This window comes from Serinus canaria, chromosome 3 (assembly GCF_022539315.1).
Source record: "Serinus canaria isolate serCan28SL12 chromosome 3, serCan2020, whole genome shotgun sequence".
Taxonomy (NCBI): Eukaryota; Metazoa; Chordata; class Aves; order Passeriformes; family Fringillidae; genus Serinus; species Serinus canaria.
This window is the reverse complement of record NC_066316.1, coordinates 18,889,521-19,176,183: the sequence shown is the minus strand read 5'-3', so window position 1 is coordinate 19,176,183 and position 286,663 is coordinate 18,889,521. Positions and strand designations below refer to the sequence as shown.

Sequence of the window (286,663 nt, the reverse complement as noted above, 5' to 3'; positions counted from 1 at the left end):
GGGGACTTATTCTTTTCTCTGCTCACAGCTCAAGATTCACCTGATCGCCTCCAGGAAGCCAAAGTCCAGCTCATCGATCTCCAGCTGTGCAACAGCAGTGACTGGTACGGAGGGAAAATCCACATCCACAATGTGTGTGCTGGTTACCCACAGGGCACCATCGACACCTGCCAGGTAGGAGCGTACCACAAGCCACTCAGCACCCAGCAGCACCAGCAGCCAGGGAAGCACCACCTCAACACAGCCCAGGACCTGCTGTGCCTGGCCACTCATTCACCCTCCCGGCCCCAGCTCTCCCCCCAACTGCTGTGGGGGCTTCCCACACACTCTCCACCCACACCTGCCTGCACAGGGCTCCTCTTGTGCCAAAAGCCCAGAAAGCCCAGCTAGCCCAGCTAGTGCTCCTGGCAGTGCAGAGGTCCAGGTGCCAAAGGTCCATCTTCTGCATATCCAGGAGTGCTGTGCAGGAACAGCAGAGAGAGCCCTACCCTACAAGAACACAACTGATTCACAGCCAAGCTTCTGGAGGCTCCAGCCTCTGAGCAGAGCTTTTCTCTGCCCAGAATACAGCTCTGGCAGGGGCTGTGAGAGACAAGGAGACAGCCCCAGTGCTGGCTGGTGCCACCAACACCACCTTAATCATCCTCTGTGTTCTGCTGCAGGGTGACAGCGGTGGTCCTCTCATGTGCCAGGACAACAATGCTGACTACTGGTGGGTTGTTGGAGTGACCAGCTGGGGGACAGGCTGTGCCAGATCAATGAGGCCTGGAATCTATTCCTCCACTAAGTACTTCTTTGACTGGATTGATTACAACATGCGTGTGAACGCAATTAAAAGTGCTCCGTGAGCAGCAGGACAGGCAGGATCCAGGGCAAGCTACAGTGCACCACAACTGTTTCCTGCTGGGGCAATATCTGCTTATCCAAAGGCAGCCTCAGGGTCAAAAACCGGCTCTGTCCTGACCACACTCCTCTCCTCTGTGCATGCACACACACACTGGAGTTGATTTAGTTGTTGAAATAAATTTACATTTGTTCATAGAGAACCATCTTTTCAGTGCAATTCCAACTCCTGGGTAAGACAAGAAGTGCCATGCTCAGCACCTGCAGAATGAGCCTGGTGCCACAAAGGGAGAGAGTGGCTCAAAAGAGCTCCAAAGTGCCTGGTCAGAGAGGAGAGTGCTCTGAGCCAATATGGGCTGGGAGGAACCTGGGACCACCGGTGCCACCCCCGCGGCTCCCCCCCACCCCGGCTCGGCCGGGACCCGCGCTGCGGTCTGGTGACCCGCCATTCCCTGGGCGGGCCGGTCTCCGCGGCATCCGCGGGGCTCCTCCCGGCCCTGCCGGGACCCGTGCTTGAGAGAAGGGGCATCCCATCGCTCCCGGGTCACCAGGCAGCGGCGGGATGGCTCAGGGCAATGTTAAGAACAGTTTATTAAAAGGAAACTCTTAACAGGAGAGTACAACATGAAATTATTAACAATAAATAGTTAAACTCCAACTTGGCAGCCATTGGTTTAAGTTGTGAACTCTGCAACTTTAACCAAAATGGGCAGCCTTTTTTTTATTCATAACAAGTGGGCCAACACCACCTGCAACACCAAGGCTGTTCACAGGCGTGGCCAACCTGTGAGCCAGGGGAAATGGTGCCTGGGCTTGCTCTATATTTTAGAGGAGACAAGGGCAGAGAAAGAGAGGAGTTGAGGAAGATGAGAGGGCTGTATAAGCATGGCCAGTGGAGAGAAGGAGCAATCAAAGAGCCAGCTGCAAAGACACAAACTGCAGCTTGGTGTGCTGGTTTGCCTGAGGGCTCTAGATAATCACCATAGGATGGGAAAGAATCTTCTTAACTCACTAATTAACAAATCATCTACATACTGTACAAACTCTCCCCTTAATTTTATATCGTTTTAATTAAAGCTCAATATTTAGAGTGGTGGGAGAGGGAAAGAAAAATGGTAGAGGGATTCTATGGGCAAGTATTGTTGAAGGCACTTACTGTCTTATCCAGGTGAAAGCAAGTGTACATTGACTTTCTCCATCTAATGGAAGGCCTCAGAATGCCTTGGGATCTGTGTCAATCAGTCTGCTTCTGGGTATTCTTCCTGGCTTCCAGTCCAATGGAGTTCTGTCTCACAGCAGGTGGCACTCTTCCATTTGTGTTAATCAAGATGGGCTGTGCTGAGAACAGCCATCCCCCATCTGTACTGGTCCCTGCCACCCTGGCATAAGCTTCTTCAAATATTTCCTGAAGTAAATTTCAGGGGCTGCCTGAGTGAAAGAGTGTCAGTCAGGGCTGGGCATGCCCATTACCCTGTCCAGTGAGCAGACCAGCTTACAGTCACCCAACCATCCTGGAACAACCTTATTGTGCTGTCTTGGTAAATTCTTGTGCTGCCCAAACAATTTCTCCCAGTTCTGCGCAACCTCAGCCACAGACATCTCCTCACCTAAATAAACCAGGGGTATTTCCCATCACATCAAACACCTCGAGGCATGTGAAACCCCTTTCTGAAGGAGTCTCTTGTGAAGAAGGGACTTCCACCCCCTTCTGAGTGTGCCCAGGGACCCATTGTGTGGCACAAGGGTCTCCCTGTGTCTGTCTCCAAAAGATTTTGAACAGAGACTCAAGTGCCCTAGCAGAGACTTAGGGCCCCCCACCTCACACCTTACAGGAGTCTCCACAACTCCTCTGTGGCCATCTTACACTGATCATGCTGTGCACACCTTCTCCACCTCTACCAGTGACTTCACCAAATCTGCATGAAATGCCACAGCAATAGAGAGGCTCAAATGCACCCTTATAATTTACACAGAATCTGGACATGAAGTTGTAACACTCCCCACTTGGTTCCTTCCTGCTCTACAGATCCCAGGTGAACTCAACAATATCTGCTCTGAAGGACAGAGGCTCCAGCAGTACTGCCCTTGGGTCCCATTTGGGCTGCCAAAGTGCTGAGGAAACTCCCCTGTGTGACCATTCCAGAGGCACAGGTGGCTCCAACGAGCCTGTGGTTGCCCTGTTTAATTCCCTACCCACACCACTCTCACCCAGTCAGAGCAGGTTTCCATACCCATTCAGCCTCAGGATTCCCCCAGCAGACTCACAGATGTCACGTTCCATAAAGAGCCACCAGCTCCTGCTGCAGCGCTCAGTGTCCATTCAAATCTTGGCCAATGCCACAGCTCCCTGTGCCCTCTCTTATGCAAAGCATGGGCACTTCACAGCCTCTGGTCCCAGGCTGCTGCCAGCCAGAGCTCAATCTGCAGCTGGCACTGCAGCTGCACACCCAGCTCCCTGCCCCAAATGGATTCCTCAGCCGCTGCCTGCCCTGGGGACTGCACAGCCTCATCCTGCAAGAACAGAGACCTAAAGAAAGCAGCAGAGAGCCTTCTTACAAGGGCAGGTCCTAAAAGGACAAGGGACAATGGCTTTACAGTGACAGAAGGTAGCTTTACATGAAATATTGGGAAGGAATTCTTGACTGTAAGGCTACTGAGGTACTGGCATCCCGGAGCAGCTGTGGATGCCTGTTTTTCATATAAGCAGGGTCAGCACAGAAGACACAGACACCAACTTCAGGAATAAATGTCATTTACTGTAATTCAAAATTATGCCTGAGGAGTTTTATCTGGAACAGAGACTAGACAGATTTAAATGAATACAGTTGGTATTTATTGAAAAGCCTTCAAGGGATACACGTTGGGCAGTACAAGAGCCTGGCCAGGGTTGCACGCAGGTTGGATCTAAGATGGATTTTGGCCAAGAGTTTTTACACTTTTATAATTTGGTCCGTTTACATATAGTGGTTAGCTGTCTAATTACAGCTTCAGGTCATGAAGTCTCCAACTCTTGGCTTGTCCCTTTCACTTCCCTGCTATTTATGCTGTTTGGGTAATGATTGTCCTTGATTCTCAAGCTGAAAAGAGCTTGTTTTGTCTAACTACCCTATAAAAAGATTTATTTGCCACTTAATATGAAGTTCAGAGTTACACAGCAAGGCAGCAAAGAATCAGAAAAATATAAAAGCTAAAATTGAAGGCATCAGAAACAGCAAAAAATTGCAAATGGATAAGTAATGTGAACATCAAATCATTAGAAAATATTTATAAAAGAATAAGATAGGCAATGCATCTAAGCATTATTACAAAAAACTGCCTACAGTGATGAAGAAAGACACATCAAAAGTTACCCTAATATTTGACCATCATCCAGGCAAGCCCATCAACTGGGGGAGCCATTGACACTGTGTTCGAGAACAGCTTCTGAGCTGACCTCTGGAAACACGTTCAGTGCAAGCTATTCCACCGTGCCCTCCAAGGCAAGGTGGTCAGAGCTAGATGATCACCAAGGTCCCTTCCAGCCCAAACCATTCCATGGCTCCTCAATTAGATGTTGCCCCTCCCCCAGTGGGGCCTGTGCCACAGAACCCCCCAGGGCCCAGAACATGGAACCCACCTCTCTGTGACATCAGCCCCGGGGCCGAGGGCACCACGGGCAGCGCGGCTGTTGCAGGCACTGCGGCTGTGGCTGTGCTGCTGCACGGAGCTCTCAGTGCTTGCAGCTGACACGTGCCTCTGGCAGCCATGAATTGGCTCAGCCTCCTCGTCCTGCTGACTGTGGCCGGGCTGGCACAGAGCATCCAGTACACCTGTGGGTAAGTGGCCCCAGGCCCTGGGAGGGAGCCATGGCAACACTTGCGGCCTTCCCTGGAGGGGACGCGCCTGTCCCCCATGGCCAGGCCACAGCTTCCACCCACCATGGGAAGCCTCAGTTCCTTGCCAGCAGCCAGGTGCTGGCACGGACAGACATCCCATGGGCTTCCCTGGCCTGCTGTGAGTGCAAGGCCTTGTGGGGAGGGCAGAGGGCTGAGCTTCAGCCTGAGCCACAGCAGGCCATGAAGCACCATGGAAACAACTTTCTGCTTGCAGAGGGACCTGTGGACTCCGAGCTCCACTATCTGTATATAGCCCCATGACTTATTCCTACGGCAACGTGGCTTATGACTACGGCAATACACGTGTTGTGGGTGGCACAGGGGCCGCAGAAGCAGCTTGGCCCTGGATCGTCAGCATCCAGCACCCATGGGCTCCAGGCCTGGGGCATCTGTGTGGAGGGTCCCTCATCAGTGCAGATTGGGTCCTCACAGCAGCCCACTGCTTTGACGATATGAGGTAAGGAAGAGTGGGGAATGGGGATATCCCTACAACACCAGCAGGTGCCCTGCCACAGTGCTCAGGAAAAGCCTGGGCTCCTGCCAAGGCTTCCTAGCAGCCTCCAGCTTGACATTCCCCCAGCCTAAGACGTGCCAGGGCACTCATACCTGCCAGAGCACTGCTCCCTCTCTGCCTTTCCAAGCCAAGGTCTGGCCACTGCTGGGCTACCCTGGCACATGTCTCTGCTCCCTCTCATCCCTCTCTCCATCTCCTTTCCAGTAATGCCAGCCTGCTGTACGTGGTGATTGGGGCCACCCAGTTCACTCAACCAGGCCCTGGGGCTGCAGTGCGCAGTGTCAAGCAGGTGGTGATACACCAGGACTACAACCCTAGCATATACAGCTACGACATCGCCCTGCTGCAATTGGACCATCCTGTCCAGTGCAGCTCCTACATCCAGCTGGCCTGTGTGGCTGGGCCCACCTTAAGAGTCTCAGAGCTCATCAACTGCTGGGTGGCTGGCTGGGGAGCCACCACTGCAAGATGTGAGTACCAAGAACAACTTCTGGGCCAGCTCAGCACACTGGGAGAAGATTTGGGCTTCCCCTCAGCAGAGGCCAAAGCCAGGCTGCAGGACATACACCTCTGCAGAGACAGGCCTGGCCTGCTCCCCGGAGGCTGGCAGCAAGGTCACAGCGCTCCAGTGCCTCTGCAGAGGCAAAGACAAACCCTAAGGAAAGGGATCTGTGAGAGATGAGAAAACTGGCATGGGGCTGTTGGGGACTTATTCTTTTCTCTGCTCACAGCTCAAGATTCACCTGATCGCCTCCAGGAAGCCAAAGTCCAGCTCATCGATCTCCAGCTGTGCAACAGCAGTGACTGGTACGGAGGGAAAATCCACATCCACAATGTGTGTGCTGGATACCCACAGGGCCGCATTGACACCTGCCAGGTAGGAGCGTACCACAAGCCACTCAGCACCCAGCAGCACCAGCAGCCAGGGAAGCACCAGCCCAACACAGCCCAAGCCCTGCTGTGCCTGGCCACTCATTCACCCTCCCGGCCCCAGCTCTCCCCCCAACTGCTGTGGGGGCTTCCCACACACTCTCCACCCACACCTGCCTGCACAGGGCTCCTCTTGTGCCAAAAGCCCAGAAAGCCCAGCTAGCCCAGCTAGTGCTCCTGGCAGTGCAGAGGTCCAGGTGCCAAAGGTCCATCCTCTGCACATCCAGGAGTGCTGTACAGGAACAGCACCCCATGCCATTCACAGCCAAGCTTCTGGAGGCTCCAGCCTCTGAGCAGAGCTTTTCTTTGCCCAGAATACAGCTCTGGCAGGGGCTGTGAGAGACAAGGAGACAAGGAGCCCCAGTTCTGGCTGGTGCCACCAACACCACCTTAATCATCCTCTGTGTTCTGCTGCAGGGTGACAGCGGTGGTCCTCTCATGTGCCAGGACAACAATGCTGACTACTGGTGGGTTGTTGGAGTGACCAGCTGGGGGACAGGCTGTGCCAGATCAATGAGGCCTGGAATCTATTCCTCCACTAAGTACTTCTTTGACTGGATTGATTACAACATGCGTGTGAACGCAATTAAAAGTGCTCCATGAGCAGCAGAACAGGATCCAGGGCAGGCTACAGTGCACCACAACTGTTTTCTGCTGGGGCAATATCTGCTTATCCAAAGGCAGCCTCAGGGTCAAAAACCGGCTCTGTCCTGACCACACTCCTCTCCTCTGTGCATGCACACACACACTGGAGTTGATTTAGTTGTTGAAATAAAGTTACCTTTGTTCTCAGAGAACCATCTTTTCAGTGCAATTCCAACTCCTGGGTAAGACAAGATGTGCCATGCTCAGTGAAATAAACAGGGGCAGGAGATATTCCTCCTTTTAATGCCTTTATTAAAGTGATCAACTCAAAATGGGGGTATTGGCAGATCTGCGGAGTTCTGCTGCCACTCCCAGCAGTGACTCCGAAGGGGAGGATTTGCAGCTCTGTCCCCAAGGGGGCAGAGCCAGGAGTCCTGTCCTCGCAAGGGCAGTGGGGGTATACCCAGGGTTTCAGTTTGGGTTGTCAGTCCAGGGGGTCCTGGGTCCGACTGGCATCGTTTTTAGTTTGGGCAAAGAGTGACTGAGGTTTTCAAGCATCTCTGCCGGCTTCGGACCTTGGCCCTGCTGTCCAGACACCACCCTGACCTCTCAATTCTGCTTTGGCTCATCTCTTTTGGAGTATTTTCCATGATTTGGTGAAGGTCCCGTCCCAATGCAGTCTGGGTTTTGAGATAAATTTGCATGTCTCCTGAGATGCAAATATCCCCCTCTCCCCACCGTCCGAGGGGGGTTGTCATCCTCCTGGCAACAGGCTAGGGTGGTACTGAAAAACAAAAATTCTCCACAATAGAGTTAAACAGCAATACTTAAGGATACTCAACAGGTGACTACAACATTTCACTAACAAAGAACTCTTGGCCAGCGATCAATTCCCAGTTCAACTCAAAACTCTGCAGCCCCTTCCCTTAAAAAAAAAACAGATCACTTTTTTGTTCATAACAGTTCCCCCTCTTTTTCTTTGATTGAGCTTAAACCTAAGCTCACATCAACTTTAATTTTTTGTATTGATTATAAATTTCTTGAGCACTCTGGTAATCATAGTTACTTAACTTTGTTACTTTTCTTGGTTTCTTCAGGTTGGTTTGCACGGCAGGTACCACTGTTTTAAAGAAGCAGGGAAATATGTACAGTAAAAAAAGCAATCCCCCAAGTATACACACAGTGGGGAAAGTCACTTTTTTCCCATAAATCCTTTTTGAAAGTCCATAGGTTATCCCACCAATTGTAATCAAGTGTAGGAGTCCGTTCTTGGTTGTTTACATGTGCTAGTTTTCTTATCTCGTTTGAGATGTTTCTAGTGATTCTATCGCTAATACTGCCTGGAGCCTGATGATTCTATTTAACAAAGATATCGAGGTCTGAACTTGGCCCTTACAATTTTGACTTCTCTCAATTTCTATTGTACTTTGCTTCTTTTGTTTGGTTTCTCTTAAATCTTTGTATATAGGAACTCCTAAACTTGATCCAGATTCTTTGTGTAATAAAGAGAAATCTTGTGTTATCATTCCAGAAGTGCAACTGCCCGATCAATCTCCTGACAATTTAGTGTATGCTGTAATACCAGAGATCAAAACCAGGGGTTTAGGGTTCTCCCAACATTTACACAATTCTTTCATTTTCCAAAAGTGTTTTATCTCTTTTTCAGTACACTCATATGCTTCATAGTAAATATACTTATCCCTTTCTTTTTTCTTAACAGACAAAACTGCTAAATACCTTTTACAAACCATTTTTCTTACCACTTTTACCATCTCTTGTCTTTTTACCAGATCTATCAAGCTTGTTTCAGTAACGTCATGTTCAAAGCTCAAACCGGCTTCTCCTACAGGGCCCTCTCCCGGGAGTTGCTGCATAAAAGTGGCAGTATTATGGGCCATCCATCCTTTCTCATCCTTTTCACAAAAGACTAATTGGGAGAGGTTAACACAGTTAGGGATAAAACCTGTATGGACTCTCAACAAGGAGCTTATTTCTCCCTCCTAGAGGGGTTGGTAGCACTCACAGCTCTCCTGGGCTCCCCAGAGCACCAGCAATTAAAGCCATCATTACTGCTTCTCCCAAGAGTCTAGTATGGGTCATCTTACACAGCCTGCCCCCATCTGGTCTTGCCTCTTGAGAATTTCACTTAGACAAAGTTTTCAAGCCCTTTAAGAGTCCCTTTTTTTTTACTCACTTCTCTGGTTACCTCTCTTGGTCTGTCCTTGCTAATTTTTGTTTCTCCTTGGGAGGGTACTCTGCAGAAGATTAACTTGGAGTATTTGATTTTGAGTTGGGGGAGCTTACCCAGAATTTTTACCACACTCACTTCAACAGTTTTTTTAACGTTTTACAAACCTCATTTAAACACAAAACTGTCTTACACTTCTAACTGTCTTACAACACTCTTAGATATGTTATGATTCTGATACCAAACTCTTTCTAAACAGTTCAGTCTTTTTGACTCTTTCTTCTGAGAGTCAATTTTAAGTCATTTGGTCCTTTTATAACAGTATACTCAGATGAATCAGCTGGTGATGTAGTTGAAGCTCATGCAGTGCCCGGAGGTGAGACTGGCCCTTTTATCCTCATAATGTGAGTCCAACCTTTTTCTCTGGTCCGCACAGCTGAATTAGTGACAAGGAGTACCTGGAAGGGGGCTTCAAATTTAGGCATTAATGGTCCAGTATTCCATGACTTTATCAGAACCCAATCTCCTGGGTTAATGTTATGAACCTTTGCTTCAAGAGGGGAAGTTTGGGGGAGGTATCCTCTTTTTCTAAGTCCTTCCAGGGAACTTCCAATGATTTCTAAATACTTTCTGGTAGCCTCTTCTCCTTCCAGATAGTCTCCTGTGCTAACAAGTGTTAACAAGAATGGCAGTCCAAACATCATTTCATAGGGTGAAATCCCTATGTCAGACCGAGGTCTTGTTCTGATGCGCAAAAGTGCTAGGGGCAAACACTTCAGCCAATTCAATTTTGTCGCTTCTACCAATTTAGTTAATACCTTTTTGAGTGTTTTGTTCATCCGCTCCACCCTCCCAGAACCCTGGGGGTGCCACGGAGTATGTAATCTCCATTCTATTCCTAAGGCTCTGATAATATTTTGCAATGTTTGGGCTACAAAGTGTGAACCTCGGTCTGAATCTATAGTGTTCACCATTCCATATCTGGGGATGATGTTTTCCAAAATTACACTTGCCACAACTTGGGCTGTTTCCCTTCTAGCCGGGAAAGCTTCCACCCAATGGGTGAGATGATCTACCATAACCAGTAAATATTTATACCCCTGCACTGGGGGCATCTCAGTGAAATCTATCTGTATGCTTTGGAAAGGTCTTAGAGCTAATTCCCTCCCTCCAGGGGCTACTTGTCTCGTGACTTTCTGGTTCACTTTTTTGACAAATGAAACACCTTTTTGTAATTGTTTTTGCTAGGCTATATACACCTATGCACAGGTTATTTCTTAAGAAATGATCACATATCCCCTGAACTCCCCAGTGGGTAATTTATGTAGTTCTGTTAGCACTGTCCGAGCAAGTGCTTTGTTCAAAAAGACCCGTCCATCTGAAGTTAACCACTCCCCTTGTTGCCCCTGGTGTAACTTTAAATCCTTTATAACCTCTAACTCTTTTTCACTAAATATGGGTTCTTCTCTTGTTTCTTTCTCTTCAGGTGTGGTTTCTGCTTTAAGAAATTTCACTGGATTTCGTGATTCTAAAGCTGCTTCCTTTGCTATCTGATTAGCTAATCGGTTTCCCCTAACTTCCAGACTGTTTTGAGTTTCTCATTATTTTTTACATCTTTAATCACTGATGCTCTAAATGGTTTCTCTTCAGCCGTTAACACTTTACAATTTTATTATTTTTTTAATTTCCAATTACCATACTTTCTGGTACTTTGTTGAGACAGGACTTCCTGCTCCTGTATCAACCAAAAATTAAAATTCTTTATTTAGGGGTCCCTTTTCAAAATTTACCAAGGGCTCTTCTAGATGTTGCATCGGGTCTCATAAAGTGCAAAGCCCTTAACCCCCCAATTGTCACTTCTAAAAATCCCTGCCTCCTCCTGGTGGTGGACCCACCCACCTTTTTGGTACCTCGAATCGCAGGGCAAAATTGCTTGCCCCCACACTTTTACTAGCTACTGCAACCATGATCCTAGCTTTGGCCTTTGCTTTTTCTTCTTCCCTCCTTAAATACACCTTTAATGCTTCTCTCAATAACTCATTGATGTCGTTCTCTTGCCAATCTTCAATCTTTTCCAGTTTTCTCCGTATATCAGGCCAAGATTTGGTAACAAATTGGACCTTTAGTTACACTTTGCCTTCCGTGGTGTCTGGGTCTATTTTGGAATACAGCTAGAAATTTCACTTTAGGCGATTAAGCCAAGTAGCAGGAGTTTCATCCTTCTCTTGAGCACCCTCAAATGCCAATTTGGTATTAGTTCCTTTGGGAACTGACTCTTTGATCCCCTGAATTATCAAAGACCTATATTCCATCATGGCCTTCCTCCCCTCCTCCTGATTAGGGTTCCAGTTGGGATCCGTTAGTGGCAATTTCTGTTCACCTGATGGCACCTGGGGTCCTGGATGGTTATCTTTCTCCAAAATTCTTATGCCAGCTGTCCTAACCATCCGGACCTCTTCTGGGGAGAATAATATATTCAGAATGGAATTTATCTCCCCCCAAGTGTAGATATTTGGACCTAAGAATTGATCCCACTTGGTTAGCTATGCCCACTGGGTCCTCAACTAAATGCCCTAACTCCTTCTTGAATCCTCTCACCTCAAAAGTGGTTAGAGGAGTGTTCACAAAGCCAACACTTCCTGCTACCCCGCCATATGAACTTCTCTGAGGGGAAAAAGTCTCTCTACCTTGGAGGTCTTAGATCGGGTATTGCAGTATGGCCCATCCTCAGACACTGACCTGCCAATTTGAGAGACATCAGGATTCCCCTGAACTCTCTGCAGGTCAGAGGTGTATTCGGTGATTACAGTTTACCAGGCAAGGAGGCATTTGTGTCCCAGCTAGGAGGAGGTAAAGGGACAGCAATAGGAGGGGGAGAAGAGCCTGCATGCATATTAAGTGGAGCCTGAGAAGGGGTGGAGAATGTAGCCTGTGGAGTAGGCACTTGTGCTGGGGCAGAAGGAACTGAGGGAGCTGAAGGGGGTGCCGAGGGAGTGGTTACCAGGGGAGATACTGGGTCTGCCATAGGAGAAGCCAAAGGGGTAGAAGAAGGAATTACAGGAGGTGGTAATGAGATAGCAGCCAGGGGAAAGGCCGGATTCTGCTGTTTGAGGTGCCCAAGGAAAAGGATTATAAAGTAAAGGGGCACCCCGGAGGCAAATAATCCAGGGGATCCCATCTTTTACTAATTCCAACATCCCCTCCTTCATTCCCCTTTCTCCCTCTGCACCTTACAGATTCTAACACCTTCATCCCCGATAGCATTCTTTAACCAACAATCTACATACAATAATTGCTCGGGATCGGTGTCCTCCTGAGCTGTCAGATATTGGCTCAGCTGCTGACACATCCACTTGTCCTTTGTCCTACACCAGGGCCATCCTCCCTGCACTTCTAATTCTGGCCAGACTTCTACACAGTAATGGATCATCTTAACCTTATCCAATCCCTCTGTGGCCTCTATAGAATCCCATCTCTCTAACAGTTCTCATAAGGGACTATTGGGAGGTATATTCCTCAGCCTCTTGCCCACTTTCTTGCTGTTACATCCTCCCATTTTTCAGGTCTCAACAGAAAAAATCTCAAGAAAAAATTGCCTGAAGCTCAGGACTTTATATTTATACTACTGCCTGATCTCTTGACTGCCTAACTTAATGTCAGGTCTTATGTCTATCAGGACTTACCCCAGCCTAAGAGTTCTATTCGTGCCTGACCTCCTTCGTCAGGAAAAACAACTGCCTGATTTCTCTACGTATCAGGACTTTAAACAAACCCCAGCCTCCTGTGCCTGTCCTCCTTCGTCAGGACTTAAAACCCGGCCTCCTTCGCCAAGGCCTGACCTCCTTCGTCAGGACTTATTTTTCCTGCAGGGCTTTGAGCTTGCTCAAATCCTTCTCGAGACTTACAATCTGCCTGACCTCCTCCGTCAGGACTTAGTTTGCGTGCCACTCACCCAGAATTCCTCCACACCCTGGAGAGGCAGGGCTTTCTCTTCCCCTTCGGAGGCTCTCACTCGCACTAATTCCACACGCTTCCTCCCGTTCTCGGTTGGCCTCCTCGCGGCGGTCCGGAACCGCGATAGTAAGGAGTCCCACTTGCTTCAAAGGTCTGGAAATAGCCAGCCCTCGTCTCATTCACACACCACTCACTCGCCCCCACTCCCGCCGCCAGTATTTTCTCACCAATCTGGCGCTCCTCGGTATCACTGGTCCCGAGCTGATCGCCTCAGGTCTTGATAGCCAGCTGTCCTGGAGGTCCAGGGTGGGCGGCCATCCCAGTCCTGGTGTTCTCTTCAGGTGTGGATCCCGGATGAGTCCCCAGCTGAAATAAACAGGGGCAAGAGATATTCCTCCTTTTAATGCCTTTATTAAAGTGATCAACTCAAAATGGGGGTATTGGCAGATCTGCGGAGTTCTGCTGCCACTCCCAGCAGTGACTCCGAAAGGGAGGATTTGCAGCTCTGTCCCCAAGGGGGCAGAGCCAGGAGTCCTGTCCTCGCAAGGGCAGTGGGGGTATACCCAGGGTTTCAGTTTGGGTTGTCAGTCCAGGGGGTCCTGGGTCCGACTGGCATCGTTTTTAGTTGGGGCAAAGAGTGACGAGGTTTTCAAGCATCTCTGCCGGCTTCGGACCTTGGCCCTGCTGTCCAGACACCACCCTGACCTCTCAATTCTGCTTTGGCTCATCTCTTTTGGAGTATTTTCCATGATTTGGTGAAGGTCCCGTCCCAATGCAGTCTGGGTTTTGAGATAAATTTGCATGTCTCCTGAGATGCAAATATCCCCCTCTCCCCATCGTCCGAGGGGGGGTTGTCATCCTCCTGGCAGCAGGCTAGGGTGGTACTGAAAAACAAAAATTCCCCACAATGGAGAGTTAAACAGCAATACTTAAGGATACTCAACAGGTGATTACAACATTTCACTAACAAAGAACTCTTGGCCAGCGATCAATTCCCAGTTCAACTCAAAATCTCTGCAGCCCCTTCCCTTAAAAAAAAAACAGGTCACTTTTTTGTTCATAACAGTTCCCCCTCTTTTTCTTTGATTGAGCTTAAACCTAAGCTCACATCAACTTTAATTTTTTGTATTGATTATAAATTTCTTGAGCACTCTGGTAATCACAGTTACTTAACTTTGTTACTTTTCTTGGTTTCTTCAGGTTGGTTTGCACGGCAGGTACCACTGTTTTAAAGAAGCAGGGACATATGTACAGTAAAAAAGCAATCCCCCAAGTATACACACAGTGGGGAAAGTCACTTTTTTCCCATAAATCCTTTTTGAAAGTCCATAGGTTATCCCACCAATTGTAATCAAGTGTAGGAGTCCGTTCTTGGTTGTTTACATGTGCTAGTTTTCTTATCTCGTTTGAGATGTTTCTAATGATTGCATTCTTATCGCTAATACTGCCTGGAGCCTGATGATTCTATTTAACATAGATATCGAGGTCTGAACTTGGCCCTTACAATTTTGACTTCTCTCAATTTCTATTGTACTTTGCTTCTTCTGTTTGGTTTCTCTTAAATCTTTGTATATAGGAACTCCTAAACTTGATCCAGATTCTTTGTGTAATAAAGAGAAATCTGGTGTTATCATTCCAGTAGTGCAACTACCAGATCAATCTCCTGACAATTTAGTGTATGCTGTAATACCAGAGATCAAAACCAGGGGTTTAGGGCTTTCCCAACATTTACACAGTTCTTTCATTTTCCAAAAGTGGTTTATCTCTTTTTCAGTACACTCATATGCTTCATAGTAAATATCTTGTCCCTTTCTTTTTTCTTAACAGACAAAACTGCTAAATACCTTTTACAAACCATTTTTCTTACCACTTTTACCATCTCTTGTCTTTTTACCAGATCTATCAAGCTTGCTTCAGTAACATCACGTTCAAGCTCAAACCGGCTTCTCCTACAGGGCACTCTCCCGGAGTTGCTGCATAAAAGTGGCAGTATTATGGGCCATCCATCCTTTCTCATCCTTTTCACAAAAGACCAATTGGGAGAGGTTAACACAGTTAGGGTTAAAACCTGTATGGACTCTCAACAAGGAGCTTATTTCTCCCTCCTAGAGGGGTTGGTAGCACTCACACGCTCTCCTGGGCTCCCCAGAGCACCAGCAATTAAAGCCATCATTACTGCCCTTCCCAAGAGTCTAGTATGGGTCATCTTACACAGCCTGCCCCCATCTGGTCTTGCCTCTTGAGGATTTCACTTAGACAAGTTTTCAAGCCCTTTAAGAGTCCCTTTTTTTTTACTCACTTCTCTGGTTACCTCTCTTGGTCTGTCCTTGCTAATTTTTGTTTCTCCTTGGGAGGGTACTCTGCAGAAGATTAACTTGGAGTATTTGATTTTGAGTTGGGGGAGCTTACCCAGAATTTTTACCACAATCACTTCAACAGTTTTTTTTAACGTTTTACAAACCTCATTTAAACACAAAACTGTCTTACACTTCTAACTGTCTTACAACACTCTTAGATATGTTATGATTCTGATACCAAACTCTTTCTATACAGTTCAGTCTTTTTGACTCTTTCTTCTGAGAGTCAATTTTAAGTCATTTGGTCCTTTTATAACAGTATACTCAGATGAATCAGCTGGTGATGTAGTTGAAGCTCATGCAGTGCCCGGAGGTGAGACTGGCCCTTTTATCCTCATAATGTGAGTCCAACCTTTTTCTCTGGTCCGCACAGCTGAATTAGTGACGAGGAGTACCTGGAAGGGGCCTTCAAATTTAGGCATTAATGGTCCAGTATTCCATGACTTTATCAGAACCCAATCTCCTGGGTTAATGTTATGAACCTTTGCTTCAAGAGGGGAAGTTTGGGGGAGGTATCCTCTTTTTCTAAGTCCTTCCAGGGTCCTTCCAATGATTTCTAAATACTTTCTGGTAGCCTCTTCTCCTTCCAGATAGTCTCCTGTGCTAACAGGGTGTTAACAAGAATGGCAGTCCAAACATCATTTCATAGGGTGAAATCCCTATGTCAGACCGAGGTCTTGTTCTGATGCGCAAAAGCGCTAGGGGCAAACACTTCAGCCAATTCAATTTTGTCTCTTCTACCAATTTAGTTAATACATTTTTGAGTGTTTTGTTCATCCGCTCCACCCTCCCAGAACTCTGGGGGTGCCACGGAGTATGTAATCTCCATTCTATTCCTAAGGCTCTGATTATATTTTGCAATGTTTGGGCTACAAAGTGTGAACCTCGGTCTGAATCTATGGTGTTCACCATTCCATATCTGGGGATAATGTTTTCCAAAATTACACTTGCCACAACTTGGGCCGTTTCCCTTCTAGTCGGGAAAGCTTCCACCCAATGGGTGAGATGATCTACTATGATCAGTAAATATTTATACCCCTGCACTGGGGGCATCTCAGTGAAATCTATCTGTATGCTTTGGAAAGGTCTTAGAGCTAATTCCCTCCCCTCCAGGGACTACCTGTCTCATGAGTTTCTGGTTCACTTTTTGACAAATGAAACAGCCTTTTGTAATTGCTTTTGCTAGGCTATATACACCTATGCACAGGTTATTTCTTAAGAAATGATCACATAGCCCCTGAACTCCCCAGTGGGTTAGTTTATGTAGTTCTGTTAGCACTGTCCGAGCAAGTGCTTTATCAAAAACACCCGTCCATCTGAAGTTAACCACTCCCCTTGTTGCCCCTGGTGTAACTTTAAATCCTTTATAACCTCTAACTCTTTTTCACTAAATATGGGTTCTTCTCTTGTTTCTTTCTCTTCAGGTGTGGTTTCTGCTTTAAGAACTTTCACTGGATTCCGTGATTCTAAAGCTGCTTCCTTTGCTATCTGATTAGCTAATCGGTTTCCCCTAACTTCCAGACTGTTTTGAGTTTCTCATTATTTTTACATCTTTAATCACTGATGCTCTAAATGGTTTCTCTTCAGCCCGTAACACTTCACAATTTATTATTTTTTAATTCCAATTACCATACTTTCTGGTACTTTGTTGAGACAGGACTTCCTGCTCCTGTATCAACCAAAAATTAAAATTCTTTATTTAGGGGTCCCTTTTCAAATTTACCAAGGGCTCTTCTAGATGTTGCATCGGGTCTCATAAAGTGCAAAGCCCTTAACCCCCCAATTGTCACTTCTAAAAATCCCTGCCTCCTCCTGGTGGTGGACCCACCCACCTTTTTGGTACCTCGAATCGCAGGGCAAAATTGCTTGCCCCCACACTTTTACTAGCTACTGCAACCATGATCCTAGCTTTGGCCTTTGCTTTTTCTTCTTCCCTCCTTAAATACACCTTTAATGCTTCTCTCAATAACTCATTGATGTCGTTCTCTTGCCAATCTTCAATCTTTTCCAGTTTTCTCCGTATATCAGGCCAAGATTTGGTAACAAATTGGACCTTTAGTTACACTTTGCCTTCCGTGGTGTCTGGGTCTATTTTGGAATACAGCTGGAAATTCCACTTTAGGCGATTAAGCCAAGTAGCAGGAGTTTCATCCTTCTCTTGAGCACCCTCAAATGCCAATTTGGTATTAGTTCCTTTGGGAACTGACTCTTTGATCCCCTGAATTATCAAAGACCTATATTCCATCATGGCCTTCCTCCCCTCCTCCTGATTAGGGTTCCAGTTGGGATCCGTTAGTGGCAATTTCTGTTCACCTGATGGCACCTGGGGTCCTGGATGGTTATCTTTCTCCAAAATTCTTATGCCAGCTGTCCTAACCATCCGGACCTCTTCTGGGGAGAATAATATATTCAGAATGGAATTTATCTCCCCCCAAGTGTAGATATTTGGACCTAAGAATTGATCCCACTTGGTTAGCTATGCCCACTGGGTCCTCAACTAAATGCCCTAACTCCTTCTTGAATCCTCTCACCTCAAAGTGGTTAGAGGAGCGTTCACAAAGCCAACACCTCCTGCTACCCCTCGCCATAGGAACTTCTCTGAGGGGAAAAAGTCTCTCTACCTTGGAGGTCTTAGATCGGGTATTGCAGTATGGCCCATCCTCAGACACTGACCTGCCAATTTGAGAGACATCAGGATTCCCCTGAACTCTCTGCAGGTCAGAGGTGTATTCGGTGATAACAGTTTACCAGGCAAGGAGGCATTTGTGTCCCAGCTAGGAGGAGGTAAAGGGACAGCAATAGGAGGGGGAGAAGAGCCTGCATGCATATTAAGTGGAGCCTGAGAAGGGGTGGAGAATGTAGCCTGTGGAGTAGGCACTTGTGCTGGGGCAGAAGGAACTGAGGGAGCTGAAGGGGGTGCCGAGGGAGTGGTTACCAGGGGAGATACTGGGTCTGCCATAGGAGAAGCCAAAGGGGTAGAAGAAGGAATTACAGGAGGTGGTAATGAGATAGCAGCCAGGGGAAAGGCCGGATTCTGCTGTTTGAGGTGCCCAAGGAAAAGGATTATAAAGTAAAGGGGCACCCCGGAGGCAAATAATCCAGGGGATCCCATCTTTTACTAATTCCAACATCCCCTCCTTCATTCCCCTTTCTCCCTCTGCACCTTACAGATTCTAACACCTTCATCCCCGATAGCATTCTTTAACCAACAATCTACATACAATAATTGCTCGGGATCGGTGTCCTCCTGAGCTGTCAGATATTGACTCAGCAGCTGACACATCCACTTGTCCTTTGTCCCACACCAAGGCCATCCTCCTTGCACTTCTAATTCTGGCCAGACTTCTACACAGTAATGGATCATCTTAACCTTATCCAATCCCTCCGTGGCCTCTATAGAATCCCATCTCTCTAACAGTTCTCCTAAGGGACTATGGCAAGGTATATTCCTCAGCCTCTTGCCCATCTTCTTGCTATTACATCCTCCCATTTTTCAGGTCTCAACAGAAAAAATCTCAAGAAAAAATTGCCTGAAGCTCAGGACTTTATATTTATACTACTGCCTGATCTCTTGACTGCCTAACTTAATGTCAGGTCTTATGTCTATCAGGACTTAACGAAACCCAGCCTAAGAGTTCTATTCGTGCCTGACCTCCTTCGTCAGGAAAAACAACTGCCTGATTTCTCTACGTATCAGGACTTTAAACAAACCCCAGCCTCCTGTGCCTGTCCTCCTTCGTCAGGACTTAAAACCCGGCCTCCTTCGCCAAGGCCTGACCTCCTTCGTCAGGACTTATTTTTCCTGCAGGGCTTTGAGCTTGCTCAAATCCTTCTCGAGACTTACAATCTGCCTGACCTCCTCCGTCAGGACTTAGTTTGCGTGCCACTCACCCAGAATTCCTCCACACCCTGGAGAGGGAGGGCTTTCTCTTCCCCTTCGGAGGCTCTCACTCGCACTAATTCCACACGCTTCCTCCCGTTCTCGGTGGCCTCCTCGCGGCGGTCCGAACCGCGTAGTAAGGAGTCCCACTTGCTTCAAAGGTCTGGAAATAGCCAGCCCTCGTCTCATTCACACACCACTCACTCGCCCCCACTCCCGCCGCCAGTATTTTCTCACCAATCTGGCGCTCCTCGGTATCACTGGTCCCGAGCTGATCGCCTCAGGTCTTGATAGCCAGCTGTCCTGGAGGTCCAGGGTGGGCGGCCATCCCAGTCCTGGTGTTCTCTTCAGGTGTGGATCCCGGATGAGTCCCCAGCTGAAATAAACAGGGGCAAGAGATATTCCTCCTTTTAATGCCTTTATTAAAGTGATCAACTCAAAATGGGGGTATTGGCAGATCTGCGGAGTTCTGCTGCCACTCCCAGCAGTGACTCCAAAGGGGAGGATTTGCAGCTCTGTCCCCAAGGGGGCAGAGCCAGGGGTCCTGTCCTCGCAAGGGCAGTGGGGGTATACCCAGGGTTTCAGTTTGGGTTGTCAGTCCAGGGGGTCCTGGGTCCGACTGGCATCGTTTGTAGTTGGGGCAAAGAGTGATCGAGGTTTTCAAGCATCTCTGCCGGCTTCGGACCTTGGCCCTGCTGTTCAGACACCACCCTGACCTCTCAATTCTGCTTTGGCTCATCTCTTTTGGAGTATTTTCCATGATTTGGTGAAGGTCCCGTCCCAATGCAGTCTGGGTTTTGAGATAAATTTGCATGTCTCCTGCGATGCAAATATCCCCCTCTCCCCACCGTCCGAGGGGGGGGTTGTCATCCTCCTGGCAACAGGCTAGGGTGGTACTGAAAAACAAAAATTCTCCACAATAGAGTTAAACAGCAATACTTAAGGATACTCAACAGGTGATTACAACATTTCACTAACAAAGAACTCTTGGCCAGCGATCAATTCCCAGTTCAACTCAAAACTCTGCAGCCCCTTCCCTTAAAAAAAAACAGGTAACTTTTTTATTCATAACACTCAGCACATGCAGAATGAGCCTGGGGGCACAAAGGGACAGAGTGGCTCCAAAGAGCTCCAAAGTGCCTGGTCAGAGAGGAAAGTGCTCTGAGTCACCATGGGCTGGAGGAACCTGGTACATCAAGTCTAGCAAGAGCATAGGACAAAAGCAGATACCTTGGGGGGAATGCTCAAATACACATGGGCTGCTGATTAGGACCTGGTGAGAGTCTGGACTAAGGGAACAGATCTGGGACACTCCCAAGCATGACAAGGGAAACTCCTGGCTCCTGACTGGAGTGCCAGTGCCCTAAGGCAGAGCCAGATTTCACAGGCAGCAAAGGGGGATTGATGTGCCAGGTGGTCACACTTCACAGATACACAAAGGAAGAGCTGGGGTCATTCTGGAAAGAGGAACCTGGTAGAAACAGTAGGAGAGGACACCAGGAATGCCATGGAAGGCCAAGGTGAGAGGTGAAATAAAGAGGAGAGGAGATCTTTTTATTGCCCTTGTAAAAAATGATCAGCTTAAGGTTGGGAGGCCCAACTGGTCGACAGCCTCGCCATGTTCCCCCCCAGGAATAGCCCAGAAGAAAAGAAAAATGCAACTTTACCCACTCTGGGGCCGAGCTGAGGATTCTGACCTCACAAGAGCAGTAGGAATATACTCCTAAATCTCTGTTGGTTTGCCGTCCAGGCTCCTGGCTCCAACCGACATCCTTTTAGGTTATGGTGAGGGGCAACTAAGTTTGGTGGTTTTTTGAGGGGTGTTTTGTTTTGTTTTGTTTTTTCTTTTTCTTTTTTTTTTTTTTTGTTTTGTTTGTTTGGTTGTTTGTTTTTTTTTTTTTTTCCCAGCATCTCTGATGTGTCCAGACCCCACCAGTGATGTCCTGACACCATTTTGACGTCTTAATTTCATATTGGCCCGTTCTTTAGAGGGTCCTTCTTGGGTTTGGTGGGGAGGGTCCTTCCCGTGGCATGCTGGGTCTGAGGTTATTTTGCATCTCCTTCAATGTCCCCTCTTTTCACTGTCTGAGAAGAACCATCTACCTGGCCCAGGCAGGGTGGTACTGATACAAAAAAAAGAAATTCCCAACAGTAGGTAGTTAACGACCTAACATTTTCATATCAATCTCGTCCTTTCGCCGTCGGGGTGCCATCTCACAGGAAACAGCCGGGCGACGCCCAGCAGCTGCCCCTGCGCGAAACGGCGACTCCGGCCGGTCCCCGCCCCTGGGACCACCGGTGCCACCCCCGCGGCTCCCCCCCACCCCGGCTCGGCCGGGACCCGCGCTGCGGTCTGGTGACCCGCCATTCCCTGGGCGGGCCGGTCTCCGCGGCATCCGCGGGGCTCCTCCCGGCCCTGCCGGGACCCGTGCTTGAGAGAAGGGGCATCCCATCGCTCCCGGGTCACCAGGCAGCGGCGGGATGGCTCAGGGCAATGTTAAGAACAGGTTATTAAAAGGAAACTCTTAACAGGAGAGTACAACATGAAATTATTAACAATAAATAGTTAAACTCCAACTTGGCAGCCATTGGTTTAAGTTGTGAACTCTGCAACTTTAACCAAAATGGGCAGCCTTTTTTTTATTCATAACAAGTGGGCCAACACCACCTGCAACACCAAGGCTGTTCACAGGCGTGGCCAACCTGTGAGCCAGGGGAAATGGTGCCTGGGCTTGGCTCTATATTTTAGAGGAGACAAGGGCAGAGAAAGAGAGGAGTTGAGGAAGATGAGAGGGCTGTATAAGCATGGCCAGTGGAGAGAAGGAGCAATCAAAGAGCCAGCTGCAAAGACACAAACTGCAGCTTGGTGTGCTGGTTTGCCTGAGGGCTCTAGATAATCACCACAGGATGGGAAAGAATCTTCTTAACTCACTAATTAACAAATCATCTACATACTGTACAAACTCTCCCCTTAATTTTATATCGTTTTAATTAAAGCTCAATATTTAGAGTGGTGGGAGAGGGAAAGAAAAATGTTAGAGGGATTCTATGGGCAAGTATTGTTGAAGGCACTTACTGTCTTATCCAGGTGAAAGCAAGTGTACATTGACTTTCTCCATCTAATGGAAGGCCTCAGAATGCCTTGGGATCTGTGTCAATCAGTCTGCTTCTGGGTATTCTTCCTGGCTTCCAGTCCAATGGAGTTCTGTCTCACAGCAGGTGGCACTCTTCCATTTGTGTTAATCAAGATGGGCTGTGCTGAGAACAGCCATCCCCCATCTGTACTGGTCCCTGCCACCCTGGCATAAGCTTCTTCAAATATTTCCTGAAGTAAATTTCAGGGGCTGCCTGAGTGAAAGAGTGTCAGTCAGGGCTGGGCATGCCCATTACCCTGTCCAGTGAGCAGACCAGCTTACAGTCACCCAACCATCCTGGAACAACCTTATTGTGCTGTCTTGGTAAATTCTTGTGCTGCCCAAACAATTTCTCCCAGTTCTGCGCAACCTCAGCCACAGACATCTCCTCACCTAAATAAACCAGGGGTATTTCCCATCACATCAAACACCTCGAGGCATGTGAAACCCCTTTCTGAAGGAGTCTCTTGTGAAGAAGGGACTTCCACCCCCTTCTGAGTGTGCCCAGGGACCCATTGTGTGGCACAAGGGTCTCCCTGTGTCTGTCTCCAAAAGATTTTGAACAGAGACTCAAGTGCCCTAGCAGAGACTTAGGGCCCCCCACCTCACACCTTACAGGAGTCTCCACAACTCCTCTGTGGCCATCTTACACTGATCATGCTGTGCACACCTTCTCCACCTCTACCAGTGACTTCACCAAATCTGCATGAAATGCCACAGCAATAGAGAGGCTCAAATGCACCCTTATAATTTACACAGAATCTGGACATGAAGTTGTAACACTCCCCACTTGGTTCCTTCCTGCTCTACAGATCCCAGGTGAACTCAACAATATCTGCTCTGAAGGACAGAGGCTCCAGCAGTACTGCCCTTGGGTCCCATCTGGGCTGCCAAAGTGCTGAGGAAACTCCCCTGTGTGACCATTCCAGAGGCACAGGTGGCTCCAACGAGCCTGTGGTTGCCCTGTTTAATTCCCTACCCACACCACTCTCACCCAGTCAGAGCAGGTTTCCATACCCATTCAGCCTCAGGATTCCCCCAGCAGACTCACAGATGTCACGTTCCATAAAGAGCCACCAGCTCCTGCTGCAGCGCTCAGTGTCCATTCAAATCTTGGCCAATGCCACAGCTCCCTGTGCCCTCTCTTATGCAAAGCATGGGCACTTCACAGCCTCTGGTCCCAGGCTGCTGCCAGCCAGAGCTCAATCTGCAGCTGGCACTGCAGCTGCACACCCAGCTCCCTGCCCCAAATGGATTCCTCAGCCGCTGCCTGCCCTGGGGACTGCACAGCCTCATCCTGCAAGAACAGAGACCTAAAGAAAGCAGCAGAGAGCCTTCTTACAAGGGCAGGTCCTAAAAGGACAAGGGACAATGGCTTTACAGTGACGGAAGGTTGCTTTACATGAAATATTGGGAAGGAATTCTTGACTGTAAGGCTACTGAGGTACTGGCATCCCGGAGCAGCTGTGGACGCCTGTTTTTCATATAAGCAGGGTCAGCACAGAAGACACAGACACCAACTTCAGGAATAAATGTCATTTACTGTAATTCAAAATTATGCCTGAGGAGTTTTATCTGGAACAGAGACTAGACAGATTTAAATGAATACAGTTGGTATTTATTGAAAAGCCTTCAAGGGATACACGTTGGGCAGTACAAGAGCCTGGCCAGGGTTGCACGCAGGTTGGATCTAAGATGGATTTTGGCCAAGAGTTTTTACACTTTTATAATTTGGTCCGTTTACATATAGTGGTTAGCTGTCTAATTACAGCTTCAGGTCATGAAGTCTCCAACTCTTGGCTTGTCCCTTTCACTTCGCTGCTATTTATGCTGTTTGGGTAATGATTGTCCTTGATTCTCAAGCTGAAAAGAGCTTGTTTTGTCTAACTACCCTGTAAAAAGATTTATTTGCCACTTAATATGAAGTTCAGAGTTACACAGCAAGGCAGCAAAGAATCAGAACAATATAAAAGCTAAAATTGAAGGCATCAGAAACAGCAAAAAATTGCAAATGGATAAGTAATGTGAACATCAAATCATTAGAAAATATTTATAAAAGGATAAGATAGGCAATGCATCTAAGCATTATTACAAAAAACTGCCTACAGTGATGAAGAAAGACACATCAAAAGTTACCCTAATATTTGACCATCGTCCAGGCAAGCCCATCAGCTGGGGGAGCCATTGACACTGTGTTCGAGAACAGCTTCAGAGCTGACCTCTGGAAACACGTTCAGTGCAAGCTATTCCACCGTGCCCTCCAAGGCAAGGTGGTCAGAGCTAGATGATCACCAAGGTCCCTTCCAGCCCAAACCATTCCATGGCTCCTCAATTAGATGTTGCCCCTCCCCCAGTGGGGCCTGTGCCACAGAACCCCCCAGGGCCCAGAACATGGAACCCACCTCTCTGTGACATCAGCCCCAGGGCCGAGGGCACCACGGGCAGCGCGGCTGTTGCAGGCACTGCGGCTGTGGCTGTGCTGCTGCACGGAGCTCTCAGTGCTTGCAGCTGACACGTGCCTCTGGCAGCCATGAATTGGCTCAGCCTCCTCGTCCTGCTGGCTGTGGCCGGGCTGGCACAGAGCATCCAGTACACCTGTGGGTAAGTGGCCCCAGGCCCTGGGAGGGAGCCATGGCAACACTTGCGGCCTTCCCTGGAGGGGACGCGCCTGTCCCCCATGGCCAGGCCACAGCTTCCACCCACCATGGGAAGCCTCAGTTCCTTGCCAGCAGCCAGGTGCTGGCACAGACAGACATCCCATGGGCTTCCCTGGCCTGCTGTGCGTGCAAGGCCTTGTGGGGAGGGCAGAGGGCTGAGCTTCAGCCTGAGCCACAGCAGGCCATGAAGCACCATGGAAACAACTTTCTGCTTGCAGAGGGAGCTGTGGCCTCCGATTTCCGCCACCTGTCAACAGCCCCATGACTTATTCCTACGGCAAGGTGGTTTATGACTCCGGCACAACACGCGTCGTGGGTGGCATGGGTGCCGCAGAAGCAGAATGGCCCTGGCTCGTCAGCATCCAGCACCCATGGGTTCCAGGCCTTGGACATTGGTGTGGAGGGTCCCTCATCACTGCAGACTGGGTCCTCACAGCAGCCCACTGCTTCGACAAGTTTGAGTAAGGAAGAGAAGGGAATGGGGACATCCCCACAACACCAGCAGGTGCCCTGTCAGCAGCATCACCTGCTACTCCCATGCCCTTTCCTCTCAGGCAGCCAGGCTGCCACACTGCTCAGGAAAAGCCTAGGCTCCTGCCAAGGCTTCCTAGCAGCCTCCAGCTTGACATTCCCCCAGCCTAAAACGTGCCAGGGCACTCACACCTGCCAGAGCACTGCTCCCTCACTGCCTTTCCAAGCCAAGGTCTGGCAACTGCTGGGCTGCTGTGACTCCCTCTCATCCCTCTCTCCATCTCCTTTCCAGTAACATCAGCATGGTGTATGTGTTGATTGGGGCCACCCAGTTGACTCAGCCGGGCCCTGGGGTTCAAGTGCGCAATGCCAAGAAGGTGGTGGTACACCGCAGCTACAGGCGTAAGGACTACAGCTACGACATTGCCCTGATGCAATTGGACCGTCCTGTCCTGTGCAGCTCCTACATCCAGCTGGCCTGCCTGGCTGAGCCCACTCTAAGAGTCTCAGAGTTGAGAAACTGCTGGGTGGCTGGCTGGGGAGCCACTACTGCAAGAAGTGAGTTCCAAGAGCGACTTCTGGGCCAGCTCAGCACACTGGGGATAGGTTTTGGGCTTCCCCACAGCAGAGACCAAAGCCAGGCTGCAAAATGTATACCCCTGCAGAGATGGGCCTGCCCTAGGGAAAGGGATGTCCCGGACAGGGAAGCAGAACCCTCATGGGGTTGCTGGGAGCTTATTCCTTTCTCTGCTCACAGGTCTAGATTCAGCTGATCGCCTTCAGCAGGCCAAGGTCCGGCTCATCGATCTCCAGCTCTGCAACAGCAGTGACTGGTATGCAGGAGAAGTCCATCCCTACAACTTGTGTGCTGGTTACCCACAGGGCACCATCGACACCTGCAAGGTAGGAACGTGCCACAAGCCACTCAGCACCCAGCAGCACCAGCAGCCAGGGCAGCACCAGCCCAACACAGCCCAAGCCCTGCTTTGCCTGGCCACTCATTCACCCTCCCGGCCCCAGCTCTCCCCCCAACTGCTGTGGGGGCTTCCCACACACTCTCCACCCACACCTGCCTGCGCAGGGCTCCTCTTGTGCCAAAAGCCCAGAAAGCCCAGCTAGCCCAGCTAGTGCTCCTGGCAGTGTAGAGGTCCAGGTGCCAAGGGTCCATCTTCTGCATATCCAGGAGTGCTCTGCAGATAGGACAGAGAGAGAGCCCTACCCTCTAGGCCCCCATGCCATTCACAGCCAAGTTCTGGAGGTCCAGCCTCTGAGCAGAGCTTTTCTCTGCCCAGAATACAGCTCTGGCAGGGGCTGTGAGAGAGGAGGAGACAGCCCCAATGCTGGCTGGTGCCACCAACACCTTAAATCCTCTGTGTTCTGCTGCAGGGTGACAGCGGTGGTCCTCTCATGTGCCAGGACAACAACGCTGACTACTGGTGGGTCATCGGACTAACCAGTTTTGGGGAAGGCTGTGCCAGACCAAGGCAGCCTGGAGTCTACACCTCCGTTCAGCACTTCTATGACTGGATTGATTACAACATGCGTATAAACAGTTAAAAGTGCTCCTTGAGCAGCAGGACAGGCAGGATCCAGGGCAGGCTACAGTGCACCACAACTGTTTCCTGCTGGGGCAATGCCTGCTGATCCAAAGGCAGCCTCAGGGTCAAAAACCTGCTCTGTCCTGACCACACTCCTCTCCTCTGTGCATGCACACACACACTGGAGTTGATTTAGTTGTTGAAATAAAGTTACCTTTGTTCTCAAAGAACCATCTTTTCAGTGCAATTCCAACTCCTGGGTAAGACAAGAAGTGCCATGCTCAGCACCTGCAGAATGAGCCTGGTGCCACAAAGGGACAGAGTGGCTCCAAAGAGCTCCAAAGTGCCTGGTCAGAGAGGAAAGTGCTCTGAGCCACCATGGGCTGGAGGAACCTGGTACATCAAGTCTAGCAAGAGCATAGGACAAAAGCAGATACCTTGGGGGGAATGCTCAAATACACATGGGCTGCTGATTAGGACCTGGTGAGAGTCTGGACTAAGGGAACAGATCTGGGACACTCCCAAGCTTGACAAGGGAAACTCCTGGCTCCTGACTGGAGTGCCAGTGCCCTAAGGCAGAGCCAGATTTCACAGGCAGCAAAGGGGGATTGATGTGCCAGGTGGTCACACTTCACAGATACTCAAAGGAAGAGCTGGGGTCATTCTGGAAAGAGGAACCTGGCAGAAACAGTAGGAGAAGACACCAGGAATGCCATGGAAGGCCAAGGTGAGTGGGCCAACACCAGCTGCAACACCAAGGGTGTTCACAGGCATGGCCAACCTGTGAGCCAGGAGAAATGATGTGTGGGCTTGGCTCCATATTTGGGAGGAGATGAGGACAGAGAAAGGGAGGAGTTGAGGAAGATGAGAGGGCTGTATAAGCATGGCCGATGGAGAGAAGGAGCAATCAAAGAGCCAGCTGCAGAGACACAAACTGCAGCTTGGTGTGCTGGTTTGCCTGAGGGCTCTAGATAATCACCACAGGATGGGAAAGAATCTTCCTATCTTAACTCACTAATTAACAAATCATCTATAAACTGTACAAATTTGCACCAAATTTTTATTCCCTTTTCAAACTTTGATACTGTTGGATGGGGAATGGGGGGGAATGGTAGAGGCTCCTGGAATGCCATGGGGGTAGACTTGTTGAAGGCAGTTTTCACCTGTCTTTTATTGGTGAAGGAAGTGAACATTGACTTTCTCCATCTAATGGAATGGTTCAAAATGCCTCGGGCTGGGTCTCACTCCGCCTGCTTCACATACTCTTCTTGGCTTCAAGAGATGTCTTAAAGAACCTAGAAACAAAAAACCACACTTTCCACACAGGAGGTAATATAAAGGCTCATCTTTATTGGAGGCCTCCAGTAGCAGACATGGCAAATGACCATAGAATTCCTCCCCTACATGAGGTGAGTACAGTTTTATAAGCTTAGTAAATTAGCATATTTGACAAAAATCACCAATTAGGACCACACCTGGTGAAGTAATTTCTTCATCTGTTCAACAGTCTCTAAATCCTCCTCCACCCAGATGGAAACTAAACTTTGTTTATGAAAATGGGTCTCAGCTGTTTCCAGCCTTGGTTTCCTAGAAGAACTGTAGTACACAGTAGAGATAATTCATGCTGTGTATGTATATAAAATCTTGTGAGATCCAACTTATGTCTTTGACCACCCTGGCTGGGAGCAGAGTCTTATTTCTATTCAATTAGTTCCTGGACATCGTTCAGATAATATCAAGTCTATTAATGTAAGAATGAAACCTTCCCAGGCCATGAGCGCCGATTTCCCAGGAATGCCTGAGCCGTTCATGAGAACTTGCACCTGGGGAGATTGCATCTACCAGCTCAAGCACTGGCACCACTCCTGTTACACATGAAAGAAGACTATTGGCTATTTCAGAGAAGTCCAGACAGCCATCCGGACTTCTGGACTGGCTTTAGTATACTTCTGCATCTGTATGGTCCTAGTTCTACATGTGAAGGGACACAGAAGAACCTTCCATCATTTCTGCCTCAGGCAGAATAAACGGGATCTAAGCCGCATGAAGCGGTTGGGGTGAACCTCTGAGGAGACGCTGGCACTCTGTCAGTCGAATCCAGGTTCACCCGGCACTGACTTCCGGGGTTGACGCGGCCTTGGCTGTGGTGGTTTTTCGAAATTCTTGTTCTTGATCTAATAAAACTTTGTTAAATTTGTTTTATAAATATGGCTGCCAATTTCATAATTTATAACAAGAAACAATATAGATTAAGGGGGCTTATACTCTCCAGGGCTTGGAGGTCAGAAATATGTTTTGTCCTTCAACTTAGAGAAAAGGTAGGGAAAAGTACTGGGAAAACTAACCACAGATACAACAACAGGCTACAGAGCTACAAATATATGTGTAAAGAATACAGAGAATATATAAAAGAGAAAAGGCAAAAAACAATCGAGCATCGGAAGTCCAATGGAGTTCTGTCTCACAGCAGGTGGCACTCTTCCATTTGTGTTAATCAAGATGGGCTGTGCTGAGAACAGCCATCCCCCATCTGTACTGGTCCCTGCCACCCTGGCATAAGCTTCTTCAAATATTTCCTGAAGTAAATTTCAGGGGCTGCCTGAGTGAAAGAGTGTCAGTCAGGGCTGGGCATGCCCATTACCCTGTCCAGTGAGCAAACCAGCTTACAGTCACCCAACCATCCTGGAACAACCTTATTGTGCTGTCTTGGTAAATTCTTGTGCTGCCCAAACAATTTCTCCCAGTTCTGCGCAACCTCAGCCACAGACATCTCCTCACCTAAATAAACCAGGGGTATTTCCCATCACATCAAACACCTCGAGGCATGTGAAACCCCTTTCTGAAGGAGTCTCTTGTGAAGAAGGGACTTCCACCCCCTTCTGAGTGTGCCCAGGGACCCATTGTGTGGCACAAGGGTCTCCCTGTGTCTGTCTCCAAAAGATTTTGAACAGAGACTCAAGTGCCCTAGCAGAGACTTAGGGCCCCCCACCTCACACCTTACAGGAGTCTCCACAACTCCTCTGTGGCCATCTTACACTGATCATGCTGTGCACACCTTCTCCACCTCTACCAGTGACTTCACCAAATCTGCATGAAATGCCACAGCAATAGAGAGGCTCAAATGCACCCTTATAATTTACACAGAATCTGGACATGAAGTTGTAACACTCCCCACTTGGTTCCTTCCTGCTCTACAGATCCCAGGTGAACTCAACAGTATCTGCTCTGAAGGACAGAGGCTCCAGCAGTACTGCCCTTGGGTCCCATCTGGGCTGCCAAAGTGCTGAGGAAACTCCCCTGTGTGACCATTCCAGAGGCACAGGTGGCTCCAACAAGCCTGTGGTTGCCCTGTTTAATTCCCTACCCACACCACTCTCACCCAGTCAGAGCAGGTTTCCATACCCATTCAGCCTCAGGATTCCCCCAGCAGACTCACAGATGTCACGTTCCATAAAGAGCCACCAGCTCCTGCTGCAGCGCTCAGTGTCCATTCAAATCTTGGCCAATGCCACAGCTCCCTGTGCCCTCTCTTATGCAAAGCATGGGCACTTCACAGCCTCTGGTCCCAGGCTGCTGCCAGCCAGAGCTCAATCTGCAGCTGGCACTGCAGCTGCACACCCAGCTCCCTGCCCCAAATGGATTCCTCAGCCGCTGCCTGCCCTGGGGACTGCACAGCCTCATCCTGCAAGAACAGAGACCTAAAGAAAGCAGCAGAGAGCCTTCTTACAAGGGCAGGTCCTAAAAGGACAAGGGACAATGGCTTTACAGTGACAGAAGGTAGCTTTGCATGAAATATTGGGAAGGAATTCTTGACTGTAAGGCTACTGAGGTACTGGCATCCCAGAGCAGCTGTGGACGCCTGTTTTTCATATAAGCAGGGTCAGCACAGAAGACACAGACACCAACTTCAGGAACAAATGTCGTTTACTGTAATTTGAAACTGCAAAGAATTGTAAATGGATAAGAAAACAGGACAAAAAATCATTATCAAATATTTATAAAAGGACAAGAGAGGCAATCCATCTAATCATTAGTATATAAGACTGCCTACAGTGATGAAGAAAGACACATCACAAGTTACCCTAAGCCTTGACCATCACCCAGGCCTGCCCATCAACTGGGGGGAAGCCACTGTCATAGTGAAGGACTGGGGAACCACAGAGAGCAACTGGGAAATCCTGCGGGTACTTTCCCCTACAGGATGTGAGGTTTCTGACTGTCTGTGAGAGGTCACCGTTTTATACTGTGGAACAAGCAAGATACCAAAACTTCTAGCGTGGTAACATATGGCTTAATTCTGCTACCGGGATGCTCCCAGGGCCTGGGAGGGCTCCAGGACAAACCAACAAATTTGTCTGTGATCCCATACTCCCAAAATAAGGCCTGATGTGTCCTTGTCCAGTTCCTACATATGGAAAGATAAATCCATGTTTCAACAAGTGAGCAGATATAGATAACATTTGTTTTGAAGGTCCATCTAGTGGCCAATCTTGGCAAAAAGGCCTGTTGTTGAGGCCTCAGTCAGGGCCTGTTGAACAGGACTTACTACTTAAATGCCCCATCCCTCAAAGTGTACAAGGACAGCTTCTGAATCAGACATGTACACTGTGGACAACTGAGTCTAGTGCAAGCTATTCCACCATGCCCTCCAAGGCAAGGTGGTCAGAGCTAGATGATCACCAAGGTCCCTTCCAGCCCAAACCATTCCATGGCTCCTCAATTAGATGTTGCCCCTCCCCCAGTGGGGCCTGTGCCACAGAACCCCCCAGGGCCCAGAACATGGAACCCACCTCTCTGTGACATCAGCCCCAGGGCCGAGGGCACCACGGGCAGCGCGGCTGTTGCAGGCACTGCGGCTGTGGCTGTGCTGCTGCACGGAGCTCTCAGTACTTGCAGCTGACACGTGCCTCTGGCAGCCATGAATTGGCTCAGCCTCCTCGTCCTGCTGACTGTAGCTGGAATGGCACATGGGACATGGGATAACTGTGGGTAAGTGGCCCCAAGCCCTGGGAGGGAGCCATGGCAACACTTGCGGCCTTCCCTGGAGGGGACGTGCCTGTCCCCCATGGCCAGGCCACAGCTTCCACCCACCATGGGAAGCCTCACTTCCTTGCCAGCAGCCAGGTGCTGGCAAAGACAGACATCCCATGGGCTTCCCTGGCCTGCTGTGCGTGCAAGGCCTTGTGGGGAGGGCAGAGGGCTGAGCTTCAGCCTGAGCCACAGCAGGCCATGAAGCACCATGGAAACAACTTTCTGCTTGCAGAGGGACCTGTGGACTCCGAGCTGTGGTGTCGGACTATGGCCTCATGACGTACTACTACGGCGACATGGCTTATGAATCCGGCACAACACGCATTGTGGGTGGTGCTGGTGCCCTGCCAGGGGCCTGGCCCTGGATTGTCAGCATCCAGCACCCATGGATTCCAGACCCAGGGCATCTGTGTGGAGGGTCCCTCATCAGCACACAGTGGGTCCTCACAGCAGCCCACTGCTTCGACGAGTTTGAGTAAGGAAGAGAAGGGAATGGGGATATCCCCACAACACCAGCAGGTGCCCTGTCAGCAGCATCACCTGCTACTCCCATGCCCTTTCCTCTCAGGTAGCCAGGCTGTCACACTGCTCAGGAGAAGCCTGGGCTCCTGCCAAGGCTTCCTAGCAGCCTCCAGCTTGACATTCCCCCAGCCTAAGACGTGCCAGGGCACTCACACCTGCCAGAGCACTGCTCCCTCACTGCCTTTCCAAGCCAAGGTCTGGCAACTGCTGGGCTGCTGTGGCACATGTCTCTACTCCCTCTCATCCATCTCTCCATCTCCTTTCCAGTAACATCAGCCTGCTGTACGTGGTGATTGGGGCCACCCAGTTGACTCAGCCAGGCCATGGGGCACAAATGCGCAGTGTCAAGCAGTTGGTGATACACCAGTACTACAACCCTGATGACATGAGCTATGACATCGCCCTGCTGCAATTGGACCATCCTGTCCAGTGCAGCCCCTACATCCAGCTGGCCTGTATGCCCGACACCACACTCAGACTGTCAGAGCTGCAAAACTGCTGGGTGGCTGGTTGGGGTGCCACCACTGCAAGATGTGAGTACCAAGAACAACTTCTGGGCCAGCTCAGCACACTGGGAGAAGATTTGGGTTTCCCCTCAGCAGAGGCCAAAGCCAGGCTGCAGGACATACACCTCTGCAGAGACAGGCCTGGCCTGCTCCCCAAAGGCAGGAAGCAGGGTCACAGTGCTCCAGTGCCTCTGCAGAGGCAAAGACAACGCTAGGGAACAGAATGCCTTCTCAAGTCAGGAGAGGAGAATGGGCAATGTGGTGCTTAGGGCTTATTCCTTTCTCTGCTCACAGCTCAAGATTCAGCTGATCACCTCCAGGAGGCCAAGGTCCAGCTCATTGATCTCCAGCTGTGCAACAGCAGTGACTGGTATGGAGGGGAAATCCACACCCACAACCTGTGTGCTGGTTACCCACAGGGCACCATCGACACCTGCCAGGTAGGAGCGTACCACAAGCCACTCAGCCCCCAGCAGCACCAGCAGCCAGAGCAGCACCAGCCCAACACAGCCCAAGCCCTGCTTTGCCTGGCCACTCATTCACCCTCCCGGCCCCAGCTCTCCCCCCAACTGCTGTGGGGGCTTCCCACACACTCCCCACCCACACCTGCCTGCACAGGGCTCCCCTTGTGCCAAAAGCCCAGAAAGCCCAGCTAGCCCAGCTAGTGCTCCTGGCAGTGTAGAGGTCCAGGTGCCAAGGGTCCATCTTCTGCACATCCAGGAGTGCTGTGTACAGAGAAGAGAGAGCGCTAATTTACAGGACCCCATACCATTCACAGCCAAGCTTCTGGAGGCTCCAGCCTCTGAGCAGAGCTTTTCTCTGCCCAGAATACAGCTCTGGCAGGGGCTGTGAGAGACAAGGAGACAGCCCCAGTTCTGGCTGGTGTGCCACCAACACCACCTTAATCCTCTGTGTTCTGCTGCAGGGTGACAGCGGTGGTCCTCTCATGTGCCAGGACAACAACGCTGACTACTGGTGGGTTGTCGGAATAACCAGCTGGGGGAAAGGCTGTGCTAGACCAAGGCAGCCTGGAGTCTACACCTCCACTAAGTACTTCTATGACTGGATCCTGGTCCACACAGGCGCAAACACGCTTGGAAGAGGTTCTCCAGCATCACAAACCTGGAGTAATTTTATGACGGTTCCCCCACCAACTCTGAAACCATGGCCAATACGTCCCATTCCCACTCTTAAGCCATGGCCAACACGACCCATTCCCACTGTTAAGCCATGGTCAACAATACTTCCTACTCTTAATCCATGGCCAATACAACCCCCTACTCCTAGGCCATGGCCAACACCCTTTCCCACTCAGAAGCCATGGCCAACACTGCCTCCCACTCATAAGCCATGGCCAACACTGCCTCCCACACCTCAGCCATTGCCAACACCACTTCCCACTCCTAAGCCATGGCCAACACTGCCTCCCACACCTCAGCCATTGCCAACACCACTTCCCACTCCTAAGCCATGGCCAGCACCCTCTCCCACTCCTAAGCCATGGCCAACACAACCCCCCACTTATAAGCCATTGCCGACACCAGTCCCTTCTCAAAAGCCTTGGCCAACAGCACCCTCCACTCCAAAGCCAACACCATCAGATGAGGCTAGCTCTTGCCCATTTCCACTCAACAAGCTGGTAGACTTCTTTACTAAGGTGAAGAAGCTCCTTCATCAGGTCCTTGGAGAAAACACAGCTTGAGCATCAGAACAGGCAGGATCCAGGGCACACTGCAGTTCACTGCAACCATCTCCTGCTGGGGCAATGCCTGCTGATCCAAAGGCAGCCTCAGGGTCAAAAACCTGCTCTGTCCTGACCACACTCCTCTCCTGTGTGCAGGCAAACACTGGAGTTTATTTAATTGTTGAAATAAAATTACCTATGCTCAAAGTGAATCAGCTTTTCAATGCAATTCCAACTCCTGGGCAAGACCCATTGGACACAAAGGGACAGAGTGGCTCCAAAGAGCTGCAAAGTGCCTGGTCAGTGAGGAATGTGTTCTGAGCCACCATGGACTGGAGGAACCTGGTACATCAAGCCTAGGAAGAGGATAGGAAAATATTTTTGTTAAGGATTCAGTATTGGTTTAAAACTCCTAGGAGGTATTACTGCCTCACTGTACTGAAGATAAATTCTTCCCATAGTAACCATTTGTGAGAAGTGTTGCTTTTTTTACAACACTGACACTTCTCCCATATGTCATTTCCCCCTCCCCTCAGTGGCAAAATAGGCATTGGGCTTTGCAGTACAGATACCAATGCTATTACTTTTATTTTTTCATTTATCTTGTCAAATTTTCACATCTTACCAGTGTCCGAAATGTGCTTTATTCTCTTAAAATCCTAATAGAAGAGGAAAAATTAGGGGAGGGAGTTCAAAATCCCACACACAGAGCACAGCTTGAGCTGTGACATTCATAAGCACAAGCAAGCCTAAATTTCCATACCTTGTGGTCATTTGGGGCTGAGGAAAGCTGAAGGTTCCCATGTCCAAGCTGGTTGCAGCCAGCCCTTATATCTTCTCTAAATCTACAGTTTCCATTTTAAACCATCCCCCCTGGCCCTATACAGAACCTAAGTTTAAACCAAGTAAACCAATCCTGTTACACCTTTAATCAATAGCCTGCTGAAACACACTTGCATTCAGTGGAAGTCACCCTTTGCATTATGCCTAGCACCAAAAAAGCCACCAGAGGGGAAAAGGAAAAAAAAATATTATGCCATGTATTATTTATGCCATGGCAGAAATTCCACCTGTCCTCCATCTCTAGAAGTACTACAATCCAAAATACTTTCCTGCCCACGTGCATTTAAAGCCCATGCCCACTCCCCACACTACTGCATTCCCCAGTAAACACTTCCGGCCTCCCCATCCAAATCACTGACAACGCACACAAGTGTAATTCAATCTATGCTAATTTTCCAATTAATTCAGTATTCTTCTCTCCAACATTCTAACCCCAGCTGACATGAAAAGCAGGCACCCATTTGTACACTGAGATGGTAGAACAGCTGAATGCTTAATGACCAAAGTCGCTCAATTCACTGATGATTATTAAATCCTAAAAAGGTTTCCAAAGTGAAAAGTTTCCAAAGTGAACTGTAGGGAGTTTCCCACCACACAAGCTAAATGTGAGACTATGAGCTTTATTTTAGAATTAGTGGAAAAACTTGCTAATGTTTAATTTTCTTCAAGGGAAATCGATGGTTTCAACAGACTCTAAAAATGCTTTGTTAAAAAATCTGATTAGTCATGCCTTACTCAGCTAACACTTAGCCCAAATTGAGTCTGTCCCCTGGAGCCCTTCCAGCTACTCACATGGCTGCTCTGCCAAACTGCCCTGTCTTGAGTCTGATATTTTCAAATCTGGTCCTTTCAATACTCCAGTCATCTGAGTGCAATGAAACCTTCAAAGACTGGATTTTCACCTGTGCTCAGAAATTAATTGCAGCTTTTCATCCTCAACCCTGCAAAGCAACACTCTTGCTCAATTAGAATATTTACCAGGAACTCATATATATAAAAAATGTGGAACTGAGCTGATTTTTTTTGCTTGGAACCAAAATTTCACCTGTGCTTCAAAAATCCCCACATAAGCTCCACTTTATGGCAACCTTGAGAGCATTTGATGAGTACATTGTTGACATTTTAGAAAGCAGGGCAGAGTTTTGTGATTGCCTACTACAAGGTTACATTGCACCCCTAGTTCTGCCAGGGTATAACCTATAATTTAAAAAAAAATAAAAACAGTAACCCAACAAAAGCTCTCAACCATGGGGAAACCCTGTGGTGATGTATTTTGAGGTGGTCTGTGGATTCTTTAGGTCATTGGATTCAACTGCTAGCCTAAGAGTACATTTGAGGCATATAACAGCACTCCCCTGAAATCCATGGTCTGTCAGGTCTGATTGTTTACACCATCCACATAATTGCATAAATTGCTTTCACTTCCTGTTCACTATATACAACTCAAAACAATCAAAGAACAGAGTTTGGGCATCATTAGCCCATATAACCTATTCCTTAGCACAAACATGTAAATATATTAATTAACATATTACTGCTGATTACTTAGGGCTTATATAATATAAGGGTAATGAATTCTATAATGGTTTGTGTTTGGAAAGAACTTTCAAGATCATCCTCTTCCAACCCCTGACATGGGCAGGGGCACATTCATTACACTAGATTGTGCAGAGCCCCATCCAACTTAGTCTTGAACACTTCCAGGGATGAGGCATCCATTCTCATCCACATCCATTCTCTTGAAAAGCTGTTTCAGTGCCTCACCATCCACCCTCACAGTAATTTTTTTTTCCTAATAGCTAATCTAAAACTATTTTAGTTTGTAGCTATTCCCCCTTTTCCTGTCACTACATTCTCTTGTAAATGATCTCTCTCTATCCTTCTTGTAGGCTCCCTTCAGGTACTGGACAGCCACTGAAGTTTGCAAAAATAGATTGCATAGAAGTCAATTTTATAAGTCTTCAGATAAGCAGGCAATGCACTGTAAACTTCACTGGTTTTCATTTTACCTGTTCAAGACAGGATACTAGACTTTATTTTCCCTGGATTTGAGTCCCAAACACAAAATCAACTTGTACCAATGAATTCTGTAAGAACCGGATCCAGTTACTTCTAGTAAAAGTCACTACTAAACTTTCACCTTTACTAACAGAACAAAAATATGCAGCAAAACAAAAAAGTCTCCTCACATGACAGAGGAACCTCTACAAAACCAACAATGTAAGCCACGTTCTACCTGAAAGAATCACTGCAAGATGCCCCTGTCCAGAGATGAAGGGAAGAGGACACCTGTTATCCTGCCAGACTAAAAGACACTGCTGCCCGAACTCACACTGTTTTGCTCTCTATGGCATGGAATGTCCTCTGCAGTGTTTCTGTAAGAAGCTGAATTCAGCATAATGTCTGCAAAAATTATTCCCATGAAGTAAAACAGTCATGAGAATCCTTTTGTTTCCATTGCACCTTGGAAAAACCTACAGACTAGGAGAGGAAAAAAATCACAACTCTCATAAAAGCATCCTCTCTGCAAAGATGAGTGGAAAACTCCAACGGCATCACTCACTGGAACTGCACTCTTACCAGTGTGTTGAAGTCAGAACTTGATGGAATACTTTTGTATTTTTTTACAAAACAAGTTTTTTTCCAAAAACACTTTTTTCTAATGCAATAGCAGTTTACATAAGTGATCCAGACATTTATGCTGTGATTAATACCCACAAAGAGTTGATTCCGTACATTTCAGTGACTCCATAGTCACAAACATGCCAAACTCCTTTAGCTCAGACATGATTTTAACCCAAACTAATACTAACCTTGCATATGACATCAAGGGGAAGTTACAGCTGTTGTCAGAGCTTCAGGCATCTCTATTCTGAAGCATTTAATCTTCAATGCCTAAGAGTGGAACTCTTCATGCTACCCACAAGGGCAAAACTGCTCCACTCAAAACCATGCTGACCTCTCTCTTTGAAGTTGCTTTATAATTTCAGGAAACTCAAGGCTTTGTAATGATATTAAGTCACCACACAGCCTCAGGCTGGTGGCGAGCTACAAGGTACTCTATTTTCTGCCCTCCTCTCTTTTACTTTTTCTATCTGTATGCCCCCCAAGTAGACATTAATTTTCATTGACAACTTCTATTTTGTGACTATAAAAGAAAGAGCATTTCTATGTTAGCCCCCAAAAGAGACAGACACTCTCCAATGAGAGAGCACAATAACATATCTGGAGATCAGAAGCATTTTTGGATTATGCTTGAAGACTTCAATATAGTTCCAAGAACAGATCTGTTCTACCAAAGCTTCATGGAGCAGCAGCATGGACAAGCATGATTCACGAGTGGCACAACTTATCAGCACACACCTTCTGTGTAGCCACACACAGGGGGATGAAATTGCCACTGGCTGCCTGACAAGTGCACAAACACCTTCTCACATCTCAACTCTGAAAGCAGAGATGTTTGAAAATGAAAAAATTTAAATTCTGACTTGAAAAGAGCTGTTAGCAATGTGGCTCAGACAAGAACAGCTCAAAAGGTCTTCCCTTGGTCAGGCACCAAGCTGGGTGAAGGCAAGGATTTGCACCAGTTCAGGAAAAGGGCGGGTTTTGTGGCTCACCTGGTGGAGGAGCCTCCACTGTTTGCTTAGGAAACCCCAGCAAGTGGGAGGCACAGAGCAGCTGTGGGATGGAGGACCCGGGAAGGGAAGTACTTGAGTTAGACATAGGAGATGTTGAAGGGAGATAAAGGACAAATCCAAAAGGAACCAGATTTTGGTATCATAACTATCTACAGCCATGTCTTCTTCCAGTGAGCCAAGCAAGGGTCTGCAACAGAAGCTGTGATCCAGCGGTGGCATTAGGGTCACCTGGATGTTTATCCAAAAGTTGTCAGATTTATCCTTACACAAGGGAACACTTGGTGCAACACAGGGTTACACTGTTGATCCTTAGGAAAGTGTGGAGTGATATGACACCAAGTCATACAGGGAAGAGCTTGCTGCTGCCACAAAGGATTTTCACAGTAACAGCTACAAGAAAATGTTAACTACAAATGGTTTTTTCAATGCAGGTACAGTTAATTAACAGATGCCTGCGACCTCCATCAGACATTGTCCAGGAATGTCACACATTCCAAACTCAGGCAGAACAGAACTGTGTAAGGGGGAACAGCAAGCTCCATGTTTTATGCCCTGCTCTTAAGAGGCACTGTGAGTAATGACAGTGGACCAGGAGTAAAAACGATGGACCAGAAGAAGGTAGCACGTGCAATTAGAGCACAAATCCTGGCTCTTTTTCCTGGCAGGAAATTCTTTGAATCTCTTGGAAATGTTTTTGAAATCTCTCAAAAAATTGAAAAGGTGTTTCCATAAAAAGATTGAATGCCTTCATCTTAAGGAAGAAATCACAAGGGTTTTTTCCCCCTGATCATTCAGAAGGTACTTTATAAATAGTTTATTCTTTTTCTCTCCCAAGGAGATGATAATATGTAAAAAATCAATCTCATTATTTCAATGAAAAAAATCTAAATAAAACTGTTTTAAAGTGTTTTGCAGAAAGCATTGAATGAGTATTCTGGCGATGTTTACCACGTCTCACAATAACTACCTTAAAATCTTATATAAGTGGTAATTTTAGCTTAGGAAAATACAGCTGTCTCTTTCATTGTTTGGGGTTTTTTTCCCCCCTAACACTGTGCAACTTTTTCATTTGTTCCCTTCTTAGCCTTCCCGCTCTGCCAAGATGGACCACCAGTTAATTTTCCAAGTCCCCACTAGAGGGATCATTTCCATAGGGCTCAGAGGCACGGAAGGCAAACCTCTTCATCAGCATCCACGTCCCTGTCAGTCAAACCACTACACTGAAGCTCCCATGTGCCTTTGTGCTGTTGAGGAGTAGTTATGGTTTGCAAATAGCTCAGTTACCTGATACATATTTATTGCCTGGTTTATGAGAGGAAATTATTCGACTGAGTCCTTCAAGGTATTTTACATCTGCAATTAAAATTAACATCAGAATAAAAGACTGATGCAAGCTGTCATTGAAATACAGTTAAATGAGGTGGGATAAAAATAGGTATTTACAGCCCACTGAAATAAATTGAAGGCTTGAGTGAAAACTCACTGAACAAGCAGTAGCTCTTCATCTTGTAAAATTCCCAGTCTTCTTCAAGAAATGTAAAATGCAAAAATTAGTCTCAGAGTCCAACAATGGAAAAAAGATTTTGCTGTCTGGAGATTAAAGTGGCCTTAAGGATCCTATCCACCTCTGGGTGCAGGCAGCACTGTGCCTTTGGAGTTCACAGCCCTGCTTGTACAAACCTCAGTGCCAGCCGCAGGCATGAAATCATGGCAAGTCTCCTCTTGTAGCGGGGGTTTATTAAATAGCCCACCTAATAAACCCATGGGTGGTTTCAGCTTTCATTTGGGAGAAAAGATGTTTCTAATGCTTCTGGTAGTGCACAAAACCAACCGAAAAAGCTGAAGTAATCACATCACTGAATTATAGAATCATTCAGCTTGGAAAAGACCTTTAAGATCATTGAGTTCAGCTGTAAACCTAACGCTGCCAGGTCCACCACTAAATCTTATCCCTAAGTGCCACATCTACATATCCTGGAGGTTAAGGGATCCTTTCCCCTTTACTGTGACTATCCAGCCTTGCAGTGCTCACAACATACCCCAGCATGCAGTACCTCAAGCTCCTAGCAAAGCCTGTGTAGTCTCAAAACAACAACTTTAAGAAATGAGACTAATGAAAGTGATGCAAGAATAAAAAGAAATCAAAGGCAGATAAAGACTCAATTCAATAATAGTTTTCTCTGCAACGTGTGAAATGCCAGGCACTCTAAAACATCTACTAACAACTTTGCTATTGTTACTGATTTTTCAGGAGCTGTGCTCAGAACCTTTGGTGAAAAGCAACTCTAAAATGAGGAAAAAAGACCAGTTGTAAGAACTGGTATTGGCCCTGGAGCAAATGATTTCTTGTTTGTCCATACAGGGAGAGGCTGATCTCATTCAGGGCAATGAGAAATGACACAAACAGGAGGCAGGAATGGGTCAAATGGATGTTGACAGTGCCCCAGAGGTGATCTCTGGCCTAGGCAGACAAAATGAGCCTGTGGACACAGATAGCCCAGAGGTGGGTGCCTTCGTTCAAGGTGAGCACTGAATGGGCATTACTTGCAAAAAAAGTGTGTCAAGGGCATACAACCATTTATAGCATCCAGAGATTAATGGAGTTCAGGGTATACAGTCCATTTTTACACACACAGAGCAAATTCTTAAAGGGCTGTTAACCACTTCATAAGTGAACTCAAATCATGCGGTGAACCCAACTGCTGGTGGGAAAGGCTGATAGCAGAGCAGCAAACTCAGTGCCCCCAGATTGCTCCAATAACTGGCACCAATGGGCTCCAGGACCTGCGTCATGGGTCTGAATGGAACTGCTGTGTAGGCAGAGGGTTTGTCATGACTTCTTGCTGTTTGATAGAAAAGTGTCTCATTCTTTCTCTGTTTTATTGGTCTTTTTCAGCAAAAAACTTTTTTTTTTTTTTTTTTTTTTTACAGGCTCTGCAGCATTGACTTCCAGTTGCAAATCCCTACACCACATCTCCTGGCTACAGCAATTTTCCATTTTTTCTCAGCATTTATCTCAAGTGAGGAATGCTTTCTGCAAGGGAAATCACTTCCACTTCAGATTGGCCCTGATACTGTGCTAGATAAAATTAACAGAGAGAATGGTCTCGCAGTGGCCAAAAGAAGAGTCTCCAAGGAAGACTCAGAAGCATTGGTTTGTTCTTCAATCAGAAGATGTATGTAACTTGTGTCCAGGACATTCCACTCCTAGTAGGGAAAAGAGGTCATATTTTATGACTGGTCAGTGACACCTCAATAACCTATAAAGAAAATTAGATATGTCCATTGCAGAGGAGAAAGTGCAATGGAAAATTCTTGTGTATTACAGTTATGAGAGTTATTGGGTTCAAACTGTTAATTATCCTGTGTAAACTTCCCTAGTTTCCATGTCACTTCCTCTTATTAAAAATGCTTCAAATGTTATAATGTGGACACCTGTGTCACAGGCATTGCTACCTTTATGCCTGCATGTAACAATGATAACTAATCTGCAATTTTCTAGAGCAAAAAATGAATTAGGACTGTCATGCATATCAGGGCACAAGATTAATTTCAACACACTGGAAGGAAATATATTTGAAATACCCATAATTAAATGAACTGGGGTTTGGGGGGAGGGGGGCATGGTGTGAGTGTCTGGTTTATTTTCTAACTTATAATTTTGTTTGACCTTTGGAACAGCCAAGTTTTCTCCCACCTCAGAGGTAGGCAGCCCTAAAGAAGAGGAATATTCAGGAAAGAATTTCAGAAAGTTTTTTGGGAAGGGTTTCAGATGAAGGAAAATGAAATAGACTTTAGCTAATATTTCTTATACTTCTTCCTTAAATAATTCCCAGACTTTGAAATACTTTTTTTCTACTCTATCCTGCTTTCTAATACTTACACCTTTACTTTAGAGAGAGACAGGCACTGATCTCTTCTCTGTGGTGACCAGTGACAGGACCTGAAGGAACAGACTGAAATTGTGTCAAAGGAGGTTTGAGTTGGATATGAGAAAAAGGTTCTTTACCCAAAGGTTGTTTAGGCACCAGAACAGGCTTCCTGGGAAAGTGGTTACAGCCTGACAGAACTCAAGATTTGTTTGGATATTAGCAGGGGTTTTTTTGGGCAGGGCCAGAATTTGGAAGATACCTGTGGGTCCTTCTTACACAAGATGTTCCGTGGTTCTATTACCTGGAATATTTTACCACTTTTACTGTGTAAAAACTTTAACTTTCTCTGGAAGCCTGTTTTTCCAGTCTTCCCCGCACATTGATCTTAACTCCATCATCACTGTGTCCTATTAATCTGCTGATAATTAGTGATCTTAAAATGCAGCAATCAAATATAAAATAGCCTTCCTAGGACTATTTGCATCTCCCAGATTTTAATCATATCATACAGAAATGTATCTTGAAAATGCTTTAAGTCCACACTCACCAGAGTTTAGTGGTAAATGGGCAGATATCTGAAAAACTCTTTTCCCTTCAGCAAAGAAGAAATGTGCTCTTTCAGGCAATCCTCTTTGAGACAGAGATCTAATTTAAGAAAGACCACCTTAACTTATGATTTTCAGACCTGACATTTGTTGTGTTCATCTCAGGTACTTGCAGCACTAGTTTTCTCCTAATAAGTACTATTTTAACACCACCTGTTTTCAGCATTGCCCACTAATAATCAGAATGTTTTATAAAATACATTATTAAGTAATCTTGTAGGCTTGTGCTTGCTAGGTACTGTTGATAATGCTGCAAATAAACACCTAAAGGACATTCTTTCCGCAGCAGAAATTTCACTAACTAGATTTAAAAATCATATTTTGGAGGAAAGGGAAGTGAAGATCAGTACTGTTTAGAGATCTTCCCTGACATAGTTCTTTAAGCCTTGCTTCATACTTCACCTGAAGGATGGCCCTCAGTGGTTTATTCTTTATAATTTCCTTGTCTGAGGAATACTATGACACAATGTACCAGTCAGCCTAAGACAACTAGCACCAGTCTCCCCTGTGCTCTTTCATCTGCTTTTATCTAAAAACATCTCGAAATATTTGGATTTATTATTTTGGGATTGTTTTTACTGAGCACACATAGGTGCTGTTTTGGGAGGCGGTCTTAGCACACATTACCCTGAACAAATTGAACAAACGCATCCCCTGCAATATTGACTTAAACAAAAGGATGAGTCAGAAGTCCAGCAAGAGGTCACTCCCACATCCAAAAAACCTGTAAAGCTACCTCCCAGTCCCTGAGAAAGCAATGTGTGACTCCCTACAGGGACCTAAAGGAACTTGGATCATCAACAAGCTGAATTCAACCACTGTTAGCAAAGACCTGTGTAACTGAAGTACTGCAGATGGCAATGTGACACAAGTGACAATTTAGCCTGCAGCACCTCAAGAAAAGAGATGAAAATGAAAAGTAAGCAGGAAATACTCTGAGGCCATGCCTGCCCTGGCAGAGGGACAGCAGCTAGCACAGTTCCAGGTACCTCACAACCTGCTACACGCTGCAGCTCCTCCTGGCAGTGCTGGAGGAACAGCAGTGGTACCAACAGTGCAGCATTGCCAGCCTCACTCTGTGTGCAGTTTGTGTAGAAGAGTAGAGAACCAAGGAGTGGCAATGAGGAAAGAAAATGCTGGTTTTAAATAAATTCAGGATGCTTTTGTTTGCAAAAGATTGGTAGTTTAAAAATTGTGGATTTCCTGAAGCAACTCTCAGAGAGTGATTTTCTGTAAAACAGCTTTCTTCTGGCTTTGGAAGGCATGAATTAGTGGCAAAATGGAGCTTCAATGATTCATCTCACCTTTGACCACCACTTTCTGTCTCTTCTATGAATCATTATTACAAATTATTATTGACTCAAGAACGAACCCTTTGTTGATACCAAAATTCCACGTGTCATCAAAAACTTTAACTTTGACCATGATCCAGTACCTAGTAAGCTCACTAGGATTTTACATCTATTGCACTTCAGACTAAACTTGTTACTAAGAATTCAAGATACCATGGCCCAGATCCTACCTTGATTTATTCCAGGACTAATCAGGATAAATTCCATTTGCAACATCAATATGAAGCCAGAGCAAGCGAAAGATTTAAGTCAGTACAGTATTTATCAGGCTTGCATCTCCAGTTTATGTCAAGGCATAGAGAGCAACACTTAGAGCCAGGATCTTACATAATGGCTCTGGAGATTATGCTGATCTTCAATCTAAAGCTGAAGTCTGACTTCCTACCATTTCATATGAATTCTCCTATGATTTCTCTGTTTTACTGACATTTCACCTCCCCCTGAAGGATTCTGGGCATAGGTGGGGGATGGGGACAAGAGACAGCAGTCACTCTCCATTCCTCAGAAATAAACCCAAAGTCTAAGGCGGCCACTTTTAATGTCTCTCAAGCAAGCACTGAAGTGGACCCTGCTTAGTTACATCAGGCCCAGAGAGATGCATGTACAGCCAAAGATAGGCACTAAGATAACAGCCATTTGCTCATTTGGATTTTTCCTGTTGAACAAAAACTCAAGTGTGATTTGGTTTACATTAAATTACCTTATTCTATTCTGAGATTCAAGTGTCAGACTGCAGTTGTAGGGGAGGGCAGCTCATCAGGGTCATGCTTTTTAAGGATCATGCAAGACATGCCAGGGAACTACCATGTAAATGTATGGTTCTCTCACTACTGAACACTTTCTGATCCCTGGGCAATGTAATAGAAGAGGTGGCTAAGTAGCTAATTAATTGCTCACTAAGAAACCCACATAGTTTAAAATAAATACTTAAGTTGTTCTGTGTACAGCTTACAGAAAGGAGATTTCTGGCTGCACAGTGTGATAAGCAGATAAGAAACAAAGGGTGTACTTCAGGCAGATAATAAATTCCTCATAGTACAGACCCCTGCTCCCATGCAACTCCAGCTCAGCACAATTTCCATAAAAGTAAAGGTCATTACTTTTCATGTAGGACTTTATGAAATATTTCTTGGAAAGCATTAATTGAATTATACTGCCAGCCTAAGACCTACAAAAGGATATTGATCCTTGGCTGCCACAAGCCTGTGACCAAGGACCAAATAACATCCTTTCTGAATCCACAGGTGAAGCAAGAAGCACCAGGACTGGGAACCAGTCTAAACATTGCTTTCAATGCTGTAGACTCATTAACTTCTTAGCCTTTTTATTAAACCTAAGCTATTTATAGAACCACTGAAATCAATGAGTCTTCTGATTAAAATAAACAATATGCTTAAATCCCAATGTACTAACTCATAACTGGATTCAGCATCACTAAATCTGAAATCAAGACAAAGCAACCAAGAAACAACAGCAACACATGCTTCTGACACCCCTTTCATCATAGCTAGCTTGGCTAACCACATCAAACACCATTAAAAAGCAAAACTCACATCAAAAATTCTCAAATCAACTAGAAGTGGGAGAATTTGGTCTACATTATAAACTCTTCAGGCTCAGAACCACCAACTCATTTTATGTTAATAGCACATCTGGCAAAACAGGAATCTGACCTTCATTCTCAGGTGCTCTTCTAATAAAGAAACAACTATCAATATTTAGAGCAATAAATTTCAGTGTATTTCTATATAGATTAACGTTTCTAAGCATTTACCCCTTAGTGTGTGAACAAACAAGACTTCAGAGTTCCTTTACAATGCCCAGCTGGGCAAACAAAATTCAGCCTTATTAACAGTCTTATCACTGAAAGCCCAAAGGAGAGGGGGGATCAAAAAGAAAATAATCAAGAGGACAGAGCCATTGGTTCAGCCAGGAGAAACAAACAGCTGTGATGGGTGCCACAGTGGAAGTTCATGAGGTTCAGTCCCACCGTGTCCATGATCGCAGTAAAGAGATCTTCCAGTGAAGGTGGAATCATCAGTCCTTCAAATCAGCTGAAATTAATTTTTAAATAACCACCAGTCTTTCATGCCAGGTGAACTTAATTTTTAAGTAATTAGATTGAAAGGTTAAGTGCCTAGAATCTTTGCTCAAGATCTGTTAGATTTCTTTTCTTTAAATGTGTAACAGCAGTCAAATTAGTCAGAATCGTTTAATCATTCATACAAGAAAAGTTGCCTATCTCAAGAGTAGTGCCCTTGTAATCACTTTGTAAATACAGTTGCATTAATCTGGTGTAGGATAATAGGTTCAAAGCTGTAAACCCTGGAAATCTTTTACTATATGAAAGGTTATTATAGGCATTAACTTATAATGTCTGCTTGTTATCATGATAGAGCCAATTCTCCAGGGTCAAGAGGTTTATGCTAGATCACATAGTGCTGAGTAAAGAGCACGTATAAACCTCCATTGTCACTGAACCCAAAACACCCTTTTTTCTTCCCCAAACAATAAATAAAGAACAAGAGACAAATGCCACAGCATTTTTCTGGACCTTGTGCTCACCTCAAGTGCTCTAAAATGTTCTCAGTGTCTTAAGAAAAATCATGCCTCAGAAGATGCTCTGAGTTTTTCTGAGCACTCCTGTTGGGGGCAGATGGATCAAAGTGGCAAAGGCAGGAATGGGCTGAGCACAGGTCAGCCTCTTGGCAGACCCACCTGCAGTCTAGCCAGCCTGGTCTCAAATAAGACAAAAACCAGATTTTGTCAGTGCTGTGCATGAGCAGGACCTCAGGGATGATCTTGAGGTTGTCTGTAGTGTTTGCCAAAGGGATAACACTCAGCAGCTGAAGAGAGCTTTGTCTTGGAGTCACTATGTGACCCTGAAGGAAGACTGTGGAAAACATTCAAGTCCAACACTTCCCATACCTCTGATTTTACATGGTTTCCCACAAAATCTTTGAGGGCTCACAAGTATTTCCTTAAGCAGCAGAATTGCAGAACATCTTTGTATTGATGCTTTTCTCCAAATTGCTTGAAACAAGTCACCACAGCCTTTTCATGTTAGTGGTAGTGGTGGTAGTAGTGTTAAAAAACAATTCAACTTAGCCACAGTAACCAAGCTGAGTTCCCACATCTTCAAACTTGCTAACCTCTGGTCAGTTTTCAGTAAAAAAGAGAAAATTGGCCAGCAATGTATATTCAATGTCCACATCTAGATATATAATTGAGCAGCAGCTCTGTAAAGGGCAAGTTAGTTTGCGAGTTCACTGCAATTTCAAGCCCCAGACCTAGTCACTTTGAATGACTCCATTTTAGATTTTTTGCAGGACCATGTTAAGGAGGTCTCCAAACAGAAAAACAGCAAGTGCAAATTGGCCAGCAGCATGCTGGGGAGGGAGAGATTGGCAACCCTGAACAGATGAGCAAGGAAGAAAGGAGATTAGGGGGCCCCTGGATGACAGGGGAGAGAGCATCTGAGCAGAGCAAGCAGAAGGAAAATAATAAAAGGAATTGGAGGGGCCAAAGTTTGGGGTGCCCAGATAGAGCCAGGGTGGTGCAGGACTCAGCATGCTTGTGGAGGGGTGATAAGAGCTGGTCAGATTGGGGCTGTTTCCAGCCAAAAAAATGTATTATAGTAGTAACTACCCACCGAACAAAGCAGTAGGAGGACATTTCCAAGGGGACTGGCTCTATTTGTCTATCCATGCCCTCTTCTTTTCTCCCTGTACACATCTCATTAACTTTTAAACAACACTTTTGTGCTCCTCTCTACCCAGACCAATCACAGCAGGGAAAATCAGTGTGAGCCCCAGGACAATGAAAGTCCACTAGTTATGCCTCTGCCTTTGACACAGTTTCAGTACCTAGCAGAAAGATGCCTCATACAGCTGGGATCCACATGACAGTATTCAACAATGGTACAGAAAATATAGCAAATATACACAAAACCCTGATGTTAAGGTTTCTGCCAGGCAGACACCCAAGGCAACTGTGAAATCCTGACATACTGAATTGGTCCAATTTCAAAATGATAAAGAGGAAGGAGACACCAGAGAGAAGATATCAGGGATACCCAGTAAACCGTATTTTATGGCACTCTGACTAAAGGAAGAACTTGTATTTGCTGAGCCATGGTAATAAATATGGCCATGTATAGTCAGTATCATATGTGTGTGTGCATGCACGTGTGTGTGCATGCAAAAATAAATACATGTGAATGTGCCCTAAATATGAGACTTCATCAGACCCACTGCTGTGGAAACAACCTACATCCTACAAGAGGCTCCATTTACCTTTTCCTTATGGAACCTTGTCCTGAAGCCACATTTACCCAGAATGATTTTTGCTTTGTGTGTGTCCCATGCAAAGAAGGTTCCCCTGACCCATGCAGGCATGGGGCTGAACAGAGATGCTGGATTCAAAGAAGGCACAGGCATGCTGCCGAACTCTTTGGCCAAGTGAGCAACTGCTTTGAAAGAGCTCTGTGAGCCAGGCTTCTCTTTGTTCCCCTCAGCCTCCTGTTGCTGCTGCCTCACATGATTATTCTTTGGCCAGGACACAAAGTGCTTGGAGAGACAGTATTTGTCTTTCAGAAGGAAACTTAAGTGTGAGTTGGGGGTGGCAAATATAAAATAATTTGTGGAAGCCTTTGACGTCTGCCAGAAATAATAAACACATACATATACAGGAACCGGCAGGAGTACAGGGTGATTGCTTTGCTGCTCCATGGTCCCTGGAGATCCTCATTGTAGCCAGAAATATAAATTTTCATCCCCTTAAGGTGACAGCTGAGTCACCATGTAACCCCTCCTTGCCGTGCTGGCAGCCTGGTTCCCTGCCACGTGGAGAAGAGCAGAGCGCAGGGACAGATTTTCTGCTGGTGGAAATAGCCAGAGCTTCCTTCTAGCCAACACACTTCTGCTTGCTTCCATCAGCAGGTAGCTTTCTCCTGTATTCCTGCACCAGAAGCCAAATCCCTTCCTTCTTGGGCTGGCAAAGAAGCACAAAGGCATGGATGCTCAGTCTGCTAAAGGCAGGCTTTGGGAATAGCCTTCATGTCAGCCCACTTACTAACACAAAACGATCAGTTTCCTTCTTGGGCTAGCAATACCCTGCCTTACAACCAGGAGGAAGCATAATCCATTCCATCATTTGTAGAATTTCACAGCTCTTAGGAGTACTGTACCTTCAGATCTCTGCTTTTGATTTTTTTCTTTCTTTTCACACACACAGTGCCAGCACATTAGCATAAAAGTTGTGCCAGTGTTACTTTTAGGAGTAGATGGACTTGCTATCATTGTGAGTGTAAGGAGCTGGCTGGTTAAGATCAGATTTCATATTTTATATAAAAAGGGCAGAGGCAAAGAGGAGGTACTGCAAGCAAGCGAAAAAAACTGTTTCTGGACACAATAGGAATCAAGGGAAACTGTAAAAAGCCTCAACACATTTTCAAGCAAGCTGCTTCCCCTCAAGCAAAAAGCATCAGGAGCAGGAGGCAGAAAGATGCCTACGCTACCGCCCACTTCTAGATGGCCTCAGAAACTATGCTGGAAAGCACAGGTGGCACTCAGAGAACAGATTTTGTGGGGACCACTGAAGGAGCCCCCCAGGCTCCCACTCTTCCCTCTTTGAAAGACTCAGCAAATCCTTCCCCATTCCCAGTTTGTCCTGGGAGATGCAGGCACAGTGTGGTGCAGATGGTCCACCACATGTCCTCTCCCCCAGAGCTGACATGGCTGCGGGGAAGATGCTTCTTTCTCCTCAGTGAGGGCTGGGTAGCAGCTCCTCTGAGCACCATGCAAAGGCCTCAGGGGCTTTTCTCTCCTTCTCTCATCAAGCTACACCCAGAAAATATAGGGCTCACTGAACACCCACTTACACTCCTAGAAATTACACACCAGATGTTCATGAGTGAAGGGTGCTTCCCAGACGACAATGTCACCAAAATCATTTGGGGGCAATGTTTGAAGTGTGCACCAACCAGCACAAAGAACTGCAGGTACTTTGCTGCTGGTAGGTGTTTTGTCACAGTGTAGACCCTACACACTGCTGGGCACTTAAAGCTCAGTCATAAAAAAACACTTTCTGTGACCAATTTGGGCAAAGGAAACTTTCTGTACAGAAAGGCCACTATCCCTACTTCATATGGGAACTCTAAAAAGAAAGAGCAAATTAAAGAGAATGTTGCTCTGCAAGATGTTATTGTTGCTGTGCTGATTTCCCACTGCCTGTTGTACTTCCTGTTTTATAGCTTAGGAGATAGGCTTATCCACATCAGATGCTTTTTACAAGATTGATTTTAAAGGTGTTATTTTAAAAAGGGTCACTTTCTACCACTTGATTTATACAATCTTTTACTTGAAAAATTTTCTATACTGTAGGCTGTGGACCTACTGTGTCATGTCAATGACTTGTGTAATGTCATCACTGCGTTATTTCCCCACATGTACCCTGAAGTTCTTTACCATTGTTTTGTTCCCTCCTCCTCACTATAGGGTGGCCAGCAATGTATGGTTAAACAGACACAGAGCTTTATTAAACAAGGGTGAACATCAAAGAAAAAAAAAAAAAAAGAATGTACTAGAACTGGAAGGAGGCAAAGCAAAGGGCAGTGCCATATCGAACGTGCCACTTGCCTTGCACCTTTAATTTCCAGAGCCGTGCAAGTAGCTGGGGTGATAGCGTTATCTGCTGACTGCACTGCTCATCCGGGCAGCCTCTCCCCACCCAGCTTGCCCTGTGCACTGATGCAGAGGAAAGACAGGAAATCTTTCCACCCTAGAGCCCAAGAAACCACCATCAGCCTCATCTCCTTTTCTACCTGCAGGTTCTGCTACCTTTGCAAAACAGAGTGGAGACTCAGGGACCAAGGCCCTCATCAATATTGGCAAATTAAACCAAATCTGGGAATGAATCACCATCATCTGTGTTAGTAAGGTGGTCATGCATTTCACAGCCTGTGCCAATTACTGCTTTCCCAGCCATTCCCAGGCACAGCCCAGAGTCAAGGATTTAATCTGAGCTGGCCCTCAGCAGGGAGCCCCCCCCTCCCAGAGTATCTCCCTAGCATAGAAACAAACTTTTGTGTGCCGGCTGCTCTCTGTGCCTGGGAATGTACCCTGGTATAAGTAATTGACTAATATACAAGTAGTTGATAACTATTCAATAAGAGGCATTGTTCAAAGGCCTATTATCTCTGTTGACCAAGATACATGCTTCTTTCATCAGACAATGTCACCTCAGCAAAGACAAATTCAACCACAAACCTCTATTGGCTCTCTAGAGAGCTGATGGTAAGCACTGCAATTATGCTTTTCCAGCTACCATTTTATAGCAAAATAAGTCTCTGCCTGTAAAATACAACTAGGACTCAACAATAAATTCCATATTTGAATCAGAGGGCAAAGCTTGTGTCCTTGAAGTGATAGAGGCTTACTCATCCCTGATGAATATCTCATTAACTTCCACTGGCATTTCATTGCACATTTCCTACTCTTTTTTACCTTATCCTGACTGGAAGATTCACTTACTGCCCCCCAAATATATTTTAAATTTGCCAGAGAATTTAACTGATCTTTCATCCCCCATTTGTGATCACTGCTATTTCTTCACTTCTAACTACAGCTTTGGGTCAGAGCAAGATTTCCACCAAATCAGAAAAAGCTTTCCCTCAGCAGAAAGACATGCACCCATTTGTGGGGAATCCATAGCAGCCACCTAAAATGTCCATGCAGAGAGGTGTGGGTTTAAAACCACACATTTGGAAACAAACTGTAATTGCAAATATACATTATAACTTGAATGCATAAATATTTTTCATAAATTAATACTGAATGTATAAGAAGCTGTACAGATTCTGGACTTTTTTTGAGAAGCTGTTTTTAAAAACACAATCTACCACATCCAGCCCAAACACATCCTACTTCTGTAGCTTCTTGGAGAGTACAAAAGTACCAAAACAGTAGCAGCCCTCTAAGGTAGAAAAAAACACCTTAGGTTCCAAAAGGACCAAGATACAAAATAAGGGCCTTTGTGTAGAGAAGTCCTGGAATTTCAAGTACTTTATGTCTGTCTGCAGCAGGGAAACTGCTCCTACGCAAGGTCCTACACCTGGGTCATAGCAATCCCAGACACACTCACAGTTTCAGCAGAGAAGTGGTTGAGAGCAGCCATGTAAAGAAAGACTTGGAGGCGATGGTGGATGAAAAATTCAACAAGAGCTGGCAATGTTGCTTGCAGCCCAGAAAAGAAAACATATACTGGGCTGCATTCAAAGCAGCTTGATCAAAGGAGGTGATTCTCCTCCTCTACTCTGCTCTGGTGAGACCCACATGCAGTGCTGCATGCAGATCTGGGGACCCCAATTTGGTAATCACATATCCTCTGAACAGAGAGAGACATAATTCCCAGGATTTTCCTGGGAAACTGTGAGAAAGCTCAGAGAAAACAATTCTTATCTCCATTTGCTGTACCTGTTGTTGAGCACATGTAGAATGTCTTATGGAGATTGTTTATCAAAGGGTGGTTTCTTAATGGGACTCTCGTGATGGTGTTTTGATTGATTGGCCAATTAGGTCAAACCTGTATCAGACTGTCTGGCAAGGGCGATGGGTTTTTCATAATAGTATAGTGTAGTGTAGTGTAGTACAGTATAGTATAGTATAGTATAGTATAGTATAGTATAGTATAGTATAGTATAGTATAGTATAGTATAGTATAGTATAGTATAGTATAGTAATAAAGCAATTGATCAGCATTCTGCAATCATGGAGTCAGTGCTCATTATTCCTCATTCAAGGGCTTGCCACTACTATACCCCAACATAAGAAAGACAAGGAGCTGTTGGAGCAACTCTGAGGAGGCCACAGAGTTGATAGAAGGACTGAACATCCTTGCCTCAGAAGACAGGCTGAGAATGTTGGGGCTGGTCATCATGGAGAAGAGCAGGTTGTGGAGAGATGTCATAGCAGCCTTCCAGTATCTGAAGTGGAATTACAGGGAAGCCAGAGAGAGACTCTTCCTGAGGAACTGTAGTCATAGGACAAGGAATAATAGGTACAAATTGAAAAAGGGGAAATATAGGTTAGATATTAGAAACAGATTCTTTATTGTGAGGGTAATTAGACACTAGAACAAGCTGCCCAGGGAATTTGTTGGGTGCCCCAAACCTGGAGTTCAAGACTAGGTTAGATAAGGCCTTGAGCAGCCTGGTTAAGTGGGAGGTATCCCTGCACATGGCAGGAGGGGCAGGACTAAGTAATGCTTAAGGTCCACTCCAACCCCTTAACATTCTATAAATCTATGTATAACTTTAACTTTGTCAGGAATTGCTTTAAAATTTTTTCGGTTCTGTCTTCCAAACCGCTAGTCGTCCATCATCTACAAGCCACGTAACACCAACCACACACAAAAGCACAAGCAACCTATTGGCCAAACATGAACTAAACTTCTTAGGTAGCATCTGCCACTCAGACAGACTCAAAGAACAATAATAAAAAAAAGCCACGCACAATGACCACTGCCTCCTTATTGATTATTGTAACCTAAATAAGTAGGGACATGAACAACTGGACAATTGGACACAACAGGGTAGGACCCAGGTGGCAGACACATGATACTGATGCTAAGAAGAGAGAAACATATGAGGACACCTCCAGGATTGCTGCTCCAAAACAAGCACCTAAACTTGTAGACCTCATCCCATTTCTAGCATGTACGTTCAGGTCATGAAACCTAGGAGTGAGAATCACAATATACATATTCAACTTTCTCCATGTGGCAAAATGCAAGGCTGCTTGCAGAAGAAAAACTTTTGAGTGTTGATTCCCTTTTATTCTAAATACACACAAAATTTGCAACATTAACTGTCTCACAGGATGAGAAAAAATTTCACTCATAGAAATGTCATAAAATTATCCAGAGACACAAGCTCCCTATTGCTAGCATAGATCAAGCTCAGAACACAGTTTTATTTAAAAATACTTTATTTACAAGACATTCAATCTTCATTTTGATAGCTGTACATAAAACCTTATGTCATTTCTCACTAATGGGTAATAAAACCACAGTGAGGTTCAGCAATCATGGAAATTACATTTTGGCACATTAAATTACTTAAGGAACAGAAAAACTGGAGGAAACTTTTAAGCAACACTGCTTCATATATGTAACAATCTTATACATTGACATCCTCACATCAAGGTATCACTGTTCAAATAAAGTATTTCATGTAGAAAGTGCTTCCACTGTACAGCAAAGTAATAGAACTTAGGAATGTTCATGGCTTTTGAATTATCTTTTACCAAGCTTTCCCTCAAGATGTTAACAAATGATCAATGAACCCTCCTGATTTCATTGTGTCTTCCCAGGTTTAGAAGTCTACCTTTCTTAAGAAGTTGATTCAGGTAAAGTGTTTATAAAGAGTTTAATTATACATAAACACATGTTCATATCTCAGGATGACTACATAGATAACACTTCTACACAGACCACAGGACACAAAAAAGTCCTGAGGGTAGCTCACATCAAGCCATCTATAGAACTTCTCTTTGGGAAAAATTCAGGTGGCATGTTCCCTTCAAAGTTCAGAATAAAAGGGGGTATTCAGAACAGCAAGCATTATAATCAGAGGGAAAGAATAGGAAAAAAATAAAGAAGGTCAAAAACTGGTTTGCAATGGTAAGGTGTGTCACATAGCAAAACCAGAAAGTGGGTGTATTTTAATAGAATGGAGTGCAAAAATTAAACCAGTGCATAGAAAGGAATTTCTAAACTGTATTGTTGGTAGACCACCATGACCAGGCTAACAAAGCGATCCTGCTTTTATGGAAGAGAAAATGAGAAAAAACATTAAGAGGGAAAAAACACACTTGCACTATGAGTCAAGGTAAGTACTATAAAGAAGACAACGAAAAGGAAGTCAACTGAAAACTGGCAAAACAAAGGCAATACTCCTGAAAATAATAGCAGTTTTCTTTATAATGAAAAATAAATGCCTGCATTTAGAGGGTTTCAGAAGAAGAAAAAAATTAAAAATCAAATGGGCACTTTTGGCACATATGAAAAGGTGACAAAGAATTGATTCCCTTAAGAAAAGGCACATGACTAATGAGGGCCAGTAAATTGCTTTTGCTTTCAATGTCATGTTAACTTATTCCAGGTTTCACTTTTACTGCAGAATGATCTGGCAAGCCTAGCAAAGGTTTTGTCATAATTCTGCTAGGTCACATTCATGACTGGCTACGGATCACATCCAGAGGAGCTGGACAACCAGTTGAAAGTCACGCATAATTTAAGCAGATTTCCTTTGCCACCAGCAGCAATGGACAGAAGGGACAATCATTGCAAGAGGACCTAAAATCCAAGAAAGACAATCATAAGGCAGTGTTTGAAGCAGACAGAGCAGCACAATCTACCCACATTTGTCAGGGAGGGAAACAAAGTAATTCAGTTAAAGAGACCAGAACACAGCCTTTATGACAGTGCAATAGACTACAAAACTGAATTTAGAACAAGTGCTCATAGATAAGGGCTAACATGGAAATAAACTGTATCTCAAAATGAGGGAAGCCTGCTTCAACAGAATTAGAAGAGAGATGCCAAGAACTGAAGGGAAATAGGCCAATACAAAATACACACGGATTGGAATGAAGTCTTCCACAGAAGTAGAGCGGGGACACACAGTACAGGAGAAAAATATTTTGTTACTCAAAGGAAGGCAAAGATGCTGGTCAGAAACCTTAGCTGAATACCCTGAAAGTCCCAACACAAACAAAGAACAAGGTTTATTTCATAAATAACATAGCACTGTTGGTTTTGCTTGCTTAAGTAATGAAGCAAATTTAACATCTTTCTGTTTTCTAGATATAAAGATTTCCATAATCCCTGGTATTTTCCCATTTATTGACAGGCAGCAGTTACAGTACATTCAACCAGACATGAGAAAATAAAGTTTAAGAATGTTATTTCATTGTATTTTCAGGTTACAACACTTTTCAAAGTATTAAAAAATACATAGCCACAGTTTTAACACTGGAAGAATAAAAACTGTCCATTTTGACAAATGTTCCAACATCACACATACTAGTTTTCTTTAATCCCAGAGTAAATACTGCCATTCCAGCTTTCAACCATTTAATAAAATATGTATGTGTGTATATATATATATATATATATATTAAAAAAAAATCAAATAACCCGATTCAAGATACAAATAATTACGAAAGGGTGCTTGTTTTAAAGGCTATCTGGGAAGAAAGGTCTTTGTTGTTATTTTGGGAGATTTCTATTCCAGTTCTCAAAACCAAGATAAATACATTTGTCATTTACATCTAAGCATCATCATATGTGAAAATAAAGAGGGGGAGAAAAAAAAGAACAGAAGAAAGGGCTGTCTTACTTCATTGCACATGCTTTTAAAAGGCAGAAATTCTTACAATATTTCCTGATTTACATTAACTCATGCAATAACTGCCGAGCAAGATCCTGCTGCTGCTGCCAAAGGAATCAAAGAGGCTGGAGAGCCAAGCTCTTAATTATATTAAGAAGTAGGTTGTTAATTCATATGATACAAACTTAAAGTGAAATGGTATAAAATATCTTAATTCATCCAAAAATCTGTTTTAAAGGGGTAATTATAAATCTAGAAATGTTCTGTTTAGACTGAAATCACTGCTTCAGTAAATACAACATTCCAAGCAGTAAAATATCCTGCTGTGTGTTTCAATATTCATTGAATTATTGCAATCATCTTTATTAATAAGGAGTTGGCTGCTTTTAAGCCATCCCTACAAGGAGACCCTGGTATTTTCCCAGCCCAGGCTGGAAATCAATTTGCCCTTTCTGTTAAGATGTCACTGAGGCAAAGACAACTATTTTACAAAGGTGTCCCTGTGAATAAATGGATAAAGTAGCCTGTCCAGGCCATACAGACCATTGAAAGGCTGCTTTTTGCCAGCAAATTGTATTTGGTATCTTCTGGATTTGAGCTGCATAGCCAGGGAGATCAAGCACTAGACTCAGTGTGGACTGAGTAGTGGGTTTCTCCTCCCAGAAACCTGTGGAACTGAAATCCAGCACTGGGGACAGGGCTCATCACCTTGTTTTCCTCAGAGCACCCTTGTATACCTTCATAAAGAACAAGCAGCAAAAATGTAGTAAACTGCTTCACTAAATACACTTTGAGATACATGTTTGGACAGGGGGAGGAGGACCAGGGCAGAGGGTAGGGTTCAAGGCATCAAGACCTTTAAAACCAGCCAACAAGAAATGATTGAGACTAAACCAGGAAAATTTTCCTGGTTTAAATTTTTTAAAGCTCCCTCTAAGTGATAATACTGCATAAAAGACTTTAAAGGTGCTTCCTTAATTAATGCAATATTAAATTATGCCTTCATAATAGAATTGCAGAATTTCAACTGTTCGCAATAAACACATCAGCTTATTTATTCAGCATGAATAATGACAGACTCAGTGTTAAAGATAATGCAATTATCCTGCATAATGATGAAATAAGACCATGGCTCTTGGAACTTGTGTTGTCAGGAGAAGGCTAACAAGAATTTTAAAAGACTGAGTTGTAGAATCACAACAGTGAAAAGATAAAAGTTAATTGGATGACTGCCTGCATTTCCATTTGCTAGAATCAGTACAGACAACATTAGTAAGTACTTATTTGCTTTCATGACAAGCAGTCTGTTCCTTAGCACACTCATCTGTGATTAGGCTGGGACTCCAGTATTACTTGTAGAGAAGCAAGACCAGCTTCTGCTCTGTCCTGAAATACAGGAGTCAATCAAGAAAATAACACAAGTCATAATTCCTGAGTGCTTCCCCTTACACACTCTTCATTTCATTCACAAACTCCACTGGCCAGAATTGTTACTGTTAGAAATGAACTGTCCATGCAAAAATGGGGTTTAAGGATCAGTAAAGCATCTCTACTGAAGTCCTCTATAAATATACAGTACTTCAGCCCAGTACAATCATTAACTGGCCACGGGGCTTTCAAGAAACAGCTCGCTCCAGCAGGAAAGGCCAGAGGTTCTTTCCCACTGCTACTGGCCATGAACTGCAAACATCAGTGCAGAGAGTGACATACCCCGTGCACTCTAACAGTAGGAATTCAGCCTTAGTTTGGTAAGGAACTGGGTAAGGCTGCATCACAAAAATCACATGAATGCAACAGCCTTGGTGGAAATCTTAATCCTTATTTCAGGTACAAGGGGGTTTTAGGTGCGTTTTGGTTTACAGCTAAAGCACAGAAATCTTTTTGCCACACCAACTTCAGCTACAACCACCGATGCCCCCCTTCCCAGCCAAGATATGTTTGCTCCACGAGAGAACAACACAGAGCAGAGCGAATTGCCTAAAATCGTGTACTACCCAACTGTGATTTGTCACCAGACACATCACAATTTTTCACATTCTCCTCTGCCACTGGGTCCTCAATTGGGATTTCAATGTCACTTTTCCTTGAACTATTGTCTTTGTGCTGTGCAGAAAGGGAACTTTCACTTTTCTCCATGTAGCCATTCGTTTCAGCCCGGGGGGGCTCCCTCTGGCTGCAGCACAGATGAGAGTCACAGGCTTTTGAGATGCAGGGTGAGCTGCACAGTAGATGGGAGGTCTTGTGGTCAGCGTACTCGGGCTGGATGGTCACAGAATGGACTCCTGCCTCGTGGAAAACCTTCCGAATTTGATAAGCAGCACCTTGGTAATCAGAAGGGGTTTGGCACTTGATATGAAGAGTGGCGATGTTCCTCCCACTTGCAAGCTCCCAGACGTGCACCTCATGGAGGCTGCTCACCCCTGGTACATGAGCTAGTCTGTCAGCTAGAAGGCATAAGGGAAAGGTATTAGGGGCTTTGATGCACTGGCTAATTATCAGCTGCCTCACTAGGCACCCTATCCAAAAGCAGCAGCATCAAAACTACCATTTTAGAGGAGATATGCTTGGTACAATGTGCCTACTCCCAGCTGCCTTCAGTTCGGCCTCCAGGTGATGAACATAGCACCTTTCCTTTTGGATTCACCTGGCAATCTACCAGCTGTTCACAGAGGAAATATTACATCACTTCCTCCATCAAGACCCCACATCTTCTGGTTTCTTTAAGCCCTGAGCATGGGGGAATTCCAGAAATATCCAGTGTTACTCCACAATTAACCACTGTGAACAGCACCTAAGAGCTACAAAGTTAATTAACCTTAATGGAAATTTCAAAGATGTTTTGGAAGCTTTTTGGAAGCAGCCAGTGCAGGGTTTGAAAAGATTGTAACTCAAAGTTACTTTTTTCACAAATAACCCACACAAAGCATTAACAGCTCAAGACCTGGTATGTTTGATGTATTGTTGGAGTACCACATTCTCAAAATGAATGCTTTAACTAATCCAGAGAGATTTGAATCATGTTGCTAGGACACAGGCATGTGACTATTTCTCACAGTTCTTGAGAATTTAGAGCTATTATGAATAAATAATCCAAGCATGTCATTCCACCAATAACATATGCATTGAAAGACACCATTAAAATTAACAGCATTTCAACAACAAATTTGACTTACTCAGTAGTTGCATATCAACACCTTTGGGGACCATCTGCAACAAAATAGTTGAGGTCTCCTTTATAAGTGGGAATGCAGAAGACAAGATGATGAGCACCATAACTATTGTCAGGCTCGGATCAATGTAGCACTGCCAATTGCACGGAGCATCCCCCAGAGGCCGTACATAGAAGATAGTAGCAGTAACTACCACGACCACAGATCCAAGTGCATCTCCCATAACATGCAAAAGAACACCTGAAACAAATGGCAAAATTTCCATTAGTGGGGTGGGTTTGGGGTTTTTTGCTTTGTTTTAATGTTTGTTTTTTTTCTAGGGGGAGGTGTAACGCTGTGTTTTTCAAGTATGTTCCACTTGACATGAAGAATGCAATATTCCAGCCATTAATATCATAACCAAAGTTTTCAGTAACAGCTTTTGGAAAAAACAGCAAGAAAATACTGGCTCTGAAGCACTGCTGTTTGAGTGGGATGCATTATTAAGCATGTAGGTTATGCTAGCGAGAGCTGTCCAGCTGGAATGCTATGGTAACACAAAACGTGCTTGCTTAAAATGCATGAAGATTATTAACAGATCCTGGCATATTAAATCTAAATTAAAAATTCATGACTAAATCTATCCATTCTACCCTGGGAGTGGAGAGCTGCAGACCACCCTCAGTAACAGTTACCTTCCCCCACCAGTTTCTGTGACACTGCTGAAATCTGAAAAATTGCCTAAGTGAAATCTAAGCTGGCTCCAAATACCCTCAGACTCCAATTTTTAGATCAAACTAGATTACCAGACATCTTAAACCTTGTTCCATCAATCCTACCAGCCTTCTGACCTGCCAAAAATCAGAATCTGGTTTTAGAGTCAGTCACATGGTTTAGTGCCTGGACTACTCTGAGAGGAATGCTGAGTACTGTTTTTACATCTTATAATGATGGTTTTGTACAAAAGGTAAAGACACAAAACATGCTCTTACACTAACATATTGAGCTGCTCTTTAAACTACAATGACCAAAGCAGTCTTTCTGCTACAGAGTTACAAAAATCCAAGAAGTGCCTTTTTCTTCTATTTCTTCTTACTACTTTACATAAACTTCCCTCTTCCCATCAGTGCTCAAACATTATCCAGTTCTGTTAGATTTTACTGTTCAGACTCAGATTTTATTCCAACCCATGCCCGAATTCAGAACATCTCTCTCTGTATGAAGTTAATTTCTTGGTCAATATTTTTTGTTTAGGGGCTGTGAGAGAAGAAAATGAACCACCTCTTTTTAACAACCTTATCACATACACTTTCAAGTGAGAAGCTGTAAAAGGCTCCCCCCAAACTCACTAACACAGCAAAGAGTTTTGATGGTGCTGGATAGTGGATTAGCCCTAGAACTCTGCCCATGCTGTTGTTTCTTTTCAGCTCTGTACACGCACCTTGATCTGTGCAAGAAATGAAGGCCACAGCCTCTGGAGTTCCTCCAAATCACTTGGGTCAGATAAGAAAGTACAAGCTCTTGGTAAGTCCAGCTCTTTCTGCTGGAGTCAGGCATGTTCTGCCCCATTTGGCAGACTACCACAGGGTTTTACTCCTCCTAACAGTGTTGCAGTGTTTCCTTTTCATTTACAAATAGTCCTGATTCAGCACGGGATATCAGCTGTTGCACTAACAAGAGGAACAGGCAGGATGCAGTTGCATTGCCCAGGCAACTAACAAGAGAGCACAGCTTATAATGAACAGAAAAATGTTTCAGAAAGCCTTCTTTAGAGTTAAGGAAAAAATGAATTTTAAAAAAATGAAATTTTTTTAAGGAAAAGAAAAGAAAAAAAAAGTCAGAATTTTGATGAATTAGTAACTGAGAATACAGAATTTGGAAAAATGTTTATTTTACATTCTTAACTTCATTAACAGACATACCCTGGTAATGCATCACAGAATTAGGGCTCAGACAGAAATGTGTCCATTTCCCTATCAAATCCCAAAAGCTATGATTATAAGCTGGAATAAAAAATTAGTTTTTACTAAATGAAGTCATTATGGTAAGACCATAGGCAGTAGTTTCCAACAGCTTGCATTCCAAAGTCTAACTGAAATACTCCATGAATGCTCAAGCAGTAAAAGGAATAATTTCACACTGCAATAATTAATCCTGCAGATTCCAGGCAGAATCTATGGATTCCTGTTCCTACCAGTTGTAAAATCAAGGAAACCATTCCTCTGCCAATCCACTTTGTTCAAACATGTTTTTCAAGGAGGCTCCCATTCCACAACAAAATAAATTTTTTGCCAAGTGATTATGAAGTTTACAGCTTGTAACTAACTTAAAAGGAAAAGTATGGAGTGAAACAGAATTTCAAATACACATATCTTTGTAAATATGCCTTACCTCTAGTCATAAAGACAATGAAAATAGATTTTGTAAATGTGACATACTAAAGTAACACTTAAAAATTTCTTTTTAAAAATCAAAGATTACCCATATCTTAAAATAACTGCCACAAAATTCTTTATCCTTCAGACATTTTTTGAAAGCTTCCAGCATCTTTGTACCTAAGCACTGTGATTCAGGCAAGGAAGGTCTTCTCTAAAGCAATTGGTTCCTTACTCTTCTCTCCTCCATCCCTGAGTGTGACAGTTTGCTCATCCTTCTCCAAAAATCTTACCACTATAATGCCATAATATCCAGTGACACCAAATTCTAGACGTTCAAGCAAGTGTAGTGTCTCTAGCCCATGCTTTGATTTTCCAAAGCATCTTCCCTTACCATTGCATTTGTGTAGTTCTGCAAACACTTTTGAAAGACACAAACACACAAAAATAATAAAACCAGCAAACCCACATGCCTGACTGCCACATTGACCTCTCAAGCTGAATTCATGCAAAGCAAACTCACACAACCTTGGGGGAATATCAGCTGCTGATCAGTGACCATAAGAAACTACTGTTTTAATTGAGGTTTCAGACAGTCCTTTCCTTGGGGACAAACTCCATATTTCACATCGTCAAAGGCATTTGCTTTTGGCTCTGCTCAGAGTAGGTACATAAACGTGTATGCAGAGAAACACCTACACAGACAGGGAGAAACATGTGGGTAATTTATTCCTAGGAGTAGCTTTATGTTTCGCTCCACAGATTCCTAGAGACCTGCCAAATTACAGTGTAGGAAGGGCTGATCCTGTCACACACTCTCACAGGAACTGGTTCACACTTGCAAAAACACCATGCTGAAGTACCAGTTTCAGAACCCTTTTCCTTATGCTGACAACAAAACATCACCAACCCTGGGATTTAGAAGGATTTAGGTTTTCTGCCCAAAAGCATTTTAAAGTTGAAAACTGCTCAACTCCTACTACATCAGTGACACAAAGATTCACCTCACAGCTCCCTGTGTAACCTTCCTATAAAGACTCTAATGACTTGAGCTTAGTGCAGAAGGATTTGTGTCCTTTCCAAATGTCCAGGTGCACTCTTCTACGAATAAAAATCAAAACACGAGCATGCTCAAAGCCAAATCAGCATGACACTATCATGTTACTTCTTACGCTATTCCATATAATCAAAATCTTTCTGCTAGAGAATAACTGGATCCAATTACATGGATGAGTCCTGGACTTCTCTCTTTCTTACCGGTATTTGTGGGTGCATAGGTAAATCTGAAACGGAAATCACGAAGTGTTTGAAGTTAATTTAACGTGAGCAGTATACTTCTATGCCATACCTCTGATATTCAAGGCTTCAGACTTTTTCTCTTTTTTCTTCTCAGACCCCTCTTCAGGGCTCTTTTGGTCATTTGGTGAATCACCTGCATTCAAAGAAGAAACGCTGTGTTGTGTATAAGTTCTACAAACAGAAAAAACATCAACTTTCTCAAAACCAACTTACTTTAAAGATGACAAGAAGAAAACCAAAAACAATCCAAAACATTTCCCATGCAGCTCCCTGGGCAACACCTCCTTCCACCCTCCCGGGGGCACGCCCAGAAGCCCAGGGTAAAGTACAAGGTGAAAGAGGCCCCGGGTGCCTGAGTGAGCTTAGTGAAACCCCCCCCGGGGCCCACGAGTGGCCTTGGGGCTCTGAAGGGGCCCAGAGGATTGGGCCAACAGCCCGGCGGGTCCCGAGGGAAAACGAGACGAGGTGGGAGAGAGAGGATGGGAAAGGGTGAGGGAGGGTGAGAGGGATGCTGGAGGGAGGGGTGGGCAGAGATGCGGGACTCGAGGGGAAGGCGAAGTGCAGCCGAAAGGCACCTGCTTCATCCTCCTCGTCGTTCGGGATGCCACCGGGCACGTCCCGCAGCGCGGCGGCCGCGGGCGGAGGGGGGCACGGGCGTCGCCCACGGCAGCAGGCGCCCCAGTCCTGGAAGACGAGGAGCCCCACGACGTTGACGGCGAGGCCGAGGGTGCCGACGATGAGCACCAGCTGGGCGTCGTCTATGGGCTCGGGCCGGGCGAGGCGGAGGACGGAGTCCACGAGGATGGTGAAGCAGAGGGCGGTGAGGAAGACGGCGTTGCTGAGCGCTCCCACCGCCTCGGCGCGGCTGTAGCCGTAGGTGGCGCGGGGACCGCGGCGGCTGCGGCGGGCGATGCGCCCGGTGGAGAGCCCCACGCAGAGGGAGATGAGGTCCGAGAGCATGTTGAAGGAGTCGGACACCAGCGCTATGGAGTTGCCCAGGTACCCGGACACCAGCTCGGCCACGAAGAAGCCGACGGTGAGCACCAGCATGAAGATGAGGCGGCACGTCTTTCCCGAGTACCGCCCCATGGCGGCCGCGCACTCGGCCGGTAACGCTCCGCGCCAGCGCCGCCGCTCGCCCGCAATAAGTGCGGCCGGCCCGGCCCGCACCGCCCCGCCCGAGAGCACCGCCCCGCACCGGGCACCGACGGCGGGCGACACGAAATCAGACAAACCGGGAGGAAACAGAAGCTAGATGGGCCGCGGGGAGGCGCGGAGCCGGCACGGCGGCGGCGGAAGGGCCCTCTCGGGCAGGCAGAGCTAGCCAAGGCTGTGCTGCCTGCGCGCCTGCCACGCCGAGACGGTGAAGTTCCAGCGAAGGTTCCAATAATTACCGACCTTTGGTGATTTATTGGAGACGAAAGTGCCAAACCACAGGACGGAGTGCCATCTACTGAGCCAGCTCATTTGCAGCCACCTGCCTTTAAAAAGGTGTGCCAAAAAGCCAAGGGAATCCTGGGCTGCATCCAAAGAAGTTTGAAGGTGATTCTCTTCTACCCTGCTCTAGTGAGACTCCACCTGCAGTGCTGCGTCCAGATTTCATGACCCCCAACATAGGAAGGACACGAAGCTGTTGGACCAAGTTCCGAGGAGGCCACAAATTTGATAAGGACTGGGTCACCTCACCTGTGAAGACAGGCTGAGAATGTTGGGGCTGTTCATCGTGGAGAAGACTGTGGAGAGACTTTGTAGCAACCTTCCAGCATCTGAAGGGGGGCTGCAGAGGAGCCAGAGAGGAACTCTTCATCAGGAGTGACAGTTACAGAACAAGGAGCAATGGTTACAAACTGAAAGAGGCAAATTTAGGGTGGTAAGATACTGGCAGAGGTTGCCCAAGGAGTTTGTGGATGCCCCATCCCTGTCAGTGTTCAAGGCCAGGCTGGATGGAGCTCTGGGCAACCTGGTCTAGTGAGAGGTGTCCCTGCCATGGCAGGGAGTTGGAATTTGATCCTTAAAGTCCTTTCCAACCCTTAACATTTTATTGTTCTATGAAAATAGTTAGTTGGTGTTCACAACTCCATCATTACCCTATAAGAAAAATAATTGCATGCACTTTTTAACCTACAAGAACCATGAAAAGGTAGCAAACCTCTGTCTTTTATTTGCAGATGTTTTGTTGCTGTTGTTTTAAGACAGTTCTTCAAAAAAAAATGACAGCCCCACTCGCAAATGGAAAAAAAGACAGCTGGACGAATAATACATCATTTCAAACTGAACAGCTAAAGCAGCTGCTGTGAAATCAAGTCATCCTCTGCTATGGGGTTCTCAGTATCAGAACTGGGCCCAAAAAATAATAAATAAAATATGTAAGACCTAGAGAAAATTAAGTTCTTAAAACATTATCCTGTGAGCTAGGAGCATTTCAGCTATGCCAGAGGCAAACCAGCGCTGAGGTACCACTTCAGCAGCTACAATTCACACTGAAGTGCCACATCACACATTTCACCACACTTGACAAAGCACCCATTGCTGTCAAATTTTAAATCAGCAAGGTCAGGGAACACTATCTTGTCCCACCTACCTAAGGCAGTGTTCTCTACAACCTGAAATTCCTTAAGGACCTCAGGAATTTCCTCTTTGTTCTAACTCTGAAGCAGTTGCATTGTTACTGCTGTTGATTGAGCTGATCCCTTGCTGGAATACATCTTTAACACGAGGCCTCTCCATTTCACCTAATTCTGTGCACAGAATCCAAGATGTGTATTAACTTCTGGAGTGGACTTGAGCAGCCTTTCAGGGGGCGGTCTTCCCTGCAAGGAATTAACACACAACTCCCAGTTAAGCAGAGATTCACACACTTGATATCCTGCAATATGCAAATTGACAAACGCATGAAAATAAATATATTGAAATGAACCTTACCATAAAAGTAAACAGAGTTGTGGGAGAGGATAGAATAACTTACATCAACACACATTTCAGCTCTGCACATTTCAGAACTGCACCTACTGACATTGGATAAGAAATGCTTAATGGGCCAAATCAAAAGAAAATAGGTAGAACAATAAGAAGAAAAATAGGAGTTATGGGAAGTGAAATATCAGATATAAATTTTTAAATGAAAGACTATATCTTCTTTACTATAATTATAGCAAACTCTGCTTCTGGCACTAAATAAAAATAAAATAAAAATAAAAATAAAAATAAAAATAAAAATAACAGCTCTCTGAAGCCCAGCTAATTGCACCTTCGTAGAACTGAAAAGAATTCCCAGTGACTTTTATTTTAGGAAGACATAATACAGTAGCTGAAACATCGTTAATCCTCCTGTGAAAAATATATATCAATCCTCTTTGGGAAAAAAAAGGAAGTTTCATAGCCCTGAACTCACTTCAAAACATAAAAATATCACAGTTATTTTGAAGACATAGTGTTAAAAATATTGTTTTCAGCAAATAAGACTGTGACTAAGTCCTCTGACATGAAGCACAATTACAGCTGACTCTCTGAAGGTGTCAGAAGCTGGCTGTGTTCAGAGCCTCAGCTCTGACACTGGATCTGCTGATCCACTGATTATTCCTTCTGTCAAACTCACACATCTCCATCTGCTTGTCACAAAACAGCCACACACTGACACAGGAACAGAGCGGTGTCTGCTGGGTCAGACCACAGATCTGTGTCTGGACTGTTTCCAGTTCCTATCTACACCTTTGGGAGATGAGGGAACCAAACCTGCACAGTCTTCAAAACACAGGGCAGATGCAGAGGAACAGGAGATACACAGATACACTGATAGAGAGGAACAGCAGAAGTCCTGTCTCATTTACTCCTTTCCCTGCATGGTCTCACATTTGATTCACTTTTCTGTTCTGAACATTTAGCACACATTGTTTTGGAACTGATCTGTTCCATCTATGGAATCCCTCTGTTTCTTATCTTCAATCACAGTTTAAGCCCAGCTGGCAACTCAGTGCCACACAGCAACTCACTCTCTCACTCTCCCCCCGCCAAGGTGGGATGGGAAGGAAAATCAGAAAAACAGGTAAAGAAACCTTGTGGGTTGAAATAAGAGCAGTTTAATAGTTGAAGCAAAGTAAAACAAACAAACCCACAGAAACAAAACAAACCAAAAATAAATCAAGGGAACAAATGATGCACAAACAGTTGCTCACCACCCTCTGATGATGTCCAGCTCATCCCCCAGCAGCAATCAGTAACTCTTGTCCACCTCCTCTCAACTTATGTTCTGAAAATTACACTGTGGTATGGAATAACCCTTTGGCCAGTCCAGGTCCTGCCTATCCTGACTGTGCTCCTTCTCAGATTCTTGTGCAGCTCCTCACTTGCAGAGCATGGAAAACCAAAAACTCTTTGACTTGGATTAACTGCTACTTATCAACAACTAAAACATCTGAGTGTTATCAATATTTTTCTCATGCTGAATTCAAAATGCAGTACTGTACCAGTTTCTGTGAAGAAAATGAACTATCCCAGCCAAAACCAGGACAACTTCTGACCAGCTCTTCATCCATGCAAGGGCCTTAGCACTATGGCTACTTAGAAGCCTCTTAGACATCCAAGCTTTTAGTCTTCTCATTGTGCATCCAAACCTCCCTGTTCTCTCTTTATCCAGGTGCCACAATCACTTAAAGACAAGCAGCTCCTAAAACTGCCAGGTGAGCAAAGTTACCTCAATCATTCTCTTTCAAGAAGTTGTTGCTTCCAATAAGAAGAATAAATAATTCAGGTGAATCTTCAGAATAAAATATGTAGCTCTTTTCTGCTTTGATCTCCTTCCACACAGTCCAAAAGAAAGCAATGATCCTGAACATGGGAGCCACTGACTCCACTACCAGTGTTTTCGCTCTGGCTCTTCCCCCTTTCTGGCACTTCCATTCTGCCTGTTCAAACCCACCTGCAGTATCAGAACATTTGGTCTCAAATCCTTTCAGAAAGGAACCATGTCTATGATTGCTCTGCCGTGTGCTTGGCATCCATGTGTGTTTTACACTAACTGTAGACATTCAACAGTAGAATGTTATGATTTCACTTATTTATCCAGCCCTGAGATGGCCTGAACAAGCTACATATTATTAAAGAAAAAAGCAGCCTAAATATCCCAGGCTCCCCATTTCTGACTATGCTGAGTTGGAACAAGTTCTTAGGAGATGCAGAAAAGGTCATCCAGCACTTTAGTTTTCTGAATGACTGAATGATGAAACTTTTGTTTCAGCTACAATGCTGCGAGAAAAGCTGCAGTTTCCTCATCCTAATCAGGAACTAAAATTAGAAAAATTCTTCAGAACTTCTAAAATTATTACAAACAAGAAAACCTCCCTTCTGAACCCCAAAGATGCAGTGCACTCCTGTAAGCTTCAAGATCTCTGTGTACCAAGCTTTCAAAGTACTCAACACCCCAGTTTTTAACACTTAGCCATCGGCAGCCAAGTCTGTCCCCACCTGAGGCCATAAAGGGATGCTTATGTAACATAAAGCAGGGTAAGTAGATAGTACACTTTCCCTTAATACCCTCTTATTCTTCAGGTATTTTCAGCCCAAGTGAGTTTCTGAGCTAGATATCTGTATCTTGTAGCCCTCAGAGGATTTTTCTTTCATGTCCTAGTCCAGGCTCTCACTAAGAGCCACAGACTTCAACGTTAATTGGAAACAACCATAGGATAGTTTAGTTTGGAACCTCCCTGCCACGGGAAGAGACATGGGCAGGTTGCTCAAAGCCCCATCCAACCTGGCCAGGAATACTTTCAAGGATGGGGCATCCACAGGTTCTCTGGGCAATGTACTCCAGTGCCTCACCATCCACAGAGTAAATTCCTTCCTAATATCTAATCTAAACTACCCTCTGCCAGTTTAAAGCCATTCCCCCTTGTCCTGTCACTACCTGCCCTTGTAAAAAGTCCCTCTCCTGCTCTCTTGTGGGCTCCTTTAGATAATGCAAGGTGCCTTAAGGTCTCCCCAGAGCCCTTCCTTCTCCAGGCTGAACAACCACAACTCTCACAGCCTATCACCTTTCTCCCCGTGTTTTGAATCTGCATCCTGATAGTTTCACTTAACATGTTCTTGTTTCAGAAGACAGGACAAACATTCAATAGCTACTGGCCTTCCCTATGACACACTTAATTTTGCACTTTTGTGCCACATCCTCCTTAGCTTACTCATTTTCAAGGTGGCAGGTAAAAATCTACCTTTTTATTAGATAAAAATCTAATTCCTTCCAGAGAAGCCATCACCAGCCTTTCAAAGTAGGATATCTCTGTAATTATGAAATATGACAATAATAACAGCAGCAACGATGGTAATTTTCTTTTACTACTGAATGAAAATAAGGTCACTCATAGTCTCATGCTTCTGTAGAATTTGGATAGCAAAAAGAATCATGAAAATAAGGAACCATTAGCATTACCATTAAGAGAGATCTCTCTTCATTCTGCTTATCAAAGTCCTGCCAGACTATTTTTTAACCCATCATAAAAATTATTTATAACACACATTTCAGGAATAACCTGGAAGAAACTAGAGAATGAACGAAGCCAACACCCACACCCTGCTGTATGTAATGAAGGAGTTGCTAAGCTCTAGGGCTGTGGGAAGGAAAATATTACATTTGTACTAAAAAAGCTGAGGCTGATCCTGGGCACATGACATTTTAAGGCAGCATCCCTAGCCTGACACGCAATGTGTAGCTGTGAGAGGGCCTTTAAGGCTCATTCCAAGAAGACCTGGTCCTTAACTGTGAAGCTTTTTTCTCTAAATTAGGAATCGTGGACTAAATTACAGCAAATCTAAATGGAAACCGTGTGTTTGGCTTCTGCCACAGATAAATTCAACCACAAATTGAAGATCAAAATAAACACCAGCCAACAGACCTACTTGTGGAAGGTGGTTTGCTCCTCATTCCTTGCTAATTTTATTTGTGTCCCCCCTTCACACTTGGAAGTTTCTTGGGGTTTCTTGGCATAGACTGAAAGATGGAATGGCTGGGAAGTCTTTAGGTCTACTTCAACCCAGAGAGCAGAAACCTAGGCTAGCAAGACTTCAGTCTGGGGAGAGCTTTATCAGTGTCCTAGGCAGAGTACAGAGGTGAATGTTGCTGGATTTTTAATCACACCTGTTACTCTTCGTGACAGTCCTGAAACTGTCCTGGGGAGAGACTCGGTGCTGGAGTTTGGCCTGGGAATGTATTTTTCATGCTCTCCTAAATTTCACTTGAATATACTGGTGGATCAATCTGAAATTATGAACCTGTGGGACTATTTAATTCCTAGGCTGTAATGTCTTCTTTTTGTTATATTTTTCCCTATTTTAAGATGGTTGTTTGGTTTTTTACTTGCAAATCACCATTCTCTGCACTTAACACCCAGCATAAAAATCTTTTTGCATATTTTAGTCAGTGTCTTCTCTATGACCTGGATAAAGCTTCCTGAAATATTTCAAATACTTCACTTTTTAAAAAATTGTAGTTTTCTTATGTTTCTCATATAAATGCACTTTTTATATATATTTATATATATTTATACCTACATATGACCTTCTCCAGGTGGCACAGCCCATTGCAAAGAACATGATGAAAAAGCCACTCACTGATTTCATCACTGTAAATTGAGTCCTACTGCAAAAGCTTCTTTTTTTTATATCAGAAGCATTTCTAGACTGACACTGATACCAGACTTATGCCTGTGTCAAACTGTCTGTGGAACATCCAAATAAAGCAATTGCAGTTAACATACAACACATGTCAACCTTAAAAAACCCCATTGTATTGAAACTGTTTATGACTTTGAACTCAGTCATCTTAGTCCTTTGATTTCCTTACAGCTCACCCCAGATACTGTGATGTAACTCAGAGTCTGTTCATGCCCTTCCTAAGGAATTGGTTCAAGGTTGAGAGTGAAGGCAGGTACCCAAAGTTCAGCAGCACTAGCACTGTTGGAATCTAGGTTCAGAGAGTTTAATCTCACCTTTATCTTGTTGCATAAACCATCCAGGGACGTTTTACTTGCTTTACCCAGAGACTTCACTTTTTCATTTTGCACTTTCCATTTTGGACACAATGTAGCCCTAAAACATTTGCTTTTACTTGCTTCAATGCACAATTTTCTCTTTGACAACTAACCCCCAGATTATCTTTTGAATTCTCTTCGAAGAGCACTCAAAATTGTGAAGAAAACTTACAGAAGGACATTGCTGAATAAAATTTCACAGTCTCTTCCCTTTTCTTTTCAAACACTTTGTATTAGAGCTCCACTGAACATAAATTAACACGAATCATGTTACCCTTTCAGTGGCTGCTCAGCAAAGCTTTGGAAAATTTTGATGAGGACTATTTGCCACACTATTAAACTAAAGAAGATCTTCAGAAAAATCTGTGTTCAGTCTTAAACATTTGATAAACACTTAAAATTACCTTGAGACTGTACCTTGGCCTTTTTATTCCATTTGAGAGGACTATATCCAGAACAGCCATAAAATCTATATTGTTACAGTAGGCTCTGTTTACCTGCATGCCAGCACATTAACACCTCTGGGATTTGTGGAAATAGAAGCATAAAGAATATATTCCTGCATGTATGTGTAATGTTTAGGAGTGTTGCCTCTGTAGTGCACAGATGTCACGGTGCACTACAGAGGCAACATAAACCCTGAGGATGAGTATGCACTGCGTGACAGAGCTGTCTTCTGGCACACTCTGGTGCTGTGCGTTCCACAATCGTCTGTAGGAATGCAGCAGGGGATGAATCGGCGTGAAGGGTTTGCTGAAGGGTTGGTGCTTTCGGGGAAAAATAAAATCAACCTGCTGGTTACACACTCAAAAGAAGGAAACACGGAATAATGCTGATCTTGAGGAAAGGATTTTAGGCTTTTCAGGAAAAAGCAGAGTAAGCCAGAGGTTTGTTGTTACAGGTGTTACACTCAGGGTTCCTTCCTTCTAATTCCTTAAAAATGTCTCTGAGTCATCATGACCTGGCAACGTCTGTCACACTTTCAGCAGTGCATTTGAGAAAGAAAGCTATTCCAACCAGGGAACTTATTTTTCTCTTCTAAATGGGGTTAAATTAAGTCATCATTAAATTTTTCAGGCTGACAACCTAAGAAACTGAAATCCTTTGTTCTGGAACTTTAATTCCCAGGCAATTTTTGCTACCTGCAAGATGCATTTATGGAATTGTTGAATCAGAAAGCACAGCTACAAATACAATTGTTTTTTGATACCTACCTGTTTTAGCTCACCAGGTCCCCACTGGGAAGGTCTGTGACATTAAGATACAGATTAGCAGCCATTTATTTGCTTATTTTGTTCTTTAAATATTCTCACTTTCCCTGGGATAGGCACGTTTACACCAACGGATGTGAATATTTACTCCAGAATACTACAGCAACAGCCTTCCCAAATCACCCAGCCAGTAAAGGTGAGTGCCTCTCTTCATTCACATGTCTGCCCCCGTATGTCTCCTACATGCAAAGCCTGGAAAAAAGATCTAGCTTGCTGCAAGCCTCAGAATAAAGAAACTCACTCTGCATGGGCCCATAAGGAGAAAGAAGGTATGTTTTCCATTTGTGTGACTGCTAGCTTACTTTCCAGCTTTTATCTGAGAGGCAGGCTGCTGGTGCACACTGAAAGAGGAGAATCAAGACCCAGCAGTGATGCCACACCAAAAGCTCACATACCTGCTAAATTGCACAAACAGGGACATTAAAAGCAAAAGGCATTTGGCTGCTAACATAGAACATGTTTTATTTAATGAGCTGTGCAAAGACCATGAAGTGTCTCATGAGAAGATGAGAGCTGTTTCTCCCAGTCTGAGACATTTTATGGGTGGCTCAGTGTCAAGTGTGTTGGGCTGGGTGACATCTTTATTTCCTACTTCCCTCCCCACCTCCCTGTACAGATCACAAGACAACAGAACAAATGTTTTCTCCAGGTTAAACCTTTATTTATTTTCTCAAGACAAACAAGAGAGAATTACTATGATCAGACTATTTTCTCAAGACAAACAAGAGAGAATTACTAGGATCCGACTAATGTGGTGCTTTTCAAGCTGTGGTTCCTCTAACAGTTTAAAACTGTGTATAAATGAGTCAAAGGGACAATTGCACTGACCTACATGGACAAGAGTAATTGGGTCTCTGTGTGCAGCAAAACAGGCTTCTGTATTTTCACAACTGATTGTAAGGTGTATGGCCAGTATTAAAATTGTCTGGTATTTATTATGAGAGCATGATTTTTTTTTATTTTCATTTGTTTGCTATTCAGCCATGCTCTTCATTTTTGTGCCAAAACTTTCTGTGTAAGATACAAGACCTCAAAAATGCCAGAAAGCTGTAGTTGAAGGTGCTCTGTCATTTCCAACAGCAGCAGCATGAAGAGTCGTCTGTGAATTTCAATTTCTGGGAAAAGTTTCTCAGGGAAGTTTTAATATTTCTGTATTTTAACAAGTATTTCCTACATTTTAAGATGAAGTACTAACTAGTCCATGATGCCCTTTGCTGATGGCCCAGCTGGCTCAAACTCCTCTACATAGCACTTCCTTCAGAGGGCATATAAATACTTTTATACCTCATAGTGGCTGGTCTGGGCCAGCACCAAAAGAACAAACAGGGGCATGTCCTCCCTGTTCTCTTGCTGACCTCTCCTCCCAGTCCTGACTAGGTGTGGGGAGCTGCCTTTGTCTGAATCAAGTCCAATGATCCACAAGGATGGACCTAGAGGACAGAGAGACCTGAATTCCACCTGTGGGGAAGAGAGAGGTGTTTACAGCTGGACAGCTGTAACTTAAACAACTGAGAAAGAGAGCCAAAGGGGAATGGCAGCAGATGAAGACTTAGGGAATAGGACACAGAGCAAAAGGGTAGCAAAACCCAGAAAAATGAACGGTGAGGGATTGAAGAGTTTGGGTTGAGAAGCAAAACAAACCTAGAAAATGCATGACAGAGGAAGTTGGCTCTGCCTGGGTAAACAGGGATGGTAACTTGGAAAAAACACATTTATAACTTGCTCAACAAGAAAATTCGTACTAAGATGAGAACTTGGGGAGTGGATGTTGCAATGGGTTAAACGAGGAGTACAGCTGTAGAACAAGGGAAAAAATGAAGAGCTGAGTTGCCACCTGTAAACACCTCCCTCAGAGTCCACTGGGCTCATTATAGACACATGTCACTCTGCCTCTGCTTTCAGAAAGGAAACCTGCCAACTAATTGCTCCATCCCTAATGGTCAGCCTTGCAACAGTGCAATGAGATGAACTGCTCCCTGTGGTGATTAATTGTGGCACTAATACACATGGAAGAATTTGCCTCAGTGGATTCAGATGCCCCTATTGCCCTCAGCACACACAGTTCAGCACTAGGGGATGGACCTGTTCTCTTCAATTTTTGCTTTGGTTTTTTTCAAAGTGGTGCAAACAGGAGGGTGGTTTAAATCAATTCCCTGCCTGAGGAAGAGAGATGTGAAGGCAATTGTCCTCATTCCCTAGAAAGCTTAAGAGGTAGAGAGCTACTCTACAAACCCCACCTTCCAGCAAACCATCACTGATGTCTGGAGCCTGCCCAGGTGTCTCCAAAGGTGTTGCCTATGGAAAGCTGGACAGCACCAGCAGCACTCAGAGACCATGTCCATCTGCTTGAATTTCTGCTAGTGGTGCTGACACATTAGAAAATTCACCTTGCCTTAATGCTCCAGGAAAGGGCATATTTTCTTCATATGCAGGATGACAAGAGGCAGAGGGATGGAATTCCTCTTTTTTCATGTTTTTTAATATATCCTTGAAATATATGTGAAACATGCAAGTATACTTTTCAGACTACAGCTATCTGTTCTTTCTTTTGAAAGAAATGTAATAAAATCCCACTCAGGTTGACTATAAAGAGGATTAGAGGAAATAAATGTGGAATTTTACCTAACTGGGAATTGCAAAATTAAGTCCAGAAGAAAAGAGCATTTCCTCTATTGTATAAAACAGCACTATCTTGCCTGAAGGCACTACTGGAAGCAGTGAAGTTTCACTGAACCAGAAACAGAGAGGCAAAACCACCAGCAAATCTACACACTATATTTATGGGAAAGTACAAAATTCATCCCTGGCTCATGCAACTTAAATTCAGTTGAAAACAAAGTCAAGTTGCTGGTTCTTTGGACATGAGTCTATTGGAGGGAGAGGGATGGATGTGTTGTCCCAGAAAGTTATTAGGAGCGGGATCCTGGAAATTCAGTGAGATCATCATTAGCTACACAATTGCCATTAATTTCAGTTAATTCCTTTGTAAGTGCTGATGTGTTCCTCCTCCCTGACTTCATTCAGAAGCACAATTTCAGAAGATGCCTTCATAAGTCATCGTAAATAGAGACTTTGTCACAAATTGCTGACAGTTCCCAGCACAAAATCCAATCAAATCCCCCAGAAAATTCCATATCATCAGAAATTTAGAGTAAAAGAAGCTTCAGTTTTAAACAGGTCGGCATATAAACAAGCAGGCACCAAAATCAGTTATGCATCTGGCTTTAATGTTAAGCTGCAACAAAGTTAAAGCTTTAATATGATCTGGAGATACCTTTAATAATAAACATAAATATTTTCCAATTTAAAAGTCCATCAGAAAACACATTAAGCATATAACACAAGCTAACAAATTTTTAATTTCTAGTTCCAAAACCCTGTCCGGCCTGAAAGTCAAACACAGAACTTACCTTACCTCACCTAGAGCAGCATGCAAGAGCAGCTGCTTTTTCAGCCAGGCTCTCAGCTTCCCCCCCAGCCCATCCAGTTGACACTTTGCAAATATTTGGCTCCTATCTCAACCGAAATATTTCTAGTTTTAAGAAATACATTTGTAGGTGTATATAAAAACATTCCAAGAGAGAAAAAGAGCTCACATGTATCTTACATTAAACAAAGTGAGACAGTTTCTCCAGGAATAAAAATATCAGCTCCCATCTCTCCTCCCAAATGTAGAAATCTTGAAATCCTACGCTAAGAAAATTAAACTGAAAGGCAAAAACTCTATGCACTGAAGAGAAAGTCCTGCAAAATATTTCTGTGGCCAAGTACACCCAATTCTCCTCTGCATGGTCTCCCAAGGACGGGTTAACAAATTTCAATAAAGAATGCTCAGCACTGTAGTCACAGGACTTTTCAGACAGCATCCAAATATTTTCACAATGTATTCCCTAAACAAGAAAGGGTGAGACTCTCCTTTTGCACTTACCTATTCTTTTGTCTCCTGCAAACAGTGAACACTACTCTAAAGATAACCACATCTCTGATAAAAGTTACCAAAGAACTACTAAAATATTGAGAGGTGGAGATTGGGGATGACTGGTATTTCGGGATTAGGTATTTTATAACAAGTATCTCCTTAGGGTGGTAGCACGCTTTGTCCTCTCTTTGGCCAGCCAGTGGATTAGGGAGGAAATTTTCCCTTGCAGATCACTGTATGCTTTGGAAAGACAACACTTAAACTGCTTGCCTGTTACTTACTGATAAACACCTGTGGCAACAGCTGGAAAAATGCACAGGTTCAGGCATAAAATCCATCCCCCTTGCTAAGAAGAGTGAAGAAAATTACATTTTCATTGCCCATCCCAGAGAAGCAGTAACTAGTCCCTATAACCAAGCAGAAGTGCCAGGGGCAGAGCAGCCACCTGAGGTTATTTACCTGTTTCGGCGTCCCCGGAGACTGCATGACAATAGCAGCACTCCATGAAGATAACGTAGTTCAGCAGGTTGAAGAACAGACCTGAAACCCCAATGATGAGCACGAGCAGCGCTCTCTCAGTCTTCTCAGGGTTGATAAACCTCTTGACAGCCTCCACGAAGATGCTGAACATGAGCGCAGTGGCAAAGACAGAGTTGCCGAAAGCCCCGAGCACGTCTGCCCGGCTGAAGCCGAACGTGCTGGCCTTGTGCCACTTGATGCGGCTGAACCGGACGCCGAGCAGCCCGATGATCATGGAGATCAAGTGGGAGAGAACAGCAAAGGCGTCTGAGGCCAAGGAGAGGGAATTGCCCACGTAGGCCACCGAGATCTCAATGGCGAAGATGGCGAGGCTGACCACGCACATGAGGATGAGGCGGCTGCTGCGGCCCGAGTAGCGGCCCATTCCTGCGGCTCCCTGGCCCTTGCTCCCGGGATCTGCGGGGACGGCGCTGAGCAGCTCCCTGCCCGCGATCCTGCCCTTCAGCTGTCAGGGCTGCTCACGCCTGGGAGCCACTTTTATAGGAAGCAGTAAAACAATAAATCAGTTTAAAGGGCAGTTCGGCGAGATTTGTCATGTGAAGACACTGAGAGCTCCAGTCGTGCAAGTGTCCCACCCTCAGGAGGCATTTTTTCCTACAAAACCAAAAATAAACCTAGGAAGACTACTGGAAGCACCAGCACTTGCTACTCCACTCAGTGTCAGTGTCCTGAAAAACTGAGTAAGGCCCAGACAGGAGGGCATGAGAAGGTGGCTCAGAATTTTAAGTGGTTAGAAAAGACCTCTCTTTTGCATAAAACTCTCCTCTCATGTCTGTTCCTGCCATTTCTGTTGCCAGTAGTTTTAGTACTGAAAAACTCTTACTGTACACCTGCGCAAAAAGACATTTGAAATCCATGTTGGGTGGACACGATTTTTAAGAGCACAGTGAACATGAACTGCTTGTGAGACTCACTGAAAATGTTGTCTGTAGAACAATCTTCAAAGACAACTGCATTGATCTTCCATTTTAGCAACCTAATACAACAATCATACTACAACTTCTTGTACTTTTAGCACATTTTAACATTGCTCATGTATATTGAGAAATTTTGGAGGCCATTTTCTAAACAAACTGCCAGTGGACATGGAAGCTGAGGCTTAACAACAAACCCAAAGCATCTTGGTTTTTTTCCATTATGAAAACCTGTCTCAAAATCTCAAAGCAATTCTTATATGCTAGCACATAAAAGTCAGAACTGGGGAAAGAACCACCAGAAGTTCAAGCTGCTGATGTCCTAGCTGGTACTTTGTGCCATTTTTAGAAAATAGATCCTGAAGCAGTAACATCTTCTGTCACTGAGCTGTTGAGCTCTGAGCGTCCCCATATTAACACAAACTCATGAACTACCACTAATGGCATACCAGGCAGTATGGGCCGTAAGACCAGGTGTTTTCCTGGAAAAATTTATGATCCAGCTTTTTACATAAAATGCCCATTTGTGTACATATATGCACACAGTTAGTTATGAGGTAGGACAGAAGGAAATTACATGAATTACATGCAGTACAGCCATGGAGAGATAAGATAATATTGATAACCTGAGCTGACCAATTGTCCCTGCTGGCCTTAGGATTCCCAAGGTGAATTAACTTTAGGTTAAAAACAAACACCCATCCCCCGTTTTCATCTGGATTTTTACTCACAGGGTTTAAACAATCAAAATATTTATGTTCAAAGTCCAGTTTGTTAGAAGCCTTTCCTGCCATCATACGTAATTTTTAACATTTGGTCATTTGCCTACCCACACACTGCAGCTGCAACTCACGGGTTCCCCTCCTCCTGCCATTTTAAGAACATCATTAAGCCTGGAAGGGTGGACTACTAGAACTAATTACAACATTGAAAACCGGCACGTACTTATCTTCCTTTTCATCTTCTCACACCTGTGTCACCACTTCCACCCCAACTATTTCCACGGCATTTTTTTTCTCCTTCTTGTATTAAAGTGATGTTTTACTACTTATTTTATTACCTGAACTACAGAGCATGAAAGGTAAGAATTGTTTTTCAAGTTATTCTCCTTTCAGTGGGTACACATGGAGGTCAAGCTTTAGCAGTCTCAAAAGCCCTGCCTAACACAAGGTTGTGATTACCAAAACAAGAGATAAATGAAGTGCTCCCTCTGCAGCAGAGCTAAAATGTTCACCTGTGCTCTGTTTCCAGTAAGGAGCTGCTACCACTATGTTAAAGCACTTCCCCTTACACCCTCTTTACAACGTGACTCAAATTTATCAGTACACAAGAACTAAAGAGCACCAAGAATTTTGCAATTCTATTGTAAACACAAAGCAGTATCATTTAATCAACAGCAGTGTATTATTCCAATTCATATATCTATTTTTCTTACAGACAGAATCTACTCAGGGTCTGCAAGTTTTTTCTAAAATGATTCAGAGATAGCTCAGATTGTGCCTTTGGCAAAAGGATAGTTGACATGGATGTTATCTCTCCCAGGCAAATATTAGCCTTCTTGTGGAAGATCATCACAGGGACATCTGCATGTGAGGTATCAACATTTCAGACCCTTCAAGCCTTATTATGACCAGGAAGAAATATGTTCAGGAAAAGTAAGAGAGGGGTGGAAAGAAAAAAAAAGAAAAAAAGCTGGCTTTCTGTGAAATCTGTCTTCAAACAAACCCATTTGTTGGCTCAGAGCAACTACTTTCTAAGAATAGTGTGTCAACATGTTTACTTGAAGATTTGATCCAGTCAACTGATTGAAGGTTGGCTGTTTGTTCAAACTGATAAGGTCGGAGGATACATTTAGTTTTGCCTTTCCTTTGTACTGAGTTACTGAGAGCTTCCACATTTGATTTTTAAAATATGGGTGTTGTAGAGCATTTCAGTGGGAGCTGTAAGTCCTCATCTATTCTTAAAAATCTGGTTTGCTCTGCCAAAAAATTTGGGCACATTCCTGCCTCTTATACCCTAAGACATCCCTCTCCAGGCTACTCTTAGTCACCCTCCATTTCAGGCTGTGAAAACATCACTCTGGTGCTATGGCTCACTCTTTCTCAAAGTACAATCCCAGCCAGCATTAGAGGCAGCACACCAGGATACAGACCTTCAAGCCACTCACCTGCTTTGTCAACTGTATCCAAAGACAAACGCAGGCATAGACAAATCCTTCCTTAAATCCTTTGCCCATTACTACACCTGAGAAAGTATCTACACAAATGCAAGATAGATGATTTTAAGATGCAATTGAAGCAAACCCTTCAGGACTAACCATAATCCAAAGAATATCACAGAGAATTTCTAAGTTTCAAGCACTCTGAGAAAGCTGAAATTAAATATTTAAAAATTTTTGCACTTGTCTGTGGAAAAACTGGAGCACAAGACTTGATGATCTTAAATTGGACAGGCCAGGTTCAAATTTTAACATTCAAAATTTTGACTAGGAAGGCTGACCACAGGAATCTGGGGAAAAGCAAATATTCTGCATGTCTTTGAAAAACAGAGATTTGGCAATAGCACTCTAAGGCTCCTGCATGCTTTAGACCATGGCTGCTTCATAGAACCAGGTTTTTGAAAACAGGCAGCCATGTAGTGTTGGGCCAGGAAGAGTTTGGGGAGGATCTTACTGGTCCAACTTTTTAATGACCAAGTTTTCACTATGCTCTTTTCAGAGAAAGGTGTTCATTTAGACAGCCTTCAAACATACAGGAAGAAAAAAAAGTAAATCAGGCGCGTGTCATCTAACCACTGTTTTGTGCCAGGGCCACCTCTTTATTTTTTAAAGCCAATCTTGTGCTCAGAGTGGAAGTGATGCTATTTTAAAAATAATTTTGCAACTCTGTAACATCCAGCCTCCTCTGCTAGAGCAACACTTGGTAAGTGCAGGAAAAGCAAAAAAGTTTTTATGAAACATGCTGTTGATATAACCACAAGCTAAAATCTCTAGCACTGAACTTGACTCTCTTCAGACTGCCTTTGCATTACTCATTGCAGTATCACTGTCAGCCAGCCATTAAGGCCAGTTTGCAAAATAAGAAAAACAGAGCTTGGCAAAATACCTGCAAGAAATGGCCACCACCTGCACCTTGCTACAAGGTGTCCTATTTAATCTTTCAAATTTGCTTTACAAGGGGGTGAAAATCTGGGAGGTGTTTCTTTCCATCTACCTCTGCTCTTGTGAGACCCCACCCGGAGGGCTGTGTTCAGCTCTGGGGTCACCAGCATAAGAACAATGTACAGCTACTGGAATGGGTCCAGATAAGTGTGATAAAGAGACACAGAGGTATGGAGCACCTCTCCTGTGCAGACTGGCTCCAGAGAGTTGGGGTTGCTCAGCCTGGAGCCGAGAAGGCTTCAGAGAGACCTTAGAGCACCTTCCAGTACCTGAAGGAGACAAGAAGAAACCTGTAGAGGGACTTATAAGGGCAAATAGTGATAGGATAAGGGAGAATGGCTTTAAATTGAAAGAGGGCAGGCTCAGGTGAGATACTAGGAGGAAATTCTTGACTTTGAGTGTGGAGGCACTGGAACAGGTTGTCCAGGGAAGTTGTCGATGCTCCATGCCTGGAAGTGTTCAAGGCCAGGCTGGATGGGGCTCTGAGCAACGTGGTCTAGTGGAAGGTGTCCCTGTCACAGCAGAGGAGTTGGAGTGAGATGATCTTTAAGGCCCCTTTCAAGCCATTTAGGATTTTATGTTTTTATGAAAATATTCCTTGAAAGACCTGGCTTCAGAGGCGAGTTTTCTAAAGGTAGTAATTACTATGCCTACATTAGCAGCAAGTCTCTACTGAAAATTTTGAAGGCAAAATTAAAAGCAGATGTTTTATCTAGAAAGTAGATGTCAGCACGCTGAAGTGTACTGTAGTTTTTATGACATTGTCTCCAACCTCTCAAGCATCTTCTCAATGTACCAAATCAGAAAATAAGAAAATAATACACGCACCAAACCAGAAAAAAAGACCCGAGCAAAGGAGACCTAATTCCTCCCTACTGAGCAACACAGAAAAAACCCACCACATGTTACAGCTCACAATACATCTTTATTTTATTGGAGATGTTTACAGAAAAGTCTGTGAATTACTGCTAGCCTAAGACTGACCATTAGGGAGCCAGGTTATGGTTTATGGCTTTGTCTTTGAATTATTTAAAAAGGTCACAAAACTGATTGAAGTTTAAGGGACTATTTCAGTCTTATTAAAAAAAGTTCAATTCACAGATAAAGGAGAAGGTTCTTTCACTAGTGATTTAGTAACTACGACCAAAGAGGGTGTAGAACTTGGCAGGGTTTTTGCCGCACACACATCTTGCTCCAGGCTGGAGTTCACGAAGTGGCTGGAAAGGTATGCAGAGGCTTTTTGCTCCCATGGATGGAGCACCAGGCTCAAGATCCTGATCCCTGAAATAAAAAGATATTAATAAATAAATACATTCATAAATAAATATTTCTATTAAAAATAAAAGTGCAATAAAGCGTATTGTACATAAATCTTAAAACTACATTCATTGTTATCAAAGTTCCAGAGCTAAGGAAGTAAATATATTGAATTATGTAGGACAGCAGGAGTCTGTACATAAGTGTTATACCCAAAGGCATCTTGCATTCCTGTTTTGTATTTAAACCATTTTGATTTTGATCTTGCTATATACTCTCAAGCTCAGTTATACTTTACCTGGCAGTGGTCTTCTTGATCCAATCCTCGCACTCAATTTCCCCACAGAAAGGGATTTGTACAATCTGAAGGGAGGAGAGGAGGGGAGAGAAAAACCCAACAGTTATACATGTAAAAAAATCATCTTTGTCTTTGGAAGATTCCTAAACCTTCAGATCTCATATACAGATCTCAAACTGGGAAAAGTTCCAATTGTTCCAACTGAATTTTAATAGCTCTACTTCAACAGAGCAAGAGATAAGCACAGTCATCCCTCCACAGTGCAGTACGGAAAATCCTACACCAACCCAAAGCACCATTTAAATTTAATTTTTTTTTTTAACCAAATACATCTTTCTTCTGTGCAATGTACAAACACTCTTTTTTTATCAAATGTTCTGTTTTTCAGGAAAAGTTTAAAATTTTCAAACTGCTGAGCAAATGCTCACCTTATACACTGTAAGACAATGCCCTAACAAAGTTCCCATTTTAATTCCATTACTATGAAATTTCATTTTTTCTGAACATACATTATTTTTAGAACACAGAATCACCAACAGCACATTTCTCCGGCGGGGCGTGGGGGTGGTTGTGCAGCTTCCTGCTCTTTCCTTCACTTAGCTTAACTGAAGACAATTGAGAGAGTAAGGCCGAAATCATAATGTCACACACTCCTCTCTGTACTGCTCTTAGCTACTGGAGCAGATCTCTTGCCCCTAGTTTTATATTCAATTTTACTGGCTTTTTTTTTATTTTTAATGGACTTCCACAGAGAAAATTCAGTTTGCTACCAAGAGGTAGCATTGTTAAAAAGACACCCCCTACAAACATTTGAACACTCAAGAAATGCTGACAGCTGAGGGCAACCTCAGCTACTAAATTCAGACTTCATTCATTTTAATTCTATTCAAACTGTGAATAAGGTTTACTCAGTGCATCTTTCTTTTACCTAATTTACATTCTTACTGCAAAATTCTCAATTTGCCATTAACTGGAACACACCTTAAGTAGACTTCACTTTATAGCTTCACTTTCTTGCAACTGAAAAAAGGAACCACTCTACTACACTGTTCTTGCATTAATTTTTTTGTTAGTGAAATAAAAAACAGACCACATTTTTAAAGAGCTAAGAGTCTACAATTCCATTAAGGGAAAAACAGCAGCAGGAATTAAACACGAGCACTTATTTAATCTTAAAAATTTTCCTCCTAAACAGTAGTCAGTGCTGACAGAGTGCAATTTCAAGTAATTGAGAATACATATGCTATAAAATTATGTTAATACAACAAAAATAGGTAGAGAATGAAACAAACACCAAATGGCATATTTGGTGTTTGTTTCATTTTTTTTTTCATGTTTTCATATTTGGTGTTTTTTCAATTTTTTTTTTATTCAGATATGCAGCTCATAAAAAATTCATATAACCTAAGTACCGAAACAGTGGAAGTGTCCAACATGGAATGTAAAATTATTTATTCACATTTCCAAGCTTAACTATATTTAGATTACATTAGAATTCTAAGCATTATAAAAACAGCTTAATTCTCTTTGTCATATCTAGAATCTAGCTGCACACAACAGTGAGTGTTGGACATTGCTAAATCAGTCCCTCCTCTGAAGTTCATCATTATTCCTTTAAATTTTAAGTGCAATAGAAATACAAGAAAATAGTATAATGGAAGGTCAAGCCTAATGAGGAATAACTTAAAATTATTTTTGAAGTTTAACAGAGTATTTATAGATTCTTGGCACTTGCACATTTTTCATAGGGAATTTTGACATTTTCAAAGTGGATCTAATTGGTACACAACCCCCTGATCTCTCTCTATAAAATACACAACCTTACTAATTAATGTTAGGGATCCTACCTCTTCAACACACTAATCCAAACACATAAACAATTTCCCAACCTGATCTGTGACAGAATTTCAGGGTTAAAAAATTCTGTCAGCAGTTCTTCGTAAAAGAAACAGCAGCTCATTTCTGTGCTGAAGACTTAATCTCTCATCTGAACTTCAATACCTTTTCACAGATGTTTAGATCAGTAGAACTCACTCATCCACGTGATGGGTTATTTTTACTATAAATCTAAGGAGGTTAATGAGTTGCAGTAATTGTTAATGAACTCAATGGCTTCTACTTAGGTCATAAAGGTAAAACTTCCTTGACGTAAATAGCTTGTACTTTAAACTCTTACCTGGACTCTTATACGAGACTTAGTGTTTTGTCACTGCATTAGAATAATGACAGTGAGGTTTTTGTAACCTGAATGAAATGTTTACATTCCTCTCTCCTAAAAGTATACTCTAATAAAACTATTATTTGTAATGGATAAAAAGGGTGTGCAGCATAAGAACAGAAGTGGTAAATCCCCTTACCTTTCCTGAATCAAGCTCTTTTTGAAAGTCCTCCATATTACTGGCCACCACCATATGACTTTTTAGGTCCTCAGACGCTCTAAGAAAAGGAAAAAAATTCAGTCAGGGTAGATTTATTCACATAAACTCACTGGCCCAATGAGCTGAGTTTTCAGAGACAGTAAAAACAAAAGGTTACAAAAAGAGCTATATATTCATTAGAATCTTCCTAATAAAGTTATGTTTTTTTACTACTGATCCTCAAGGAGGTAAAGTTTTGATTAATTGCTGATGGGTTGCTGCACATTTCACTGTGCTCATTCACACTGTTGTGCCCATCAGTTAAACACTGACCTGAAGCAGACAGAAATAAATACTATAGATGTATATTTTGCTTTTAAAATTATCTTTTAAATCTAAATCACAAGATGCTTTTGAACTAGGTAAAAATATTCTGCCTGTAAACAATTTTGATCACCAGAGAAGGAAATAGAAAAGCTCATCTGCCACAGTGCCATGCCAACACCCTGTTCTTCTCAGCGGACTTACGAGCAAAAATCTGCAGTGACAGACTTGTGAGGGATTTTGGTATTTGCAATAAGGCAAAAAACAGTTTCAAAAGTATTTGATTGCTCACAAGAAAGCTATCCTGTGAAAGCCAATAGGGTCTTAAAATATACTTCTGGACAGAGAACTTCAGCTACTAAAGTTACTTGGACAGCTTTGTGTCTTTCAAAATTCTGCACCAAAAAGCATCTTTCACAAATGAGTCCTGTACAAAGGATCATGGAATTATTTAGGCTGGAAAAGACCTCAAAGATCATTGAGTCCATCCACTAAACCAACACTGCCAGGCCCACCACTAAACCATGTCCATAAGCACATTTATATGTTTTCTGAACACTTCCATGGATGAGTATTCCATGACTGTGCTGGGCAGCCTGTTTCAATGTTTGACCACAGTTGCAGTGAATAAATTTTTTTCCAATGCCCAATCTAAACCTCCCCTGGCTCAACCTGAGATCATTTCCTTTTATTCTGTCACATGTTACCTGCGAGAAGAGACCAACTCTCACCTGACTACACCCTCCTTCCAGGTAGTTGTAGAGAGTGATAAGGTTCCCCCCTGAGCTTCCCTTCTCCAGAAGAAACACCCCTCCACTCCCTCAGCCACTCCTCACAGGATTTGTGCTCTACACCCTTCAGCAGCTCTGCTGCCCTTCCTTGGGCATTGTTAAGGTCACTGGTCACAAAATGACCAATGGGTCACACCTGTTTATGGTGTGTTTATGGTGTATCTATTTATTAATAATACACATGAACTCACGGATCTATTTTTTAAAGTAAGTTCACAACCTTTTACATTCTGTTTCATAAGAACAACAGGCAGCACCTATTGCTGAATGTGAAGGAGTTTAAGAGGCAGAAAATTACACGAGACAAACAGGAAGATGAGCCTAACCTGTCCTTCTGCACCGATAAACTATTAATGTGAGAAGTTCTTCTGACAAATGAAGGGCATCTGTGATTAGCAGAGCCATTTACTGTAACTCTTAGTTTACCTGCTGTAAAGGTTTGCTTGGATCTCCTCCAAGATCTGCTTAAGTTTCTCTTCTGCTTCATGTTCAGACAATGTCAGCTTCTGCCCTGTGTCTCTTCTAACAGCTACAAACTGTTGGCTCTTCATGTCTCGTGGTCCCACTTCAACTCTGACTGGGACACCCTTCGTGGGAAAAAATATTAGAAGTTGGGATGAAGAAGTAATTCTCACAATAGTTCATTTTCTCTCTCTCTCTCTCTGTGGCTTTTTGTTTGTTTTAAAGTCCAGTCTTAATATAGACTCACTTGATTCATTTAAGTTTCTTCGGAAAAAAAATCACAATATATTCCAAAGCTTTAATGCATTTTTGTCTTTCCCATTCACATTCTCTTCACTTGTGCATTCTATTTTGCTTCACTAGCTTGGAGACTGCATCAGTGCCAGCATGCAAGTAATACTGAAGCACTGCTGAAACTGCAGTGAGTTATCTCACATACTGCAAATCAGATTTTTTAAAAGTCTAAACAATTAAGACTTCCAAAGCAATTATAATGTTCTAGTTCACCCAATAATACATTTAATTCTGTTTTCAAAAAATGCTTTCAATAGCATTAAACAGGTATTGCTTTAACACCAAACAGCAGAAATTTTGTTAAATACAGCCCTAATACCAACATTAATTGCATTGAATATTTGACTACAAACAGCTAATTGCTTTAGCAAAGCAAGTAATTTCAAGTAATTCAGAGTTTATCAAAGTTTATCATAAACTTTGGTGGTAAGATGTAATTTCTCATCCCACATACATCATCAAACAAAAAGATTTTCCATGTCACTGAAAAGAGTCAGTTAAGAGTCTACCATGTAACTTAATTTCTCTACATCCTAACATGTATCCCAGAGTGTACACATTCTTTCACAGGAATTGAAAAGAGTGAATAAAAATACATTTTGGAGGATTGTCCCCCCCCTCTCCCCCAAGGAAATTTAATCAGTAGGTTTATAAGCTAAAACCATTCTACAGTGTTCAAGAGATGAACAGGAGAATCAAAACCTGTACCAAGCTTTCTATGCATTGTGTACTCTGGGATCTCCTCAGGTTCCCAGCTTCCAAGTGATTCCCCATACTCCCTCTGCCCCCACTACACTAATTATGCTAAATAGGTGAATAATACAGTAAAATCCATCTGATCAATGAACTATCTACTACTGCTGCAAAGTTATATAAAAACCTTCTCAAAACTGTTATTGACAAGCAATTCAAACTGAACATTCTAGTTTATGCCAACAAAGCATTGTTTCCATAATAAAAATTTGGAAGGGAGTATCCAGAACTTCTAATGGTAATACTGCTAAGTGAAAGAATAGTTCATGATCCCTTAGGAAGACTTCCCAAGAAAGCAGTGGAACTAATACCAGACAATACAAAAGAAGTACCACTGACTTGGTTTTTTTAGGAAGTAACATCACAAGTCTGCTAAGCTGACAAGTGCATAAGGCAAAATATTTTCCAGTTAATTCTTTTACTTCTTATTCCAGCACCTTTGTATTTTTTACCCTACAAAATTCTTTATACACTCAATAAAAGGAGTGTATTGTTCCTGCAATGAGCCTGAGGTTGCAGTTTAGCTATTATGGTGGACACATTAGTAGATTGTGAAAAATATCAAGTTTACCCTATGCTGTGTGCCTCCTTGAAAAACCTAATTTTATTTAGAAAGTTTTCCAACATGGCTTCACAGTACTAGATCTCCGTTAAAATAAAAGGTTACAAAAGGGAAGAGAACTTTGAGACAATGGGAATTTTGAACAATTTGGGCTACTTCTACCAGGTTACTTTGAAGATTAACATATTGAAACTGATTTTAAATTCAGAATAAAAATATGATTCCATAACAACACTCAACTCGTCATTCAATTTTTAATTACCATTATTACCACTGTTTTAGTCTGATCATTACTTCTGTTTTATAAAAGCCTCTTATATTAGAGGAAGCAGAACTGTTCCTCTCAAATGCTACAGGAGGGGAAAATGGCAATATTGAAACAAAAAAATTGCTCCTTTATTTTCTGACACTGCAGGTTTATCTTCTCTGTTCTGCTGTATGCACAGAAGGCTCTACTGTGAGTCAGGACACACTGAAGTATTAGTACACTTTTCTAAAAATGAAAGTAATTTATGCTCCTAATTTAAATTTCTAGGTATATAAGCAGAGCCCTGGAGGTTTAAAAATCCCTAATGACAGGTAAATCCTAGCAAACAGAACAAGTCTTTGAAAACACCTTTTCTTCATTTATTCACTAAAGCGATCACTGATTATCAGGCAGCAGATTTTAATTTACAGAACACATTTGCCTTCAGAACACAGGGCACACATAGCATACCTCATATATTCCCCTCACCAAGGCTTCAAAACCCCTCATGGAAAGAATAGTACCTTAAGTTCCCAGTGGTTGAACTTCCAGCCAGGTGAGTAGTTGTCTCTTAAATCAGCCCGGACACGGATATTGACAGCAAGCAGCCTGCTACGATATTCATTACACTTCTTCAACAGAGCCTCTCTGTCCTCTTCAGAAAGGGAGTTTGTGATACCACAGGGAATAATTACAACCTGCAATAGAACAGGACATGTACTTTATGCTACAAAAAAAATTAGCTCATAGTTAAAAAAACTTGAAACCAATATAGTGGCCCTATATTCCAGTAATTTCCTTCATGCTCTCAGAAATGAAGGACATATTTCCCTATTCATACTAATGGCACAGATAACATTACTTCAAAAGGATGAACTATCAAAGGGGACTGGTCCACCACAAGTATCCTAATCATTTGTTATTAACATCACACAGCTACTCTGTAACTAGACAGCTCCTTCCTATATTAAGTCTTCCAGCTGCCTGACATGAAATACTTATGAATGCCAAGACAAGAAAGGAAACTGAAGCACTTTAAAGCATTTTTTACACACCTGAATACAGGCTACACGAGGTGGGAGTACCAATCCCATGTTATCCCCATGAATCATTGTCATTACGCCAATAGTCCGAGTTGTAATGCCCCAGGAATTCTGATAAGCAAACTGTTTTTCTCCTGGCTTCTTGGGATCTTCAAACACAATTTCAAACATCTTCGAGAAATTCTGCCCTAAATGATGTGATGTTGCTCCCTGAAATAGATGCACACAGAAAATTCTATTCAATGGAAAGCTAAGTCCATCAAGCATCAGTTTCAATATTTCATCTTCCTATATTAATTGAAAAAAAGAATTATTTTAATAGGTAAATACCTGGATAGCTCTTCCACTGGCAGATATAAATGCCTCTAAAGTGGTTGTATAATCTCCCCCAGCAAACTTCTCCTTCTCTGTCTTTCTTCCTTTCACAACAGGTATTGCCAAGAGATCCTCATACACCCGAGCATAGAGATCAAGTATCTGCAGCACCTATGATAAACAATCTTCAGAATTACTCAGTATTTTGCATTTGTTACATCATGAAATATTTTTACATGACAGAGTCTGAAATCTCTAAGATTTAACACTTTCTCAAGACTTTGTTTAGAAACTAAGATTTCTTCAATTACTTTAAACTTTGGATGTTATTTTCCCTGAATCAAAAAGCAACAACTGTAAGTCATGACAGAAAACAAGGAAAAAAGTTTTAAAACTGGGCAAATAAAATTTTAAAACTTCTAGCAGTACAACATGGATGCATTATCTAAATTTTTAAGGAAAATTGATTTTAAGTACTTTTAAAAAAAATCATTTTAAGGGAAGCACACACTATATATCACACTCTTCAAACTCCCCATATTGTTTGTAGAGAATGAAGCCTCAGAAATGGGTTACATCTGAGAAAAAAATGGGTTTTAATAAACTTGGCATTTTTCACAAGGGTGCTCAAAGAAAAAGATTTCTTTGAGGTCTCAGTACAAAGATTTGTTTGTGTTGCTATGGAGTAAGGTAACTTGCTGAAAGGAGAAGCACCAGTGCATTTGTTTTTACCTCCTCTGCTGCTTCTTCATATGTTGCAAATGCTGTGTGACCCTCCTGCCAAAGGAACTCACGAGTACGAAGGAAAGGCTGGGGATGTTTGAACTCCCAGCGCTGGAGGGGCCGAAGCAAAAAAAAAAAAATTAACACAATTTAGTGTCAAATCATTGTTACAAATAATGTTTTTAAGCAAGTATTAGAAAATCCTCAAAAAAAATAAAAAAGGCAACTAGTCAGATTTCTACTTAATACAATCAACCACACACATTGATAAAGAATGTTTTAATAGAAACACTGAGAAAAACATATCATATATAAACCATGGTAATAATTTTGCTTTGAAATATGCGCTGTGATCATTATGATCATGCCAAGTCCACAGAGAATAACTGTCTTACACTGCACTTGTGATAAGACAAAGTACTCAGGAATTGTGTACACATACCACAACACTGCACCACTGATTAAGCTTGATAGGAAGATCCCTGTGTGACTGTACCCACTTTGCATAGGAAGGATACATTACTGTAAAAAGAAAGCAGCTTTGAGTCTCCACACAATAAAGACATTTATGTCAAACTTTTCCTTTTGCTACATATAAGCTTAACATTCTCTGCTGTGAGAATTATGCTGTTATGTTTTAGTTCCTTTGAAATAAATTTTTTTGTCTTAATACATAATTTTCACGAGAGTACTTCCACTTCATCCCGAGTGTCTGCAAAAGAGCTTGGCTGCTGCTGCTCAAAGTACAATCCAAAGCTTATTATTTAATGACACTGGGTTTGAATCACTGACTTACAGTATGGTAAATATACCTGGGTTCACAAATAGGAACTCCCTGATCTGAAGATTTCAGGATGCTATGATAGACTTGACTCAATTAAAAACTCATCCAGCCTTAGGTCTTAAAATGCTTGTTTAAATTACTCAGAGGAACAGTTACAGTCAAAACACATGCAAAGTGAATTATGAGTTGAAAAAAATTTCTTATAAACACTATAAACCAAATAATCAAATGTGTTTTCAGACAAAGTAAGTCAGTCTTCAGGATATTAACAAAAAAATTTCTGGAAAAGTCTGCATTTCCTAAAAGTGTCTATTTAAGGGAACATATAATGTGGATTTGCTATGAGCAGCAACAAGATCAAGAAATTTTCCTAAGGAGTTATAGAAAACATTCTGAAAAAAGGGGGCTTCCACTTTTCAGAGGGGACTCTTGTCTATCAGCTACACTATATATAAAACTTCACATATAAGTTTACAGACAAACTACATGAAAAGAGACCCACCTGTTTCACTTGTGGGACGTATAGCAATTGGTTCAGCCAGATCTGTTTTCCCAGATCTTGTGACCCAAGCAACCTAAAAAAAAGGAGAAAATAAAAAACAAGTTTGGGAAAAAATCCTCTAGCCCCAAACTTACTTTCATACCCAGCTGCAGACTAAGGGGTTGGGTTTTCTTACAGTCAGATTAAAATGAAGTTTTGAAGTGTACCTCAGGAGCAAAGTCAGCAATATGAGACTTCTCTGTCTCTAAGGCAGCCTGGGACACAAACATGGGGAAGTAGCAGTTCTCCACTCCAAGTTTCTTGATCTCTGCATCAAAGAAGTCTTTGATGGCTTCCCAAATAGCATGAGCCCAAGGACGAAGAATGTAACAGCCACTCACATCGTAGTATTCAATCATCTCTGATTTTGTGATCACCTTGCAAAAGATTAATCAGAGACTGAGGTTTCAGTTTGTACACAGAGAACATTCAGTAATTCAAGTGTGTGTCATGCAACTCAAGAGAAGTCTCCTACATAAACTGCTCAAATTGTTAGCAGCTAAGATATACTTAGGTGTCATTTGAGTTACCTAGAGAAGGTTAACCAGGAACATTAAGTTTAAGAATAGGTCTGAATACTGTAAACACTTAACTAAAACAGAATTTCATGAACCCAAGTAAGAGACGATAGCTGCTTTCCAGGAACAAAAAAAAGTGCACTTCTCTAAGAAATGTCTCTAGCTAATGTCAAAAGAGACTTTTATTCCTTAGAGTACAGGCAAAAATTATACTTCTGCCAGGAAATGTACACCACTGACAGCTACTTACAATCTCTCATAACAAGACTGATCAAAACTAATCATCTCGACCTGCGTTGTTTTCAATCTCTCAAGCCAGCAAAACTGCTAAGTATCAACAGATATTCACTTCTGTTATGCATCACCTGGAGCTGAAATAAAATTCTCAAGTCTGTGAAATTCCTATAATTTCAACTAAGTTTTTTACTCTTAACAAAAGAGGAATTTGGGCATGAAACAAAGGAAACCATATGTATTATATATAATAAGGTTGGGTGGTTGACACTCACCCTTTTTACAGCTTACTAAATTTATTCAGGTCTTCACTCCAAGGCACTTTTATTTAAGACCATGATAACATAAGACATAGAAAAGAGCAAATACTTTGCTTTGTATTGAAAAAAAAAAAAGAATCTCAATCAGAAGGATGTAACTCTCAAACAGACCTTGATTTATAACAGAATGAAACAATCAAATCAAACTGCACTTACCTGAGAGAACCATTCTGAAAGGTTTTCTTCTTTTTTAACTTCTAGACCCAGCCTATGGTATGACAAAAGAACCAGATTTGTGCTGTTCAGCATTTAGCCATGAAATTTATCCTAACCCTTTTCTTTTTCTTTTCTTTTGGGGCCAGAGGTATGGAATAATAAGGTAGAAGAGAATGTTTTAGTTTTACATCAAAAGGATAAATTTTGGCTGGTGGGAGTTCCTAGTATTTCCTCATCCTAACAAGAATATTTAATAAGAACAGTTCCAATTATTATGTATGGTTTGCACACTTCTAATTCTCACTATGGCTGTATCAAAGAACCTCACAGCAACACATTAAAAAACCCAACCACCAGTAAGCAGTCCAGTAAGAACCTAAGATTAACCAGACTTTTGTGTAAGCTGTTTTACTCTTTATTTTAAATATTTCCTACCTAGCCAGTAGCTAAAATTTCAGGAAAGACATGAAACTCGAATTCATCATTCATGTGAAAGTCACACTGTTTGAGACAGAAAACTAACCCTACCTCAAAATAAAGATAACAAATAAAACTACAGGATTCTAAAGAAGGTTAAATTCACCATACTCAAATGACAGAATACAAAAGTAAAGGTTTTATATCTCTGCAAACAGAGAAGTTTTAAAGGAGGGAAATACATTTTTTCTAGCATTATTTCCACACAAAATAACTGCATGTCTGTCTCTAATATATGGTTTATGTACATGAAACAGTAAATACATAGTGCTGCATAACACATGGTGTAAAAAGACCTCTAAACTTTCAGCAAGACACAGCAGCACACTTACAGAAGCAAATGACAAGCACAAAAAATTCCCAGTGACAATAACAATACAGGATGCTGAGGTACAATTGACACTAAATAAACTTTGGTAACTTGCTTTTGGCTCAACCCTGAATATGAAAAGGGTTGAGCCAAAAGCAACAGTTATTATTGTAATAAATAAACAGTAATAAAACAGTTATTTTGCAAATGTCCACTTTTTCAAGTGAAATGAGACACATATCAAACTCTAAATCTGAACAGAGGTAGATAGTTGATGGTTCTATCCAGTAAGATTAAAAATTGTATCTTTACCTGGTTTGCTTCTTAGGGCCTTGGCCCTCTCCTGATCCATTTGAGGAGCGCTCATTACCACTCTGTCCTTGCAAAGGTTCTTTTTTGGGGCCATCATTTTGCTTCTGTTGCTTACTCTGCTTTTCAGACTTGTTCTCCTTCTCTTTCTTCTTTTTGTCTTTGTCATCTACACCACTAGCAGACACTGGTTTATAGTCAACTCCTGCAACAGACTTATACTGGGCCTTCAACTGAAGAAGTTCTTTAACAGCCACATCTATCTTTTCCTTGGAGAAAAAAAGAAGAAAATGATAGAGAAATCACTGGAATAATATGGCTCTATCAAAAAAAATATATCTATATGGCTTTACAGACATTCACAGACTGCTGGCAGAAAAATCTGCATAAGCCAGTACCTAACTTTAATGTGATGACATTTTATAGGATCATACCTGACAGCATATCTAATTTAAAAAGAATGTTTCAGATCTTAGAATTCCAATGCTGACTATTTTAAAGGTGTTTTTTTTACATGTTTAATTCCCATAATCACACTAAATTTCAAAGAGAGTTTCAGGTTTAAATATATATATTACATTTTTACACTACAGTGTATATGTTATTACCTTGTCTGCTTTTTCTGCTTTTAATTTCCTAACTTCATCTCCTTGAAGAGCTACTTTGCCAAACAGGGCTTTAGCTTCAGGAGTGTCTGGACCACTGGGTACTGTGTTTGTTGTCTGAGGCAAAGCCCCCTGAGCTGCTGGTGGGTGTCCTGGCTTGTACTCCTGCCCAGTCTTTTCCTTGTAGTCAGCTTTTAGAGAAAGGAGGAGTTTTACTGCTTCATCTATTTGATCCTGTGTGGAGGACAAATATCAATATTTACTGGTGAGAATTAAAGAGAGAACTAGCCAGAAGCATGGATTATCAGGCTACAAAACCAACCTAACCAACCAACAAAATTGCCCCCCAAAAACAACCCAACACCAACATTTTGTAAGGTGGAAATACAGGCAGAAATCCCTCCACCTCCCAGAAGCACCTAAAAAGCTGCAGGTTTGTCTCATGTTCTTTTCCACAACCATCATTGAATCTGTTTCCTTTTGAAAGGTCTTGTTATTGCTGCAGCACACTAGACAGCTGAACAGTCATTTGTCCCAAATGCAGCAAGAGATAGTAAAATACATTAAACACTTCTGCAGGGTAAATATCTGCCATGTTTGTCCCTATTCACCTAGATATGAGAGGTTAAGTTTGACTTCATATATCTGACTCAGGAAAGTATCCAGCACCAGAACAGTTCTGTTTGGCACTGTCAGAGCACGCATGACCTGGACATAGGGGAGCTTGATCGCTACTTGGTGAAAGATTTCCCCCCAGTGGCCAAATGTGATTACAATTACGATTGCTCACTCTAATGCCTATTGTACCTTGGAAGCTTTCTCTGCCTTGAGTCTTCGTACCACTTCCCCTTGCTCAGCTACAGTATCATAAAGTGCTTTGCCATCCACTAAGCTACAGCTTGCCAAGTTACTGCAGCAGACAGAAGAAGGAAGTGCATTGGAAGACAGACAAGGTGGTGTTGAGGGTGGATTTCCAGGCTTGTACTCTTGACCTGTCTTTTGTTTATATTCTGCTTTTAGGTTTAAAAGAATCTTCACAGCCTCATCTATTTGTTCCTGAAGCAAGAGAGAAAAAACAGCAGTTGCAGACAAGGGTAGAAATAAGAGAGGTGTAACACAATAGCTGAGATAAGCTTAACATGAGCTTTACTAGAATGGCACTAACACAGCTGTTGTAATAAAACTTCTAGAGCTATCCTGCCAGTATAAGCTGTTATTACTAAGCTCTGTGGTAAAACTTTTTAGCCAGAATACCTACACATTGTACATCAAAGGACCAAATCAGGTAGTGCAGGTAAGGGCTGATTTCTGTGCCATAAAAGCCTCTCATTTAGGTGGCTTAGACACCTCCAGTTATAGTAGTCTATGAGCTGCACACTGGAGAACAGCAGCAAATACACAGACTCTGAATAAATAATGGTTCTTTGGCCATGATCAGGTAATTCCCAAATTTGTTGCTGCCATTCTGGCTCCAAGTTACAGCCCTTCTTTCAAGTTACTGCCTATATTCTGCTTCACTTATCTTGCACGACTAAAAAAAGAACTTATTTATTTTCCATGCACTAACACAGAACTAATGCAGTCAGCCATATCATCAGCTCCTGAGAATTTGGGAAAGCACTTCATGGAACTAGCTTATGTTCTGCTTCTCAATTTTCACAAAACCTGCCATTGAGTTTTAGCCTAAACTGAAGACACTGTTCCACTCAGAAGTATCCACAGGTAGAACACCTTTGAAGCTTTCTCCGATTTGAGTTTGCGGACCACTTCTCCTTGTTGAGCTACTCTGCTGTACAGAGCCTTGCTGTCTACTGGATATGGGGATGGAGGAGTGGAAACAGGAGAACACTGAGGAGGGACAAAGACCACAGGTGGGCTTCCAGGCTTGTACTCCTGGCCTGTCTGTCGTTTATATTCTGCCTTTAGGGATAAAAGGACTTCCACAGCAGCACCTATCTCATCCTGAAAAAAGAAAGAAAGAGGGGCAGAAAGAGGGAGGAACAAAGATATAGAGACATAACACTCTCAAGAGTACCATAAATACTTTCATTAAAAGACCAGCAGTTTATGTGCACCTATTCAATTTTCCTAAGTACTTAGTGGAGTTATTCAGAGAAGTTTTCTCTACTAATTTCCTATTTTAACAAAGCAACTCCTCTTAAGGGATGTACAACCCTAACTGTCCTAAGTAAAATTATAACAATAAATTAATTTAGATCTTCCCATTCATTTATAGTGCCATCAAGACACTGCTACTATCATCATTGTTTAACCACTGGGCAAACTATGTTATTTTCCCTCTCTTCTTGCTCTGCCTTAGAAAGAAAGGAAATAACACAGCTAAAAGTAGCTATGTTTGCTATGTACAGTTACAGACAGGAAGATTCTCAAAAACATCTGTGGTATTTGGATCTTTCCTTTCTGGCTTTGGAGCTTTTTTTCAAGGTCTAAACAGCAACAATTCAATCCTGTGAAGTCCGTAATTTGACCATACTGAGTTAAACAAATGAAGAAATTGCCAAGGCATTTTAATCTCAAGGACTTGATTTGGATACTTAATCAACCCTTGCTGTTGGGTAAATTCTGTCCATGTTTCAGAACACCAGCCTAAGAAATACAGGAATTCACCAATACAAACTTGGTCATACAAATCTAACTGAAGAATTAAGTTTTGGAAAACACAGGTTTTGACAGAACAGAGCCCAGTCCAAATGATGACCACTATAAAATCCCTGGATCCATAAGCACCCATTCACCTCCACAGAGAGAGAACAATGAGCTATGCAAACACAGGCAAAACCACAGGATTATTTTAATCATCACCTTAGATGCTTTCTCAGCTTTCAGTTTTCGGACCACTTCTCCTTGTTCTGCTACTTTATCATACAGGGCTTTACTCTCCAAGGTACCAGAGGTCTCAAGCTTTGATGACTGTGCAGTTCCAGATACTGGAGGATTTCCTGGCTTATATTCCTGGCCTGTCTTCTCCTTGTATTCTGCTTTCAAGGCCAGCAGTTGTTTCACAGCTTTATCAATATCTTCCTTTGCTGCCTTCTTAGCCTTCAAGTCACGAACTACATCACCCTGTGCAGCCACCTTTTTGTAGATTATCAAGAGACCTTCAGATGACTCAGCACAGGCTGGAGTAGAGGTACGACCAACAACTGGAGCAGATTTTTCTTTTACAGCTGAACTAGCCTTAAAAAAAAAAAAAAAAAAAAAAAAAGAAGCTAAGTATTCAGCATGTAATCTTGTACAGAAAGAGATGTATAGTAATACATTTTATGGTACTTTCCTAAACCACCAACTTACCTCTTTCTTTGCAGTTTCAGCTTTGGTCTTCTCTTTTGACCCAGATGTTGGCATTTCTTTAGTGTGTCCATCAGGAATGTAAATCAAAATGCACGGGGCATCTTTACAACTGTAAGGACTATAAAAAGATTTATAGAAAACACAACAGTAAAGGAAACAAAAGATAAATATCAAACATTTATTGAAAAAAATGAGCTACTCTTTCTAAAAGATGCTTTCACACAACTGCAGGTTTATCTTTGATACACAGCTGTAATTATCTACATTTACATAATTGGGGATCTGCAATGATTCCTCCTGTATGAACGTTTTCCTTTTTTTACAATATTTTTATGTTTATGTTATAATTGCATGTAGATGTTTCAATAGCTTGCTAAGAAAGTGTTACAATTAAGTAGTATGTGCACACCCTAACTGGAAAAATGCGTTTTATTCTGTAGCACCGTTACTAAATTTCTATACTGCAAGTCACAATGAAACCATGACCTCATTACCAAGTCCAGGTTAGCTAGGGTGCACCTCAAGTACCACATACTTGGCTTAAGACAATTTGAAAAGGCAGGAATGTAACAAAAAATAAAAGCCATGCCAGTCCACAGAGATTTTCCTCACAAAGATCATGGAAATGAGTAAATATTTGCAGAACGACATTACTCTTGCCAATGTGCATGTGTGAAAACACTAAAACACAACAAGCTAAAGCAAATTCTGTGAAGTCTGTTTAGGCCATTCTCTGGTAACTTACCTCACTGGCTCATAGGGCTGATCACAAATAAAGAATCCTCTCCTCTGAAGTTGTATGATGTCTCCTTTTTTTAACTCCTTAAGGCATGGATCACCCAGCATCAGTTCTTCTTGCTGTAAGTATTAAAAGAAATCAGTCCATGCCTAACAGAGCAAAGGAACAGCAAGAAATAGAGTTGTAGAAGGATAATGGTGATTTCCTCCTTTTCAAAGTGTCAAAATGTTACTTAATTCCAGCAACAGCAGATCAAGTACTAGCAAGAAGATGCCACATCATAAGAATTTATCAAGACAAAACCTCAAACTATTGGTTTCAGATGTGTAAAAGCCTGGTAAAAACTGAGAATAAACAAGAGTCATATTTTAATTTTGAGATTATGACAGGTTATATGGAAACACAGAAACTAGATAAACAGATAAATTGTGTAACAAAAAATCAATTCTATTTTAAAAATCACAACTAGAAAGAGTGAATTTAAAAAAAAAAGCAAACCCAAAAAACCAAACAGCATGAAGTTTTGTGGAATTAAAGAGGACAAAAGTATAACTCACCTTGCTGTTTCGGTTGATATATTGCTTGAAATCTTCATCTTTACCTAGAACTGGCTTAGTGATCAGATGCTCATAATTAACACAGACAGTTGGAATGAGGGGTGCACGTGGAGTTTCTGCCAACCAAGTGATCTTAGTAGTTTTTTTGAAGTCCTTATTATCTAAGTTCAACTTGGCATTGATGGACACAATTTTTCCACTTGAATTTCTAGAGGAAAACAGAAATTATAATGGTACAGCCTAAATGATCAGTTCTGATGCAGTACAGCAAAACCAGATGTTCAGAGTTCATTTTTGAAGTGTGAATCATAGAAAATGAAAGAGTGCATTTACCGCCATTTAAGTTCTCCATTAATTTTGTCTTAAATATCAATATAGAATAAAAAGCATGGGGAGAAAAATCTTTGCATATTTATGTTCTCTATCAGAGCTCACCCCATTCTGGCACTGTCTCAACACAACCACTTCAAAGATACCATGAGAACATTAAACGGTCTCCTTCCCCACCTCAACGGCTGTGCAACTGAAACTGTGACAGGTTTAGTTTCTCAGTAGGCAAAAGCAGTATTTGCTACGGGGTGAAAGTTGTTAACATTCCAGGTGGTTTTTATCTGTCTGTAAAAGCTGTTTTACCGTGGCAATATTGCCACAGAATTATGGAGAGCCCTGGATGAGAGCAACATGCAGTATCATTATGACTAATGACAGAAATATACACCCTGTGCTAACATGCAGCTTCATGAGGTGTTTCAAAGTAGATTTATAGACACAGAATCATAGAATGGACATATATGGCCAACCATTAATTCTTTACTATTACAAGCTTCCTGTTAAAAGAAAAGGCAACAAAAAGCTGAAAAGCAAAAATTAATTTCATCTGCCACTGTACAGGTTACCTGTTTAATTTGGTGATGATGATATTGCCCCAGTTTATGAATGTAACCACCTCTCCCTCCGCCAGGGTCTCTGCATCTGCTCCCTCAATGAGGACTTTGGAGCTGTACCACACAGGCTTCAACCCAACATCAGCATTCTGTGAATAATGATTTACATTTCAAAGACAACAGATGAAGACAGAAGACAGAATATAACAGTAATGCAAAGCTACAATGTTTTTCCACAGCTCTCTCCGCTTTCTTATTTACAGTGTTGTCCACATTCCCCTGATAATACACGCAAAAAAAATCTACTGACAGCATATTTCATTTCATTAAGGTCCATGCTTCTTTAGGATCTCCCAGGTAAACCCAAAGTTTTTCTCAAGTTTCCATTTTGCTATGCAAATTCCCTTCAAAACTAATTTCAGAACTCTCATTTTTGCTTTTATAAGGGTATTATGGAAATATGTATGGACCTTCTTTTAGCTGCATAGATTTGTAAAGACAGAAACCAGAACTACATCACTTATAAAATATTCAGCTTTAAAGTATCTCAACAATTGAGATAAACTTTTATTTTCTAAAAAGGCTGACAGCTGTGAGTTCAGACTTTCTCAGCTGGTCAGGAGTTTTCAGTTTGTTTTTTCCAGTCAGTATTTATTTCATTACATATTTGAGGCAGCATTTACTGGTACTATCAATGTTTTAATATGGTGGCTTGTATCTGACCAAAATTCAGTGTCTTTGAACCTTGAAGAGTCACAGCTCTCACTTACATCTGCTCAAAACCTGTTTCCTTGCTATCAGCCATGGGCAAGAGGGGAAACCCAATGTCCAACTCTTAGTTACAAGAAATTGCTACAGGAGCACTCAGAGCAACAAAATCAAAACAAAGAAATGAAGCAAAGCCTCAGCAATATTCATTCATTTCTCAGTGTAAGTGTATATACGTATAACTAAGGGATGCTTTCAGTGACATTTCAGCACAATTTGAGACATCAGACTCAAAGGAAAGCATCTTTGTTACTCGTAGCACCAAGAAAGAGTTGTATCAGTAACACACTTCCCTCTTAAGGGATATGATTCTGTTTACTGGATACTAAAAGTATCAAATCAGCAAGTTCTTAGCTTTTGATAAGAATTATTTGCTATACAAATTTAAAAGTCATATTAAAAATCCAGAGATTGACAGAATCAACAAGTTAATATGTTACCTCCCCATATAAAACCTGATTTTATAAACCACTCAAAAAAACACCTCACTGTTAATGGATAAAGAGCGTTTGCTGTATTATAGCCACAGAGCTTGAATAAAACTTAATATTTAACGCCTGTGAAAGTTAGTATCAAACAATAGGAAAACCAGCTTGAGTAGCACTCCAGGCTTGTAATGACTCACCTGTTCTGAAAACTCCCAGAGAGGCCTTTTAGGGCACCTTTTATATGCACTCTATATATTTACAAAAAGAGTTCCCTCTTACAAGAACAAACATGTTTAGTAGTTGCACAGTTTTTGACAATTTTGAGGCAAAACAAAAGTAACCCTTGGATAGATCTCTAGCAGATTAGCTCTCTAAGCAAGCTAAAAGCACGACTCCCCTTCCTGACTGTTTCGTGCCAAGGTATTTCCCAACCTTACTGAGTTGCAGTACAAGAATATTAAGAGAGTAAAGCAGGAACCTTTGGGTGTTTAGCCACTTCTTTCATCTCCTCTTGAGCTTCAGGAATATTTACTGGGACCACTGCATCTTTCAGTAAAGCAGTGTACCGAGGTGCTACTGGGTCTATAACCTACAGAAAACAAATGAGGTGGATCATGAATATATGCCACTGACACAAAAATAGGATGCTTTACAAAACAATCACCACACAAAAAAAAAAAAAAAAAAAAAAGGAATATTAACTGGTATTCTTTATGTTACTGCAGTTTTTTCAAAGCTTGCTTTAATGTCACTTTCATCCAAAGCTATAGAATAGTGAGAAAATAGTGGTAATACTTTACAATTTCCAATCTTTACTAAAACACTCTGAGTAAAAACTGGATTGGGTACTACTGACAGCAGAAGTAACTAAAATTACGACCCAATGCCTTATGGGGAAGACACAAAAATGTACTCTGATACAGTTTTACTGTGCACATAGGCTATTACATGTGAACCGCTTTTTCTCTAGTTAACTAAATTTAAAGCAATAATTTTTAAGTGGAGTTTGTTCTTTTTCCAGCAGCACGAGACCTGATCTCATACTCATTTTCCAGACCAGTACTCCAGCAGAATCAGTGACAGAACTGGCTGTAGAGGAGGCACCAATCAAGTCTGCAATTTCACTACAGACACATCAGATACTATAATAAGGCAATACCATAACATTGACTTCATTCAGATTTCTACAACATGAGTTTGGCAAGAAAAACTACCACAAGGATGTCTTCCTGTATTTTTATTGCCCATTATCAAACTTAGCAGCTGTAGTTTCTCACAGCATTTTTTATACCTCAAATACTGGTTTGTCAAACTCTTCAGAAGCACTTAAATACATAATTCAAGTAAAGCAGTCATCTAAGGCCAAAAGGAATATCCAAGATCTACCCAGTAAACTGGAAACTGACACAAAGAAAAGCACCTGCTTCTATTAATATGAAGTGATTTTTGCTCTCCTTGGTTTATGCCTTCTCAAATGAAAAGCTACACAGCTATATATTTTTCTATATTTTGGAGAAAAGTATTTAGCTTTAGCTCTAGCTACTTGACATTAGATAATAAAGTGATATGATGATATACTTTTAAGAAGACACACTTTTCTAAGTTAGTAGTCACTGAAGTCAGTCACCTAAATGAAGTCACCTAAATGTTAGACATACACTTTGAAAAAGGACTTGTGTATGTATCTCAAAATGCAGGGGTATTGTTTTATTTAATATCATAATTTTGATAATTAAATGACCAGATTTTATAGTGTTATTACCAAGCTCTTTATTTTATTCATTAAAGCTCGTAATCCCTTGTCAAGTGCTAAAAATTACAGGATCACGTATAAAATATGAGTTGTCACACTGATAAAGTCTTTGACCTCAGAATTACCTGTAAGCAGCCAAACGGTTTTTCTCATATTGCAGATAGCTTTCAATCTGCACAACAACATGTAAATAAGATTGGCTAATAAATATGGTGCTGTACAAGGAGCTGAGTCAGAGGTCTAAGAAACTCACTTTAAAAGTCAATTAAAAAAAATGAGCCTTGACAGTCCATTGTAGATTCTTCCCCTCAAATCAGTTGTTAGTCAAAAATGTATTTATGCAGCAACAGAAAGAACCAATTCATAAACCTACACGTATGTAGCAAATAAAATGCAAAATACGTGAAGAAATACAAGACACATGCCAGACAAGCAAAAACTATTTAAATGAACAGATGTGGGTACTATCTAAGCAAAACCAAGCAGGAATCCCAATGCAAAATAACAGGTGTTTCCACAATCACACAAAATATGCAATCCTCATGAAAACAAATCGCCTTATTATAGTGTCCAAGCATCTGCTGCCAAAAAGCAACTCATCATGTCAAGATGCAATATTCCTGATTTGCCATTCAGTCAGAAACTCCAGCAGTGCTGGCTTGATCTCCCCAGACAGAGCACACAGTGCGTTCATCCTTTTGCCACAGAAAGGAAACGCGGCCAGTGTGAACCAAATCGGAGAAAATTTGTGTTTATGTTGACAAATCAGCCAAACCAGAGGTGGGCAGCCTTTGAAAACTAGGAATAATGCATTTTCAGTGGGTTTGTAGAGCTCCTGTTATACAAGCAAGTCTGACTGCGCTATGAAGCTGCAAATGATAGCTTATGCTATGTATGCTTACGGCACTGTAAGCTATATGCTAAGGTAAAAAGCATTAAGTAATACCTTCTTACAGATAGCTCGCAGCTTGAAAGCAGAAAAATGAAATGCAGTTTTCAGATCAGATTTACAGCAAATACCATTATCCTTTCCCATACTACTAAGGAAGGCAAGTAAGTACTGGTATAGAAGAATCAACAGGATTAGTGCTTCTTCAGGTTAGAAGGGGGGGACATTCCATTTTCCTGAGAGTGCGCCAAATGATGCAGCATACTGCAACTGCTACTTGTTGTGATAAGCACTCCAATGAACGCTGGATTCTCTACATATCCTAGAAAGAGGATATCAGGAGTAGCATCAAATCTGAGCAAGCACATACCTTTTTGTTAAAGGACCAGATTTTATCCCATTCCATGTTCACGACAGATCGAGAGGAGCCCTGGATAAAATAAAATCCGAACCGACACCACATTAATATAAATATTCTAGCCCTTAGACTAATTTAAAACAAAGTTCTTTAAACTGAAAACTCTCTATGGTTTGTTTTCATCAAAACCAGTTTTTAAGCTTGCAAAATAAACCTTCTCCAAGTAAGAAACCTGCAAGTCCATTTTGCCAACACCTACTCACAGGTGCTACCATTGTTGAAGCAATACATGTCAAAGTAGCAAAGCTTCAAAAGCAGAACAAGTACATTAAGTGAAGCTTCACAAAAATTTGTTACACTTATCGAGGGAGATTCAAAGAATCAGAAGAAAACACCCACCTGAGCAGCAATAAACTGTTTCAGCCCTTCAACTGTCATGCCTCTTCTCAGGACACCACGCACAGTGGGAAATCTTGGGTCATCCCTAGTGGAAAAAGGTATTCCATTAGTGCCATATGCTAAATTTTCAAATTCTGCACTTATCAAGAACTTTACTAATACTGCCCCACTTGAAAGGCACAGCATCAGTGTATTTTACTGAGCTCCCAGCTAGGTGAGAGCACCTAACTGAGAAGACTGAGCTCTTATCCATACAAAATGTATGTTGCAGGTCAGGTCTCTCAAAAACTAGCAAGGCAAAAGTTATGTCCCTATCCATTATTTCCCTTTCAAGGGCACCCAGAAAATGTTACTGGAAAGAAGTGACAATGCTACCTCTTTATATAAGTGACACAATCCTATGGGTTTTTTTTCTCTTACGGAAGAAATAAAAAGGCCTGATCTGCAATGTAACCTTTGAATTTGGTGGGAACATGAATCAAACCTTACTGAGGACCTAACAGGGAGGCTTAGGGAAGGAAAGGTAAAGACCATCATAAGATCAGCTACACCTCTAGGGAAAAAAAACAGGCAGGGGCAAGGAAGGATAAACTTGGCTCTAGCCAAGTGGCTCCATGCATAAACTAGGAATCTAAGCTTCCAACTCAACTGACAACTAGACAGCTAGTCCACCAAACACTGTCTGCAGAAATCAAATCAATCTGAAAAAATTACCAGAAAGTAGGAGTATGAGGGCAGGTTGGAGAGAAGTGGGATGGATTTGACTAGATGGACAGAACCAGAAACACTTCAATCCAGGCCCTCTTCTGGCATTGTTTAGGAATGACTCCAATGACAACAACCAATGACTCAAGAGTGGAAAACATGTAAATGCCACCCACAGCAAGAGCCAGAGTCCAAAAATAAGCTGCCTCATGTTTATTACAGGCCATGAATATGTATGTACACAGCTACTGTAGAGTAGGAAACAGACACATTGTACATACACAAGCCAGTTTAATTAATCTGTATTCTTTAATATTGTTTAAATATTCATTCAAACTACCCCAAAGCAAAAATGAATGTGCTAGTCACAAGAATCTTAGGGAACAGCACTGACCTACAGCCATGGAACATACCATCCATCCACAAGGCCTTCGTTGACAAACCACGTGAGCTTTCTCTTGGAGAGCACAGTGTTGTTGAGGTTTAGCCTGCTATACTCCCATATATATGGCTTCCTTATACCCAGAGCCTCAATAATCCAGTAGAATTGTTCATCTCTGTCATGGTATTCAGTTGTTCTCAGTGCATGTGTGACACCTTCAATACTATCAACAATGGGGCAGGCAAAGTCATATGTGGGATAAACACTGACAAAAAAGATCTTTGGTTAGCAGGGTACAACAAAACATAGTCCTCCCACCTAAACATTTAAACTCAGTGCAGTTTATATTCACGCATTACAAATATTTCTAACCTGTGATCCTGAAAACTTTCAGATCAAGACTAAAATAACACACACACAACTAGTAGTCCACAAAGAGATCCAGAGGGCAATATAATTTTAAGATGAAGAAAGTCTTCAAGAAATAAACTGAAAACAGCCTTAATACTCAAGCCTAAAAAAAAAACCCCTATACTGCTAATATTTTTTCAAACACATATAGGGACTAAAACTGAAATAATATTCACTGTTGACCATAATGGCCATCTCACAGGTTTTAAAAGTAATTTGCACAAGTTTCAGAAAGTCAAGAGAGTCATCGCATATTCTAGTTGAAAAATGCTAGCAAGTCCCAAGTATTAAAAGAAATTTACTAAGGAATTGTAAATGCCCTGGAAAGAGCAAAAGCTACAGGCCACACAATGAGAAAGTGGACATACTTGTAGGTACTTCCTGTCCGAGGGTGAGGCTGGTTTTTACAACGATAAAGAGTTGGATCCCTCATACATCCATTGTTACTACTCATATCTATTTTTGCTCGTAGACAACAAGTTTGTCCATATTCTGTTCCTTTTTTCATTTCTTCCCACATTTGTAGATTCTTATTAACACCTAAGAACAACAAAAATACACCATTTTCTAAGATATTATGAAGCTGATACAGCATCATGTTTTATTACTGCAGCAACAAAAATCAGTGACACTCCCTCTTTGGACACTGGAATTCATTTTCACACATTTTACATTGTGAATTTTTTAAGTGATAATGAATGGTGATGAATTCATATATACACAAGTTTATGCCCTGGTCTAAATGTGCACTTAATCCATTCAGCCTTGTAGAAGAAAGCACTATACACTTTCAAGTCTCCATAAGGACCTTGAAGATATGCAATTTAGTAATCTCACTTATATCTGCTAATAAAAATCAAGCTTTGATACCAAATCAAAAAGGTCAGAAAGCAAGACCAAAGCTTAAAATATCTTACAGTTATTTCTGTGTTTAGATTCCACTCTTTGCTCACGCTCTGCTTTCATTTGTTCTGCAGGAGTATCATCCACATATGCCTTCCCTTCTTGAATAAGCTTCTCAGCATATTTCATTATTGTTTCAAAGTGGTCTGAGGTATAGGTAAATTGATCTGGTTTGATGTGCAGCATGGCAACGTCTTCGAGAATAACCTGCCAAGTGTGAAAATGTACACTGTGATATTCAGGAAAGGTAGTTTTCTTACATCTTTATCCTCTTCATGTAGGATGTGGTGTTTTTAATACTCCATTGTCCAGGAAGGATAAACCATAAGAATAAGCATGAAAGAAAAGAAAGGCACACACTTATCATTGTTTCACAGCCTATAATCACTCTGCTATCTTATCATACCTTTTCAAAGTCTTCTTTCTCTTTTTCTGGATTTGTGTCATCAAATCTCATAATAAGTTTTCCTTTGAAGTTAACTTGGTAGTGCTGATTTAGCAGGGCAGCTTTAGCATGACCAATGTGCAGATATCTAAAAAGGAAATTAAAAAATAAATAAATAATTAATAAATAAATATCAGAACTACTTCAGCTAGACTTCTTTATTTGTGAAGGAAGGAGAAAGAATGGAAAGCAATACCTAAGTGTAACAAACAGCAAACCTAGGATATTTGCTGAAATACTTCATGTTTATGAAAGCAGATTATGTTTCTTCTACTACAAATTCAGTAATTGACTGTTAAAAATAACTAAATATGTAAATTAGAGTGTTACTATGGATATAAAGATTGGACTGTAATTTTCTCCATTTTTACAGACTAACCCAAACCAACTGCTGGTGAAACCCAGTAGCAGCTACCAGATAATCTGTAACTACCACATACACAAGAGTGGAATTTTCTGATTACTGTGTATTTTTTAATATAAGCTATAAAGCTACTGACATTTTAAACTAAATATAAATCCCCCAATCCATAAAAATAAAATCTCTTACAAAAAGAGAGTAACATGTCACTGAAGAACAGTGTTTTAAAACACCGGGATTAAGATGCTAAAAACTACTAAAGTAAGCTGAGAACAATGTATGTTATAAACATACATGTACAAAATACATAATTTATAATATTTGAGTAAAGTTTATATTGGACTAATAGAGTAAGAAACACAACTACAGATGTCCCGTGACCTGAACAGCCAGTTTAATGAACAAATGCAATCATGGAAATTTTACAGGCCATCAGGCAACTCCAAAAAGAAACAGAAAATGAAAAGCCAGCTGAAAATTGAGTTTATTATACTGGCTCATCACATCTCTGTGTGGTCTTTAAGGAGTTTGTGCTTTGGTATTCCACACAGTCTGCATCCCTGGCCCTCCATTACACATCTGCTGTCAAGCTTCCTCAAGGAAGGCTATCCCACACATCTTTCCTTTCTCAAATCTAAGCTTTCTTGGGAAGCATTGAGTCACTTGACCCAATTCATAAGGACTGCACGTCCACACCATAGCTCCTGGCAGGACACACACATCCATTATCCATACAAATGCTATCCTCCTGCTTCTCCTCATCCCACTGCTGAGCTGCACAATGTCACCTCACAACTAAACTCCCTATTCCAAGTCCAGGCAACAGTGCAATGAAGTACAGAGGAGAAGTGAATGAACAGCTCTAGTGGAGACAAAGCTTTAAACACTCATTTGGTTTAACAGCCTTGTCTGATAAGCTGATTACCATCCCCACCAAAATACTTTTTTTTTTTTAATAGAAAAAACAAAATAGAACCTTGTCAAAGTATTCATGTTTCTTACCCACTTGCTTCAGGAGGAAACCTCACAATGACCTTTCCCATCTCTGCTCCAGGAAGTTCAACAAACTTCCCAACATCTGCTTTCTTTTCTTTTTCTGTTGCCTTGTTGAAAAGAGACATAATTACAGATTGTATTAGCTGTAAAATGAGATATAAAACTCTAGATAACAACTGCTGCATCAAAGTCTCCTTTCAAACCTACCAGCTGCCATATTGGACCCCAAATTCATCTCTTCACAACTTTCACATTACTCAAGGACTCTAAATAAAGATTAATTCTAGAGTTTTAAGTAATTTTGTCTTCAAATCTGGTCCAGGACTGAAAAGCCACACTAAGTTATCTAATTTATTCCATAAAAGGTTAAGGTTTTGTATCTTGGTGTTCTTAACCTGAACATGATTAACAAATTCAGTCAAATTTCAGTCAACTTTCAGTCAAAGAGCAATCTTTGCAGGTCCATCAGAATCCCAAACTGTCTTTAGAAAAAGCAAACAATATATCTAAAGAGCAGTGCTGATTAAAAGAAGAGGTGCCATATTTCCACAGTTCCACCTACATATTGGACGAGACAATTCATGCCTTTTTAAATTTGAAAGCAACAGCTTTAGCAGTGAACAAGAGTTTACAAAAGTTTAGTTCACTGTATGACTGCTTACTTTCAGTTTTTAATTCTCTAACTTAAAAAGAAAAAATTCTTGCAATGTATTCACAGAAATAAAGCTACTCTCTCCAGAAGATCAGAGTAAATCTTACCATTTTAACCTTTGGTGTACCAGCAGCCCACTTGGCTCCTACTGACTGGAAAGCACGCTGTACCTCAAGGAAGCTGTACCATCGCTTTGCATGCACAGGAGCTTTGTTTTGTTCTAACTGCCCTTGCCATGTACTACTATCTGTTAGAAAAAAAAGAAGTTTTCAAACTATTAAATTATAAAAATAAAATTATTCTTATCAACAGCAGCTTTTCAGATTGCTCTTAAGAGCAGCAACATTGAAAAAATACCCAAAAGCTGCTAGCTTTTAATCCTAGTTATTCCCTTTACTTTCAAGTGGAATTGGGTTATACGGAATGATAGATCATCACCTATGACCTTTAGACACAGAGCTAAGAGAAAATAAAAACCAAATCCACAAAAACAGATCATAAAAGCTTCTTTAACCTCTAAAGTGCATTTTGTAGAGTGACATCTACCTCTTTTAATAATTAAAAGTAAACACTGAAGAAATTTCCTCTGCTAAGATAATGTCATCGAAAGGTCGATGCATATAATTTTACGTTGCACATTTTCATATTGAGGAAACAGGTAATAAAAGTAATAATAATAACTGTTCTTGCAATTATTAGCACAAAAGAAATTAGAAAAAGTTCCACCTAGGGATTACAGCTCATAAACTTCCAAATGTAACAACAACTAAACAAAATAAAATCTAGGATTTCCTAAGCTATACTATTGCCATCACTAGCGATGCACAGGTCACAGCAGTGTGCATGACAGTACACACTCTGTCATAGAGCTAGGAGTCACTACTAGCATCCACAAAAAAGAAAAATTCGGGATTCCTGTGGTATATTGATTAAGTATCAATATATTGATATTGCAAGCCAGTGAAACAGAGAATATAAACCAATACCTTTTAGTACAGCCCAGACACACAAATCTGCAAGACTCAGAGAGTTTCCCACCAAGTAGGTCCGTAGAGACAGACAGTGGTTGAGTTCTTGGATGGCTGAAGGGAACTGGCTGGCAGTGGATAACTTTGTAGCACTGAACTCCAGCCAGTGGTCAATCTTGTTTGAAGAGACAAAAGACAGTTAAAGTTACCAAAGGAATGAGAATTAAGCTTGTTAAATAACTGAATAATACACAATTTATCTAACAACCGAACAGAAAGTATTAACAGGAACATTAGAATTAAATATATCAGATCATAACACATGTTGAAAGAATACTTAAAATAAATTATACTGAAAAATTCACCAAGAACAATACTAAATAGTGAAATTTAATTTCTTCCTTCAGCATGAATTCAAACTGCTGAAAACAGCAACTTCATGGAAGTTATTCCCATTGGTAAATTCTTAGGTACTCACTTATCACAAGAGTATGTAAAAATCATCCCTGTCCTTTAGCTATTTACATATCATATTTGTGACCTATTTCCTCTTCCTGGTGCTGCTGCTGGTTAGTATACCATTTCCCCCTCAGTCTCTATTTTCCCTTCCTCATCTCCTTTTAGATTTGAAGAAATCAAATCTGTGATCTTCACAAGTCCTACTCCCCGCTCCTGCAAAAGTCTTTTCCATCTTTGTAAATAAACACAAAAAATATTAAGAATTAGGCTAGTTAATAATGTAGCCCTGTATATAAACTGAATCCCTCAATCCTGCAAGAGACTAAGTGTCTCTTCTCTGGTCCTATTTCATGTGTAACTGTTCTGCAAACTGCAACGGGAATCCTTCCAACGTTCAAGGCAACGTGGCAAGCACAGATGTAATTACAACCTCCACAGAATTCAGTTCAGTCATTTGCAGTTGCATGCCAAAATACGCGTACCACAAAGGCAGCTGTCCCTGTACTTCTCCAAGAACAGTATTATTTTGGAAAGACGCAGAAGTGAAAAGAAGTATTGTACCAGCCTTGAAAGTGTGTTTGCTGAGGTCTAGGTTTAACTTAAAAACTAGGGATTTGGACAGAAATTTTAAATAGCCACAAGATAACTTACATCTTTTTAATGCCTCACAGGCAAAGTAGTAAGACAATACTTCCCTTGAGACCAGCTATGAGGGTGGAAGAGTGATTGAAGAGTGATTACCACTGGCTTCAAGAAGAAAAGACCTGAATCAAATCCTTCAGTTCCTCCCCAGATTTCAGAGGAAGAAAATTTCAACTTGTCTGCTAGTTTCAGTTATCAATTTAAAATTCAGCATATGACTGACTATTTTGAGCTAGACCCAGGAAGAAAACAGGGTCAGGGTATTTGACTATCATACACAGCAAAAGCTACTTCAGGATTTCAATGCCACACAGCATTCTTTGGTGTTATACTGAAGTGTTACAAGATAGCCACTGATGGCAACAGAGCTGAGGGAAGTGAGGAGGGAAAATCCATGTTTTACCTTCCAAGCTGAATTATTTTATCTTAGCAAACTGCTTAGGAGTTGCTGTTGCAGGGGTGGGCAAGGGCAACCTTTCCAAAGCTCAGATTTCTTAGTCTTTATATTTCTTAAATGAAGGAGGAAGCTCACCAAAGCAAACCCCTCAGCATCCCACATAGCTGGAACCTCAGTCTAACAGTAAAATGCAGAACAATAGACACAAGGTCAAAAAAAACCCAAGCCCAAGCCCAAACCCGCCCCACCCGGCCCCCGAATTTAGAACAGGCCAAAAGACAAAAAGGGAAAAGGAAAAAAAAACCCAAGAGGCAAGAGAGTAATTCAAGGCCAAGGTGGATGGGGCTTTGAGCAACTGGTCTAGTGGAAAATATCCCCACCCATGGGAAACAGATGGTCTTTGGGGTTGGAAATAGATGGTCTTTATGGACCTTTCCAACCCAAACTATTGGGAATCTAAGGAATCACAGATTCACTAAGGAATCTGTGATTCCTTCTCACCTCAGTGTGCTCCAACAGATTCGAGCCATACAACCCAGCAGAGGCAGCAACCCGAGCCAGGTACCGAGCTATTGAATTCACATCAGTAAATGAAACTTGCCTGAAAAAAAGAGAGGGGCAAGGCAAAGGTAAATTATTACCTCCAGTCAGTTCAACTTTAATTGCACATACATAGTTGAAACATGTGCAAAGCAAACACAAAATAACTTCCAGGCGAGCCAACAGGTACCAGGTCACCAGAGTAGAAAAACAAAAATAAAATAAACCTAGCATAAGAATGAATCCTTGCTTTTCTATCACCAGATGGAATAATAAGCTTCTAAATGTGCGAGAATTTTGTTTAAGCTGAAAATAAGAAAATAAGACTCTGATTATTCTTTCAAATACTCTTCAAATACAAGAATTCATAAGTATAACCTGAGCTATAGATTTTCCAGATTATAAGGAGCTAATCAATATCTGTTTTCTTTTCATAAAAGAAGGATCACTTTGAGGACGATTCCTAGTGAATCAACAGAAGAACTGAGAGGTCTTCATCAAGGTTTTAAGGGCTAGCATCAGGGGAAAAAAATCCCTGTTCATTTGTTACTTACTTTACTCAATTCACACTTCACAAAAACCATCCCCTGGTAAACAAACTTCCCTGCTTGTATTTGTTTTTTTACCCAGTCTCGTACAGATAACAGACTAATTTGAATTTGTTGTCCCCATTCCACTTATGAAAGTCCTCAACAGATCTGCAGAAGAAGGGCTCTCCAAAGGGAGTACTCCTTTGTTTTCATGTCCCTTTTCTACATTACATACAGTATCAAAAAAAGCTGTACACTGTCAGAAATCTAGCTTCCAGTTCATCTAAGATAAATTAATATTTGCTAAAGAGCTTTGGAAGAAAGATGCATCAGAAATATCAGTTCTCCAGATAATACTCATCTCTACTCTACAGTCCCACATGGATGCAGACTGCAAAAACAGAGCTCCAATTGCTTCTAAATCAAGCACTGATATTAACAAAAGTGGTTTTATTTAGGCATTCACTCAGTTTAATGGACTGAATGCTATACTCCAGCCTGTCCAACCAAGGTTCCACTTCTGTTTCTATCATTGTTCTCTATTTCCTTTTTTACCTACTGCATCCTTCATAAAACTAAAAGAATTCAGACAGCCCTCAAGCCTTGCAAAAATCAACAAAAAGTTCTGAAAATTATACAGAATGTACTTGATATATTAACAGTTAGAATGTGTCCCATTTTTAGTACAAATGGACCAGCCAGTCTCATTAGGCTAATTGAAGTATGACCTAAGGAATATAGTTCATTGGGAGGGGATTTTTGGTTTGCTTGTTTTTAATTTTGCTTGCTTTCCAAGCATCTAGGATCCAGTAAATATATAGAAGATCCATAAAATATAACTAAAAGCAAAAGTCACTGCAGGGTGTTTAAATTATACCCTACTGTATAATTGAAAATGTGGCCTATTCCAATTTCCCACTATGAGATTTTAAGGAAGCTTTTATAAACTGAGAAAAACAAATAACTTCCAATACATTTTCATTTGAAAAGTCTGTGAAATGCACTTTTATTGTTTTCTCTAATTCATACCAAAACAAATATCCCTTGATTACTCAAGCAAAACTGGATACATGTATGAAATGGGAAAATGTTACTCTGAGTAAATCTTACTTATGCTTTAAAAGTTGTTATTTTCTTCAGGAAAAACAAAATACTCCCACCCAAACATCACTAATTGAGCTCTTTGAAAAAGTTATAAAAGACTTTTTGCAGCCCGTGCTTGCTAACTCCAGGGCTAAGCAAGGAAGAATGAACGGGGACAATGCAATGTTACAGGCAAAGAGTCACTATTGAGAGTGACATGAAATGCCACATAATTAAATACCAGGGCAAAAGTTCAAGAAGACAAGATGGGAAAAAGAGACCAAAAAATAAAAGCAAACACATAATACAAAAAACCCCAAAACACAAACTATTTCCAACCATAATAAATCAATGCTGAATTGATTTGCTAAAAGCTTTTTGCTTGATCTGCCTAGGAAGAATAACTACTCTGAAATGTGCATGTGCTCACCACACAAAAGCTGTACTGCAGCTTGTTTTGACAAGACACTGGTACACCAAAACTTTCCATAAAGCCATCAGCACTTAGCATAGTAGCTTGCTTAGGAGCTATTACTACAGGAAGTTTTGAAGCGAAGTTTTCAAAAATAACCTTTAAAATAAAATTCATCATCTTGAATTATCAATAAACCTTTTAGGCTGACAGCTAAGTTTCAGCTAGTTAGCTAAAATTTTTGTCACCAGATTTTAACTGAGCTTCAAAACCAAACACAGAAGAATCACAAATAAAATGTTCTTTCTTGTTTAAGTGAAGTCATCAGAACTAATGGATTCCCAAAAAAAAATCAAAATCTGAAACATCCCAAGTGATTTCCACAACATGCCAAAACAAGATGCATCAGCAGAACTGATGCCATGAAATCCATTTAGCAAAAGCATTAGTTGAGATACGAGTTCAGCTGATGTCTCTCACATTGCAGATATACTTTTAACAGGCTTTAAGGCAGAGAATCAATTTTCAAAATTATTGTACAACCAAGCAAGGGAAAATTAATGCAATACTGAGGTCTGGAATAACTTACTGAACATAAGCCAATGCCAGGGATGAGAGGACACTAACACACAAAAATTTCCATCTGATGGGCCCATGATTCTAGACATTATCTACCCAAGTGCCCAAGAAAAATAGTGTTTGCTTTACATTTCTGACAAGTTCCATTACAGCCAAAATGAGAGGTTTTGCAATGCAGTGGGAAGAAGGCATGGCAACGCTAAACTATTTAATGAAACAAATATTATTTCAAAGCAAACAATATATATTAAAAGTATTCCTAGTGTCACAGGAGCACATATATGTATGTATAAATAAATAAAAAAATATATATATGCACACATATATTTTATATATATTTTATATATACATTTTATATATCTATATCTATCTATCTATATATATAGATATAGATATATATATCTCTCCATACACTGCCCAAACAGTCAAAGTAAAACAAAATCCAAACCTGACCAAGGCTACTTAAGGGGAAAACTTTCTCCTGCAAGTAAAATATATCCAATCAACTTTCTGTTGTGTAAGCTGTATCCCACATGTGCAAAACACACACTGAAGATTATTAAAGCTGTACCAATTAAATCCTAATACAACCTGTCATATTTCTCTTGCTTTCATTCAAAATCACAAATTCAGGGCCACCACCAGGCACAGCAAAAGACAACATGCAATATCAGACTATGCAAGCACCCCTATCTGAGTTCAGGTCTAACATTTTAAACAGAAAACAATATTTGCAACCACTAAAAACAACCATGACTGAAGACTGTAAATCTTTCTGTGCTTTGATTTTCTGCAAATATATGTACATAGTGACAAGCTTATTGCCTAAGGTTAAAAGACATGGAAATGTTCAGTCAGTGTTAATTTATGAGGAGCAAGTCAGTAACTGCAATACAAGATGAAATATGTTGCTTCTGTAGCCATTCTACAGACAAGCAGGTATTCCAGTCTATGATGCACTGGTGGCTTTAACAGTGTCTTCTACTGAATTAGCTCACAAAATGAGAGTTTGCCAGCAAGTCTGTGAATAACAGATTCCCCCCAATCTTCAAAAAAACAATCAATGTTCAAAAACTACAGGTATAATCAGTAATTCCAAATTCATTATGGTGTTACCATACTTCAAGTTACAACTGCAATGCTCATGTGTACAAATATGCTTCTTACTGCAGATACTAAATGCCTGAGTTTCCTCTGATATGTCAGACAGCAGGATGTCTCCTCTTGATATATCCAGATGTCTTAACTCATATGGAATTGAAGATGACAATGCAGCTTCCCAAAACTAAGTGTTAGTCCTGCATTTCTGATAGGCATTTGATCCTATTCAGATTGTAAAAATCATCTTTGAGTCCCAAACTTGAAGTTAACCACTCCAATGGCAGAGAATTTTCAGAAGGACAGACAATAGATTACTACAAAAATTTCCAATATTCTTTCTACATTGTGCAGATGGATACACTGAATAGCACTGCACAGTTAATTAGCACTTTCCTGACATAACATTATGCCTTTGCTTATACACACACAGGAGGGAGCCTAAAATGATGTCATGTAAACATTCAAACTTCAGTCCACCACACATGTACAAGTCCAAGAAATCTTATATTATCAAAACTCTCTAATTGGTATTGGTAACCCATGGAACCACACCAAGTCCTAAACAGTAAATTGACTGGTACAGCATAAATATTATACATAGGTACATGTAAATAAAAAGAGTTTTTTCCACAAAAATCTAGTTCAGAATATACTGTAAATGTTTTGCCTGTGCTAGAGACATCAATAATGCAGTAATGAATAAAACTGTGGTTTTTTTTCTTTTCCTCCTACCTCAAAAGGTTACTGTCAATGCTACAACCATGTGATTTTTAAAACTGCTGACCCAAAGGCAGAAGGAGAGATGCAAAGTCACTTACTCGGACACAGAGAGGATGGTTTCTTTGCCTTCTTGCACTGAAATTTCAACATCATTCTTCACATGCTCCACTGTCAGCAGAGCTCCTTAAAAAAACAAGAGAAAAAGATACTGAACTTCCTTCCAGGAGAGATACCTTTCACAGTTATAACCAACCACTTACATCTCCTATCCACTAGGACCAGATGACTGAACCAGCTCCTTCAAGTGAGAATGCCCAGGGAAACAAAAAAACCCAAACAAACAACAAAAAATAAACAAACAAACAAAAAAAAATCAATGTTCACTTTCATATGCAAGAGGCTTCTTGGCAATCCTTACAGCCTCAAATTGATAATGTCCAGCACACAGTGATCTGCAGTGAGCTCAGCAAGTGTCAGCTGCTATACATTTTTGCTTCCTAAGGGTATGGTAAAAATTAGTCCTGTCCCCCACTATATGAGGAGAATGTAATCAAAAAGCTCTTAATTATTGAACAGCATTACTAATGTGCTCCATTCCAGCCCTGACACATGCATTAAAGGAGATAATTACTGAATATACCAGCACTTTCTGAACAAAAATGAGACTATTTTTAACCTGATTTAAAGTTTATGAAAAGATTAGCCATTCAAAACCAAGAAATTTTATCCATGTAAAAGCACAGGAAGCTTACACTGGGTTTTCAAAGTAGTTCACAAGTGACAGTAAAAACTGGTCTCCAGAAAGAAAAGAACTACTGAAGTTTTTAAGCTACACCATTGAAGAAGACAGCTCTGCCCACATTCCAAGAGGCTTGATGCAAACCTGCTCTGATCTCGAGGCTCTACAGCACGACACAGCATCTCAAACAAAGCATCGAGCTCACTTGGCTGCCTTTCTGCACTGGCTCTGCTCCAGACTCAGCCTGCTGAGCATAAGCAGAGGAGCTTGTGTTCTCTAACTTTGCTCAGAAGCACATACAAAGGCAGCAAGCTTTTGCATAGGCAAAACAGGAACTGTAGGTCTGGAAAGCCACCTAACCTGTTAAAGCCTCCACAGCATGCTGTGCACTTTACCTTCCCTAGAACAACGCTCCAGCTACCAAGGCAGATGATACTAGAAGCTATTAATACGCTGGCCTAAATACAAACCACTGGAGCTAGGAATTCCCTAGCTCTCACCTCTGCTCAGCTGAAAACCCTTCTTGTGGCATTAAGAGTAAGTCAAGGTGGTTCTTCTCATCCCTCAGCTATCCATCTGTGAAATTCAGGGTGACATCCCTTATGCAATACGTTAGTAAGACACGTAAGTATTTTAATTATATGCACGGAAATGCTTTGAAAATAATAAGTATTATGTGCACTAAGCTATGTAATTAATTCTGATGACATTAAAAACTACTACACTTTTCTTGCACATCAGACACAATGAAGAGTATGAAGTAGGGATGAGTAAGATGAGTGTGCTTGTTTCCTTGATATAAATGTTTCATCTGTAATATGTAACACTTCTGACACAATCATGCAATCTCCTGAAATAAACCCCCAGTGCCACACACCAGCTGTCACACTAAATAAGTCTCCAAAGCCCTTAAAGCTGATGTTAATCGTAATTCATACTGCATCATTTTCTTTTCTGGCAAATCAGTATAAACAAGTCTCAGGAGAAATTTTATTTAAAACATATATGTTTGTATACTTTGAATCAGTAATCACGCAAGTTGTATTCAACTCTGAAATCCATTTGGGAGTAACAGCAATATAAAGAAATCAATAAACTACGATGAAGAATAGGAAGAAAATTTATTTTGAACAGCTACAACGAAATGGAGAAATTTTATGGAACACATATAAAAGATTGTTTCCAGATGGGTGGAAGTGCAATGAAGGAGGTTCTCACATTTTTAAAAGCAAAATAACATCGAAGGGCAGGGAGCAACTGAGAACTTCGAGACAGCTACCCAGAGGGGAATTTTAGCAGCAGATTAGAACTGAAAATGAAAGATAGCAAGACAGCGGCAGAGCTCACGACCAGGCGATGTAAACTAGGGCTGCCTTGAACATTCAGCCTCAACGTGCCAAGTCACCCGAGGCTGCACCCGTGCCCGAATTCCTGCAGCCAGAGTTATGCCCAGCGCCGGCCGCACCACCACGGCCCGAGCAGCTACCCAGAGGGACCCGCAGCGAACACACGGCCCCGGTGAAGGGCGGCAGGGATGGGACGGACGGGAGGAATGGGAAGGACGGGAGAAATAGGAAGGACGGGCACGGGCCCCGGTGCCGCCTCGCCCGGCTCCGCACGCGGGCACGGCCGGCGCCGCATGATGCAACACAGGCGGGAGGGAGCGAGGGAGGCGGGGAAGGGACAGAGCCCCGCCGGACCCGCCGGCAGAGCGGAATCGGGGCGGCGCGGGATGGAGCTCGGCTCGGCCCGCACTTACCGAGCGGGGGACTGCCCGCGTCCACGGTAAGGCTCAGCGCCGCCATTCCCGCCGCCAGCGCCGGAACCGAGGGAGGCAGCGGGGCGGGGCGCGCAGCGCTGCCAGCTCGGCAGGGGCCGGCGCGGCCCGGCAGAACCCGCCCCGGGGCGGGCAAAGCACTCGTCACTTCCGCGGGAGAAGCCGTAGAGGCGGCGAAGCGGGAGGTGAGGGTGTTCGGTGTGTCCCTTCGCTGCCGCGGCCCGGAGCCCGCCCGGAGGAGACGAGCATGAGGCCCTCCCGGTGGAGTCCTGGGGAGCCGGCCGAGATGAGGGATGGGTGCTGGGTGAGGGCTGCCCTGCCCCTCCGCAAACCAGATGCCGGTGCTTCGCTTCTCTCGGCTTCTCCGGCTGAGCCTTCCCCACGGCTTTGCGGGCACTGCCTGCCAAAGCCTTAGCTGCCTGGCTAGCAGACGTGGAGATGCCTCCAGCCTCTTTTCTATGTGTGATGACCCAAACAAATCGAGCAGCGCAACACACGCTGACACGTTTGAGTGCGGTGGTCTCACTCCTCTGGTTTTGTAGGATGTCACTTGTTAAACTTCTGACAAACGTGCGGATTTTGCAGCGGGTCAAATGAGTCCTAGATATCCCGAGTGGGAAGGCACCCTCAAAGATCATTGAGCTCAAGTCCTGGCCGTGAACAACGTGGTCCAAACGCTTTTGAACTCTGGCAGGCTTGGCACTGTGACCACTGGAGAGCCTGTCCCAGTGCCCAGCCACCTTCTGGAGCCTTGGAATAAATTACAAAATGCTGCGTCACCGAGTTTTCACAGGAGACTGGCTCAAATTCACTTTGTGGCAAGGACAATGCAGTGTCCCTGTGATTCCCTCCCATCTATTTTTTAGATATTACTGTAGCACCTAATGTGCTAACAGAAACACTATCAAATGCTTGATTGGTGAACCAGTTCTTTTTGTGCAGTGGAGGTAGTGGTGTAGCCAGAGCACAACTGCACATTATGTGCTGGTTTTTATGCTTGATTCCTGCTGCTGGATTTAATTTCAACTTTCCTTACTCTTCTCCTGTGTTAGTGGTTCTGCAGTTTCTGTAAGCATGGAAAGTATTTCCAAGAGTTTCCATACATAAATATCTTTCCGCACCATACAGAAGCTGATACATGCTGTGTGTTCCACTCCCATTCAAGTAACTAAATGAGCTGACAGAAATTACAGCAGAATTAGAAAGAGGGCTGAAGAGATTTTCAAACCTATTGCAAGTCTCAGATGAAAATAAAGTTATAGAGGCAGTAGATGAAGATTACTATCAATGGGTTCTGTCCTTTATATTTTAATGATTGCATGAAAAGAAAGATTAAGGCAGGCCTTAATGTTGCCTGAGTTGTTCTACATTTTATCTTAACATGTTTTGCAAATTCACATGCAGATTTTGATGGGAATGCTACAGCATGCAACTCAAAGAATCCTGTATACGATAAAGTAAAAATTATGTATAACAAACAGTGAAATCATTGTACTTGCTATGTGGTTCAAACTTCAGTCACAATCAGTATGTGGAATGACTAAACTTGTAATGGACCAAAATATGAAGAAGGTTCTAATTAAAGCAGGCTGAATCTGCATTGCATGCTGTTACCAGTTATGCAGTTGAGGAAGAGACGAAAGGTAGGCTTTAGATCAAGGGATTAGAAGCACACATTGTTCCTATATATGCAGCTCTAATCCAGTGTCATGCTAGAATGAGGTAAATGCTAATCTTGCTAATTTGTCTGTAAATGTTAGGCTAAGATGACCTCGCTAAGGAAAAGACTCCTCAGATTCTCTTCCACGTGTGCACATGGAGGGACAGGAACACTTCAGCAAGAGTTGCCTTGTTCATATCTTTGGTGGCAAGATGTTCCTTGCCACCAAAGGAAGCAAGGAACATCTTGCCACCAAAGATGTGAACAAGGCAACTCTTGTTGCCAGTGAAGTCATATTGATGTAACCCTAACGTGAGGAAAGGATCTAATCTAAGGACTCCAAGTAAATTCAATATATTGTATAATGACAGGAGAAAGAAGTAATTTGAACACACTGGAAAACTGAATTTCAAAACCTTCTTCTGTATGGAAAACAACTTTTTGTACCTTGTACAACTTTTTGTACCTTTGTACTCATTTAAAGATAGTTTGCGTGGATGAAGAGTGTAGTTATTTAGAAGACCTAATCTTGTGGGCAGAGAGGAAGTGAGAAAGGGTGCAGTGCATCTTGCAGGCTACTTTGGCATTCATGGTGCCAGCAGAGGGTAAGGAAAAAAATCATGTATGAGAGCTTAGGGATTCAGTCTTTATGTAAGCAAGAAGCTGTGTTCAGACACTCTCCCTGACACCACCTGCCAAAGAACCTGACATATGTCACTCTTTTCTCCACATGGAGAACAGAAAGAAAAGCAAATCTCCATGTAGTCTGTTGAAACTGGCATGCCTCAGTATGTATCACATTGATAGGGAAAAGGAGACCCTAGGACTCCTTCATTTGAGAGTAAGGTACTTGAGTCACAACATCTGGAGAAAAAAAAGGACACAGAGGCCTCCCTGGTTCAAGAGTGTAATTCCAAAATCCTGAATTCAGTTTGAAGAGACTTCGAAAGAGTTTGTCTAAGTTTCCAATTTTAGTTAGTCATACATAAATTACTGCTGTTTCTCTTTTGTGTTCAAATGTGTGGGCAATTTAATCCTACTTTCCTAACAGCAACACCCATGGGAAAGCTGACTGAAACAGGATCTCCAATTCAAAGTTAATTTTAGGTGATGTTGGTCCTGTTCTCTCCCCTTCTCTAACATGCCTGTGTTCCACTGGCAGGGGAAATGGTACTGTCAACTTCCTCAACTCTGGGGCTGTTGGAAAGGCACCTGCTTTATCTCAGAATCTGGACATGGAAAATTTCAAAGTCTGACTTTTCTGTTATTCCCAAGTATGCCAAAGTGGCCTTGGCTTTGGATGCCCAAAGTGCTCCAAGACTACAGTGGCATAAACCCTGAAAAATCACTTCAAATCATCATAGAGGTGCTAGGAACTCCTGCCCTCATCATGCTTCCTTGGGTTCCCAACTGAGCTGTTCTGAACTCTGCTGTATGTACACTTCACTGATCCTCAGTGAATCCAGTGATCCATGAACCCTTATTTGAGATTTCCAGGCCCAGCTGCATTGTGTCCTGCCTCCTGCAAAACTCAGACAACCCCAACTGGCCATCCCAAAACTCAGGGCAGACCAAAAAAAATTCAAATGCCCCTCCAAGAATCTGGCAACTTTATAACTTTATAACAAATGGGATCATCCATCCAGGCAAATGCTTAGTCCATTTGTATTTAACACAATAACCCTTACTGACAACAGAAAACATTGAGCAAGATCAGGTACATGACTTAACATGATTTTGTGCCCAGAACATGAAGATGTTTTTTGATCTGCAGTGTTATGATTAGCAGTATATTACACTCAGTCACAAGGAAGAAAAACTCCCAAAGAATATAGAAAACAATTACTGAAGAAACGTGACTGTTTTGATGTTGTCCGCTCAACACAGCCAAACAATCTGATCCAACAGATCCTTAGAGATTCTGTATAATTTTGAAATTATTGAACACCTTACTGAAAGAATTCAGTTCAGATTCTATGAAACAGAATTTCATGCTCAGTAATCTTCCTCTCTTTTTACCAAGCCCATTTTTCTCAGCCCTCCAGGCCAAGTGAAGACTCTTCCCTGCTTTAAGGCACAAGAGATTCTTTCACAGTGTTTGGAATACGACTGGCATAGTAGTCATAATTTCTCAAAGTGGCAAGGACCCCAGCTGAATTCATGTGTTTCACCTCCTTGTTATACTGAAATGAATTTCCACAGATATCAGTTATCTTGCCTGCAAAAAAAAAAAAAAAAAAAAAAAGAAAGAAAAAATATTCCAGCAAAAAGGAGTTGGAGTCTATTAGTTCAAGTGAAATAACTAAAAGCAGTCGTTGTGGTACACATGCCTGTCTGCAGATGTGAAGTATCTTTGCTTCAAGTTTAAGTACAACAGGTTTTATATTGACTGAAATAAAATAACTCGTGGGTTGTTTTTTTTTTCCAACAATACTTAAATTCTTTGTGTCTCAGAAAAAGGAAAACATCTCTCTCTCTCATGGATTATTTAAAATGCTTCCTGAGTAGCTTTTACATTTGCCATTGACAAGCAGCAAAGAAAAATCCTCAGTTCAAGTAAAAACCAGGGTAACTCTATACCACAAACTCTAACATAATGTTGAAACACCCCAGCTGGTTTTAAGTGAGATTTTAGGAATCACTTAGCAAGAGCAAGACAGATCTTTATTCAAGCTAGTTTAACCAGGAGATTCCTACCTACCAAAGAGGCTAAATACAGCACTGTGCTGCCCCAGATTGGTTGGGCTGCTTTGTGCTTGAGCTAACTCTGTTTAAAATTATCCCACTACAGGCTGCAGAGGAGTTCAGTAGTGTCATTATGAAGCCTGTTATCCTTGCTTGACAGAATTTAGGAATCAAACCCCATAATTTTAGCATATGGTGGTAGAAGGCCTATTATTGTGAAAAGAAGAACTAAAAAAAATAATACTACTTCAAATCCTCAGTAGTGAGTCTTTTAATAACTTTTCAACCCCTTTAGGCCCTAGATAAGTGAAGTGTTGGTTGGAGACCATTAACTCTATTGAATTACATGAATGACTCAATTTTGGAGTTTGTACATCCAGAGAACAACCGCATGATTTGACCTATTTTTGTTGGTTTAAAGAATTCAATGTCCACATATTACATAACATGTTACTAATAATAAACTACTATACTCAGTTAGTAGGACAGCAGATTTTACTGTGAGATAGTGGCCAACAGGAAAAAAAGGGGCATTTGTTTTGAAAATATTAAAATTAATATATCCCATATTTGGGGATTTAGCTTTTTTAATTATGTGACAGTTATTGACACATGTATTGTCATTTTTCTTTCAATGGAAAGCATAATTAACTTTAAATTAATGCAGTTCTACTTATCCTAGAACTTTGAATGCTATTAACTTACCTCCCACAGCATGTAGGATAGCTTCAGGTGCACATGTATCCCACTTCTTGCACCCAGGACTGGCAAATACATAAGCAGATGCTTTGCCTTCTATGAGTTGAATGATCTGTTAAGAATAGAGTTCCAATCATTGCAAAGGATTTAGGCATTTAGAAATGGGCAGAAATAACGCCAGGAAGTAGGGATCCAATCTGTTTATTTAAGTACTGATAGTCAGGAAAGGAACACCAGCCATTTCCTTATTAATATTACAATAAATGTATTAAAATTTAGAAGCTATACTGTATCACCATTGCCACTTCAATATTTTTGATTGTTATACAGTCTATAGGATGAAAATCTGCTCTCAGTTTCAGAAACAAGAATTCACTTCTTGTGCAAGTACTAAAAAAATGAAATGGAAAATATATACAGGTTGCATTAGTGCCACTTTGGGCCTTGCACATGTTGGAGAAAAGAGATGAGAGGATGTGTTTTTGACAGCTATGGGAAAACAGCTTAAAACCTGTACCAAATGAGTGTGCCCTGTATGCAGAGAAATTTCACAAAGGAAATATCACTGTGTGCTTATATTTTTATCCTTTCAAATGTGCTGCTAGATAGTTGGAACAAAAGCTGTATTAACACAAACAGGAGGATATGTCCAATAACTGAGATTAAACTGAATTCCCATTTAGTCATTCTGGTCTTACAACTTTTTATTTTCACCCCTAAAAACAGAATACTGGGGAAGACAGACCTCAGCCATGACCAGCATGGGCACTAGTACAAATACCCCTGTGCCAAATTCTCTCAACCTCACAGCAGACTGAATGCTAGGAAGAGAAGTTGTGCTGGTTAAGGTGGAGGAAGTCTCTCCTGTATGTCCATGCAAGTAAGCAAATAATTTCTTTAAGAAGTCTTTTAAATTTTTTTTTCCAAAGGTGCTACCTCCCAGTGAAACCAGAAGATTTGGGGGTTTCATACCTTGTTTCCTGCTCCTCCAACTCTGATGACATGGTCTGGGTTCAAGGCAGTGATGCACTCATTCACCAGGGCACTGCTGTGGGAGCGGGTGGTAACGATGATGTGTTTGCCAGCAGGTGCTTCTGTCAGCTGAAAGCCAAAGGCACCCATGCCCAGCACTCCCCAGATTGTCCTGCCCAGCACAGCATTAGCTCCTGCCTACAAGAAAGGCACAGAGTGATGGTTAATCATACTGATCAGCAGTTAAAGCACAAAGGGAAAGGGCACCTAGATGCATCTTGGCATATCAGGGAGCCTAAGCTGTACATTAAAACAGTGGCACTTAAAAAGAACTCCTTGAGAGGCCAGAGTGAGCAATTCGTTCTCTTTCACTAAAAGGCAATGACACCACTGACCCTTTTCTTATCTGTGACATTGTGGTGGTGCATTACATCTTGCCCCCAGTGACTGGCAGATTAATATTTGTATATTTCTGTACTTGGGGCACAATCTGTAATTGAAAGTATCTTGTCATTTAAAATATTTTGTGATCCATGTCACACAAAACATGATAGCATTACATCAGCTCAAGGGCTTTTTCTTTTAACTCCAATAAATTTAATTAATCAGGCTGTATCATAAGCTCCCCCAATACCACTGAAATAATCTCCAAATATGTAAATATTTGTAGGTTGACCATCCTGAAGCCTGAAGCCCGGCATGATACACTCTAACTCAGCTGTCAGTGACAATTTATGCTTGGTTTATTTAGGGCTGTGGATTTATAGCAGTTACCACACATTGCAAATGCACCCATTGCATGGATTCACTAAAGGATTTCTAGCAAAGACTGCAACACCACTGACCTGTACATGTTTCACAGTAGGTACTTTATAAGGACTGTATATACGTAAATATATCCTGTATTAATGCATTACACTAGCCTCATGATTCAGTATGGTTGTTAGTAAGTTCCTGACATTCAGTTCCTGGAAACCAATATTTAAAATTATATATCTATTTAATTTAAAAACCCCAATACCTTGCATTACAACATTAACTCCACTACATGCCACTTTTCAGTTGCAAGTGTGCTAAATGAAATAGCTTAGTAGTAACATTTAGAAATCACACAATGCTTCTAAATAAATCAATTATTTAATACCTCATAGTTGTAATATGGCTGATTAATAACTCCTGCTATTGCTTTGCCTCCATAGGCAATTCCAATAAGAACCGTTACATGGTCAAGGAGACCTGGACAGAAAAAACAGGAATGTTGATAGGCTTGAAAAAGAGAAAGATCTTAATAAAAACATAAACCTTCAGTAAAAGTCCACCAAGCAATATGCAGAGTGCTATCTTAAAAATGCAAATAGTAATCAGGATTCTCAGATGTTGATATAACTTTTTAGTCATTTAGCTTTGAGGTCTGCTAAAAAATGCCCCAGATAGAGTTCTTTTAATGGAGTTATGATATAATTAGCACATAATGAGAAGGACATTTAAAGATACAACTACACAGCAGTATATGATGACATTCTCCTGTAATTGTGGTGTGAGTTCTTTAATGCTATTCAAAACTAGGAATTTATTGACAGTTGTACATCTCTCTCCCCAAAAAGGGGAAAAAATCTGCCTAAAAGATTTTATATTAATCAACTAAAAGATGCATTAACAGGAAAAAGCACATTTCAGCATATTGTTTCTTAGAGGCTTTTCTTTTTTTCATTTTAGGGTCTATTTCTATGGATAGAAATTAGGCTTTGCTGAGAACAGTTTCTTCCCATGACTGAAAAATCGTGATTTGTGGGAGGATGTTTGTTTCATTTTGAAAGGGCTACAAGTACAGCTGTGGTATTTGTGTTGTTTGAGAGGAAGATGTAAATATAATTGAGCATATTCTTGTTTGAAGGGGAGATTTAGTCCTTCAATTCAAAGATATGCAAAATTGTAAATTTAACTAAAAACTCAAGACAACTGGCCAGCAGTCAAAGGCAGCTTGTTGCACTCTGAAGTGATAAAAACTGGTCAGCACTCAGTAGCCCATCAGAAATATTCAGTACTGGTTAGAACTGAATAGAGTGAATAAATACATTCCAAGCACTCAAAAAAGTACAGAAACATCAGCCTTATGAAACCATATTGTAAATAACTCCTATGATAAAAGTATGCATATGTATGCTACTTTATTACTATTGCTATTTTTTTATCAAGAGAATTAAAGAAAATCCAACCTTCAGTGTACTCCTTGGTTCCATCCAAGGGATCAACCCATATTACAAGCTTTAAGAATAAAAAATAAGGAAAAATTAACAAATATAAATCATGTCATTTACCATGCAAAGTATATATTTTACTTTAGTGCTTTTATTTCCTTGTGTTACTAAGGAAATAAAGAGATCCAATGTTTTAACAATATTATATGGCTAAAGCCTATAATAGTATTTTACACCAAAAAAAAAAAAAAAAGGTTAAATATTTACTGGAATGTCTCAGTAAATCTCTTAACAGAAGTATGAAGGATTAAGCTGAAATGGAAAATGAGATTCCTTTATATGTCCGAACTAGATTTCTGCCAAATTCATTTGAATCACAAATTGTAAGATGCCAATTTCCATTTCCCATTATTGCAGACAGGAGCATGCAGCATTTGTAAGCTCTGGAGGTGTAATTCTCCACACTACATTTCAGTTTTCAAACAAAACAGAGAAACTGGCAACATTGAAAAAACCTTTCTTCATTGTACACTCTTAGCTAAAATCAGAAAGTAGTATCGATAATGTAAAATATTAAGCATTACCTCTTCCTCTTTAATTCCTGTGTACTGAGCAGGACAAGGTTTCTTCAGTATTTCTTCACAGTGACCATCTTCAATTAAATCCTCAGTTACATCATCAGTGGGCAGCTCCTAACAAAAGAATTCTCAGAATTATTAGAAAAATGTTTTGGACTCACTCACCTCATTTTGCCTTAGAGCTGTGTATTTGACAGCAGCTTGAAAAAGCTAATAAAATGGAAAGGTGAAATGGGATGGAAATACCTTTGTTTGTTGCTTTTGGGGTTCTTTTTTCTTAATTAAAAATGATGTTTTCCTAAACCCAGCCAAAGCAAATTCTAGTGCAAGCTACAGCAAGATAAACTGTTAGTGTGAAATAAAGCACATACTTACTTCTTCTCCTATGATTGTCACCTTGGGAAACTTCCGTGCCAGGGAAGCACAAATGCTCATTTGTACCAGTCGGTCAGCTTTGGTCTGCAAGTCATTGGGTCCAGCCTGTCCAAGAGTGGATAGGAATTTGTGTACTAAAAAAAATACACCAGCACAGTGGCCCATACAGCATTCTGAATATCTACTTGTAATCTAAAAGAAGTCTAATTTGGTAAATCTTCAACCCAGTGAGTGACCTTGTGAAAGGCAGGCTAGAACTGCAAGAAGCAGAGTTTTCCTGTGCACTCCAGAGCTAAGACAGACTGGCCTGACAACAGAACAGTGGATTTGGTGCCCCAAGGTGACATAAAAAAATGACTGCAAGTCTTCCCAATGTTGTGTAGCCAAACATATGTTGCTATATGTGTTACAGTGATTTCTTAAATGTGAATAACCTGCTACACGTGAAAGTGGGTAACTTACTAATACTTTTTTAAGGTCCAGAGACAGATAGAATCCCAGTAAGAAATAATTCTGTTAGCATTGGAATTTAGAAGGACAGTTCATCTAAGAGTTGCATCTTAGTTGTATCAAACAAAAATTTATCTGCTTGTATCTTATTTGCTGACAACATGAAAAGTGTTTTATCCAGCTACAGGAATTAGCCATAGGAATGGGATATTCTATTTAGAATCATGTAATGGGTTAATTTTTGCATGTTCAAAACTAGTCTGTCCCTTAGCCAAGTGCTAATTTTATGAAATTTGACATTTTTCTTGGACATTTCCCTCTCATCCTCTAATTAATTTGGTTGAAATTGGTCCTGAATTTAGACTCAATAAGATCAATTTCTTGCAGAGAATGTCCTTTGTTCCAGGACATGAACCCAATAAAACAGTGTAAGTAGTTCTTCAGTGTAAGAATGGGTGGACAAAAGTGTCTACCCCAAGTGGAGGGCGGGGGGAAAATACAAGTACTACAAAGAAAAGCAATATAAATGGAGAGCTTAGAGTTGACTGAGGGAAAGAAAACTCAGGATATCAGGAGAGGAGATGGCTAAAATCTCAGGTGTTCCTGAACTAGATAAATGGATGGAGGGTCACATGTTGAGAGAAAAGGTGGAACATTCCCTTCCCAGATATTCTAAAGCTTTCAGTAAGGCCAGATGGAATTGGTCTTGATGTTTGCTGGCTACAGAAAGAGGATGAATGATGAGAAGCAGCACTTCTGTTCCTTTCTGTTCTGCATCTCTTCCCTTCAGACTGCAAAACAGAGGCATATGCAGTTCTCTTGCCTTCTTCCCCTTCCTTCAGCAGCCACCTTTGGCAAGAAGCTTGCAGGAATTTCAAGATCTCTAGTCCCTCAAACAGGAACCTCTTCTATTGGTCATTGCTTTCAATCTAATTTTGTGTGTTTGTAGTATTCATTCTTCAAAAATTTAAAAGTATGTAAAACCAATCTTACTTAGAACCAATATCACCTGTTATATGTGATGATTTTTGAATAATGTAAATTATAGCAGTACCTTCAATGTAAAGACCAAAAATAATAGATATATATTTAATGATGCCCTTAATATTGTTACATATCTGTAAAGCTAGAATTAACTTCTAAAGTTAATTAAACCTATTCTAGTACTGTAGTTAAAACAAAGATCCTGGCTCATCAGTGGAACTTACTAAATTACAGCAAATTAAGAAATTTAATAATTTCTTTTTAGAATTAAATTTGAAGCTCTGAATTTATTTTGAAAACTCTGACTTACAATAAAAGCTAAGGTACTTTTTTTGATTTAGGAAATCAAATACTGATTTATTCTAATCCAAAATTCATCAAGGGCACAGTATTTTAAGCTGTACTATGGATGTGAGAGCATAGGTAGAGAAATTAACAGGAAATATACTTTCTTATGAATTTTGAGGTGCTATGCAAACCTTGTGTCTTGTGAGGGAAATCAGGACAAAATTATGGTGTTTCTTTTAAATTCGCAAATGTTGTTTAGAAGTACTAGTCAAAAGACACTTTCCTAGGGCTGTTTTAATCCTTTAAAAAGGAATATTTGTTGTAGGTGGTGGCGGGGGAGGTGAGGGCTGTATTTCCTCCCACAGTTGCTGATTTTTAAAAATAGCACTTTGGCTTGTATCTAATTCAAGATTAACAAGTGAAATTAAACTGGCACAAAGTAAAAGGTAGTACCTTCTCAACTATGCCCAGATCTCCTGAAGACATCACATTTCTAACAACTGTTGCAGCTTTTTCTGCAACAGAATATGCTGAGGCCACCACACGCATGAGGAGAGCTGGAGAAGCCATGCTGAATGCTGAAAAGAAACAAAAAACAAACTTGAACATTTCTCTCTTCAACAGAAGAAAAACGGTAGAGTATTTTACCTAACATTTCAACAGAGTAGGAAGCGGAAAGTAGGTTGCTGCCAGTAAATGGTAGTGAGGTGAGCTCTGGATTTTTTAAAAATACAATTAACGAACATAAGAATGTAAAGCTATTGTAGAAAAAATCTTGCAAATACCCAGGTTCTGCCTGACAATGAACCTGGTTCTCACTAAAATAGAATGACATTAAAAAGAACAACAGCAGCAGCAGAAACTCTTATCATAAATATTAAGAAAAAGAAGAGTCTACACACAGCACATTTTTTGCACACTTTGAACATAAGTTCATTTCTTCAGAACTGAACCTACAGTTGGTTCGGACTCAGAACCCAAGCACAAGACTACCAGACAGGATGACATCAGTAACTTCATTTATTATTCCCCTTTGTTTAACTATAAAATAGAGGCGTGTAGATGGCCAATTGTGCACACAAAGTAGGTTAATGATATGCAGATACTGCTAACTTGTATGCAAAAGCTGAACTTAGCCATCTGAATTTAACTGTCCTTTCTGTATTTGTTTAACTTCTCATCATTTCTTTAAGGAAATCAATTTCTATCTTCCTGCCTCCCCTCACCACTCTGTGTCCTGTCATTCTTAATACTGCATTGTCTTCCTCATCTGTTCTCCAGCACAAACCAGCACAATTCACTGGACCTTCAGTTACCAATAGAATCAGAATACCAATAGAATAGCCATCACTCTTGGAAAGGCTGGCATTCCTCACAGCTTTTCTGTAGCTCAGAAAAAAGAGGTACTGATAACCACACTGCATTTTTTTTTTTAAAGCAGAGCTAATTGCTTTTTAATGTTTTTCTATCAGTTGTTTTTGTCTGTGTAGATGACACACTTTTTGGCTTGGAGGCCAAGGAAACACTTGAGCAAAGCCAGAACAAAATACAGAGAAACTCACTGATCACCTCACAAAAGAAGATATATTATGGGGGAAGTGTAATATAACAATCATATCATAAATATTGCAATTGCAGCAAGTCCTGTTTAAGTGGCAATAGGTCATTATACCTTTCATCCTTGGCAAATGAAGTTCATGGCTGTTCACAAAACAGCACTGTCAGAGGTATCAGAATCCCAAATTTAGCTGATTTAAGAACTTTTTGACCACTTTAGTAACACCATACCTGTACCAATAAAGTCAGAAGCACTCTGAGGCTGAAAGAGTAGAGCAACTCTGCAAGCACATTCAAAAAGCACAGTTGCTAATGTTAATTATTATTTCCAGCTGATGGATGGGAGCAAAGTACACTGGAGTTCTGTAGAATAGCCACGTAACATACCCAAAGTAACCCTGGACAGGTAGCAATGGTTACAGAGGAACTTTTGGAAATGGTACCTGTGGCAAAGAGCAGCTCTTAAACAATTAAAAGTTGCAGAGCAAATATGTATCATAACACATGGAAAGCCATATACTATTTTAAGTCTATACCATCATGTGAAAGAAGTTAGCTGGAAGGAAAATAGTTTATTCCATAATCAAAATATATGGAATATGAGAATTTCTGAGAAGGAGTTAAAAAAGTAGCATATTAGATGGAAAGTTTGGATTAAAGAATTTAAATCTATTATCAGATTAACAAAATTAACATTCTTTGCTCAGCTTCTCAAAAAAAGACATTTGACCTCTTACTGTACATATGATCCTACTTCAAAAATTAGATGAAAACTTAAGTGTTTCAAAGTCTTGACTTTATGTTCGCATAAAATTTCAAAAGACTCAGAAAACAATACAGAAATACTATCTTTCATTCCTGAAGCTTGACATAAGGTATTTTTAGGTTCATTTTTCTTGTCCATACTTGGGGAACACAAATATAATTTCTGTGGTGAACCCAGGATCTCCTGGCAAACCTTAAAATATTTTTATGAAAAAATAAGTTTTAGTAAAAAAAAACTGAAATGAGAGGTTCAAAACCCCTTCCTCATCACTCTGGACTAATTACCTAATGAATTGCAAAGTATTTTATTAGTGCAAAGGTGCCTCAGATTTTTACAGGACTGCATCTCCTGTATGGCACATTTTCTGGTGTATTGGACCTTTTTGATTAGATAAGTGAATGCAGTAGTTGCCTCTAAGTTTTTCACCTCTGTAACTTTTTGATCTCAAGTTCACTTATTTATAGGTTTATGGCACATTCTTTCTGATGAGGGCAATGTCTAATGTATACTTCCACAAAGCACTTAAGAATATATTGCTTGCTTTGGACAAAAATAGTTGACTCCTAGAAAACTGTGCAGTTTACAAATACTGCACAGCAATTATCCCTCAAGCTAAATTTGGGTATAATTTTCCTCTAAAGATCTTCCCTCCTTTCTTCTAGCCCTGCAACCAAACTGTTGAATGGTCTTGACAAATCAGCCTATTCTGATACCTATTAAAATTAATGAGTTCACGTTCTACTTTTTAATTCTGATGTATTTAAGTACTACAGGCTGACAACAATTAACTTATCAAAGCACACATGACAGATTTGTTGGTGTTCTCATTCTCTTTTATGCAAACTTCTATTTTCTAAATTTATGGTTTTACCTGATGAAAGGAGAAAGCGGACATCATACAGAGCATGTCCTTAAATCCAAGTGCTAAGCCATGACTTCGTTCTTGGAACTCTTCAATGCCTAAGCGACCAGAGCTCCCTATTTCTTTACAATAAACTTCGGCCCACACCTAATAAAAGTTAAACTTTCCATTATGTAAGGGAGCAATATTTACCCAGCAGAAGCAGGCTAGGACTCGGAGTGGGAACCCCACTGAGGTTCACCTACAGACTTCCAAGTGGGAAAGGGCTGCGCTATCTCACTTCACCAAAGAGGAAAAAAAGGGAAGCCTGTTCCTAATTCTCTTGCCGTGATACTCCCGACGGCAAAGCGCTTGCAGGGCAGCGCAGCCGGAGCTACGAGGGGTACCCGCGAACGCACCCAGCGGAGCGTGGCCGGCCACACCACGGCTAGTCGGGGATGGCAGAAGCAGCTCTGCTGGCGCAGCCGCCAACTCACCGTGTCCAGCCTCGCTTGTCCCTGGATCTCCGCCGGCCCCCTCGGCCCGGCACGGATCGCCGGCAGCGTGCGGGGCGCTCCGAGCCCTTCGCGCTCCTCCCCGAGCCAAGGACGGACCCACGCCGCAGCACCGCCGCTCCCCGCCCGCAGCGCACCGAGGCCTCTGCGCCGGCTCCTTCAGAGAGGACTCGCTGCCTCTTCCAAACCACCTCGGAAGGCCCCGAATCCTTCCGGCTCCGGGCGGGGCTCAAGCTCTCGCCCGGCCCGTCGGGAGCGCCAAGCAGCCGCCGTGCCGCCCGCCCAGCGCAGCGTGTCCCCTGTCGGGGCCCGTCGCGCCGGCGGAAGCGCGGCCGCAGCCCGTGAGGATGCTTCGGGCCTGGTGGGCGCCGGCGCTGGAGCGGGCCCGGGCCGGGGCCGCCCGGGGCTGGCCGCGCTCCTCCGCCTCGGAGGCCGCGGCCGAGAGCCGGGAAGACTCCCGGTACCGGGACACGGTGCTGCTGCCGCGCAGCCGCTTCCCCGCGCAGCTCCCGGGGCGGCTGCAGCCCGAGACGGAGCTGAAGACGCAGCAGGTGCGGCCGGGGCCGGGCCGGTTCCCCCGGGGGGAGCGTGGGGCTGCCCTGGGCGCGGCGAGCCCCTGGCCGGCAGGAGGGCGGAGGTGGCCGGCAGGGTTTGTGTTCCGTCCCGCCGTGCAGGGCGGACTTTCTGGCGGGTCTGGGCTCTTTTTTAGAAAGGTTCAGGCTCTTGAGGTATTTTTAGTTTGGATAGTCATGAATTTTATAGGCTTTGTTTGGAGGAGAGTAACGACCGTCCGGATAATGAAGTGCTAGGATAATAATCTCAGGCCAAATATTTCATCCTCTTCGGGCTTTTTCGTACTTAAAACCCACTAATGTCTGCTCTTGCCGAATTAGAAACTATTTGTTTGCCTGCCTGCTTTTGTTGTAAATTTTGCATCCAGACTTTTTGAAAGTACAGAGAGTTGTGATAATTTTGGTCTTTTTCCTGTTTCTACAGAAATGTGGTTTTTCGGAACTGTACTCATGGCAAAGGCAAAGGAAGACAAAACAGGAATTTTGTTTACATGATGGACCACCCTATGCCAATGGAGACCCTCATGTTGGCCATGCATTAAACAAAGTAACTATTTACTTGTTCATACTTTATTTTTGTGAAGTGGTAAAAAAACCTACTGTCATGTGCCCTGTGTTCTCCATTCCCATTTAAATCAATAACACTTTAAAATGTTTGGGATTTTGGTTATTGGCTTTTAAAAACCAATGGTATGGTTATGTGGATGCCATATTTTGCCATGTTGACATAGATACTATACCCCAACATAAATACCATGTACTGAATGCTCAGTGTTCTTTTTGATTCATCCTTGAGATTCCCAGCGTTATGCTGACCACCAAGTGAGAAAGACTCAAATTGTGAGCTGTCACCCACAGCTTCTCATGGTCCCAGTGCCAGAGCTTGGGCTCCAGCAATGTGCTCTAGGCCAGTGCTATAGGTCCAGCTCGGTGTTTTAAAAAAGAGAGTAAGTCAGATTTGTTCACTTCAGGTCTTGTGAGATTATAAGGTGCATCTCTCAGTTTCACTGGTTGTGAACTCCTTGGATCAGAGGTCCTCTAACGTTCTGCCAATGTATAAAATGATAGGTGAGAAAAATAAAAAATGCAGAGTCTTTGGATCACAGAGTGGTTTGGGTTGGAAGGGACCTAAAAATAATTTAGTTCCAAATCCTCTGCCGTGGGCAGGGACACCTTCCGCTAGACCAGGTTGCTCTCATCCAAACTGGCTTTGAACACTTCCAAGGATGGGGCACCCAGAGCTTTTCTGGTCTTAAATATAAATTTACTCTGCAGCTTTTGATAATTGTATTTTTTAAGCAGGAAGAGCTTAATTACAAATGTGGCTGTTCCATGTGGGGGAGCTAAAGTGATAACAGACCCTTGTGGTTTTTCAGATTTTGAAAGACATCACCAATCGCTTCCATGTGATGAGAGGTGATAAAGTGCATTATGTGCCAGGGTGGGATTGCCATGGGCTGCCAATTGAGTTGAAGGCACTGTCAGAAGTCAAAGGAGCTGAAAATCTTTCACCAATGGAAATTCGGCAGAGAGGTAAATGAAGGCTTTTAGACTTCATTGTGACTTTTCTATTAGCTATTGGTGACATTTTTTGTGATCACTGGGTGTATTTGCCAAGCAGATAGAGCAGGCTGGAATCTGATGAAATTGGGATACTTTCGCAGAGGCTTAATTCTTTGCTGTAATGGGCATGCAGAGCATTGACCCTCAGTTAAAAAAAAAAACAAAAGGAGGGCAGGGGATTTGGATGTCTGCTTTGTTTCATTGTATAGTGGCAGGAAGCTGCAATTTATAAGATTAGCATCCTTTTGGTTTTTGAAGGCTGAATTTGATTAGGAACTGAAAAGATGCATGTAGAAGTCAGGGTCCTTCAGGACAGCTTAGCTCAGTATCACAAGTAGGAATATATTTGTTGACTTTTTAGAAATCCTACAAAACTATTGGGGTGAATCCTTTCAAAGAAAGTCTGTATTATATGGAAACTGTTTTGAAGAAATAATTTCAAATACAATATGGGTTGAAAGGCATGATCATTCAGCTGCAAAGCTTTTTGTAATATGAGCAGTTGAAACTTCTTTAATTAGAAATTGTAGTAATGAAATGGACAAACTTATTTTCAGATGTACGTTACTTAGAAAATTTTGAATCGGCATAAACAGAGGGAGTTAACTTTCACTCTTAATAGTTTTATGTTGAGAACTTATTTTGAGAAATTTTTCTTCCAAACAAAGTATATTTCCCCCCCTTTCTTAAAGAGAAAGTTTGTAGTCTAAAGACGTGCTTAAAATTCCTGTGTTAGTGAAAAAGTGCCAAGCCTGTTTACTCTTTGCAGTCATTTTTTGTAACAACCAATCTGAAATGCATGTATTTTGAACCATAATGGTTAGGGATAGGTTCACTACAATCAGCTCTGGCTTTTCTAAAAAAAAAATCAATAGTGCATTTTAAGTGATATTTTATTGATCTTAGTGTGCTAAACCACGTGCTTAATGGAACCATTCCCTTCAGCCAGAGCATTTGCAGAAAGAGCAGTTGAGAAACAGAAATCCGCCTTCATTCGTTGGGGTGTAATGGCAGATTGGGCCAACTGCTACCTTACATTTGATCCAAAGTATGAAGCAAACCAGCTGAGAGTCTTCTACAAGATGTATGATAAGGTATGTTGAGCTTCTGTGGAAGTCTGTATTGATTTTTCATGTGTTTTCTTTCTCCTAACTTTCTTTTTTTCCCCTCACTGTCCTCTCTAGGGTTTAATTTACCGGGACTATAAACCTGTGTTCTGGTCCCCTTCAACAAAGTAAGAATCAGCTCACTATTTTGTCTTCAAAATTTTAGCAAGGATGCCAGTAGCTTTTGATGTTGCAGCATGTAACTTGTGTTTGATGTATATTAGAACAGCCTTGGCTGAGGCAGAACTGGAGTACAACGAGCAGCACGTCAGTCGCTCTGTGTACATGAAATTTCCGCTGCTGAAGTCACCACCTAAGCTGACTTCTGTGATAGGTATGACTTCACTGTAGCTTTAGAGACTGACAGCTTTGATTTTTGTTATAACTGTGAGTAAAGTACTTCTAATTTACATCTGTAGATGGATCATCCCCTGCTAGTGTGCTAGTCTGGACCACGCAACCTTGGACTGTGCCAGCCAATCAAGCAGTTTGTTACATGCCTGACTCAGCGTAGGTGTCTTCCACTTGCTTCAGTTGTCTATGTCAGTCCCTACTGGTATTTAGCAGGAAATTAAAACATTCTGGGCTGCCATGACAGTTTACTTAAGGCATCTTTTTTAGGTTTTGTTTTGTTGTTTTGTTTTTAAGTGTTGCAATTGTAAGCTTTGTTCTTTATCTACTAATATATCAATTTCTGCCTAAATTTTTATTAAATTATTTCTTCTTCATGAGGCAAGGTTACCTTGAATTTTGAGATTTGTGAGTGAATTGGACATGTTAAGCATACTTGTCTGTCTTTTAGAGATGAAGAATTTCACAAATTGGTAGCTTTGGTGTTTGTAATTATTTAGTATCAGAAATTCATGTTTGCATTGCAGATACTCAATTGTAAAATGTGCAACGACTGGACAGCACTTCATCCTTGCTGCAGATAGAGTTGAATCTACAGCTGCTGTTCTGGACACACAGTTTGAAGTTGTATCAAAGTGTAAAGGTAGGTTTTAAAATTGTTAAATTGCTTAGAATTCTGCTGATAGGTGTCTGAAAACTTCTTCATTTAAATGTGTTTACAATTTGAGAATAAGCTTCACTAAAATAATACATGGAGGAGGAGTCTGTCAGATGTATTGTAGCTCAAATTATCATCCATGGATTTTAAATGAATTTTTAAAATCTTGCATCATGTTTGTAAAAATGAGATGTAGAGTGTATGTCTACATCTAGTCTGTTCGGTATGAAAATCTTAATTGCACTGCAGTTTGTCTTTCCATCCATTGCTAATGACAAGAGGGGCCTAATTACAAGCATGACTGGTGAGGTATTGTAGGTGGCTGTTGTCTGTCTGGACAAACGACAGCAGTTGAGTTGGCATCCTAACAAACTGCATAGTGGCATTTCTTAACAGGCAGGCTTGGGATTCAGTGTCATAAGTTGGGATTTGGTGTGTCATTTATGAGCTTTATTCATTTGCCCCTATCAGTGATTGAGTGCTGGAAATATGCATTTGTAAAGGAGGTGAGGGATCTGTTTCTATGATCTTTTGTTTTCTTTTTTTTTTTTTTTGTGTGTGTCTTTGTTGTCTTTCCATGCCTTCTCTTTCAGAGGAAGTCTTGTTTTTACGTAATGATGAAATTACTGGGGGTGTTTTTTGTCACAGCTTCCACCTTTTTGAATCATGCAATTTACTGATAACATCCAAGAGTAGTAGAGTTGAACCTTCTTAAAAAGAAATTTCATATTGGAACCTGTTCTTTTTAACTTCCCATATATTCAGTAATTAATTATATTTGTTGCTTTTCTGTATTTGTATACATAACTTTGTGATGGCAGTTCTTAATCATGTTCCTTCTAGGAGAAAATCATTCTGTGAACACATTTTGTCGTATGGCACATTCCTCAAGCTCTGTGATTCTTGACTTTCAGCAAGGCTTTATTAGTATTTCTTCTGTGTTTTTAACCGCTTGTTCTTTTTCTGCTCTCTGATAGAAGAAGTTGAACGTGTGAGTTGTGTTTATTTTATCTTCTGTTTGTATTTTTCAGGTGCAGATTTGGCAGGTGGTTCTTGTGCTCATCCCACCATTCCTGGTAGAGTCTCTCCCCTGTTACCTGCAAATCATGTGACAATGACAAAAGGGACAGGATTAGTTCACACAGCCCCAGCTCATGGTATGGAAGATTACAGCGTAGCTTCCCATCATCAGCTACCCACGGTACTTTATCTTTTCAGCTGTTGCTCTTGATTTCCTGCAACTGATTGACTGTGTGACACTAAAATGATTTGTGCATAAAACTTAAAAATATTTTGAAGCATTCACAGAAGTGTGAGTATCACTAATGGCCTGCAGGAATGCAAGACTAACCTTAAAAAAGTGTGTATCAGGATAAAAGAATGAAGTTTCCGTCTGCCAATTAAAACTTATGGGGAGGTGTTAGAATCAGATTTTTCTGCTCTTTTGTGGTTTTGTTTTTTAAAGGAGAACACAGAGAATGCTTCTCAGATATTGACTCTCACTACTCAGAATTGTCTTTTACATGCAGATCAGTAAGTCACCAGTAATGTAGGTCATTGTTACTTTTTTTTTTCAGCAAAGCTTGTTTTAAACACATACATAAATACAACTCATTTATGCATGTCCAGTTTGTGATTGATGGGAGTGAAGGTTCAAGATATGGGGAAGGTTAGGTTTGCTTTTATTTTGCATTGTTTGTTTGAAAAGTAACTGAAATACCAGTGACTGTGATGTGTAATAGTTGTGGTCTGTGTGCAAATGCATTGGTACTCGTTTTTTCTGACACCTTAAATTCACTTACCTGGTAGATTACTAAACTGCAGTTCACTAAATCTGAAGTGTACTTAAGTATTTTGTTATTAGTCAGAAAAGGAATCACCCAGTAGAGTATTTAACTCACTTTTGAATACCAAAATGATAATAAATTGCCACATGATATTTTATTAACATGATTAATTTATTTATTTTCAGGATTGCCTTGTGGATGAAAGTGGGTATTTTACAGAAGCAGCAGGTCCTGAACTTAAAAGCAAGAATGTCCTTGAAGAAGGGAATGAAGCTGGTGAGTATTTGATGTTTGACCATTTGTTACTTCACCATTTACAGTCCTGCAGGTATATTTTGAGAGTTTGTATAAACTGGCCATATTTTGGCATTTCTTGCTAAGTGTTGATTATGGAAAGGACTAAGTTGAGGTTAACAGCAGCCATATGTTCTAACTGAAAATTAATCTTGCCTCATTTTTTCTCTCAGTCATTAAGATGCTTCAAGCAGCTGGAAGTTTGTTAAAAGAGGAGAAATATGTGCACAGTTACCCCTATGACTGGAGGACGAGAAAACCAATTATTATTCGTGCCAGCAAACAGTGGTTCGTAAACACAGCAGATGTGAAGGCTGCAGCACAGGTATGTAATTTTCTTTCTTATGAGACACTTGAAGACAACTGATGCTACTTGGAATCAACAAAAAAAAACTTGCTCTTGCTTCCTCCGGAATATGATCTTCTCTAGGGTTTATGAACAGTAGTTGAAAAGCATTAATTCCTTGTTGAAGTGAAATATGTTGTCAGTTGTTTTGTCAATGTTTGTATAATCCAGGGTAGCTACACTGACTGGTATATTTGCTCATTGTATTTACAGATGCAAAAGTTTCTTAGAGCTACTGATGTTTTTTTCCCTAAAATATTTTTTTAAAAGATGATGTTTCAAGGAATTAAATTAGAAGAGACAATTTTGTCACTGCTAAAATTACTTTTTTTTGTTAGGCTAGCCTTGTGTGGCCAGACATCTTTGTTTGCTGCTCTGTTAATTTTGTCACAATCCTATTTTAGATAACTTTAAAGCTTGGGGTCTTTTGCTCTTTGAAGTTATGTAGATCCACACAGAAGATTCAGGCCAGCACCTTAGGGTAACAGTGATTTTATTCTAATTAGGGCATGAGGTGTATATTCCATATTCATCTTTATCTAGAATGTAACAGTGGTTACTCAGCAGGGCTGGAAGTGAGTGGTAGCCCTCTACAGACAGTTTGTATCAAAGTGGGTTTTCAAAGTAGACAACAGTACAAAATACAGTCAGCTTTTAAACTTCGGATTCAGTCACTGATGACATTTTTAACTCATTTTCAGGGTGTGTCTGCTAGTGAATCAGATAACTGGGGTTTGGTTGGGAAATACACAGTGCATGCAGTGTTCAAAGAAGTTACTGAAGTGCAGCGGGCAGTTGCCTGAAAATGTGTTGTTTGATACTGGGAGTGGGAGAGTAGATCTGTACCATATTTTACTGGCAGCATAAACATTATTTGTGGGAAGGCTGAAGCATGTTCAACAGCTCACTGTCTCCTTCATAGGATGTGCTGAAAAAAGTGAAAGTGATCCCTACATCAGCAATGAACAGGATGCTGGAGATGCTGGACAGAAGGACGTTTTGGTGCATATCACGGCAAAGATGCTGGGGCGTCCCAATTCCTGCTTTTTATCAGAAAAGCACAGGAGAATGCTTGATAAACAGGTACCTGCCTTGCCTTAGACACTGAGAAGTGACAGAAGGAGCACTGTCTCTTGTGTTGTAGTTAATGATATTATAAAACTTATTATTATTTCAAGTAGGAATACATGCCTTTACTTGAAGCTCTTTATATGCAGATCTAATTTAGATATAAGTTAATCAAAAGCTTGTGGCTGGAAGTGACTTACATATAAATAATAGGAATAAATTTACTTACATACTTAAGTTACCTGAAAACTTCTCTTGAAATTAATTACTGTTTTCATTCCTCATCTTCAGTGAGCTGACAATCATGACTGGCCTTTCCATTTAAGCAAGCAGTGAAATGAAAGTTGTGGTTAGAATAGATGGCAACTGTAATTGTACCACTGTACATTAAATAGTCCAGGTGCTGTGTTAAAATAGCTTTTTGCAGTTAAGTGACAGTGAGCTCTGAAATGGAATAACCACATTGGTTGCAGAATAAATAAGCACATTTTGTTTCAAAACAAAATTAGAGTGGTTTTGAAGACCAGCCTCAACTGACCCTTAGATATATGATTTGGTATGTCCAGATCTTCAGATGCTAGCCTGATTCTGCCATCTTTTGGTTAATAGTATCCAGATATTGCAAACAGTGCATTTCAGGAGTTATAAGCAACATAATGCAGAGGAAATCCAAGGTGTGCTTTAAAACAAGGAAACTTTACCAAATATGATCCTTTTCTGTCAGGAGTAAGAGCATTCTGCTTTGACTTCTTTGGGGAACAAAGGTTTTCAGTTATGAATGCTCTCTAAGAGGTGATTTTGTAAAAAGAGTGTTGTGGAGTTCCGCGTTCATTGAATTAGTTTCATAATTTTTTTCTGCCTTTAGATATGCTGATGTAACTCAGTTTTGTACACCTTATCCTTACAACCTTTTGTGAAAATTCATAATAAGTTTTTACAGCTGAACTTGAAAACTGTTGCAGAACTTTTTTTTATTCTGATGTTGAGTAAATATACTGCTGGAGTCTAGCATGTTTTCCAGAGGCTGTACTGAGCACACAAGCAGTAGACAGTAGACAGTAGTAGGTGAGGCTCAGGGTGTGGAGAGCAGGGAATGGACTTTAGACAGGTAGTCCTTAGCTTCACCCGGTGTGACTGGGTGTGTAGCTGTGCAGAGAGGTGTACTTTGGCTCTCTCACTGTAGGCAATAAGTGTGAGAAAGGACCACAGGAGCCACAATGTCATTTATAGTGCCTGGATAATGCTGACACAGATCAGGAAATAAATGGGTGGAAGATTTGTGGGACATAAAACCATTTTACCTGCAAAAAAGCAGGTGTGTGTCTCTATAAAGAACTACTATTTCTGAGGAATTCTTTTTGTATTCTGGTTGGAGAGTAGACTTGAGAGTGTGTGTGTTGCTTAAAAATGGTTAAATATATAGTTTAACAAGCAAAAAAGTATAATGAAAACCAGTCCAGCACTCAAATGTGAAGGGCACCATGAAGCAGGAGCTCCTTCTGAACTCTGAGGAGCTGGGACAGAAAGCATTTGAAAGGAGGGATACATGGGAATTCCTTTAGGTTTTAGTAAAGTCACTTTGAAAGGCTGTGACCTGTATTAAAGCCCCTGCCTTTTGTGAGTGCTCAAGCTGTGTGAAATTATTCCTGAAATTGTGCAAAATGTGGCAATCACAGCATTTTGATGTGGTAAACTGCCGCAGCTTAACACCTTCAACTTTGTGTGTGGGTGTTGGCCCAGCAGTGAGTATTGTAGGGAATTGAGCAAAGGGACAGCATAGCATGTTTGGGTAGAATTGATCTGGGGAAAGAGAGGCATTTAGGAAAAAAAACAGACATATTCACTATACTTGAAAAAAGATTTATTTCATTTGACTGACAGGTTCAGATAGTCATTAATAGCCAGTACTCTTTACTTCTAACTTTACTTACTCTTGGTGGAATTTTCAAAGGAAAGTGTAAAGCAGTCATTAAATATTCTAAAAAGTTTGAGCTAAATATTTGTAAAGTTAACTGTAAGAGACTTCTGTAAGTGGAGTAGAAGTGCACAGAATATTGGCCTATAGAAGTGACAGGCAAATGCAGAAGACAGTCTGTCAATTCATAGGTCATTTTCCTGGACACCAGTTCTTACTGAAAACAGCAGCTAAACCTGACTGTTTTGTTACATTTGCATTATCATTTTGAAAATAATTTTACAACAGGTTGCTGACATACTTTTTAATGTGAAACTTTTTAAGTTTCATACTTAGACAGTGTGAATAATTAATATAGTTAAAACACCAGTAAATAACTTGCATTTCAACACATGAGCTGTTTTTAACTTGAATGCTGGATAAACAACTTTTCAGTAATAGCTGCTGTGGAGTTTTTGAGTGACTATCAAAAGTAACAGCATCTCCACTGGAAGTCAGTGTAGTCCACATGGAGTTGCTGTTACATATGAGAGCACCAGTGGTCGATCTTGAGTGATCCTGTTCATGTATCACCTGTAAAAAGACTTTTAAAAAAGAAAAAAAAATAGAAAATAAAGAAAAGAAAATAAACTGTTGTTTCCCTCTGAGAGTTGTCCCTGAATTTGTCAAAAAAAAAAAAATAAAAAAAAAATGTGAAAAACTGCTGAAAGCCCTTCTTTCAGGGTGGAACTGCTTTCTCTAACAGTATTTTTGCCACACCAGCAATCCAGTCTTTCTAGCTTAAAAGCCAAGAGGTAGTTGTAATGTTCAATGCAGTATCTCCATGAGTCATTGCTGCTGTGCCCCCCCTGCAATAACCCTAAAAGATATTTGATTCAATTACATTGTCATCTATGGTTAGGAATGTAATATACCAATGATGTTTAAATTCTTTTATGCAGCGTATACTGCATCATATTATGACCAGGAGTGTAAAAAAAAAGAGAAAGCAGAGCACTTTTTCATTATTGCCATTTTCAGTAAGAATACAGAGGTGAGATTTTGTGCGATTTTTCTGCACAAATGGAGAAAAAAGACTTTAAATAATTTAGAGTACATGCACAAATAGATGCTTATGCTGTGTGACAGCTTTCAACATTTAACAGATTTCAAGAGAAAACATTCTCCATCTAGAAACTCTGTAACTCATGGAAAAAAAGAGCTCCAAAACTAAAATATGAGAATTGTAATTCCAGTAGTAGCTCAGCACAGGTAATAAATGTGAGATACATACTTTAATCTGACCTCGTGCAATAAAGGCGTTACAAATTCACTGTTCATATATTGGTAATGAATAATAGTATTGGAAAGATTGTTCTAATGCCTCACAGCCTTTGTCCACTTCTCTGTGACTTTGATTAACACGTAAATCAAATTTCTGAAAAAGAAAAACCCAAGGTGTTTTTGAAGGAGATCTGTTCTGTGCTCTAATTTGTTTTTTAAAATAATAAGACATTTCAGTGAATTGCAATTAATAGCAGCTTACCATCCCCTAAATACTTACAGCTGTAGTATCAACATTCTTGTAAAGCAGGACATAACTTTCCCTCTTTGCTGCTGTTGGATAGGAGATGGAGAGAACATCAGGCTCTGTATTCTTCTGCTCTTGACTGTATCTTAATGCTGCCTAATTTCTGTTAACAGATTAAATAAGTGTGCAGCATAATCAATACCTGGCTCCCGGGTGATTGGCTGGAGCCGTGGTAGCGTGAATTGCCGTAGGGGTGTCAGAGCATAGCAGGGACACGTAATGCAAGTTCTTCCAGATAGCCTCTGAATAAAGGGCAAAGTTTTACAATGCCTTTATGGCTCACTCGGGGAATTATCATGCTCACCTTGAAGGCTGCAGATTATAAAGTGATGAGTAGTTATTTGAGCAAGGTGGTTTTCACTTGCACCTTACAGAAGAGTACTTTGCAAAAGTCCTTCTCCTTATAATGCAGATAACTTAAATAAATTTATTTCTGTCTTGAAGTCAAATTAATCATAAGGATCCTGCAAGAAGAGCAGAGACAAGTACAGGAGCTGTGTTTGTTTGTCTTGTATTTTTCAAACTGTAGGAGTAAGAAAGATTTGTTGAAAAGGTACCCTGGAAATTTTTCATCTAAACTACCTCCTCTTATGAAATGCTTGTTAATGTTCACATATATTCCGTAGGGAAATGATGTATAGTTAAAAAGAACTTGCCCTGCTAAAACATTGGGGTTTTTAAAACATTATTTGAAACTATGATAGAATTTTGAGAATATTGGTCAATAAAAAGTTGACTTCACAGTCCTTGACTCCTTGTTTCTTGTAAGTGATTGATAGCACATATCTGACCTTCTTTTACTTATCTGAAAACTTTTATCTGTAGCATAATTGTACCTGTTGGTTCTTGTGTAACAAAAATGTCTTTTGAAAAATCTGCTCTACATAAATTAATAGTGTAATCTTTGCATTGCATGGCAATATACTTGATAAAAGGTTAGCTCATTAGATGTTTTGTGGGAATGGTGTATCTACAAGGCTACACAAGTCTTGTGTGACTTTGGCAATACTTACTGTAAATGAAAGCAGGCATTTTATTATGGTTTCCCAAGGGAGAGTAATAGCAAGGGTTTATTTCCTTCTTCTCTCTCCCCTCACCCACCTTTGATGGAAAGGAAAAAATAGTTTATTAAGAGTATCTTTTTACATGCTGTCCAAGATAAGTGTTAGTTTTGATTTATAGCTGGATTTATCACCTTTTATAAATCCCTCCAAATATTGATATTGTGAAATACCTGTTGAAAATTTTAAAAATGTATAGGTTAAAATGAATTCATCACTGGAGTTTATGTCTCTCCACTGAAGTGTATTTGCAATATGAAAAATTGGAAGAAGACAGGCTTAGTTCCTGTTTAAATTTCCTGCTTTACAGGATGTGCTGGTAGCTTTTCTGTACTAATTGTGGGTATGATTCCTGTTCAGAGAATTTTTCTGGCTCTCATTGAGGCCAGAGCCATTAGCTGAGTGCTGAATTACTTCTTGCATGAATCACTCAACATACAAATATTTTACATTTACATTTTTAATAAACATGTTTTAGGGTAAATCATCCTCTTTTTAATTTAGCTACTCTTGTCCTCTGCTCGTGAGTTCCATGAGTAAGACTCAGCCAGTGAAAGGAAGGCGTTGAAACTGTGGAGAGAGCTCTTGAAATCCTCAGGTGAAGACAACTGGTTATCTATAACTGTCTTTAAAAATACACTGATAGTGTATTTGAGGAGAATCCAAGGTGGAAAATTCTACTGGCAAATGGTGAAAAATGATATTGTGTATTGCTTTTTCTAAAATGTTCCTGGATGCTGCAGTATCATTGCTAAAGGTCAGGGTATAAATCCAGCTTTGTCAGTGGAAGGTAATCATCCTACGAAAGACAAATTCAGTGGAATAGTTTAGTCCAGACTGAGGCAAATTATTTTTTGTGTGTTTCCTGTGAGCTTTCTGAATTTGGAGTTTTAGGGTAAAGGAGGCAAGACATAAGGGTTGCACATCAGCTATCTGCCGGGAATTATACCTGTACTGGGGTTGTTAGCTTTTGTCTTGGAGAGGTTACACTCTCACAACTGGAAGTATAGCCAACCAAACAGGCCTCTGTGCTAATATTTCTTTAAAGAAGGGGTACTGTTCACAACTGGAGCTCTTCAGTGTTGTTGTAGCAAGATAAATGTTAGCAGATACATTACAAAGCCATAAATTGTGTCCTACTACCATTGAAATGGAAGGTGAATGATGCCTGTGCTGGTTTGAAAGGGGCAGAATGGTGGTGGTGCCACAGGGATGTCCGTGTGTGAGTATTGCTGCTTAATGACCTTTCCCTGCAGAGAATCTGCTGAGATGTTCTACAGAAATTTATTTTGAGAAGTGAATTGATTAATTGATGATTGATTGATTGATACAAAATTGATATTCTGTCATTGCAATTTGAGCCTTCAAGAGCAAAACTGGATTTTCTTCTTACCGTTGCACCTCGTATCATGAACTGAAGTAATTTGTTCTACAGCTTCTTTGAGAACATGTTTTCATGCTTAAACCCTGAGTGTAAGAGTCCATTAAATGTTTTAGTGATGTAGCTCAGCTTACTAGAAGTGCAGTAAAATACTGTGCTGGAAACCAAACACAAAACTGAGTGAAGACTGAAGAAGATCATCTGCCTTCTGTGTTATTAAGATAATTATGCCAGATAATTATTTTACTTTTCCCCCTTTTGCAATACTGTGTTAAGAAATTAGTTAAGTGATTCAATCTTAATTTCTCAAGTTATAAACAAATCTCTGGTGTCCTGGGTAACACAGCAAGTTTAGTTTGAAGTTGGCAGGTCAGGATGATCTGTTGTACTCCTTAAATACAGCAGATGTCTTTAAAATCACCTCTTTAGCAAGTGCTCTGTGAATCAGCAAGACAAAGTGTGTGGGGTTCCTCTTTTTTTTTTAAGATACTTTATGTCTAGACTTGGTATTAAGCAATATTAAAATCAATTCCCCATAGCCTTACCTACTAGGGCCAAGGACTGAATGTGTCATAACTAGTGCACAGAACTGCACACCTTGAAGTTGTCTTATCTGTTCAGATCAGAAAAATGCTTAGTTAACTTTTTAATTTTTCTTATTTCCATAATATCTGTTTATTTTCAGGACCTTTGTCCTGGTTGGTGCTATATGATATGAACTTATAGATTGCCTTCAGAGTGTATATTGAATGGTTTATTATCACTCCTCTATGGGTGCAAAATTTTCAGTTTCTTACATTATTTGGATTAATATATTTATATTTATTACCATTACAATTATATATATTACAATTTAAAAATATATTGCTAAATTTGGGCAATTCAGGCAACTGGAAGCTTAAGATGTAGATCTATATAGAGATAGATATATATATGTGTGTGTATATGTGTGTGAGTGGACTACTTGAAAAGCTGTCATTTCCTCACTCCTTTCTGTGTGAGTTCTCAAAGTCTCTCTATCCAGTAGGAAAAATAAACCTGTTGTTAAAAAGAGCAGATATTTTGATGGGAAATACTTGTGTAGTTTCTTTAAATTCAACGTCAATAAATAGCAAATAAAATGGATTTTAGAAGTTTCCAAGCTGCTGGCATCTTTTCTGAGTGCCCCAATTATGAGGTATTTGCAGAAGAAGATCGTTGGAATCCATGTAGGTTTTTGTATGTTGTACAAATCCTCCTATCTTGGAAGGCAAAGCCAGAAAGTATGTAATGCAGGCAGGAAGCTCTGAAGTTTTGTATGGATTAGAAGCTGGAAAATCACAGGTTCTAATAGCTTGGTCTCTGTATCAGCATCTCTCACTGCTTTGGGTCTGGGATACTTATGGAAAGGTGTGATTAACTCCTCTATTCATAAACCCCTTTTTTCCTCCTAACCCAGTGAAACCATCACAGATGTCATCAAAATAGTGGAGCAACAAGGAACAGATGCATGGTGGGTCCTCCCTATTGAACAACTCTTGTCAAAAGAGGCTGTAGCAAAGGTAAACTTCTGTCTTCAGGTACAGCAGGTGCTCAAGACAATTGAGTGAAGGGAAACAATAGAAAAATTTTGTTTATTCCCATGATCGTCTTCAGTCTTGTTATCCTCCTTGTGAAAGGAGTGTTCAAAAAGTGAGATCTGAGTGGAGCAGAACACAATTTGTGCTGTTAATTCAGGGCAGAGATCTCCATCCTCCTCCTCTTAGATCAGGAGGAAAGTGACATCGGAATTAACCAAATAATGAGCTCAAATATGTATTAGGTCTTGGTCATTAAGATGGATTATAATTTTTATTTAGTTCTTCCTAACTTTTTATTGTTCTTTAACAATCGTGTACTTAAGCTAGCACAAAACTGTAGTGTTACTGTGCCATCTGAGATTTTCTTTGTAATTTTTCCTTGCCCTACCTTGAGTTTCCATCAGTAATTTTCTGAAAACTCTTGTCAAAAATTACCTACATTATTTTGTGTTTACTCACAAAGTTGGTAACAGAACCTATACAAAACTGGTCCAGAACTGAAATTTTCTTTATTTCTAGCTTTGAAAAGCATTGATGATTTAGAGTATTCTATTTGCATTATTTAATAATTGTTCTCTCAATTGTTCTCTAGGCTGGTGGTCGTGATGTTTCAGATTATGTCAAGGGACAAGATGTTCTAGACATTTGGTTTGACAGTGGAACCTCCTGGGCTCATGTTTTGGAAGGTAAAGAATTCCTATGTTGCTCCTTCTTTTAAAATATTTGGAGAGAGAAATATAACTGTTCTGTGTGACAGTGTTGGTGTCAGCAAAACTGAGGCAGATTATGCCATCAGCGGGCTGTCTGTGACTTTTAAAGCTGCTTTTACTTGTAATGAGAAGGATTTAATGTTGGCAAACTCATTTTCAGCATAATTAAAGTTGAGGTTTTTCTAATACGCTGCTCTAATGGTTCTGACATGTGGTGGGTGTACTGTGTAACTGCTGATCACCTCATACTTGCTTTCAGTGGAGAAGTCTCATGACACAGACACCCAAGGTACTTTGCTGCTCGTTGGTACTCCTAAACTGCTTTTAGTTAACAAATTTTTGTCTGTGTTTATTTGCTCCAAATAGCACAGACAAACAGCAAAGACTGAGATCAGCTGCTGAGTCTAAGATTTATAATTTAAAAGTGTAGGTGTGCTTTTTCACTTCTGATCACTTTCAGTAACTAAAGCAGTGTATTGTGGCTTAAATTATTTATACTTGCTATATGCTGTTTATGGCTCCTGCTGCCAGTAGTTGCTACTCAGTAGGTAGGAGATAGATATTTGTATAAAAAGATGTAAAATACACACTGTTTGCCTGAAGGATGGTGCAAAGTCAGGAGTCTTTTCTAAAGGAGGAGTCTGGTCCCATACATCAAGTCTGTTGGACTTTAAACCCTCTGTACACAATTGCATGATAACAATCTGCTGAATTATAAAACACGTTAGTACCAGAGTTTTATTTCTTAGCAACATGGTCAGGCAACAGTACCATCAGCAAGCATTCATTTTCTAGAGGACTTTTACATATATTGAGGTTTGTGCTCTTTAAAAATGTTTTTGGTTTGATTTTGAAAGCTATAACAAAGTAGTGGTATTTTATGCAGTTACAAACTTACCTTGTTAAAGAGCTGAACACCTCAGCCCTCTAATCCTTTTTAAAGGAGATAAATTTTCATAAGGAATAGCAGAATCAAGGCTCTGGATTCGTTGTTAATTTGTGTAAAGCTCCCATATATGGATTCTGTAGTGTCTAATAAATGTTGGGGTTATCACAATATAGACTTCTTTCATGGAACTATTACAAGTTGCTCTTCTCTACCTAGTCCTCTCTTTTAATGAAATTTGCTCAAGCTTGGTGTGTGTAAGGCATCTTCTTCTGCTGTGTGACATAACTGGAGTGGCCCCACTGCTGTCAAAGCTGGGGACTGGCTAACCAGCAGTGTAACCTCCTAACCCTGTTTATTCTCTGAAATGACACAAAAGTTGCATTACCTTTTTTCTGTGTAACTGAGGCTTCCAGCCACTGCCAGAAGTGAAGTACAGTCTGTGATTCATATCAAATTACTGGTTTAACTCACCTTTTATGAAACTTTGCAAGAGAAGTTGTTGAATTAAGAATTTTGTCATCTATTTCCCAAATATGCTCCAGTTTTTAAAGCTTTTTGCAGAACTTCTTCCCATATCAATGATAATAAGCAAGGCTTACAGACAGACTAATGGGTGGGGTTGTTTTCCAAAGTACTCCTGGAGGAAAAAAAGATGGAATTCATGGAGAAACACAAGATTGCTTAGAGAATGTCATTATGTGAAGAACTAATTTTGTGGTAGGAGATGAGTGATAGCAGAGGTTGTTGCTGCCTTCTGATGTCAGTGTTGGTGGAAGAGGTTCTTTCACAGCACGAGTTACTTTCAGGCAACTGCAGAATATAAAAGATGGCTAAAACTGAGGCTAATGTTTGTTTCACTCTGCCCTGAACTCATGTTATTGAAAATTCTAAGTCAATGATCTGTTAGTAACTAGCTGGAATAACAGATGTTACAGATTTCCCTGTCAGTTCCAGTCTTGTGAAAATAATTCCTTCTCTTCAGCATCTCTGCAACTCAGAACTTGGCGTGAGTTTTAAGTGCACTTGACCCAGCTGTGTCCAAGCTTACTAAAGGAGTTGCAGCTGTTACAAAATTAATCCCTTTGGCTGATGGCCACACACAGATTGCTGTCAGCAAAAACAGCAGGTTGGGAAGGGGGTGAAGAGGGGCAAGAAGAGACATTCTGCTGAATGAGGTTAAAGGAATTGCTCAGTGACAGCCGAGCCCAATGGTGTAAATCATAGGTTGCATTACCTTTTGCCCTTGCACAGTCCTGTTTCTAATGCTTGCCCTGCTGCATCTCCTTCCAGGGACTGGGCCTGTTTCTGATGGACATGGCTTAAAGTTACTCTTGTTCCATTAAATTACGGTTGGCTACCTTTTTCCAGCCTGGGTGTGCCTAAGGTACCACTTGTAGCTAAACGACAGATTAACCAAACCATTCTGTCAGCAGTGTGGCAGGTGCAACTTACACACTAAAATCAGAGATTTGGCTACTAGATTTGTAGTCACAAACCCAAAATTGTACAGCTACAAGTAGACTGTGTGAAATAAACACCACTCACTGGCATCACTGAGAGCAGATCCACAAGTGTAACGTTCTCTGAAATCCCCTAAAATTTCCTGGGGATGCTGTTTGCTTTGTTAATGCTCTGTTTGCCTAACACTGTAACACTGTTTTCACTGAACAGTTTATTGTTGTGCCCTCTCATCCTGTTTGTTTCTTGCTACACATGACTTTTTTTTTTTTTTTTTTTTAAGAAATGTTTTATGCAATGTTAAAATTAAAGTCCAAATGCTTCAGACGGGGATAACTGCATTTTCACAATGCTGCTGTGATATAGAAGAGTGATAGTACACTGCTTCCAAAAAGAAAGTGTGGTAAAAGCAAAATTTTGTTCAAAAGCATGTGCTAATTTTCAATAATTAATGCTGTGGTTCCCAGCACTTGTTCTGTTGTTCTTTTGCTTTGAAGTTCAGCCTTTTGACAGAGCTCATTTCAGTAGCTCCTTATGGAACATCCATTTAAGTGATGTCTTAAAATGTCTTAAAATTCTCCTACGTTTTCCTCATGGGCAGAGTGCCATCTTCACTACAACTTCGAGATGATTCTTTTTTAAAATATTTCATATAAAAATGCATACTGGACTTTATTGTGATGTGATTTGCCACTGGTAAAAGTCACACAGCTTTTTACCCACAGTTTTGTGGGTATTGAAATTATGGTAGTTTTCAACATCGTAACTTTTTTTTCCCTATCTTATTTGGTAATTTTTAACTGAATGAATGTGATTATTTTACAGCTTGCCTATCTAAGTGTTTAAACTTTTGTGCTGACTGAGAGGCTTGAATTTATCTTAGCTGGTTCATTCCTGGCATTAAAATACATTATGTTTAATCTAAAAGTCAAAGTCTGTAAGATCAAAGATATGGAATCTTGAAATCCAAACCAGAAGGATCATAAATTGTAATTCTCTTTAACGACCTATGTACTATACCTCAGTTAAAATAAACAACAGAAAAGTCTCTTTGGGGTTGTTGGGCATACTTCTCCATTTACAAAAAAAAAAAAAAAAAGTGAGCACTGTTGTAATTAATTTATGTATCACAATTTTAACAAAACTGAGGAAGGGGAGCTACTTATAAGGCAGGTTTTGTATATGCAAACCCCATGTTCGTATTTTACAGATAAAATGTTCAGGCCTCTGTTAACTTTGCAAGCACCAGTAGCCAGCTTGCCAGATGTAATAGTTCCTGCCAGAAAAGCTCAATCCAGTTTGCTGTTTGTAATCAGTTGTTTGTTGAAATTCCTCTCACCTCTAAGTTCTAACTACTGGCAATTCCATGAAAAGTTCACTTCTCTAAAACCAGTGGCTAGTAAACTAGTTGTAAGTAACAAATGGGTTGTTCAGATTTTCTAATGTTACTGTCTTCCTTACCACAAATGTTCTTTTTTTATCTTGTCCTCACAGGTATTTTTGCAGTCTTTTAATACAAAGGTTGCTCCTTACTCACTGTACTTCTAAACCCCAGACTCTTTGTAGATTTCCTTGACTGAATAAATAGATGTGTAAAAACCATGATATCCACCCACACATTTTTCCTGTGCTACCTGGAACTGTGTGGCCTTGACCTTTGTAATGTTGAACTTCCCTTTATTGCAGGATGGATCTAAATATTGAAACTTCCATTAAGTTAAACAAATAAATCAAGTGTGTCAGTGGCAGAAAGCAGCATTGTCTCAGGGGTCATAGGAAGAGGAAAAGAGGAGATAGTGAATAAAAATTGAATAGGAAAACTTCTGTCTGAATATTGAGAAAGCAACACCAACTTGTAGAATCAAAACTAAACTCCTGACAAATATGTGTATGGTTTTGCACCTTTGTAGGCTTTGACTTGCATGTTCTCCTGTGTTCACATTGCTCTGTTCTCACTCTGGTGACCTGTCTAGGATTGCTTATGACAAGGAGGGACTTTCTGAGTCAACAAGTTTGTACCTTTTTGCACAGTGACTGAATTCCACCAGTAAAGCCATTTAAACTGTGCTGTCCTCTCTCAACCCTGTGGAAGAGCGGGGTTCGCTCTTCTGCTTTTAATGTGCAATCAGCTAATACCCTGCCTGCCTTGTAGTCTGATTTTCCTCTAAAGTACTCATTAGCTGCACTTGTTCTTCCCTACCATTCCTCTTTTGTTCTGTGTGTGTATGTACAGGGAATAATATTTCTACTCAGCCTTCCCAAGCCAGGCTTTTCCAGATGCCTCTATCCCCAACAGGCTTTCTTGTTTCCCACATTGTCCTTCTCTTTCCCAAAGTTTTTGATCTTCCTGGAACACCAGTGACAAAAATGTAAATTCTGTCACAGGTGAGCTGTGGTCACTGCCAAAGCTACCTGCTCTCCTCTGTAAATGCCTTTCATGGGCTAGTTGGACACCTTACCTCTGTGCCTTGTGCCCTGAGTAATTCCATATGGGAGCACTTCAGATGGTGGCATAGATTTTTATTCATTCCAAAGTATGTGAACTTTTCTTGGGTATTCCAGTTTGTTTAGGAGCACTTGAAAAGTATTCTGAGAACTTCTGTGAAGCAATCTGAGCATGATAGCTTTTTTTCATAATTTATTATTTAGCTTAGGAGAGAGCAAGCTTATTTCTTAAATTCTGGAGTGTGGCAAGTTTTGGCTGCTTTTAAAAATTGCAATACTAATTAATCCCTTGTATCATGGTTAAGTAAGGACACACCATTTAAGAAAAGTAACTTACCTACTGGGTTTAAAAAGCAGGATAATGTTGCTAATCACTTTCAGAGATTTTGTGTGTTGTTTTAAGAATGAGGTCTGATATTTCAAATAAAATGTCCTGTTTTTTAAAGGTGCAGATCAGAGAGCAGATACATACCTTGAAGGAAAAGATCAGCTGGGAGGTTGGTTTCAGTCCTCTCTCTTAACCAGTGTGGCAGCAAGGAAAAAGGCACCATACAAGTAAGTGTTGGATTGCAAATACATTTTTAGTCCATTTATTGAATATTGGGCTTTTGGAAGTGTACACAGTAGTGTATAAACAAGAGAAATCAAACCAGTACCAAGTATCTGATTTGTGTTCTTACATTTTCAGTATAAAGTTTCTCTCAGATTGTAATTCATGTACTGTTTAACTTTTTTCTATCATAATTCTAATAATGTTTTCATACTTAGTCATTTAGGAATTATCAGATACAAGTCTGGCTTTTTGCTGTCTCTCCCACTGCCACAATTAAAGAAATTCTTTGGGAAGTCCAGTGTGCAAATCTCCCAAGATCATTGTCTTGTGAATTCAACATTAGGCTGTAGGGAATTGGGAATAGCTGTGTGCTTGTGTTCTGCTGGAGCTGTGGCACACCATTTACCTCCTGGAAGATCGAAAGCATACAGGAGGGGAATGTGGCTCAGCTGCAAGGAGGCTGTGCAATTTTGGGAAATGTATTGGCTTAAAAAGTAAATAACACTTCAGTCTTTAATTAATCTGAAATACTCATACCCTAGATATCTAAACAATCTGTTGCTTGCACAACAAAATTAAATGAGGAAAATAAATTTGTTTGCTCTCCTTGGATGGTAGTACAGGGTTTAATCGTGGTTGGTTGAACTCAGGGGATGAAGCCTCAGGCCCACCAAAACAGGGTTTCTGTGTGCTTTGACTTAAGAATATCCTCATTAGAAATCAATTCTTACCATAGATTTTCCCTGGGATTTTGTTTTCATTAAATTCTTTCCTGCAGGACTCTGGTGGTTCATGGCTTTACTGTTGGCGAGAAAGGGGAGAAGATGTCCAAATCTGTTGGCAATGTGGTTGACCCTGATGTTGTCATCAATGGAGGCGAAGTAGGTCAAGCTCCTGAGTGTCTCAGAACTGCCACTTACAACCTTTCACTGCTAGATTCTGCAGCTGTCTTGTGGCAGAACTCTGTCAGGTTCTTCTTTGGCTATACTGCAGTTCCAGTTGGCTGGACTGAAAAACTTGAGTTGCGCTGCTTCTGCTGTAGTGCAAGAAAACCCCTCACCTTAATTCTCTACTAAGAGAGAAGAAAATTATGCAGAGGGTGTAGGATGGTTCCTTTTTACCAGTGTTGATGGAGTAATGGAGAAGAGGAATAATAAAAATAAAAAAATTAAAATAGTGAACCTCTGCTATGAAACTGACTGAAGCCTACCATGTGTGGCTGGCAGTGGAGCAGTCAGATGTAGCAGCTGCACCCCAGCAATCTCTCTGCCCTCAGACTCTTATTATTGACTCTGGGAACTTCATTCCCTGATCAGGGAGGTTGCACTGCCGGTGCATTCAGATGCTCTGAATTTCCCTCCCTCCCCAGTCCCACTGTTGCTCTTTCTGAGGCTGCTGAGCAGATTTTGCAACTCACTAGACAAAAGAATCAGTCTTTGCATGACTTGCTTATCTGATTAATTAAAAGACACAATTGTTCCTATTCTTTCGCAGAGGAGAAAAGCCATTTTCAGAGTTGAAAACAGCCTGAACAGGAAGAAAAACCTATGTAGTTTTAGATATTAACATTGCTATTTTAATGATAAGCGTTGAAAGGATTTAAGGCTGCAGATGAGTTTCTCTCAGCTTACCTGGGTTCTAGCACTGCCTGAACACACAGTGCTGCAGGTGTGGGTTACTAAAAGAGGGGGAGGCCTCCAAGCACAGCAGCCTCTGGGCACATAGACAGAGTTATAGGTAGTCCTGCGAGGAACAGGCAGTTGGACTGGATGATCCCTATGGATCCCTTTCAGCTGGAGATATTTTATGGCTCTGTGCTTTCCTGCCTGTCCTCAGGATCACACCAAGGATCCTCCATATGGTGCCGATGTTCTCCGCTGGTGGGTGGCGGAATCCAATGTTTTCACGGAGGTGATGATTGGGCCTGTGGTGCTCAATGCTGCCAGAGATGACATCAACAAGGTAAGAGCCACCACTGCCAATACTGTTCATCCCGTGAACAGATCCTCTGTGTCTTGCCTGCAAAGCTTTCCAGTCTTTTGCCTAAAGAAAGCTTTTCCAAGCTTATTTAGGGAGGTACTACTGCTTTTTATACCTGTGGGTCAAATAGTAAAGTGTGCTGAGAAAAAGACTCATTTCACATCTTTGTGCTTTGGTAACAGCCAGTCTTTATTTTTCTGTAGGTCCTTTTGCCATGTGTTCTTTATGATGCCTTTGTAACTATTCAGTCAGTCATTTTGAAAAGTAGTCAGTTTTAGTTAGTGATGGGACATGAGCATTTTGTATTTAATCTAAAGTGAAGGCTACTAATGTTTAATTGCTCGGGGTTGTTCTAGCTCCGGAACACACTACGCTTCATGCTGGGAAATGTGGAGGGCTTCAACCCAGAGACAGATTCCATCCCCCCTGCAGAGATGTACATAGTGGATCAATACATGCTGCATTTACTGCATGAATATGGCAGCAAGGTAAGGGGAATTGTGAACATATGATGAACATATGTGTAATGTTTTCCATTGGCTTTATTTTCTTTAGGTGTGTGAGTAAAGTGTGTGTGTCAAGCAGGCACATTACAACCACAAAGGATCCTTCAATGCAATGTGCACTCCCTTAAGCCCGTCTCAATTTTTGAGGAAGAATTTTAACTTTCTTAACTTGGTTTGGACATCAACCAGATTTTTCCACTCACTGCCCAAGACCTCGAATTAGAAGTCTTTAAAAATAGTTAAAAGGTAGATATTTAAAAAAAAAACAAACCCAAAAACTAGAGCTTTGGAAATTTGCTGTTGTACAGAAGTTTGACATTTCTGTCACTCAGAACCATTCTGCTGAATCCTGAAAAATAGTTTCTGGGGTTTCCCTTTTTCTTTCCACTGAAACTTGAATGGAAATTACTTATTTGGCCTAACTGTTAACTCACTTAACTTTTTTTCCCCTCCAACAACCTTTTAAAGTTTCTGCCAGACCTCTTGCCACTCATTCTGTTTTCTGTAAGGTTAGTTTATCAGAGGGTGTGTGATGCAAACCAATGCACTGTTCTTACCTCCCTCTCCCAGGTTACAGAAGCTTACAAACAATATGATTATAGTAAAGTTGTTCGACTGCTGCAAGCATTCTGTTCCAGAAGCTTGTCTAACTTCTATTTCAACATGATCAAGGACAGGTGAGTTCCTTCCTGCTGCCTTTAAAAGGGAAAAAAGAAAGGAATGGGTCTGAGATGGAGGTAATAAGGTTCCAGGTGAATGCTGAGTGAGCACAGGTATCACTGAGGATCTCTCAGTGCATTCAGCTGAGTGGTTGTTATCACTGTGCTCTCTTCTGTCCAGCAGTGGTACTGAACACTTTAAAAGGTCATCAAATGAGAACATTTAAAACCAAATAAATATTTAAAGATAGAGTCTTGGATCTATATTTTTACCCAGAAAGGGTGTGCATCTGAATTTGGGAAGACAGGAGGAAGAGCTTTTAGCAGTTAGCTGTGCAACTGAGTGTATTTATCTGGTTTTTTTAGATCAGTGAAAGAATCCTAAGGCTGTGACAGATACCTGTGTAAATGTGCAAGGGCTATTTCATGGGGTAGGAGGGGTGGAGGTTATACTGATCTTCAGTTGTCAGAACGTGAGTAAAGGAGGAGTGGGGGGAAAAGAAGCCCTAATGCTGAGGTTTACACGTGAACCAGAGCAAAGGGCTGACAGCTGCAGGCTCAGCTCCTTAAGGACAGATTCTCTCTTCCCTAATTACCATGTAGAGAATCTCCTTTCCTGTGACAAACTCCTTTCCTGTGGCTGCAGATGTGGATGGTCTTGTCTATAGCTCACTTTGCTTTCCTAGGGAAGGGCACCCTAGAAAAGCTTTCCTTACAAAGGCTAGGTGGGTCAGACTTCTGTACGTCCACTGGCAGTCCTAAAAGTGTGGCTCTTGAGCAGAAACATGAGCATAGGAATACCTTCCAGCTTTCCCTGCTGTCTTGCAGGCTCTACTGCGAAGAAGCAAAGGATCCTAAGCGTCGTTCGTGTCAAACCGTGTTGGCAGAGGCTCTGGACGTCATCATCCGCTCTTTTGCACCCATCCTGCCCCACTTGGCAGAGGAGGTTTTTCAGTACATCCCTTACAAGAAAGGTAAAGCACATACCACTGCTAAGCCTTTCCTTTAGTGCACCGTTCAATTGCATGGTTACAAGGAATGCAATTACAGAAATATGCCATTCATTTTATTCATTTCATAAACACTCAAATAGACTAAAATAAGAATTGCTTTGTTTTGCTTTCAAGACTCAGAGGGTGTGTTTCGTACTGGCTGGATTAATGCAAGCTCAGCATGGAAGAAGCCTGGCATTGAGGAAGCAATAGAAGGTGCATGTGCAATGAGAGACTCCTTCCTTGGGTCCATCTCTGGCAAGAATGCTTTGGAATATGAAGTCATCATTGTAATTGAGCCTGGACTGCTGTTCGAATTAATGGAGGTAAAAAAAATGCAACTAAGAGTAGTGTTGTCTGTGTGAAAACTTCCTTCTGCTTTATACTTATCAGAGAATCACAGATTGGTTGAGGTGGAAGGCACTGCTGGAGCCTGTATAGCACAGCCCCTTGCTCAGGCAGGCTTAGCTAGAACAGGTTGCCCATGCCTCTGTCCATTGGTTTTTGGATAGTTCTGAGGATGGAGACCCTACCAGCTCTCTGGACTACCTGTGCCAGTATTTCACCACCCTGACAATAAAAAAACAGTTTTGGTTGCTTGGAGGAGCACCTTTACCCTGCTAGCAGTGCTCCAGTACAGCATCCCAAGGTGGGATGCTGCTGTCCCTGTCCCTTGGGAGAGCAGAATGCTGGCTTATGCATAGCTGCTTGGCCCTCAGGCACCTTTGTCTTGGCCACTGCAGTTCAAGTCTGTCCTCCTCCTCCTGGCAGGAGTAAATCAGACTCTTGGTTCAAACCATCCACTCTGATTAGGAACCACAGTTCAGTATTTATTTTCTAGACTGGACAGTGCTGACAAACAAAACCAAGTTCCAAGTCTGAAAGCTCTCTGTCCCCCAGGCACTGCAGGCTGAAGAAACTTCCAGTGTTTCCCAGCTGAATGAGATAATGATGGCTTCCCAGACAACCCTGCTGAGCGAAGTCCCCAAAGAAATACCTTCAGATGCAAACATCATAAAAGGGACCTTTCTGATTAACTTGGAAGGTAAGAGATCCATTCCAGAGAGACTCCTGCACTACACAGAGGTTGTTCATGGCTTGGGTCTTACCTGCAGCTCCAGCCTCTCTCTCAGCAATTACACTTTCTTTGACAGGTGGTGACATCTGTGAACAGTCTTCATACAAAGTTATAGCCCAACCCATTGCCAAAGCAAAATGCCCTCGCTGCAGGAGATACACGGCCGAGTCCTCAAGCACTCCCTGCCCACGGTGCCTCCAAGTACTTGCTGCTGGAAAGGGGAGCACGTGAAGACAAAATGCCTATGCAAAAGCTGCTCCAAAGTGGCTGAAGCAGCAGGTCTGCAAACTGGAACCTGTAGAAGCAGATGCTTAAGCCCCAGCCTGAGCAGGAGTATCATGTATTTTGGGGAACCTTATATGTGTGTGTGTGTGTGTGTATATATATATATATATATATATATATATATATATATATATATATACACACACACACACACACACACTGCTTGTGTATATCACATAATAAAAAGGGTGGTTAAAAACAACTGATTTACTTGTTCTTAGCAACCTGTGTTCTGTGCAAGTTCGCTTCCATTTAAGAGAAAATCTGAACCAGCTCTTGTTAAATTTTTATACTGGCAGCTGGTAGTTCACCATAACCCCAGAGAATCAGTCTTCTCTACAAAACAAAAGAGAAAATGGTGACCACCATTCCTTAAAAGGAAGGAAAAGACACAATGAAACCTCAAATTTTATTTAATCAATTTACACAAATCCACAGCAAAATAAACACAAAATAGCACTATATACAGAGTATTACTTACAGTACATTACAGGTTTGATTGGTGTAGTGTGTCAGCTCTGACATGATACTCAGTTACAGTAAATTCCTTTACACAGCTGTAGGAGGATAGAGGAATGTAATGCAGCTAAGAAACATTCTGCTTTCCTCAGGCTCCATGATGACCAAATCTCACGCTCACTCATTTCTGCAGAAATGTGAGGTGCTGTCAGGCAAGGTGGTCATGGCACCTGTACAATACCACCTCTTCCATTTCTCCTTTACAGCTGTTTTAACCTCAGTTAGGGAAGTCAGTAAAGAAGTACAATAGAACATAGACCAGGGAATTTTACTGGCATTCTGACTGTTCTTTGCTCTGTCTGTAGAAAGTCAAACATTGAGTATCAAAGCAAGAATCCTTCACCAGCTGCCTTGGAGTGCAGTGATCAGGAAATGGGGCTGCAGAACAGATGGAGGAGGCTGTGTGAAGCAAGCCACTTGTATCACCTTTTTAGGGGAACGTCAAACCCTTTGATAACACCAGCACATACTTCAGAACGATAAGACTCAATTCCAAATTCTGTCTCTAGCAAGGCAGAATATTCCAAATGTTTCTTACATATAATGCAGGAAGAGCAGGTTACAGGGTGGAGCAGGTAATTTCAGCTGACAAAGACAAAAAGTTTACACCAATTTCATTTTTCTCTCCTGGCTTCCTTCAGACAAGTAGTGAACAGAAGTCACCAATGCCAGATAACCATGTTCAACAACATTCCAATAGTGAAGATACTCACTATAGGATTCCCTGTAGGAACCATCAATAAAGTGTGGGGTTTAAGGCTAAAGTACTCAGTACTCTATCAATCTTCAGAGAAGTTGGATCAACTTTCTAAGCATTTTTGACTACAAGTTAACATGTGCAGAGATTCATAGCATACTACATCTCCTACAGTGATAAGATGGAGGAAAAATCTTACAGTAAGACATTCCTTGACCTACCTAAACTGAGCAGAGCTTAATAATAATGGATATAAATCCAGCTGTAGCTGAAGCCCAGTACCCCAGAGACAGCACAGGGAAAGCTGGTCTAGAAGTCCATACTCATGTCAGGAGAGTTGGGTCCTCCTTCCCAGTCTGCCAGCACATTTCATCCTACATCAAGTGCATTTGTCATTGTCACATAATGCAGTTACAAGGCGTGAGCCCAACACCAGCTCGAGCTGCTGAAAAAGCAGTATTGGCTTTACACGGTAACTTAGAGACTGAAGTTCTTCTTGGATCTAATTCTAAAGTTGCTTTTGGAAAAGAAATCTTACATGGAACATTGAAAGTGCAGTAGTTACTGCCAACATGAAATACAGAATTTCACAAGATGTGAGTGTGCTGAGAGAGTAAAACTGCTGTCAAATATACTCAATTCAAACAACTGCATAAAGCGCTCAAGTCAGAAATAAATAACAAAGCAGTTCAGATACTGACAAGTGTACTAGAAACTAAACATATTCTTACTAGAGCAGAATTTAAAATATACTCCAATTTAAAATTGCCTTCTGAAATTCTGGGATGGGGAGCATTGTTCTTTTTCTTGCTTAACCAGATCCCTGTGGAATTTTCTTCCCATTAAGTTCAGCTCTGTGTAGGAGCCTGCCCTGTTCTGCCAGCGCTCAGGTGGGAATGGCCTCAACAGCCTCAATGAGGTTGAGGGCCAGGCTGTACTGCCCGTGGTTCTCGGGCAGGTGCTCGATCACCTTGCTCACCAGCCTGGCTGTAGTAGCAATTGGCACTTCCACGTTCTGGATTTCCTGGGGGTCCTGTGTGAAACAATAAACTAGCATCTCAGTCATGTCACAGCTAAGCCCTCCAGAACCCTTATAAGACCGATTGCTAATGTTTATAAACACAATCAAGCTGATGCTTTGATCCACGAAACTGCTCTACCCTCCATGAAACGGAACTACCATGAGGAAAAATGGGGGAAAAAAATCCTATTTCCATGAGTAACAAAGGGCCATTCAGATGTAATCTCTGGCTTGGTGAAGAGAAACCTCTGAAAATCAACCTGTTTTCCAAACTAGAGCTTAACTTACCATAGCTTTGAGCCAAGTGCTCAGCGTTGGAGGAAGCCTGGTGAGGAGTTCCATGCCATCCTTGATCTGTCCATGGAGCAGAGCGAAGGCCAGCCTCTGCCCAGCCAGCATGAGCAGCTGGGATGCCAGCACTTCTTTGTCAGCAACCTGCAGGAAGGCCTGAAAGCAGAGAAACCGGGACTAGAGACAGTTTCAGTGTGACAGCTCACTTAGCTGGAGGCCTGCATAGCTGTAACAAAATAAAGTTCTTGATACTAAAAGGACAAACAGTCTTTGAGACTGTTTCTTGTGTTATGTGTTACTGTTACAAAGCACAAGATTATGACCTTCAGAGCAGCACAACATAGAGAATTACTCTGTACTTTACAGAGATTAGCAGGAGCACAAGACGTCTTACAGTCCAGCAACATAATCACCCCCCACCTCATCAAGGAAGGGAAGGGTGTTTTTGTCCTTTTTTTTTTTCTTTCTATCCTAAAAGACATCACAGGCAAAAGAAACCAATTCCTGAAATTATCAAATATAATGAAATTTAAAAGGCCATGCTAGTTCTACCAGTAGTGTAACTCCCTGTCACATTTCCACTAGTTGCATTACGCAAATTCTTGCTGGGAAAATGGAAAAATAAAGGAATTATTAGTCCTGAAAAGGTACTTTTATAGTGTCTGACTTTTCAGCCTGGGTATTTTCTGAGCTTGATAAATCTTGCCAAACTCTTCCAGGCATCTTAAGTAAGTGAAAAGTAATTTCAGCAGAATACATGACAGTGTTGTAAAATGTTAAAAGCTGTTCTTACCTCTTCACCAAGATGATCCATCCCATAACTGTACAGTTCACAGACATAGTGCCTTCTGACCAAATCCTCAGAGATCTGAAGATACTGAGCCAGGTCTGCAGCCAAAGTTGGCCAATTCTTTCCCTTCTCAAAAGGAAAATAATCCTCTTCTAAGACTTCTCTGTCCTTCTGTGATGAACACAGTGTTTGAACCGCTGCACTCACAACTTTGAGCAAGAACTTTGAAGCAAAAATCACAGATTATTACCTCAGGAGTACCTGTAACATCAGAAGGTTTAGGAACTTTCAGTACAGAACTTCTGCCTACCTGCTGTCGTATAGATAACACGTTTGGATCCATATCCCCGCTAGGCAGCAGCTGAATTGATGTTAGGTCTTTGAAAAATGCATTTCTTCCCTAAAATTGAGAACCAAAGACAGGTATCAGGCAATACTACAAATTCACTCTGACCCAATTCTAAACAGCCCACTTATTTCTTAAATTAATTTTGTACTGCATCTACTCACAGAGCAAATGGAGACCTTGAGTAAGTGAAGACAGAAAGAGAATGGCTAATAGTAACAGTTGTATGTAGAAGAATGGAGGCACAGGAATAGGATCTGATTTTACTTAAGCCATAATATGCACTCCTTAATACAAAAGGTAGTATAATGTTATCTGCTAACAGATAAACAAAAAAATATACAAAACAAATGGAATTTGACCTGTGGTAAAATGCTAAAATCAGACTCAAATGCTTGATGAGACCTTGCAGACAAGAGCCTACATCAAAAGGAAAGTAATATTTTGCATTTATAAATTTCCAGTAAATCATTTAGGAAAAAAACTAAACAGTGTTACAGCACTAAACTATTTTATCCACAGCAGGAATTAAACCACAGTCTACACAAGTACTTTGTGTTTAAATTCTCTTAGAATCGAAGCGTGGTTAGGATAGGAGGAGGAAAGCTCAATTTTTGGTATCAGGATCAAGTTCTGATTGTAACATACTGCATTTTAAATGCAGTGACTTTTCAACGTAGTTTGTATGGGTTAAATGAAAAATTGTTCGTTCTTTTTGAGGTGCTGGGAATTCTGCAATAATCATGAGCAATAATGGATACAACAGTGGCACTAACAACATTTCCGACCTTTAAATACTTATGTTTCCACCGGTCTGGCACTTTTCAAAGCAACCAGAAAAACCTGTCATCCAGTGTTCTGACCATGCAGTATTTTCAGGCCAGCTAATAATTAAAGAGCGAATCTTCATGCAACTGAGGTCACTACAAATCTTTTATTCATAAGGAAGCTCACCAAGTTTGAGTCTCTGGCCTGAATTCTGGGGACAATTTTGTCAATGCACCCCAGTGGATTAAAGACTTTCATAAAATCATGCAGAATCTGTTTAAAGAGTGAAAGCCAGCAAATATCCCAGATAGCAAGAGGAAGGGAGAATTAATTAGGGCAGCATTTCATTATCTACTTTCTAAGCTATACCTTGCTGTCAAACAGTGACAGTGGCTTCACACCCTTGAGTGAGAGCCTCATGATGGCGTAGAGGATGGTGCAGAGCACAAACTGGTGCTCCACCAGCGGGTAGTGGATGTGCTTCTGCTCCAGGGCCAGCTCCACGATGGACACCGGGCCCTCCACCGACACCCAGGCGTCCTCAGTGTCCAGCACAGGGGCCTGCATCTCATCACTGCTCACGTCTGCCTGCCAAGCAACACACCAGAGCAGTCATACACTAAAAACCTCCTACCCTGGCCTGCTCTGCAGTGAAATTAAAAAGAAAACTTCATGTTGTTTAGAATATCATTAACATTTATCTGAACTGAACAGGACAGAAATTAGTATAATCACAGTCTTCAAAAATAGATTTTAACCCATCAGTTCCTTACTTTCAATGGGAAAAATAAAAATTTACCTCTAGCAAAGTTTGTAGAAGTTCTGAACAGCAGCCAAGAAAAGCTGTCATTGCTGTGTCACTCATCCCTACATCCTGGTAACAAACAGTAAGATTTAAATTGTATCAGCTGGAATTGAAACAGGCTTTCATTAGCTATTTATGTCTGAGAAGACAGTTGTTAACATGAAATACATAGTTCAGCTCAGTTTCTTAACCTGTTATATTTAAATGAAAACAAATGCTTACTGAAGTATAACAAAGAATTAACAGGAGAATTTGGAATAAAGTAAATGTAGCCATTTACAATACTGTATCTCCAATGAAAACTAAACCAAGTAATGCCACCTAATAAATTTAATTTTCTGATCATATCAGTTGTCTTCCAAAGAAATTTTAACTAATGATTTTATGCATAAAAAGCAACAGTAATTTGTCATCTCATAGTCTCAAGCCTACCCTCCACAGTTCTAATCTGCTTTTTTGGATAAAAATTAATTTATACTACTTAAAATTTGTAACATTTTTTTAATAAGGCTACATTTTCTATTTTTCTTTAAACTTTCAAAAATAAATCACAAACCAATATTCAATTTTAGCCATTTCTAATTAATTCTTTCCACTCAGACAAAAGTAGTATTACTTGCCCGTCTGCATAATCGGTCCTTTGGAGCTTTTCCAACCTGTTTTTACAAAAAAGATAAAATGTATGACAACTAAATTTTCATTATGATATCTGTTACCCACATTTTACCCTTTTGTTACTATTTTCCCAATATAAAATGAGAAAATAGCTCAGTTACAGCTACATGAGGCAGCTCATGGCATATCTTGTTTTCAACAAAAGACTTGATATAGATTGTAAAGGAATGAACATCTTTGATGCCCATATTTAGTTCATCCTTCTTAAATCCTAGGATTAGAAATAAGATCCTCATTCAAATCTCAGAGACAGCTAAGAAATTCCCAGGGATTTCAAGAATGCAGGCCTAAAGCTGTAACACCAAGCATGATATTACAAAGGAACCAGTTAGTTAATAAAAACCTTTCTCTCCTCTCCTGCAGGTGTTAGGTAGAAGGGTTATGGTGAAGGATTGGCATAAACACATGCAGGAAAACTGGAAAAGGGTTTTTGCAAAAGCAACACCTCCTATGACTGTACACAACTGAGCCTATTTACTGGAAGGAATGGGGAAGAGGATATTCTCCAGTTCTTAGAGAGCTAAACAAAAAGCAAAGGCAGAAAATGAGAGGAGCAAAGGAGAAGGAAGACAAGACAGGAGAGCAAATTCTTGCTAGTTTTGTGTTGGAGTTGTATTCTTTAAGTCCCCATCCACTTACTAGGAGCACTCTTCCTAAACTGCCTTCCAGTAAACACCCCCTCTGCACAGTTAAAAAGCATGAAAAAAACCTGAAGCTTGGCAGGGACAAAAGACCACTCAAATTCAAAGCAGACAGGTTACACACTAGAACAAAAGCTAATTTACAATAGTAGCAATAGTTAAAAGTGCTAAACAACATCCACAAAATCTTCCATATTTTGCAGAATAAGACTTCATATATATGAAATCTTGACTTGTGGTAGATCCGTGGTACTTTAATATATTGTTTTCTATCAAAACAGGCACTTTCATATACTTACTGTTTTCTAACAAAATGCTATATATGCACACATAGATAATTTCCAACTGTTTCACAAATATTTCTTATTTAGTAAATACAAGCTAAAAAACTGCACTTAAGTCTTCAAAACACATCACCTAGTGTTGATCAGTTAATCATCCAACAGATTTGATATTGTAAAATATGCATTTCATCATCACTTCAAATGTTTACTTTATAAAAAGCCAAAGAAACAGTGGTAATTTGCATAATTAAATCAAAGATATTCAAAATACTTTTTAAAACAAAACGCCAAAATGAAATTGTTTATAAATACTGGTTTCACTTTTCAGTTAGTAACAAAAGCAGCTCAAGACACTGCACTCACCTTGTCCATAAGATATGTGGCAGAGGAAAGCCTTTTTACTATGAATGTATTCCACATCATCAGAGCAATACCTAGAACAATCACAGACTTGTAAACTCCAGGTGAATAGAAAACAGATCTTATAAGATGGTGAACAAAACAAGAAGGAATTGTGAATTATCCTCACTGCTTTATATTTGGAGTTTAGATTTCTCAGGAGGAGATTACACTGGTTATCAAATACACTCATAAGTGCAATTAATAACTTGTTAAAAATATTTTATTATGCAGACTGGGTTAAGCATTTTAAGTTAAAGTTTAAACGCATCAAGAGAGCCCCTCATTTGCATACATAAAGAGCCTACAAAAAAGAAAATGGTCATCACCTTCATTGAAACAGGGTGAAAAGTAATTGACTGCATACTGATGTTCCACTATTTAAATACAAGCAAAAATTCATTTCAGAGCAATTTTATTTTAAAATGCTTTTAGTTGAACACATCAACTTTATCTAATTAACTTATTTTCACAGTTGTGATGGAAACTCAATTTCACCATGGAAGAGAGAAGTGTGGATGTCAGCAGAAAGTTTTGGGGTGGTTTGGTGGTTTTAAGACAAAATGGCCATCACTATTATGAACAGCATTCATTAACTTTAGTCAAACATCCAATCTGTTTTACAATTTCAACAAAGATAATTTTTACAAAGAGCTTTGTACTCACCATGCTGAATGTGAGCATTAATGATGCATCTTAGATGATCTATAGACCTATTGAGAAAACATGCTTCCTTATTGGAAAAAATAAATGAAAGTACAAGTTAATACATTATTCAAAACTTGCTTTAAATGCAAATTACTAATTCTTAAAGGGCCCAGGTAGGTTATTTTAAAGCTTTTACTTTAACAGTTATAAAACTACTAAATTATTCTGCTGTAGCAATCTTCTTCACCAGTATCAGATGTTTCAGTCATCACGAAGCCGACTGTAATTTCAGGGTTTTTTAGTATAAGTACCACTAACATACTCTTTGCTGAAAGGCACCTCCACTGACTACAAAAATTTTTCAAACACAAAATGCATTTTGATAGAAACAGTAATTTTTACTCAATTTTGCTATGATGGAGTAAGTTCTTAACAAGTCTCAGATAAGCATTCTATTCTACATCAAGTGATGTGGCACAGCTCTAAGGAGCTCTAATTTAACTTTTAACATCATCCAAACTTAACACAACATTTTCCCTTACAGAAACTAAAGGACAGGAAAGGAAAAAAGGAAATTTTTTATTTTCTTTCTTATGACAACTGACAGCAGTGGCCAGGGAATCTGAGAACATTCAAGAAATCCCCCTTTCCTCCCACAATAGAGTGGGTTCTAAAAAATTTAATATTCTGTGACTTGTTTAAACATGTTTGGAACAGAGAAAAATATGCTTCTGGAGTACCGAAACTGTTTTGTATCTGCAGTACAAACAGCCAAAAACCTTTTTAAAACTGAACCCAGTTTCCAGACTCCCAGTATTGAGAATCTGATAGCCTAGAAATGCACAGTGACATGCCATTCAGCCTCAGGACATACTCTCATTTTTTCAATTTAATTTCCACTTGCCACAGAAAAATTGCACCTAGTAATGGCTTTCAAAGTCAGTCTTATTAGTTGATGTTTTGCTGAACTACCAGAAACCTGTGAAACTCCTTCTATCGAGTTGGTCTTAACCATTATTCGCTGCAAAAGTCACTTTCTTACCTCTGGGTCCTTATTCCACTGCACTATACATTCCCAAGAGCAATGTGCATGGAGTACATCCACTTCAAGACTACATGGAAATTGCTGATATGCTATTTGCAGCAGCTCTAGAAAAACAAAATTTGGAGTTAGAAGACAGACCTCTTCCCACTAAAATTTGTGCTACTCCACAACAACAGTCTCTGCAGACTTTTATAATTTGAAAAATTGACATTATTTTCTTACCTAGGATTCTTTCCAAGCCTGTTGCTGCTTCTGGTTCCTCAAGAAAGAGATTATTATGCATTTCTACAGATTCTTCAGTACTGTCTGTAGTGTTTTTGTACTGGGCCACACTCAGTATAACTGGACTGAAGCCTTGCCTAAAAACCCATTTTGCTACAGTATCAGCAATACCTCCTAGGATGTTGAAGAGAAAAGCAAGAGGTAGAATCAGTGCAGATTATTTACGGCTGACAATCTAAGCACAAGAGGCAATATAGGGTTTTTAACTACTACCTTTAATTACATACAGGTAACTACCAATTAAAAAATTTCCTAACCTACTGATCAGAAACTTACAAAGCAGTCTTTACAGTAATAGCTTTTAACAATTTCAAAGCACTGTTCTACATGATTTGCATTGCTTTTTAAATTAAGAATGGTATCCGGCAAAACAATTTCCAGCGCAGAGTACATCATTAAATAGGTAAGGATGGCTCACAAGTCTATTAGAAAGAAAATCAACAATCTCTCCAAGAAAAAGAATTGTACCTTTTCCAGCTTCAAGCAGTTTCTTCACAGACAGTCTGCCCAAAGGTTCGGTCTGGAGTGATGAAACTCTTTTTGTCCTTTTGGTCACTTTGCTGTGCAGTAGTGTTTGAAGTATCAGGCAATCCTCTAACTGTTTCAGCAGAAGTTTCCAATATTCAGTATCAAGGGAGAGTGCTTCCCAGGATTCTGTGTCTGAACCTATAGTTATTTGGGAAAACTAACAGAAGATATGAATTGCTTTAGGTCTGTTCATTTTAAAGCACCACAATTTTGTTCATAAAAAATGCACAGCATTAAAATTCAAAACTATATCCCAAGAGCTAATGCATTTTAAAGAATAATTTACTTCAAAGTATGCATTAACTATTTTGCAAAGATCAATTAACATCCCACACTGCTCACAAGTTACACACATACTTAAATAAAAGCCTTAAATAAAAGGAAATAAAAGGACCTGAAGAATCATCTTACAGTCCCATTTTTAAGTTCATATTTAGCTGAAAAGTGGGCTAGAATCCCTTAAAAATATTTAATTTTAAATCCTCCACTATATATACCTACCCCAAATATATGATTAATCCACCTACACTTCCATTTCCAATCACATTAAAAAATATAGATCATGTACTCAGAAATCTTGGATCATACCACATGGCAGTTCTGTGCACTATTTTGTTAATTACCATGTTTATCAGCAAATGCTTTGCCAGGAAACCAAACAATCTTTCCAGATTTGTAGGGAAAAAAGCGGGGGGAAGATATGTGGATTTATGGAAGGAAATAAATCTGTTACCTTTTTTTTTAAAGCAGAACAGAAGAAAAAGGGACAAAGGCATGAAGGTAAAGGATAATATGTTGCAACATATCAACATCTCTATTTTGCAACACTGACCATTTTGATAAATAGAATTGCAATAGTTGAGGTGAGTGTGCAAAAATACTGAAACACTTCCTTTTCTCTAGTTAAAATGTATAAGGCAGAGACAATTAGGGCACTGGGGCGTCTCTCCTATGAAGAAAGACAGCTGAGAGAGTCGGGCTTGCTCAGCCAAGAGATAAGGCTCCAGGGTGCCCCTCCAGTACCTAAAAGGGGTCTACGTGAAAGGAACTTTTTACAAGGGCAGGTAGTGACAGGACAAGGGGGAATAGCTTTAAAGACAAATAAGGAAGTTTAGATTGGCTATTAGGAAGAAATACATTACTGTGAGGGCAGTAGGCACAGGCTGCCCAGGGAAGTTGTGGATGCCCCTTCCCCAGAGAGTTCAAGGCCAGGATAATGATGCTCTTGAGCAACCTGGCCTAGTGGGAGGTGTCCCTGCTCAGGGCAGCAGGGACTGAAAAGACCATCTTTAAAGTGCCTTCCAAGCCAAACCATGCTATGGTTCTATTTACAAGACTGAACACTACCTATATCCCACCTAATCTAATTCAGACACATCTGCCTGGTGCTATTTGGAAATGGAATAATGTTTGCCATGTTGAATTGAAATGCTGTATGCAGTTTTACAGCCTTAATCACAACTTGGTAAAGGTATTTACTGCCAAGAAAACCAAGCATCCATCATGTTAAGAATGGACAGTAACACAGGTACTACAAAAATTCAACAGTTACTTAAAAAAGTCTCATCTATATTAAAACAGGTTTATCATCCAAAGTTCAGTGGACTTCTCAAATTTATGTGGAAAGTGTGCAAGCTTTAAGTTCATCAACATCATTTGCTATTGGAGAGAAAGTCAATGTACAGTTTCCATATTTAAATAAGTTTAGTAAATTATCCTAACATATCATTAATTCATCTCAGCATAACGTTCTTCAAATATGAACGCAAATTTTCAGGCTTGCAGGATGTCAGGCCTGTGCCCAGGGCCTGACAACGAGGGCAAATGCTGAGGATGTTACGATTACCAGGACAGTTGCAGGAAAGCGATACATTAACTAGAAGAGAAGGGGAGGTGTGAGATGAGTTACCTTTTTCTCAGTCACGCTGTCGATGACCTCTGCGGTTACAGAGTGTCCCACGTGAGCGGACAGCAGGGCAGCCGCGCTGCTTTCGGACTGGACGCAGGCCGTGCGCATCTGCTGCCACCAGGGGGACACAGACTGCGTGTCCCACGACTCGTCTATAGCGACTGGAGGCAAAGGGAGAGCGGGAAACTCAGCTGGGGTCACTGCGCAGGAGCAGCCAACCCAGGAACCAGCGCTTGTGAACACAGCTTGTCCACGAAGAGCAATTTCTGATTACTCTACATGATCATTTTACAGATATTTAGCACACGGGCTCTTGGATTGCAACTCAAGTTTAAAATAGATGGTGAATTACTCATTCTCAAAACTCATTTGTAGCTAACAGACAAGAGATCTGAACCACTAGGTAGCAAACCTGCTGCATGCTTAAAAGATCTAAGGGATGTTACACTTCACAATGCAGACAGATTCATTTGTGATTTCAATATGCCACACATAGTCAATGCACTCAAGCTGTCTCCCTTCAGGCTGCCTTGTGTTCAGCAGCATTAATTTACTTAGACAGCAACAGTAGCTTGTTCATGCTTCCCATTTCAAGCTGATAATGCTGCTCTATGGAGAAGTAGACAATAAGGGAACCTGGCACAGATTTATCCATAGCAGCTGTATGTGAGGTAGGAGAATCAGCATTTATTCATATGTACAACATAGGTACAACCTACTCCAAATTATGGCAAACTGATTTTATAGAGTACTCAAGTTACAAATGCTGCTAAAGTAAAAGTAAAGTAAAGGATGTCTGAGAGCCAATCAGCACAAATTAAAGAGATGGGACTTAACATCGAAAAAATGTTAGGGAAGCAAGCTGGACAGCCATGTTCTGATGCCAAATAGGAGTTGTGTCAACTTAGTGTAGAGTGAGAGTGAAAACATGGCATGATTAATTAGTCCATGAACATGCAGCATTAAGTTTTGCTGCATAATTTGTGAGGGGGGGAAACCCAAAATGATAACAGACTCTAGTCAGAGTAGCAAAATTCTAATAATAACAACAGTTGCCTTTGAGTATTTTAAACACACATCTCACCTTTCATTTTGCTCAGAAGTGACAGCATAGTGTGAAGGCAACTGACAGATTCTGGTTTGTCTAGAATATCTTTTTCCTTGGAAAGCCATAAATTGAGAAGGAGTGACTGTAAAAAAAGAAAATATGGAATTGAAGCAGTAAAATGAATATTGCAACAATATTGCAACACACTAATGCAAACAGTTTCTCAAACACTCCTTTTTGAAAGCTCAACCTGGCAAACATTATGAGTTAATATTATAGTTGAAAATTTAGAACACTTGTAGTCCTTAATGAATATTTTAGACATTCCCACCAGAACACCCACATTTTCTACTAGAATATGTTCTTCTTTTTTTTCTTTGATATCGCTTAACTGGGAAATGCAAATATGAGTAACTACAGAACTGAATATGGGGTTATTTGAACACAGACTAAATACAGCAGTAATCCAAAAGTCAACATGCAGAAATTTTCCTTTCAGTATTTTGTTTTCATAATACTAAATCAAAGTTTTGAAGCACGTAATAAACATCTTACCAACAAGGTTTGTGGGCTAAAACCTGCTGATTCCAGTGCATGGCACATTTCCTCTGTGGAACTCTCCCCACATAAACACTTCCAGAAGAAAAAGCTGCCTGAAGCAAGAATTAGTTGACATTATGAACATTATCTAAAACCACAATCCCTCTCCTTGCACTTAGACAAAAGGCAATCTATTGATCAGGTCCCAGTGAGTGCAATACAAAAGAACAGGTTACATTCGGGATCACCTGGTGTTCACCTGCCTGCCAGCTTAACTGTAACAGTCTTTTCTGATCCCCAACAAGGGACACAGAGGGTTGAGATAAAGACAGATCTGACCAGAGCATGTTAAAGCAAACTTGTCATAAGCATTGATTAATTACCTTAATAGTCAATGGTCACAATACTGACAGATTTGCTGCCAGAGCAGCGTGAAGTGTACATTGCTGTAAATATTCTCTGTTGTGCTTTATCACCCCTGGGGGTTTGGTTTTGGTTACCAGGTACCGTGTAACGCTGGCTCATGGCACGTTAAGATCTCGGGTGTAACACTGAGCTGCCTTCGGCCACCGGCTCCGGCCCTCGGGCGCCGTGCAGTGGGAAGGATTCACAATTGCACCTTGGTTCCTCCAAGGGCCCATCCAGAGGGAAATGCCTTCCTCCACCCGAACTACAATCAATCTGCTCAACACTGCTCGGTATACTCAGAGAGAAGAGAGAGTCTCTGGATCTGCTGGCAAAGTGACATGTACTGCGACTACTCTGAGCCCAGCAACCTGCACTGTGGCTGAGCTACAGAAACAGACACTGAAATCACTGACAACTCCATACAAGAAGAAATACTGTAAGTGAAAGTGAGCTCACTCAGTAGGAGGAATAGGAGAAGGAGGTGGATGAGGGAGGCTACTCCAAAGTAGGGCCAGCATGAGAGCAGTAGAATGAGGTGTTCACTACTCAGGTAGGAAGAAGAGGAAGAATTGGTAAACAAGGAATCAAAAATCTCTATCCCTGAGGGAGCTGCAAGATATCCGTGAAGATTTCAGCCAAAATCCAGGTGAGTAGGCTGTCATTCAGCTGTTCTTATGTTGGGGTAACAGGGCTGATAGACTGAAATGAGAGGGTAAGGAAGCCAAAGAGCTGGGATCCCTTTCTAGAGAAGAGGGAATTGACAACAGAATGGAAAATGGGCACAAATCCTCAGCCTCTAGAGGCAACTCCTCCCAGGTATAAAGGGAAGGAATCCTTTTAAGGAATGCATTACACATCTCCCAGGCAAGCAGACTGATCCAGACTGTACAGAACAGGTTGGAGCCACCCTTTGGAAAGACTGAAAGACGCAATGGGCTTTTAAAGGGTATATGGAATACAGTGGGTGCTAAGACATTCTAACACTGGGATACAGAGGTAGCTAAGGTCACTTGGTTGGTCAGCACTATGGGATCTGCCAATCAAACTACCCCTGCACAATCAAAACTCTATTGTACAACAGAAAGGGATAAAAATACACTGGAGAACAGAGTTTATGTTGCTCCTCTCTCCCATTTGTGGAACTGCTTTTGCTAAAGGACCTGGATGCACTTGGGGAAGTCTGATGCGTACTTCAAGGGGATTTGATTCTGGATGAGAACAAACAATGACTTGAATTGTACGCAAATTGCTATATAATACTGTATGTCATCACTACTATGATATCTGCTGTATCAACGGTTATTACAATAAAAATTACCAAGATTAATGACAATTTAATTTTGACAAATCTGCCAAAGGGCAGCGATGCTATAAAATGACAAGCACAGTGGTGATGGAACCAGAACTGGTTTCAGCATGCAACAATCCAACACCACACACCACTTCTGCCCTAGAAGACAACTATGACAGATGGAGCTCACAGCCATGGACTAAATGAAATCATTGGACACTTTAGAGAGACCTTTTTGAAAATCTCAACTCCACAAATTAGGGCTCCTTGTTGCCTCACCTAATGGCCTTGTGCTGCCTCTAGTCAGCTCCCTCACCTCTGAGGCTGAAGTCAGTCCTGCCTTTAACTCAATTCTGTGCTGAGAACATGAAAGAAGCAGCAGGGTACAGCTGCTCTGTGAAGTTCCAGTTACCACTGCCCAATTTAGTGGTGCTAATAAATGAATGAACAGTGGTTACATGGCTTTAGAGTAATTGTATCCACAGATGAAATTAACTTGTATTAATAGTCATTCATGTAAAAGACTTGTACTCCAGCTAAAGGTAAGCGTCTAAAAGGAGCAGTTACACACTACTTCATTGCTAAGGCCTCAAATTAGGGCTAAAATATTTATATCATCTTAGATCAAAATCAGTCTGAGTAACGTAACAGAGCTCAACAGCTCTTACCTAAAGCCACATATTCTCCATCTTCCATATTTTTTACAGTAATCACATCCTTTTCATATTCTAGATATTCTAAGAATATTTTCACAGACAACATGTCATCCTTCTCATCAGTCAACTGAGTGGTAGTTTGAGTATTTTCTTTCTTGTAGTTCTCCAGTAAAGTTTCAAGCCTATGAAAATCTTTTTCTTCAAGACGAAGCAGTTTAGTCAAGTCCTTAAAAGCAAAAGCAATATAAAAATCTCATCTCAGAAAAGACTTATACAAGCAGATAGTTTTCAAAACATAGTAAATATGAAAAAAAGCCGAAGAGTCAAAATATTCCATTTCTAACATCAAAAACATCTTTGAGAAGGGCTAAAATAATCTCCATATCAGTTATTCACATTGCTCAAATGAAGAGCTTGTCTAGCTTCCTTTTTAAGAACAGATGCATTTCCCATTTTTAGATTCAACCCACAGCATAACAACTATCCATCAAGTAAACAAGCCTATAAAATACCAGTATGGTTTTGTAAATCCATAAGCAGGTTTACAAAAGCACGCCAAATTATGCAAGCATCAAAATTTTTAACTTCTACAGGTCTCAAAATATCCCTCCAAAACCAAAGTGAAGAATACACCACGTACCAGTTCTTTGAATAAAGAACTGAAAGCAGGAGACTGTGGTTTTATTTTCACTTGTATCTCAACTTTGTGTCTCCTAAACAATACTAGGTAGATGAATTACCAGACACTTGCATGAGGCTGGAGGGAAGGTATTATAAGTCATTACTTCATTAAAAGCTGCAGCACAAAAAGGGGAACTTGCTTACCTACTTACTTTATCTGAGATTTTGAAAACGTATTCTTATGCTTAAATAATCACTTGACTTTAAAAGACAACTGAATTTTCAATTTACTCACATTATCAGAAGGTGAAGGCTCTTTCTGTATGTTCTCGGAATTTAGTTTGCTAACCAGTTCATAAAGATGTAACAGCTTTAACTTGTTTGCACAGAACTGTAGCAGTCCTTCATCCACACACTCCAGCTCTGAGGAGAAATAAAACTGCACTTGAACTTGAACATATAGCCAGGAATAGTGAAACAAACACACAGAACAGGAGGATTTCTGAAACTCACTGTAATTTTTTGATGCACTGCTGTTTGCAATCACTACATTCAATTCAGAGCAGCATAAAATAAGAATTATTTTTACAAGAGGTATTAAAGAAAGCTATGAAGCTTGTTTTAAAACTGGAGGTTGACAACGTGAAACTGAACAAAGAAAATCTATTGTCTTCTGGTTTAAGGCCAAACCACAGACTGTCAAAAACTGAAATACAGTTCTGGTTTTCTTTCATCAATAATATTTTAGCCATTCTGACACTTTAAGCATATTCCTCTCATCTGAAGAAGGCTTGATAACTACTGACACCAATTAAATTTCACCTCAGCAAGACACTGCCTTCTGTATTTTTGCAATCTTAGTTTTGGAAATTTCATGTATCTACTGACATTCAAATTCACGTAACAATTAAAGCAAACAACATAAAAAACTAATATTGACATGTCCAAAAAAACCCCTTTTATTTCAGCTTATTAGTCTTGAAAGAAAGGTCATTTTACAACCTCTCAGGAAGGCTTTCTATACAAAAGAGTCCACTGAATACATAATTTTCACCTGAACTGCTTCTAAACATATTTTCATTTATGAACCCTTAAATACTTTTGATACATTGCTATTAAAATCCTACCAAAAAAAAGAGAAAACAAAGAGCTTGTCACAGAACCACTTGACCTTGAATTCACAACCACAGCATTCACAGAGCCCAGGATCTGCTTCATATTATCTTTTACCTATTAGACAGAAGTGGAGAAATATAACACTACTCTTGTGAAATTAGAAGGCTGGAACATCAGCCAAGTTTGCTGTATATTGTGACTGTGGGGAAATAATGTTATGTTTGACATGAGATTAATGATGAAAAATGCACAAACACACAGACCTTAGGAAATATACTACCCTGTCATCCTCTCTTCAGAATTAAAAGTCACGTTTCTATTTTCCTTTGGATGTTTTAGGAGTTCTAAAAGAAATGGATAATACTATTGATTTAGAATGAGGTTGAGAATTTAGGTAGAGAACTGCATGTGTGAAGGTCTCAATCTCCTTTATGTACTTCAAGAAAGCCATAAAAAGAAATGAAGGAGAGATTTCTTTGATTTTCAGCAACAAGATTTTGAATTGGCAATGGCATTTCCTGACATAAATTCTGAAATCTCTACCAAAACATGAAGTATTTGGTAAATTTCAGTAAAGTTTACCTAAAAAAGATACTAGATGAGGTGACAGCTCAGATTCTCAGTGATAAAGATTTTGTGCTTCAAGTACATTAAAATGCACAGATCATGCCACATCTTCACTTCCTTCTTTGCAGAGAGAATAAATTAAAACACTTACAGGCAAAAGCCTATGAACCTTCTTTCTAAAGGATGCTTTTACAGGACACAAGTACCCAGACCAGTTTTGTTGAGTTTGTTTTGTTGGTTTTTTTAAAAATAACATAATCACAAGTTACTAGGCACCCAGCAAGCTTAGCCAAACATACTTACCAGCAAGCTATTTGTAGTCTGCATTAAATAAAGACATAGAAAAGCAACATCTTGTGATATCTAGCACGGAAACTAAGCAGACCAAGCCTGGTCTCCCTGTGGAACAGAACATTTCTATAATAGTAATAGTCTTACAGCGCTGCAGACAAAGTGCAAATAGCTCTCTATATTTGCAAAATAAATATCCACCTACCCTGCTTTTTTAAATTATCCATTAGTGTCTGAGTGATGTTTGTGAGAGATGAAAGTGGCACGCGTTCGCTTGTCAATATACTTTCCAAAGCCTGTTAAGCAGATTTTCAAGAGAATTAAACATTCACTTAATCTCATTGTAAAAACATGCAAGTTAAGCCAACAATAGCACAACTTTGACCACAATTTTTTATCTGTATTTCACCTTCACATATACTTGTGGCATAATTTGCTCCTACAGAAAGGTCTTCTCTCTTTTTATTATTCACAGACAATGCCTTGGGGAAGTCACAAGTCAAAGTTAATTCTAGTCAATATGTTGTAAAAAAACTACCCAGCAAAACCACACAGAAACCCTAAACAGCTCAATTATTTGCTTCAAGTAATTCTAGGGGGAAAAAAATCCCCAACTTACTTTGAAGTATTTAGCACTCTGACAATGCAGTGCTATTTTTCTAATATTAAAATATACGCTAAATGTTCACCTGTTTTTTTGTAGCAGGATATTTGATATCAAGTATTAATTCCTTTGCTTCAGCTTCAATTAAATCTGCAAATAAAGACAATCACAATTTAAATTCATATTTCTCAAATGCCTTCAGAAGAGCAAGTAAGCCTGTACAACAGTTAAGGCGCCTGTGGGTTTATGACAAAGATGAAGACACTGTTGCAAAAGCTGCCAAAATAAGCTTGAGGAAAATGAAACAAAATAACAGAAATCCCAAGCTACTTAAAGATCATAGCTCATAGCACATAGAGCCGTCAGAATGCACCACAACTGTACTTGTGGTTGCATACTTACAACACAGATAATCCAAGCAGCCTTTGATAACACAATCTTAAAAAATTATACAAGAGAATTTACCTGGATCTGAGGTTTTAGCTTTGAGTAAAGCATTTAACTTCTTCACTAGATGCATATCTTTTGCTCGTTCACTCTTTTTATCGCTGAAGGAAAATAATTTTTATTTGTATGAATGAAGAGAACTAAAAGTAATAATTCAATAAAACTGTGGTTTTTAAATTATTTATGCTACTTTAAGCTAACATCCCAATAAATAAAATCCTGTTAATCCATACAAACCAATGAGAGTATTACAGAGTACCATTCAGCTTGAAAAGGAACACTAGAATTGCTGTCTCCAACTGTTTCCAAAAGCAATAATGAAATTAATTTACTTATATAGAGCATAAAAAGTTCTTACCTCAGTGATAAATGGAAAGGTACATGGACAGTTTTTACACTTCCAGAGACTGGATCAACAAGGCAGATCTGGTAAGTCTGGGGCTGCCATCCCTGACTGGTCACATTGTTTAGACCCATTATTTTATAACCAGGATACAACAACCTGAAATTTAAAAAAATTGGCCAAAATTAGCAACCTTCCCTGTCCACAAACAAAATAAAGAGGCAGTAAATTGTATGAAGCTAAGGTTTAAGAACTGCAAAACACCTTTATCAGAAAAGACTGTAAATGAAAGATGAAATATGACAATATATTCCCACCTCTAGAACAACAAGCTGCATTCAGTGGAAACACTGGGCAGCACAGGAAGTTCTTGCCATCACCACTAGCACTTCTACCCTGGCATAGCCATATATCACTTTATTGCAGCAGCACAGCCACCATGCCTACCTGCTACCTGTTTCTTACCTGCAGTATTTCCCCACATTGAAGGCTGCAACCCGAGGTCCTTGCTGCGTACTCCACACTTCCAGAATGCCTCTTCTTGGAGCATAGATCACAAGGAACTGAGCTACCCTGCTTGGACCCTGTGCATTTCCAAAAGGAGAAGAATCCATCTTCTCAGTTTCCCTTTCCTGAAGGTCCTCCACAGTCTGTATCCAACCAACTTCTGCGTCACGGTATCCTTTGTAAGAGAAGACAGAAGGTCACTAGTGTGCAGAAATTAATACAGGATTAGTGCATCAAACTGTAATCTTAAACTCTGTTTCAAATTATGCAACTCTTGACTCCTGTAAAGAACTCCAGTCCATTGACTTGGAACAGGGCCCACCAGAGAGTGGCCAAACAGAGCCCTTGGCAAAGCTCTGGGGAGAAGCAAATTCTTCAGAAGATATGAAAAACCCCAAAACTCATCAGGTCAGTGCTCAGGACATTAAACTAATGCAAGACACTGAGGAGTCCCTTGTTGTGCAGGCATCATGATGAAATGAGAATCTAACAAGCTGTATGTCTTCTTACTGATTTTTCAAAGTTTATCTTCTCAGCAGAATTAAAAAGGGTACTACAGCTTATCAATAGATTAAAGATAATCTTTAATTAAATCTCTTCCAAAAAAAAAAAAAAACCCAAACAAACCAAACAGACCAAATTTTAACTGTATTCCAGGGATTTGCAAAATTACCCTTATGGACTTTATATTACACCTGACTTTGGCTTGTAATGAAGCAATGTATTAAAATTCTTGGAATTCTAAGTTTGAACATAAGATGCCCCAGTGTTTTGAAGAATATTATTTGCTATAGTAACATCACTACCATACCTTTCCACATGCGAACTGCGAGTCCTCTAGTAACATCCAGCAAAATAACCCTTCCAAATTCATCTGTTACTGCTGCCAAAGTGTTACATGGAGAAAGGCATATCCTTTCACCATGGCGCCTGGAGTCAGGAAGTCCAAACCTAAAAAAAATAATAATGAAGTAAAGCCACTAGACACATCCTTTTCTTCAGAAATAGTTAGATTTTTTTCTGAGGATTAAGACTTTTTTTTAAGGTAACAGAAAGTATGGATAAAATTACAAGCAAATAATGAAAAAAGTTCTTGTTCTGTGTCCTAGGTTACAATATAAAGATGTGCTCTATTCCCATCCTCAAGAGCTGATGAAACCAGGAGGGGCATTGTTTTTTCCTTATCTCCAGTTAATGGGCCCATCAATGTCTTGCCACATGACTCAGAGATAACTCCCTCCAGGAGCCCCTGCTGTTTAATGGACCCACCACGTGACTGAGAACGATATCAGCCCATTGTGAGATGCTCCACACAGCGGGGAGGAGCTAAGCATCCCTAGCTGGATATAATCTGGGATTTGGGACAGAACAAGCAGTCTTTCCACTGCATTCCCAGAGGAACAGCCATCTTTTCCATTGGATCTTCAGAGGAAGACTACACCGTTTCTACAGGATCACTGCTCCAACAGAACCACATCTGCCACTCCAGGAGGACTGCAGCCACCCATCTAACTGGACTGCTACCAACACCCTGACCAACAGGGTGTCAGGTCGTATTCTGACTCTGTCAGTGGTTTTTTTTCTTTTGTATTATTGCATGTATTTTGGTTTTTCTTTTCCCTTTTCCTAATAAATTGTATTTCTGACTTGGAGTCTATCACTGATTTTGCTTTCAAACCAGAACATTCTGTTTATCAAGATATACCATAACTCTGCCTAAGTCCTACTGAAAAAGCAAAGTTCAGAAAGTAGGATAAGTGATTGCCATGTCATGCAATGACTGCACAGTAACAATGAACCCATGAAGTGGAAGGAAAAGATGAATAATTATTTGTCCAGAATGATAAACTGAAATGAAACAAAGCTTAAAACAAATGACCTGCAAACTACCATTACTGCTTAAAGTCACGTGTTCATCAATTATACATCTTTCAGATAATTTAAACAATTAAAAACACAAGACATCCAAAGTAACTGACAGTGAAAAAAGCCCAACTTACCTCACTGCCAATGGGGTAGCAGGTTCCACCTTTGGTTTCTGTTTTTGGACAGGTTCTTCTTCATGTTTACTCTTCCAACCAAGCCAACCACTTGCAACAGAAGACCATAACAAGAATTACATTAATGGTCCTAAAAATATTATGCAGCTACAACTGAAAATAGAAATAATTTTAAAAAATTAAAATTTTATTACCTGGCAGCATTAAATAATGCTGAAGTCAGTTTGCTTGCAACTGCTAAGGCAACATGAGACAACAGAGGCTGTGAGCTACCCTGAAATACAGGAATAAAGTGTTTAGAAAGTCAATAAATAGTAAGCTGTGAATCACTCTGAAATGAAGCAACAAAATCTTTAGAAAGCCAAGAAATAGTTCTTACACTGAATTCAACTGCAGATTAGTTTTTCAGGCCTCCTATGGACTTTCAGCTCAGAAAACATAGCTTTAAGACTGCAAAATTTAAATTCATTGCCCCCAGAAAAGCCATTCTGACATCTCTACCATTTCAAAATCCTCTGAAAGTCATTGGTAGCTCGGTATATTTGTCTGCAACAGAAGTTAAAAAACCCCTGTGTATCTTCTATTACAGAGAGCTGGCTGGTGTATGGCTTTGGCATCCTTGCAAATATCAACGTAAGCAGTTTTTTCACAAACCTGTTGGAAAGCAAGTACAAAAACCAAAATTCCAATTCTAGCATTTACAATTAACTTTCAATCCTGGTAAGGACAGCATACACATAGGGTCTGAATATACAGACACAGCTACACTGACATTCTTTTCCTCCCATACAACAGAAAATTACGTAAATATGCTACAGTTAAGCACAAATTGCAGTTTTCTCCTACAAGAAATCACTACAATGTACTCAGGTCACGTTGAATCAAGGGCTAAAGACCTACAAATATCCGTAAGATGCAGTTTACACAATACCAACATAATTTTTCAAAAACATTACTTGGCAATAAATCAACAAATTTGAAAAAATTGTTTATCACACTCAATTTAAGACAGAAAATAAAATATCTCAGAAGCAGGAACCCATGCTAGACACCACTATGACATCCACTCCAAATCACTCCAGTTCCAGAAGATCGAGAAGGGGAAATGTCAATATAAAGAGAACATAAGAATACTTCAGAAATACTCATACAGAAAAAAAGACTAATTATTCAAAGTTTCAGTGAGTCAGCTTTGTAGTACATACCTCCAGGGCAAAAAAGAACCCAGTGAAAGGATTGGCTCCAACGGTAACATACTGGGACATGGCAGGTGGACTGTTTTTTATAGCTGCATTATATCCTCCTATATTGGAGGCAGTCTTCATTTGATCAAAGGGACACAGTGTCATGATGCCTAACAAAAACATTAAAGTGAATGCCTTACACATACAGAACAGAGGCATGCAATTGCCCTAAAAGCATAAATATATTCCTGCCTTCTTGACTGACCAACCAGCATTCAGGGGGAAGGGAAAAGGAACAGCTTTAACCATAGAAATGCCAAACAACATGGCAGAAATAACCTAACGGACTTGGGTTAACTATAAAGCACATATGGTTCATTCAGAAGAAAAAAAATTCAGCAGAGTTCAGCAGCAAAAGTACATGTACCAAACTCACTTCACCTGCCTTTATAGCAGCCTTCTGACCTTTTAGCTGCTTTTGTAGAAAGGGTGGAAGAGAAACTAAGCTTATTATCCCTCAGATATGCCTCTCTGACAAGAACTGAGGCTTTTGCAAATTCCTGAAGGGTAAAAATCTTTGACAGTCTATCAACTAATTTGTCCTTTTTGGAAAGGAACCATATAAAATTTAAATTTCCTTATGTGCTAGACTCAGGAAAGAGCCACACCGGTCTTAACCTGCCTGACAGACAGTTCTTTCACCTAACAGAAATGGAAATAACTGCATCTGATCTGGTCTCTCTCATCTGTTTCTTACCAAGCAACAAAGAACAATACAGTTACAGCTGTAAGAGGGAAGTCTCCATCAGACTAGAAAAGAAAATCAAAAATATTTTTGATAGTGGTTAATGAGATCATTCACTATGACAGCCTTCACTCACTGTATACTACTATCCAACCAGTATCACTAAGCGCTCCAAACCAGAATTTAACTGCACAAAATCATGAATTTCATTTTTTAAAATTCTTGAAACTAAACAGAAATGCTTACCTATACTAGCATGGTCAACAATCGTATCCACATCTTGCAAACCCCATTTCTTATAAGCTAATGGTGGAGGTTGAACGTTCTCATTGCCAGATGCTGCAGCTGACAAAAGTCGATAAAGCATAAAAAAATTTGTACTGAGTCAAAGACAAAGGAATAGCTTAACAGAGAGGAAAAAAAAACAACACCTGATGCAATCTGAAGACACAAAATAACCTAGTTTTAAGTTAACATGCATTGGAACATCTGTTAAAATGGCCTTTTGAAATACTTGCCATCATCAAATTAAAACATTTTAAAAAATTAACTGATGAAAACTGCACATGATATTCCATCATAAATACATTTTGTACTTGCAGATAGTATTTACTAGCTATTATGGTGTAATACTCTGTACAATTTTAAAAAGTTACTACAATTGATTTCTGTGGTTTGGGCATGTTTAAGTGGAAACTTTTCCACCCCAAGTATTTGCAAAGTCAGAACACTCACTAGATATGTAACAGTGGGAGGTAAGAACAGTGGTAAGACTAAACCAGTGAGTGTCACTTTGAAAATGTCTATTACCCCAAATACTGATGATCAAGAACGAAGGAAGATACAGCACTCCAGCTGCAGATATTGCAATAAGCTTTGAGTCCTTCTCAACACCATCCTTGTGCCATCTATCACACAATACTGCCACATAATTCACCTCTATCCCCTGGAAACTGAGCTTGTTTCCAAAATAGAGTATGAACAGGCACTGTACTAGAGGAAAAGGATCTAAGTCTGCACAATAAAACAAGGTATGAAAAGCTCTTAGACATGAACACAAAGAGCAGGGACCACTGCTGCCATCATTCCAACATTATCACTTCCCATAAAGTCTTTCTTGGGAAGAAGAACATTCCAGTGACAGTGACATGCTAAGTAGCACCTCAGCAGTATGCAGTGGCTTAATGCCAGTGGGCAGCTGACCACCACACAGCAGCTCACTCACTCCCTCCTAATGGGATGGGGAAGAGAGTCAGAAGAGAAAAAGTGAGAACACTTGTGGGTTGAGATAAAGACAGCATGCAAACAAAGCAAAATAATAAATTTTCTTCACTAATTCACATCAGCAGGCAGGTATTTAGCTACTTCCATGAATGCAGGACTTTATCACACATAAAAGTTGCTTGGGAAGTCAAATGCCATAACTGAAGATTCCCCCTTCCTCCTTTTCTTTTCCCCGCTTTTATTTCCAGAAGGATCATCACGTGGCACAGAATATCTCTTTGGTCAGTTGGGGTCAGCTGTCCCAGCTGTGTCTCTCCCAATTTCTGGGAATCCCCAGCCTGGTCACTGTCAGGGCAGTGTGAAAAACAAAAAAAGCCTTGACACAGAGTAAGCACTGTTCCACAGCAGCTAAAACATCAGCATGCTATCAGTGCTGTTTTCATCACAAATCCAAAACACAGCCCCATAACAGCTACTAGAAAAAAAAATTAACTCTATCTCAGCCAAAACCAGTGTACAGTATTATGGTGAGCATGTAGAAGACAGTCAATACTACTTGGACAACTTGGGCTCTGGGAATATTTTCTTTAAAGGAAGAAACATCCCTGAATGCAGTAGGTGTCAATGTATCAATGAACAAACAAGGAAGAGCTAAACTCCACCTTGATTTTATATTTAATCTAAGTAAATCTCCTAAAAAATAAAGAACTATTAACAGATTGAAAAATAAGCATTTCCCCTTACACATACCTCTTGCTACCTGATTGCGACATGCACGAAGGGACTGGAAGAGGCTGAAGCCATCAATTGTCACAATTGCTGCTGGGTACAAGATACTTAGTTCCTCATTCTGGGGAAAAAATGAGAAAAAGGAGACGAAAAATAGATCACTGCTACTGTTAGAACAGCTTATTTTCTGGCTTTTTATATAATTAACTACGCAAAGATGAGGATTACATCCAGAGAGTTCATATCAAACAAGCCATAGGCAATTAAGGCAAAACTACAGAAATTCAGTATTAAACTCTCCCAAAAATCATTTTAGCCACCTGGTTTTCTATTTCTTTTAATAATTTGTTTGCTTAATATATCTTATGGCTCAGGAAGAAATATGTAAGTTACAGCAGCTTTTGAAGGCAACAGAAAAACAGGTTCATCTAGAATGTAAATATCACAGTTTTAGGAAGCCAAATTCTGAAACTGGATTAATGCCTGCCTGAATTACCACTTGGGCACGTAAATGCTAATCTGGTGATATAAATTCAAGAGTCAAATTCCTTAATGCTTCTGTATTTCAAAACTGATCCCAAAAATTTCACACTAAATCATGTGAGTATTTGTACAAAGAAAACTTGGAAATTTCTGTGATTTTGTTCATTTTCCATATAAAGCTTGCCAACTCAGCCAAAAGGAAAGAAAGCTTCTTTACTAAATTGTCTGAGTGCTGCAGGAAATACTCATAATGACATGCAGGTTCCTAGCCCTATAAATATTTTTTCATTTCTAGCTATCCTCTCTGTGAAATAATTAAGACAAGTTCTTACGAAGGAGTACAAATAGCTCTTAGCACCTGTCAAGTTACATTTTTTCCCTTCATCAATGCATTACCATGTTTTTTGCACGTAAATGAATAAACAGAAAATGAATGAAGTATTACTTTGCAAACAGAGAAAAACAGAACAAATCTATAGAGCTAATAATCCAAAAGACATTCTGAATCCTCAAACTATATAGATATGAATACATCTAGAATAAGAAATCAACGGTCTCTTGTTCTAAGGAATTGTCCATCCCATCAAAAATTGATAAAGGACACAGAGGATTCGCAGAAAATACTCCCTTTCCATACCCCCTAACACTGGCACTTAGGTTTTGAAATAATCTGACAAAACCTGTTCTGTGACACCAGGATGCCTGGGAATTTCATAGGTTCTGCACTTTAGCTGTAGGACAGGATCTTCATTCAAAAGCTGTGCAAGAAGCAGTACTCCACTCTAGGAAAGAAAGAATAAGAAGTATGAACATTTTTGTCCCTTTTCTTGGGGAAGGCAAAAAAGCACGATCTGTAGGGACCAAAGTTTAAAACACCCAGATGCCAAGAGCTCCCTTGTCCTGTCCTGTTGAGAAACGCACCTCGGTGTAAAACCGAACGTAGCCAGAAGTGAAGCCAACTACGATGCACGTCCAGTCAGGGCGGCCTGTGGAGCTCCTGTTTCACAAAGATACACTCAAGTTAAAAACAAATCCCATTCTAAGCCAGAGACATAGAAAAGTGTCATTTAAGGACACTAGTGATGCATACACATCCTTACCTCTTCTGACTTGCCAGTGGAATACACAATACACTACTCACGCATTCACTAGAAACAGAAACACAAAATTAGCGGTTTTCCCTTGTGAAATTTTACTCCACACAAGAGATCTTGCCATGTCAGCACTTTGAATGTTTTAATAATTTATTAATGCAGCACACCATATATCAAATTCACAATAAGAACCAAAAAAAGCCCCTTCATTTTAAAGACATTTTCAGTTATTAAGTTCACGAGTGCCCAAACAGACTTTTTGTATCTTGTTAATGCTGTCTTTCATAAATCACACACTGATTATTCTGTCACTACTGTTCAGCAGATTCAAGCTGAATTTCATGTGCCTAAAGGTAAATTATTTCTTCTGATATATAACAATATGTCATAAAAAACCACTTTTTTTAAAAAAAAAGAGCTAACTGAACCCTGCATATCAAAATAAATTTTTGAAATACGCAATTAGGGAGATTTTATATACGCTGCCTTTCAGTGCCTTATAATTTGAGAGCATTTGAATATGGTCTTCCCAGTTAATGCAATAACTGAGCATGCTCAGTGACAGGCAAAGCATGCAGAAGGCAAGCAGATGAGCAGGTCTCAGAATCTCAGTTCAGAAGTTATTTAACTGTTACCATGATGCAAAGTTTTACACTGTCTGGGGAAACAGAAGCAGTACAAAAGTTTTATGAGACAGCATAGAATTCAAGACGACATCCCAAACAGCACTTGCAGCATAAATGCCAGCAGTACTGTTTATTATTTACATTCCAGGTCACCTCCATTTCCCAAAGAGTGACTAAATAAGCAGGGTAGACAATAAGAGAAGGAAAGCTTTCTAAATGCAAGGTTGAGATGAGCTGCAATTTCATTACATCCTCAAAGCAACATTAAATATCTGAGTGACATCTCATTCTGCAATAGCAAAACTTAGCCACCACAGAACATTCTCAGTTGAAGGCCACTTTGGGGAAAGGAAAAAAAATTACAACCAAAAAACCAAATCCAGTCAAGTCTTTTGACAATTAGACAGTAATTAACATATTAACACCTCCACAGAATAATAAATCAAAATGTATTGAATATAAGTGCCCCTATCTAAACAGGGCTACCTGTTTCATAGGGTAGCATTCCTCAAGGCTGTAACAGTAGTAAGAAACAAACCCTCAAAGAGGTTTTTTTTTTTATTTTAACAAAAGATGTCAGGGTAATTTCAAATGCACAGCAACAGCAGTTTTATAAAAGGATTATGATTTTTACAGACTGGAGAGAAGCTGAAGTCAATTCCTGCAGCAAACAGAAGGTTGAAGGCATTAGGGAGCATGTTCAAAGGCAGACAGCAACTCAAGGCTGCAAATGTAACCAGCAAAGTGCAAAATCTTATTCCATGTGGGAGATTCAAAAAAGCATCTGTCTGGTTATTTGAAGATAGATGAAGGAAAAATATTGTATAAATACCAAAGGTATGACCAAAGCAAATTTTCCAAGTCCCCAAGAGACTTAGAGCCCAAAACCATATTTTGATCAGAGACTTGACTTCATGCTTGTTTGGATGAGGTTTTGAAAATGAAGAGAAGTATTTCTAAAACAATTTCATACACTTCCAGTTGAAACATTCCCTAAGAAAATTTAATCTCTACTATAAAAGATTTTTCAAAAAATACTTTTTTTTCTAGAACAAGAACTTATAAAAAGCATGTCTAAATTACACACAAATACACTGCTCTGCAGAGAACCATTCTTTTAATTTGTAGGAACTTGTTCTGTTACACCACGCAATACACAGGAGTGAGCTTTACAGATACTGCTTCTCATGAGCCACGTTACTCTATTTGTTTCCAACACTAATATATATAAAACCACAAATGCACTCAGATGAAAAGAAAAAGAGAACAAGCAAAAAGCAGGTTACTAATTGTTAAACAGGAAAAAAACATTTTAATCACAGCTGTATTTCAACTTACCCTTCTTCAACATTCAGAGAGCCACTCCAGCCAACAGCATATTGCATTTCTTCCTTTCCCTTGTCACTGTGCTTCCATTTAGCTGCCATGAAGGATAAAAACACCAGCTATAAAACTCCAGTGTTTTGCATCTCACAAACGTAGTTCTATTTTTATTTTTTCTCTTTGGTACAATGCATCCTACTACACTTAGATTAACTGCCAATTACAAACCTTGAAGTGCATAAAAGTAAAAATATACTCTTAGTGACTTTTCTAAAGGACTCATGTTTTCTTAGAAATTTACATGGAATAAGACACTAAAATTTTGAAATATCTAGTTTTGTTTAAAAATATTCATACAGTAATCCACCAAATTTTAAAAGGCTGAATTCAGGAAACAGGGATCCTTAGGAAAGAAGTACTAAGCAAGAAAAAACATCTGGGAACACTAGTGAACATGAGCTACAATTATTAGAAAATTTTAAAATTTTAACTGCCAAAAGGAACATAAGTACCCACATTAAATCTGACAATCTTTAATCATTGCCTCATAATTCAAGGTTAGAAGATATCATATTTTGTTATTCACAGGCTGCTGTTACAGCTGGCATTTGATTGTTGAATCATCTCCCACGTGTCAATGAACAACCAAAACTAAGTTAGCATTGTGTGCCATTTGTCTGACACCTAAAACCGAGGCACAGGGACACACACTTCTGCCCAGTGGGGGACAGCTGTCACTGTAAAGTTCATCAGAGGCAGTTCTCCAGCAATTTAAATCACTTTTTTATGTTTGATCCAATAAGAACTTAATAAGGAGTACTGCTGTTTTTCCAATTTTGATGACAAATTAACAACTGGTCTACACAGGTTTGGAACAGACAGCTTTGCAGGGAATGACAAAGCAGTATGACTCAATACAACCTGCCCAACTACGCAAATCTGAGTTTCAACACTCTGATTTTTTGTTTTAAAATGCCATAATAGTCCCCATATCAGGATGTTTCCCTTCATCTTCCTCACATCACCCACTACAGCATTCAAAAGACCAGAACCCCAAACAACAGCATATCTATAAACAGCAGCTGGCTGACCAGTGTTCATATATTTCTAGTGATACCTTTAAAAATCCCAGAGCCCTACTTTAGAGTAAAATACAAAGCCACCCACTGCTCAAGATGGTATTCAAGAATTTTCTATCAGAGGTGGAATTTCAAGAATATTCACATTAATACTCCTTTTCAAGAGGGATACTGGCTTAGGTAATTTTTTAAGGGAAAAGAAAACTAAGGTCAAGCACTTTCTAACGGCTAAAACCAAAACTTTATATTTTCTTACTGAGAAAAATTAATGTCAATGTCTCTGAGCATTTTAAAACAACTGGGTAGTTATAACATGTATGCATTTTATGTGACAAACCAGTTTCCACAGATCAAAACACAGCTGAGAAGTAAAGACAAAGCAATTTACTTGACAAGCAGCACCTAGAAAATGCATTATGTGTACTACAAAACACTTCAAAATTTTTGAAGGTATGACTTGGGGGATAAACAAAAGGGAGTGGGGCAAACAAATCTTGCTTAGGTTACTGTAAATTGTCTTAGCATAAACATTCAGTGGAATGGATACTTACGCACTAAAAAGACTGCTTTCTGTTCATTAGCTATTACCATCAGGTCATTGGTTGGTGACAAAGACAACACACAGTCCTGAAGCCAGTAATTTCGCTGGTTCTTGGAATTAGATTCCTCTTCTTCCTACAGGTAAAGCTTTAGTCAATGGATGCAACAATTTTTAGACACAGCAGAACTTGCAAGACTGATGAGAACAATCTGGCTTGCCCTCCATAGCAGCACTGAACGGACTTTTTATTACTGACCACATCACTTCAGCTCAAACTTGCATGAAAAGCCCTGGGAAATGCATCACCCTTGCACTAAACTTCTGTGTGTTTAGAAAACAGAAAACAAAGAAGTACTCATCACTAGCTCTACTCAAAATCATCTCCTTTAAAAGTGACACTAGGAGAATGAGATCTAAAGTTTTAAAATCATTGGTTAGAAAGTGGAGAGAATCTCTTTAGTTATTCTCATTACAACCCGTACTCAAAATGAAGAATTAGTCCAAGCTCATACATTGACCAGCATTAAGCAAACACATGCGCATATGAAGAAGGAAACTATGCTGGTATTCACATGGCACCAGGTATTAGGTGCCTTTCCACAGAGTAACTCCACAAGGAATCAATTCCAAACTAAATGGTGACAAGTTTCAAGGGTATCAAGATGGGTACGTAAAAATTTAGATACCATCCTCATAAGATAAGAGCAAAAAAATTATATCTTTTTTCCTTGGGGCAACAAGCCAAATATTTCATTGTGGCACAAACAAAGTAGCTCCTGCTAATCATAGTTCAAAGTCAGGAAGTAACAGTCTTGGAGTGAACTGCTGCAAAGTCTCAGAGTTGATACTCCTGATTCTTTAGATTCATCCCCTTATCCAATCACAACAACATGCTTTGCTTTGTCCACAGACTCCCTTTCCACTTCCTTATCCAACCCTACCTCCTCCTAGCTCTGCAAAATATTATTCCATCCTCTAATATCTCAAAGCAGATATGCACAAATAAAAAAACCAGCAACTTCAGTGTGATCATTTTCTGATTCATTCTATTTATTCTGTTACAGAAAAGTTCCAACTGCTTGAAAATCTGCCAATTTACTCCCAGCAGAAAAACAGACACCAAACTGTGGGAAGAATTTGCATATCATGCTCTTAATCAGTTATTCATTGTATCAATTTCCTTGAATAAGCCTGTACCATAAAAATGGTTACTGTGCACACAGAAATACACTGTGTATCCACGATGAAGTCTACATTAGCACACTACAAAAATTGTTAACTAGCATTGTCCACACAATCTCCTAACTTGTGTAAGAGAACCTCTTTTCACGTGATTTCTGTCTGTTGATGGATGCCAAATTCTTTAGCAACAATTTCCCCCCTATTTACTGGCATTTTTGAAGACTTTACAAAAAGGCAGTGAAGTTATCTGAGATACTAATGACAATTTTAACTCCTCAAGGCATAGATAAATGTGTCATGTGCAAAAAAACATAAGCAAAAGCTAAAGAAAAGCCTTGTAATAATTTTGAATGTCATGATTTTCAGACTGAAGTAAAAGAAACAGAAATTAAAGGCTTATTGGAAGATTAAAAGGAATTACAACACTATTTCAGGCAGAAAATTTAGAATTATGTGTAAGCATGGACAAAGAACTTGAAATGCAAAGACATAAAACATCACTATCCCATATTTAGCTCCAAAAACTGGCTAAGGGTTAAAACAGGAAAGGCTCTGAACTTTCAAAACAAACTTAAAGGTGAAAGACAGAATTATAAAAATCTGCATTTAAGAAAAGACATCATCATTTCTACAAATCAACTAATCAGATCCATTAAAAGGACACCTTATGAAAAAGAGAATTTTTTTAATTTTCAATGCCTTCTCAGAAATTGCTATGTTCCGTGAAATAGATACTTGTCCAGGGCGTAAGTAATTTTAAGAGACAATCTTTCACCAACTACAATGCAAATCAAGAGTGAAAAGCTTAAACAAGGGAATTCATTGTTATATTTTACTAATTATTCTCATGCATTTTGCTGTGTGTTCAGACACACAGACTCCTGTATTTATTTGCTCCTACACAGAACAACCTCTTTGCTGTGTATGATAGCAAACCCTTTCTGAAGTTTGGCCAGGAATCACTGGTAACTTTAGAGGAAAATTTGCAAGTAGAGGATGCAAGAAAGATTTGAACCACCTGGCAGAAAAGTGTGACATTTAAAGGAAAGAGTGAAAATGGAACTATTTCAATTTAGAAATGCCTGCTGGTTCTATCAAATTACAACAAAAGTAGAAAAGTATTTGTTCCACTCATTCAGGAAGTTATAAACATTACAGCATATCTAAAAAAAGATGTGGCCTGAGAAACACACTCATTTCATAACAATTATAGTGCAGCTGAGTACACATCCTATTTAAAAGGTTTTATACCCTGTCATTCCTGACAGTGTCAGTGATTCATCCCTGGGAGACATCATGCTCCTTTCAATTTGTCTGTCACCTCAGCTGAAAAATCTGTTTCTCTGCTGAATAGCCACAAGGATACTGTCCAACAGCTTAGGCATCCTTCCAACACACTGAGAAAAAGACAGCAGATAAAGGGTTTGTTAGCAAGGTGAGGCATGGATTCCTCAGAGCTCTTAGAGGGAATTAATAAAGTAATTCTGTTGAGACAATTCATTCAGGTGCAAAGGATTTCTACAAGCAGCCACACTGACATCTCATCAAGTCAGCTGGGTGTTTGAAGGCTCAGCTTTACAAACAATTAACAAACCAGCCTGGCTACTCCCAGTAAAACAAGGTGTGCAGAGGAACGTTTTTCCCCCTTTAAAGAGCAACTGTGGTGTTCCATCCCACATAGGTAGTTTAAACCCTTCTGCAGCGCCATCCACACATCACAACATAAAAGGAGCACTAGTGATCCTCAGGAGGATGTCTATGCCAGTAATTCATTATTTAGGATTTTTTAATTTGTATTAATCCATTATTTACTGCCACGCCCTACTGCTTCTGACTAGCTACAGGACAAAAAGGATGCCCTCAGATGCAGCATCACAGAAAGATGTGTGTATAATTTGGTGAGAAAAGCCCTACAGAACACAAGAATATGAGCAATTATCACGATAGGTAACATCCAAGTTATATTTTGGAAAAAACTACAAGAACAAGGAGTCACATTTGAAACACTAGTCAAGACCTTTCTTGCCCAGGTGAGTTACATAGGAGGAAAACACCAAAACACCACACACACAAACTAATGGAAAACTCCTCTATAACAGGGAAGTTAGCCATAAATATATATGCACACATACATATGAACTTACAGGTTCTTGTAATTCTGCTTCATCCCAGGCTCCCCAGCCACCATCTTCCCAGCTTGATGATTTGCCTGCTTTAAGTGAAAAAAGACTTGTCACAGGAATACAGCATAGGCAACAAAATGATCATTCTCCTTTCCCCACTAATGCATTACAACTTTATGACAGATACTAAAGGAGTTCTGCTGAAAGAACCCTGAAGTGTCTTATTTTTCTGTATTTTACTTACTTCCATTTTTGACACTAAGGAAGAGTATTAACAAGAGGTGTATCCAAGATACAAAAGGGAACAATAGCACAGGGAAATTCATCTGTGACCATAAAACATCTGAGCCCAGAATAATGTAGTTCCCACCAGCAAAGCAAAACCTGAAGGTTTGGCCTCCGATGAGAAAATGAGAAGAACGATCTCGGTCATTTACATCTTTGCATGAAAACAGAGAGGAAAATTAATGAGACACTGATCAGTTTCAATTATATCATTCCGAAATCGCAGAGTAAGCAAAAGCCCACAAAATACCTCAAACACCTGAGAAACAGGTGAACAGGAGAAACAGAAATTAATAGAGAAAGGCCTACTTCTTTAGTTGTAAGAGTGAATTCAGAAGTTCTTTTTTTCACCCAAAAATACAGAACTTGAAATAAATTGAAAAGCCACAGACATTTAGTAGTAGCAGATGTACAGTTCTCAGACACTACCACCCCTGAGACCCTCAATATATCAACAAACATCATTGTAGTTCAGTAGAAAAGCCAAGGACTGTCTTCCATCCAAGCATGCACTGGAGTGAAATCTGAAGCAGTAATGTTGACTCCAAGAGTTTTCCAAGGATTTCTTTCTAGTTTTTCCATTAACTGTTCTCACGGCAAATATGACTTTAAGAAGAAGTTTAAGTACATTGTCTCAAATGAGCTCAAATTTAATTCTAAGCAAGCAAGATTCTGCTATTTTGGATGGCCAAACAGAACAGACAAGAAGGTTTGTATCAAGGTCAAAAAACTCATAGTTCTGTTACCTCCAAGCAAGGAAAGGCTGAACAACAAAACAGAAATCTGCAATCTCTCTGTTTAGTTAGATTTTAAATCTTCTGTATGGCTAAAGAAGACAAAAATCTTGGAAAAAAGTCTTCAATTAAAACAGACTTTTCCCCAATGCTGTCAAGAAGGTATTTTAGGAGGATGTAGAAGACAAAATGCCCACTCCATTTTACCTCTGTAAAATGGAAAGGTCTGTACCATCTGCAAAATGGGCAAGCCAAGCAGTTTTACTGCATCATCATCAATGCAATATAACTGCACCACTGTTTCAGATACCACCATATAAGGAACAAGCTTCCAAGGGTCACAGTTTCATCTTGTATTTGAGGTTGAAAATTTCTGGAGTGTACAAACATATAAAGGAAAATTATGGCAAATACTGTTGAAAATAGTAACTATAAGAAGAAAACAGTAGCTAACTACAACATTTAGAATAAGATAGCTAATAAAACTCTACTCTGTCTGCATTTTATCTAAAAAGATTTTAAAAAAATCTCCTTCCTATAAAATTCATGGAGGAAACAAATCTGTTCATGTGCCACGGTCCAGAGAGAAACAGAACCATACCTAAGAAACACAGCTGGGGCTAATGTCTTCCCTGCAGGACAGAGCAGACCAACCTTCCCCAGAAACCTCAGCTACTTCAATTCTGAGACTGAACACCCACAACATAAAACTGCAGCTGTGAGGATTCTTGCTGCCTCTGTGAACAGCCACAATTTTGTGGTAGCTGTCATTATGCTGGGATGATACTAGTTAAATGAAAAAAGATGGGAAAATGATGTAATGGTGAGTCACCATTCCACTGACAAAACTGCAGAGGTCTTTTGGAACTGTGTGTGGCCTCCTCTCCTCCTCTGCAAAGCCAGCACCCTCTCCGGCTTGCAATTGTTTACACGCCTGCTCCCTCATATCCATCCTCCTCAGTGGATAGATCACCCCAGGATGTCCCATCAGATGTATTTCTCAAGGCCTGCATCCATCTTGCCTTCCTTGCACAGATTGTTTCTTTTTTAAGAACAAATTAAATTAAAGTTGTTCTCTTATTCACATCATTCTTATTATTTTGATGTTTCAGCTATGTGATGAATAGTGAAGCAAGGTATTAAACAATAGACAACAATCCCTGGAATAATGGACAGAGGAGACACTGTCATAAAGTAACTCAAAGCACCAGTTATTCACCTGTGCCAAAGAATTATAAAGTATTCCATGAAGGCTGCCAGCTTGCACAACCTTTCCCACCCAGCAGCACTTGATAAGGTTGGTTGAGTCAGAGTCCAAGTCTACAGGGTCAAGGTTCTGTTACAATGAAGATTTTAAGAAATTATCTCCCACCATTTCCTTCAGTAACATTACAGATCAGAACTAGCAACTGTGGAACATAACACATTAACTAGTAACCAATATCCAAGCAAGCCCTAAACAGTTGCAACACGATCATTTTTTCCGAACCCTCTTCAGGAAAAAAAAGAAAATTAAAAAAATAAAACAAACTTTCCGGCACAAATCTTTATTTCCATTCAACTTTTTCTCTGACTAGTAGTAGATGTCTTATAAACGGTTCTCCTTACTTGGATAAAGCAGCAGCAATATTCCAGATTTTGCTTTACTACGGAGATCGCAAAAATAAAAGTTCATCTACTGGATTTACTGCATTAATTCTTTAATTAGAAGCATATAGCATCAGCACATTTGAAACTTAAGAGCTGGTTTAAATGCTGCACATGTGCAACACTGGTGTTAATACATAAGATAATTCATTTAAGCACTTTTATCATTAAACATAATACTTACAAGCACAATTTTTACCCATAAGCATGTTTTGTTTAAAAGACAATAATAGAGGAGAGCGAAAAAAATCACAACAGATTGAGACGACTGAGATCTAACTGGCATTTAACAGGTCAAATTCAGTATCAAAGATGTTTTCACTCATTCCCAAATTACAGAACAGACACCTGTGCACAGAGAACTACCAGTGCCCTTCTTTCCAGAGCAGCACCATGACCTGGGGCAAGTGGCTGAAGCCTTTCCTTCCTGCTCTCACATTTACATTCCAAATCCATGCAGAAGGTTATTGGAGGAATAACTTGGACACATGCAATGAAGTCCCATCCATGCTTTATGAATATAAAACATTATTAGGTAATGGTGCAAAAAACTATTGCTTAACTGTGAGAGTTGCAGATTTTCTTCCATGCATGTTTACTGCAATTCTGATACCACTGGATTGAATAATTATGAAAGAAATAGAAGCAATTTCTTTTCTCTTCAGGCCAAGGAATTTTGAAACAGCTTAGAATCTTCTTGCTACTCAGGAATCATAGAGCATTTATTCCCAAAGTTCACTCCCCCAACGTGAGGACTGACAAATACATAAGGCTATTTTGCCAACATTACAAGGAAGCCTCTCTTATGACTAGTTTTATATTTGTTCTTTCTTCTCACTTCAGGCATCCTTAAGTGGGGAAAAAAACCCCAAAAGCACAACTAAGTTAGACTTCTAATCACAAAAATAACCCCTTGAGCATTTTTTTCCTTAAGGAGGTCACAATTGCTTTCGGCAAAGTGAAAAATTCCTGAATGACTAAACTAAAAACAATCCAGGAACTACATAGATTTTTTTTTTTAAAGTAATAGTGTAAAGCTCCATGGCTTACAGCCATAACTTAACCCCAAAACCAAATTTTGAAAAACCAGAGGGGGGAAAAAAAACAAAGGCTATAGGAGACAAATTAAACAGATTACATATAAAACATATTTTTTCTCAGATGCAAGCAATGCCTGAAGTTAGAGCAAGAAAGAATGAAGGCTATGCTATAAAGGAGGTGTTAAAGCAGCAAAAAACTCTGGTGATAAGATAATTTGGATGAAGTACTCTGACAGCATTCTGTCGGGTAGGCTGAGATCATGTAATTTACTCTTCCCCATATCTGAGATGTATTAACTGCTACAGATGCAACTCAATTAATGCAGAGTGCCTATTTTAAAGACCCTTTACAGGAAAACTGAAAGAAAGAATAATAAACATTAATACTACAGTTTGGAAAGGGAGAATCTGATTAAAGAGGAAATGAAAAAGAGCTTGTAATAAGAGTATTCAACAAGAATATAATTGATTCAATAAGACTGATATGGAAGCAGTTAACAACAACCCTAATGCTAAATGCAATCTAGAATTTCATTTTGTAATGTATTTTTTTTCTTGTAACCTTGTTGGCAACTCTGAAATAAAAAGCCTGGCCTTCTGTATTTCTGAACTTAATCAGCTGATCCAGATAAAAGCAAACTGTACAAGTCCAAAGATGTTGTTTAGAGGAACTGGGCTGAAGAGCACTTTTCAGGGTGCTACCAATATAACAAGGCAGGATTTTTGGAAAGGAGTTTCTCTCATAGGCTTTAGCCATCACTTCTACTGCAAAAAGAAGCAGCAAAGTGACACCTTGTAGATCTGAGGAAGCCCTCAGGTCAGGGGATCAATTTTTTTCTTTGCCTGAATAAGAACAAACTCTCTATCACAAATGGAGGTATCATTACTTGAGAACTCTCAAGGTCAAGTTTGGGTTTGTTGGCTTTTTTCCTTATTAATTTCATTTAGGTAACAGAAGATAAACACATCTGGGAACTAAAACTATCTGCACATCAAGAAAATACTCATTTTTCTGATTCATCTTAACACTCCCTCAGTTTATCTAGCAGCAGTCCTACCTGGCTATGTCACTGAATTGCTGTCATCAAGCCTATAAAATGTTTTAAAACACAGTTTAAATTGTGAGTATACTAGAAGAACAGAGACACACATTGCTCTAAATAAACTGTAGTTAAATTCTTCAATTTATAAAGATTACAGGAAATTTTATCAGTCTTGCTCTACTTTCTGCCCTGTTCAGGTAAATATCCACTAATTAATTTCTGAATGCTAAAATTCTGTCATGCCTGCAAAGCTTTATCACATATTGCAAGTGAGATGGATTTTTTCCTTCATATGCATTCCTTTATTTTAGACATCTTTATAAGAAAGTTAACTGTTACAGCTGTTTCCTGATCCAGCCAACAGCAGCCCAAAACCTCAACACAGCAAGATATCAAATTAAATGTGGTGCAAACACTTCCTGTTCCCAGTACTTGCACAGTTAGATCAACAGCTTTCAGAGCCACTTAGACTCTAGGCTCAGGCTCCACAGAGGATTTGTGCCTCATTAGCAGCATTACTCTTCCCAAGACTCTTAAATTCTCATGCATAAGTCCTCCTCAGTAACATATGAAAAAGCACTCCAACCTTTATTTTCCTAAAGCATAAAGATATAGCAAGTCCATAGGAAGTATCTTTAACCAGCTAACTCTGTAACACCAGGTTTATTTACTTAAAGCACGTGCGCCAAGATGCAACCCAACACCTGTTATTTTATTCCAGTACTGACAATAAAAAGTAGCTGTATTTTGCTTCATGGCAAATCAATGCTCAAGTAGTCTGTGAACATTTCTTACATTATTCCATCAGTGGCAATTTTAATAGATGACTGCATAACACAAGCACGAAGCACACGAACCCTTTCTTCCAGTGTTTACTGAGTAAGCAGGATACAGGCACCTGCAGAAGTGACTTCACACAAAGCTCAGAGGAAGAGGACAGCTTTCTTTTCCTCCCCTTTTACCAGACAAGTGGCTTTGCACAAACAAGACAACTTGTTGGGCTACAGGAAAAACTTAAGTGAAGTTGTAGTTGATAGGATGCTTCCCTTCATCTTGTTCTACTGTAGAATGTGCTTAACTGCTTACCTGTACAAAGAAAGGGGGAAAAAAAAAAAATCAAGTCCCCTTGTAATAAAAATCCAGGTTTTTACTTACCTACACCTGTATTTTTAATATATGCAACACTTTGCTAAGCCTTTCAAGGTAAATTTGAAATTGACAACCTAGATTAGCTTTTATATAAATGAAATATACTGTTTTAAATTCAAGATGATAAGTTACAGGTTTTTTACTCAAATTAAAGACATCTAACTTCAAAACTGGACTAAAGTCACAGTATCACATCATGATTTAGAAATGTATACTGTCTGCATTTTCTGAAGCAAGCAATTTCTTTTCATTTAAAATGTTACTGCAAAAATGCTTTTATAATAATAACCCTACATTTTATTGCAGCAAATACACTCACAGAAAATAATTTGGTTAGTTCTGTTAGACCTAAAATATGGCCAAAGTTAAATCAGCATTAAAATCTTCTTTGCCCTATAACTAAGAACAAAAAAAGACAAGGCCTAGAGCCTCCACTAAAAAAATCCCTAAACCCCACACTGAAGATTCCAGAGGTACCTGTTCAAAAACACTTATTATCCAAAACTTGACAGGAATTCTTGAAAATTCTACTAAACACTTGAAACATTAAGTTATGACTAAAATAATTTGCTAACTCAAATGTGCTATGTTAAATAAAAATATTTAATATAAATCTATATTTAATAATATTTAATACATATCTATTTCCCTAAGGTAGACATCATTCAATACATTCATCATTCATACAACTTATTACAACCTTAATAAGTTGTAACTACAACCTTAACTAGCAAGAGTTTTCACACAAATGAAGCTTAGCTTTAAAAACAAGAAAGCAGATGAAAGGTTCTCATCCTCAGGTAAAAAAAAACCAAAAACCTTAAGAGTTTTGACAGGTGTTTGCTAGTATTTATATAACTGTTTCCATAAAAATTAGCACAGTTTAAGTTGAGAACTAAAGTTTGATTTGAAAGCAAATTAACATCTTCTTTAACTTATTAGCAAAAACCCCTAGACTTTATTTTTTTCCCCGTAGATAAAAACAGACTAAAATGCAAGTTTTTAAACATGCAACCTTATTAAACTACTGTTTTAAAACAGTACATTCTGTCAACAGAAGAGTTTTTAGTAAAGCATTCCCTGATAAAAAGCACAATTTACTCACTTCTAAGTTAAGATACCAAGGCAAGTTGGAGCAGCACTTTGTCAAACCCCTTGTCAAACACAAATGCATCAAGAATTTCTGCTTCAAAAATCACTAAGTTACAATCTTATGTCTAAACCACTCTGGGAACTCTCACTTGCAGACATTTATACTTCTTTTTCCTCAACCATGAAAACAGCTGTGGTAGCAAAAAATTACAGGCACAAACCCAAAAGATTTCAATGACTCTAAATGAGGGTTATTTTGAAAAACACTCACTTCTGCCTCAATGACTGAATAAGCAAATATAAAAATAGTCCAGAAGACAGCCAACTCATTAAAATGGAACAGCAGCCATGCATCTTCTTTGTTTCTATTATTTTGGTAGTTTTACAACACACTAAACATTTTCTCTTTATGGCTGCCACTTGATAAATCCACTCCAATAAAATATCCAAGTTTTTTTACACAAACACCTCTCTTGTATCATCAAATAAGAGAAAAAAAACTTTAATTTCTTTCAACACCTACTTTTAGAAACACAAACACATTCCAATCCTTTGCTTTTATCTTCAGAATTCAAGAGATACTAACCAAAGCCTTCTGCTTCCAGAATCCCTCCTTTAGATACAGATGATACAAAAGAAAAGCCATGTGGAACTTGTTATGCATTTTTCAAAACCTGTTGGCGTTACAAAACAAGCAGCAGCAGAAAATTGTTTTCTACCAAAAGTTTTGCACACAGAAGTTTAGTGGCAAAATTAATTAGCTGAACATACAAGGTACTTTTAAAGGTTTTTAACAATTTTTGTGCCATCTTTTTAACAAGACCTGTAGTTACAGGATAAGGACCAATGGCTTTAAACAGAGAATATTTATTTTTACTAATTATATCGTATATTACAAAGATTTATTTTTTAATAATAAAGAAGATGAGGCACTAGAACAGGTTGCTCAGAGAAGTTGTGGATGCCCCATCTCAGGAAGTGTTCAAAGACAGGCTGGACAGTGCTTTGAGCAGCCGGGTCTGGTGAAAAGTGTCCCTACCCATGGCAGGGGGGTTGGACTAGATTAACTTTAAAGGTAGTTCAAACACAAACGGTCCTATGATCTCCCCTCTTCTAATTCTCCCACTGGCATTTTAGACTTTTAAAATAAGCACTTCGATGTTTTCTCTTAAAGCTGTCCACAGCTGTGAGGAGCTTTTAACCTCATTTAACCTCTTCACTTAACATCCTCATTTAACCTCTTCACTTTCCCTCTCTACTGTTGCCAGAAACCAAAAAACATCAGCCAGATATATTTGTATATTTTGGGGGGGTTTACATCTATATACACACAGTATACAGTTAACACAGTAAGCAATAACAAATACAAGAAACAGTGTTTTAATTCCTTGTGGTTTCTAGCTGGGTCATGGATCTGTTGAGAACGCAGCTTCCGTGTCAGGCACCTCAGCCCGCACTGTCTCACCTAGTCCACAACTTCAGACTGTAAGTTCTTTAAAATTGGTTGTCTTTTAATTTAAGCAGCCAAGCTAAACCTTTAGTACACTTTCAGCACGTTCTGCGTTCCTAGATAACCTTGCATGCACAACGTGTGTTGTCTTTAGGAGAGTGTCTTCAGACAGGTGCACTCCCAGCAAGACACCTATAAACTTTTGAAGTTTGGGGCCGAAGAACTTCACCTCCACACTACGGGATAAGGAGTGACACCTGCGAACAGCTGCGCACCCGAAACTTCTGGACGCCAGGAAAGTCTGACTTTGCGGGTGAGATGTAGCAGCTATGGCGAGACACCCACCCTGCGCCACAGGAGCGACCCCGATAACACGGCCCCCCGCCAGCGGGCCGGGGGTGGCAGGGCGGCGCCGAGCGAGCGTAGGGCCCGCAGGGACAGCCCCGCGGCCGGACAGGCCCCGCGGGGGCGGCGGGCACAGCCCCGCACCGGGGGCCGTACTCACCGCTCTCCTTGCCAACCGCGGCGCTGCCCTGGCGGCGGTGCGGGCTCAGGAAGTCGCGGGCTAACTCCAGGTCCTGGAAGTGGGCGAAGGGGACAAGGGCGCAGGACATGCTCCCACCGCCGGTAGAGCCGCCGCCGCGCAACCCGGAAACGCTCGGCCGCTTCCCTCCGGCCCGGCGAGGAACGGCGCACGGCGCATGCGCTTCGGAGGGCGGGCCAGAAGGGGAGGTGCTGAGGTGGGAGTGCTGCGAGCAGCGCCCTCCAGGGCGCACTACTGCCATCTTTTGTCGCACTTTTCGTGTGTGAAGAGTTTCCTCCCAACGGCCGACCTGAGCTGTCCCTGGCGCAGCTTGAGGCCTTGAGGCTATTTAATCTTGTCCTGTCGCTAGCTGCCTAGGAAAAAAGTGCCATCGCCCACCATCCCACAAGCTCCTCTCAAGTAGTTGTAGAGATCTATGAGATATCCCTGAACATCCTTTTCTCCTAAACAACCTAAACAACCCCAATTCCCTCAGTTGGATTTTACCATCTAGACCTAATATTGAGCCAGCACAGCCCAAAACCCCCATGTTACTTCGATGAATAGAAAACACCTTTTATGGTTAGTGAGAACAGGGTTCCTTTCAGTCTTCATTGCTCTTGCAAATACAAAGCTTTTATTTAGATTTAATGTCAACCCATTTCTATTCCTTCTTTGGACACTGCAGCATCTGAGTGACAGCAACAATTGTGATGATTCGGATTTGCTGTGGAGTAACACTGGGACAATGCTGACAGCTGACCTGCAGCCTCTAAAACCTCCTCTTCAGGTAAGGAGAAAGAAGAATGTGTGGGAAGAACACCAAGGGATGTTTTCTGGACCCCAAGGAAATAAAAATTTCCCTCTGCATAAGACTTGACAAATTTTTAAAGGATCTTACTTGACTAGCCTTTATATGTGTACAGATACATATCTATGTATATGTATGTATGTATATATATAAGAACTCTTTCTTGTTTTCTCACAGGGCTCTTGTATGTGATAGATAGCAATGTGTGTGTTGTGTAGCTAAAAGCAGCTATAACTGAGAAAAGGAAGAAATAACTGGGAAAGTCCAAGTTATTCTGCAAGTTTGGTTTGTGGTCTAGGTCTTCTATGAGGTCTTTAAATACCTTCTAAGATTAAACAAATTTTTACTAAGAGAAATTTCATGCCAAATGGGCTCCAGATGGATTGCCCTAAAGGCAGAGACTATAACAGGTTATAAATGCCAGAAAATCTCTTGTGAGATATGCAAAGAAACTGGCTTTCATTTACCTTGACAACTTTTTACTGTCTTCAGCTGTTCTATTGTGTTATAGTGATGTACTGGTTTAAAACCTAGTGGGAAAGGTAACCCCACTGAACTGCATCTCCTCCTCCACCCTCTTCCAACAAGTGGCAAAACACTAGCAGGAATCAAAATTTTACTGAAAAGCTTGTAATAAATGCAGTACCAATAAAAGAAAGCACAAAAGAGGCAATACCCACAAGAGAGTATTAGCATGGAACAAACACAAACACTTCCTGAAGAGAGAGAGCCTGGCATTGTTTCTTTTTGCTAGCTTTAATATAATTGCTTTATATATAGTGCACTATATTACCCTGTACTATACACTATTGGTAGTTTTAACTTTTGTATTAGTTAAGATCTTTCATCTAATAATATGTCATAGTGAATAATTCATTCTATATAAAATATACCTGAGGTGGCAGCAATGGGACTCTACAGTGGCCATGGTGGCTTTACCTGGGTGCTGAGCAGCCACACAGTCCCAGCCCCTTCCACGAGCCTGGCAAAAAGATAGGAGCTTTCTGCTTCTAGGACCCCAGATTTCCTGCTGATACCATGGCCCCACAATGAGGTAGGTGATATTGAATTAAAGAGTGCTAGAAACTCTGTCTTTTCCTCTGTACCCAGGACAAGTAATCAGGGCTCAGTAATTTTGCCATTGGCAAAATGTAAACATTTTATGTTTACATCTCAAATCTGTGGCTCCTCAGGCAATACACAGGTTAGACTTGAATTTAAGCAGATGAATAATCCTTTGGTTATTCAACAATGAGTTGTTCAATCCTGTTTTTCTGAACAAGCATAGAATTACATGATGTGGAGTAATAGGAAGGATACTCTTCAAAAACAAGGTCACAGTGTGGGAAGAGTTGAGACAAGAGGCAGGTGAATTTGCAGATGCTCTAAATAAACTTATAAAGCCTGTAAAGAAAACCATTTAGTGACATTTTAGAATTGTAACATCCACAGTCATTAGTAATGTCAACTGAATTATTAAAGGGTATGGAAGAAATTAAATTAACATGGTTTGTCATTCTTTAGTGAAGCATTCATGACATTATGAAAATTTTCCTCATTAGAGAATAGTGAACAGTGTAACACTGTCAGATCCCTTTCTGGTTTGCTGTACATGAAGAAGTCAAGTTAAGAACTACCAAAATACCAATGAAAGCATAAAATAAGGCAATGAATACTCAGCAAATAACCTAATATTTCAAGACTGTCTTGAGTACAGATAAATTTAATTTACACTTTGGCTATGCACTAACCCTTCATGTGTTTGTTATACATTCAATAGTTCCTAATTTTTAATGATTCATTATACATATATGGATGGCTACAGAAAACAAAACTATGTTTTGAAAAACATCTGACATAATTTTAATTGAAGTTCCTAAAGACATTCAGATAAACAATAGCCAAAATTAACAATACATTTCCAGTAAGAATAATAATTTGCATTGGAATACATGTTGGTGAACAAAGGTCTTAATGCAGTTTACAAAAATATATAATTAGGCTATATATAGATTTACACTATATGAAATGCAGGTAGTGATTTCTTTGGGGCCAACACAAAAAAATTACAAAAGCGAAAGGCTTCAAAAGGAGAGAGAGTAGGTTTGGATTAGATATTAGGAAGAAATTCTTGACTATGAGGTTGCTGAGGCACCAACAGGGGTTGCCCAGAGCACCTGTGGATGCCCCATCACTCAAAGTGCTTTAGAACAAAGTTTCTGAGCCAGGGTCTGAGCAACAGAATTTAGTGCAAGCTATCCCTCTCTGCCAGTGGCAGGGTGGTCAGACCTAGAGGATCTTCAAGGTCCCTTGTACCTCACACCATTCTATGGTTCTCTGATTTGATGTTTTTCTGCCCTCCATGACCCCCGAGCCACAGAACCCCCCAGGGCCCAGAACATGGAACCCACCTCTCTGTGACATCAGCCCCGGGGCCGAGGGCACCACGGGCAGCGCGGCTGTTGCAGGCACTGCGGCTGTGGCTGTGCTGCTGCACAGAGCTCTCAGTGCTTGCAGCTGACACGTGCCTCTGGCAGCCATGAATTGGCTCAGCCTCCTCGTCCTGCTGACTGTAGCTGGAATGGCACATGGGACATGGGACAACTGTGGGCACGTGACCCCAGGCCCTGGGAGGGAGCCATGGCAACACTTGTGGCCTTCCCTGGAGGGGACGCGCCTGTCCCCCATGGCCAGGCCACAGCTTCCACCCACCATGGGAAGCCTCAGTTCCTTGCCAGCAGCCAGGTGCTGGCACGGACAGACATCCCATGGGCTTCCCTGGCCTGCTGTGCGTGCAAGGCCTTGTGGGGAGGGCAGAGGGCTGAGCTTCAGCCTGAGCCACAGCAGGCCATGAAGCACCATGGAAACAACTTTCTGCTTGCAGATGGACTTGTGGCCTCCGACCCATGGTGTCTGAATCCATACCTCATGATAATGGCACAACACATATTGTGGGTGGCGCAGATGCCAAGCCAGGGGCCTGGCCCTGGATTGTCAGCATCCAGCATCCCTGGATAGCAGGCACAAAGCATTTCTGTGGAGGGTCTCTCATCACTGCAGACTGGGTCCTCACAGCAGCCCACTGCTTTAACAAGATCAAGTAAGGAGGAGCAGGGAATGGGAACATCCCCACAACACCAGCAGGTGCCCTGTCAGCAGCATCACCTGCTACTCCCATGCCCTTTCCTCTCAGGCAGCCAGGCTGCCACACTGCTCAGGAGAAGCCTGGGCTCCTGCCAAGGCTTCCTAGCAGCCTCCAGTTTGACATTCCCCCAGCCTAAGACGTGCCAGGGCACTCACACCTGCCAGAGCACTGCTCCCTCTCTGCCTTGCCAAGCAGAGATCTGGCAACTGCTGGGCTGCTCTGGAACGTCTCTGCTCCCTCTCAGCCCTCTCTCCATCTTCCTTTCAGGGAAATCAGCACCTTGAATGTGTTGATTTGGGCCACCCAGTTGACTCAGCCAGGCTCTGGGGCACAAGTGCGCAAGATTAAGAACCTATTTCGTCACGAAAACTATAAGAGAAGTGATATAAGTAATGACATTGCCTTGCTAGAACTGAATGAGCCTGTCCAGTGCAGCCCTTACATCCAGCTGGCCTGTGTGGCTGAGCCCACCCTAAGCCTGTCAGAGCTGCAGAACTGCTGGATTGCTGGCTGGGGTACAACCACAGAAGGAGGTGAGTTCCCAAAAGAAACTCCTGCCTGCAGAGCTAGCTCAGCACACTGGGGAGACAGCTTGGGCTTCCCCACAGCAGAGGCCAAACCCAGGCTGCAGGACGTACACCTCTACAGAGATGGGCCTGGCCTGCTCTCCAAAGGCTGACAGCAGGATCACAGACCCCAGTGCCTCTGCGGAGGCAAAGCTACCAAGGGAAGGGTATCCCATCCAGCCAGGAGAGGGGGAAAACTGGCAAGGAGCTCCTGGAAGATCATTCCTTTCTCTGCTCACAGACAGAGAATCAAGTGATGACTTGCAGGAGGCCAAGGTCTCCAGCTCATCGATCTCCAGCTGTGCAACAGCAGTGGCTGGTACGCAGGGGAAATCCACACCCACAACGTGTGTGCTGGTTACCCAGCAAGGTAGGAGCATGTGCTGAGCCACTCAGCCCCCAGAAGCCAACACAGCACCACCTCAGCACAGCCCAGGCCCTGCTTTGCCTGGCCACTCATTCACCCTTCCAGCCCCGGCTTCACCCCAATTGATGTAGGCTTCACACACTCCCCATCCACACCTGCCTGCCCAGTGCCCATCTTCTGCCAAAAGCCCACCTAGCCCAGCTAGTGCTCTTTGAAGCAAAGTTGTCCAGGTGCCAAAGGTCCATCCTCTGCACATCCAAGAGTGCTGTGCAGAGAGGACAGAGAGAGTGCTAATTTACAGGACCCCAAGCCATTCACAGCCAGCTTCTGGAGGCTCAGGCACCTGAATACAGTTCTGGCAAGGGCTGAGAGAGAGAAGGAGACAGCCCCAGTGCTGGCTGGTGCCACCAACACCACCTTAATCATCCTCTGTGTTCTGCTGCAGGGTGACAGCGGTGGTCCTCTCATGTGCCAGGACAACAACGCTGACTACTGGTGGGTTGTTGGAGTGACCAGCTGGGGAAAAAGCTGTGCCAGAGCAAGACGGCCTGGAGTCTACACCTCCACTCAGTACTTCTATGACTGGATTCTGGCCCAGATGGGGCTCAGCCCATTTGGAAGTGCTTCCTGAACAGCAGGGTGGGCAGGATCCAGGGCACATTGCAGTGCGCAGGAAGTGTTTCCTGCTGGGGCAATGCCTGCTGATCCAAAAGCAGCCTCAGGGTCAAAACCCTGCTCTGTCCTGACCACACTCCTCTCCTCTGTGCATGCAGACCCTGGAGATGACTTAGGTGTTGAAGTAAAGTTGCCTCTGGTCACAGGGAACCATCTTATAAGTGCAATTCCAACTCCTGGGCAAAGTAAGGACTGACACAATTGGCAACTGCAGAATGAGCCTGAGGGCAGATGTTTCAGGCACAAAGGGACAGAGTAGCTCCAAAGAGCCAATCACAGCCAGAGTGCCTGGTCAGATAGGAAAGTGCTCTGAGCCACCATGGGCTGGAGGAACCTGGTACATCAAGCCTAGCAAGAGGATAGGAAAAAAGCAGATACCTTGGGGGGGATGCTCAAATGCACATGGGCTGCTGATTAGGACCTGGTGAGAGCCTGGGCTAAGGGAACAGATCTGGGAAACTCCCAAGCATGACAAGGGAAACTCCTGGCTCCTGACTGGAGTGCCAGTGCCCTAAGGCAGAGCCAGATTTCACAGGCAGCAAAGGGGGATTGATGTGCCAGGTGGTCACACTTCACAGATACTCAAAGGAAGAGCTGGGGTCATTCTGGAAAGAGGAACCTGGCAGGAACAGTAGGAGAGGACACCAGGAGTTCTGTGGAAGGCTGAGGTGAGTGGGCCAACACCAGCTGCAACACCGCTATTGACAAATGCTCCAGCAGTGGTGCCCTTAGGTCCCATCTGAGCTGCCAGAGTGCTGAGGAAACTCCCCTGTGTGACCATTCCAGAGGCACAGGTGACTCCAACAATCTGATGGTTGCCCCATTTGATTCCCTTCCCACACCACTCTCACCCAGTCAGAGCAGGTTTCCATACCCATTTAGCCTCAGGATTCCCCCAGCAGACTCACAGATGTCACATTCCATAAAGAGCCACTTTGAGCTCCTGCTGCAGTGCTCAGTGTCCATTCAAATCTTGGCCAATGCCACAGCTCCCTGTGCCCTCTCTTATGCAAAGCATGGGCACTTCACAGCCTCTGGTCCCAAACTCCTGCTAGCCAGAGCTCAATCTGTGGCCTATGTCAGGGGGGCCCACTGGGGGAGGGGCAATATCAAATCAAGGAGCCATAGAATGGTTTGGGTTGGAAAGCTTGTAGATCATCTAGCTCCAAACCTCTACCATGGGCAGGGAGGGATGGGGAAGGTCTTCCTCTAGACCCAGTTGTCCACTGTCCAGAGCTTGGCTTGAGAGCAATCCTTGAACAAACTCATACCAGTGCCTCAGTACCCTCACAATCCGGAATTCCTTTTTATGATCTCATCTAAAGCTACCTTCTGTCACTGTAAAGCCATTGTCCCTTGTCCTTTTAGGACCTGCCCTTGTAAGAAGGCTCTCTGCTGCTTTCTTTAGGTCTCTGTTCTTGCAGGATGAGGCTGTGCAGTCCCCAGGGCAGGCAGCGGCTGAGGAATCCATTTGGGGCAGGGAGCTGGGTGTGCAGCTGCAGTGCCAGCTGCAGATTGAGCTCTGGCTGGCAGCAGCCTGGGACCAGAGGCTGTGAAGTGCCCATGCTTTGCATAAGAGAGGGCACAGGGAGCTTTGGCATTGGAGCTTTTGACATTTTGACATTTGGAGCTTTGTCCATTCAAATCTTGGCATTGGCCAAGATTTGAATGAACACTGAGCACTGCAGCAGGAGCTGGTGGCTCTTTATGGAACGTGACATCTGTGAGTCTGCTGGGGGAATCCTGAGGCTGAATGGGTATGGAAACCTGCTCTGACTGGGTGAGAGTGGTGTGGGTAGGGAATTAAACAGGGCAACCACAGGCTCGTTGGAGCCACCTGTGCCTCTGGAATGGTCACACAGGGGAGTTTCCTCAGCACTTTGGCAGCCCAGATGGGACCATAGAGAAGTACCCTTATAGCCTTGCTCCTCGAAACCTGCAACTGTTGGCAGCAAGTGAGTTCACCTGGGATCTTAAGAGCAGGAAGGAGCCAAATGGAGAGTGTTACAATTCCATGCACAGTCTCTGTGTACATTATAAGGGTTCATTTGAGCCTCTCTGTTGTTGTGGCATTTGGTGCAGATTTGATGAAATCACTGGTGGAGGGTGAAGAAGGTGGGGACAGCGTGATCAGTGTAAGGCGGCCACAGAGAAGTTGTGGAGGCCCCCATAAAGTGTGAAGTGAGGGGCCTTGAGTCTCTGCTAGGGCACTTGATTTTCTGTTCAAAGAGTTTTTGAGACAGATACAAGGAGAGCCTTGTGTCCCTTGTGCTGGGGTGCTAGGGCCCCTGGGCACACACAGAAGGGGGTGGAATTTCCTTTTTGGCATGAAAAAGGAGTTTCACATCCCTTGTGTTTTTTGACATGATGGGAAATATTATTGTAATATATATTAGAAAGTGTCACCGACATGTTTTGTGAAAAATCCTTCTTTAGGATTTTTCCCCTCCTGAGAAGCTGAGAGGCCTCAGGAACAAACTGTAAACAATTCTTATCTGCTGCTGTGGAATGCAACAGAGGAAATCTCTGATTGGCCCCTCAAGCTGTTTCCAATTAAGAGCCAATGACAGTTCACCTGTCCAGCCGGTCTCGGTCTGGGAGAAGACCTTTGTTTAGACATTCTTTTTCTATTCTTAGCTTAGCATGGTAGTGAAATCCTTATCTCCATTCTTTTAGTATAGTTTTTATATATTATCTATCATATAATAATAAATCAAGCCTTCTGATACATGGAGTCAACTTTCTCGTCTCTTCCCTCATCCTGTGACCCCTGTGAACGAGATAACTAGAAAGTAATTAATGCTTAAGGGGAGAATGTATAAAATAAAAATTGTAAAATCCAATGAGCCTCTGACTACGAGCAGCCCGGAGACAGATAACTACACTGGAATTATGAAACTCCTGGTGGCAGCAGGAGATCAGTGCCTTGTTTACTAATAAAAGAATGTGTCTGGCAAGAGATGGGCTTCCTCTGGAGCCATCAGGGAACACCCAGGGGTGATCATCCCTTGGTAGATACAATCAATCAAGATAATCAAAGTCACCAAGTAACATATATCTGAGTACTTCCCCTGACATGATCAGCGCTTGCCACTACTCAGGAAACAGCAACTGTCCAGTCCTGCACAGTGAAAGAAATCTTCATATATATGTGGGGTTACAAAAGAAATCGGGGCACCTCTGCCTCAGGCATAAAAAGCTGTATAAAACAGCCCCGCTGGAAATGGCATTCTTGAATAGAGGGAGATCCAATGTGATAGAGGTCAGATCTAGGTTCACCCAGCACCGATCCCGGGTTCAACACTGTCTCTTTGGCTATGGCTTTTTGATGACCGTATTTTGGTCACGAAAATAAAAACTTTTGAATTTATTAATTTGGATTTCTGGCTGATCATTTATAACATTCTTGTTGTAGTTCAGAGGACCCCTGTGGCTGAGCTTGTGCAACACTGACAGAAATTCTTATGGGCAGAAGAATTTTACCAAGACAGCACAGTAAAGTTGTGCCAGAGCGATTGGGGGACTCTAAGATGGTCTCCTCACTGGGCAGAGTAATGGCCTTCTGCAGCCTTGAGTGACACTCTTGCACTTATGTGTGTAGTGAGCCAGCAGCCCCTGACTTAAGTCAGGGTGGCAGGGACCAGTACAGATGTGGAATGGCTGTTCTCAGCACCGCCCATCTTGATTAACACAGAGTGCCACCCGCTGTGAGACAGAACTCCATTGGCCTGGAAGCCAAGAGAATGTACTTGGCACATGTCTTCCCCAGGGCATCCCAAGATCCACTACCATTCTTCTGCAGCTCCCAGTATCAAAATTTGATTAAAAGGGTTTAAAATTAGGGTGCAAATTTGTAGAGTTTGCAGATTATTTGTTAATTAGTGAGTTAAGAAAGTTCTTTCCCATCCTGTGGTGATTCTGTGCAGCCCTTAGGAAAACCAGCACACCAAGCTGCAGTTTGTGTCTCTGCAGCTGGCTCTTTGATTGCTCCTTCTCTCCATTGGCCATGCTTATACAGCCCTCTCATCTTCCTCAACTCCTCCCTTTCCCTGCCCTCATCTCCGCCCAAATATGGAGCCAAGCCCACGCATCATTTCCCCTGGCTCACAGGTTGGCCATGCCTGTGAACAGCCTTGGTGTTGCAGCTGGTGTTGGCCCACTCACCTCAGCCTTCCATGGCATTCCTGGTGTCCTCCCCTACTGTTCCTGCCAGGTTCCTCTTTCCAGAATGACCCCAGCTCTTCCTTTGAGTATCTGTGAAGTGTGACCACCTGGCACATCAATCCCCCTTTGCTGCCTGTGAAATCTGGCTCTGCCTTAGGGCACTGGCACTCCAGTCAGGAGCCAGGAGTTTCCCTTGTCATGCTTGGGAGTTTCCCAGATCTATTCCCTTAGTCCAGGCTCTCACCAGGTCCTAATCAGCAGCCCATGTGCATTTGAGCATCCCCCCCAAGGTATCTGCTTTTGTCCTATGCTCTTGCTAGACTTGATGTACCAGGTTCCTCCAGCCCATGGTGGCTCAGAGCACTCTCCTCTCTGACCAGGCACTTTGAAGCTTTTTGGAGCTACTCTGTCTCTTTGTGCCCCCAGGCTCATTCTGCAGGTGCCAACCATGGAATTCCTTGCTTTGCCCAGGAGTCAGAATTCAGTCAAAAAGATTATTCCCTGGGAGGACTGGCAGCTTTACTTCAACACCTAAGACATCTCTAGGGTCTGCATGCACAGAGGAGAGGAGTGTGGTCAAGACAGAGCAGGGTTTTGAGCCTGAGGCTGCCTTTGGATCAGAAGGCATTGCCCCAGCAGGAAACACTTGCTGTGCACTGCAGTATGCCCTTGATGCTGCCCTCCCTGCTGTTCAGGAAGCACTTCCAAGTGGGCTCAGCCCCATCTGGGCCAGAATCCAGTCATAGAAGTACTGAGTGGAGATGTAAATTCCAGGTCGCTTTGCTCTGGCACAGCCTCTTCCCCAGCTGGTCACTCCAACAATCCAGAAGAAGTCACTGTTTTCGTCCTGGCACATGAGAGGACCACCGCTGTCACCCTGCAGCAGAGCAGAGAGGATTAAGGTGGTGTTGGTGGCACCAGCCAGCACTGGGGCTGTCTCCTTCTCTCTCACAGCCCCTGCTAGAGCTGTACAGAGGCACTTGAGCCTCTAGAATCTAACGGCAAGTAGCTTGAGGTCCTGTAGTTTAGGGCTCTCCCTGTCCTCTCTGCACAGGGCTTCTGGATGTGAAGAGGATGGACACTTGGCTCCTGGACCTCTGGGCTACCAGGAGCATAGGCTGGGCTAGCTGGGCTTTCTGCCATAAGGGGAGCCTTGGGCAGGCAGGTGTGGGTGGGGAGTGTGTGGGAAGCCCCCACAGCAGTCAGGGGGGAGCTGGGGCTGGAAGGGTGAATGAGTGGCCAGGCAAAGCAGGGCTTGGGCTGTGTTGGGCTGGTGCTGCCCTGGCTGCTGGTGCTGCTGCTGGGCCCATGGCACACTCCTACCTGGCAGGTGTCAATGCGGCCCTGTGGGTAACCAGCACACACATTGTGGGTGTGGATTTTCCCTGCATACCAGCCACTGCTGTTGCACAGCTGGAGATCAATGAGCTGGACCTTGGCCTCTTGTAGGACATCACTTGAGTTTTGAGCTGTGAGCAGAGAAAGGAATGATCCCCCTGTAGCTCCTTGTCAATTCTGCTCTACTGCTTTAGGGGGATCCCCTTTCCTGTGGTTTGGCTTTGCCTCTGCAGAGGCACAGAGGTGCTGTGACCATGCTGCCTGCCTTTGGGGAGCAGGCCAGGCCCATCTCTGTAGAGGTGTACATCCTGCTTCCTGGCTTTGGCCTCTGCTATGGGGAAGCCCAAAGCATCTCCTCAGTGGGCTGAGCTGGCTCTGGAGTCTCTCTTAGGAACTTACCTCTTGCAGCAGTGGAACCCCAGCCAGCCACCCAGCAGTTCTGCAGCTCTGACAGGCTTAGGGCAGGGTCAGCCACACAGGCCAGCTGGACATAGGGGCTGCAGTCAACAGGCTTGCTCAGCTCTAGCAAGGCAATGTCGTTACTTTTGTCACTCGGATTATAGTTCTCATGACGAATTAACTTCTTAATCCGTCTCAGTTGTGCTCCAGGTCCTGGCTTAGTCAACTGAGTGGCCCCAATCACTAGATATACCATGCCGATTTTCCTGAAAGGAAGATGGAGAGAGGGATGAGAGGGAGCAGAGACATGTGCCAGGGTAGCCCAGCAGTGGCCAGACCTTGGCTTGGAAAGGCAGAGAGGGAGCAGTGCTCTGGCAGGTATGAGTGCTCTGGCACGTCTTAGGCTGGGGGAATGTCAAGCTGGAGGCTGCTAGGAAGCCTTGGCAGGAGCCCAGGCTTCTCCTGAGCACTGTGGCAGCCTGGCTGCCTGAGAGGAAAGGGCATGGGAGTAGCAGGTGATGCTGCTGACAGGGCACCTGCTGGTGTTGTGGGGATGTCCCCATTCCCTGCTCCTCCTTACTTGATCTTGTCAAAGCAGTGGGCTGCTGTGAGGACCCAGTCTGCAGTGATGAGAGACCCTCCACACAGGTGTCTTGTGCCTGGTATTGCAGGATGCTTAAGGCTGACGATCCAGGGCCAGGCCCCTGGCTGGGCATCTGCACCACCCACAACGCGTGTTGTGCCGTTGTCATGATCCATGTACTCATACTCATACACCATGGGTCGGAGCCCACATATCCCTCTGCAAGCAGAAAGTTGTTTCCATGGTGCTTCATGGCCTGCTGTGGCTCAGGCTGAAGCTCAGCCCTCTGCCCTCCCCACAAGGCCTTGCACGCACAGCAGGCCAGGGAAGCCCATGGGATGTCTGTCCGTGCCAGCACCTGGCTGCTGGCAAGGAACTGAGGCTTCCCATGGTGGGTGGAAGCTGTGGCCTGGCCATGGGGGACAGGCGCGTCCCCTCCAGGGAAGGCCACAAGTGTTGCCATGGCTCCCTCCCAGGGCCTGGGGCCACTTACCCACAGTTGTCCCATGTCCCGTGTGCCAGCCCGGCCACAGTCAGCAGGACGAGGAGGCTGAGCCAATTCATGGCTGCCAGAGGCACGTGTCAGCTGCAAGCACTGAGAGCTCCGTGCAGCAGCACAGCCACAGCCGCAGTGCCTGCAACAGCCGCGCTGCCCGTGGTGCCCTCGGCCCTGGGGCTGATGTCACAGAGCAGGGGATTCTGTGTTCTGGGCGCTGTGGGGTTCTGTGGCATGGGGACCCACTGGGGGAGGGACAACACAGAATCGGTGAGCCACAAAATGGTTTGTGAGGCAAGGGACCTTGGTGACCATTTAGGTCCAACCTCCTTGCCTTGGGCACAGAGGGATGGCCTTCACTAGAACCAATTGTCCAGAGCCTGGCTCAGAAGCTATTCTTGAACACTTTGAGGAATGGGGGATCCACAGGTGCTCTGCACAACCCATGCCTTTGCCTCAGTACTGTCACAATCAAGATTTCCTTCCTATGATCCCAGCTGAAGCTACCCTTATTGTAGCACAATGTCCCCAACGCAGGAATAATGAGCATTGACTCCATGATTGCAGAAGGCTGATTAATTGCTTTATTATACTGTACTATTCTATACTATTAAGAAAAACCCATCACCCTTGCCAGACTGTCATAACACACACGTGGATCCAATTGGTCAATGCATCCAAAATACCATCACCAGAGTCCAATTTAAAAAAAAAAAATCACCCTTTGGTAAACAAATCTCCATAACACATTCCACATGTGCACAAAAACAGGTGCAGCAAGTGGAGATGAGAATTGTTTCTCATTCTTTTATCTGAGCTTTCTCACACCTTCCCAGGAAAATCCTGGGAGAGAGCTATGACTCTCTCTGTACAGATGATATATGATTACCAATACCCTCTGTCACTGTGAAGCCATTGTCCCTTGTCCTTTTAGGACCTGCCCTTGTAAGAAGGCTCTCTGCTGCTTTCTTTAGGCCCCATTTCTAGCAGGATGAGGCTGTGCAGTTCCTGAGGCAGGCAGCGGCTGAGGAATCCATTTGGGGCAGGGAGCTGGAGTAGAATACAGAACCCACCCTCCATGACATCAGCCCCGGGGTCAAGGACACCACAGGCGGCTGTTGCAGGCACTGCGGCTGTGGCTGTGCTGCTGCACGGAGCTCTCAGTGCTTGCAGCTGACACGTGCCTCTGGCAGCCATGAATTGGCTCAGCCTCCTCGTCCTGCTGACTGTGGCCGGGCTGGCACACGGGACATGGGATAACTGTGGGTACGTGACCCCAGGCCCTGGGAGGGAGCCATGGCAACACTTGCGGCCTTCCCTGGAGGGGACGCGCCTGTCCCCCATGGCCAGGCCACAGCTTCCACCCACCATGGGAAGCCTCAGTTCCTTGCCAGCAGCCAGGTGCTGGCACGGACAGACATCCCATGGGCTTCCCTGGCCTGCTGTGCGTGCAAGGCCTTGTGGGGAGGGCAGAGGGCTGAGCTTCAGCCTGAGCCACAGCAGGCCATGAAGCACCATGGAAACAACTTTCTGCTTGCAGATGGACTTGTGGCCTCCGACCCATGGTGTCTCACTCTGGGTACAAGAGTCGTGACGATGGCACAACACGTATTGTGGGTGGTACAGATGCCAAGCAAGGCGCCTGGCCCTGGATTGTCAGCATCCAGCATCCTGCAATACCAGGCACAAAGCATTTCTGTGGAGGGTCTCTCATCAGAGCAGAGTGGGTCCTCACAGCAGCCCACTGCTTTGACCTCATTTTGTAAGGAGGAGCAGGGAATGGGGACATCCCCACAACACCAGCAGGTGCCCTGTCAGCAGCATCACCTGCTACTCCCATGCCCTTTCCTCTCAGGCAGCCAGGCTGCCACACTGCTCAGGAGAAGCCTGGGCTCCTGCCAAGGCTTCCTAGCAGCCTCCAGCTTGACATTCCCCCAGCCTAAGACGTGCCAGGGCACTCACACCTGCCAGAGCACTGCTCCCTCTCTGCCTTGCCAAGCAGTGATCTGCCAGCTGCTGGGCTGCTCTGGCACATGTCTCTACTCCCTCTCAGCCCTCTCTCCATCTGCCTTCCAGTAACATCAGCCTGCTGTACGTGGTGATTGGGGCCACTCAGTTGACTCAGCCAGGCCCTGGGGCACAAGTCCGCCAAATTAAGAAGTTACTGCGTCATGAAAACTATCAGAGACGTGACATGAGCAATGACATTGCCTTGCTGGAACTGAGCAAGCCTGTCCAGTGCAGCCCGTACATCCAGCTAGCCTGTGTGGCCGACGCTATCTTAGGGTTGTCAGTGTCAGAGGAGCATAACTGCTGGATTGCTGGCTGGGGTGCCACCAATGCAAAAGGTGAGTTCCCAAGAGGGACTCCAGAGCCAGCTCAGCCCACTGAGGAGATGCTTTGGGTTTCCCCATAGCAGAGGCCAAAGCCAGGAAGCAGGATGTACACCTCTACAGAGATGGGCCTGGTCTGCTCCCCAAAGGCAGGCAGCACGGTCACTGCGCCCAGTGCCTCTGCAGAGGCAAAGCCATGCCCTACGCAAGGGGGATCCCCCACAGACAAGTAAGAAGAAGGAAGGAAGAACTGGAAAGGAGCTGCTAGGGTATTTTTTTTTTCTGCACTCAGATAAAACCCCGAGCGATCACCTGCAGGAGGCCATGGTACGCCCTATCAATATCCAGCTGTGCAACAGCACGTTCTGGTACTCAGGGAAAATCCACACCCACAACGTATGTGCTGGTTATCCACAGGGCACCATAGACACCTGCCAGGTAGGAGCGTGCCACAAGCCACTCTGCCCCCAGCAGCACCAGCAGCCAGGGCAGCACCAGCCCAACACTGCCCAGGCCCTGCTTTGCCTGGCCACTCATTCACCCTCCCGGCCCCAGCTCTCCCCCCGACTGCTGTGGGGGCTTCCCACACACTCCCCACCCACACCTGCCTGCACAGGGCTCCCCTTATGCCAAAAGCCTAGAAAGGCAAGCTAGCCCAGCTAGTGCTCCTGGCAGTGCAGATGTCCAGGTGCCAAAGGTCCATCCTCTGCACATCCAAGAGTGCTGTGCAGAGAGGACAGAGAGAGTGCTAATTTACAGGACCCCAAGCCATTCACAGCCAGCTTCTGGAGGCTCAGGCACCTGAATACAGTTCTGGCAAGGGCTGAGAGAGAGAAGGAGACAGCCCCAGTGCTGGCTGGTGCCACCAACACCACCTTAATCCTCTGTGTTCTGCTGCAGGGTGACAGCGGTGGTCCTCTCATGTGCCAGGACAACAACGCTGACTACTGGTGGGTGGTTGGAGTGACCAGCTGGGGGAAAAGCTGTGGCAGAAGAAGACGGCCTGGAGTCTACACCTCCACTCAGTACTTCTATGACTGGATTCTGGCTCACATAGGCAGAAAAAATGTTTTAAGTGCTTTTTGACTCTTAGGATGGGCAGCCTCAAAGGTTTGTTGCAGTGCACAGGAAGTGTTTCCTGCTGGGGCAATGCCTGCTGATCCAAAGGCAGCCTCAGGGTCAAAAACCTGCTCTGTCCTGACCACACTCCTCTCCTCTGTGCATGCAGACCCTGGAGTTGATTTAGTTGTTGAAATAAATTTACGTTTGTTCACACGGAACCATCTTATCAGTGCAATTCCAACTCCTGGGTAAGACAAGAAGTGCCATGCTCTGCACCTGCAGAATGAGGCTGGGGGCACAAAGGGACAGAGTGGCTCCAAAGAGCTCCAAAGTGCCTGGTCAGAGAGGAGAGTGCTCTGAGCCACCATGGGCTGGAGGAACCTGGTACATCAAGTCTAGCAAGAGCATAGGACAAAAGCAGATACCTTGGGGGGAATGCTCAAATACACATGGGCTGCTGATTAGGACCTGGTGAGAGTCTGGACTAAGGGAACAGATCTGGGACACTCCCAAGCATGACAAGGGAAACTCCTGGCTCCTGACTGGAGTGCCAGTGCCCTAAGGCAGAGCCAGATTTCACAGGCAGCAAAGGGGGATTGATGTGCCAGGTGATCACACTTCACAGATACTCAAAGGAAGAGCTGGGGTCATTCTGGAAAGAGGAACCTGGCAGGAACAGTAGGGGAGGACACCAGGAATGCCATGGAAGGCCAAGGTGAGTGGACCAACACCAGCTGCAACACCAAGGCTGTTCACAGGTATGGCCAGCCTGTGAGCCAGGGGAAATGATGCGTGGGCTTGATTTGGGAGGAGATGAGGGCAGGGAAAGGGAGGAGTTGAGGAAGATGAGAGGGCTGTATAAGCATGGCCGATGGAGAGAAGGAGCAATCAAAGAGCCAGCTGCAGAGACACAATCTGCAGCTTGGTGTGCTGGTTTGCCTGAGGGCTCTAGATAATCACCACAGGATGGGAAAGAACTTTCTTATCTAAATTTCTAATTAAGAAATCATCTACATCCTGTACAAATTCGCCCCAAGATTTTATACCCATTTATTCAGTCCCATGAAAGGAACAGTAGATTTGCCTTTACAAACAAGCTGTGGGTCTGCTGGAAGATAAAACTTGCGCTGGGAGATAAAAGGAACAATGGGAAGGATTCCACTGATTGATGAATGGAAAAAGATATTTGCTTTTATTAATAAACTTTAAGTTTGCTGATAAATGAAATGAAGCATTGAAAGATAAAAGAAACAACGGAGAAGAAAAACCCCTAAATTCCATAAGAATTAAAAATTAAAAGGGAGGGTTATACTTTAGAGGGAAATCTTTGGTATCAGGTGTATCAGGAAGTCTGTACCTCTCAAGTACCTCAGCCAATGGGGAAAGAGAGAAGGGAAATGCGGCCAGGAAATTAGGATAAAAAGGATGCTACGTCCTTCAAAAATTTAACAGATCCCATGGAAATGCCATATGGCATCTCCCTTTATTTGAATAAAGTAAAAGGACTGCTCTGTCTCCTTTTTGGACACAAACCTCTGATGTTTGTGGATTAATTTTCATTACACCCAGAATATTCATGTTGGGGAAAAAAAAAAAATGATAGGGCATCCTGCAACTCCTTTGGGAATATCTTTACAAAGCTACCCTCTGTCACTTGTCCTATAAGCACATCTCACAATCATGGATTATCTGGAGGACCATCCATGGTTAAATCCTCCTCTCAGTCTTGTCCCCGCCCTTAGGTAGCCTCTCTGCCCTGCTGACCTGAGGCATCATGAGCCTATTTAGCTAGGAACAACTTCCCCTTGTGTTGTCAATGCAAATTTATCTGTAACACCTTGATTTTGTAGCTTGATCCACCTGTTCTTTGTTGCCTGACTCTTCAGCACAAGGACATCTACATGACACACTTTAACAGTCAGCTTCTCTACCCAGGCACTGATGTCTTGCGATTCTTCAACAGCCCAGACTGGTTTTCGTCTAAACTGCGTTTGGCCTGTTTGGCCTTTTTCCACCTTTCCAGCCATCCCCAGAGTGTTTGCTACCACCCACCAGTCAGTGTAGAGGTAGAGTGTTGGCAACTTCTCTTAAACAGCAATGTCCAAAGCCAGCTGGACAATTTTCAACTCTGCAATCTGACTGGATCAACCTCGTCCTTCAGTAGCTTCCGCAACTCACAACATAGGGCTCCATACAGCTCCCTTCCACTTCCTACAGGTCCCTACAATACAGCAAGATCCGTCAGTGAAGAGGATGTACCATCCTTCACTTTCAGGTAGCTGCTTATATGGTAGGGCTTCCTCAGCACATGTCACCTGTTCTTCCTCTTCTGATGATAATCAAAAGTTCTCGCCTTTGGACCAGTTTGTGATGACTGCCAAGATCCCAGGTCGATTTGGGTTTCCTATTTGAGCTCACCATGATGAAGGGGATCCATTTACTCCAAGTAGCATCTGTGGCATGATGTATTGCTGGGATCTTTCCTTTATATATCCAGCCCAGCACTGCTGATCAGGGTACCAGAAGGAGCTGTGCTTCAGTGTCAGTCACTTCTGAAGCAGCTTAAATGTGGTATTTTCCACAAGGGTTCCAGGATGAGGGAAGAGACGAGAAGGTTGACTCCATGTTTCAGAAGGCTTGATTTATTATTATATGATAGATAATATATTAAAACTATACTAAAAGAATAAAGGATTTCACCAGAAGGCTAAGCTACGAATAGAAAAGGAATGAAATAATAAAGTCTTCCCTCAGACCAAGACCGGCCAGACAGGTGATCTGTGATTAGCTCTTAATTGGAAACAGCCTGATGAGGCCAATCACAGATTCCCCCTGTTGCATTCCACAGCAGCAGATAAGAATTGTTTACAGTTTGTTCCTGAGGCCTCTCAGTTTCTCAGGAGGGGAAAAATCCTAAGGAAAGGATTTTTCATAAAACATGTCGGTGACAGCTTAAATCCTTTCATAAACTACAAGAATCTCTTCCTCAGTTGGGGTGTAGCTGGCCTCAGATTCTGTATGCATGACTCCAAAACCCAAGAGGTCAGCCCCAAGTCTTCCCAGGTCCCTTCTGCCAGAGGCTCCAGGAAGGACCATTCTCTACAGCTGTAGTGTAGAGCATATTCTTCACATCCTTTCCTGTCCTGACCGGCCCAAGTGCTACTGCATGGACAATTTCATGCTTGATCTTCTCAAAAGCTTGATGTTGCTCACAACCCCAGTCAAAATAATTTTTCTTTCGTGCCATGAGGTTGAGAGGTCTTACAATCTGGCTGTATTTCAGGATGTGCATTCTCCGAAAGCCCATGATGCCTAGGAAAGCCTGTGTTTCTTTCTTGCTGGTCAGTGGGGACATAGCACTTATCTTATTAATCATTTCTGTTGGCATCTGTCTGCATCCATCTTGCCACTTCACCCTTAGGAAATTAATTTCCTGGCAGGCCCCTTGAATTTACTTCATTTGATAGCAAAACCTGCTTTTAGAAGACTCTGGATTATTCTCTCTCCTTTCTTATAAACCTCCTCTGCCATGTTCCCTCATACAATGATGTCATTGATGTACTGCAGATGTTCTGGAGCCTCGCTCTTCTCTAGTGCAACCTGGATCAGGCCATGGCAGATGGTGGGGCTGTGTTTCCACCCCTCCAGGTGAAGTCAAACTGGGGCCTGCACTCTGCTGCCAGAGGAATGGAGAAAAATGCATTGGCAATGTCAATAGTGGCATACCACTTCACTGCCTCAGACTTCAGCCTGTACTAGAGCTCCAGCATGTCCAGCATGGCAGTGCTCATTGATGGTGTAAATTCAGTTAGGTGACAATAGTCCACAGTTAATCTCCATTCCCCATCAGACTTTCACACAGGCAAATGGGACTGGTGAAGCATGAATGGGTCTTACTGACCTCTCCCTGGCTCTCCAGCCAATGGATCATATTATGTGTGGGAATCCCGGAGTCTCGGTTTGTGTGGTGTTGCCAATGATGTACTGTAGTGGTGGCCATTGGTACCTGCTGTTCTTCTACTTTCCTACTGCAGAAGGGTACTCTGAGACACCAGGCAAGGTGTCTAATGCCCTCTGTCTTCACAGTAGGTATTCCAAAAGCCCACCTGAGTCCTTTAGGGTGTTTGAAATAACCACTCCTGAGAAAATCTACTCCTGGAATACATAGGACCTCTGGACCAGTCACAGTGTTTACTCCACTCCTTCCCAGTCAAGGGTACCTCAACTCCCAACAGAGTCAACTGCTGCGACTCCCGTGTTGACCCAACAATAGAAACAGGTTCTGCCCCTACATGTCCTGGTAGTATTAAAGTACATTGTGCATCAATGTCAACCAAAGTCTTGTATTTTTGTGGTTCACTTGTGCTAGGGCATCGGATCCACACAGTCCAAAAGACCCAATTTTCCCCAGCATTTACCTGGCTGGAGGCCAGGGCTCCTCTTGTCCTGGCTACCACTGACTCTTTCATTCTGAACATTCCAGAGGTTCCTTCAAGGGGAACGACATATCATTGTCCCTTCTGTTATACCTGGCAGCTCAGCTACAGGAAACTGTAGCTGCATTCCTTATGGTGGAACTCCCTTGTTAGTAGTTTCCTCCTTTAGTTTACACACCTGTGCTGCCAGACAGAAATGAGTTTTCCATCCCACCTCATATCTTCCCCATGCTCACACAAGAAGAACCACAGGTCAGCCTGTGGGATGTACCCCCTGTCCCTAGCTGGGGTCATCTGCATCAGATAAGAGGGCATCTGCACGGTACTGAAGAGACTTAAAGGTCCTCTTTAATCTCCTTCCTGAGTTTCTGATGGGTCTCTTCAGTTCTGTCTTCCATTTTCTGTATACATGCTGCAGGTCTGTTTCCACAGCTGAGATTTTTGCTTCTGTTGGTCCATGCGTGTTGGGCCAGTGTCTTCATAGTACCAGAGCCTCTTTGTCACAGCACTACTGTCTCGTCCCTCTCTTTCCACTGCAGCATTGCTATGACAGGGGTGTACATGGGTGGCCAGATTTGTCCAAGTTTGAGCCACATCACTGCCATACATTTTATGATGTCTGGACTCCTAGTGGTTTGGTCATCATCTGCGAAAAGGACCTCTAGCACAGCCAGTTTTCTCAAGCGTCAGATTCCTTGCTCCATGGCTTTCCAGACGCCTTGCTGCAGCTGAAAATCTGGGTGAAGGTATCTTTCTTTCATACTTGTTAGGAGCTATTTCCAGAGGCCAAGAGGTTTGGGCCTTCTTGCTATACTCTGGTCAATACCCATATCACATGACAGAGGTCCCAAATGCCTCACTTCAATACCATCCAAAATTGTATCAAAGCCTGCAGTGTCCCAGATTTGGACCAACCAACATAATACAGACTCATCAAGCCATTTTCTCAGATTGCGAAGGCTTTCTAAGGATGGAGACTTGGTGATTATTTCTGGTTCCAATTCCTCTACTGCGTGTGAGGGTCCTGACTTCCCATCATCATCCACTGGGTGAATGGATTTGGTTTTGTGTTTTCTTCTCTGAACAGGGGTAATTGCTGTTGGCTTAGGCTCCCCATCTGGCTTAGTTGCAGCCAGAGCACCTGGGGTGTCTGCTGATTCATCCTCCTGCCCCTCTGGCTGTATTTGCTGTCCTACAGTGTCTAGCAGTGTGTGATAAGCATTAACCAGGGCTCAGCAGATTGCAATTAGCTTCTTCTCTTTAGAGCTGTCATTTCAATTTTCTTTCAGGTATTTCCCCACCTCAGCTGGATTCTGAATTTGTTCAGGGGGAAAGTTCTAAACTATGGGAGCAGAGAATTCCTTCAGGGTTTGGCCTATGTCCTTCCACATCCCACACCACTCAAGATTTTCCACCACTGGAGCAGATGTCTAGACAACCTCTCCGGAAATCTCAACCCTGGTTCTAAATGTGCTGTAGATCTTATGGAGGAGAGCTAGCAGAATTTTAAAAAAGAAAATATGGTATCTTTAACATCCAGAGGGACTGGAATATTCTAAAAAGATGATGTGCCAGATCTGAAGAGGAAGAAGGAGGTAAAAGGCTGGGAAAAATAATCCCCTACTTTTCCCCCAACAGACTGAGTGTAATTGTTAATAAATCCCCAAAAAAGACTGCCCAGGCCAGCACAGGAAAAGAGCAGAGACTACACTTCCCTAATAACTCTCATTACCTCTGATGTCTTTCCATAAATTATTAGCACAGAGCATATCAACACAGCAATTCTGATTCACCTCCCTGATATGAAGAAGATATATACCAGGGCCAGGATTGCCAATATATATGGATAAGCACACATGCCTAGGTTCCATGAAGCCATTATTGAACAGCGTGGTCAACATTGACTGTTGTACCCAGTACAAAGTCTTTCAGACAAGAGTGTTTTGGTTTTTTTTTTTAATTTTTCACTTTCTCTTGCACTCTTGAGTTGGGTAAGAAATTTTATCTCATTTTGAGACAATTTAGAAGAGAACCATATGGGTTATCTCCTTTAGACTTTAGACTGCAAGAATCCCATTCCACGGGTAAGGAATGAATACTAATAAATGAAAGTGAAAAAAACCAACAAAACCCCAACATTTTTGTTTACAAACCAAATGCCAATAGGCAGGAACAAATAAAAAGTAACTAACCTGTACATATCAAAGTGTTAGACCTCACCAACCCACCAGAACTAAAGGAGACCCAAAATGCTGGAGAATACCCATTCCTGATACATGATAAAAGATGGCATCAACTTCTCCCACTTTGGAAGGCAGGAGCCTCATGGAGAAGACGAAGGCCCAGCAGCATCTGGCATTTCGTGGCTCATCTGACACTGGCGTCCTCCCCACAGCAAAGAACAGCAGAACAGTCATGGCAGGTGAAATAGCTGGGCTGGAGCCATTTGGTGTGTTCTTTCCACAGGTTGGCACAGTTCACAGTGGTTTGGATCCGAGCAGGGAAGCTCCGCTCCTGCCAATGTGATGTCCCTGGTCTTGGACGAGCAGCTGCTCAATTGCCCTCAAGGCAGCCCAAAAATGCTACTGCAGATTCTCTGAGACAAGGAAAGGAAAACTGCTGCCTAGGCAAAAACCAAGGCAGCCACAATAAAATCATGCCACACAGAGCCCTGAAAAGCCTGGGCAGGGAGCTTTTAAAAAACACCCAAGCAGAACAAAAACACTCCACCCCCCCTGCCTCACACACTCAAGGTCCTGGGATTGAAGGGTCTTAAAGACACAATAACAATTTCTGGAAAGAGAATATTTGAATATATTGTCATAATAAATCACTCCAAGGCACTGAGGCACAGGCATATGTTACCCAGAGCAGTCTGGAGTCCTGCTTTTCCCATAGTCAGGGTAAGTAGAGAAGACACAGATACCAACTTCAGGAATAAGTGTAATTTACTGTAATCCAAAACTGCAAAGAATTACAGAAAAGATAAGCTAAGCAACACATCTAATCATTACTATAAAAGACTGCCTACAGTGATGAAGAAATACACATCACAAATTACCTTAATACTTTACCATCATCCAGGTCTACCCATTCAGCTGGGGGAAGCCACTATCACAATACTGGGGAACCACTCCTTGCAAGTAGGAAATTCTGCAGGTGCCTTCACTGACAGGCAACGAGGTTTATGACTGCACTGGGAGAGTGCCCCCTTTTTATACTGTTGAATAAACAAGCCACCATAACTTCTAGAGCAGGAACCTCTGGTTTTGTTCTCCTATTGGGATTCTCCCAAGGCCTTGGAGGGCTTCAGCAGAAGCCAAGGGAGTTGTCTGTGATCCTACACCCTAAAAGGAGGCCAGATGTTGCATTGTCCAGCTTCTAAATAGGGAACAGAAAATCCATGTTTTGCCAGTGAGCAGATATAGATAACATTTGGTTAGAAGGTCAATCTAGAGATCAACTTTTAGTCAAGAGCTGTTGTTCCTGCCTCGGTCAGGGCCTGTTGATCAGGACGTAGTACTTAAATGCCCCATCCCTCAAAGTGTTCAAGGACAGCTTCTGAGCCAGGCTCGGAGCAACTTTCTCCATGCAAGCCATTCCTCCATGCCCAAGGCAATGGATCACAATCAGATGATTTCCAAAGTCCCTTCTAGGCCAAACCATTCCATGGCTCACTGATTCCATGTTGCCCCTCCCCCAGTGGGGCCTGTGCCACAGAACCCCCCAGGGCCCAGAACATGGAACCCACCTCTCTGTGACATCAGCCCCGGGGCCGAGGGCACCACGGGCAGCGCGGCTGTTGCAGGCACTGCGGCTGTGGCTGTGCTGCTGCACGGAGCTCTCAGTGCTTGCAGCTGACACGTGCCTCTGGCAGCCATGAATTGGCTCAGCCTCCTCGTCCTGCTGACTGTGGCCGGGCTGGCACAGAGCATCCAGTACACCTGTGGGTAAGTGGCCCCAGGCCCTGGGAGGGAGCCATGGCAACACTTGCGGTGGGACAAGATCCCACCATGGGAAGCCTCAGTTCCTTGCCAGCAGCCAGGTGCTGGCACGGACAGACATCCCATGGGCTTCCCTGGCCTGCTGTGCGTGCAAGGCCTTGTGGGGAGGGCAGAGGGCTGAGCTTCAGCCTGAGCCACAGCAGGCCATGAAGCACCATGGAAACAACTTTCTGCTTGCAGAGGGAGCTGTGGCCTCCGATTTCCGCCACCTGTCAACAGCCCCATGACTTATTCCTACGGCAAGGTGGTTTATGACTCCGGCACAACACGCGTCGTGGGTGGCATGGGTGCCGCAGAAGCAGAATGGCCCTGGCTCGTCAGCATCCAGCACCCATGGGTTCCAGGCCTTGGACATTGGTGTGGAGGGTCCCTCATCACTGCAGACTGGGTCCTCACAGCAGCCCACTGCTTCGACAAGTTTGAGTAAGGAGGAGCAGGGAATGGGGACATCCCCACAACACCAGCAGGTGCCCTGTCAGCAGCATCACCTGCTACTCCCATGCCCTTTCCTCTCAGGCAGCCAGGCTGCCACAGTGCTCAGAAGCAGCCTGGGCTCCTGCCAAGTCTTCCTAGCAGCCTCCAGCTTGACATTCCCCCAGCCTAAGATGTGCCAGGGCACTCACACCTGCCAGAGCACTGCTCCCTCTCTGCCTTTCCAAGCCAAGGTCTGGCAACTGCTGGGCTGCTGTGACTCCCTCTCATCCCTCTCTCCATCTCCTTTCCAGTAACATCAGCATGGTGTATGTGTTGATTGGGGCCACCCAGTTGACTCAGCCGGGCCCTGGGGTACAAGTGCGCAATGCCAAGAAGGTGGTGGTACACCGCAGCTACAGGCGTAAGGACTACAGCTACGACATTGCCCTGATGCAATTGGACCGTCCTGTCCTGTGCAGCTCCTACATCCAGCTGGCCTGCCTGGCTGAGCCCACTCTAAGAGTCTCAGAGTTGAGAAACTGCTGGGTGGCTGGCTGGGGAGCCACTACTGCAAGAAGTGAGTTCCAAGAGCGACTTCTGGGCCAGCTCAGCACACTGGGGATAGGTTTTGGGCTTCCCCACAGCAGAGACCAAAGCCAGGCTGCAGAACATATATCCCTGCAGAGATGGGCCTGCCCTAGGGAAAGGGATGTCCCGGACAGGGAAGCAGAACCCGCATGGGGCTGCTGGGAGCTTATTCCTTTCTCTGCTCACAGGTCTAGATTCAGCTGATCGCCTTCAGCAGGCCAAGGTCCGGCTCATCGATCTCCAGCTCTGCAACAGCAGTGACTGGTATGCAGGAGAAGTCCATCCCTACAACTTGTGTGCTGGTTACCCACAGGGCACCATCGACACCTGCAAGGTAGGAGCGTACCACAAGCCACTCAGCCCCCAGCAGCACCAGCAGCCAGGGCAGCACCATCCCAACACAGCCCAGGACCTGCTTTGCCTGGCCACTCATTCACCCTCCCGGCCCCAGCTCTCCCCCCAACTGCTGTGGGGGCTTCCCACACACTCCCCACCCACACCTGCCTGCGCAGGGCTCCTCTTGTGCCAAAAGCCCAGAAAGCCCAGCTAGCCCAGCTAGTGCTCCTGGTAGCCCAGAGGTCCAGGTGCCAAAGGTCCATCCTCTGCATATCCAGGAGTGCTGTGCAAATAGGACAGAGAGAGAGCCCTGCCCTCTAGGCCCCCATGCCATTCACAGCCAGCTTCTGGAGGCTCCAGCCTCTGAGCAGAGCTTTTCTCTGCCCAGAATACAGCTCTGGCAGGGGCTGTGAGAGAGGAGAAGACAGCCCCAATGCTGGCTGGTTCCACCAACACCTTAAATCCTCTGTGTTCTGCTGCAGGGTGACAGCGGTGGTCCTCTCATGTGCCAGGACAACAACGCTGACTACTGGTGGGTCATCGGACTAACCAGCTTTGGGGAAGGCTGTGCCAGACCAAGGCAGCCTGGAGTCTACACCTCCGTTCAGCACTTCTATGACTGGATTGATTACAACATGCGTATAAACAGTTAAAAGTGCTCCTTGAGCAGCAGGACAGGCAGGATCCAGGGCAGGCTACAGTGCACCACAACTGTTTCCTGCTGGGGCAATGCCTGCTGATCCAAAGGCAGCCTCAGGGTCAAAAACCTGCTCTGTCCTGACCACACTCCTCTCCTCTGTGCATGCACACACACACTGGAGTTGATTTTGTTGTTGAAATAAAGTTACCTTTGTTCATAGAGAACCATCTTTTCAGTGCAATTCCAACTCCTGGGTAAGACAAGAAGTGCCATGCTCTGCACCTACAGAATGAGGCTGGGGGCACAAAGGGACAGAGTGGCTCCAAAGAGCTCCAAAGTGCCTGGTCAGAGAGGAGAGTGCTCTGAGCCACCATGGGCTGGAGGAACCTGGTACATCAAGTCTAGCAAGAGCATAGGACAAAAGCAGATACCTTGGGGGGAATGCTCAAATGCACATGGGCTGCTGATTAGGACCTGGTGAGAGTCTGGACTAAGGGAATAGATCTGGGACACTCCCAAGCATGACAAGGGAAACTCCTGGCTCCTGACTGGAGTGCCAGTGCCCTAAGGCAGAGCCAGATTTCACAGGCAGCAAAGGGGGATTGATGTGCCAGGTGGTCACACTTCACAGATACTCAAAGGAAGAGCTGGGGTCATTCTGGAAAGAGGAACCTGGCAGGAACAGTAGGGGAGGACACCAGGAATGCCATGGAAGGCTGAGGTGAGTGGGCCAACACCAGCTGCAACACCAAGGTTGTTCACAGGCATGGCCAGCCTGTGAGCCAGGGGAAATGATGCGTGGGCTTGGCTCCATATTTGGGAGGAGATGAGGGCAGAGAAAGGGAGGAGTTGAGGAAGATGAGAGGGCTGTATAAGCGTGGCCAATGGAGAGAAGGAGCAATCAAAGAGCCAGCTGCAGAGACACAAACTGCAGCTTGGTGTGCTGGTTTTCCTGAGGGCTGCACAGAATCACCACAGGATGGGAAAGAACTTTCTTAACTCACTAATTAACAAATAATCTGCAAACTCTACAAATTTGCACCAAAATTTTTCCCTTTTTCAATCACACTTTGATACTGTTGGTTGGGGAGGGGGGAATGGTAGAGGATTCTGGAATGCCATGGGGTAGGCTTGTTGAAGGCAGTTTTCAGGTATCTTTTCCATGTGAAGACAAGATGACTGGATGAATGGCAAAGTTGCAAATACTTTGTTCGATGTCAAGAATCACATCTTGAGCATTAATAGTGTTGCTTTCACAAATGAATCCTAGTTGTTCCCTAGTTGTTCTAAACTTAGAATCTTAGAAACAAGATTCTAAGTTTACTGTTTGCTGCTTTTCATTCATCTTTCACACCCACACCCTGTGTTCTGAGGAGTAGAGTACAGTTTTTTTCATTATTTAGTCCTAGTGCTATGATGGGGTGGATAACATAAACAGTGGCATTACGTATAGTAAGCACAAATGCAATCGCCATATTAGAAGCAGGATCATAGGTAAAATTTACCATAGTCCACCAGGACTGAGACTTTCTTTCAAAATCATTATCCCAGACCATCTTTCGAATTTCAGCTTCAAAAAAAATCACCTTCACCCCTTTCCCATATGATCAAAGCTGCTGTTGCCTACATCCATAGCTATGCTTGTATACAACTGAAAGCTAAAGACACATTATCTTGAACCGTACTAAGCACTTCTACTATTAACTTGTTGTCTTGGTCCCTGGTCTTTTCCCACTTTGACATTATTTTTGAAATCTGCCACTGGCTAGTTCCTAATGCCAATAGAGATGACTGTAGGGGCTGTTTTAATTTTGCTAGACCACCTGCTGCAGTGGCCAGCTTGTTCATCAGTATTTCTGTATCAATTCCATTTAAAACTCCCAATCCTGCCCCTAATATCCCAGTTAGATCCCTTCTTCCTCTGCTCCTGAGGTGTACTTGTCTCTGTAACCACGTTGTCCAGCCTCAAAGGATGTCCTTAGGAAAGAGGAGCAGGCTGGTTGGATTTCTGAGATGTTAATTTGCATTAGCAATTCAAGACATTTGAGAGACCACTCTGGATTGAATAACAGTTGCTGTTGACCCATATTCCTCACTACATATGGGCATATTTCATGTACTTTAGGTTCAAGCTTGGTTTGGGTCTGAACTGCTTGAGTACTGGTGTGAGTGGTAGGAGGTCTTGCCGTTGTAGAAGGTATAGAATCTATTTTAAATTTAAATGAGAGCCCAAAAGCATCATGAGCCCAAACACAAATCACTTCTACAGGCTGTATTAATGTGAAATTACACAAACAGTCTGATTTACTTGGGCTATCACAAACCTCCCAGTGCCTGTATACAGCAGAGGCTGAAACACTAATTTGATTTGGTCTCTCATGAGTGGTCCCATTGACCACCCAGCATCCTACCCTTATTTCTTCTCCTCTGATCCCTTGAAGTGTCCACAGTTCCTCTTCCTGCCACTCCTGCTCCTCATATATCTGATTCCCATGGATTACTACAGTGGATAGGTTTAAATCTTTTATCTCAGAAGGTTCTGCCATGGATCCAGTATACTGATTAAAAGCCAGAGACCAAGGCCATTCAGCATCATTTTGGATAGAGGTATTCTCTAATCCCAAACTCCAATTACAATTATATACAAAACAATTCTGTAAATGAAATTGCACTACCCCTGGCCACAATATATTCATTTTGCCCAAGTAAGTTTTAGTCTCAGTTCATTGTCTCCTGCTGTCACTTTCCAAGGGGCTTCTGGGGCATTCTTCACTCGAGAGTGGTGGATCCAGGCACTCTGCTCCTTGATCTTGATTGTGGTGAAGGTGGTGAGAAGCACTTGGAATGGTCCTTCTCACTGTGGGTCCAAAGTCTTTTCTGTAAGAGACTACAACATAATACCCAGACTGCATTTTATGTACTGGTCCATCTAGCTCCCTGCTCCGAGTTCCAGCCATATGTTTTTCAATTTATCCGAGCTTTTTATTTAAAGCCACCATATAGTTAGCTAATATTACCTCCCCAATGTGGGTGGACATCCCCTTTTGTATTCCATATGATCTTCCATAAAGCATGCCAAAGGGACTCAGCCTTTCTTTGGCTCTAGGTTTAGTTCAAATTCACATCAGTGCCGGTGGGGCCAGGGTAGATTAACTTCCTGCCCCAGTCTTGCTGCTTTATCAAATGATTCATTTTCTCCACCTGGCTGCTCAGTTGGGGATGGTATGGAGTATGAAGTTTCCAATCTATGCCCAGGTGACTACTGGTGGATACAGATTAGTATCTGCTGCACTATTCTGGAAATGAAATGTAGTCCTCTATCTGAGGATATTGTGGCTGGAACTCTGAAGCGTGCTATTATTTCTTGTAATAATACCCTGGTCAGCTCTTGAGCCTTGATAGTTCTGTTGGGGAATGCTTCTGGCCACCCTGAAAATGTATCTGTCAATACTAATAAATACCAATACCCCCCTTTCTCTGGAAATTCTGAAAAGTCAATATGCCCCTGCTGTCCAGGCCCATGATCCCTCCCAATCTGAACAAGTTTTGGTCTGGGGGTGTTCTTGGGATTAGTCTGGAGGCAAAGATCGCACTGTCAGGTCACTTGAGCAATAGTGGCGCATAAATTCCTGGCAACAATTCTTTCAATCAAATAGTTTTTCAGGGCTTTTACTCCCCAGTGTGTTTTCTGGCGCTCCTCCCTTACTAGTGACCACAACAAATAGGAAGGGATTACCAGCTTCCCTTCAATGGTAGCCCACCCCTCTTGGTTGTATGTCCCTTTTTGGTCTTTGATTAGTTTTCTATGTTTCTTATTATATTCTGGCTTACCTTCAAGGGAAAATTGTCCATCTGGAATTAGACCTCCTTCAATAATTACCTCACCTTTCACTGCTTCCTTTGCCTCTCTATCCTCCAGTTCATTTCCTTCCTCCAATTCTGAGCTCACTCTCTGGTGTGCCTTAATATGCATAATTGCTACCTTTTCAGGCAGCTGAACTGCTTCCAGCAGCCGGATTATCTCTCATGTTTGATGTTCTTTCCTTGCGAGGTTAGCAGTCCCCTCTCTCTCCAGATGGCTCCATGTGTATGCACAAGTCCCAATGCATACCTCAAGTCTGTATAGAGTTTATTCTCTTTCCTTTTGCCATTTCCAAGGCTCAGGTCAGTGCAATTATCTTGGCCTTCTGTGCAGAGGTGCCTGTTGGTAAGGGTCCAGATTCTATTACCTCTCTGCAGGTAGTGACTGCATATCCAGCATGTACTGACATCATACCCCAGGTAGATCACTTTCCACTATCAATGTAACTACTTCCATCAGTGAACCAGGTCTCTGCATCGTCCCAAGGAGTGTCCTTTAAGTCTGGGAGGCTGGAATAAATAGCTTCAATAGTCTCCAGGCAATCATGGTGTACTCCTTCTCCTTGATTTCCACTGAGAAAGAAGCTGGGTTGACAATATTAGTCACCACTGTCTCTACATCATCTTGCTCTACCATGATGGCCTGCTATTTCAGGAATCTCTATGGTGAAAGCCAGTGGCCGCCTTTACTTCCAGTACTGCGGACACTGTATGGGACACTAGCACAGTCATTTTCTGTCCCAGGGTAAACTTGCGTGTTTCTTGAACATTCAGCATGACTGCTGCTACAGCTCTGAGGCAACCTGGCTATCCTTTGGCCATCACATCTAGTTCCTTGGAGAAGTAAGCAACTGCCCTCCAGTATGGACCCAAGTCCTGAGCCAATATTCCCAGGGCAAGTCCCTGTTTTTTATGGGAAAAAAGAAAGAATGGTTTACTTACATCTGGAAGTCCCAGGGCTGGAGCTGACATGAGGGCACTCTTTAGCTGGTGAAGGGCCCATGTGGCTTCCTTTGTCCACTGGAGATCTCTATTTTCATTGGCATAAGAGCATAGAGGTGTCTGATGAGCAGTCCGTAGTTTTAAACCCACAGCCAGCACCACCCTGCCACACCTAAGAAAGTTCGGAGTTCCTTTGTCGTTTTGGGTTTTGGGGTTTGGCATATGGCTTCCTTGAGAGCCTGCCCTAAAGTCCATTGCCCAATACTGACCTCATACCCCAGGTAGATTACTTTCTGTTTGGCTACCTGTGCCTTTTTCTTTGATACTCTGGATCCTTGTAGTCCAAGGAAATTCAAAAGGCTTACTGTCCAGGCCATACATGCTTCCCTCGTCAGTGTGGCTACTAGAAGATCATCCACATACTGCAATAGCCTTCCTTCTTCCTGTGGAGCTTCCCAGGACTCTAGATCTTTTGCAAGTTGTTTCCCAGAGTGGGGGAATTTTTGAAGCCTTGAGGCAACCCAGTCCATGTGAACTGGGTTTTGTGCCCACTTTTAGGGCTTTTCCATTTGAATGCAAAAATTTTCTGGCTGGCTTCGTGGATAGGGAAGCAAAAGAAGGCATCTTTCAGATCTAAAATGGTAAACCAGGTTAGTTCAGGTGTCAAACATGTTAGCAAGGTGTATGGGTTTGCCACCACCGGGTGCAGATCAGGCTTTTACTGCCTGACCCTAACTGGTTGTTTTCCTTAACTTGCACAGGAAGTGTATTCTCTGCCCTCCTTGGTATGTTAGAGGCCCATACCCCAGGAAACTCCAGATCCATTATTTTCTTGTTAATTTCATCCATATTTTCAATGTCAGTTTCACTAATTGTTAAAATTAAGTTTAGTATGTCTACGAATTGTTGATCCTTTGCCTCCAAAATAACCTCCCCGTCTTTAAATGTGATCTTGGCTTCCAGCTGCTCCAACAAATCCCTACCTAAAAGGGCTTTTGGAAAGTTGGACATATATAAAAACCTATGAATATTTTGACGGTTTGCAAAGTATGTTTTTCAGATTGGCCAGTTGCCCCGTTACCATAACATAATCATCTGTTATAGGCATCAAGGCTTTATTTAACACCGAGTATGTTGCCCCCGTGTCTACTAAAAAGTCAATTTTTTTAGTCCCCATCTTTCTACTCCATCTAAACTCGTTGCCTTAATTCAAAGTCTTGAGGTAGAAAAATAGGCTGAGCACACTCAGCTTTAATTATTTGTGCTGGGTTTCTTAAATTACTTGAAATTCTCTTTTCTAATAATTCAAACACCCTATTACTTCTTTGCTTCTTGTGACCGGTTGCTACTAAAATTCTTATATCTCTCTGAGTAGCCTCTGTTTGCTTAGAGTAACAAAAATGACAAAGAGCCTGTCTTGGTCTCCTCCACCTAAACTCTGCTTTACAAAATCTGTCTTACCCAGTTCTCTTCCTGCAAAATGCAATCTTCAATCTTCCACTGACACTCACTTTGCTGCCTTACAAAAGGCTGTGCCTGCTACAGCAAAAACTCTGATATGCCCACAAACACAGACCTTCCTCCCCCCCCCAGTATCTCAAATTCACAAGAGTAAGGGCTTAAGTTGCTGTGGAGGGGAATTCCTGGAATCCTTTAGTTCATTTTACCACAGTTAAACATAAATCACCATACTGTAGTTTTTCTTTGTAAAATGCTACACTTATTGCAAACAAAATCCTCCACAACCACAACCATACAATCCCAAGAATCAAATTACCACAATGCCGGGGAAGAACCACACAAACTCACTGGGAAAAAGAGGTATGTCTCAAAGTACCCGCTTTTCTCAACACAACACAGCACACAACACTTCAGCCTCTACCCACATTAGCTTCTTCTGGTCTTCACACACTCTGGACACAATCAAAATAACAGCACAGAGTAAAATTATTAACTGGATCCAGTGATTTACTGGATTCACAAACTGCCAGGGATCAAGTCCAAGCCATTGGGCCAGAGGAACCCCCAGAGTTCATCTAGCCACGGTTAAAATGTGCACAGTCTACAAGAATAACCACCTTTAAACACAATAATATCCTCACTCACTTTCTCATACACCATGCACTCACACAGTTACAAACACATTAACATTAACCACAATGCCCAGGCACCACAAACACACAAAGTTCGGGTTCGCTCGACCCACCTCCACAGTCACTAGTGGTCACTCTATCGAACAATGCACCCATCCCCAGTTCCCCTATCACTCTATCAACTAAGGGACCTCCGCCACAAACTGTGCTCTCAGCCAATGGATGCCTGCAAGCACAGGGACAAGGCTGTGCACTCAGATGTCTCTGAGCAACCTATCAGCAGCCCTACCTCTCTCTCCCTGGGGGCCCTTTGATATACATACCATTTATCCACACCATTTATCCTGCACACCAGCAGGTCTGTCCTCGAAGGAGGCAAGCCGAGACAGAGCGGAGCTCCTCCAGGGAAAATCCCAGGGTGCACCTAGGAGGCCCACCTCCACTCCACCCCTGTGAGGACGGAGATGGCCTTCTGGCTGGCTCGCCAAAATGATTTACGGAAAAAAACCTATCTCCACAACTTGTAAAAATTGTAAAGCTGGTATATTTATTACAGAGCTGGATGCATGTGGGGATTGTTTCCCCTAAAGGATATGTGCACCCCTGAGAATTCCGAACCTTTTTTTTAATACCCCTTACTTGTACATATGCATATAGGTTCACAATAGGTTCATGCATATTCATTTTACTGGTTTTGCATTACACTTGCAGCTAGTTTTTTTTACCAGTCCTTGTACAGAAAGAACTCCCGGGTCATCCTGTCCATCTCCTGCAGCTTCAGCTTTGGCTCTTGTCTTTTTTTCAAAGTTCAAGGGGCACCCCCTTATCTTTCTTTCCAGCTTGAAAATTCTCATTCTTTTTCCTTGGCTGAGACAGCTTTGCAAGCACAGGCTTTTTGCGAGAACAGGCAGTCTTAAGCACAGCACAGAGTTAAGAGACTAAACAACATATTTCATCTATGCAAGCAAGCTACAGACCAAATAATTCAAAATAGCACATTTCACCTAAATCCAAAATGGATTTTTACCCTCTTAAATTTTCACTCTGTTTCAGAACAACCACCCCATATCAGTACTGGTCCCTCCCACTCTGGCATAAGCTTCTTCAAATATTTCCTGATGTCAGAAGCTGCCTGCTCACTGAAGACACTGAGTGCAAGAGTGTCTCTCAGAGCTGAAGTTGGCCATTACCCTGCCCAGTGAGCAGACCATCTCAGAGCCACCCAATCATCCTAGAACAATCTTATTGCATTGTCTTGGTAAATTCTGGTGTCCAAACAATTTCTCCCAGTTCTGTATAACCTCAGCCACAGACATCTCCTCATGTAAACCAGGGATATTTCCCATCATATCAAACACTTCAAGGCATGTGAAACCCCTTTTTGCATGCCAAAGCGAGAGACAACTGCTCACTTGAAAAATTGTAGGAGGTTTACTAAACCTTAACAAAAATACAACAAAAGGACTAAATAAGGAAAAAGTTGCAGTGCTGGGAACTGCCTTTTTGGCTGCCTCCCACATGGCCGCTTCCTTCTCAAGATGGATGCTCAGTCTTTTATACTCTTGGGGGGGTTGCATCAGCCAACCCTGGCCCCTCCCAAAGTCAGTCAGTCAGCTCTTCTTTGCCGTTTATTGATGGAGACTGCTTTCTTGTAACTTGATTGGAGGGTCAGGTGTTATCATGCCACGCCCCTTAGTGACAAGCTCTTCCACTACCAACTGCCCCAGGTAATGGGCACATGTACACGCCTTCTTTGTACTTGTCTAAGACAACCTAGGTTGTCTGATGGTGACAATGCAGAGCAGGGGGGTGGAAAAGCGAACTGTGGGGAGAACAGAGGACATCTAAACTACAATAACATATCTATACATCAATAAAGCTTCTCTTAATATTCACACAATATTCATTCCTTAACCGCAAGATCCAAGTATCTCATTATCTATAACACCAAGAAGGTGTTTCCACCTCCTTCTGTGTGTGCTTTAGCACCCATTTTGTGGCACAAGGGACACAAGGCTCTCCCTGTGCCTGTCTCCAAAAGCTTCAAGCAGAGACTTGAGCCTCTCCACCTCAGAAATTATGGAGGCCTCCACAACTCTTGTGTGGCCACCTTAGGCTGATCATGCTGTGCATTCCTTCTCCACCCACTACCCATGATTTCACCAAATCTACATCAAATGTCACAACAATAGAGAGGCTCAAATGCACCCTTATAATTTACAAAGACTCTGCACATGGAGTTATAGCACTACTCCTCTGTCTCCTTCCTGCCCTGAAAATCCCAGAAGCTGTGCATTTGGAGGAGGGGGGCTCCAGAGGTACTCCTCTACATTCCATTTGGGCCACCATAGTGCTGAAGAAACTCCCCCGTGTGACCATTCCAGGGACAAGGGTTGCTTCAGTGAGCTGCCAGGTATGGTGTTCGATTACCCACCCATGCCACTCTCACTCACTCAGAGCAGGTTTCTGCACTCATTCCACTCTGAGGTTCTGTCAGCAGAGTTGCAGATGTCTCATTCCATAAAGAGCCACCGGCTCCTGCTGTAGCTCTCAGTGTTGTCCTGGTTTAAAGGACAGGTATCTGCCAAGGAAGGCGGGAACCTCATCTGGAATGGAAAATATGATCCCCTTTTCTCCAAATTATTATAACTTTGAAATTACTGGGTTTTCAGGCAAAGATATGAGAACAGGAATAACAGTTCTTTACTAGTATGTATAACAAGGCAAACAAAGAACAGCAACAGCAGCAACAACAAACAGAACAGAAACAGAAACCCAGTCCCAGCCTTTTCTCGGCCGCCGGTGCTACCCCTTCACTGCAGTTCCAGTCACGGCCAGCAGGGGCGCTGGTGGCTCCTGGCCGGGCAGGGTGGGTGCAATTATTCCCCCACGGCTGCAGGGGGCGCTTTGGCATGAGCTCAGCCACCTTGCTCCACATGGTAATGGCGGAAGAGATGGAGAAGGGGCTTCCTTTGGAAACTCACAGGAAGCAGCCAGTCTCAGTGCCACTCAGAAAGCTGAATGGACTACAGCAGGAACCTTGGAGAAACAGACTGGAACAGGAGAGGCAGGCCCATCCCAGAGTGACAAACAAAGTGTAGCAAAGATTCCAGAGCCATGCTAGAAGCCACTCAGTGTTTGGGCAGGCACGGAATGTCAGGTTAATGTGTAGTAGAAAAGCCTAAATCATTGGCATAAAACAGCACAGCTGGGCAGTGGCTGCCAGGCTACTGCAAGCATCAGCCACGAGCTGCTGGGAGATGCCTTCTGGGAAGGGGAAAGGAGTCAGGATCACCTTCCCAGTGAGGCTGGGTGTTGGAAAGGTCCCTGTTCAACAGACACTCTTGCAAGCAGAAGCTCACCCACAGAAAGGAGAAAAGCAGTTCAGGACAGAATTCCACTGTGGCAGCAAATTTACCTCACAGCAGCAGCAAACCAGACTGTTCCCCTCCAGCCCTGAGAGTGAGAGAGTGACGAGCTGAGCCTAGCCTCAACCCCAGCCAAAATCTCACAGTATCTCAGCACTTCCCAAGAGAACTTCACTGCTCAGAGACAGTAGCAAACTGCACCCTTCCCACTCCTCCTTGGCTATATCTTTTGCCTCTCTTAAGTATCTGTTGTTCCCATCTCTTAGGCAACAAATGGGAGAAAATTCCCTGAGAGAAAAGAAAAGGAGAGGGGAAAAAAAATCCCAAACTCCAATAAGTGTCCATTCCCCTGACCTGCTCCCTGTGCCCTCTGTCATGCAAAGGGTGAGCAGCCTCTGGTCCCAGGCTGCTGCCAGCCAGAGCTCAATCTGCAGCTGGCACTGCAGCTGCACACCCAGCTCCCTGCCCCAAATGGATTCCTCAGCCGCTGCCTGCCCTGGGGACTGCACAGCCTCATCCTGCAAGAACAGAGACCTAAAGAAAGCAGCAGAGAGCCTTCTTACAAGGGCAGGTCCTAAAAGGACAAGGGACAATGGCTTTACAGGAACAGCGAGCAGCTTCAGCTGAGATCATGTAAAGGAATTCTTGACTGTGAGGAATTTGAGGAATTCTTGCTGATATATTGTCATGGGTTACACAGAGCAGCTGTGGATGCCTGTTTTTCATGTAGGCAGGATCAGCACAGAAGACACAGACACCAACCTCATGAACAAATGTAATTTACAAAATTCAAACCAGCAAAGAATTGCAAAAGGATAAACTGTGCAATGCATGTAATCATTACCATAAACAACTGCCTACAGTGATGAAGAAAGACACATCACAAGTTACCCTAAGCCTTGACCATCACCCAGGCCTGCCCATCAACTGGGGGAAAGCCACTGTCATAGTGAAGGACTGGGGAACCACAGAGAGCAACTGGGAAATCCTGCGGGTACTTTCCCCTACAGGATGTGAGGTTTCTGACTGTCTGTGACAGGTCTCCGTTTTTATACCATTGAATAAACAATGTACCAAAACTTCTAGTGCAGTAACATGGTGTTTCAGTCTGCTACTGGGATTCCCCCAAGGCCTTGGAGGGCTTCAGGTGGAGTCAAGGAAGTTGTTTGTGATCCTACACCCCCCCAAACAAGGTGAGATACGACCTTGTCCAGTCCCTAAGTATGGAAAGGTAAATCCATGTTTTGCCAGTGAGTGAACATCTGGTTGGTAGACTCATCCAGAGTCTAGCTCTTGGTCAAGGCTGTTGTTCTGGCCTCAGTCAGAGCCTGTTGATCAGGACTCAGTACTTCAATGCCCCATCCCTCAAAGTGTTCAAGGACAGCTTCTGAGCCAAGCTGTGAACACTGTGGGTCTAGTGCATGCCAGCCCTCCCTGCCCATGGTAGCAGGTTGTAGCTTCAAGGTTCCTTCCAGGCCAAACCATTCCATGGCTCACTAAATCCATGCAGCTCTTCTCCCAGTGGGGCCTGTGCCACAGAACCCCCCAGGGCCCAGAACATGGAACCCACCTCTCTGTGACATCAGCCCCGGGGCCGAGGGCACCACGGGCAGCGCGGCTGTTGCAGGCACTGCGGCTGTGGCTGTGCTGCTGCACGGAGCTCTCAGTGCTTGCAGCTGACACGTGCCTCTGGCAGCCATGAATTGGCTCAGCCTCCTCGTCCTGCTGACTGTGGCCGGGCTGGCACAGAGCATCAAGTACACCTGCGAGTAAGTGGCCCCAGGCCCTGGGAGGGAGCCATGGCAACACTTGCGGCCTTCCCTGGAGGGGACGCGCCTGTCCCCCATGGCCAGGCCACAGCTTCCACCATGGGGGATGAGCATAGAAGCTCACTTTGATTCCCCTGGATTGGCTGGGAGGAGTAAGTAAGAAGGGATGGGAACAATGCAACAATCCAGAAAATAAAAAACTTTAACAGTGAAAATAACAAACGTCACACAGGTACAGAGGCTAGGTTCCAAAGACTCCTATGGTGGGGCAAATGCAGCCAGATATAGGGGCACAATGTCCAGTCAGAAAGGCGAACTCAAGATATGTCCTGATAAGGAAAAGGTCTTGACCAAAGGGGAAGGAAAACTGGAAGCTTGACACAATATAGGAAGCATGCTACTAACTTCCATGATCCCATGGTTCCCAGTGTGGCTTGGTCAGGTGTCCCTTCTCAGCATACTGTCTGCCATGGTCTGAGGTCAAAACAGTCTGTAAAAGCATCTGAGGGAAAAACAACAGTAGGACAAGATCCCACCATGGGAAGCCTCAGTTCCTTGCCAGCAGCCAGGTGCTGGCACGGACAGACATCCCATGGGCTTCCCTGGCCTGCTGTGCGTGCAAGGCCTTGTGGGGAGGGCAGAGGGCTGAGCTTCAGCCTGAGCCACAGCAGGCCATGAAGCACCATGGAAACAACTTTCTGCTTGCAGAGGGACCTGTGGACTTCGAGTTGTGCCATCTGTCTATCACCCCACAAATAATTCCTACGGCAATGTGGCTTATGACTCCGGCACGATACGCGTCGTGGGTGGCACAGGTGCCAAGCTAGGGGCCTGGCCCTGGATTGTCAGCATCCAGCATCCCTGGATACCACACCTGAAGCATCTGTGTGGAGGGTCCCTCATCAGCAAACAGTGGGTCCTCACAGCAGCCCACTGCTTCGATGAGGTCACGTAAGGAGGAGCAGGGAATGGGAACATCCCCACAACACCAGCAGGTGCCCTGTCAGCAGCATCACCTGCTACTCCCATGCCCTTTCCTCTCAGGCAGCCAGGCTGCCACAGTGCTCAGGAGAAGCCTGGGCTCCTGCCAAGGCTTCCTAGCAGCCTCCAGCTTGACATTCCCCCAGCCTAAGACGTGCCAGGGCACTCACACCTGCCAGAGCACTGCTCCCTCTCTGCCTTTCCAAGCCAAGGTCTGGCAACTGCTGGGCTGCTGTGGCACGTCTCTGCTCTCTCATCCCTCTCTCCATGCCTTCTAGGGCAATCAGCCTGTTGTATGTGGTAATCGGGGCCACTCAGTTGACTCAGCCGGGCCATGGGGCACAAGTGCGCCGTGTCAAACAAGTGCTGATACACCAGTACTACAACCATGATGACATGAGCTATGATATTGCCCTGATGCAATTGGACCATCCTGTCCAGTGCAGTCCCTACATCCAGCTGGCCTGTATGCCTGATGCCACACTGAGACTGTCAGAGCTGCAAAACTGCTGGGTGGCTGGCTGGGGTTCCACTGCTGCAAGAGGTGAGTCCCCAAGGGTGATTCCTGGGCCGACTCAGCAGACAGGGGAGAGGTCTTGGGCTTCCCTACAGCAGAGGCCAAAGTTGGAGTCAGGCTGCAGAATGTACACCTCTGCAGAGATGGGCCTGGCCTGCTCCCCAAAGGCTGGCAGCAGCTCCAGTTCCTCTGCAGAGGCACAGCCATGCCATGGATCCCCCACAAGACAGCCGTGGGAGGAGAACTGGGAAGGAGTTGCTGGGGGCTCATTCATTTCTCTTGCTCACAGCTCAAAAATCAAGTGATCAGCTGCAGGAGGCCAAGGTCCAGCTCATCGATCTCCAGCTCTGCAACAGCAGTGGCTGGTACTCAGGGAAAATCCACATCCACAATGTGTGTGCTGGTTACCCACAGGGCACCATCGACACCTGCCAGGTAGGAACGTGCCACAAGCCACTCAGCCCCCAGCAGCACCAGCAGCCAGGGCAGCACCACCCCAACACAGCCCAGGACCTGCTGTGCCTGGCCACTCATTCACCCTCCCGGCCCCAGCTCTCCCCCCAACTGCTGTGGGGGCTTCCCACACACTCTCCACCCACACCTGCCTGCACAGGGCTCCTCTTGTGCCAAAAGCCCAGAAAGCCCAGCTAGCCCAGCTAGTGCTCCTGGCAGTGCAGAGGTCCAGATGCCAAAGGTCCATCCTCTGCACATCCAGGAGTCCTGTGCAGGAACAGCAGAGAGAGCCCTACCCTCTAGGCCCCCATGCCATTCACAGCCAAGTTCTGGAGGTCCAGCCTCTGAGCAGAGCTTTTCTCTGCCCAGAATACAGCTCTGGCAGGGGCTGTGAGAGAAAAAGAAGTCAGCCCCAGTGCTGGCTGGTGCCACCAACACCTTAAATCCTCTGTGTTCTGATGCAGGGTGACAGCGGTGGTCCTCTCATGTGCCAAGAGAAAAACAGTGACTACTGGTGGGTCATTGGAATTACCAGCTGGGGAAGAGGCTGTGCCAGAGCAAAGCGGCCTGGAATTTACATCTCCACTCAGTACTTCTATGACTGGATCCTATTCCACATGAATCTGAGCCCAGATGGAGGTTCCTCTCCAACATCTCGAGCATGTAGTCATTCTCTAATTACCTCACACTCCTGGAGTCAGTATATTCCCACCTCACAATCCTCTCAGAAGCTATGGCCAAGACCAACCCCCTCTCCAATACCAATTCCAGTACCAACATTGGACAAAGGTAAATCCTGCCTATTTCCCATCAAGATTCTGCTGGAATTCTTTACTCAAGTGAAGGAACTCCTCCAGCAGACATTTGGTCAGAACACATCTTGAGCAGCAGGACAGCCATGGTCCAAGCCACACTGCAGTGCATCACAACTATTTTCTGCTGGGGCAATGCCTGCTGATCCAAAGGCAGCCTCAGGTTCAAAACCCTGCTCTGTCCTGACCACACTCCTCTCCTCTCTGTGCATGCAGACACCACAGTTGACTTATCTGAATGAAGTAAAGTTGCCTCTGGTCACAGGGAACCATCTTTTTGACTGAATTCTGACTCCTGGGCAAAGCAAGGAATTCCATGGTTGGCACCTGCAGAATGAGCCTGGGGGCACAAAGAGACAGAGTAGCTCCAAAAAGCTTCAAAGGGCCTGATCAGAGAGGAGAGTGCTCTAAGCCACCATGGGCTGGAGGAACCTGGTACATCAAGCCTAGCAAGAGCATAGGACAAAAGCAGATACCTTGGGAGGAATGCTCAAATGCACATGGGCTGCTGATTAGGACCTGGTGAGAGTCTGGGCTAAGGGAACAGATCTGGGAAACTCCCAAGCATGACAAGGGAAACTCCTGGCTCCTGACTGGAGTGCCAGTGCCCTAAGGCAGAGCCAGATTTCACAGGCAGCAAAGGGGGATTGATGTGCCAGGTGGTCACACTTCACAGATACTCAAAGGAAGAGCTGGGGTCATTCTGGAAAGAGGAACCTGGCAGGAACAGTAGGGGAGGACACCAGGAATGCCATGGAAGGCTGAGGTGAGTGGGCCAACACCAGCTGCAACACCAAGGTTGTTCACAGGCATGGCCAACCTGTGAGCCAGGGGAAATGATGTGTGGGCTTGGCTCCATATTTGGGAGGAGATGAGGGCAGGGAAAGGGAGGAGTTGAGGAAGATGAGAGGGCTGTATAAGCGTGGCCAATGGAGAGAAGGAGCAATCAAAGAGCCAGCTGCAGAGACACAAACTGCAGCTTGGTGTGCTGGTTTGCCTGAGGGCTGCACAGAATCACCACAGGATGGGAAAGAGACTCTTTTGCCCTTAATTTCCCACAGCACAGTGGCACGGACAATGGCCTGTGGGTTAGAGCAGGAGTATCCTCATCTGTGTACAGCATTCAATTACTGTATGTCACTGGCCACCCTGGCATGAGGGTGCCACATGTGCCCTCATTAGATCGAGCCCAAAACAGCAATAGAACTCCCTGGCAGCAAGGGCGTGGAGCCATCCAGAGGACATTTCTCTAGCTGATGGCACCAGCATGGACTGTGCTGCACCTGCATTTCACTGCGCTTCTGCAGGAAGAATGATGCAGCTTGGGCACTTCACTGCTCACCCACTGTGGCTGTGACTGGATTGGCTCCTGACCCAAGCACACGCATGCTTCCTGAAGGAGACCGGTCCCAGAGTGATTCTGTTTTGAGAAGAATCTTGAGGGAAAAAGGCTGCAGAGAGCAAGGTACCAGCAAAATTCCCCAGGGGCTGCACAGCCTCATCCTGCAAGAAGTGGGGCCTAAAGAAAGCAGCAGAGAGCCTTCTTTCAATGACAGGTTCTTCTAGAACAAGGGGCGATGGCTTTACAGTGACAGAGGGTAGCTTCAGCTGGGATAATAGGAAAGAAATCTTGATTGTGAGGGTACTGAGGAACTGGCATGGGTTGCCCAGAGCAGCTGTGGATTCCCCATCCCTCAGAGAGTTCAATGACAGGCTCTGAATAACCGGGTATAGTGCAAGATATTCTTGCCTATAGGAACTGGATGATCCTTAAGATCCCTTCCAATCCAAACCATGATTCTAAGATCTGTGGAGTGACATTGAGCAAAACTCTGCCTTCTTCAGCAGCACTTATGATCTCCAGCTGTCATTCATTAATGAACGAGTGTGAATATACTGTCAAATGCAGAGTTCCACATTTGGTCTTGGATAATAAGTAAAAATTAAACCAGCAATTTAGTAACAGTTACAACAGACACATCTACACCATAATGTCAAATTGATACAATCACCTTATCAAATACATGCATTAGTGTCTTCTGAGTAATGTGGCTAGTTCTCATGGGGAGAGAGCAAGTACTGTATAAAAAGCATAAATATGTATCTAAAAATGTAAAAATAGTTGTTGCAAAGTATTCTCTCTTGGGGTACCTGTGACAGACTTATCTGGCAAGGTATTGAATTCTTTGTTGCGAGCTCCCACATGAGCACCAGGCAGAATGGGGTCAGGACTATGAGCATGAGGATTCCTGTATTTGGAGAACAGAGGATGGAAAGATGCACCTGATAGTTATCTTTTCCTATATATTGCACTTCTTGCATACAGAAAAAGAATTCTAAACCTTTATTCTGGAGAAAAAAACGACATACTGGAAAAATTCCTTCCATTTTGTACCTAGACAGGGTGTTCTGACTCACACAAAGGCAAGAGAGGGGTGAAGATGGGATGGGCCAGACAACATGTCTCATCTGATCATTCTGAGCTGGATTAAGTCTGGATTTAAGCAACCTTTTCTCCTTGCTACATACTTAGGACCATTGCAGGTATGTCCAGCTGAAATTAATCTACACCAGCCTGTAAGGCTTAATAAAATTCTGGCTGTGCCTTGTTCCAAATTCACTCTTTGCAACTTGAGGTAATGTGGAAGGCATGAAGACTAGTGTCTCAATTTGACTATTCTTGAGATTTTCACAAAGCCCTCTAGAGTGTTTACTATCCTGGCCTTCAGTTACAAGAATATTTTAACCCAATCTCTAGAGAACCTGAATTCTAAAGTCATCTTACAGGTTTATGTTTTTGAAGTAATAAGATTTTTAAGATAACCTGGATCTTTTAAAATCATTGAATATTTGTATTAATGCCATTCCCTCAGAGCCCTATCATTTGCATTTCTTGATTTTCACCCAAGAATGTGATGTAAACAGAGTTTTAACAGAGAGACAAGGTACATTCCCACATACACATACTTAAAGAGGATGGTAAAAGCCCCCAGCATTTTTACTTCCCACAGTTTCCTCTGCATTTTTGGAAGTCTGTCTTGGGAGAGAGCCATACCATAAATCGCTCCTATCTGTCTTGAAATGCCAGACCTCCTGGTTTGAGATTGCAACACTTAGTCCCCTCAATTATGTGTAATAAAGTTACACACATTCCTCCTTGGTACATTTCAGGCTTAGGTGAAGTTGTGAGTGTTGGGATTTGAGTAATTGTAAACCATGCCTAATGCTTAGTTAAGGAATAGTTTTGGATCACCCATACATGCATCCAGAACATACCAGAGTTGTGCATACTTGATTCCTATTGCGTGCTGAGATGAGATTTTTTATTTGAAAAGCCATTTATAGTAATGAAAGCAAATCCCACCCCTCTGACATTTCTGCCAGTGTGTAGCAGTAGGATGTGCAGCACCAAAGCCCAGAGGGAAACAACCTGTCTTGTTCCTGTTTTTACTCACCTTGGTGGATTAGACTTCCAGGCTGGCCTCCCTGTCCTTCCTTATCCCTGCACACAAAAGGGAGCTGTTGCTAAGCAGCTGTGGACCGTGCACCAGAGCCTGGTTTGAAAATGAAGAATTAACTAGATTAGTTTTGGTGAAGACAAGGTACAGCTGAAGAACAGGCAGGAGAAAGGAAAAAAAGTAAAATAAAAGGCAGCTGTGGTTTGCACTAGAGAACAGAGAGTGTCCAAGCGGAGGAGGGAATTTTGAAAGCAAAGAGGAAATAATGTGTGTGGCCTAAATGGAAGAAATACATAAAGAATGAGATGTTCTTCAGGGCAAGTGCTGCCTGTATGGTTATATATCATCTAACACTACAAAGCTCCAATCCACTGGTCTTCAAGGAAAATATCAGAAACAAGTGAATAAAAAGTGCTGCCACCAAACCTTTCACCTCAGCCTCTCACTGGTCCTGACTTAAACACAGCCTCACACCCACCTTTAGTGGGAGATAAAGAACATGGAAGGAAATGGGCTGGAAATTGTTTGTTCAATTTTTTGTCCTGGGAAATTTTTACCTCCATTGACTTCTTAAGTCATGCTGGTTTCAGAGACGTCAAGGTTGCAGCCGCCTCAGGTGACTGTGTAGTGACTGAGGACTCACCACATATTTTTTGTAGCCCTAAGGATGTCACTCAGCATTCGTGCTGATAGCTCATAGAGAATTCTTCTTCCAATAAGATGTTCTGTGATAATCAAACATGGCCAAATCCCATGCTTTTGTATTGCTTAATTCCCAGGCCTGAGAATCTGAATCATAGCATTCAATGAAAAAGTGCATTGGCTATTTGGCTTGATATCTTACATTATTATTCTAGACATATGAAGGCCAAGCAAAAACTATGAAAGTTTTTCTGAGCATATTAATGTTTTGTCCTTAATTCATTGCAATATTATTTATTCTCATTAATGTTCACTTTTTGTTAATATTTCAGAAACCTGTTTCACAGGGTGAAGCACTCTCAGGAAAAAAAGCATGCAAATATTGAAGAACATTGTCCAAAAAAAACCCCTGTACTATTAATGTGATTCTACTGGTTCCACCCCACCAGTCACGTAGCAAATGTGTATCCCACTAAAATTTTGGTCCAGTTATGACAAATCAAAATGAATGAGCATTCAAATATTGCATATTTTGACTGGAAAATTTACAGGCCAAGAACTGTTTGTTGCAATTAAAATGTGAGTGAATCTGGACCAACTTATCACTGTCTCCTGGTGTTCAGAGCACTGAAAGAAAAGCTGAGAAAAATAAGTAAGGGTAATTGCTTTGCACCAGTGCAGCTTTGCTTGTAGTGGGTATCAGCCAGTCACTTGTTTTGTTTCTTCCCTGCTTTTAGAGGTCTACAATAGATTTCTAGAAATTTACAAATATATCTTCAGACATCTCTCAGATCCTACCTAGAGTGTTAAATAATGCAAAATATATAAATCTCATAGACTTATTCAGTGATAGAGTCTGGCTGGATGGATTTCTTACATGTCATATCTCTGAATTACTTTTTCTTAAACAAAGTGGTTGTTTCAATAAATATGGATTTTCAGTATGTAAGCTAAACTCTAGAGAGGTGCTTAAAATGGAGGGACCTCTGTTTTGGTTTTGGTTAGGAATGCAGCTGACATATCTGTGGATTCAGAATCATTCCTGCTTTGCTACCATGGTACCAATCAAAACAAAGTTCATATTTTCAAATTCTTTATTCATTTCAGTAAGACCTTGATGTCATTGATCTGAGAGAAATATCAGGGAGAGTTATAGAAAGAAAGGATGCGTGATCTTCATGATCCTTAATGAGAGAAAACCTGAATGTCAACAGAGCAAATCTGCCATCTCAGAGAATGAGTTCAGAGTGCCATCTGGGGGATTAGGGCTGCCAAATTCAGCATGAGTAGTGGATCTAATGGGATACCTTCCAGTAGTCAGAGCATTCTTTGCAAAAATCTTATCAAGTTAAATTTTTACTTAGTTGTTCAGTTCACCAATTATTTGCAAACCTGACCTCATTTCTGAGCACATGTTGAATTGTTTGTATGAATAATTTTTGATCTAGAATTTTTCTTCTACCATCTCTTCAATATGTTTCTGATCTGTGACTAGTTACTTGACATGGGAGTTTTACTCAGTTTTGGTTAGGTGGGTATTTTTCTCTTGGTTTGTTTTTTTTTTTAAGAGGGAAGTAAAGTATACTGCATAATAAAGAGTGGTTAATTAACAAAAATCATGCTGTGATAGTTAATATGGTCATATAGGTCATACCACCTGTCAGTGATAGTTACAAGAAAAAGAGAGGACCAGTCTCTACCCAATCTCTACCCAGGCATTAATAAGAAATTGGGGAAATGCTTCCATAAAGTTTGTGTGTACAATATTGGCTTTGTGAAAAAGTTTTATGAACAATGTAACAAAAAACATCTAATGGAACAGCTGGTTAGAGAGAAAATTGCCATCACAAAGGCTTGTAGGGAAATCTACACTGGAGCGCAAAGCAGCAAGGGGGCCAGAGTTGCCAAATCACAGGGGTGTGCAAGAAAGCTTGACATGGCTGGTTTTCTGTGGTCATGATGAAAATGGAATTCTCCATCAGCTATCAGCCAAAAAGGTGACTCTAGTTAACGACCTGTAAGAGCTGAATACAGTTATTTTCTGCAGTAGCTTTCACATTAACTGAACAGTATATGAAAATACTTGTGATTGCAGATCCACTCCACACAGAGGTAAGCAGGCTGTTACAGAGTAAGAAGCAGATCCTGTACACATACTTTTATACAGTGCCCTTTCACATTTTTGTCTGAAATAAATGTTCAGCAGTCATTAGACAAGTTTTTGTACACACAGGGAGAAATCCCCATTTCATCTGTGCCAGAGAAAGCTGCACAGCCAGGAATCATATTTGGTTTTTGTCCACAGCTGAAGAACAGAAGACCTCAGCACTGCACCTCAACAGGACACCTCAGTGATTTTTTGAGAACCACAAAATTTGTTGTTTGCAAGCCACACTGCCATTTCCAGCTGAGGAAAGTGGTAGTACCCGAAACCTTTTTACAAAACTGCACCTTGTGAACTACTCTTCTTTCCTTGGCACATTCAATTCATTATTTCACACATTCAGGTGCAGGAAAAGAGAGGAGATCACAAGTGAAACTGAGAGAAGCAAATCCTAGAGATATACACAGACACACAAGGTTGTCTGTAATTTGTTTTTCATGTTTCTGCATCAATTTCTAAATTATTTCCTTTTCTTCATGTGGAGGAAAAACCCCATAGAGGGGAAACAACTGAATTTCTCACCCTCAGAAGAGGTTTTATTCCTAACAGTTATTTAGGTAGCAAGAGGCTTATTCACATATGCAGAGAAAGTTACAAATCTAGAGCTCCTGGAAAATCATGAAAGGATTTCATTGAAAGAAATGAAAAATCAAAAATTGAAATGGAAGGGAAGGATTGGGAATTAGATGAAATCTCAAAATTCCATTTTCTTTCATGAAATGATGGATATTTTAGAAAGGAAAAGGTTTTCCTAGTCCTCTTGGCTCTTTAATCATGGCAGTGACTGTTCATGGCCAGAGCAGAAATGCTATTGGCACTACCTGTTATTTTAAATACTGGTAGATTTGGTCAGTGTGACTGTATTTGTAAATTGGATTAAGCCTTCAGGCATAATATTTCTGCTGAAGTGATTTTTTTATCACCCTCCCACCTAACTGAGGTAATGAATCATAGCAAAATCAGAGTGCCATTTATTAAGGTGTACCTAAAGATCTGTGAAAGTGGTGTTTTTTTTTTTCCTCAAATGCTAAACAAATGGTAATTTGTCTTTTCAATCTCCAATTAGAATAATGGAGAATTATTTTCAGTTAAGATATTACTCATCTGTTCATTTCTGCAGGATTTTGCTAACATTTCTTATTTCTGTGTATAACTCCAGAGAAGCAGAGGGACCAGTCATTCTCTCATTGACACAAGGAAAGAGAACATCCATAAATGCCTCTGAGATGATGCACTGCATGCACAAAGCAAGCAGCTGTGTGCTGCTGAGCTGGGTGACATGGTTAGGGATCCAGATCTCAGCTATAGCTATGAAAACGGCATGATTTGTGCCTCCTGAGAGGAATAAACAATGTCTAGATAAAGGAGGAGGACAGAGCAGCTGCTAGCTTTAAGCTCTATGTAATTTATTTACCTTCATAGTGCCATGGGCTTGTTAGATTGGCCAGTGTCACTATCACCAAATGTGCCAGTGGGCTAACATTTAATCCCATTAGCATTAGCTGCTTAGTTTCTAAAACTGGAACTGAAATACTGGATGACAGTCTTGCTGGTCATTATTTTAGCTAGACTTCTCCTTCAGATCTGAAAAACTACACAGCATGAAAAATAGATTCTCAAAAGAAATTAGGTTGGCAGGGAAAGAGTTTCTCTTCACTCTTTCAAACTGCCTGCACAGAACAGTGTGTGTTTACCATGCAGAGCAAGAGTGCAATTACAGTACTTACATAAATGGCTTTCTAAATTGGCTTTTTAAACAAACATTTCAAGGGGATCCTGGCTGAATACGCCTATTATACAAATTTCAAACCATAAAAAACCCTAACTTCCTTTTTATGCTACTGTACTTGTATAGGTTTCAGGAAGAAAACTTTGTTTCCTGTGTTTCTGTTTATGCTCTCACCCTTTCAAGAGTCAGAGTATTACAATCATAAAGTGGAAGCAAATTGAGCAGCTAACATAACCCCCTCTTCACATGCTCATCTCAGAAATTGTATAAATTCTTTTTATACATTATCCACACCGTTTTAGGGAGAAGATATCCTGAGTTCTGTGGTACAGACATTAGCCTTACTACCTTAGCCTCTACACTGTTTTTCACAGGTTCAGGAAGATGAACATGCCCATGAATTTTAGTTTGGAGGTTTTTGGGTTTTTTTAAACAAATATGGCTTCAATTCACTTAGTAGCAGTCAGACTTTTTGTGCAGGAGCCACAGGTACTGAGGGAGGGGATACAAAAAACAACCCAAAAGACCCTCTGTTCTCTGGAACAGCTGGTTTTGGTTTAAAATGTGGTGCTGGGGAGAGACTCCAAGCTGTGCATCTACTTATCGTCCTTCTATGTTCCTGAGGGCTGATTAAAATTAGAGGAGTGTGTGTGACAGGCAAAAGCCATGTACAGGTTGTTGCTAAAGCTGTAGCAAAACAGAAGCACCGCACATTAGTGCAAGTACAGGAGAGAAGAGGGGGTGCAGCTCAGAGCAGGAGCTGGTTCTGTGTTTTCCAGTTCACTACCAAAATTCGTGATTCCTATATTTTGCTGTTAGAGGGCAGCAGATATCCTAAGTTGGGTCTGTGGACACCATGACTTAGTTCTGCCAGGGCTCTGAGACATCTACAATGGCCAAGAGATGTTGCCAAGACTCCTTTTAATCTCTGTGTCTGGCTGCCTTGGAACGTCCGAGGTTTTCATTTTCAGGTTAATATTTTCCATGTCCTATCTTTCTCAGCTCAGGCTTTTGTCAGAATTTGAACAATTTTACAGCCATCCTTGGGATGGCAATTAGTCTAAAATTTATCACTGTGCTAATGTCAGCAATAATCTACCAAGCATGTCTTCAAATTGTCACTGCAGGCTCTCAGCCAGGTAATAACTAGCATTGACTCCATGCTTCTCCAAAGGCTGATCAATCACTTTATTCTACTATACTTTTTAAGAAACCCATTGCCCTTACAGACAGTCATGATACAGGTGGACCCAATTGGTTCTTCAATCCAAACACCATCACCATTGGCCAGTTAAGAAACCACCTTTGATAAACAAATCTCCATAACACATTCCACAAGAGCACAACAACAGGTGCAGCAAGTGAAGATAAGAATTGTTTCTCATTCTTTTCTCTGATCTTCTCACAGCCTTTCCCTGGACAATGCCTGGGAAAGTTGTTCATTGCTCTCTGTGGCCAGAGAGCTGCTGCCACATCAAATCACCTGATGTTTCTAACATTTGGAAGTGAGATTTTTAGAAAATTGTAGTGCTGAACTCTAGACCTGTTATAATTTTTAGAAACATACTGTATTCACAGAATCACAGAATCCTTAGGGTTGGAAGGGACTTGTGGAGATCATCCAGTCCAACCTCCCTGTTGAGGCAGGGGGGCAACTCACCTGAAGCAGGTGACACAAGAATGTGTCCAAGTGGGGTCTGAATGTCCCCAGAGAGGGAGACCCCATGATCTCCTCAGGCAGCCTGTTCCAGTGCTCTGCTGCTATCAATGTAAAGCTCTTCCTCATGCCGAGGTGGAACTTCTTGTGCTTTAGTTTATGGCTACTGCTCCTTATCCTGTCACTGGACATCGCTGAATTCTGTGATAAAATTCTGATAAAACTACTTAAGCTTACTGAATATGTGTTTTTAAAGCTTGCAGGTATTCCATCAATACTGTGCTTTTACTCTCTTTAGCAGGATACCTCCATGACCTTCTACGGCTTCAGCTCTCATCATACATCTGTTACCTTAGTTGTGGGGAGAAAGCAAGGAAACAATCAAAAAATTGGCTTAGGTTTCTGGAAGCCTTTTAAATTTCAATTCTTTCAATGGTGCTAATTTAACAGTTAATTAAAATATTAGTCAGACCTATATGTCCTGGCCTAGGATCTTTGGGCAGCTAAGTCCTGCAGATTCAGTTCTACAGTACGGGAAATTTATTTTCCATTTAATTTTTGTCCATTTGACTACAGTGATTTCCAAAGAAAAACAGTCTGTATGCTTTACTCTGATACCTATAACTATCACTCTAGAAAAATGGCATTTAATTGGTTCCTCTGGATTTTTAGTATATGGAGCAGAAAGTTCAGACCCAAGTCTTCAAAACAGAAACTCTCTGGGAAAGTATAAGTTTTCTGTCTAAAAGTGGCATGCAGAAAAAAGGGAACAGCTTAATTGTTTACTGACTGCTTGAACTCAACAGTCCAAGAAATCTAATGAATGAAGCCAAGAGTCACTGCTCTCATTCCACAGCAGTGGAATAGAGGCAAATGTGCTTTAAAAAATGATGCAGGGAACAGCATCAGGATCAATCTGCATTTACTTGTTATTACTTTACCTAAATAACCAAACACGAGATACCTGGAAATGCCACAACTAAGATCATAGCTAAGACCTGCAAGCACAGTATCTCATGACTGATCCTCTGCCAACCAACTTTTATGTGTGAAGTGGGACAGATTCTACAGAAACCAAATCATCCCACTTTCCTGCCATATTCTCCATCTGTCCTGCACATCTCTGGAGAAAGCAGAACATCATTGTATAGGCCATATTGCAATGCACACATGTAAAAGAGAATGGAAGCTGTGTACAGAGCTTTAATTTTGACTTTTCTGAATTCAGTTGTTTACCTTTTAAAGTGCTTGAGTTCTACATTGTTTTAAAAAGAACATCACCTTGTTGAGCCTGCATTGACCCAAAACCTCACTGGTCCTGATTCCTTTTCAATAGACCTCAGAAATTCCCACTGATTTGAGGAGAAGCAGGACCAAGCCTGTATGAAGATAACAGAGGGCCTGGGCCACTTTGGAAAGTGCTTCTCAAAGCTGGTGGGGAAGTCACAGACCCCATACATTCTCCTCTGGCCACAGCAGTACTTTGATGGCAAGGCCAGGAGCATCTCCCCTGTCTCTTAAAAAATGGAAGGAGTTACTGGTATTGCAGCCAAAATCATACATATAAAAACCAATGTTTTATTCCTTTCTGGCTTCTTGTCCTCTAGAAACAGCTACAACACTAAAGAGCTTAAGAGAGCAAGAGTGAGAGTTTAAATAAGGCTGAGTTGTATTAAAAACTCAAGGGATTAGTTATTGCACAATAACTTCTTAGTGGTAAACACTCCACTTAAAATAGCAGAAAAGTCAAGCTCTAACTTGCTATTTTAACAAATTAATAATTTTTTTTCTTCCAGACAATGAAGATAAAAGTCCTTTTAGTAGTGCAGAGATTTAAAATTTAGGTCTCATTAAGTTTTGAAAGACGTGCATAAATAAATTTAATTAAGTTGACTGATGAAATAAAATGTCTTTCTAATTTCTTTAGAAATTCCTATTTGCAGCTAAAGGAGAACATTTCCAATCAGAAGGACTTTACCTAGCCCCCTATTACTCATTTCTGGATTTATTTAAATAAATAAATTAGTACCTCTTGTGGGCTATGGGGCATCTTGCTGATGAAAAAGTTATATAAAAGGAATATATTGGACTGTTGGACTACTTTTCCTTGTTTTTGTGGAAGAGAAAGAAAATTCAACAAGAAACTAATAGAAAACTTTGCTTTGTGCAGGCCATATTTTTAATTTGGAGAAAGCAGATGCAAACCTTTGAAAATCTGCCCAGCAGCATTAGTTAGCAAAGAAACTATGGCAAAGGAGTAATCCATTTTATTACAGGTGTGTATTTGATAACCTCATGTGGGCACTTGCAACCCAAGGCCATAGGGAGTAGTTCCAGCAGTTCAGCTGATCTTGCTGTGCCTCACAGGTTATTCCTCCAGGGCTTTCACACAAATGTATTGAGGAGAGAGTTTCTGCTGATCTGCATGGCCAGACCAGTGTAAAAGAACTTACATAACGTAGCGAACCTCTTCATTATTCCATATCTAGCCCTTTAAGTTCAGAATCTTAACCTCATCAGATTTTGGGGATATTTGTGTTGTTTTATTAATACAAACACTGCCTAGAAATTCAGCATCATCACTAAATATTCTATAGAAATGTGTGTGTTCAAGAGAAATGTGTGTTCCTTCTCTTCTTTCCTGGTGAGTCTATTTTGAATATAGATATTGTTTCTTCCTGTGATTTTGTACTTCAATGATTGCTATTGCTTTGGAGGAATTATTCAAAAGCTTGCTGCTATACAAATAATTAGTGATCTGCCCAAAGAAGAAACCTTCTACAGTTACCTCATTTGGAGGTAACAGCTTCTCTTGGAAATCCTGCCCAAAAATATCAGCCTGATTAAACATACTGAATTTAAATGTTTCCTTATAAATACAGAAAATGAGGAAAGTCAGAGGTTTGCAGGTGCAACATCCACTCATAAACCCAATATTTAATAAAATCCTGTCACAAGGGATTTTACTGAAGTGTAGTCTGCAGAGAGGATTGTGTCTTGAGAAATTTTTCATCTGAACAGTAACTGGGGGCCTTTCTTACAGGCTCAGCCTAAGTAAAGGTTATATTTGGGGTTGAGAGAAAGAGAGAGCCCGGACAGCTGCAGCTGCAGTGGGGCTAGAAAAGAGCACCTATAGGGAAGCATGTGCCATGGAGAGACCTGGGTTGTAAAAGCCTTTTTTCCTGGGTATTGACCAGTTGGCATAACCATTGCCATGTGTGGAAGGATAATCCTCAGATTATGGTTATTTTTAGTGGTAGGATTCAGGTTTGGGTTGAGTGTAAGCCTAAAGCTGCAGTTGGAATGGGTCTGCAAAGGGGCTTCCAAAGGAAAGTATGATCTATAAAGAGAATGGGCTGGGAGAAGTTTTCTAATGGAGGAAGTACTATGGGGTTAAAATTGACCAGGAAGGTGAAATTGTCTGCTCTTCTGTTGAATGAAGATAATGCTCAGGCTCAGTGAATTGTAATCTAGCCCTGCCCTCATTCCTTTTCTGACATTTCTGCAGATGGTTAATAAGACAGCCCATTAAAACTGAATATCATTTGGTTAAATACACCAGAATCCTGAAGAACCAGGCCCCTGCACCAGTTTTATTCTCACCAGTTAAAGGAATTATTTATTACTTCACAGAGTATCTTATTTTTCTCTTAAGCATTTCTGCCTGACCTGGTAATTTAAGAACTCATTCCTTTTCCCAGTCTCCTATTTTTCAAGTCCTTTCTTAATCCACTTCTTTGTTTCCAGGTATTACACCAAGGTCAGTGACAGCAACAACTGTCATGATGCAACAACTGCAACATACAACTGAGGGGAGGGGAGGGGAGGGGAGAAAGAGAAAGAGAAAGAGAAAGAGAAAGAGAAAGAGAAAGAGAAAGAGAAAGAGAGAAAGAGAGAAAGAGGAAAAGAGAAAGAGAAAGAGAAAGAGAAAGAGAAAGAGAAAGAGAAAAGAGAGAGAAGGTTTCTTTGTACCAGTTTCTCTGTAGAGTCTGAGACTGTCCTGGAATAATTCTGCAGGAGGTTCACTGAGACCAGCTTGCAGGTGGGGAATTAATAGTGATGCTTTCTCAAGTAAGAGCTTCAACTTGCCTACAGATACAAATACCCTTGGATTTTCATAGTGTATAGAGCTGCATCCAGATGTGAATACCACTGCTGGTACTTACCTCCTGTGAAAATAAAGCTTAAATCTGAGAAGAGTAGATAGTAATAATCTGTTTTAATGCTTTTTAGCCAGTGAACGCACAAACAGAAAGCTTTGGAGACATGCGCAGGTGCCTGTGGGCATTTGTAGAGCACAGCAGACTTTCAGGAAGCAGAATCATAAAAAACAACAGCATGGATGCTTCATTTTCAGAATGATAGGAATATAAGAATCATATTAAATAAACAGAAAAGAAAGAAACATCCATTGCTTTGTGCCTGATCTTCCTCCAGAGGAAGCCTTACTCCATGCAATCTAAGTTGCCACACACCTGCTCTTGCAAGCATGGGAGCGCTGCAGCAGATACAGGGATGATTCTTCCCCAGACAAAACTGTCTGTGAGGTGTTTTAGGCTTGGCTGCGCATCACAGGTAGTACAGAATGAAAGCCTGGAAGATGTAACTGCTCTTGGGGTATGCAGGAGCTCATTGGTTCAGGAGAAAGAGTGGGTCCTGCTCTGAGGCTGCTCCCTCCAGAGGCGTCCACCTACACCTCTCACCACAAAATGTGCTCAACTAATTTCTGAAGAATGAGTGCCATGAGGATAAAAGAGCCGTTCATCATGACTTTTAGAAGGCATTTTTATTGTTTGGATGTCCTGACCTAACTAAATGGGAAAATATAATTTGAGCAGACAGCCAAAATACCCGCTAATTAACTTTAACTTCCCCCAGTGTCACCATTGGAGCAGGCTGTAGCTGGAAATAATTAGTTATAGGAGACCTCTAAAACTTTACTCTTTCATTTTGTAACTACTTTGTCCTACTTGACTACATTTTGGAGCCAAGGGAATGAACCTGTTTGCATTTTGCTGCCAACTCTGTCCTGCCAGGAAGAGCCTTCTATGGCTGCAGATAGGAGGAATGTGACTCAAATGTCAAGTCATTACACCAGATTAAAATGAGAGACACTGAGTTTTACAGACCACCAGCAGAATAAAAGCCTACAGCACACAAATGTAAACCAGTAGATGAAGCACATTCCTTTAACTCAGGGAGCAGAGGCTGAACCCTTGCAAGCAAAGGCTGGAAAACACTTTTCATCTAGAGTCAGAAGAGGAACAGAGAAGACAATGCTCTTTTGCCTCTGTACAAGGCTGTTCCTGGTATTACCCCATAATCCCTCCAGAAATCAAGGACAGTTTTACTTATGATCCTTAGAGGTGGCAGGCTGGGCTTTTATTTTCACAAGGGGAAGATTAAAAGGTTCAATGCAGGCGTACCAAGATCACACAGCTGCACTTACTCCCCTTCCCAGGGAGACAGGAGCTGCCCCAACACCACCCACAGCCAGCTCCTACAGAGGAGATTTCCTTTCTCTGTTTCTTTTGGTGGATGAGCAAAAGACAGGAAAAGAAACCCACTGCAAATAGACTAACTTAAGAAAACCAGAGAGGTCCTGGCCAAGCAGGGAAGTAAACTTGCACCAGTATTCCAATTGAGAACAGTGTTTTCCTTTGGAGTCCAGAATACACCTTTTGAACTAACTGCAATTTTCTTATCATTTGGGGTTTTTATTGCTCTAAATGTCCAATCCTGCATATTCTCCACATACTCATGTAGCTCATGTCCCAGCTACCCGCAAAGACTGCAAACATATGAGTTTTCTAGAGCTCTCAATGCCTCCCATGCCTCTTAACAATTGAGCTGTTGCCAACAGGCACTTCAAGCACAAGGGAACCCGGAATACAACTGTGCAACCCCCCTAACTTTGGGGATGTTTTACTGTTTCTGCCACATAGGAGAAAGTCTCTGCTCAAGCAACTCCTAAATGCATGAGAACTTTTTCATTTTACTAGGCTATGCAAGCATTTCTCTTCATGAGGCAAGCTCCTCAGCACAGATATACTGTTTTACACTGTCTTGGTTCCAGATCAGGTCACTATGCAAAGGGAATGGGCAGCTGGCTCAGCAGGCCCTGGACTGACAAACATGTCTCTACCTTTTTCTAAACATTAATTTTCAGTCCACTTGCACTTGTTCTGAACCACAAACCTCACCTCTCCTGAAGAGGAGACAACCCTTATACTCCTTCTTTCTTACCACCTCTACAATTGCACTGCCTCCACTCCTAAAGAGGAGGCAAGCCTTGAATGTTGCTCTTTTATTACCTAAACCACATCCCAATCCCTCCAAAAAGCACAGCTTCCCTCTTCCAAAGAGAATTCCCTCCTGACTCTAATATTCTCCACTCCCAGTTTCAAGCCCCCACCTTTCTCTTAAGTGGGTGTAATTTATGTTTAACACCAGCTTTGTTTGGTTTCTCTTGGGTTTAGGTGAGATTTTCTTTGAAATTTGAGTCTCTGTTATTCAAAATAAATTAGTAGGCAAGGCGTTACTATAAAAAAACCCTCCATGGAAAAGTAGGTTTTATTTCATTTCCACTACAAAGCTGACAGTTGTGTTGCCTTTCGTCTTCTTTAATTAAGTCCAGAGTCTTCCTGAACTTTATTTAAGTGTATCATAACAGCACTATAAGAAGCAATCTTTTTGGATAATTTAGAGCGATCTCTCTTGAAATGAACTTCAATATGTTTTGAAATTCTCTCTTGAAATAAAGTTACACAGTGCCACTTCTATCCAAATCTGCTCCTTACAGAGAGAAGTTAACTGCCTGTTTAATAGAAGTTGTATCTCGGAAACAGATTTTTCCTCAAACTGGGGAAACACTTCAGCTCCATGGAGCCTTTCTCAGCCCTGGCAGAAGGGGCTGAAGCAGACAGCTTTGCTTCACCTCTCTTCACTTTTGGAGAAGCACCTTCACTACATCTCCCCTCCTGCACAGAAAACCTCAGGTCTGCTGTCTGCACTGTACCCACAGGATTCTTGTTTCCACAAACTCATGCCAAACCACTGTTTTGCTCTCCAATGCTGCACATCAAAATAAATCCAGAAGTCCTTCTACAGTGGTGCTCTACCATCAACAAATTCCTGCAGGAATACTCCCACAGGAGCCCTCCACCACCAACAAACTCCTACAAGAAAAATGTGACAACAGAATTACCCCATCAGCAAATTTCCACTTGAAGATTACCACAGGAATACTCCACCATCAGCAAGTTCCTACATGGTAACATTTATGATACCACTAAGATTTCCATGAGATACTATCAAGAAATGATTTTGTAGCACCCCAAATACAAGAGTACCACACTGCTCAGACTGCCAGGAGGTGCTAAGGGTCCTCTCCTGCTTTCGGGGAACAGGGTAGGGAGAGCTCAAGTCCCCTTACTGGTGAGGAGTAAGTAACTCTCACATTCATTACATCACCTCAAGCAGCCACCTGCTAGATCAGGGATGTGAAAACCAAAAGAAAAGCACTTTTAAACGTTTTTTTTCCCCCCAGGTTAAGGAAATTAAACTGGCTGCAGCCTGCCATGGACAGCCCAGTGAGCCATGCCAATTCTGCACCCAGTGAAGGCAGGAGCTGCCCTATCCCACAGGGGGGTGTCCTGCAGAAGTGTGGGCATGCCACACGCCATGGTTACTGATGCTGAAAATTATTTAAGGCACAGAGGGCAACAACAGAATAATTTCTGGAGTGAGCTGCCAGTGCTCATAAGGAGGTTTACTTGCCCAGTGGATTAATAGCAGGGGGTAGGATTCAATACCAGCTGTTAATCCTTTCAATGTCACAGGAAGCAAACATATCCATTTTCTGTTAAGACTGGTTGTAAGGTCGTGTGGGCCTTTTTCAAATTATACATAATTGCCTCTTTCCAAAGTATCCTGGGACAAGCATTGATCCCAGGAAGAGCAGAGAGGCATCGCTGCCCCACAGAAAAGGTGCATTTCTATTCTCAGAGAAAACATCCTTGGTGCACAATTGCAGGCTCAGGCAGATGATGGATAAGAAGCAGCATTACAGAAATTTGTTATCAAAGCCAATACTATGTCTTTATTGTAATTTATAAAGATAAATGTAGCTGCTCTGTAGCACTATACAAATAATAATTTTCAGCAATCCTGCATTAAAAAATCAAGTCTTCATTCATCAGATTTCCTGACAGACAACAGTGAGAGAAATTTTCTCTTTAAAAACATATTCAAGCATTCACAGGCATTCAAGCATTTAAACATATTCAAGCATTCAGAGGCATTTCTGTCAACTATTAACTACTGAATAATGTAACTTTCTTTAACATTTTTGCAAATAAAATAATTACTTTTTTCTTCACTTAGGTTATCTATCACTATTACATTTTAAATTATAGTTTTAGCTTTTTTTTCCTGAGTATGAATTCATTTAGTTATCTTGTATAAATTAATAAAGCTACAGTCTGCTCTCTTAGCCCAAAGCAGTTCACTGTTTTTGTCCATGCTGAATTTTGATAATTTCCTTATTTTTCCATGCACATTAATGTATTCCATTGCTGTAGTTTGTGGTACTTTATTACTGACAGATTGAAATTCCATTTGACAAATACCAAAACTAAACAACCCACCCATCAACTTGCACATTAAGTCAATTTATTGATGTGCATCAAGTCTGACATATTACCTATGATTCATTAAGCTGCAGTTAGAAGGACAAATCTGCTATTTATTCTGTAATCCCTTCAGCTGGAGATCAGACATCTGTTTGTTAAGCAATTTTTTACAGAAGCATGGAGAAGTCTTCCTGGCACCCCTGTGGTTAAAATATATTCCCAACTAAATTTCCATTTTTCTGGTAAAGTAATTTATCCACTTTCTCTGTGATTTAAAATACCTTTCAGTGGTCACTGACTACAAATCATGCATCACATGTGTCTTATTTCAGAGCTCTCTTTTGCCTGATTTATTGTTAAAGGCAAGGAAGGAATTACTGTAGCTACAGGCTTGAATAAAGTACAGCATTGTTTCACTTAAATAGATAGTAAAATGAGACTTAAACTAAATATCAACTATATCTGAGATTCAATAGCTATTAACTTTGTTTTATAAAAAAAAAAAAGCTGAATACATTCACCTTTGGTCAATAGTTAGGCTAATCTCAATTTTTAAAATTTTTTAATTTTTTTTTTTTTTTTTTAAGAATCAGCTGCAGAAGACAAGTGCCAGCAGTGCCAAGGTGAATCTTAAGAACCTGTGTTTGGTCTCTGTTTAAAAGGCTGTTACAATAAAACATTAGCCTAGACGTAAATCTTAAATGATCAAACTTTCAGATGGCTTTTTAGGTATCTAACCAGTATCTTCCAGTGCCATGATGGGAACAGAAGCAAGTCACAGTGAGTTCTTAAGCAGGCTCCCTGATCTCCTTGTCCCTAGGCTCTGGGGACAGCATCCTCTGTGCCTCTAAATGTGGTCTGAGAAGGGAGAAGGGCACTGCCAGAAGTAGCTGACTATAAGCTGTTTTAATTCCCTTGAAAACTGCATTCCTGGTTTTTGGAGGAAGACCACACCAAGGAGTGCAGCAACTGACCAGCTGCAGGGACAGTCCCTGTGGTCAGGGGTTAATGTGAGCAGGGAGTTATTAAAAAAAAACTTGATCTCCACCATTTTAATTCAAGGCATGATCATGATGTTCTGATTAACTAGTAATTACAGAACTGATGAATGTACTATATCCTTTTGCCTTAGTGGTTTATGGGCTTTGGGTATTTTTTTATGTTGGTTTTTCATTTTATTTATTTTCATTTTATTTGGGTATTTTCATTTATTTGGGGTTTTTTTGTTGGTTCTTAGTTTTTTTTTGGTTTTCCACTTAAGGTTTCATAATAATGAATTGTATGAGCTTTAAAATTCAAAGCTTAAGCTTTAAGAAGTACACGAGTACTTATTAAAAAATGCTTACACATATGTGCCTTATGCATTAGCATATTTGAAGCAGAGCTATGACCACTACTAAAAAATTCTGGCCAGATCCTCAAGAGGTTTTATGTCTGTGGAGGTACACCCATGTACATTGCTTTTGTGTGGAGACCAAAGCATTCAATGACTTCTGAAATTAATCTGGTAATGATACTGCAACCATATGAAAAATAAACAAACAGCTCCCCTGCCAGGTGCTGTTAAATGTTGGAATGTTTTATCAGTCTAAGCAGAGGCCAAAGAATAAGTGAACTAAAACATATTCCTAAGTAGAGGCATGTAAATTCCAGGCTAAGAAGCACTAGAAGAGACAGAGAAACTTCAGTTTGCAAGAAATTATAACATGAGCTTTCAGAGTTCCCTCTCAGCTGGATAAAATCTTATCTGTGAACCAAGCACCTCATAGTGGAATAGTTCACACACAGATGTGGAGAACACCAGGCAATTCAGCTGGGTTGTTTTGTTTGAGCAAAGACAAAGAAGAACCAGTCCAGAAAATTGAAGACTTCCTGGTAATGACTCTTTCCATTTTTTGATCCAATTTGACTCAGGGCTGAAGCCATAAAGCTGTATGGGAGTATTTTATAAACTTATCTGAGAGCATGATGTGGGTTTCTACACACAATTATGCAGAACATCTTGCAGAGCACTCTACAAACAATGACTTAGATCCTGGTCATGCACCAGCTATGTAAGCAAATGTGGCAGCAGCTCTATTTCAGCAATAGCTGGCACCAAGTTCATCTCAGCTTACAAAGAAAGGAATGTTGGCCAGGCTATCAGAAGGAGAATTATTCCCCAGCCTATTTCTAGTCACAGAATCATGGAATAGTTTGGGTTGGATGGGACCTTTAAAAGTCATCCTGAAATGAGCAGGCAGTTGCGCAAAGAGAATAGGTTGCTCAGAGCCCTGTCCAGCCCAGTCATGAACATGTCCAGGGCATCTACCATCTCTCTGGGTAACTTGTTCCAATGTTTAGCACTCTCGTTATAAAAAAAAAAATAAAATCTTCCATATAGGGAATCTTGATCACCCCCCCTGCTACCTCCTGGGCTATGACAACAGGCCTCACTAAAAGTTTGTCCCAAACTTTCTTGAAGTAAGTACTTAAGTACTGGAAGGGGCTCCAAGGTCTCCCCAGGGCCTTCTCTTCTCCAGGCTGAACAACCCCAACTCTCTTGGCCTGTCTTCATAGGAGAGGTGCTCCAGCCCGCTGTGCATTTTTGTAGTTTCCTCTAGAACCCCTTCAACAAGTCCATGTACTAAGATCTTTTTGTTAGTGAAGCTGTGTCTGTACTCTTGTTTTATAATGATCAGTTGTTTCAGGTGAGAAAAGCACAAGAGTTAAGAAGTCTCCACAGTAGAAAAGACCGATTGGTTGAATAAATGCTAATACCAAAATATGGGGCTGATCTCATTTCATTGACACAGGTCCTCAAAGGTTTTTATTTATTGCCTTTGTATGTTCCCTGACTAAACCTTTCCCCATCTGGAAGTTAACTTTGAAAATCAGCACTGGCTGGCTGCATGGGGATACACAAACAGACTGGCATCCCATGTGCTCGATAACAGGGTTTCCTGTTTTACACTTTTCTGAAAACATCACTCATGTTGCTTTGCAGTTGTGCATCCCAAGATGCTTTCATGGCAGGTCAGCAAAGCTTTTATTCTTCTATGGAAGAGCCTTTCAGACTAATGGTGTTTTCCAAGATCCCCTGTTGGTCACAGCAGTCCAGGATGGAGACCTGACAGCACAGTGCAATTTTCATGGCAATTATGATGGGTTATTTTTGTTTTGAAAGAGGAAAAAATATACAACCAGGAGCTATATAATTTCATACAATTTTATAAAAACTCTCGAAAAAGGCATCTTGGAAAAAAGATTACCTGCCTGTTACGGGTTGTAATGCATTCATGAATGGAGCAATATGGCCATTATTTTTTTCCATGAATGCATTTCTAAAATGAAATCTGTGGCATTGTGTTCCAGATTGCAAGGCAAGATGTATTCTGTTACCATCTGTATGGCAGCCGTCTTTTGTCAAGTGGGCAATTCTCCTTATCTTTTTCCCTGAGTGATCACAATCACTCCTCCCTCAGCAGGGCACATCTGCTGATAACAAGCTATTGAATGTCACTGCATGGCTGATAAGAACTATAACTTCCCATTGTGAGATGCTCTGTCCAGAGGGAGGAGCCAAGCATTGCTACCCGAAAATAATCTGGGGGTTCTGGAACACCAGCACGGCTTTCCACTGGAGAGAACAGCAGTTACCTCTTCTTCCACTGGGTCTTTGGAGGAAGAATACATTCTTTTCTACAGGACCCCGTCCCCCCAGCTCCAACAGAACCACACCTGACACTCCAGGAGGACTGCAGTCACTTTTCCAACTGGACTGCTACCAACACCCTGACCAACAGGGTGTCAGGTTGTGTTCTGACTCTGTCAGTGTTGTTCTAGTGTTTATTTTATGCCTTTATTTTTCTTCCCTATTAAGGAACTGTTATTTCCTGCTCCCATATTTTTTGCCTGAGAGCCCCTTAATTTAAAATTCACAGCGATTCGGAGGGGTGGGGAGGGTTTGCATTCTCCATTTCAGGGGAGGCTCCTGCCTTCTTTAGCAGGCACCTGTCTTTCCAAACCAAGACACATTGGGAGATTTAATGAACCATTTCTGACATTTACAGTCCATGATTGACAATGTTGCTAATATTTCCTAAACAAATGTTTAGGAAAAAAATAGAATGCTAAAACTTTTAGGTCAGATTATTGGTGAGATTAATGGGCCTACAAATATTTAACATGACTGCAGATTACACCCTGAGGTATAAAAACCTTCTCATTCATACGCTTATGAACTTGATGGAGTTTGATTTGGATTCTGAAAAAACACTCTGTATTTTATAATGAAAATCATCCAAATCTGGAGTCTTGAAGTCCAGAGTGTTTATGTTCCTATCTGAGCTTGAGGAGCACAGCCTGTCATTAATCTGTGGTGCTTCTGTGCTCCACAGAATTTGCAGTCTCCTTTCCCACAGACAATACCTCCTACAGGCCCTATTTCCAGGTTCTATCCTGATTTTATAACCAGCTGACCCAGGACAACACAGCAGACATGGATTTTTAATATCCAGCATCCCTCCTTCTATTTTTTTTTCTTTGATGGTGGAGATGAGTGGTTTCAGAGGTAAATAGAGTAAGTGGTCCAGTTCCACTTTTACTTCTGCTTTGGAATATGGCACTCATCTCTTCCCCTACTTCAGTTTTACACCTCTTCACTGTCATAGGGTTTTTTCCCCAAACTCCATGTCATCCACTAAGGTGTATGAGGAAAGCAGAAAAGGTGTGACCTTTTGTTTATAGTCAGCAGTGCTCCCAGGACAGTGCTAGTGATGTTACAGAGGGAAGATTAAAACCCAATGGTCAGTATTCAATGCAAATATTGAATATATTTTCTATATGCTAAGTTACAATTGTTTGTATTTATGAATAAAACTGAACATGAGAACCTCAGAATGTTTTATTAAGATAAGAACACATTATTGTCTCAAACTGAAAGACAGAAAAATTAGGACAGAAAATTCAAGAAAATCATAAAAAATTGAACTGAGTCCACTGTCACACCTAAATTCCTGGATTTCTGATTGTCTGTCCATTCCTTTCACAATTTGCACACACCGCATAGTATCAAATGAGAATTACTTAGTGATTAACATTCCTTTTTAAACAACCCAGTCAACAGAAAACTTAGATGCTCCCAAACTAGTAATTCCAGATCTGTTTTCAAATACAACCATTGAAATATTTTGCCATAGCTACTTATTACTGATTTATTACTATTTGGTAATTTTTCACTAATTAATGCAACTTTTTTGTTTTGTTTTGTTTTGTTTTGAAAGATCTATTATGTAAATGCAGTATCACTTAGACTTACTGCAACCAGAAATACCGGTAAGAATACAAATGTTCTAAAATGGCATTATGGTAAATAAATAGTTTCTTTTCCCAGGCAGTCTGCAGTGCAGGTGTTTCAGGGTGTGAGGTTGGTTTTCCTCCCTTTACCCCTCAGTGTGGATGGTAGAATGCATTACTTGGTTTCTAATTGTTAAGACAATTTTCTAAAAGACAGTGGAAACATGGTAGATTGCTACATAAATAAAACTAAATTTCTAATCTTAAGAATTATATGTTTTCTTAAGCACATTCAAGTTTGGAACATTACTTGAATTGTAACAGATTCTTAATGGGAGTAAGAAGCTTAGTGTTTGCATAATGTCTTCTGTACCAACTGTCTGGCTTCTGGAAAATGTGGTGGAATATTCATACTCCCCACCCTCTGTGAGTGATGTAGTTATTGTAGCCTTCTGACTAGTGTAAATTACAGAATAAGATCTGCATTCAAAGCCATTCTCAGTGTTCTCACACTGTCTGTCACTGCTGGAATATCTGCTTGGTTTAGGATTCCCTGGCTCTACAGGAGCCTAAGGTGGCCTTAATGAAAATTGAACTCTTGGTCTGATGCTTTGATCGTCTCACCAGTCTCTCCACTATGTCATCCTTCCAATTACCTAAACAAAGCCAATGGGAGGGGAAAAATCTAGGATTTAGCATGCTAAGGAATTTTTCATGACACTTGTTACAAAGCTATTGTTATGATACTTCCTAAATAGACAAAATAGTCAGGAACTAATGCTGTGACATTTCCTGCCTCATCCTTGGGATGTTTAGAAATATGGAGATGCCACATCTCCTTGTGATTTCCATGGGAATGACCAAGCCAGCCACCATCCTGCCTGCCCAGGTCTGTGGCACCAAGCAAGGGAGTGCTACCAGATGCAGAAGAGACTTTATGCTTTGGGCTGGATTTTCTGTTGTACTCAAACATGCAAATTGCTTATGCCTAAGCAAAACAGGTAAAAACCCTGTACATATGGGTGAGATGCAGAGTCACTTTCTGCTACCACACTTGTTGCCTGGCTTGATGCTTCCTTGGCTGCTTGTCCTCTTGCAATCTTTTGTGTCCCTGTGAGTTAGCTCATGGACTATTACGTACCACAATGTATGATCCTCAGGGAGCACACTGTGAAAAAGCATGCTGAGAATGAGGTTTGGGTCTGTAAGAGAACATTCACAGAACTTTGGGGAGGGTTTATTAGACCCCGTTCCTAACTATGTGCAACCACCACGGAGGTTGTATAAATTCTGGAGTGTGTGTACTAAAGGAATAAGTGTAACACTTCATACTGCTGGGGGTATTGTTGTTACACCAGATAATGTGCACCATCACAATACTGACTTAAAACTTGTCTTAGCAGAGAGTAATATATGACTTGGAGCAGTCATTGAAAACTCTATGTGAATTCTGTGGCAAAGGCTAATGTAAATAAAGGAAGATCAAAGTAAACTTTGAAGTAGGAATGGAGCCTGACATAGCTTAGCAAGTCCTACTGTACTTAGGGATAACCCAACAAACTGGAAATATTTCATTTTCAATTTCCTGTCCAAGATGTAAGCCTTTATGGTTTTTTAACTATTATTTTTATTGTCCATTTTGGTTCTCATTGCCATTAAGTACAAGCTGTGCTGGCAACTTCTCTTACAAGTTTTCCATAAACATATGGACTATATTTTCTTTTCATAAACACTGTTGGGAGTGCCTTATCATACAGCAGAACAGTACAGTTTACCAGCTTCTCTACAGAATGCTGTCATTCCCACCACCAAACCATGGTGCAGCAAACAGCTGACTAAAGGCCCAAGAGAAGGTGGTGGGATGGAAATGAATCAGCGCACTCGTCTCCTTTCATCCATCCCTATTTCCATCCTTGTAGCACCTCTCTGCAAGCTACAGGGACACAAGCAGCTCTGCCAAGCCCCATTCTCCAGACCTGTCAGATATTCTCAGAAGGGGCTTATCTCATGTTTCCAGCCATATATGTCGACTCAGGCTCTTGAGGGAAGCAGCACCTTTGAGTCTGACCCCCACAGGTCTTCAGAATTCTCAGTCTCCAGTGCTGGAGGCTTCATGGCACAATCCTACTGCCACTATGGTTGTTCAATGCCTATGGATTGAGCTTTTTTCTTGCCTTTCAACCCGCAGGGGAAGGTGAATAAGCATCATCTGCAAGTGCCTACCATCCTTACGCACAGACCCACCCCCGAAGGCAGAGTGAAGGCTCTCACCGACCCGTGCAGTGCAGCCGGTCGGCCACTGGGCTATAGCAATGAGCTGGAGCGAAGGCAGAGCCGCTCGGGGAGAGCTGCTGGAAGTAATTCTGAGCAGGCAACTCCAAACACTAACCTGGGTTTATCTGTCACATCCGACAGGGTAATGGGCACCTTTTATTGCTGCATGATAGAAAAAATACAAATGATTTTGATTTATTACTTACCAGGCTGTAAAAACGACTTCTGATAATTTTCTTCTTTGCACAGAGAGTTCTGGCTCCACTCTCCTCTTCCTCTGACAGTGTGAAAGTTGCAGAGATGTCCTGCTCTGTCCATTCCTGGAGTCCTTGAAGGACGTGGTGCTGGGGGAGTGGCACGGCTGCCCTGGACTGAACAAGATGATAAAAAGCAGTCTGGCAGCCACTTGCCTCCAGCTCTTCGGCTGCCCTCCCAGCTGAAAGCAGAAGCCACACGGTAACAGAAAACTCCTTTGTGTTTCCAATACCTCACTCAGCTACAGCCAGCAAAACATCTGGAAATGGAGACCCCATTTTGAATAGTTCCTGAGCATAACATGAGCACAACCACCACAAAAATAAAGCTCTGGGTCTAAGTGATTCCCAGTAGATCAGCCATGTGGGAATACACACTGACATTTCCAAACAGACCTAGTCCCTTGTGGAGATTAAAGTAAATCCCACAATATTTCATTCTAGCTATAATCCTAAATAATAACAAATCTGGATCTGCTGTATAATATAAAATAACTCCCCCCTTACTTTTTTTCTTCCCTGTGTCAAAGAACACCATAAGCTTTAACAGTCAAGTGCTCAGAAATAAGGAAATACTAGAATGTCAGCTGTTCTGTTCATACAGAAGATTGGCTAGCCCCTAACACACTGTACCACTAGCTGGATTAATTGCATTACATGCTCTCTTCTAGAGAGAGAAACTACACCCAGCTGAGCAATCTCAAGGCCTGCACTCAAAATGCTGATTGCTGGGTCAGTGCTTTCATTATTTGGGGTTCATGGTGGGAACGCAAACCATGAGAGCAGAGAGCTCTCGCGGTTTGTACAGCTCAGCAGAACACACAAACGGTTCAGTTGGAATGTATTTTGTTGACACGGAGCATCCACTTCACGCACAGATAGCTTTGACATTGTAGGCACTTAAGTAACAATAAAGCCCCTGTTATCTAGTGTGGGGGTTATTTTGGTTTTCAAATGTTTTTCAAAGGCATCTCCCTTTGCAATGTGAGGTGTTTCTGTATCATCTCTCTGCCTTAAGGGATGTGGTCTGATTGGTAAATCACTGCTCGTAGGAAGCCAGGCTCTGGGGACGCAGATGTGTTGCCAGAAAGTCTGCACACTCTAGACAGAGCTTTTGCGCATTGCCAGTAAGCTGTGGCTGTTACTTTGTCCCCAAGGGGTCCCAGAAGGTTTTGAACTGTAGGTGTATCTCTGTGTTGCCAGAAAGAACGTGGTTGTGGATGTCTTTTTCTATAGGGATGAAAAGTTGTGGTTGCTGATATATCAGTATGAGTTATAACAAAGCCTCTGTGAAGAAGGTGTATACCTGTTTTCTGCTAGAGGTCTTCAGGCAATTCCAGAGCTGTTTGTCTCCACAGCATTTGGGACATTTGCTGCTCTATTTGCCCTGGCATATTCACATGGTAATAGAGTTGTAGGTGTGATAAGGCATTTGTGCCAAATTACTCACTGTATCAGCATATGTGCCATCCCTCCAAGGAGCTCAAGATTATTTGAAATTCCTAATTAAGCTTCCCACACTGGAGACAATTAAGGATTATTATGCCCATTTTACAGACATTATTGCCATGTTCACTGGAAAACCTGTGTGCTGCCTGCCAGGGGTGCATGTAAAATCCACTGTGCCCATTCTGGAAACCCAATTTGTTCTTTACTGTGACACTGAAATTGATAGCTGTCAAAACTAGCAGTCTGCACAAGGAACAAACCTTGGAGCTCGAGGCAAAGGGAGCTTAGCTGGCCTGTATACAGCAGAGAAAATACTTTGTGCATTCATTTTCTTGCCTTGAGGAACAGCAACTTTTGCCTCAAGGACAAGCCGCAAGAGGCTGCCCAGACTCTCGCAGAGCCTGGGCAGTCTCAACACTCCTAAATATCAACTTCAGTGTGACTTTGTAGCACAGTATAGCAGTCTGTTCTTAGGCATATCCCCAAAGGAAAGAATTATCCAGCAGGATACAGTGTGCAAACATATAGTAATTTTCCTATCCAAATCTTTGTATCCATGCCTGCTGTGTGTTTCCCCTTGAACAGTTAATCATCAACAGGGATGAGTCTAGACAGCACTTTCTTTCCCAAGACAAAAAAAACAAAAGATGTAAAACAAACTAAAATTTGGAGAAGATTGTGAAAATTTTTCACTTATTGTTCAGTCACTACAGTTCCACCTTATTTTAGCCTCAGCATGAGAAGAAATACTGATTGTCACATTCAGTAGTAACACAAAGCTGACTATATTTTTCTCTGAATACTCAAACAATAGATATATAGAAATGTGTTCACTCAGGAAAGGCATCTGATCATATCTCCAGATGAAAAAACAGGCCCCAAATCTGGATTCAGGAATACACTCAGAACCTCAGTCTCATCACTAATGGAAAGAATGACACACACAGACATGACTTAATGGTTCTTAAGGCCTTAAAAATGTACATCCAAAATGTATATCGTGGCAGTATACATTTTATCACTTTTGGAAGCTGCTAAAAAGGAAAGAGCCAAATGATTGAAACAGTGTAGACTATCTGCAGGGAAAAGGTGTTTTGTGCCAGTAAGTCAGAGATATTACCTTTGGCTCATGAATCTGCATTTTTTTTTTGGCCATCCATTCAAACTTGACTCATGCAGACCCTACAAAAATGCAAGAGACGAAGAAGATGTTACTTGCTTCCTTAGGTTCAAACCCCACATTTTAAAAATGATATTAAGCGTTATGCACAACAGGGTTTTCTACTGGTTTTGTTCCCTTGTAATAAATAGAGAAAAATGGCCCTGGAATTGTCTGAATATGGCAAGAAGTTTTTGCAAAAATATTTTGCAGTTTGAATGTTTAACTGAACATGCTCCAGGCACAGCTACTGAGCATGCACCTGCACTAAACTTGACAAACTGGAGAAGCCCAAGAGGCAAGATGTGAAGGAAAAGTAAGCAATGGCTTTTGTACCACTCGTAGCTGACCATGGGCTCTCCTCAGTTTCCACCACCAAAGGTCCAGATGAACCCTGTTATCACACTGATTTGCTTTGTTTTGAATGTGTTTCTGCCCATCTTGTATTTCCACTTTGTAAGGACTCCAGTAAAATAATTTACTGGTGATGGTGTGTGGTAATAATAGTGTTGTAAGGATTTGTCAAAGGTTTGGGTTTTGAAACTGCTCCCCTGACAATTTACATTGCAAAGGCATTTCCAAGGGCTGCCTTCCTTCTGTTAGAGAGCAGAGCAGCACCTTGTGAGTTGTGTGTGAAGGCAGCTTGAGATGGGAAGAGAAAACATCCCAGTGAGCCGTGGATACTCCTTATCTAGCGCAGACACTTGTTCATCCCAGTGGAGGGGAGCCTCAGCTACTTCAACAAACATGGCTATTTCCACCTCCCTGGCCCTAGCTGGGAAAGCTGGCACCAGTCCCAAACCTATCCTAGCTCTCTCCGAGGCTGCTGACGGTGACTTGCTGGTTGGGCTGACAGCCAGGATAAGTGGTGAGTGCCGGACTGCAATGCTTTTCCCTCAGGCAACAACCAGTCAACCCGGGGTAAAACAGGTGAGAAACTTCGGGCTGGGCTGGGGGTGGTTGGGGTTTTGAGTTGTTTTATTTTTTAACTCACAGAATAGGCTAGAATCTCTAAAAGAGAATAAGGACCCGTTATCAAGCAGGAGAGTCTGAAGTTTGTAGAATATACCCAGGAAAACCTTATTCCAGGTCACCCAAGGGAAGTGGTAAGGAATAAGGTGGGAGAGGATGGGGAGAAAATAGCTTGGAGGATCCTGTGCATCTTTCAGACATGGAACACCACCAGGTGATGGCCAGAGAAGCTTGGACTTGCTCCTGCTTCCCAGACCCTCTGCTCCATCTGCTCCAGCAGTTTCCAAGCACTGCCAGTGCCACACTGGTTTTCACAGCTGCCTTGGTGGTGGGTGAATCACTCTCTTAAGAATATTTGCTATCAGCTACAATGTGATGTGCTGCCAATACCTTTTCTTTCAGCAGTTCCTCCAGGAGTCGGGAAATGGCAAATTTTCAACCATTTATATTGTGGCAACACCTGAAGAGAAATTCACAGAAGAAAAATGAGGTATTTTCTGTGCTGATCACTAGCTTCCTGCCAGATTTCAAAGGTGCCAGATTTTTATTCTCAGCATGAAAACAATTACCTAAAGAACGAGGGTGACACAATTAACAAACACGAAACAATTAATAAGCGTGAATTAATGAAGGTGTTAGAACTTCTCAAAAGAGGTTGCAGGAACATTTTGCTATGTGAAGTGCCAGTTAAAGGCATCACAGTGCATTGTCTAGCTCTATAAACTGGCAGGTGTATTCAGCCCATGTGGATTAAACAGACTTACAGAAGGTGATAAAGGAAATTCAACCCTTGATAAACAAAATAAAGATGCAAATCTCTCAAAACCAAACTCTCTTTTGTGAAAAAAACCACCTATCACAACAGTAATCTCAGTCTTCCTATCCTCCCCCTGTCCCAGGGAGGTGTCTGTGGCAAGACCTGGGGAGCTGCTCTGTTTCTGTGACACCCTCTTGCCTACAGATAAAGCTCACAGGAGCTGAAAGCGCATCAGAATTTTATTCACAATTTCCCATTGCATCACACCAGGCAACTACAAACACAATACCCAATGTTAGCTGAGCTGGTGTGACATGGGTTTTGTTCTAACACAAAAGTGTGTCTAAACCTGTTCCATCAACACTTTTTGTCAGGTATGAGACATGCAATGATTAATGGAGAGAGACTTCACCAAGCAGGGCCACTCCACGCCCTCATCCACCTATTACCAATTCCCACCTATAGAAAACATGTCTGGGCAAGACTCCACTGTATTTGCTAGGTGAGATGTTTTCTCAGGAAAATAATGAGATTATTCATCTAGAGATTAGGGAGCTTGATTTAACCTTTCCTTTGAAGGAGCGGACTCCTTAATGACACAGCGCTCTCCTAAGCAATACCACACACCTGTATTTTAAGTCATGTTGGACTTAGACCTGACTCGGGCATATGGTTTGTACTAACTGTGTCATAACTCCTAAGAACTGTGTAAATTGGAGTCCTGGGCTGGTTTTTTTTTTTTTTTTTTTTTTCCTTAAATTGAATAATTAGGCATAATCACTGCTGCAGATGCTTCTTGCCAGGGAATAAACCATATGCTATGGAAATGCTTCAGTACTACAGTTGTATTTTATTGGTCTATTTGTTTTACTCTTTCAGTTGTACTGAAGTAGTTCAAGCATTTTCATATGGACAAAGGTTTTAGGATTTGATGGCTAGTTCACTGAAGCTGCTGTCGCATGTTTATAAATTCTGGTTTAGACATTTGTAAACATTTATTTCCCGGATACCATCAGCCCAGACTCAGCCCAGACTCTAGAAGGGAGGTATTTTTATAGTGAGAATGTAGCTATTTTCACTATATGTTTTTATTATGACAATTCACCGTGTGCCCTTGCCCAACTCCTCACTTGGGGGCACTTTCACAAGCATTTCTGTGCAAGTGGTTGAAGTCCAAGCACAAAAAGCAGGGCAGTATGCTTTCAGTTGGAATTTTACAGAAACAAGCACATATTTGTTAGGTATTTTCCCCCCTTAATTTGTAATTTTGTTTAGCTTTGGGTTTTTTTGAGAATTGTTACTAGAGAACAGCAAATAAATAAAATGTAATGTGGTTTGAAGCAGATTGACTGCCAACTAGATTTTTTAAAAAGGCTGTAATAAATCAGTGAGTCATCTGACATTCACAGGAAAAATGTGGGATGTGCAGTAAGAAAGGAAAGTATAGAATGGAAAGGGTTGCTGCCCTGTTCTCCTGCTGTGCCTGTGTTACTGACTGCTGGAGATTGGATCTTAACCAGCACGGCCATATCAGAAAGAACCTGCCTCACAAGCACTTCAGAGGAACAAGGGCAAGAGTTGAATTCATACCTTGTAGTGAGGGAATTGCCAGAAAAAAAGATCAAGAAAGAAAAAAAAATACAAATTATCTCTGGATATTTTTAAGCATGGGATAGGTTGATAGAGAGCAGAAAACCTTTCAGAAAGCCAAATGAAAGTCATTAGTGTCTGGGACTAGGGGGAGATTGTTAGGCAGGAAGAAAAAAATGTATTCTGGATTAATTACACTGTAGACTTTTTCCCTTGGGTTCTCTCCCAGTTGGAGTATTAATGCTTTGTAGTTAATTAGCCCTTCCTCCCTTCCAAAGGATTTTACGATATTAATTAATATATTATTGTAAACCAATCAATCCTGCCAATTGGCTTTAAGAATTGCACAAATGGTTAAAAACAAACAGCAACTAAAACAGAGACATTATTATTCAAAGTTTTTTTTTAACTTGAATTGGGCTGGTCAGCCCTATAACACAGAGGTTCCAGGATCCCTGCATGTAGGAAATTTAGGTAGACACACTAAAGGCCATATAGAAATGCAGGTCCCAATCCTGAAATACCATCCCAAGTCAAACCATAAGTCCTAACCCAAAAGGACTTTTCAACTTATACTTAGCTGTAAAGGTGTAAACAGTCTAACAGAAATTTTAAAATTTTCAAAGAACTAAGTGGTGCATTAAAACCCCAGTGGAGCTGGTCCCTTTGCCAAGGTTCATTTCAGGGAGAGTTTCACAGGGGTGAGGAGCTGCAGCATGAAGACCAGTTACTGCAGCAGTTGCCAAAATACTTTGACATTTTTGAAGCCAAGCTGCAGAGGTCATTATAAATCTCTTTAGGGAAGATGTGAGAGACAGTCAAGGAGGAGGAAGGGTTGCTTTTGAGACGAGCTGTAATTTAATGTCTTGTAAAGGGTCATCAGTGAAATATAGTGAGTACTGAGGCTGAGTTTAGACAGCATCTGTACTGAGCTATACTCATGGTATAACGCATTGGCACCTCTCATGAGCTGCTATTTTATTCCCCAGAATTCCACAGTTCTTTAACAGAAATAGAGAAAAGTAGGAAAAAAAGTGGATATAAATAAAAATGCATACAGACAGGGTGGAGATCAGAGCAGAACCTGCACAGAGCTTGGAACTCAGCCACGGGGAGGTCAGAGGAGTTAAATCATCATGAATATCAACATTTTAACTGCTGGGTTTGCTTGTGTAGGGGCTGGATGCATGGACTGGGCACACCCTGCAATCACACTCCCGGCTAATGAGGAACAAAGGATCTCCGGTAGCTTTTGACCAGGCACACACAGTGGCAAAGCTCTCCATTTTATAACAAAATCCAGGAGAGAGGGGTAGCTGGGGCCATGGCATCAGCACATTTTCCTCACACAAAAGAGGTTGCACAGGGTCACAAATCTACCTTCTCACTGCAATTTGTCATCTCATAGAAATGTGCTTTGAGTTTTTTTTCCTTCCTGTAAAGATGTGACCACTCCTTCAAGACTTACCAAAGTTCCCAGATCAGAGGTATTTGATATATGTTGCAAAAGCATAATTATCCCTTCCTAAGTGTTCCTTCCTCCCAGGTGAGGATAAGCCAGGAAAAATTGTGAGTTACTTGGATGGGTCAGTTCCAAGTGGAATTTTATTTGGAAGAAAAGCACAATTCTCACAGAGTACCAGCAGCATTATTTCTTGTATTATTAGACAATAAACGATAATGCATTGCATCCCAGCTTTAACAGAGAAGCTTCACAGTCATATTATAAACAGGAACATTAGGAGTTTTATCATCTTGTTCCAGGTAACCATCTTGTTCCATATAATTATTTAGCTTTTTCTTCTTGGATGAAGCAATCTTTGAAAATCTGCTCATATTTAATTAGGCACATTCCCTACTGATTGCCACAGGCATCTCCTGTGCAGGTGTAGTCTTGAAGCTGTAAATTCATTTTCAGGAGTGATTCCAGGAAGGAGCTGGTCAGGGTAGAATCTGCAGCAAAAACCTTCATCACTGGTCTTACCATGTAAGAGAAGACAACCTGCTCTGAGGCTCACTTCTGAGCAAGGAACAAACTGAGCAATGAGACCTGGTCAGGGGTAGGTTTTCTTGTTATTCTTTCATGCTCAGTGCTTGGAAACCTTGCCCTTAGCTTCCTTGAAGTTACCTGGAGTTTAGATGCACTCAGAATCATCCAAAAGTAGGTCCTAATTAACTGATCCAAAGGCAGGACATTGAATGACTGGGATGGGCTTTGTGTTCCCACTGACTGAGGGATAAGTACTGTGATTGCACATGCACATTCCCACCCTGCCCTCAACCTGTGATGATCAGCTCCATGTGATCCCAAGCTTTAACACCAATGAAAAGGATATGCACTAAAGCTGACAGCAGCATATGGCCACTCCCAGCACTTCAGTCTGCTTCATGACTGGCTGGGGATTTCTCTTTAGGCAAAAAATAATGGCAGCTCTGGTTGTTGGGGAAAGAAGAGGCTGGGAAAATTAATAAAGGGGCAGAAAAAAATGGGGCTTCAGTATATTCCACAGGGAACCGAAAGTGTCTGAGTCCCTCTGTCACACTACAGAGCACAATCAAAACAGGTTGACCGTGCCATAGCCTCGTGACTAACGACAGCAAAGAATGAAAGTTTCTATTTGCAAACCACAACTGTGTCAACCTGTCTGGGACATAAAGATTGTACAAGCTTAGAACTTCTCCACTAGAAAGCAAAAAATGTTATGCGCTGAGATCTACCAGCTTTGAGGATCCAGCAGCCTCTTGCATTCAGTGAAATGAGGGACTGGAGAGAAAAAAAGAATAGAGATACTCTGTTGAGGCTGGACCTCTTGAAGAAGTCCTGATGGCAATGGTAGTGTTCCCATATGGAACACCATCTTGAGGAATTTCCCATTTGTTGCCCCAGTACAACTGCACGTAGTCTGCAGTACCCATACCTACATTTTAGGAAGAAGAAGGTTCAGTGTTTAACTCTCCTACCTGATCTTAAGATGATGTCTGACTCAGAGAAAGTAATAACCAACTGCTGAGAAATAGAAATAATTTTTAAAAAGGAAGGCTGGGACTTTCAAAAGAGTGGATGGGGTGTTCGCATCAGACCAGAGACTTCAGAGAAACAAAACAAACAAACAAACAAATCCCCTTTTTAACTGCTCAGTTTATCTGTTAAGTTTTTTAAAATGGATCTCTCTAGTCTGGTCTCAGAGTTTCACATGATGTTTGGGAAATCAGTTTCTGGCTTCTCTCTCCTGGTGCAGCTTCTATAGGAGCATGAATTTCCCCTGACATTGGCCCATCCTTTTTCTTTTACAGTGTTACACAATGTACTTTGGGTAGTGGCAAATTCAGCTCTAATCTTTTCATCTCCAGAAGCAGCTGATTTTCTTTAGGTGCTGTAAGAAGAGACTTTGGGGATCCTCTGGAGGGGACAGACTGGTAAGTCCAATTCTGAACTGTGTTCACAGTACAAATAGCCTGAGGTGAAGGGAATCCTTCGCTGCTTCAGAAGGTTTATTCCCCTGGCCCCAGGCCACAGCAATAAAGAAGTCCTTTGAAATTATTCCCCAGTCCATGATAACCCTTGTAAATCCCACATCAGGAGAGGATTTGGCAGAGTTATAGCTGCTGGTGTTGACATTATTCTTTTCTTTGTCCATCATCCAAAGCATGTGTGTGTTGCAGAAGACTGAGTTTTTTCTTGAGTGCCTGTGCCTGGACAGGGAAAAGCTAAGGGTCTCTTTCTCCTTTATCCTCTCTTTTCTCCATGCTGCTGTGCTGGGCTCTGGTAAGGGTAAAAGCCAGCCTTCATGTGATAGTATTATAATTATTATTAGTCTTGGATGATATCCCGATGTGACATCAAACTCACTAGAACATGTCATAAGTGATTATGAGGATAAAAATGAACTTAAGCTTTTTCTTGCTGTCAATACTTATTGCCTACCTAATAGCACCTGAAACTGAGGAGTCTCTATCAGTCAGAGCCCATTTTTCATTTTCACTGAAGGAATTTCACAGAGGCAAAACCATCAGTTTTAGAATAAGTGTTCTTGGTTTGAATGAGTATAAAAAAAGAATGAGAATTAAGCTCCTAATATTAATATTTTAACCTTCTGCTTGGCTACCCACCATCATTCCTTATCCCTGCTGTAAAGACATGGATGCTGGTGTGATTTCTGGATATATTTAAACAGGACCCTACTGAAGAGATTTTTTTTGAGGGGAATTGATAGCTCTGTGCCTGCAGTCAGCGCAACTGAGGGCTCATCAGTACCCTATTCTGCTTTTTCCATGTGTTGTCTTTGATGGGCACCCGAGAGGCTCCAAGCACTTCCAAAGCCTCAAAGTGGCCTGGTGTGATGGGCCAGCATCCCAATTCACAGGGGATTACACATTCACTCTGCCAACCTTTAAGCTTCTGCCTTGGCACATAGGAGTCTTAGGCTCCTTATAGAGTCAGTTAAGTCCCTTGCCACCTAAATTAGGTATTCTGAATTATCACAAGAGATTAAAACCCTGACTTTCAAGCATAGCTTCTAATTTGGGAATATGCCACTCCTGGTTGCTCTGGGAGCACCTTGACCTTGATTAACACGTGGCAAAAACTGCAGGTCCCACTGACTTCTCGTTGAGCTGGAGGCATTAAAGGCCAGGCCTCCAACTGGACAAGCAAAACCAAACACAACAAAAATCAGAGGCCAGTTTTGAAAACAAGCCTTATAGCTCTCTGCCAAAGGAGGACTGGAATAACTTTTAGGGGATTGCTTCCTTACTCTTTGCTTCCAAATGCAATACCTTAACCACAGTTCTATCCTTTACTCTTAATTATAGAAGTTACAGAAAAGTCTAGAAGCTACAGGTCAAGCCAAAGGGTTACTTTTGGGTTTTTAAAGCAGGAATGCAAACCTCAGGATAATGATTTATGGGAAGGTATACTGGCTCTTTAAAGAGGGGAAAAATAATTTATTGGGAGATGGAGACTACATTTTACTCATGATCTACTTTGTTTGCTCAGAACACAAGGAAAACTGGGCTCAGAGACTAAAATGCCACATAACTGCAGTCATCAATAGTACTGGACCCAGAGGCAGAAATGAGCCCTAACTAAAAATGCAGATGAGGCACCATAAAAAGTGAGAAACAAAAGGCTATGTAATATGCTCATACAAAGTTAAGAGAAATGGTCTTTCTTTGTTGTTGTTCTACTCTCTCTGTGTTACTTTATTCCCAGGCTATGCTACATAAAACAAAAACAAAACCAGTGGGGAAATCTGAAGTTGCAGCCAGAATTACTTGATAGTGTAGAAACAAAAGTCTTTTGAAAAGACTTCTACAAATCCTCAGTAAGTCCCTATGTCTTAGGCAATCTGCAGTTGGCTGACTGAATGATAAAAATGCAAACTTTCATATTTGGGGTCAAAGATAAAGAAATCTCCAAATGAGCCTCAAGTTTTCTTGTGAATCAGGTCCAATTTTCTTAATCTGTGCTTCCTGATCAACCAGAAAACTACAGCGGTTTCATACAAATCTATGAACAGAAGATTTCACAAGCCCCAAACCAACAGGTTTCTGCTCTCTATTTTTAAGGTTATCTGTCTCGAAAGAAATACTTTTAAATGGAGTTGTTCTTTCTATCTCTCTTGCCCACTCTATGATGTTAGAGTCATCCTGAGTAGACTAAACCTCTGAAAAAATATTGCCTTGCTTTCCTTTCACCTCATATCATCTGGATTGCCAGTTCTGGGTCTTCACTATTTTTGCATGAGCATCTGCTGGCATCCTGTAAGGATGTATGTCAATAAGTCTCAGGCAGTGGTTGAAATCACCAGGAGGTGGTGAAGTGAAGGGAAAGACACGTAGTGCTGGATAGCTTTGTGTCCTGGTTTGAAAGGAAGTGGTTTTTTTTTTGGAGACAGTGGTTAGCCCAGTGGGGGCTCAGGTGTGAATATTGGCACCTGTTTGGACCAATGAGGAGATGGTTCCGCCTCTGAGAACACAGGGTATAAAGGTAGAACTCCCAGGAAGCGACACTCTCTTGCTTGTCGGTCAGCAAAGGGATCAGAGAGAGAGAGAGAAGAGAGAAAAGAGATAAGACGCGCCGGGCAGCTCCTGGAAGTCGGCCAAGAGTGAGAAGAGAGTCCGGCACCTAGAGATGATTTTTAACTTTTTTCTTCACGATGGAAACCTTCCAGACGTTGATCCTCCCGGAGGACAGAGATAAGAACAAGAAGAAATGGACAAGTGAAATGAGAGGTTTGTGTGAGTAGGGAGTAGTGGAGTTAATGAGAAGAATTTACTTGGGAAGAGATAAACGGAGGAGCAGTTTTTTTTCGGCTGTGGACGGACTAACTTTCTATTGTAACACAGAGACTGCGGTTTTGGGGGAAAGCAATGGCTCAGACCCAAGAAAGGCAGTGAAGAGTAGTGGTGGGCAGAAATCAGAAATGAGAGGATTTCTGTCGTGAAGCCCTTGCCCCGGGGGAAATGGGGGGGATTTTGTTATCCCAAAAATGGAGAGACTGTTGTTTTGTGGAACTGACCAAAGTATCCTTAAAAAGAGAAACCCCAAAAGCAATCTTCTGGTCCATTTCCATGGTGAGAGCATGGAATATGGAAAGGGGTTAGTCAAGAAATGGCACAAGGAGAAGACTCCTTCCTCTTTAATAGAATGTATTGATTGTTAGAAGAAGGATAATGGACTGAGAATTAACACCTGAGAGATGGGGACTGAAGGAAGATTGGAGTTTGTATTGTATGTTGTAATGTGGGTTGAGAGGGGGAGGAGAAATGTGTTTGAAAGATTTCCATTCTGTTCTTTGTGTGTGTGTGTGTGTGTGTGTTAATAAAGTTTTTTTTCCTTTTATTCCTAAATTGGTGTTTGCTTGCTCTGTTTCTGGTCACATCTCACAGTAGGCACTACGTGGATGTGTTTTCATGGAGGCACTGGCAATGTGCCCAGTCCAAAACCAAGACACTTTGGAACAGAGATTTCCTTCTTCCAGCACATTAATTAATTTAAAATCCAAACATCCAAGTGCTTTTTAGGAGATGGAAATATATGGATGGAAACACAGAGCTATCATTTTCAGACTCCTTGTAGGCTACCACTGGTGAGGGAATGATGTCATGTCATCAAAGGATGCAGGGTACACCCAGACACCTTTATTCTGGGGCTACAACCACGCCTGGATTAGGGCAAAATGTTAGAAAGCACATTTTGCGCATACACAAATCAGAAATCTATCTTTTAAAGTTTGGTTTTTGTTTCTATGTGTCAGGTCATTTTCAGCAGTTATGCTGTGAGCAGCACAGTAACCTGTCCTGTGTACTCACCTTTAGGCATATTTGGATTTTCTGAAGAAAGCTGTGCTGCTTGTGTCTGTCATCATTTGTTAGCGCAACTTTTTAATTAAAAACTGACATGACCATGTGCGGTTGTCAGTGATTGATTTACAAGAAGTTTCTTGAAAGATCCCATTATGAGTAGAGGTTCTTTGTTATTCAAACCAGAGAGGAGCACGCAGACCATGGACATGTTATTGGAATCTGAGAAGGCTTTTGTCATGACTGAGTGAGAGTATTCATTTGAAGTTCTTAGGAAATTTGGCACGAGAGGTCCTATTTAAAATCAATCCATTTTCTCAGCCTTGGGGGCACAAAGTGAGACACAGAGGAGAAATCTGACATCATTCAGTTGTCTGACAAATCAGATGACTGGTAGAACTGTTGTTCTAACAAAACATTGGGATGGGCAAATGATTCACCATACTATCCAGGGAATGATCTGTGTGGACTCTCTGGAATGTGAAGTCAGCCAGTGGCGTATTTAAAAGACTAATTTGTTGCTCGCCTTTATCAGTAACTGACTATATTTATCTTAATTTCTTAGGTTGCAGTCCTGCAATGGTGCTAAGGAGCAAGGCTTAATTGTGTCAAGATGTCTTTGAAATCAGTTTTTAGACATAAGATAAAACATTCCATAACCAGTGGAATAGCAAGCAGATGTAGCATGCAAGGTTTCTAAGAAGGTTACTGTCAGGAGCAACAAAAGAAAGGAAATCTTAATGGTCTTGCAGAATGTGGTACTTAAAACCACATTCTCCATATCTCTGCTTCCTACAACTCTTGCTGCAGCTTGAGGGCTCAAATCCAGGCCATGGTCCCTGCCACTTCATGCCATGCAGCTCTGTGCT

At 42.1% G+C, this 286,663-nt stretch overlaps 12 protein-coding genes and 2 long non-coding RNA genes across 20 annotated transcripts in view; 9 read left to right on the top strand and 5 right to left on the bottom strand.

Annotated features, from left to right (window-relative positions):
- Positions 1-848, top strand: part of LOC103821545 (acrosin-like) — a 2,184-nt gene extending 1,336 nt beyond the window's left edge. Inside the window, exons 4-5 of the mRNA XM_050973072.1 lie at positions 29-174; positions 663-848. Of these exons, the coding sequence (XP_050829029.1) occupies positions 29-174; positions 663-848 (332 nt within the window). The remainder of the gene's footprint in view (positions 1-28; positions 175-662) is intronic.
- Positions 849-4,587: 3,739 nt separating this feature from the next.
- On the top strand, positions 4,588-6,765 carry LOC127059473 (acrosin-like). The gene is made up of 5 exons (XM_050973071.1): positions 4,588-4,658; positions 4,933-5,175; positions 5,437-5,702; positions 5,964-6,109; positions 6,580-6,765. Exons 1-5 carry the CDS (start codon positions 4,588-4,590, stop codon positions 6,763-6,765), a joined length of 912 nt encoding a protein of 303 aa, XP_050829028.1.
- An 18,323-nt stretch (positions 6,766-25,088) lies between these two features.
- Positions 25,089-37,430, top strand: LOC103821544 (acrosin-like). The gene is made up of 10 exons (XM_050973068.1): positions 25,089-25,378; positions 25,681-25,946; positions 26,146-26,291; positions 26,775-26,940; positions 31,843-31,915; positions 32,190-32,432; positions 32,747-33,012; positions 33,280-33,425; positions 33,911-34,112; positions 37,402-37,430. The coding sequence occupies exons 1-10, from the start codon at positions 25,179-25,181 to the stop codon at positions 37,428-37,430; spliced, it is 1,737 nt and encodes a 578-aa protein (XP_050829025.1). The 5' UTR covers positions 25,089-25,178.
- A 19,310-nt stretch (positions 37,431-56,740) lies between these two features.
- On the bottom strand, positions 56,741-66,315 carry SLC30A10 (solute carrier family 30 member 10). Its single transcript, XM_018921261.3, has 4 exons — positions 64,769-66,315; positions 64,243-64,326; positions 60,544-60,780; positions 56,741-59,814 (listed from the first exon to the last, which is right to left on the bottom strand). Exons 1-4 carry the CDS (start codon positions 65,280-65,282, stop codon positions 59,348-59,350), a joined length of 1,302 nt encoding a protein of 433 aa, XP_018776806.1. The 5' UTR covers positions 65,283-66,315; the 3' UTR covers positions 56,741-59,347.
- LOC127059369 (uncharacterized) lies at positions 64,515-67,412 on the top strand. Its single transcript, XR_007777070.1, has 2 exons — positions 64,515-64,658; positions 66,362-67,412. It is a non-coding gene; the product is annotated as an uncharacterized LOC127059369 (long non-coding RNA).
- Positions 67,413-82,920: 15,508 nt separating this feature from the next.
- On the bottom strand, positions 82,921-120,696 carry EPRS1 (glutamyl-prolyl-tRNA synthetase 1). Of its 3 annotated transcripts, XM_018921258.3 has the most exons (34): positions 120,567-120,696; positions 118,167-118,251; positions 113,605-113,704; positions 111,624-111,780; positions 110,745-110,884; positions 109,992-110,092; positions 108,590-108,716; positions 108,198-108,390; positions 107,649-107,820; positions 106,901-107,134; positions 105,783-105,867; positions 105,396-105,455; positions 102,862-102,972; positions 101,200-101,336; positions 100,304-100,511; positions 99,753-99,865; positions 99,008-99,125; positions 98,519-98,893; positions 97,427-97,657; positions 96,503-96,751; positions 95,699-95,929; positions 95,094-95,359; positions 93,995-94,046; positions 92,934-93,143; positions 92,728-92,800; positions 91,884-91,963; positions 91,451-91,552; positions 90,734-90,889; positions 90,416-90,613; positions 89,885-90,058; positions 87,469-87,629; positions 85,928-86,006; positions 83,571-83,635; positions 82,921-83,296 (listed from the first exon to the last, which is right to left on the bottom strand). In XM_018921258.3, the coding sequence occupies exons 1-34, from the start codon at positions 120,610-120,612 to the stop codon at positions 83,146-83,148; spliced, it is 5,040 nt and encodes a 1,679-aa protein (XP_018776803.1). In that variant the 5' UTR covers positions 120,613-120,696; the 3' UTR covers positions 82,921-83,145. The 3 variants fall into 3 exon arrangements, with proteins under 3 accessions (XP_018776803.1, XP_009094639.1, XP_009094640.1); XM_009096391.4 differs by lacking the exon at positions 97,427-97,657; XM_009096392.4 differs by lacking the exons at positions 96,503-96,751; positions 97,427-97,657.
- Positions 120,697-123,845: 3,149 nt separating this feature from the next.
- BPNT1 (3'(2'), 5'-bisphosphate nucleotidase 1) lies at positions 123,846-135,346 on the bottom strand. The gene is made up of 9 exons (XM_009096387.4): positions 135,135-135,346; positions 131,927-132,051; positions 129,752-129,856; positions 129,383-129,490; positions 128,817-128,865; positions 127,745-127,836; positions 126,601-126,798; positions 125,635-125,740; positions 123,846-124,462 (listed from the first exon to the last, which is right to left on the bottom strand). The coding sequence occupies exons 2-9, from the start codon at positions 132,041-132,043 to the stop codon at positions 124,314-124,316; spliced, it is 924 nt and encodes a 307-aa protein (XP_009094635.1). The 5' UTR covers positions 132,044-132,051; positions 135,135-135,346; the 3' UTR covers positions 123,846-124,313.
- Positions 135,347-135,351: 5 nt separating this feature from the next.
- On the top strand, positions 135,352-162,140 carry IARS2 (isoleucyl-tRNA synthetase 2, mitochondrial). The gene is made up of 23 exons (XM_009096386.4): positions 135,352-135,703; positions 136,149-136,271; positions 137,101-137,257; positions 138,233-138,381; positions 138,472-138,521; positions 138,618-138,727; positions 138,813-138,903; positions 139,272-139,387; positions 140,434-140,603; positions 141,375-141,465; positions 141,657-141,808; positions 142,752-142,912; positions 150,263-150,365; positions 150,976-151,069; positions 156,332-156,440; positions 157,217-157,319; positions 158,275-158,400; positions 158,775-158,906; positions 159,495-159,601; positions 160,412-160,557; positions 160,711-160,901; positions 161,476-161,620; positions 161,730-162,140. Exons 1-23 carry the CDS (start codon positions 135,500-135,502, stop codon positions 161,882-161,884), a joined length of 2,985 nt encoding a protein of 994 aa, XP_009094634.1. The 5' UTR covers positions 135,352-135,499; the 3' UTR covers positions 161,885-162,140.
- Positions 162,141-162,333: 193 nt separating this feature from the next.
- Positions 162,334-205,491, bottom strand: RAB3GAP2 (RAB3 GTPase activating non-catalytic protein subunit 2). 4 transcript variants are annotated; one of them, XM_050972103.1, is made up of 35 exons: positions 205,304-205,491; positions 196,380-196,447; positions 193,064-193,187; positions 191,449-191,530; positions 189,491-189,538; positions 189,312-189,387; positions 189,071-189,172; positions 187,929-188,028; positions 186,201-186,299; positions 185,231-185,379; positions 184,220-184,299; positions 184,026-184,115; positions 182,837-182,976; positions 181,984-182,200; positions 181,534-181,677; positions 181,194-181,276; positions 180,814-180,878; positions 180,330-180,420; positions 178,446-178,573; positions 177,542-177,755; positions 175,190-175,287; positions 174,671-174,776; positions 173,587-173,747; positions 171,618-171,834; positions 171,090-171,263; positions 170,865-170,971; positions 169,841-169,907; positions 169,139-169,209; positions 167,796-167,831; positions 167,170-167,244; positions 166,740-166,958; positions 165,567-165,656; positions 165,260-165,478; positions 164,464-164,622; positions 162,334-164,204 (listed from the first exon to the last, which is right to left on the bottom strand). In XM_050972103.1, the coding sequence occupies exons 1-35, from the start codon at positions 205,410-205,412 to the stop codon at positions 164,130-164,132; spliced, it is 4,083 nt and encodes a 1,360-aa protein (XP_050828060.1). In that variant the 5' UTR covers positions 205,413-205,491; the 3' UTR covers positions 162,334-164,129. The 4 variants fall into 4 exon arrangements, with proteins under 4 accessions (XP_050828060.1, XP_050828058.1, XP_050828059.1 ...); XM_050972101.1 differs by having other exon boundaries at positions 162,334-164,187; XM_050972102.1 differs by having other exon boundaries at positions 162,334-164,187; positions 196,380-196,444.
- A 3,180-nt stretch (positions 205,492-208,671) lies between these two features.
- Positions 208,672-210,898, top strand: LOC115484945 (acrosin-like). The gene is given in 6 exon segments (XM_050973065.1): positions 208,672-208,742; positions 209,017-209,232; positions 209,545-209,810; positions 210,085-210,122; positions 210,125-210,213; positions 210,472-210,898. Coding segments are annotated over 6 exon segments (1,050 nt in total). The 3' UTR covers positions 210,842-210,898.
- Positions 210,899-215,740: 4,842 nt separating this feature from the next.
- On the bottom strand, positions 215,741-217,933 carry LOC127059399 (acrosin-like). The gene is made up of 5 exons (XM_050972555.1): positions 217,863-217,933; positions 217,367-217,588; positions 216,787-217,052; positions 216,373-216,518; positions 215,741-215,926 (listed from the first exon to the last, which is right to left on the bottom strand). Exons 1-5 carry the CDS (start codon positions 217,931-217,933, stop codon positions 215,741-215,743), a joined length of 891 nt encoding a protein of 296 aa, XP_050828512.1.
- Positions 217,934-219,060: 1,127 nt separating this feature from the next.
- LOC115484944 (transmembrane protease serine 9-like) lies at positions 219,061-231,691 on the top strand. The gene is made up of 10 exons (XM_050973064.1): positions 219,061-219,131; positions 219,406-219,627; positions 219,942-220,213; positions 220,491-220,636; positions 221,099-221,255; positions 223,478-223,535; positions 229,881-230,123; positions 230,288-230,691; positions 230,891-231,036; positions 231,521-231,691. The coding sequence occupies exons 1-10, from the start codon at positions 219,061-219,063 to the stop codon at positions 231,689-231,691; spliced, it is 1,890 nt and encodes a 629-aa protein (XP_050829021.1).
- Positions 231,692-243,787: 12,096 nt separating this feature from the next.
- On the top strand, positions 243,788-246,546 carry LOC115484943 (acrosin-like). The gene is given in 5 exon segments (XM_050973062.1): positions 243,788-243,863; positions 244,362-244,662; positions 244,971-245,236; positions 245,499-245,644; positions 246,127-246,546. Coding segments are annotated over 5 exon segments (1,209 nt in total).
- Positions 246,547-275,765: 29,219 nt separating this feature from the next.
- The window catches only part of LOC127059447 (uncharacterized), a 12,543-nt gene continuing 1,645 nt past the window's right edge, over positions 275,766-286,663 (top strand). Inside the window, exons 1-2 of one of the 2 annotated variants that reach the window (XR_007777296.1) lie at positions 275,766-276,100; positions 276,548-281,906. This is a non-coding gene — a long non-coding RNA (uncharacterized LOC127059447). Of the gene's footprint in view, positions 276,101-276,544; positions 281,907-286,663 lie in introns of both variants that reach the window. The other variant, XR_007777295.1, reaches the window with a different exon arrangement.

What these genes read in the sequence shown, in the direction of transcription:
- SLC30A10 (XM_018921261.3), bottom strand. Translation starts at nt 65,282, where the DNA reads ATGGGGCGGTACTCGGGAAAGACGTGCCGCCTCATCTTCATGCTGGTG. An exon ending in TGAAGCCTTGAATATCAGAG is followed by an intron (nt 60,781 to 64,242) that starts GTATGGCATAGA and finishes CATTTGTTTCAG; the next exon opens with GTGTTCTTTTGCATGTTATG. An exon ending in TGTTGATATGCAACTACTGA is followed by an intron (nt 59,815 to 60,543) that starts GTAAGTCAAATT and finishes TATGCCTTCTAG; the next exon opens with CTGACAGACTAGCTCATGTA.
- LOC127059399 (XM_050972555.1), bottom strand. Translation starts at nt 217,933, where the DNA reads ATGAATTGGCTCAGCCTCCTCGTCCTGCTGACTGTGGCCGGGCTGGCA. An exon ending in GGGTTCCACTGCTGCAAGAG is followed by an intron (nt 216,519 to 216,786) that starts GTAAGTTCCTAA and finishes CTCTGCTCACAG; the next exon opens with CTCAAAACTCAAGTGATGTC. An exon ending in GCCGCATTGACACCTGCCAG is followed by an intron (nt 215,927 to 216,372) that starts GTAGGAGTGTGC and finishes GCTCTGCTGCAG; the next exon opens with GGTGACAGCGGTGGTCCTCT.
- LOC103821544 (XM_050973068.1), top strand. Translation starts at nt 25,179, where the DNA reads ATGACTTATTCCTACGGCAAGGTGGTTTATGACTCCGGCACAACACGC. An exon ending in TTACAACATGCGTATAAACA is followed by an intron (nt 26,941 to 31,842) that starts GTTAAAAGTGCT and finishes TGCCTCTGGCAG; the next exon opens with CCATGAATTGGCTCAGCCTC. An exon ending in GCACCATCGACACCTGCCAG is followed by an intron (nt 33,426 to 33,910) that starts GTAGGAGCGTAC and finishes GTTCTGCTGCAG; the next exon opens with GGTGACAGCGGTGGTCCTCT.
- IARS2 (XM_009096386.4), top strand. Translation starts at nt 135,500, where the DNA reads ATGCTTCGGGCCTGGTGGGCGCCGGCGCTGGAGCGGGCCCGGGCCGGG. An exon ending in TTCTGGTCCCCTTCAACAAA is followed by an intron (nt 138,522 to 138,617) that starts GTAAGAATCAGC and finishes GATGTATATTAG; the next exon opens with AACAGCCTTGGCTGAGGCAG. An exon ending in GGAGAATGCTTGATAAACAG is followed by an intron (nt 142,913 to 150,262) that starts GTACCTGCCTTG and finishes CTCCTAACCCAG; the next exon opens with TGAAACCATCACAGATGTCA.
- LOC127059473 (XM_050973071.1), top strand. Translation starts at nt 4,588, where the DNA reads ATGAATTGGCTCAGCCTCCTCGTCCTGCTGACTGTGGCCGGGCTGGCA. An exon ending in AGCATCCAGTACACCTGTGG is followed by an intron (nt 4,659 to 4,932) that starts GTAAGTGGCCCC and finishes TTCTGCTTGCAG; the next exon opens with AGGGACCTGTGGACTCCGAG. An exon ending in GCCGCATTGACACCTGCCAG is followed by an intron (nt 6,110 to 6,579) that starts GTAGGAGCGTAC and finishes GTTCTGCTGCAG; the next exon opens with GGTGACAGCGGTGGTCCTCT.
- EPRS1 (XM_018921258.3), bottom strand. Translation starts at nt 120,612, where the DNA reads ATGGCGGCGCTGAGCCTTACCGTGGACGCGGGCAGTCCCCCGCTCG. An exon ending in ATCATCACCAAATTAAACAG is followed by an intron (nt 100,512 to 101,199) that starts GTAACCTGTACA and finishes GTTTTCCTCTAG; the next exon opens with AAATTCAAGTGGAAAAATTG. An exon ending in TTTCAGAATGGTTCTCTCAG is followed by an intron (nt 93,144 to 93,994) that starts GTAAGTGCAGTT and finishes ATCTTTTGCAAG; the next exon opens with GTGATCACAAAATCAGAGAT.
- RAB3GAP2 (XM_050972101.1), bottom strand. Translation starts at nt 205,412, where the DNA reads ATGTCCTGCGCCCTTGTCCCCTTCGCCCACTTCCAGGACCTGGAGTTA. An exon ending in CCACTGGCAAGTCAGAAGAG is followed by an intron (nt 189,388 to 189,490) that starts GTAAGGATGTGT and finishes TTTGTGAAACAG; the next exon opens with GAGCTCCACAGGCCGCCCTG. An exon ending in TTCTACAAACTTTGCTAGAG is followed by an intron (nt 166,959 to 167,169) that starts GTAAATTTTTAT and finishes GTTGCTTGGCAG; the next exon opens with GCAGACGTGAGCAGTGATGA.
- BPNT1 (XM_009096387.4), bottom strand. Translation starts at nt 132,043, where the DNA reads ATGGCTTCTCCAGCTCTCCTCATGCGTGTGGTGGCCTCAGCATATTCT. An exon ending in AACCAAGGAGTACACTGAAG is followed by an intron (nt 127,837 to 128,816) that starts GTTGGATTTTCT and finishes TTTTCTGTCCAG; the next exon opens with GTCTCCTTGACCATGTAACG. An exon ending in AGCCATATTACAACTATGAG is followed by an intron (nt 126,799 to 127,744) that starts GTATTAAATAAT and finishes CCTTTCTTGTAG; the next exon opens with GCAGGAGCTAATGCTGTGCT.
- LOC115484944 (XM_050973064.1), top strand. Translation starts at nt 219,061, where the DNA reads ATGAATTGGCTCAGCCTCCTCGTCCTGCTGACTGTGGCCGGGCTGGCA. An exon ending in CTGGATTCTGGCTCACATAG is followed by an intron (nt 221,256 to 223,477) that starts GCAGAAAAAATG and finishes CACTTCCTACAG; the next exon opens with GTCCCTACAATACAGCAAGA. An exon ending in CACTGCTTCGACAAGTTTGA is followed by an intron (nt 230,124 to 230,287) that starts GTAAGGAGGAGC and finishes GCCTCCAGCTTG; the next exon opens with ACATTCCCCCAGCCTAAGAT.